General features: G+C 37.5%; 6 protein-coding genes and 3 long non-coding RNA genes across 21 annotated transcripts in view; 4 read left to right on the top strand and 5 right to left on the bottom strand.

Moving 5' to 3' along the window:
* LOC139134731 (uncharacterized) overlaps positions 1–7,361 on the top strand; it is a 7,392-nt gene extending 31 nt beyond the window's left edge. Inside the window, exons 1-5 of the mRNA XM_070701720.1 lie at positions 1–165; positions 2,056–2,168; positions 3,668–4,827; positions 5,435–5,693; positions 6,592–7,361. The exon at positions 1–165 is cut by the window's left edge and continues 31 nt beyond it. Coding sequence (XP_070557821.1) covers positions 46–165; positions 2,056–2,168; positions 3,668–4,827; positions 5,435–5,693; positions 6,592–6,649 — 1,710 coding nt within the window. The 5' untranslated portion in view covers positions 1–45 and the 3' untranslated portion in view covers positions 6,650–7,361. The remainder of the gene's footprint in view (positions 166–2,055; positions 2,169–3,667; positions 4,828–5,434; positions 5,694–6,591) is intronic.
* Positions 1–116,530, top strand: part of LOC139134730 (malignant fibrous histiocytoma-amplified sequence 1 homolog) — a 247,979-nt gene extending 131,449 nt beyond the window's left edge. Inside the window, exons 1-11 of one of the 2 annotated variants that reach the window (XR_011552856.1) lie at positions 35,199–35,323; positions 45,960–46,446; positions 47,327–47,486; positions 47,705–47,918; positions 54,018–54,224; positions 58,993–59,290; positions 67,923–68,022; positions 99,628–99,772; positions 104,555–105,819; positions 106,103–106,147; positions 109,667–116,530. Coding sequence is in view for 1 of the 2 variants with exons in the window: in XM_070701716.1 (XP_070557817.1) it covers positions 106,103–106,147; positions 109,667–109,941 (320 nt within the window). In the remaining variant the exon portion in view is untranslated. Of the gene's footprint in view, positions 1–35,198; positions 35,324–45,959; positions 46,447–47,326; positions 47,487–47,704; positions 47,919–54,017; positions 54,225–58,992; positions 59,291–67,922; positions 68,023–99,627; positions 99,773–104,554; positions 105,820–106,102; positions 106,148–109,666 lie in introns of those variants that run through there. The other variant, XM_070701716.1, reaches the window with a different exon arrangement.
* Positions 20,652–23,541, bottom strand: LOC139134697 (uncharacterized). The gene is made up of 2 exons (XR_011552841.1): positions 22,402–23,541; positions 20,652–22,180 (listed from the first exon to the last, which is right to left on the bottom strand). It is a non-coding gene; the product is annotated as an uncharacterized lncRNA (long non-coding RNA).
* On the bottom strand, positions 26,215–36,320 carry LOC139134735 (uncharacterized). The gene is made up of 3 exons (XR_011552860.1): positions 36,107–36,320; positions 29,733–29,797; positions 26,215–29,423 (listed from the first exon to the last, which is right to left on the bottom strand). It is a non-coding gene; the product is annotated as an uncharacterized lncRNA (long non-coding RNA).
* LOC139134696 (uncharacterized) lies at positions 37,976–39,009 on the bottom strand. Its single transcript, XR_011552840.1, has 2 exons — positions 38,560–39,009; positions 37,976–38,164 (listed from the first exon to the last, which is right to left on the bottom strand). It is a non-coding gene; the product is annotated as an uncharacterized lncRNA (long non-coding RNA).
* Positions 116,531–136,317: 19,787 nt separating the features above from the next.
* Positions 136,318–148,315, bottom strand: LOC139134695 (uncharacterized). 3 transcript variants are annotated; one of them, XM_070701665.1, is made up of 16 exons: positions 148,204–148,288; positions 147,627–147,727; positions 147,167–147,380; positions 146,641–146,765; positions 146,147–146,315; positions 145,333–145,518; positions 144,761–144,975; positions 143,833–143,979; positions 143,397–143,616; positions 142,740–142,833; positions 141,971–142,140; positions 141,408–141,533; positions 140,846–140,983; positions 138,035–139,012; positions 137,362–137,678; positions 136,318–137,060 (listed from the first exon to the last, which is right to left on the bottom strand). In XM_070701665.1, exons 1-16 carry the CDS (start codon positions 148,223–148,225, stop codon positions 136,752–136,754), a joined length of 3,531 nt encoding a protein of 1,176 aa, XP_070557766.1. In that variant the 5' UTR covers positions 148,226–148,288; the 3' UTR covers positions 136,318–136,751. The 3 variants fall into 3 exon arrangements, with proteins under 3 accessions (XP_070557766.1, XP_070557767.1, XP_070557768.1); XM_070701666.1 differs by having other exon boundaries at positions 142,740–142,824; XM_070701667.1 differs by lacking the exon at positions 147,167–147,380 and having other exon boundaries at positions 148,204–148,315.
* Positions 148,316–151,576: 3,261 nt separating this feature from the next.
* LOC139134693 (galactosylceramide sulfotransferase-like) lies at positions 151,577–170,088 on the top strand. 5 transcript variants are annotated; one of them, XM_070701662.1, is made up of 6 exons: positions 151,577–151,735; positions 162,574–162,704; positions 165,302–165,411; positions 165,787–166,904; positions 168,461–168,687; positions 168,987–170,088. In XM_070701662.1, the coding sequence occupies exons 2-6, from the start codon at positions 162,663–162,665 to the stop codon at positions 169,071–169,073; spliced, it is 1,584 nt and encodes a 527-aa protein (XP_070557763.1). In that variant the 5' UTR covers positions 151,577–151,735; positions 162,574–162,662; the 3' UTR covers positions 169,074–170,088. The 5 variants fall into 5 exon arrangements, with proteins under 5 accessions (XP_070557763.1, XP_070557762.1, XP_070557764.1 ...); XM_070701661.1 differs by lacking the exon at positions 151,577–151,735 and adding an exon at positions 154,744–155,018; XM_070701663.1 differs by lacking the exon at positions 151,577–151,735 and adding an exon at positions 162,171–162,293.
* An 11,857-nt stretch (positions 170,089–181,945) lies between these two features.
* LOC139134729 (signal-induced proliferation-associated 1-like protein 1) lies at positions 181,946–188,255 on the top strand. Its single transcript, XM_070701715.1, has 6 exons — positions 181,946–182,118; positions 184,357–184,625; positions 184,857–184,953; positions 185,306–185,399; positions 185,837–185,947; positions 186,290–188,255. Exons 2-6 carry the CDS (start codon positions 184,486–184,488, stop codon positions 187,276–187,278), a joined length of 1,431 nt encoding a protein of 476 aa, XP_070557816.1. The 5' UTR covers positions 181,946–182,118; positions 184,357–184,485; the 3' UTR covers positions 187,279–188,255.
* A 1,904-nt stretch (positions 188,256–190,159) lies between these two features.
* Positions 190,160–276,376, bottom strand: LOC139134727 (uncharacterized). Of its 6 annotated transcripts, none has more exons than XM_070701709.1 (8): positions 276,237–276,376; positions 255,181–255,316; positions 226,172–226,344; positions 217,483–218,337; positions 202,557–202,688; positions 201,511–202,404; positions 197,428–197,635; positions 190,160–195,808 (listed from the first exon to the last, which is right to left on the bottom strand). In XM_070701709.1, exons 3-8 carry the CDS (start codon positions 226,301–226,303, stop codon positions 195,612–195,614), a joined length of 2,418 nt encoding a protein of 805 aa, XP_070557810.1. In that variant the 5' UTR covers positions 226,304–226,344; positions 255,181–255,316; positions 276,237–276,376; the 3' UTR covers positions 190,160–195,611. The 6 variants fall into 6 exon arrangements, with proteins under 6 accessions (XP_070557810.1, XP_070557812.1, XP_070557811.1 ...); XM_070701711.1 differs by lacking the exon at positions 276,237–276,376 and adding an exon at positions 276,033–276,097; XM_070701710.1 differs by lacking the exon at positions 276,237–276,376 and adding an exon at positions 265,769–266,291.
* Positions 276,377–288,358: the final 11,982 nt, after the last annotated feature.

The following is a 288,358-nucleotide window of genomic DNA, read 5'->3' as shown; positions in this document are numbered from 1 at the left end:
GAACAACGTTTCATTCAGGCATATATTGTTCGGTATTTATGTCTTATGGTGAACCTCCATCGTATACGAAGCCAAGGTAGATACGATATGAAATGCTCTTCCGAAGGGCGTCAAGTTTATGCCTTGAGCATCGAGTCATTATCAAATCTACCAAGGAAGAAAAAGGTAGGTGACAAACGATGTGAACACTGGTGGGGTTAGAGTAACCGTGATATGACCTATGTTTCAATCGGAAGTGATTATTCAGCTCCGTGGGAAACCACGTCCGTTTTTATAGCATTGGTAAGCAATGTTAGTCTATCTAAGTCCAGTGACAGCACATAAATCACAGATGTCTACTGCGAGCCTACACTCTCAGCCATATGCAGGGCATTCTTGAAGCAATACGACGTACTATAGTATTACGAAAGCCGCACACCAGTTTTAGGATGATGGGAATATTTCAGATTATTTTGTCTTGTATTGTAGTTTACGCTACTTTTGAGGTGGTAAGGACGACGGTCGAAAATGAGAGTATTGACGTTTTCTCATGTTTTGCCAAAGGAAGTAGGTATTTCTTTCCTTGATCCCGCGATAAAGTAGAAGATAATGCTTGTCGAATCCGGAAAGCGAACCAAACCTACCGGGGGTTTGAAAATTCAAACCTGGCGCCATTCTATGAGTATGCGCTCATTCAGAAAAACGTGAGTCTACACAATCTCGAGCGGCAAAGAACTCTATAAATGTTGAAAGTCAGAATTTTGTCCCAGAGGCGAATCTTTTCGTAAATCAATGGATGCAACTGGTGTGTAAATTGTTGTTCCAACGGTGCATCGACGGCGTGCATCCACGGTGATTATGAATAGGTCTTCTATGTTTCCAAGAGTCTTGTATTAAAGCCCCACTAGCTTTGTCTTTTAACATTATTTTTATGATTTTACTTTAAAGCTAAAATAAGTTTGTGAAAATGAACTAATTTAGTTGTGTGTATACACTTATTATTAACTACCCGCTTGGACTGAATATGCAATTTTGAACAAAACAGACTACACTGCGATTATGTTTGCCCAAACAGTAAATCGCAGCACCATGCGGAAAAAGCACAAACCGTGGATACTGTGCATATCTGCACTGAAATCTTCACATAAACTGCACAGAGTAGTCCAATGTAATGCATAGGGGTGAATGTTTTCAGCCGTGATATTGTATGTTCTGTTTCCTTTGTAATACTACAATTTTTTGAAAATGGCGAGAATCAAATTTTTGTCAAAAGTTTCACAAAGGAATGGTTTCCTAATGCAGTAAAAGCCCATATCCCTTCAGAGGGTAGAATTCAGAGAAAACCAGGAAAGAATATAGGAAGATATTTTGAGGTTAATAAATTTCAAGAGTTACAGCTAGTGGGCCTTTAATAATGTGCTACCGTTTGATCGAGCGGGAATATGTCTGATCTCAACGTTACAGTTTTATTGCGAGTGTTTTCAAACAGTCATTTAAAGTTTCAGTGTATTTGGTACAGAGCTAATAAAAAAAATAAAAAAAATTAAATGTATATCTCCGCCAGGAAAGGATAAGGGCGAACTGTAAATGCGGTGGACAATCATTTCGAGATGAGGGCGCCACCCGGTAGCCAACATTGTACCGTCTGAGGTACGTGTAAAACTTTGTGGCTGCCGTGGAAAACTTTTACCTTGCAGAGAGATGTGCAAGATAGATATAAACGTCATAATATCATCTAATATAAACGTTTCAATGTTGCCGGACAGACCGTGGATCTAGTTATTAGAAACAGTGGGGTTATCTCTAGTTGATGGGGCCAATGAATGAGGAAAATAAATGACAAAGCGTGACAATGCTAAGCTTAAAAATTTAACGTCTAACACGTTAAAACCATTCTGATTTAGATATCGTTTACCCTCAAGTTAAACTTAAAACAACTTGAAACAGAAATGGAACAGAACTGAAAATATACCTTTGTCAAGTATAGTTTTACCTTGTCAACTCTGATCTCATTGCAAACCAAAATACAAGATTATTATTTTCACTTACTCTGTACTTTTTCTTTCTAATGTACAGACGCTGGTATTTCTGGGACTTCTCTCATCAATCGCGTACATCATCATTTTTTACTTCGCATCGTCAGCAACGCGAACACAAAGTATCGGACTCAATGGTCATTTGAAACTTCAGTAAGTACTTGATTTTCACAAGATTTCTTAGTCTTTTTTACAAGTGTCTTTGCGTCTTTCAAATTCATGTGATACATGTGTCACCTTGTTGATTTCTTCAGAGGCCATAACTAAGTTTTTGCACCAAGAACTTTTCATGTGATATTTCAGATGGGTGGGCAAACAATTCAGTAGGAGAAGGAAAGGAATTTGGCCAATGATTCAACCGAGGTTCCAGAACATTGAGAGATTTCAAAATGGAGTGAGCTGAACCATAGACCCTGGCTGACTCTAGGGTCTATGGTTGCACTTCGCCATAACAGCTTTATCAAACGTCATGATGTATCTAGGAGGAAATGTCTATCACGTGAGAAAAGATGAGCGGGATATGGAGATATGGTCACAGGCGAATAAGGCATCTATAGTCTAAGCATAATATATCGATCTTCTCGTAATTATGAAATATTAATATTATTTATAAATCAATGTGGTATTTAAACAGGGTTGAGTTCTTTCTGCTCTGTAGTACATGGTGAGTCACATGCTGTGCAAGAGTATATATGTGTGTAAAGGGAAGCTCAACCTGAATGGAATATCAAACTGATTTTACTACCTACTCATAATTATTAGATGATTGATATATTATGCACTGACAATAACTGACTTATTCGACTGTATTGTAGGGATCGGGTACAAGATACAAAATCATAGGCATCGCTCTGATAGGCAGATAGACACAAGCAAGACCTTTAAATGGGTGCCAGCAGTGGGGCCTGTGAACTAAATCCCGAGAAAGGCCTGAACGCCTCTGGCGTGTAATAGAGTGTAATGTTCAGCCATGTCACTATACATTCAACTCCGCGAGAGCATCTCACAGCACAGGGGTACATGGTGCGGTAGAGCTCTCATGATCTATACATTCAACAAACCTCTTGGTGGTTGTATAGAGCATCGTTGTAGATTAACTTTTGGTTACACCAAAAGTATATGGACAGACCCCTCCACCAATGTACACGTAATTGGGAGTTAAGAAACTTTGAATTCAGGTCACAGGTCATCATTGGCAAGCTGTTTCTTCATTTCACCAAAATATTAAATTTTGCAACATCAGTTCGGAAAATGCATCAAGATTCGCTAACGTGAAAGATTCAGTCGTATGCGGGCGCTATTGCGCTCCGGGCGACCTCGGGCGCTGTCACACACGTCTGAATATTTCCGTCTACAACATTGGCCAACCGATCCAAAATCACCATTTCTTATTTTGAGATGAACAAGAATTTTTATTTTTGACAACAGTACAAAAGGCTACCTGTCGGTTGTTTTGGACAATTTTCTTTTGGTTTTATGGCGGAAATTATCAGAAAACGTTACACAGGTTCCATAACTTAAACGGTCAGCAGAAATCTGAAGGCAGTAGAAGTTACTACTACAAAGTGGGCGTAGATAAGAAGCGTCTCCTTTAAGTGTTTCTAAACCGAGCATTTGTAATTGTGTTTATGTTTTACTCTTACAAGTTACAGTGACAGTTGGACAGCTAGAAGTCAGAGAACCCACCACAGTCAAGATGGATCACAAACAATATCATCTGACAATTCCTGTTTTCGCCAAAACGATATCGCATACCTGTTCAATAGGAAAACGGGAAGCACCACACTGGTTAACCTGCTGTACAGGTACAGCAGAAAATATCAATTCCCGTTCCGGCGAGAAGTTATCATACACAAATCTGAAAGTTATGGCGGTTACATGAAGCTGTACCACGTGCAAGCGAGTGACATTACCGAAGCCACTGATAATAAAGGGGCAAGTGGAGTGGCGTCTGGAGTTTCGAACCATCGCTGGTTACTGCCTTTCAATATGACTTTGTTAGAATTCAAGGACGATGGCATTAGGACGAGACCAACAACGATCGGCACAAAAATTGTTTCCATCGTGCGCGATCCGTCCAGAAATTTTGAATCCGCTTTTAATTTTTTCGCTTTGGAACGGTATGTGACACTTTTGACGCGCAGGGTGCCATACCAACTCCCAGAAGAGTGGAATTCTCTGGAAGTGTTCATGAAAAACCCAGACATCTTTCGAGCATTGATGAGACCCGGATCGCTGCACTGGGGCGTGTCCAGAAATAGCCAACTCTGGCAGCTTGGTCTTGACCATTGCTACCATGACAACGAAACACTAGTGGAGGAATACATTGACCAATTAGAAAAGGAAATTGACTTTGTCTTTGTCACGGAATACTACGACGAGTCTCTGATTCTATTGAAACGGCTGATGTGCTGGGACATGGAAGACATTTTGTACGTGTCGAGGAGAGTCAGGGGCCAACGAACCGACATGACGTCAGAGACACGTGACAGAATCTACAAATGGAATTACGCCGATATGAAATTGTACGACAGATTCAACAGGACATTATGGAAGAAAATCAAAGAATACGGAAGCGATTTCCACGAAGAACTCAAATTATTCCGTGAAATCCGAGATACGGTCACACAAAACTGCGAACAATATCAGTACATTAGAGAGAAATCGCTGGCGGTGATGATGAAAGCCAACATAATGGTTGAAAACTCCGTGACATACTGCCAGAGACTGTATTCGTGGTTTGCATTTGAAGTGGACACGACTATACAAACTCTTGACGACGTAGGTTATGAGGTGACTCCGACTCGTGAACGTAAGTGAAAACCATACGTTTCTTCTTTTTGACGCATGGTCATGATTATACAAGCATGTCATAATCAACGGAAACGCATGGAAATATCGTAAGCTGTCAATTTCTTGAAAACTTTAACAGGGGACTCAGTGTAGGAAACCAGGAATATGTATTCAAACTAGCGTCGCCATGCTCTATTTCAAGGTAAACGGCAATGGTACTTACTTTGTGGAGAACAAACTTAAAAGAGCACTGATATATTTTTATTTATGGAATATCATTTTATGTCTTTATAGAATAATTTGGTCGTTATAATTCACAATTTTGAAAGTCACTGGTTGAGGAACGTTTAAAAAGATGCGCAAAATGGAAATATCAATACTTATATCAATCTGTTTGTTGCTTTGGAGGCACACAATTCAATTGTGATAAAGATGAGTCAAGAGTATGTCCATGTGATATGTATAAATAATAAGTCGGAGACCCAAAAATATCACCATTCCTCCAAAGCCATGTCATTTTGAAGACAACGAATGTAGTTTTGATTTTTTTGTAGTCCTCCAACTGTTGGGGTATCGATATTGTCGGTATGAATATGATCATCGACATATTTGCTAATTTTCTGTAGGATTCAAAGGCTCGATCGCCGCACGGACATCGCTTGAAACTTACACGGGACCATTGTGTGTCGAAATCAATTACCATAGGGATGATCGATGGAGTCTTTTCAGAGCAGACAGTTTGACTCTGGATGTTTACCTTAAGACTGAAAACACAACCATCTCAGCGAAGAGAATCACAACGGAAGAGCCGGGTCGTTTTATCGCTACCTTCGAAATAGATTCAGCCACAGTCCCTCTATCTATAGGGACTGTGATTCAGTATAGGTAAGTAAGCCCTTACGCGTTTGCGCCCTCAACGGCTTCAAATTGTAGGGTAGGCTTCAACTTATGGGGCAGGCTTTCGGAACCAGAAATGAAGAATTAACAATTTGAAGAGGAATAAAATGTACAATTGGGCAAAAGCATTTTTACTTTCAACCTTTTTGTAACATACGCACTTCTTACGCTTGTTTGTGTGAAAATGTACGTTCTAGTGAATGCACATAATTGTAACCTATATAACTTTGTCATATCACATTTAAATTTTTTATGAAGCATACAGTCATTTTAAATCGAATTACCCTTAAAGTCAAATTAGACCAGAAATTGAACACGATGTAGAAGTAACCTAGTCTCTTTTATTTTATTCCTCATGTTTATTATTCTATTTATTTCTCTTCTGCAATCGAATTACTCCAAAACACATCAAAATGTTTGTAATATTTTTCGCACTCATGAACTTTGCATAGATGGGCATGACGCCTGGGTGTAAATTGAATTGGGATTGGAATTTTATCAAAAGTCATGAAAGTGGAATAGCGGTGTTGTTTGTTTTTCGTATATTCTCAAAGTTTGCCTCACAAAGCATAGCAAAAATATCAGCAAGAGTTGCATCACGTGATCTGTAAATTTCATTATCTTTCAAGTTTATCACATGGAGTAGTTATTAATGTACAAAAACCACTTTGACACATTTTTATCCTTATTATGTTTCACTTTTCGGGACATCAATTGGTGGACTTTGATAGTTTCTATTATTGGCGATATTTTCGATGATTCAAGGCATACTGTTAAAAACTTACCTGAAGTCTATTGGGATTAGATCAGATATTGATTGTGATTACATCAGAGATTGGAAACCATGAATCATTCCCACGGTTATCTCTTTGTTTGTCTCTCACAGGTTGTCAGTGAATCACGGTTGTCGAGGGAGGACTACATCGTTGACAGAGTTCGGGTGAAGAGACCTCCTTGCTCATAAGACATGTACCTGTGTGCGATGTCTGTCTCATTGACAGAGTAACTCGCCTATAAAATCCACAACCGTATAATTTCATTGCAATATTGCCCTATTTTACAGCGTTTATCGTATCACGTTCACTCGTCATCTTATTGACCAACACACTGAAATCCGGATCTTTTTTGCGAACAATGAAAGATAAAATATAAATAATTAAAAGTAAGAATGAGAGGAAGTGTTTAGATAAATTAATAAATAAGTAATTTCTTACTCGGGAAATGCCGTATCATCCATGGTTATATTCATTTCTTATTTATCTGTTTGTTTGTTTTCTCATTTTCTTTTTTTTCTTTACGTTATGTTATTACTTTGTTTTCATGTTTGCTATTCAGATTTTAGCCTCTATGTTTTGTAACGTGACATGCGTTTACCCTCGCTACTGACAAACCCCTAAGAACAACCGACTCCAGTCCGACTTCTAGTCCGGCTAGCTGTGGAACATTTCGCAATGCCTTGGAATTAAATTTTACCACCCGCTCACACAAAATAAAGAACAATACCAGCCCGCACGTTCCCCCGTCCGCTAACAGTTCGTTTGTAAAGGGTCCAACGTTACACACTTTCAAGGAAGGAGAGTAACTGAGCGGTACATCTTCTGCAATGGAAGCCAAATATTCAACGAAATCATTCTGGTTTGAACCACAACAACAACACACTTTTCTTCCATTTTATTGTAAAAAAATAACAGTAAAATTGAAACCAGATTATTAAGTTTCATGTGGCCAGGCATGATCAATGTTTACTCGTTGAGTTCCTCGCACATGTTAAGGGAAGTATATTGAACAAATTTCGGTGGAGTGTGCTCGTAGTGGTTGACGTTACCACAACTCTTGAAGTTTGGACGTTGGCGGCGTTGTTCAATTGAAGTGTTGTAAATCTTAGGCCTGGCTCGGCCCGGACCGTGCCCTGAGACGCCACGCCGGACGGTGAATTGGTTTTGAACCGAGTATGGTCGTAGGCGCTACTGTGACCCAGAACAAACAAACCCGGGGAATAAAAGAAAAAGATAACACAAAAGAAGTGACTTCCACCATGCAACATTGTATAAATTTCCAAGCTATCCGAATATTTATTGTAACTGACCAGTTGTACGACATATTGCGAGGTGATGGTCAGAGACAAGCAAAATATGCTACATAAAATTCAAAAAAAAAAAAATTAGTCATGTTCATTTTTCAAAGTATTATTTACATGAGGGTTAACGGAAAAAGTGTTAATATGGAAAAACTAACACAAACAAATTTGCGCGAGTGTTCTCAGACCGAGCTCCCCATCCCTAAGATTGCTATTCCCTTGTAGATGACGTTGCAGGTTTCAGAATGAGAAGTAGCCGCGTTTTCGCATTCTTGCATAAATCCTTTCTGTAGAAACCGACCAATATCGTTTGACACTGCTAGCACAGAGCTGAAGTCTATTGCTACGTTCACATTGCAAAATTTTGGGTCGGCCCTGGGCCGGGTTAAAATAATCTCCTTTGGGACAAGATACATGGGGTCAAGCAGGCAGTCGAAATTTCGACAGATCTTGCGAGCAAGTCTTTTACTTCGTTTCTTACTCCATTTATGCTTGATTTTGCCAGACTGACGTCAACGACGTAAACAAGTACGTGAAAGAATAAAACCATTTATAAAGAAATTCTAAAGTCATCATAAATGATAAAATTAAGCGTCTACATGATATTCTAGCATGGACGGTAGAGGCTAGAGACTGTCTAACTGCTATGGCGTTTGAAACGCAGAGTGCAAATATACACTACACATCTTTGTGCAAGATTTTGGCAACCGAGGTTTCGGTATATGTTCCTTTGTATTTATTATCAACAGAAACCTTCTTTTGTAAACACTTGTGTTGAAGATCTCAAATCCTGCGTTTGCGCAAACTGAATACTTTATTGGGCTTTCTTTTACATTTGATGTATCTGTTAGTAGCTACCATATTGGACTTTCTGCATTGAAGGAGGGTCCCAGTGGTGACTTTTGATGTGAAGTGTGCGCTGAAAAACGCTAGGTCAAAATAATCTTAAGATCCCCCCGTATCCATCCCCCCATTTTTCCATTTTCGAATCATCACACTACAGGCTTCGAATAGTTTTACTTCGCAAGTGTAAAAGAGATGCTTGCATGAAAGGTTTTTATCTGCTTGTCCCTATCTACGTGTCTTTAAATTAAATTGTGAAATTACTTACTCTAATGTGACTTTAACATAACATTTACAGTGTACATAATTTTTGTAACGGTAATTAGAATGTGTTTACAGCAGATCATGAACTTGTATTTTTTAATATTTAATTTAACAGAAGTTTAAAGTCTATTCAGGAATTTCTTTTGAGAATCGGGTCTTAGGCAGACGACACATGAGCAGTGATTCAGAGGCCATCGCAGACTGGGTTATGCTAGGTGACCCCTTTGGAGCTTTTAACAGAATGTACATTATTCATCATTCAGCAGTGCCTTCAATTGTAATATGTCATTATCAAAGGCTTAAGGGCGTACAAATGCAGCCTAATACCAATATATCTTTCTTATGCAGCCTAATATATCTTTCTTTCATGACTTTGACTTTGTTTGTGTACTGTCTATTTACTGTCTGTTATGTGCTGTTTTGTGTCTATGTTTACAACTATTATCTTACAAATTTTGACATAGTATTATTGGATTATGGATTGGTATGATTGCGATTATTTACCAACTTAATTATTGAAAACTTTTGGCGTCGGAGGTTGACTAGGGTCAGATCTTGTAGTCGAGCATTTTGCGTTATTTTCTGGCGCGTCATTTCCTTAACAACATCTAACATTAGGACTTTAGGCGTTGGATTTACTACTAGCCGTAATATAGCTCATAAGAATTTGACATGAATTCCAGCCGATGTGTATATAAGTAAGCTTAAAATAAGTAATTTTCGTTTTGGGGTGAACAGTCGATCAGTGCTCAGGTTTTCGTTAAAGTGACCGATTCAGGCGGCACGTACCCGTGTACCCCAAGGGAACATGACCAAATATTTAGCCTGAAGACGATTTCAGTATCGATAAAGCATGGAGCCTCGAACTCCAAGGATAAAAAAATGATGACTTCCATCTCTCGGTGTAAATGATACCAACATACTTAGATCAAACAAATCTGTGAACACAACCTCATCTTTATAGTTAACCGAGTCGCCTCGATGAAGTGGTCCGGTTCTCCCATCTTTCGTATTTACGAATCGCGGCATCTGTGAACCAAAGTTTTCAAGTAAAATGTTTGAAAGATAAATTTATTCCAACATTGATAACATAGACAATCAAATCTACATAACTGTAAATATGTTACGTAAACCATAAAAGCAAAGCGGATTGGTCTGAAAAATTCGCCATTTAACTTCATGGATCAGAAAAGAAATATAAATGAAATAGTATCATCATTAGAATGTTTTCAGGGGTCATCTTGCATGTTTTGAAAAGATAAATTTATTCAATCATTAATGGCAAATCAAGTCAAATCTACAAAATTATGAATATGTTAAGTATGCAAATAAAAGTACAAAGTATTGGTCTGAAAAAAGCAGCCATATAGCCTGAAAGAAGAGAAAGAAAATTATCAGTAAAATAATATGTCACTGTCGGAATGTTTTAAGATGCATCTTGTACCTACACGTCTAACAAGGCTTGAAAACTCATAAAAGAACAAACTTTCTTCATAATCTTATGAAAGAAATACAACGTATTCATCCAAAGAGTTCGGATTGGAGGGTAACTTTAATCCCATCGACAGTAACTGAATTTCTTATATTCGAAATTGTGTATTTCACATAGGAGATGTTGCGTTGTTGTTTTTTTCAGTTCATGTGATTGCTAAACCTTTGATATTGATGCACTTATTGGTATGGCGTTTCTGACAAAATAGAAACGATTTCTGCTAAATTTCTCCTTCATAATTACGCTCAAATAATATTTGATCCAGGGTTTCTTCTTTGCCACGAATGGGGTATTTCCCATCACTTTAATGAAATGTTTTGGCCATGCTTCTCGTGATTAGCTGTCAATGAAATATGCATCGAATTGTTTTACAATCCTTGTTGAATGAAAATGATAGAATAAAGAAGATTTATAATTGTTGGTGAAAGCAAGTTGCCAATTTGATCTTTGATTTCATGCCATTCTTATCAACCAATTTCCGATAACATTGCTTGGTTTTGACATCTTTGTTAGATCACATTTCTCCAAAAATAGAATATCATAGCTTTCTTCATTTTGTACGTATGATCTGAATATTTTTTTCAAGGAATCTCAAATAGAATTGAGTAATGTTTCATATTCTGTCTTAATTCCCATTTGTATTGTATGTGTCTATTTGTAAGCTTATCTCCCCTAATTTTTATTATTTCACATCGTTCAAGCTAGTCCTTTCCATCATCATTCCAGATACCTTTTAATTTTAAACTTTTCATAGAAGACTACATTTCCTTCACTATTAATGTTATCCTTTTACCACAGAACTTCGCTAAAAAGATTGTGTTTTGCTGTTAGCAAATTAAACACCGCAACGTGGCAAAAATATGTTATTTTAGAATAGTACCGTGTGATTTGCTTGTTTCCAAATTTTTGTGCGTTGATTGCATCGCTATGTATGACAATAATTTTGCGAAAAATTAGCAGTAACATCCAATGTTTAAATTTTGCTTGAGTGAATCTTTTGTTCACGTCCGAGCGGCAAACTTCAAATTCGCAGAGATTTAACCGTAAATCTGTAGCATAAAATAGGGGACAGTGTGAAGTAATGTGGTCAATTGAAAATTTTGTTTTGAAAAACTGTAAAACTTACAAAGTTATTATTATGATCATTCCTCTTTAAATAAGTTTATTGCATTACTCTCCAATCGAGAAATAGGATTGTTACAAGATTTCGCTGCACATACGTTTTGTGCATTGGAAATACGTACCCATGTAAACGACATATGGGTGCTTATAATTTTTTAGTCATACGTTGTAAAGTATTCTCATTAATGTAATGTGGATCGAAGACCCTTGACTCAGGATAAATAAACGTATTGAAAGGACACGAAATAAAAAAACAAGCGATATCGAGAAAGTTGGATTGTGTTACATTGTAAGCTGCGTCGATGAAAGATCATGATTTAGCAGAGAGGGACAAAAGCATTCTTGTTCATCATTGTCAGCAAGCAATAATTTATCTTAGTTATTTTCAACCTATCTACCTGAAACTACAATATCTCACACCTCCCACACGATACCTTGATTGTTTCTGATTCGCTGCTGATTTGCGAGCCTTTCCTTGAATTCCATACGGCATGGGAACAAGTCTCTCTACTATCAGCGCTAAACCTCGGCTGCTACTAAACTAATCCATAGATTAGTGGAGCACTATCACAGATACATTCCTCTTTAAGATGACATATTGTACGATGCAATATCTTCTACAGTTTTTTGAAATATGACCAAAACTTACCCCATACCCCAAAATTTAACATTGCAAATTACAGTAAATCTCAAATTCTACCAATTTTTTAGCTAGGCATAATAAAAAATGCAATGCTTTGTATGAAATCTGTTTTATTTGATACAGGGACATGTCATAAATGTGAAATAGACTTTTAACAGAAAAAATATTGGGACTCTACAGCTGTAATAGTCATATTTTGAAGGGTACCGCAAAATCACAGTGTTGCAGATTTGCATGCATTTTTGTTAAACCTGTCTTCCTATAAGTCATCTGCTGAGCTTGTTTTTGAATATAACCTCATTTGTTAGGTATCATTAGAAAGATAATTCACAAAATTGAAGTTTAAACACGGTCACTCTGTAGTTCTTAATTGATATAATACACGTACAGTTGTACGCCGCAAGATAAGGGGTGTTTTAAATTTTTTCGGGACAAGCATGGGTACCCATCCTTTCCTGTGAATGCCACCGCCCAGTATTTTAGTCTGTACGTCATCGTTATCAATTTTCTTACACACTTATCAGATTATAATATAGTTTATTTTCAAGCTAAGTTTTGAATGAATTGAACAACCTTGCTTAGAGATAATCACTGGTACTCGATTGAGACTATCATTTCAGAACAACAGGGTGCCCATAGTTTAAAAATTTCGTGTCATTTATTTATTCTCTTATGTGGTGTGAAGTTAAGTACAGCAAAACATGTGGCATTGCATTTTGTAGCGGGGATCGCAAGATATTTCGATTGTTGATGATAAAACAGAAGATCAAGTCTGAGAATCAACTGACTAACTTTCTGGCCAGATTGACTCACAATACTTATCTTACTGTGGTCAATTGCTCAGTCTGTGACATTTAAATGTGCTGTGACACTGCAGCTTGTCGTTTTCATCGGAAAATCTGCATGTTTGTCTTTGGGAGCGAGTTGTAAAGCTCGCATGAAATGCACCGTAGGCTTAGTAAGTATTACTTTGTGGAAGTGTAGGGGCCCGTTTAATGTTACGTGTGTAACGGTAGAAAAGAAAACCGTCCATGCAGGAAACTGTTAGCTGTGGAAAATACTCTGCTCACTGACAGGCGAAAGACATAATATGCGAATATTAAAAAGTTAACAAAGATGTCAGTGAAAATGTGATCAAATTTTATGTCAATAAATAAAGAATATGAAACATCAAACAATGTGTGTCTGTGATGTGAAACTTTCACGTTCAAACTCGATATTATTGGCTTTCTGCAATGATAAAGGAAATCAGAAATACAACGCCAACACAAGGCTAGTCTAACGATTACTAATTAATAGCTTAAAATAAAACTGAAATCTGCTCAAAATTACCATGAACCCTAAACTTGAAGTGAACAAATAAATAGACGAATACAACGATGTTTCGTTTCAGAATTCAGTTTGGCATTCTTTTACTGTTTCTAGTGCCATCGCATATCGTGACGTTTTCGGCTCATTTTCGCTGTACGGTAAACTTACTCTGATTGAATATTTTGTGAGAAATACTTCACAGTTTAGTATATGCCACTGTGGTTAAAATAATCATCATGACAATTGGTTGCTGTAAAAAAAACTGACAATGAGCAATATATGATGTTTTTTCCACAAGAATGAACAGCATGTTTCTTTATTGAGCACACTTCCAACATTACTCAACTTGGTTTTTAAAATATTTTCAAGTTATCCGTAGATCATATTCCTCCTTTCTACATGATAAGAGATCTTTGGGTGTAGTAAACGCCACCACTCTTCTTCCACGAACACTAACCTAATCGAAATTATGGCCTTCTACTTTCATAACGCACTTACAAGGACCTGGACCGAACTATAACATTCTGAAACCTGTCGAGTTCATGAGGTCTCAGGCGACGGACACCAACAGTGTGCACAGCCGGCTTTGGAACACTCGTATTATTGCATGCGAATGAAGTTAAAAAACCATAGCTCAATTCAGATTACTTCTATCTGTCTATTGCGTAACGAACATAGCAACATTAGAATCTGTCATCTCTAAAACGATCATCCCTTTTTTGTTCTATCGTCCGATACGTCAGCTTCCTGTATTTTTTTCAAACACTACTGGCTAGATTAAAATGTCCTGGAGAAGATGAGCAAGACATTTGTTACAAATAACAAATAATCTGATGACCTCTAATCGTCCATACTCTAATGCACCAAGAAACGTAGGTCATCAGAGGGTAAGTGGAGCATGCAGATAGTACTGACCCTCAAATAACTGATCAGTCATATCAAGAATTTGACAGTGCTGTGTTTGAATGAACCCAATTGATTAGTCTTGGCCTCTTGTTCGGCGTGCGGTCTATTGTTTCCAAAGAGACTTCGTCGCTGTTGAAAGCGAACGTATGCTAAAAAGGTGCGAGAATGATAATAAAGATACAACTTCGTGAATCAAAGATTGGAGATCGAAAGTTGGAAAGTGACTTTGAATATTGGCTTATAGTACGGAAGTTTAAAATGCGATTTTAAACATTTAAAATGTATATGTTCATGTATATTTTATTTTAGATAAACTACCTCTTGCCAAATTATTTCTTGTACTTTAGTTCCTCCCCAAGCAGCAGCTTCATCCAGTGTTTGCTGAGTTTTGTAATTTTTGCCTTACCACACTCCTTGAGTGTGTTGTTGAGCAATAAAATAAAGTAAAGTAAAGTAAAGTAAAGTTAAGTAAAGTAAAGTATCGTTTGGTTTCGTCATAAATGGCTTATCATGCAAAGTACCCGCAATCTTGCCTATTGCAAAGTGTACGACCGGCTTGTTCATTGTTTATCACCCTGTAACTCGAATCACGCATTTCACACACGCGTTATGTGGACAAGTGACAGTCACGGTAAGAATATAAAGTGAGTGGTGAGTGGGTGTTCTGTTCGAAGCGTCAAAGTTCAGTCTATACTTCAACATCCGGGGCACAAGTGAATACACTCCGTTGCTCGAGGTATTATACCACAGCGAGGTATCGCACGTCAGAAGTAGGTGAGCTTTACCGTTGTTGGAATAACTTACAGTATCAGCCAGAGCAGCTGCATTTCTTATTATTAAGCTGTCTGATCAGGGTGTGTTTTCTGGAGAAAGTTTTTAATCTTGCTCAGCAAACATCGACTGTGATTGTATGCAATATCACGATAGGAAAACACCAACTGCGTCATAGCAGGAAGCTATGGCTTCCGTCATTCAGCAATAGTAAACATCACGCTGTTAAGGGACGATTCAGAATTTACTTCCAGGGGGGGGGGTGGAGGATTTTCAGGGGGGGGGGCATCCATTTTTCCCAAGAAAATTTAGGGGGGGGGGCCAGACAAAAATACCACAATCTTTTAGGGGGGGCCAAGGAAAAAAAAAACATCAATTCAATATTTGCCCAGAATTTCTGATCTCTACAAGAGAGAACAATAGACGCTACCTGGGTGACAGATAAACTCAACATGTTTAGTTAAACTCCTTTAGCTGCCAAATTCGGTAATATTCACAGTGGTTTGTTTTATGCATTTACTGAAGTATCTTGTTTCTCCTCCCTGAAGCGTCATTAAATGTCCAGTATTTAGCATGTCCAACACAAACCATACAGTGAACAGTCAGAGTTGTTTTTGTTGAAAAGAGATCTCGGATCAAGTCCAGACTAGAATTCATTTATCAACAATAACAATGGTCATTTATGTTCACACTGGTATGTTGCTAAATACAGCATTGGGTGTTCTATGTAGTGATAGAATAACAAACAAATGCTGATACACAGAGATGAACATTGAACAAATGCTAAAAAATGTCTTTTAAAATTTTAAAATGTCTTTTTAAGGTTGGGTTTACCTTGTAGCTTGTAAAGCAGTTGAAAGTTGTATGATAAAGAAGTGTTAATTTATGCAAATGTATGCAAATCACCCGATTTCTTGGCTTCTTTTGCCTCCCAATTTCAAAATTTCCAAAGAATTTAACTCCACTCCGGCTGGGTCAAATTTTCTGAAATTTCACATTATGTTTTTTACATGCTATATAACACAACGACTATCAATTGGTTTTGTTTGGCAATAAAGCTCTTACATTTTTAATAAGAGGCATTTTGAATAACAGGCATTTTAATTTTGCTGATCATGATTTTAATCAATTATTAGTGTGTCAGTCTTTAGACCCCTACAATTTTAAAATGAGGATGGATAATGCAAAATAAAATAATTGCTTTTTTCTACATCTACTCTCCTTTCAAGTGAAATATTACATTTCAGAAAATACTGTCTAGTTTTTTACTTAAATTCATTTTTATCATTAATACCAAAATTGAGGTTTTTTACCCAAAATGTACACCCACTTCATCCTTTGAGTGAACTACTGCTACCATACTAAACTTTAGAGTCTCTGCTTTTTGAAAATATATGGTATGAGGGGGTTTCCTTGTCATCTTTGATGAGAAATATTGCTTTGAAAAAACTGTATTGGCAACATGCAGCTCCACCTTAATTCAAAACAAAACGACTTGCTACTCTGCCACTTCTTAAAGTAACATGGTCACGTTGGTTGTCTGGGATTAAATTTGTCAGTGTCAGTGTCTGTGTCACTATCATATTCAGAACAAACACCATCATCATCACTCTCAATGACTCCATTGACAGAGGTTTCCAATTCAGAGTCACTGCTATCTGACTCTGACTCATCTGTGACATAAGTTGTTACAATATTTTCCCTGACAGTTTTCTTAAATTGAATAAAGGTTGTGCATGTATATGTGCGGTTATAATTTGAACTTTTTCAGCTTTCGACTTTTTTTTGTTTTGGTAATTTATGTTTATCAAAGTATTTTTTTTAATTCTTTTACGTGTAATTTTGAAGGTTCCCACTCAAGAGCAACTTTAACCAGTCGTAGTCCTCGTATTTTTATCCTCTCTTCTTTTCTGCTCCTTTTTTCTATGTTTCATTCTCATCACATCCCTTTCTAAATTTTTTAAATGTCCTACATAACTTTTTACAGTGCTTACATCCACTATAAACTTTTTTGAAAATAAATTTATGGCCGTCTCATCTTCAAGTTGCTTTTAAGCGAATAGTTTTTTAATGTTTAAAATAAAAATATTATGTATTACTGTCAAAAATATATGGTGATAAATTTACAAAAGGGTTGATTTTCCAATAATCCTGTATGTGCATCCAGAAGATCATGTGGCACTGCATCAATGCTATGGTGTCGGATTGTTGAAATATTGTGTACACAAGAAATTTGCTGTAGTCCAAGAAGTGATCTCAGTGTGTATGAGGCTAGGAGAAATGTTGATAGGCTTACACATTGTGTATTGATGCTAATACTTTGTGTCCCATTCATTCTGATATGTATAATCAAAGATTTCACAGTGGCGGCTGGCAGAAAAGGCAAAACAACAAATTAACATGTATTGTTTCGTGTCATCTGAAAACATGTGCATCATGACTATTTTAATTAAAGTTTGTGTTAAAAAATTTGAAATATGAATGCTCTGTCAATTTTGAAAAATACTGCTGACAAAATGTGAACTTTGACTTACACAGGGTAATCTGCATTTTAATATGAACATTGGATTGTGAATGGAATGAGCAGAATAACATGTGAATTCATGTTTTGGATAAGGTGTTTTGTTCAAGAAATGTTCTAAAATATTCCTCAGCAATTGTTGCTTTCAGTGGCAGCTACTTGGTCTTATGACAACCAAATTAGAAAAAAAGAGAAAATTAAAAATAAGTTGGCTTTCACCAATTTTAATTCCTAATGTTTAAAACTTTCACCGTGAGTCTGCAAATATTCAGCATCATCAAATGAAAATGTATGCTGAACGTGTGCATGTACATGTACATCTCACTTTCCAGAAATATCTGGATATCTGCAAATGATGTACCATTAAACTTCAAGATATATATCACTTTGCCAATTATCTGCTCCTCTGATTTTCTGTTCACTATTTCTAACTGACATCTTTGCTTGTCTTTGTGTGCATCATATTTAACAGTGAGACACAACGAAAAAAGTATTCATATTTAGTAATTAACTTTTCTTCAGAAATTGACAACCAGATATGTTTATTGCTACCCTTTCCAAAAGTGTGCCACTTGCAGTCCCTGCAAATCATTCTTTTTATAGTCACATAACCCTGAAATGATTTGTTATATCATCGATTATATGTCCACTACAGTTCCTGCAACTTGTTAGACTGGATATGTCTATAATGTATAAGCATGCATGTATATATTTGGGGGGGGGGCATGAAAAAAACCCAGGAAAGATGAGGGGGGGGGGCCATAGATTTTTTCTATAATTTACTAGGGGGGGGGGGGGCCATGGAAAAAAATCACCCAGAAAATAGAAAATCCTCCACCCTCCCCCTGGAAGTAAATTCTGAATCGTCCCTAAGATCAAACGTTTCTCCCTAGCTTCTGTTAGCGAGTTCCAATAAGTCTAAGGCAATGAAGGGTCGTTTTATTCAGTTACGCTGTACTTGTAGAATCTTATTAACACTTAACCGAGGTTTCTGAGCTCTGTTGCCAATGTCGGCCATGGCTGTGTACACCGGTGTAAAGTGTGAGACGAGTTTATCGTGACCTTTGTCCGCATTCAGTTCAATTACCGAATGTAGAATATACAAAGTATGAAATGGAACACGGCCAGTGTTTCATTTCCTTATGAACAGTTTGGTATAGTGGCGCTGATACGAGAGACATGCAATCCAGTCAGTTGCGTTCAACGATGATATGTTACACTACACCCTGCGCTACCTTGTGCACCAATACATTAAGGGGTGGACCATTTGATATCCTTGGGGTGGGGGGTGGGGGGGGGCTTGGAAGATTGGTGGAGAGCCATTATTTTTTTCCCACCTGCTTCACCATGAATTATTTTTTGTCTACAGGGCACATGCTGGCAACTTTTTTTTCACTTTCCTTCTTCGAGATATATTTTTTTTTACCAAATTTCGGTGCAATGTTTGTTTGCTTGGTTTTTCACACCCAGTAACAAGATGCTGTTCTATCGCACACAGACTATATTCAAGAAACTAAATAAAGATATGTAAATACATGTACATTTTTGATTCACTTTACAAAAATATCAGTTTATAGATCTTATTTACACCATGGGTAACACACTGAAAATACACATCAAACAACCTGATTACTGAGTTCTACATTAAGGGAGCCGTCATTATTTACGGCCTAGGCGGGGTCGGGGGAATTGCTTTAGAAACTCCAAAATTTCGAGTAACCCCCTGCCAACCATGACGTGTTTGAGTAACCCCCCTCTCTGCTACAGAAATTTTAAGTGACCCCCCCCAAAAAAAAAAAAAAAAAAAATTGGGAAAGTTAAATATAAATACAGTAAAATGGATTGCTGCTGTGATAGACCCTTACAGACCTTGATTAAACCCTGTGGTACAGGTCTGCAGTGTCGGAAGAGGTTCCATTGCCGTGACAGGGGCTGATGTACAGGTCTGTATCCAGTGGTCTGATGACATGCAGTGTTTTCTGTAGGATTTTTTACAAGAGGGGCGAAAATGTGGTGCAAAAGCACCACAAGGGACTGCGCAAGGGGGAGGTCAGGAGGGGGGTGTCCCCCCTCCTGCCGTTGGAGCTTTTGAAAAATTGAGATTAAAATGGTGTTATTTGGTGGCACTTGGGGAGTATTTTTTTCAGATTTTTTTTGTATAAAAAACTCAAAGGAACAGAAATCTGAGACAGTATTCCATAACTTATATTCCAGTTCACTGATTTCAATGAAGATTACATTTTTTGAAAATCACAAAATAGCAACAGACATACATTTATTCACATTTATTATTATTTTCCTGCAATAAAAGATGGGTTTGTTATCAAGGCATTCCACTGGTTTTAAACTTTATAGAATCAGAATTAGCTTGCTTTACACATTTCCCCCCCCCCCCAGGATATCAAATGGTCCACCCCTTATATAACCCAATAGGCAAACCTGGCAGTCACACCGTTATACAAGATACAACGTTTGCAACTCTAAAATCTGGCCAGAAAATACTTGGTACACTAGGAAGCACTAGGAAAAATTAAAAACAATACAATCTTAATTACCTACCAGAGCAAAATAATTTGACCTTACACACATGCGTTTGTCCCATAGGAACTTATTTAACACAATATGGCCACCCCGTTCGTGTAATAGCGCCCTCTACGGTGATACTTACATTTCTTGCATTGATCATTATCAACGTGTTTTCTATCAATTTAGTGTTTTTCAGCGATTTTCTTTTGTTCAAATGAGTTTCAAAAGAACTTCTTGATATCTTCTTCATCACTTTCAAGTTTCAGATAACGATTTGATGGTTCAAGCAAAATTTTACACAAAGAAAGACATATGAACTCCCAATGTGTGATGAATCACAAAAAACCTTGCATGGTTTACATACACATTTACAGCTTTTCTTGACCTTGATCAAGTAAAGATAAAATAACCTGGTCTTATACTCTTCTTTGCTTACATTAAATAGAAAAGACTCAAACCAAAGCACAATATTAGTTTTAATGCTGGTTTAATTTGCCTCAAATAACTATTTACAACACAATGTACAACAGCAACTATGATGCACATACAGTGGTAGCAAAGTTGCTGATCTGCTTAAATGTCTTCTCAGATTTTGAATCATTTTTTTGTAGGGGCCACGTCTGGCCAGTACAGGTGCACAATGTGAAGGGTGGGTCTTGATGTGGTGGTCCTTTATCATCATTTCAATTTTTTTACCTTCATCACCTGGCATACACTGGTAATTTCTTAACGAATCATTCAAAATGTGGTGAATTGATTCAATACCCTGTTCAGATAGAAAGCCCAACCCTCTTTCCATTCTTTGAACCCTTTCAATGACATGGCTTTCCAGAAGATGGAGCTTAGGAAACACGCTTTCCTCAGGAAACACTGATCTGTAGTGGTCCATTAACTTAGCTATACTGGTACCTGAAAGACAGTCCAGAAAACAATTTGGTGACGAAGGTGTCATTTCTTGTCATAATATACCATAAATGACATATATTTTGCTTAACTAAAGTCACTGTATGTGCTCATACAAAGCTTCACTATTATTACCTGTTTGCTATTTTTTACTATTTTAGCTCCATACATAAAGCGCACAAACTTGTTTGACACCACATGGTCTGCTGAATGATAAATACTCAGTATTTGGCTTCTCAACACAGTCAATAAACAAGATGCACTGTTGTTGTTCAAAATAGTATTCATGTCCACTTTTGAATTTGTTTTTTCCATAATAACAGTTCCATTACACATACAAAGGCTTTGTTGACAAGCACAGTACAGAGCAGTTTAGAAAATCACATGGAGTAGAACAAGTAAATGTATGAGCATTTGATGTATAGAACAGAAGTACTGAGAATATAGCAAATATAATGTGGAGAAAAAGAGCTGTAACTCAAAGTTTTTTCAAACATGACAATATTTGTATGTACGATTCCACAAATATTTTCCGCAGTCAAAAGAAAACATACACAATTCTAAGTTTTCATCTTAGTCCTCAGTTTTGCAAAATTACCATTCTTTTTGTTGCAAATAAATTTATTAACACAAGACAGTGTTCATTTTACATGCAATGTTGACAAATTAAATACAATGTTTATTTATGTTAAAGGTATAGTGGATCTTAAAACTTTACTTCTGAAAAAAGATTCAGAGTTACAGCTACTTTCCCTTTCACATCACATTTGTTGAAATGTTATTAAATAAAATAAAGACAAACACAACATATTAGTTTAGCATGCAAAAATACTTATCTGATACCCAAATCTGTTTTCAGAGCAAGGCCAGCTCCTGAAGGTGTATTTGGAGCCAACCCTAATAAATCAATTATTGACTGATTCTCTGTTCTTTGAATCCTCTTCATCTCATCTTTGGCTTGCACCACTGCAGACACTGAATCACCACTCATCTGTTGCCTTACATTAGTAACACTCCGGCTCCTGCTTACAAGTGTGTACCGGCTACATTCTCTACTACTTTTCCTTGGATTTACGATGCGGGTCATAAGTAAAGGCTGAGCATTTGATAAATGAAGAAAAAAAGCTTCACAAATATAGTCACTCACCAAAATTTTGAAAAATATCAAATAAATTTCACTTCTGTGTTGTAGTTCAACAGAAAGTCAAATTTGGAAAATATATGTAATTCACAGTCTTGTCATACAAAATCTGCATCTAAGTTGGTCTATCAATAACACACATTACATGCACATACACTTGGAAATATTTTACTCACCTGCCCTCTAGTCTTTAATTGGATAACTTTGTCATCCGCCATATCTAGTTTTTCTTTGACCAGTGTTGTTGTTAAAACTTCAAACTTTTTTGATGATCTGAACTCAGCCATCTGTTGAAGTAGAGTATCAGCAGCTTCATCTATACAGGGTGGTTCTGTGACACTGCTCTGCTGTGTAGCGTGATTGTCACCAAGGTTGGAGTTTGAAAATTTGCAGTAGTCGTGGTCGCGATACATTGGTAAAGAATATTTACATTGATTCACATGATCCGCAAGGTCTGCAAGGGGCACAACTGTGTCACAACCATACATCACATAGTCACATGATACACTTAATGATGACAACACATTTGAAAATGCAAGAGGGACAGAAGCAATAGACGACATAAAAATCGGTACACGACATATCGGACATGTATGGGTAACAGACTGCACAAACCATTGACAAAGACAATCACAACAAAATGTATGAGGCCCCTCACATAACACTTGCACACATGAATCTGCAACATCTTTACAAATGGGACACTCAAACTCTCCGGCGGTAGACGAAGAAAATCTATCTGCGTTGAGTTCCAGTTCACGTCTGTACCTTCTACCAGCTTTGGATTGCGTATGTGCACAAAGCACATCAGTGTTCACAGGAACTTTCTGTGAATGTTCAAGTTTCCTGGATTTCACACCATCTCTTGCCTGTCTCAAACTGTCACTGTCAGTACCACGTCTGTTATTTCTTTTCCTGCCACCTTTGCTAAGTGATGTACAAACTGCACAGTTTCCTGCACGCTGGTGTTTTGTCCAATTGTACACCTGAGTCTTCGTGGTATACTGTCTGTTGGCATTTCTAGCAGTAATTTGATGGCTAATCAAGCGCCTACAATCACGGCACAGATAATTTGGATGGACAGTGTCACTGTCGTCTGAAACATTTTGCTGGAAGCACTCTAAGATTTCCAACGGTAAGGCATTTTTGTCGTATTTGGTTGTACTGTCGACCTTGTGAGCACAAATGCGACATCGGTTCTTCAACAAACGCATATGAAATCAAAATCTCGATTCATTTTACGAGTGACACTATTCCTGAAGCTCTAAAATCAAATTTGGCGCATAAAATGCCGACTGACGCTGTGACCATGGAGACTGGCAGCAAAACATAAACATTGCACACGTCACACACCTCAAACAGTGCAGCGGAAACCATTGTCTACGGTCGCACAAATCGAGAATTCCCGAGACAACAAAATAATTCCCGAACAATCGCACAACAAAACAGACAACGAAAAATAATGACGATCAGAGAAAAACTTATATTCAGTTCCAAAAAACCGATTATTATTTCGAAATTGTCATCTAAATATTTAGCTGCAAAATTGTAGCGCTACGGTGAGGCGGTCGGTGATTTTTGGTTTTTGCGACTTCGCTCACCAGTAGCGCTACAATGCCGTTCGCGTTCTGAAAACATTGAGCGTGGGGCGTCGGTGTTTGTGGGAGCCGCCATTACCGGAAGTTGGTAATGACGGCTCCCAGAAATGTTTCGGAATGCGATCGTCGTGTTTGAACAAATTTCAAACCCCATAAATGACAAAGTTAGTGCAGTATACTGTTTAGTCTTCAGTAGTGATAAATCGGTACGACCAAATGCAGTAAATATGTTGCATTCCACATCAACACGCCTGGTCGAGTGGGGTGCGCTTATATGATACTCCCCAGGGCCATCGGCCTTGTAGCGCTACTGGTGAGCGAAGTCGCAAAAACCAAAAATCACCGACCGCCTCACCGTAGCGCTACAATTTAGTTTTACTAAATATTACATTACATGTCAAAATCTCACCTAGACGGTTAGCCCTGCGTACAGGTCTGTGTGTTCCCGGCGTTATACGGCCTCCACCACAGCCTTGCAACGGTCTATGGAGATGACTGGCGACAATGCGGTCCAGATCCGGACCACAACGAAAACACTCTTTTGGCCGAAATTCTGCTCTATCGGGGCAAAATCCTTTCCCTGCCTACCTTTACCTCCTAACCGACCCAGAAAGATGAGATAAACTTCTCCTAACGTCCAAAACCGCTCGTTTTCTGAAACATAACGTACTCGACAAGTTGTTTACCCATGGAGATCGCCATTTTGAATCTCGCCAGTTATCTCTATGGACCCTTGCAGGGCTGTGGCCGTATAACGCCGGGAACACACAGACCTGTACGCGGGACTACTCTACGGTTAGCGACGCCATTGCTGTACGTCGGATCAATCCGTCACAAAGGTACTGGTAACTCCGCGTTTGGATGAAACCATAAGACGATACATGACAAAAATATCCATCGCGAGTACTTAAAAAGCCAATGTTACTGTTGGTTTCGGAAACTGGTCGTTATTATCCACAATAACTGATCGAAAAAAACAGCTGACGAGGCTGCTCGACAACGTGTCTGTAGACCAGTACGCGCACACTCGGAGTATGTCATGTGGTTGCACGCCTGTCACACGAGTACCAGTAGGACGTTCGCCCTCTATGGTCACCTCTCTCGTCCGAACATGTTATGCAGAATTGCATTGAACTTACAAGTATTACTGGTGAGACGGCGTGTGTTTTGCCTGAAAAATTTCAATAATTTTTCTGTTTTGGTAGAGCAATTGGGTGTGAATTTATTAGAATCTTTTTTTTTCTCTGATGGTGAAACAAGACAGGAACAACAGTGACACAGGATCATGTTTACTTTCCAAGATTTTATTCATTTCAACAATTCAAGATCACAACAAGTAACAACACAATTTTACATAATCAAACTTTCTAAGGTTAACAAAGGATGAAGAGTGAATAAAATTAACGTTTTCCTGTGGTAAAAATCTTACTTAGGGAGTTGTAATTATTTACGACCTGGGGGGGGGGAAGTCTGGGGAATTTCATAGTATTCTGAAATTTCGAGTAAACCCCATGCCAACCCAAATGCATTTGAGTAACCCAGTCTCTAACACAGAAATTTTGACTGATCCCTCCCCCCCCCACTTAGACCAGTTAAATACCAAGACATGTATTTGTAACATTTACAAAACTACAGCAATAGTACAGACCTTTCATATCCTGCTGGAATATCATCGGTTACCTCATGACAGTTGAAAAAGATGTGACCGGCAAAAGAAAATTCAAAGTCACAATAAAATGTAGATACAAAAGCTCATGCTGTAACCACTATCCAACCATATAGTATTGTTTACCATACAGTATTGTTTATTTTGGATGGGTATCATGACAAGGTTTCCACTAAGATATCTGACAGGGCAGAATTTGAAAGTACAGGAGAACAGTCAGGAGGCTGGGGGGTGGGGCAGTGTCAGAGGAGTTGTACCGTCTCGTGTTGAAAATTTGAGAGATTGATGTGTGCAATAATGCAGTCTGGTGCAATATGAGAGATGTTATCAATTTGTGTAAAACTGTTAGAACACCCAACAGGGGAAAGTGTGAGAGGCGTGTCCCCTCTGCCACGTCGGAAATTTTGAGAAATTAATGAGATCAATGATGCAGTCTGGTGCAATATTAGGTGTTTTCTATTTGTTTTTACTAAATAAAACTGTCAGAACACCCCAGGGGGAGAGGAAGTGACAGGGGGTCGCATTAAGAATTTTGAGAAATTGATGAAATGGTGCAATCTGAGAGGTATTTCAATTCATTTTGTACCAAAAATTGAGCAACCCCCTTCTTTCTTTCCAATTTTGAACAACCTCCTTGTAGCTTTCAATTTTTTGAGTGACTACCCTCACATTCCTCTGACCCCCCCAGGCCCTTATGTTAAATTACTCTAAAAGACCCATAAAAATATTCTTGATGGCCTTTAATTTGTGAACAACATGTACAGTAAAAGTGGTCAACTTTGATGCAGTCTTGCTGATGCATTTTATGAGGCTTGAACTCACAATATCTACATTACTAATTCGTACTAGCTTAGCAGTCATTAAAACCCCTACAAATAGGTGTTTCAACTAGCAGCGGCCTGGTATCTCATGTAGCTGTACTGTGATAATGTTCAAGAGAATCCATAGGATAGCTAGGTGTGTGCCTCAATCAGGCAAAACAACAGTTAGCAATAATAACAACAGTAATAAATATCAATTTCTGCAAGTCATTTAAAAATATACCACCAAGGGCACAGTATTGCTCCTATCTGACAAACAAAAAGAGGTATTCCTATTTCCACTTATTCACTCAAAATACTGTTGTGTTTGCAAAGAGTTTGAACTTTCAATTTTCATGGGCAGAATTCCGTTTTAATAGCCACTTTTCAATTTTGTAGATCAACAATAAAAATTTGATGGTCCTTGCTTGAAATGTTAACATTTACTCAGAGTTAAGTTATACACAAGTTTGTTTGTGTAAGTAAGTTTGTGTGGTGAAGTTACCTGATATTATCATTCATCACTCATCTTATTCAATCTACACATGATTTCACTTGGCTGCCTTCATCTTTGTGAAGATTTACTTAATTAAGTGATACCATGACAGGTTTTTTTTGTTTATGTAACATAATGATTGGAACTGATACAAATAAACTGGAGTCTGTTTTATTGGTATGGTGCATCTTGCCATATGCCTTCTTGTGGATTGAAATCCCTCATCAGTGTATGGGGTTTCCTCCATGAAATATTTGCTAAAGTTGATCCACTACATAAAACATAAGCTCACAACTTTTTTCTAGATCATATTTCACTACAAATTGGCATCAAATAAAACTACATTATTTTCAGTGTCTTCAAAATTGATTTACAAGGTATTCCGGGTTGGAATAGGTCATTCAAGCTTGCGGACTAATATATTGGCTCCAATAACAAAACATAGGGCCAAAGTCCCTGAAGCTACTATAGACATGGATACAAAATTAAGTATTTCCTGACTGTATGAAATTATCTCACTAAGGTCATCCTAGGGACATGTAAACCAAATATCATATAACTGAGTTAGTATTTCATCGGGGTTGAGCTTTTAGCGAAAAAGGAAAATTTAAGAAAGCCGTTTTGAAAAAACAAGCGACTCAACAGTTGACAGAGCTCTGCTGTGTTATGTAGAGAATAACCTTTTGTGACACATGTATTGATGAAGAAGGTGGATATCTTTGATAGCTCATTTCAGGATGGCCTGACCAAAAATGGAAAAAAATTCCGTAAAAATACAGATTTGCATATTTCGTCAGACTATATTAGTCTATAATAGCAAATAAACGAGAGTTAATTACATTCTAATTAAAGTAAACAAGACTTGCTTAAATCAAGATTTACGTCATAAAAAAACAGCATATCTGTCAGGTTATAAAGAATCTTGAGCTGGTTATCTTTTAATATCAGTATTTTCATCCTATTAACCAAGCACATTTTAACTTTCAAATTAACATTGTAAGTAAGTTCTGTTGAATAAGTTGAGACTGTAGTACTCAGAGAAAGCACACTGAAGAGACAAATGTTTGAAACTTAAGAAGTTCAAGGTCATCAAAAGCATTATAAGGAATCATGTTACACTTTCATTGCACTGTTTACACAGATTGCATAATTGCTATAAATAGCACATGAGGAATGTTACACTTACAGCCCAGCTTTACCATAAAAACACTATCACTTTGACCACTCTTTTAATTGACCACTCTATTTTTTTCCTCAAAAAGTAATCTTATTTTATCCTTACCAAGTCAACCATAAATGGAAATTAGAACTTTCTCTATCTCTATTTATTTGACCACCCTATCATGACAAACTATTATGAGCAATTTCTTTTAGATAACATAAATGGTGGTTCAGAATATATCAAAGTTGGGATTCAGGAAAGTTGCCTTTACATGTTTTAATCCTCAATTCACTATGAACTGTCAAAAAAAATTGAACTTTCTGATAATTCCACACTAAAATTATTTTGGCTTTGATGATTTCCTAATTAATTCAATTATTTGAAATCATATTAATTATTTTTTCTGGGTGAATTGATAGGGTTTACAGTACAAGAATTACATACAATGTAAGTCAAACTTTGACCAAAAATGACAAAAAAAGTCCTTAAAAATACACATTTGCATATTTCATCACAATTTGAACAAATCTAAGTTGGGTTATCCCTAGGGACCTGTATACCAAATAACAAAGCTGTCTGACCAGCGGTTATGAAGAAGAAGATATTTTACCAAACACCTTTTTTGGCATTAATTTGCCTATTTTCAACAATATCAAAAAATTAAAAAAAATAGTTTCTCAAAATCTTATTTTTCATCTACACAACAAATATCAAATCAGTAAGTACTGCGGTTCTCACGATATTTGAGTGGACGGACGCCTCACAAACGGACATACATACATACATACATACATACAGACTGACGACGGACGCCGGACGGATACCCATCCCAATAGCTTCTATAGACTATAGTCTATAGTAGCTAAAAATCATTGTTCCCCCAGTTTGAAAAATGATTTGGCTTAGGTAGTCTCCAGGGATTTTTATAAGAAAATGCAAAGCTATCAGATAAACACCAATGAGACAAAAGCACTTTTGACCGAAATTGACAAAAATTGCTCCAAACATACAAAATTTTTCATTTTCTCACTGTATAAAAATATCTGACTTAAGTCATCCTAAGGACCTGTATACTGAATATCAAAAAGTCTGACAAGGAGTTTTGAAGAAAAAAATAGATCTACAATGACAAAAATAATCTCAAAAATACAAAGTTGCATATTGGCACGATTTTACAAAATCTTATTGCTGCCATCCTAAGGGACATGTATAATCAATATTAATGTGTCTGACCAGAACTTTTGAATGATATTTTTGGTTAAATATGACAATAATTGCCTTAAAATTTAAGTTTTAAAATATTTCATAACAATATGAACAAATGTCAATAAGGTTATCCCTGCAGAACAGTATCTTTAGATTCTGTGGCAATACTAGAGTTTATTTGCTTCTTCAAGCATAACCATTCTTTTCCTTGACATAAGGTAAACTTCAGCCTCCTCCAACAACACAATTGTGATGTAGTCTACAACAAACCTGAGTGAGAAAAATAGAAATATAGATATACTATTAATACATTTTTGTATATTTCAAATGCTATGCTGACAAGCTAAATATGATTTTTTAGCAATCTTTTTGTAGTAAAATAACAACTTACAGTGGACAAATATAAATAATGAAAATAATATCAAAAGTAAGCATTACAGGCCCTCTAAATTTTTGAGAGTTGTAATATAATAACTTACACAATTATCCCAAAACCATTCACAGGATACAGCTCAAGTTGTAACTACAAAATGGTACACCAATGTGAGTAGCAACATATGAACATAATACCCTACTTACATTGACGTTTCTTTCACATTCCTCTTCCATATGTTGTTAAGGCAGTGTCATATCATTCAAAGATACTGTCAAAACAAACAGAAATCCAATATTACATCAGAATGAATAAACACTGTTAACAGACGTTTCATATTAAAAAGTATTCTTTTTTTAATACTCTCTGTTTTCAACAGACATGCCATAAACCTTCAAAAGACACAGTTTATGTTTTACTTTGCATATAAAAATGATATTAGTCTTGCAATGGTATGTATAAGTGGAGCTGACAACAGTTGCCCCAAATGGGCAGTGACACATATGATTTGAATAAAATACACTTTTAACATGGTCGTCATTTCCTTCTTTTGGCAGGTTACATCTGAACATATTTTACAGTACATGATCCTCATACAAATTAAAATGCCTCTTATTCAAAATGTAAGAACTTTATTGCCAATCAAAAAAAAGTTTTGTTTAACAACATTTAAAGAAAATAATGTGAAAATTTAAGAAAGTTTGACCAAGTCAGTATGGAGTTAAATTGTTTGGAAATCTTGAAATTGGAAGAATAGTGAAGCCAGGAAATTGGGTGATTTGCAAACATTTGCAAAAATTAACACTTCTTTATCAAGCAACCTACGACTGCTTGACAGCCTTGAAGATGAACCCAAATAATAATATTTTAATCTTGGGTTAACAATTTCATTAAATTAAATGAATGTCTACAAAAAAGTGATTTTTGTGCAAAATACCCTGTGTTGGGTGCAGCGCCCCTTAATTAGCAAGTTTTATACCACTGCAAAGTCTCTGTGCAACCAGGTGACACATTCTGACTCAGCATGATCTAACAGCAGATTCCTGCATAAAATTTTGATTTGAAAACTTGAATCACTTTTTAATAGCATTAAAAGAGCAAAACATAGGAGAAACTTAGATGACAAAGCCTTATAAGGGAAAGAGAGATGTACCACATGACTCCGTGCAACCAGGTGACACATTGTGACTCAGCATATTCCTAAAGCAGACGACTGCATAAAATTTTGATTTTGAATCACTTTGTAATAGTATAAAAGAGCAAAACCAATGAGAAAAATTAGCATTCACAGCCTTAGCACAGTAAGAGAGATGCACCATAGTGTCCGTGCAACCAGGTGACACATGGTGACTCAGCATACTCAAAATGCAGTTCCTGCAAATAATTTAATTAGACAACTTAAATCAATTAGTGATAGCATAGAAAGATGAAAACCAATGAGAAAACTTAGAAGTCACAGCCTTAGCACAGTAAGAGAGATGCACCAGAGTGTCCGTGCAACCAGGTGACACATGGTGACTCAGCATACTCAAAATGCAGTTCCTGCAAATAATTTAATTAGACAACTTAAATCAATTAGTGATAGCATAGAAAGATGAAAACCAATGAGAAAACTTAGAAGTCACAGCCTTAGCACAGTAAGAGAGATGCACCAGAGTGTCCGTGCAACCAGGTGACACATGGTGACTCAGCATACTAAAAATGCAGTTCCTGCAAAATATTTAGATTAGACAACTTAAATCAGTTGGCGATAGCATAGAAAGATTAAAACCAATGAGAAAACTTAGAAGTCACAGCCTTAGCACAGTAAGAGAGATGCACCAGAGTGTCCGTGCAACCAGGTGACACATGGTGACTCAGCATACTAAAAATGCAGTTCCTGCAAAATATTTAGATTAGACAACTTAAATCAGTTGGCAATAGCATAGAAAGATGAAAACAAATGAGTAAACTTAGAAGTCACAGCCTTAGCACAGTAAGAGAGATGCACCAGAGTGTCCGTGCAACCAGGTGACACATGGTGACTCAGCATACTCAAAATGCAGTTCCTGCAAAAAAATTAGACAACTTAAATCAGTTGGCAATAGCATAGAAAGATGAAAACCAATGAGAAAACTTAGAAGTCACAGCCTTAGCACAGTAAGAGAGATGCACCAGAGTGTCCGTGCAACCAGGTGACACATGGTGACTCAGCATACTAAAAATGCAGTTCCTGCAAAAAAATTAGATTAGACAACTTAAATCAGTTGGCGATAGCATAGAAAGATGAAAACCAATGAGAAAACTTAGAAGTCACAGCCTTAGCACAGTAAGAGAGATGCACCAGAGTGTCCGTGCAACCAGGTGACACATGGTGACTCAGCATACTAAAAATGCAGTTCCTGCAAAATATTTAGATTAGACAACTTAAATCAGTTGGCGATAGCATAGAAAGATGAAAACCAATGAGAAAACTTAGAAGTCACAGCCTTAGCACAGTAAGAGAGATGCACCAGAGTGTCCGTGCAACCAGGTGACACATGGTGACTCAGCATACTAAAAATGCAGTTCCTGCAAAATATTTAGATTAGACAACTTTAATCAGTTGGCGATAGCATAGAAAGATTAAAACCAATGAGAAAACTTAGAAGTCACAGCCTTAGCACAATAAGAGAGATGCACCAGAGTGTCCGTGCAACCAGGTGACACATGCAGGGAAAGACACTTATTTTTTTATCCACTTGCCGAGCGAAGGGCAAGTGGGGGGTTCAGTTCACTTGCCCGAATTGGAAAACCACTTGCCCAGTATAATTTACGTGTTTGAAAAAAGCTAAAACATTGGTTTTTCATTTCACGCACTTTGTTTGAAAATTATGTTATCATGAGAAAATATGAGACATTCTCATTAGACTCTTCACACTTCTAAGAGTGCTGGATGGCTCATTTATATTCCATTAATTACTAAAGCCCCATTACCTGTATCTTTTAGCATTCTTTATGTGATTTCACTTCTGAACTAAAACAAGTTTTTTAGAATTTGCTCTTTGAGGGGTTGGAATACAAGTATTGTTAACTGCCCAGTGAGACTGCATGTGCAATTTTGAACAAGAAAAATAATAAATATGTGCCCAAACATAAAATGGCACCTCATGCAAATATAGCAAAACCAGTGTACACCGTGCATATATGCATTTGAATATTCACGGAAACAACAGAGTAGTCCAATGTAATGCATAGTGTTGAATGTTTTCAACTGGGACATGCTTTGTTTTCTTTTTAGTATGGTGGGAAATCATAATAATGGTTAAAATGTAAATTTACTTGTCCAATTTTTCACTAAAGAATGTTTTGTACAGCAGTAAAAGACTATATCCTGTAAATGGGTAGAATTTAAAGAAAACCAGAGAAAATAGGAAGCCTTTTTAGGTCAACAAATTTCAAGATTTACAGCTAGTGGGGGTTTCATATTCATAGAAAAAATTCTAACATTTCATATGTTTGTATGTTTACTTTCTTGGGGCTTGATGTACAAATTATAACAGCCATTTCAATTGTACCTTCAAGGTCTTTTTGCTTTACATAAAGAAAAGATCTGTAGCTATAAAGGAATGTTTTGAAGCTTCTGAAAAATAATGTACTTCTTTGTCATGTTTTTACTGCGCTTATATCATACACCAGCCCTATAAAGTTTGGATTGCCATTGCACTATACCTGTATCCTGTGTTTTCTAATAACCTAAGTGGTCTTTTTAATGCTCATGCGCAGACTAAATAGAATTAAAACCAACAACCTAAGGCGTCGGTGTTTTTCAATGTGTCTTGAAAGCTGAATTTCTCGATGTCAAACTCGCTCCAATTGCTTCTTGACATCATTTTAGAATGGGAAAATTCACAAACAGAGAGGTTGGTCGCCACGGACAAGTAACTTTTGGCTTATTGACCTGAAAATTAAGTCAGTGTTTGTTGAAAATTCAAAGACTTGACCCGTTGACACCAAATCTTGCTCATGACTTCATGGCATGCGGTCTTGCCACTGACTTTGCCACTCACTGTCCCTCAACAAGTTAACATTGAAGAGTACGTTTTAGTAAAAGTCCAATTTTATGTGGTGATTTTTAACCTCTGGACTTTATTTTAACATTATTTTAAACGTTCATACAAAGCACAAATGCAAAAACCGCTGTGTGTTTCTTTTTTTACTGTATCGACATGTGAGACACCGTAACTTCAGAGTCAATGCAATGAACTTTGGTGAACAGCTTGTTCATATGCAAAATCAGCTTACGGTAATTTACCGGTACCGGTGTATTGTTTGAACTGGATTTTATTGACAGCGATTATATGATTCTTTTCGTCAACTCTTCATGCAATTTTATGAAAAATCTTATGGAAATGTTCACAATGACATAATATGATTATTTTTTGTTGTTTAAGTCCATGTTCCCTCACCAGAAAATCGCTCTCGTGAATTCGATTTCTAGGTAATTATTTTTTGCACTTGTCCCGTCGGGCAAGTGGCATCGGAGGTTCACTTGTCCGAACGCGACTTTCACTTGCCCCGGGCAATCGGACAACCCTTAGTGTCTTTCCCTGACATGGTCACTCAGCATACTAAAAATGCAGTTCCTGCAAAATATTTAGATTAGACAACTTAAATCAGTTGGCGATAGCATAGAAAGATTAAAACAAATGAGTAAACTTAGAAGTCACAGCCTTAGCACAGTAAGAGAGATGCACCAGAGTGTCCGTGCAACCAGGTGACACATGGTGACTCAGCATACTAAAAATGCAGTTCCTGCAAATAATTTAATTAGACAACTTAAATCAATTAGTGATAGCATAGAAAGATTAAAACCAATGAGAAAACTTAGAAGTCACAGCCTTAGCACAGTAAGAGAGATGCACCAGAGTGTCCGTGCAACCAGGTGACACATGGTGACTAGCATACTCCAAATGCAGATTCTGCGAAAATATTTGATTAGACAACTTAAATTAGTTGGCGATAGCATAGAAAGATGATAAACCACTGGGAAAACTTAGAAGTCACAGCCATAGCACACTAAGAGAGATGCGCCGGAGTGTCCATGCAACCAGGTTTATAATGCTTTGAGCATTTTCGACCGTTGTTACTGAAGCAGTGCCATGAATACAAAAGCAAGCACAGTAGCTTTGTACGGCTTTGGACCATAACGATCAAACACTAAAGTGCTGAATCTGTCGAGGTCGATCATGATGACTGATGTATGTAGACACAGTCAGAGGCGAACTGTCATGTAGACCTGGTTTCGTCTGACCTCTGAATTTTAAAGACCCCTGAATTTTAAAACCGCCTGCATGCTAACACCAGAGATATATGAGAAATCGTATCCTTGTGTTACAAGCCTACGATCAAGAATCGAACAGACTACTATACTTGTACTCACTTGCTTCGAAATGGCACAAATGAAAACGTGCTTTGACAACCAGAGCTAGCACAAGGTATCAAGAATGCTTGGACTTTCAACTCTGATCTTTGACATCGAAACATAACCAAATATGGGTGTGTCATAGCCAACAACCACATGACATATTTACAACCAGATGACAGGACTCCCAAACGCGCGTACTCCCTCTATCCAACAGTGTTGATCAAAATCTCATCCAAATAACGCCCTACACGAGATCTCGTCCTACACTTGTTCGTTAAATCTTTACTCAAACCAAGTGTCCATAGGCCGACACAGGCAAACGCACGTGTACAGCATTGATGTATACTTTTCACATTCATGCTTACTGATGGCTGGCTGTAGCGATTTACTCATACGGAAACTAAGACTATGGTAGGTTCGCTTTGAGAGTATTTTAAATTACTCGTGCCATCAGCTACAGCAAAGTATTTTCAGTATTGTCGATTCTGTGTTCAGCATTTAATTTTACTCAGCATGTTAAAACATAGCTGCAAAATTGTAGCTCTACGGTGAGGCGGTCGTTGAGTTTTGGTTTTTTCGACCTCGCTCACCAGTAGAGCTACAATGCCGAAGGCCCTGTAGCATACAAAATAAGCGCGTCACACATGGCGCGGCATTTTCATGTAAAATCCCACATATTGCATTTGGTCGTACCGATTTATCACTACTGAAGACTAAACACTATACTACACTAACCTTTTCGTTTATGGGGTTTGGTATTAGCACAGACACGTTGATCGCGTTCCATAAACATTGAGCGTGTTTCTGGGAGCCGCCATTACCGGAAGTTGGCAATGGCAGCTCCAAGAAATGTTTTTGTAGAACGCACTAGAAGTGGAGTCTGTGCAGTCATGGATGTAAGGGTACAGGACGACCTGATAATCCCTTTCACACCTATTATTTTATCCTTGTCGGCGGGGCACAGGCGACTTGAGAGTAATTACTATGCGAAACCCCCACGATGCAAGTAAGAAGTTGTATCATAGGGTTTTCGTCAAGCCACAGACCCTCTGCACACAAACGACGATTCAAGCATTCGTGCATGCACCAGAGTGTTCATAACATTATGTCATACACTTACAGAGAGAGAGGCCCTTCTCCAAATACTAACTGTACATTGTTTAGGAATAATGCTACTAGAATCAAATACATTACCATGTCAAAAAATACTGCTCTTCCGCCATCTCATCGATTTATCCTTGATATTCTTTGATAATGGGCTTGCAAAGACAGTAGTTGTATCGGATTGACCCCGTTGTTGCTTTTGAGTGAAAGTGTAACGGTCTTCTCGAATCTGCCAATCAGCAATCCCTTTCCATAGCCTAATTTTAATGTCTCAAACGAGCGATCAAACCAATAGAGGTCATCAGGGGTCAATTCGAAGTAGCTAGCCAATCACAACGCGGCAGGTCTGACCCCGCCCACAGCTGTAGAATGAAAGTGGTCGTTCACGTCAAAAAAAGGCGGTTCCGTCGGAAATCACCCCCGAAAACGGACAGAAGGTCGTTTTTGACGCATAGAAGGTCGTTTTTGACGCAAAGAGGCTGGAAGGTATGAATTCTAAGATATATTGGAGGCCATCGATGCTGGTTTAGTATATAATTGAGGCTTATTGTGAGGGAAATCGGCCTCCAAACTCGGCGAGGGGTGCGTATAACGGCCATTCCGTTTCCCAACTTCCCCTTATTCTATGCATAGTACGCGGCGGCCGGTACGTATCACTCCACTCGCAACTGTGTCCCTGCCCTGACAATGCTTGTTGCACACACAAACAAATAATTCCCTTTGTCTGTGTTGCACACTTTACCCTGACTGTACTGCACATGCATTGTGACCACAGAGTGCATACCGGGGGGCCTTGGTTCGACCACTTAATATCGAAAAGGACACTAAATCATCTGGATAAAATGACCGATACATTCACAATTTTCAAATTTGATAATATGATAATGGTCTTCCCGTCTCAGCAGTCTCCGACTTTTGCCATGGTAGTTGGCTGAGGTCGAGTAAGACAGCAAACAAAGGCTGTTTCAATCACGGCTATCACGGTCATCTTTCTTTCATGCAAAACTACTCAGACAAGTTACTTTTTTGAGTGTAGACGTTCTTAAAAGTTGTAGAACGCACTAGAAGTGGAGTCTGTGCAGTCATGGATGTAAGGGTACAGGACGACTGATAATCCCTTTCACACCTATTATTTTATCCTTGTCGACGCTGGCCATTTCAGCTGTGGCATGGTTGCCATGATCAGGAAGGCCAAGACACTCCATGGACGTATCTGTGGTACGTCCAGGGACACACACACACACACACACAAACTTCACTGATAATTTTCTATGCATCACAAAATCTTTCAAATATATGACATTCCTTTTCATCCATAGTGCGGTAGGACTGACAGCGATCCTGCAAATTTGATTTCGGGTGCAACTCCATGACAATGCGTTCAATCAACTTTTAAAAGAAAACAAGTTTACAAGAATTTGATGTAAATTGCAGACTTGAACAAAGTCTATTTTCAGTTAAACTTTCTAGCAACACCCTTACCGAAATTTTAGGCCTCCCGCAAACTGTTACTGCAAATTTGCGGCAAGCTTTGCAGTAAATTTGCAGCAAACTATTTGCTGCAAATATGCGGGTGGTTCATTTTTCAGATGCAAATTAGGTTTCTTGTGAACTTGCTGCAAATATGCAGCAAACTCCCTGCCGCAACGTTGCTGCAAACTCTTTGCAGCAAATTTGCGGCACAATCCTTGCAGCAAACTTGCGGCTAATTAATTTGAATGTTACTGAAAATTTGCCGCAAACTCCATACAGCAAATTATTTTATTTGCGCTGACCATTGTTTCTCGTGAAACTGGTATTTCAGAGTTTAGTTGGATAAAGCAAATCTTGTGCTGTCAACAGTCTGCCAATATATGAATATTATTTATCCAACTTAACTCTAAAATACCAGTTTCACGAGAAACAATGGTCAGCGCAAATAAAGTTATTATAAACAAAAAGATGACAGAGAAAAAAAGGTTAAATTCAATTGTGGTACAATTTATTTTATATGCCATGTTCATTTCATGCCACATAAGTGTCATGATCATGTCAAGATTTTCTTTTGACTTGAGAAGTTTCATGTAACATTTACATTACTGTCAAAGGCTGCGATTTGGCTTTCTGTTCTCTGAATTTCTTGTCCCTTTAGTGTACCAGCAATGGATTCTGAAAAATATAAATCGTTCAGGGAAGAGTGTAAGTCTTTACCGTTTGACCAAACATTGTAAATTTCATGAAAGAAATCCATAATTATTTGAAAATGAGACAAAATCAAGTTGAAAAAGTGAAGCAGAAAATGCATAAATATTCATGATCGAAATTAAATTAATAATGATTAAAATGTCCGACAGCGGACAACTCGCCGTATGTTGTTTACATACACGACGGCGACAATCTGCAAAAATCTCAGCACTTACTGTAAGTAACTGTTGTGAAACGAAAGTGAATTCAGTATGAATCAGTACTCAACGAAAATTTATCTTTAGGTAAAGATTGCAATACAACGATTACAGAACATAATTATAGCGATCGATGTACAGACGAACGGTACATTGACTTACATTTCTGAACGGCTCGCAGACGCTGGACGATTCCCGGTCCGGTTGCAGGTCTCACCGTGCTGTGTGTAAGTACCGTACTCAGAAAATATAGTCGGCATCTTTACTGCCGCTCGCGTTCACAAATTTAGAACTCCGCCTGTCCCTGGTACTGTATACACATTTTTGCAACTATGTGATATCATTTGGTTGGCGATTCCATAGAAAGATCACGAAATTGTCCACTAGAAAACTCCCTGCTCACAAGTACGTAGCCGACACTGGCCGATGGTACTAAAATCTAACTTCGCGCCGATCAAGCCTCATAACGATAACGGAAGTGCGATCTATAAATCATTACGCGATTGATAATGTAGTCCTGTTTTTAAATGCTAGAATTGACTCTACATCTGCACCAATCCGTTATATTTTATACTTAATATAGCATTTAATTTATTAGTTTAATTAAAATGGTTATTTTTATCATAGAAAGACTAAAAAGAGAGTAAAATTCTTTCAGCACGAAGAATCAATATCAATGCGCGAACTGACCTTGATGAACCGTGACCGGAGAGTGTAAACATGTCGGCTGCTCGCAGCTGATACACAGGACGTGTTGGACGTTGGTGAAGCGGCGCGTTGAATTTTCGTACAGCGACTCGGGATGGAGTGTAATCCTAATCTCAAATTTGTGCTCGGCAATATAACTCAAACGCTGAAAACATGGACAAAAGCCTTTACCTCGACCCATGTTATCAGAAGGCGAGATTTTGTCAGCGGCATCGATGGGACTAGCTGCAAAATTGTAGCGCTACGGTGAGGCGGTCGGTGATTTTTGGTTTTTGCGACTTCGCTCACCAGTAGCGCTACAAGGCCGATGGCCCTGGGGAGTATCATATAAGCGCGTCGTACTCGACCAGGCGTTTTGATGTGGAATGCAACATATTTACTGCATTTGGTCGTACCGATTTATCACTACTGAAGACTAAACAGTATACTGCACTAACTTCGTCATTTATGGGGTTTGGAATTTGTTCAAACACGACGATCGCGTTCTGAAAACATTGAGCGTGGGGCGTCGGTGTTTGTGGAGCCGCCATTACCGGAAGTTGGTAATGACGGCTCCAGAAATGTTTCGGAACGCGATCGTCGTGTTTGAACAAATTCCAAACCCCATAAATGACAAAGTTAGTGCAGTATACTGTTTAGTCTTCAGTAGTGATAAATCGGTACGACCAAATGCAGTAAATATGTTGCATTCCACATCAAAACGCCTGGTCGAGTACGACGCGCTTATATGATACTCCCCAGGGCCATCGGCCTTGTAGCGCTACTGGTGAGCGAAGTCGCAAAAACCAAAAATCACCGACCGCCTCACCGTAGCGCTACAATTTTGCAGCTACGATGGGACAGACTGTAGCTGCAGTGCATTGTACGTACCGTATACATGTACTATAGTATATTGATGGGATGAATAGCTTGGAGCACAGCCACTACTCTGCTTGGAGGTAGTAGCGGAAACATTACTGTACAGATTTGCAGTAACAAAAGTCTACGACGTGTCCTTACAGACCATCATCAAACGCACATTTCGTTCGAAACTGTTTGCATTTTGGTATCATTCGCAGAAAATACAGGGTGTAACTTGCAAGACAATCAAGTCCATGTTTCAAAAATTTGTTTCCCTAAAAAAGTCAGTTTTCGATCCAACCATAATTTACCCAACCAGATTGTCAAAGGGCACTTTTATTACATCATGTCACTACAGTATATACTATAGATGCACTCTATATCCATGCAATGCTTTCACCAGCATAACTGAAGCTGTTCATTATCTAGCATTACCAGTTATTATAATTTAAAAAGTGGATTGTCTGTTATGAAATAAAGGAACATAAAATATAAATGAAAGATCAATTTTTATGTTGCTTACACATGTCACGAAGTGCAACAGTACTCAGTGTGTAGTGTGTACTCCCTGGTAATGAAAGTGGGAAATATGTCAATCATGTGTTGCTGCATATTTGCAGCAATAATCTGGTTTGCCGCAAATTTGCAGCAACTTAGTCGTTTACCGCAAATTTGCTGCAAACTGACTTAAGGGCTTGCAGGAGGGTCACATCTACCTGCAAACTTCTGCAACTCCTTCCTGCAAGCTATATGCTTGCTGCATATTTGCAGCAAACTTACGGCAAATTTGCAGTAGAAGTAATTTTCGGTAAGGGCAGTGACTGAAGCAAGAAAAACCGCTTTTGTTTATACATTCAAGGGGGTCCTCGTGATTGTTGTTAATGACATATGGTTTATTTACACCTTGAGACAATGGAGCAATGAATCAGAGCCCTGCATGACTTGCCATTGCCTGACCTATCACTATTTTCTTCATGATATACCGGTGCAAAATGTAATGCAGGTCTCCTGGTTATGTGTCAAATAAGCAATTTTGGTCGCAGGTCATAGCTTTTTTTTCACGAAGTCGAACTCGCAAGAGGGCAGATCGTCTGTGTAGCCGACACGAACACAAACTGTCTGATACCGGCTACCAAATACTATCACAAGATAGGATGTCATTTACTGACTCCACATATTGTAATTTGAATGAACAATGTGTGACGAAAAGGGAAGTATCCCATGTGTAACTGCTGTGGCGATATCGATGGCAACCTATCTGATATGTCAATGACATATGGCTATTTACACCTTGAGACAATGGAGCAATGAATCAGAGCCCTGCATGACTTGCCATTGCCTGACCTATCACTATTTTCGTCATGACTGCAGCAACCATGTTCATGTACCATAATTCACCAACACTGGTGCTTTGGTTAACTTGCCCTTCAAAGTTCACTACTTTAGACTAAAAACTTATCAGTGCAGACTTTGTACTACATACCTCTCATATTGTTCCCAGTTGTTGGCATGCCTTTTTGTGTGACTGTCATTCCTTTGGGCACTACACTTTCCCTATTTGTTCAACGCCTAATAAATACATGTACTTCCAGGGGACCTGCAACTTGCAAGAATATAAAAAAAAGTTAAAAATCCTACCGAGAAAAATCAAATTATCTCAAACACAGATGATGAATCACATTTCAAGCCACAATAATGACGATGAATAACCATATTAATCTGACAGTCCATCGACACATATTTGAATCAGAAATATATCAAGCATTTTCATGGCCTAAAAAGGCTCAACATAATTGGATTCACACTGCACTATGCATTCCTGCAGTATCTCAGAGCTGGTAGACTGTCAGACCATTGATGAAAAATTGACTCTTTTTACATCGATGGTCATATAAATATCCAAAATGTGCATGTTGAAAATAACACCACATTTCATTTTCAGCAGAAATAGAAATAATTTAGAAAGTTAAAAATTAAATGATGCAAAATAAAATGACATATCATGTTTATGTAAGATTAGAATTAATCTCATGTTAACTTAAAGGCGCCCCCACTAGCTGTATCTTCTAGCATCGTTTTTTTTAATTTTACATTCAAACCGAAATAAGTTTGTGAGAATGTACTGATTTTGGTGATGTATACACTTATTATTAACTACCCACTGGGACTGTACATGCAACTTTGGCCAAGATAGAGATTGCAATGTGATTAAATATTTGCCCTAACATTAAATCCCATCACCGTGCATACGAGCATAATGTGCATATCTGTACTGAAATCTTCACATAAACTGCACAGAGCATTGTGCAATTCATGCTATAAGATGTTGAATGACCCTTACATGTACTTCACTGTTTGATGCACCACTCAGGACGCAACATTCTCAGACCTTATGTTGTGAGGCGAGCGATCGCTCCGCTTGCCTACCGCTCGCGCAAATCAAATTCCGCGAGAGCGATTAGCCTCTCGCGCCACGGCTTGGACCCAAGTTTTTGAGACCAAAGGCACACGTTGTATCCAAAATGTACTAACATACTCTAAATCTCCTCCGATCGACGCGCGAAGCACCCAGGCGAAGCATAGTGTAGCGAATAAAATTATGCTTTCAATATTCAGTTCAGTTCACTTCAGTATGAATTACGTTCTCGGCAAGCAGACTCTAGCATTGGAATGGATCGATTTTATAGGTGCAACAATGTGATGCATAGTATTACAATAGTACTCGTCTACAATAGCGTATCGGCGGCAGGCCTAACACTTCAATTTAGCACCACTACGGTTTGGAATTTACATGTACACAAATGTAGAAAGTACAGCCCTTCATTCTCACATTCTCAAACCAAATCCGTTTTCTTGGCTGCCATATTCTTTCGAAGTGTTCTAAACACAAACGGTTATCCTGCCGCAGCAAGATTTCATCGGAAAAATATGTGCGCGACAAACGAGGATCATATCGAGATCGAACATGGAGAAAATGTCTACGACATGATGAATGGCACTACACGTCGCAACTCGCGGAAACAAATGCATAATCTCTGATTAAACAGTTTAGCCTGAGTGACTGCTAGGTCTCTTGGTCCTTTGAAAGCTTAAAATAATTAAATTGACTCTGAAAAGTTGGACAGATACCCGATACTTCTGAAAAAAAGATCGCGAAACGATCATGAGTTCATTCTACCGTAAAACTTTGAAAGACGTAAATTTTTGCGACATTTTGGCGTACAGCATAGGAGTTCTGTGTGACTGTTGTAAAATGGTACCTGTTGAAACAATTGGCAGCCCTCGGCCCTCTTCGCCTTCGAGTGTACACACCGCGGATCGTGTACCTCGACGTGGCTGTTATGATAAATTCGTTTTGTTTTGTGAAATGTAAACTTGTGATCACTTCGATATATCGTGGTAACAATCGGCCAAGTTAACTTTGGTTGAAGACCAACGAGCATGCAGGATGTTTCAGCGGGCCGCAGACGTAAACAAATGAACTATAACTTGACTGTGGACTCTTCTAGCACGATTCAGTGTAAAATCTAGTTCTGTACGCGTGCTCGGCGTAGTTCAAACTATGGAGGTAAAAAAATACCTCCATGTTCAAAACCAAACATGTTTGATGACAGCAATGTTGTCTTGGTATGTTTTTGTCTTAATGCCAATATATCTAATGTGCATACCATATAGTATTTTTAAAAGGCTTGTATGAAAAAAATCATGAAAAAGTTACTTCTCATAACTTCATCTGTTTGTCCATGAATGCAACAGAGGCCACATTTCTGCATATTTATTGTTCGAAAAATGTTGAAAGTTAGCCAATATGCTATGAACATTGGGTAGGTGAACACAGCTTGTCCTCTTCCATCTATCAAAATACATAACCAGTACACAGTGCCACAGATTTCCCATAATACATCATGATTTGTACCAACGTAGATTCCCCTGTGAAGTCTACCATGTCTCCCATGTGTAGATAAATTCTTGGGGTAGTTGTAAAAATTCTGAAAACATACTTTTAAAGACATAAGGAAAAAGAAAATTGCTTGATTGAGAGAGGAGATAGCATTTTTGTAAATTTTCCACTGATTGCATCCTCCCTCAGCCATACAGAATAAAGTGATGGAAACTAGGGAGACTAGTTGCACCTGTTTTGTGAAACAAAAGGATATTGATTTTTTCCTAATAGAAAAGACAGAAAAGAAATTCACATGCTAACTTTTTTCAGAGAATGACCCCTTCAGTTGGTCATAACTTGCTTCCTAAAACCGTGGCATTTGTAGTACCTGCAGAATGTGACTTTTTATGGTTATTTATTAAGTTTCTTTGAAATTTATTCTACAATATTTCAACATACTTTTAATAAATAAAATTAATCAATTATCTGGAGTCTGCATATTATTGATTTTATGCAGAAGTGAAAAAGTTATAAGAAAATTAACATCGTTGGTACAAATCAAACAGGATTGTGGCTAATTTATTGTACTGTGCCGTATTTTTTCCCTTCTGTATTACATAACAATAAGAAAGACAGCAAGTGCATATTATTTTTGTAATAAATTTTATTACTGTACGTTTGTATTGAGCTACTGCCCAATGGACACACTTTGCCTTCAACCTTATAACTTTGAACGGAATTCAGCGACTTCGAACTCCAGGATTTCGAACTTGGTGTTTCCGATAAATACATGGACACATCAATAAATTCGGAAGTAAAAGAAGGGCATGTGGCTCCACCAGTTACCGAAGGAAGCTGTACAAGCATGGCTCTTTAGGTAGCTCAAAGGTATAAGTTACAATGTTACGGGAGGCCATGTTTGGAGCTGAACACTGTACACATCTTCGATATCGCCTCATGACGAAAATGAACTCCCAAAATGATTGTATTTTTTGCCAAAACATTTCGATCAGAATTGCAACTTAGCTAGTGTGATGTGCATATTGTCAAAAGTTGTAAAACATTGTCAGACACTGTATGTATTAGCTTTACAGATGAAAAATACTCTGTCTTGTACGATCTAAATTTCTTTCCTCCTCTCAGGATGCCAAGAATTACAAAACTGAAAAGCCATGTGAATGGGTAGAGTTGACATTTTTTAGATCCTCAGATTCAGATCCTCAGATCTCAGATCCTATAACTTCAGACAAAGATTAGGAATTAAAATTTCACAACTTTCAAAGTTTGTTGTAATAAACTGACATATAAAATATAACTTAGATTTGAAAAGCTTGAGAAATTATTTTATTTCTATCTTGAATTTTGAACTTAAAAACTTCGATCTCAGAATCATAAAGTCATCAGTCAAAGACAGGGTGCGCAAGGATTCCACTTGTTATGCTATCACGTGTGTAGGCAATCAGTCAACGTTGAAATGCCAGGGGTCAGTGTCAATATACGCCCTCTATAGTCAATACACCAGCGATCGAACGATCAGAGACGATCATGTAAATGCAGGCTATCGACTGTCCATATTTTATCATCGTTCGTAATATTGATGGCGAGGGAATTTAACTAATCCATGCTGGAGGCCAGTGGCCCGGGCTAAATCAGTAATTAAGGGGTCGGAAGAAGCAAGTTAGCTTATCTGTAATTGTAAACCGTGTTCATAGATACTTGCTGAGCGAAAACGGTTATGTAGACATTTTTTTGTTTTATACCTGCCTTGTACACATATCCAAATTATTATTTTAAATATTGTAATCATACTGTTAATATGAGTATTGCAAAAAGCTTGTAAATTTGAGTCTGCGTCTGAAGTTATAGGATCTGAATCTGAGGATTTGAGGATCTGAATCTGAGGATCTGAGGATCTAAATCTGGGGATCTGAAAAGTCAACTTTACCCATGTGAATGTCATTTCTGCGCTGGCTCCTTACAAGGAGCAGCCATAACTCCCAAACCGGCGTCCTATTACCTATACTCACACTTACATATCCGACCACAGCCAACTTGCACGCGCAGCACATGTGGTCCCAGTTCCATCCAGTCTCTAGTCCACCCTCACCTCTACTCATCTATTTCATCGCAGAACCTCAGCACCACCACAACATACGAGAATGCCAAGACCATGATCAATGCAAGGAAAGTCAGAGGCGACAGAGAAGCGGAGGCGGAGAAACAGTTTGTCCATCCTATGTCAACGGCACAACCAAAAGTCAATGTTCCAAGCGGGAAAGAAGGGCAAAGTGTAAATAAAACATCGCGACTATTCAACAGCACACACTGCAACAACTACAGCAGCATGCAGCAGCATAACAATAACCTGAGCCTCTGCGGAGAAAACTGTTCTGACAAACTTCGGCTTGTTCTCAACCAATCTTCAGGTAGAGGAGACAGTGGAGTTCACTTTGACTACTGCCCTAGACACAGCCAGTTTACTCACATTCTGAACCCCCAGCAGTCCTCACTCCATCAGCACGATAGACTACCCAACAAGCTGACCCCTGAGCTACTTAGAAATGCCGCAATAGGACACGCCAAGCAACAGGAAAAGGATAGACATTCAGGAAAAACAGGTAATGGAAAGTGACTGAATGAGTTTCCCTGTGATACCTGTGTACTAGGACATGATTGATGGATTATGTACCTAAATCTGTACTTATAACGTCCTTACTATGTGGCTTGAGATTACTTATGACCAGAACATAGTATTTTAGCAATAAACCACCCTAGAGACGGAGTTACCACAATAAATTGACCAGTTTACGTCATATATGTTTAAGTGATTGCAAGTAGACACAGAGAGTGAACTGGTCATAGCCGAGTGGTATACCTATTGTGTAGGTGGTTTATTGCTGTAATTTCATAACAATATATTGAAATTCTGGTGTGAAACATCAAAAAGGGAATTTTTCTGTGGCTGGGAGCTTACGTGTGTTCCAACTGTGCTATATCACAAAGATAGCACAGTCATTTTCACGTCTCGACCAATCTGATCGCTGTATTTGTGCCATCGATATACTTGTATTTTATACACTACTTTATCTGAATCTTTGCTACTAGATGGCTATTCTAAAGAATCATGAATTGGTCTTTGGCACCTTTGTTTTTTTAAACAAAGAACATTCCTATCGGCTTCAACTAGGCATAATCAACAACTTTGATGATCATGGGTGCAATGAGTGTGCAGATAATACATTAACGTAACTTCAGATTTGTTCCCAGTTGTACATTTAACAATACTCAGAAAAGAGATTTGGCCCTTTCAAAATTTGAGATTTGGCCCTTTGCAAAAACCAAAAGTTTATTCTTGGTATGAGTTCACTTCTGAAAATAAAGTTCGATGTTTTCTGTAAAGTAAGTCTCACCTACACAATGCCTATCTAAGTTAATGGTTTGGAATAGGACGACTAAAGATCCCCTGACAATTAATCTGACCATTGATTTGATCAACAGGCGGTCATCAACATCAGCATCAACACTTCAATCAGCATCCTCATCATCACCAAGAATGCGTACATGGTCATTCCAAGCTGTCAGCCCGACCCTCCCCAGGAATGATCGATCCAAACACCGGATTGTGTGGCAGTGGTGTGACATCGGCTAACATGTCCAGGTAAGTTGCAAAACCCTTTGTTGTTGTGTTTTGCAGTTTCTTTCATGGTTTGATTTCCTTGAACATAATTTATGCACAGTTGCCATGGCAATTCTAAATATCATTTGAACATTTGCTGTCATTGACAACAAAGTGAAACTTTCAAATCTTAGAGTAAATATATTTGACAATTCACTTTGTTCACATATTGTTATGAAAATCATCTGTTTTAATTGTAGTGAAGAGGAAAGTGAAAGTGATCGTCATTTTGACATTGACGATGACGATAGCTCTTCGGAGGAGAGCAACTGCACATGCGATGAAAAGAAGGACGGCAAGTTCTGCGACTGTTGTCACTCTAAGCTTTCCAGACACGGAGGACCACCAGTTGCAAGTACCAGCAAGAAATACATTGAACGTAGAGACAAGCTACGATTTATGCTGGAAAGAGAAGTACGTTTTCTTGCTCTCTTATTAGTCCCCACAGACACAGTCCAGGGGACTTATGGGTTTGGTCATATTTGTACGTCCGTCCGTCCGTTCACGTAGATATCTAAGAGTTGCCTGGAACAATTTATTCAAACTTGATACAAGGATTACTGCCTATGTCATACACGTGCACATCTATTTATTTGTGGTCCTATCCAATATGGTAGTGTGGAGGCCATTGTATTTAAAAAGCGGGAACTGTGTCATTGACAATGTTTTTTAAAAAAGAAGCTTTGTTTCTAGAGTGGGTGACTTAACTAAACTTGACAAAACTTTGTAAGTATGTTCGTCACATAGAGCTCAGATACATGTAGTACACAATGAGACATGTCAGTATTGTATCAATTAAATGTCAAATTTGCAAATTTGACGAATTTTTCTAAATAGGGTGATATGTCTAGACATGCTGCAGCAAATTTGATAAAACTTTGTACAGATCTTTAGTACACAGTCTCATAATAGTGTACAAAGACAATTTGGAGTGACATGCGAATTAATTGCTAATTGCATATTTGATGAACTTTCCTAATTAGTGGGCTATTTCCAGAAATACAGCATAAAATGTGATGAAACTTGGTACAGATGTTGATCTTTAGGTACTCTAATACTGCGCGAAGACAATAAGTAGTATCATGTTAAATGATTCCTAATTTGCATATTTGATGAACTTTTAGAATTAGTGTGATATGTCTGGAAACAAAATTTAATGAAAAGTATTACAGATGTTGATCTTCAAGTAGTGTAATGGCGTGGAAAGATATGTAGTAGTATCATGTCAATTAATTGCTAATTTGCATATTTCATTAATTTTCGTAATTTGGCTGACATGGTTCATCAAATTTCATGAAATAATCGCACTCATACCAATCCATAGATGTAGAGCTCTCATTACTTTAACATTGAATAAAAAACATTTGTCATGTTAATGTTTCATGTTAATGTTAATGTCATATTAATGTGTCATGTTAATTAATTTTAATTTACAAATTTAATGAACTTCCTAATAAGAGTGATATGTCCAGAAATACTTCATCAAATTGATGAAACTTGGTACAGATGTTGATCTCACAGTGCTGTAATACCATTCATTGACACTTATCGGTTTGTTTATTTTGTTTTTATTTGTTTATGAAATGTGGTACATATAATCTTTCAGTGTTATAATCGAATGCAAAAATGTTTTGCAACATCCTGTAGATTAATCATTGACTTATTTAATGACCTTTTGTAATTAGGGTGGCAGCCCGCATTGTCTTAACGTTTTCACCACCAGGAACTCATTATCATCACATACCAAATTAATGAACATGACTCTATCCTCTCCAAGAAACTTGTAAATCAAAGTACCCATTAACAGGTGGGGACTGTGTCGTCAACAATGACTTGTTGAAAATATATAGTTTGAGGGGGTTTTCTTGTCAACTTCGATGAGAAATATTGCTTTGAAAAACGTGTGCTTGTTAAGCGCAACACCACGTTAACTTACGATTTGTATTTTATTCTAAATATCTTGCGCACATCAATCCACAAGTCCTGTAGGCAGGCACAGCCCTAGCAAGCGTTCACAGCTGTATCAAAAAAGGTGTCCCTACTTCCAAAGATGGGGCAACTTATGATATGGAATGACTTTATGATTTCCAGGTGTGTTGCTTTTTAGCTACTATAGACTATAGTCTATAGAAGCTATTGGGATGGGTATCCGTCCGGCGTCCATCGTCAGTCTGTATGTATGTATGTATGTATGTATGTATGTATGTATGTCCGTTTGTGAGGCGTCCGTCCACTCAAATATCTTGAGAACCGCAGTACTTACTGATTTGATATTTGTTGTGTAGATGAAAAATATGATTTTCAGAAACTTTTTTTTTTAATTTTTTGATATTGTTGAAAATAGGCAAATTAATGCCAAAAAAGGTGTTTTTGGTAAAAAATCTTCTTCTTCATAACCGCTGGTCAGACAGCTTTGTTATTTGGTATACAGGTCCCTAGGGGTAACCCAACTTAGATTTGTTCAAATTGTGATGAAATATGCAAATGTGTATTTTTAAGGAATTTTTTTGTCATTTTTGGTCAAATTTGACTTACATTGTATGTAATTCTAGTACTGTATAAACCCTATCAATTCACCCAGAAAAAAATAATTAATATGATTTTAAATAATTGAATTTATTAGGAAACCATCGAAGCCAAAATAATTTTAGTGTAGAATTATCAGAAAGTTCAACTTTTTTTGACAGTTCATAGTGAAATGCTTACCATCTTGGAGGATTAAAACATGTAAAGGCAACTTTCCTGAATCCCAACTTTGACATATTCTGAACCGTCATTTATTGTGCCCTGTATGTTATCTAAAAGAAATTGCTCAAAATAGTCAATAGAGATAAAGATAGAGATAGAGAATGTTCTAATTTCCATTTATGGTTGACTTGGTAAGGATAAAATAAAATTACTTTTTGAGGAAAAAAAATAGAGTGGTCAAGTAAAGAGGGTGGTCAGTAAAAGAGTGGTCAAAGTGATAGGGTTTTTACGGTAAAGCTGGGCTGAAGATTCCTCATGTGCTATTTATAGCAATTATGCAATCTGTGTAAACAGTGCAATGAAAGTTACATGATTCCTTAAAATGCTTTTGATGACCTTGAACTTCTTAAGTTTCAAACATTTGTCTCTTCAGTGTGCTTTCTCTGAGTATGTACAGTCTCAACTTATTCAACAGAACTCACTTACAATGTTAATCAAAGATATCCACCTTCTTCATCAATACATGTGTCACAAAAGGTTATTCTCTACATAACACAGGGGAGCTCTGTCAACTGTTGGGTCACTTGTTTTTTCAAAGCCACTGGTCAGACAGCTTTAACCCTTTCACCCCCAGTTCCCTGTATACAGGTCCAACTTTACCATAGAAAACAATGGATTTGGGACAAACCATGGTGGTGAAAGGGTTAATATTTGGTCTACAGGTCCCTAGGATGACCTTAGTGAGATAATTTCATACAGTCAGGAAATACTTAATTTTGTATCCATGTCTATAGTAGCTTCAGGGACTTTGGCCCTATGTTTATCTGTTGTAATAATAAACGACTTGAGCCATGGACACAAAATAATTGTACACACAATTGATGGTAGAGCAGTTTTGCTAGATTGAGTATTTCTCTTCCGTGACTTCAGAAAAATTACTGAAGACAAAGGTTGAAAACAAAGTAAAACTATCTTAAAACAGGACGTTCTGATTAATAAGCGATGCTGCTGGCTGGCTTCTGATGATAACCATGATTTCCTGGCCAAAAACACATATCATTCCAACAATTATTTTATATAGACTCTGATGGTAGCAGGAGTTAATACACCAGTTATAGTAACAGTTTTCAATTCAAAAACTGTGTCATCTTTCTTACTGGTTGTGCCCGATTGGGATAGTCTTTACTTCATTAGCATCGGCTACAGTCGTTTACGTGATCGAAGAAAAGAAGACTTTGTATTAAAGTTGTAGTCTCTCTACTGAATGGCTACTAATAAGACAAAACACAACAGCTCCATGGGGAAACTGCTACTATATATTGAGTGCCGGATGGTGCCTTTTCACTCAACCTCCTTGCCTTGACATGTTACCTCTGTAAGCCACCTATATTAAAGAGATGTCCAGTGCTCCTGAAACTGATTATCTCGAATCACATTTACAACAGTGCACAGGCATTCCTATGGCTACTAATTTTGCCCTTTGCTTTTTGACATTTCTATATACATACGAAGCAGAATCCATCCATTACTTAGTCAACAAATAAGGTCTCTCTGGCTAAAGGTTTCAACGTAACATTCAGATACATAGATGATGTTATTTCTCTGAATAATTCAAGTTCAGTGGCTATCTCCCTATGATCTATTCTCCTCAATTGGCAATTAAAGAAACTACAGTCTCAGACTTCTTCTGCCTATTTTGATATTTTCTCGACTTTTACTCTTGTGGTCACCTTCTACTAGACTGTATGAAAGAGAGTAGATTTCAACCTTCATATCATCAATTCCCTTCATTTGGAGAGAAACATTCCACTCTCACCAGCCTATATGGAGTGTACATATCTCACCGTATTCGTTATGCGAGAGCATGTAGTTCATACGGTACTCTTTTGATATGTTCACTTCTCTTGCAAGCTTATACCGGTAAATCAAGGTTACTCAAAAGACAAAAACTTGTCTCAACATTCAAACGTTTTTTGGCATGTGTTATAGGCTTGTTGACAAAATGATATGTGTCTCAGACGATGGCCACAAATGGCATCAGTTATATCAGTCTGTGGACTGTGACCATGTATTTGACTTGGATATATGGGGTATCACACGTTAGAACAGGATGTAACCACCCTCCGGAATATTTACTAATGTTTTCCATCACACGTTTTCTGACTCAAGTAAAAAGAGCAGATCACGATAAGCAGGCCAGTGAAACATGTTTCAGGCTACGTTTATCTGTCAACTAATGTTTAAAATTATGTAGGTCAGCTCTATCACGAAGATCTGGCTGTTCAGCAGTAAAGCCTGGCATCTCATTAAATATTCACACGTGACAAAGCCTACAGTGCCATACTGGCAGAAAGGTTTCTTTTACAGCATCCTACCTTGCAGCCAACAATTTATGCCGAATCCCCAATTTGCCTCTGCCTGCATTCTACTTTCTCGACATGCCTGCTTTTGATACCCATTTGAATTGGGTGTCACTGCAATTTTTGCATTCTCTTACCAAACATTCTTCCAGCCATAAGAAACTGGCGAAATCTATGTACGTAGAAGATGCCTGTTTTTGGTATCTACGTACGTTATGTAGGGTTTCAACGAGAATGTTTGATTGTATGAAACGTGTCTTTGATTTGAGAAAAACAACAGAGTAGATAATATCTTGTGATCTATGCAACTGACACCTTTGGAAAGCATTTAACACGATTGGAACTAATTTTTAGCTCATATTTGGTTTTATATATAAATACCAAAAAGAGCTTATATGATGAGTCTGAGTGGCGTCTGTGTCTGTATATTTGTGGGTATGTGCGGATGTATGTCCGTCACACACAAAGGCTCCCATACCGCCAAAGCTACCATCTCAGTATTTGGTGTACAGGTAGATGTAGGGGTTGAGATGTGAATTTGTTCAAATTAACACATCAGTGTGAAAAATGTGCAAATGAGGTAAGAAAAAGGGAAATACTGCAAGTGTGCAGGAGTGGTGGCAGTGAACTGAATCAGCCTCCCACACATCTGAATAAGAGGATTTTGACCTTTAACCTCTTTGTATGCAGGTTACCTATTATGTTTGGGAGTGGTAGCAGTAACTGAAACAGCTAATTGTTCATTTCCTATCATTGTTTATGAACTGTGACATATTAACAGATCTGCTGAAACCATATGGATGTCTATTTTTGTACATCCATGGTAGAAATATTCTCTGCTATGCATGTTGCTAAAGTTGACTTTCAGTATCTAAAGTTTCAGACCCTATTTACTTTTGTCATTCTTAATTTTCTGGTTTAAATATTTCTTGTTGTTTTTCTGGTTGTATTTCTTGTTTTTTTCTGGTTATACTGTGCAGAAATTGTCATAAAATCAATGCATAATTTTCCTGCACTGAACAGATAGAAATAACACTTATTGTTGATCTTTGGTATGTACCAATTCTGATCAAATTTGAGTGACACCGTATAATTGCGGTATATTTTTGATAATTACAATGTCATAATTTTCAAATTTCTCGAAAATGTCAGGTGCGGTATAGCTGAATGTTGCTATATAACAAATTACAAAAACGAGTGTGTAATGTAAAAAAGCAGATAGATAAATCGACATTACTTTGCCATCCAATTATCCCAAATTAGTTCCAATCGTGTCAGTTCGAACCCCGATCGAAGACACAGTATTTGACATGCCTTGCTGCTCATTCGTTTATCAGGACAAGTTAACTACGAGTGCTTTATCTAGGAAATTAGATTTGCTCTTAGAAATACAGGTCATGCACATGTGATAGCCTTCCTGAAAATAAGTTGAGCCAGTCATCTTGCTCTAACTTCTCGTTGCCAGAAATTTTTAACGAGCTTCAAGTGTCATTTCAAAGTTCAACAACGCTCAAAAAGCTTTTCCGAGGACGTATTATGTTGGTTGGTGCATATGGTGCAGGGAAGACCTCAACAAAAAGAAGTCTTTTCAACGAACCTCATCAAACAGAACATAGGAGCACTCATGGAGCCGAAATCTACAGTATAGATATCACACAATGGATAATTAAGGGTAAAGATTTACATTATCAGTGGATTAAAAGTGTTAGTGTATTAGTAGTCAAAGAACATTTGTGACGAGATAAACTGTAAGATGGTCAAAGGCACCAATGTATATGATCATGCATTTTTTGCTCACGTGTTTACACACGTGAGCATATGTCGCAGCGATGTCTGTCTGTCTGTCTGTCTGTCTGTCCGTCTGTCTGTCTGTCTGTCTGTCTGTGTGTCTGTCTGTCTGTCTGTTGGTCCGATATCTCAAAAACGACTTATCAGATCAGAATCAAATCTGGTACATATATTCAGTTAGCAAATGGCAAGAACTGATTAGTTTTGGTGGGTGTGGCTTGCATACTTTTTGCTCATTTACATAATTAATGATTTTAGAAAAAACGGATATACATGCTCGATTATAAAAGGTTTTGTTCAACGTACATTAAAAAAAAAACGTCTAGAATTGCTAACTGTTTTGCCTTGAATATGCGGCCAGGGACACCATCATCTTTCCACACTGAAGTCTCTATTCTAATACGAGCCAATTGATTTAACTTAGTAGACTCAGCTTTGGAAAGTTGCTTACAGATATGAACTGTAAATGCTCACGTGTTTCATTATATATTGAGGTTATGTGTAAATTTGAACCTTTGCCACATGTTTGAAACTTCATTGAAATTATTATGATCAGCATAATGAACAATAATCACCGCCGATTAATTCTAAAAGGTCATGAAGTATACAAATATGTAATTAGCTGAAATAAAAATATTAAAGTTATTTGACTGCATTTATTGTACCACCACTTTATATAGCAAGTGTAATTACCGTTGGCCAAGTCCTTCAAGCCATATATGCCGAGCTGTGAGATATGCAAATTATAAATTAGCTGACATGAAAATGTGAAATGACTTTCGATATTGTTTTAGCCTGTACCTGGTATAATCATCAATGTACATAGCATGTTTTGCCAACTTCGATCAGCTAAATCCGGTACATATTCCTAATAAGCAAAGTTCATTAAGTATGTAAATTAGGAATTGGCTAAGGTAAAAATGCTTAATGATTGTCAATAATGTTGTATCATGGTATCTGCAATATGTGTAGCAAATTTTGTCAACTTTGGTCAAGTCAATTCAGATATACTGTATATCTCTAATTAAGAAAGATCATTAAATATGCAAATTAGGAATTGGCTGAAGAGAAAATGCTTAATAACTTTCAGTAATATTGTATTATAGTGTCTTTAGTGTACATAGCAAGTTTCATCAATTTGATCAAGTCAATTCAGATAAATATCCCTAAATATGAAAATTCATTTAATATTCAAATTAGTTTTTGGGTGAAGTAAAAATGTCTTTTGACTTTTAATAATGTTATATCACAGTATCTTTGATGTATATAACAAGTTTCAACAACTACAATCAAGTTATTGAGATATATATCCCTAATTGGGAAAGTTCATTAAATATGCAAATTGGGATTTGGCTGAAGTAAAAATGCTTAATGACTTTAAAAAATGTCGTATCATAGTGGCTTCAATACATGTAGCAAGTTTCATCAACTTTGGTCCAGTCATTTCAAAGATATATCCCTAATTAACAAAGTTCATGAAATATGCAAATTAGGAATTGGCTGAAGTTAAAACGCTTAATGACTTTCAATAATGTTAAATCATAGTATCTTTAATATACATACCAAGTTTGGTTAATTTTGATTGAGTCAAATCAGACATATATCCCTAGTTAGGAAAGTTCATTAAATATGCAAATTAGCAACTATCTTTCATGTCACCCCTTTATGGTTCCCACTGCTGATATATCTTGGTGTGATCAACATTTGTAGCAAATCTCATCAAATTGTGTGTAATCGTTTTTAATGTATATCCGTTTTTTCTAAAATCATTAATTATGCAAATGAGCAAAAAGTATGCAAGCCACACCCACCAAAAACTAATCAGTTCTTGCCATTTGCTAACTGGATATATGTACCAGATTTGATTCTGATCTGATAAGCCGTTTTTGAGATATCGGACCAACAGACAGACAGACACACAGACGGACAGACAGACAGACAGACAGACAGACATCGCTGCGACATATGCTCACGTGTGTAAGCACGTGAGCAAAAAACGACTGCACACAATTTGATGAGATTTGCTAGATTTGCTACATTCATGATCTTTTAGAGTTAATCGGCGGTGAATATTGTTCATTATGTTGATCATAATACTTCCAATGAATTTGCAAACATGTGCCAAAGGTTGAAATTTACACATAACTGCAATAATAATGAAACACGTGAGCATTTCAGTTCATATCTGGTTAAGGGTGGGGATTTGGCCGAGCGGTTTTGACTGTGATGTCTTTGCTAGGTAATCATATCTTGGTGTGATCAACATTTGTAGCAAATCTCATTTGCACTGGCCCATGATGGAGGCATCATGGGCCAGTGGCTAGAGCAGTGGACTCACGATCAAAGGATGGTGAGTTCGAGCCCCGGCATGGCTGTGGTGTTGTGTCCTTGGGCAAGGCACTTTATTCCTCATTGCTTCTCCCCACCCAGGAGTGATGGGTACCTGGTAGGACAGAGGTTGTTATGTGTGCGTTTAGCTCTGCTGCGCTTATTGGCTGCACATGTGAGCTGTTGTCTGCTCCCCAGGGAGTTGAGTGGTATCATATTAGGTCCAGTGACCTGGGGTAATAATAATTGTAAAACGCCTTGATCACATCTACTTGTGGATATGTGCGCTATATAAGAACCAAATATATTATTATTATTATTATTATTATAATGCGGTGCCTTACTTTTGAGTTCGAATTCGATCAAATTTTACTGAATTTGATCTTTTCGTACCATTCAAAATCTAATGATATATGCACACTTAAATTAGATATGAACTGAAAATGCTCACGTGTTTCATTGTATATTGCAGTTATGTGTAAATTTTAACCTTTGCCACATGTTTGCAACTTCATTGAAAATATTATGATCAAGGTAATGAACAATAATCACCGCCGATTAGGTCATGAAGTATACAAATATGTAATTAGCTGAAATAAAAATATCAAAATTCTTTACTGCTGTCATTGTATCACCACTTTATATAGCAAGTGTAATTACCGTTGGCCAAGTCCTTCAAGCCATATTTGCCGAGCTGTGAAAGCTCATTATACATGCAAATTATAAATTAGCTGACATGAAAATGTGAAATGACTTTTGATATTGTTTTAACCTGGTATAATCATCAATGTACATAGCAGTTTTTGCCAACTTTGATCAAGTAAATCCAGTATATATCCCTAATAAGCAAAGGTCATTAAATATGTAAATTAGGAATTGGCTTAAGTAAAAATGCTTAATGATTTTCAACAATGTTGTATCATGGTATCTGCAATATATGTAGCAAGTTTTGTCAACTTTGGTCAAGGTGATTCAGATATATATCTCTAATTAGGAAAGTTCATTTAATATGCAAATTAGGAATTGGCTGAAGAGAAAATGCTTAATGACTTTCAATAATATTGTATTATAGTGTCTTTAATGTACATAGCAAGTTTCATCAATTTTGATCAAGTCAATTCAGATAAATATCTCTAATTATGAAAATTCATTTAATATGCAAATTAGGAATAGGCTGAAGTAAAAATGTTTTTTGATTTTCAATAATATTATATCACAGTATCTTTGATGTATATAGCAAGTTTCGACAACTACAATCAAGTTAATTCAGATATATATCCTTAAGTTTATTAAATATGCAAATTGGTAATTGGCTGAACTTAAAATGTTTAATGACTTTCAAAAATGTTGTATCATAGTAGCTTCAATACATGTAGCAAGTTTCATCAACTTTGGTTCAGTCAATTCAAATATATATCCCTAATTAGCAAAGTTCATTAAATATGCAAATTACGAATTGGCTGCAGTTAAAACACTTAATGACTTTCAATAATGTTAAATCATAGTATCTTTAATATACATACCAAGTTTGGTCGATTTTGATCTAGTCAAATCAGACATATATCCCTAATTAGGAAATATGCAAATTAGCAACTATCTTTCATGTCACCCCTTAATGGTTCCCACTACTGATATATCTTGGTGTGATCAACATTTGTAGCAAATCTCATCAAATTGTGTGTAGTCGTTTTTAATGAATATCCGTTTTTTCTAAAATCATTAATTATGCAAATGAGCAAAAAGTATGCAAGCCACACCCACCAAAAACTAATCAGTTCTTGCCATTTGCTAACTGAATCTATGTACCAGATTGGATTCTGATCTGATAAGCCGTTTTTGAGATATCGGACCAACAGACAGACAGACAGACAGACAGACAGACAGACAGACAGACAGACAGACATCGCCACGACATATGTTCATGTGTGTAAACACGTGAGCAAATAAAATGTGTTTTATTAGTCTCTAAAAATTATGACCAATTTTTACGAAATCTTTACGTCTTTAAAATTTTGATCGCGGGAGAAATACGAACCGCCATGCTGTTTGTTTTAATCGACCGGCATGTCGAAGATTGACGCAAAAAGTTCTGACACACCAAAATTGATAACATAGACGCAGGCTGTCGTGACATAGAACGACCAGAGTATATATCTCGGTATTTTCTGTTTGGAGATGACAAAACTTGGCTTGTGCATCTGTTTAACAAAAAATAGCATTGTATAAACGTGAATCCGCAAATATTTTTTTCAGGAAAACAAAGGTAAATGCACAACATTTTCAGACCATTATATTTCATTTCTTTTCATTTATGTTTCGATTAGAGCGTACTACAACGTATAAGGGTAACAAATCTGTCAAAGAGATCCAGAAGTTACTAGCAGATATCATCGTGGGTGGACTGAAGAAGTCGCCATCTAGTGGAGGTGAAGAGCCAGCCACCCATGCCGAGGTCAAGGATGTAGTAGATGCTGTAAAAATGGAAGGGGAACAAAATGAAGACGTTTATCGTAGGTTGCAAAAAGATCTGTTCGCGAAGACCACGCTTGACGGTTCTGATGCTAATTTCTTCTTCAGTTTGTGGATTTTGCTGGGCAAGGTGTATACTACATCACGCATCAGGTTGGTGATATATGTAAATATATATATAGTATCCATAGGACGTGAGCAGTTGATCCCCAGTGGATCAGTACACCTGAAGAAGCTCCAGTTTTGGAGCGAAACGTTGTGTCACAAGTTCATTAAAATACCGGTACGTACGGACCAAACAACTGGGTGTGGTAGTGTGTATCAATCAAGTTTTCTATATATATATATATATATATATATATATATATATATATATATATATATATATATATATATATATATATATATATATATATATATTATACCGTATATTATAAGTAAAATACAACATAAATGATCAATCACTTTCAAAACATATGACATCAGTGATACATAAGAGAGAAATAAAAAGAGCAATATAAAAGAGCTTCAGAAGCAATGTCACAACGACTACTATTTTTAGCTCACATTTGGTTATACCAATGTGAGTTTATCGTATAAGCTGAAGTCGATGGCGTCTGTATGTCTGTGTGTATGTATGTATGTATGTATGTATGTACGTACAGTATGTCCGTCAACATCAAAAACACGCAAACCGCTGCACGTTTCAGCTTGGTATTTGGTGTGTGGATGCATCCTGGGCTATAGATGGGATTTTCTTCAAATGAAGTCTGCATTGCCAAAATTATGCAAATGAGCTTACAAAATGTGAAAATGGTCAAGAATTAATATCTCGAGAACCGCTGTTTTGATTGATTTGAAAATTTGTGTGCAAGTACCTTAGGGGCCGTCGATAATAAAGCTGACGCACAAGAAACGTAATTCCTTCGTTTAACTTGAAACCCCCTCCCTCCCCCCTCAAAATGAAAGTTCTTATGCGAAATCAACTTCATATTATGATGCTGTTTCGGACAAACCCACACACACCTCTGCGATCCGCACGCCCATGGAAAAACACCGATTGTTCACATTAATTACTAAACCTTCACTTTACGCGTTTCACTTTTTAAGACACAGAACATTTTAATGTATTTCGCATGTAGGAAAATGTTCCATGTATATGTAGGTATACCACACAAACATGCTACGGCTTCTGAAAGCGCTCAGTGTGTAAGCGTGTGGGAATTTTCGAAGCATGTTTTCTCGTTTAATTTGGCAAATTATCAGCAAATACCTCAATACTTCAAGGTACCCCTTTCTTCTCAATCGTTTCCTGGAGTTTCAAAGTCATACGAACGAAAATGAGTGAAAAATTTCGATGCAAAAATCGTGCATCAGCGAGAGCGGCGGCCATGTTTTCAACTCACTATTTTTAGCCCACTGAGCCTACGCATACACAGCGTTCTATCGCAGTTGAGCCTGAGCGTAAAGACACTGAAAGTATTCAAAGATAGATAGCCCATGATTCGACCTCTATTTTCGTGTTTTTTGTTTGAATTTTGGCCAAATAGTCGCTTTTTAGCGGGTTCTGAATTTTTCTAAAGCATCTAAAAACATCATGATGACTTTTAATTAATAAACGAAAGAAAAAAATAAGAAATTAATTAATTATCTTCAAAATAAATATATTTTTGACAAGGTGAATCATGCAGCTCAAAAGCGAACGATCAATGTTTTGGACGTGTGTGAGCGATTTTCGCGGGGATTCCCCCGACCTATCGTTCATAGCTACGGCGCTTGAAAAACACGGTCAGTTTCTGTGAAACGGGATGAAATTTTCTTTCAGGCGAGGCGTTTCAAGTCACTCTTGAGAAAAATTACTTATTTTTCAGTTGTTGTTTTACCGTTTCATGAACCATTTTTTCGATTCAATCACTTGTTGACCTGAGAACAACGATATTTAGTACTCTTTTTCAACAGACTTTAGTAAGTAGCTGCCGGTACGGCTGTCAAAATACTATCGTTTTCAAAGTACATTTTGAGCGAACTTTATAAATTAACATTCTGAACCATAATGTAATGTTATGCTTGGAATTTTGTTGCTTTTGAGGTTCATTCGTAGTTTTTTATAATGATTCTTTAAGTTAGTTATTTTTTGTGTTCCTTTCCATCATCAAACGTCGACAAGTATAAAATAAGCCCTAATCACTTAAATGAGAATTATGTGTTTCTTTTCGGTTTCGTAATATGTGACGAAATAAATAAGTTGATTTCTTTTGATCCTTTCCACTTATTGGTATTTTTTCCTGGTTGAAAGTTACTAATATCCTTTAATAATCCTTAGTCTCTACTATCTTAGAAAAGAATGAAACGATTGATTTATAAAAGAAACTTTATTGTGACACAGTTCAGTCATTTTCATAACTCTGAAGTTCAAAATTCAGTGTGCTATACTCATATCTTGGCAGTGTTGAACTCTTCTGTTGTAGTATCTGCAATCGAAACTACTTCACATAGAATAATTAAAAGCATTTCATCAACAATTTTCAAATTCCACTTACTTTGAATTTGAATGTTCCCAACAACCAAAAAATATTGTGGATCATGGTAAGATTAAAACCTCACATATTCTAAAGGTACAGTAATATCTAATTATATAATTGGAGGCGTTAATAAAAAACAAAAATGTTTAGGAAATTATGAAAATGTAAATCAGAGCTGTTGAAAATTATTTAATTTTCAGGATGTTGCCAAATCATGTGTGTATATAAGTATGTCTGGTTCTGAGATGAGCTGTATTGGCATACCAAAGGAATTTGTTGATAACTAACAATTTAATTAAAAGAATGGTTGCCATGGAAACAGTATAGGTTATTTTCAATAAAGTAGATATTCCTTCATCAAAATTTTGCTATGAACTTCATGAACATTTCAAAAATTTCCTAAATTTTCGTAGCCAGTGGTTAACCAACAAAAGTACATTCATGCAGGCTCTCGATATATCTCAGGGCCAGTGGCGACTCATTCAAAGCGAGAAATTTGCATAAATGGGTTTTTCTGTCACTCATTTTTTATCATTTAGAGTAGTTTTGTTGCTGAATGTTCATTGGTGCTCATAACAGAGGGTTTTCTAGAGATAAAAACCCAGAAAAGATGGCTTGACACTATAAAATACTTGCTCAGACATTGCGTATACATTTGTACATAATAACTTTTCATATTTCATCATTCAATGTGGATGTCATTTTTTGTACAAATGTGACATTTTTGGTCAAAATTACAGTGATCTTGGAAGTAAGTTTACCATATTTATATTTGAAACTTGTTGCAAAATTGTTTTTCTTTGCTGATATGCTTTGGTTGTTCTTTTTAAACGTCAATGCTCTTGAGTAGATTTTGCCAAACATAGCTAATTTTCATATTTTACCCTATTTTTGGGTGGCCCGCAAAGGCACATTTTGCAGTAAAGTCAAACTAAACACTGCATTTCTGACTATCTAATTACCTTTCCTGCATGAACTTTCCCTTTTTTTAATTACACTTCAGTAGCACTGCATATAGATTAAGAATGCTTTGTAAGTTCACCAATTATTTTGCATCAGAATGACTGTAAATCTGCCAAAATTTGTATTTTTCAGTCATTTTATAATTTTTCCGCGATGCAGAATTGGACAAACTGCCATATTTGGATATGTTTACATCAAAAAGTAAATTTCCTTTGGTCAAAGATTAAATTATTTTGTAAAAAGAATATACTTTTAAATACTTTTAGCATCATATTTGTTACAGAGTCATGTATTTCAGGGAAAACAAGCCTATGAAAATCTATGATTTCATCAATTTTAACTTTTTTCCAATACTATGACCTTCGGCCGCGAGGTTTTACATACACAAAAATCTTCATAACTTTTGAATGACTGAACCGATTTTGACCAGATAAAAAGCATTTTTCATCATTTCCCAAGCACTCTTTGGAAAATGCATCAAAAAAGCAATTTAGTGATTTTAAAATTTTCACTTGGTATACCTAGTATATGTTTCACGTTGAAAAATCTTACAAGTTTATTCACATTTATGTCTTTCGTTGTCTTTTTAGTCTCCGTATTTTGTTGTCATTCTGTTCTCGAATATAGTATTGCAAGATAGTATTGCGTTCTGGCTGCAAAGTCGCACTCGAAAACAATAGACGAAAATCCTTATGTGATTTTGACGCACGCAAAACGAAATGAGCTTTTACCCCCTCCCCCTAAACGAAAGAATTACGTTTGTCGTGCGTCAGCTTTTATTATCGACGGCCCCTTAGGTGAACCTTATGCAGTTTTATGAATATTGTGAAGATATCTTTAATTTTGTATTTTTGCTGAATTTTTTGGTGATTTTTCTCGTTTTCAGTAAAAATTATTCTTCTCTGAAACCGCCTACCCAATCGCTCTCAAATTTGGGTTGAATCTTTGCGAGGGTGTTACTCTTCTAATTTGTTGAAATTATGACAAAATTGGGAAAATTACTATTTTGGGGCAATTTTTGTCATTTTTGGTCAAAAAATCTTAAACAGTATTTCTTTTTAAAACCCCTGGACAGACAGCTTTCATATTTTGTACACAGACGTACAGACATGACAATAGTCAGATATGTGGAAATTGTCCTGAAATATACAAATTTGTATTTTTAAGACAATATTGTCATTTTTGGTCAAGAAAACTTGTTCTCAAAATTACTTGTTTGATAGCTTTGTAATTTGGTATAAAGCCCGAGTGATGTTATTAGATAAATTTTCTGCTCGAAGTGTTGGGAAACCCCCAAATTTGTATATTTTAGGTAATTTTCTCAGTTTGTGACCTTAAATGACCTACACCAACCCAGGATATGTTGTGAGACAGTTTCGAAGGCTGTGAACATAATTTTGTCATATTTGGTATCATTTTGTAGGAAAATTTGATCCAGAAAACAAAGCTGAGGTGAATTTTTTCATTGCAGACCAATTTTTGCAACTTTTCTATGTAAGACATACAAGGACTGATGAGACATTTTGATCCAGGATAATTCCAGATGTTGTAAATCACCGCCCACAGTGGAAGGCATTTCACTATCTGTAACTAACTTAAGTGCTGTTTACATTAGAATGATAACACTCATAGCATTAATTAAAAACTCCCAAAGGTTGTAAATACATTTCCTGTAATCTGGTGTTATGTAATACCAAGGGATGGAACATTTGATATTCAGGAGGGGGTAGGGTCTAGAAGATTGATGAGGTAGCATTACTTTTTATCAGATCCCTTGTACATTTTTTTACCCACTTCCACCTTTTCTTTTTATCAAGCCTTCTCTGTCTATTTTTTGTTGTTGACATTTGCTTATGTATTTAGGATCTGCTTGTCCCATTGCTGTAGAAGTTGATATGCATGTTCCTAAAGATGACCTCCAGTACCTAAGTTGGAGACCTTATTTGCTTTTGTCATTCTTGTTTTTCCTGGTTTAAATATTTCTCAAATGGACCAATTCAAACCGAATGTGAGCACACTGTCCTTGACGGTATTTTTGTTAGTGTGAGTTCGCACGAGATGTATGTTCAAACTGTGTAGAATTCAAATAAGCAAAATTACATTCAATGCGAACTGGTGTTAGCTACCTGATGCAACACTTATGCACAGTGCTATCTCAAATATTAACATAATTTGAACTATTTTGTGATTATAAGATCTTGAATATTTGTTATAATCTATTTTAAAAATCATCAATCAAGCAGTGTTTTGTGTGAAGGTGGGGCAAATTTCATAAATTATTGACAATTGCACAATCATAAAATATATCTCCAACAAAATTACATTTTGTCTAGCTTTTCGCACGCTCAGGAAAGGAGGACCCATTAAATGTAACTGATTTGTCACTTTTGTTTAGGTTTAAGTCAAATACAAATTCCCTTTCCAAGGTTGATTTGTAGGCATTTACTATTATCAGCAAACGATGCATGATAAGATTTTAAATTTTTCGATGGGAAAATGGCCTTCTACCTCTACCCAAATCAGTTCTGCTGTAGTGTGTATTTTGGTGATCTCTCTTTCAATTGATTTGGTAGATGTTAAGAAAATGTATTGTACATTTATTTATTTCATATACCAGGAAATGAGACCTGGCAAATTTGATTAAACTACCCTTTCTTGTGAGTGTGCTAATTAATTCTGAAAAATTTTACAAAATCACTAAACAACTGCAGCCCTTCTATTAAAAATGAACTATTTTTAGTAGATGCAAAGAAATGTAATCAAGTCTTTATGATTCTCGCCAATGAACGACGAGTCTTGATGATTCTCGCCAGTAAATTTCAATTCTCGCTGTACTTAGTGAGAATTTCCATTCTCACCGGTGAGAATTTGTTCTCACACTTGATTCTCGCCAAGGAGTGCATTTCTCACCAATCTCAAGTGGAGATTAAAATTTTCTCACACGACAATAAGAATAAGAACAGATTCTCACCGATTGCGAGAAACCGTCAGTTTCTCGCTCTAGTCACTCACTTTTTCCCTATAGTGCACTCTGATGTGACCTTGAAACTTTCAGGGACCAACCTGAGTTGTCCCTGAATCTTTCAAAGACTATCCTAATGTGACCTTGAAACTTTCAGGACCACCCACATGAGTTCTTGAAACTTTCGGGGACCACCCTGATGTGTCCCTTAATCTTTTTAAGGGACCACTTAGATATGACCCCTTACATTGTTTTAAGGACTGGCCTAGAGAGGCACTTTGAAATAGTAAAGAACCAATCAGATATGATCCCGAAACCTTCAAGTGCATCCAGGTCCTCTAAGAAATCAGCAATCATCAAGTTTTGACCTTTAATCTTGACATTATCAAGAATGTGTATCAATGAGATGAAATATCCTTAAAAATTGTCAAAAATGATAAATTTACAATGTTTGAAAAGCAGATGGCTTTAAATACTACAATTTTCTTTAACATTTAATTCAATAATTACACTTTTGATATTTTCACTAGAAAATTTGATAATTACTAAATGCTTTGAGTAAACCCTCTCTTATAGAGCATATTCTGTGACTTTTACTGTTTATCTTATAATCACAAAATAGTTCTAATTGTGTTTATAGCAATAATAAGTTGATATCACACAAAATGTATCGTCAACATTTTTATCATCCGTCAAGTTTGTTTGTTAGGAGTACATGTAATGACCACAGTCTAAAAACGTTTTATATAACACAGCGAAAATGTGACATGTCTTTTTGCTCACGTGTTTACACACGTGAGCATATGTCGCAGCAATGTCTGTCTGTCTGTCTGTCTGTCTGTCTGTTGGTCCGATGTCTCAAAAACGGCTCGTCAGATCAGAATCAAATCTGGTACATAGATTCAGTTAGCAAATGGCAAGAACTGATTAGTTTTTGGTGGGTGTGGCTTGCATACTTTTTGCTCATTTGCATAATTAATGATTTTAGAAAAAACGGATATTCATTAAAAACGACTACACACAATTTGATGAGATTTGCTACAAATGTTGATCACACCAAGATATATCAGTAGTTGGAACCATTAAGGGGTGACATGAAAGAGAGTTGCTAATTTGCATATTTAATGAACTTTCCTAATTAGGGATATATGTCTGATTTGACTCGATCAAAATCGACCAAACTTGGTATGTATATTAAAGATACTATGATTTAACATTATTGAAAGTCATTAAGCATTTTAACTGCAGCCAATTCCTAATTTACATATTTAATGAACTTTGCTAATTAGAGATATATATTTAAATTGACTGGACCAAAGTTGATGAAACTTGCTACATGTATTGAAGCTACTATAATACAACATTTTTGAAAGTCATTAAACATTTTTACTTCAGCCAATTCCCAATTTGCATATTTAATAAACTTTCCAAATAAGGGATATATATCTGAATTAACTTGATTGTAGTTGTTGAAACTTGCTATATACATCAAAGATACTGTGATATAATATTATTGAAAATCAAAAAACATTTTTACTTCAGCCAATTCCTAATTTGCATATTAAATGAATTTTCATAATTAGGGATATTGATCTGAATTGACTTGATCAAAATTGATGAAACTTGCTATGTACATTAAAGACACTATAATACAATATTATTGAAAGTCATTAAGCATTTTCTCTTCAGCCAATTCCCAATTTGCATATTAAATGAACTTTCCTAATTTGAGATATATATCTGAATCAACTTGACCAAAGTTGACAAAACTTGCTACATATATCGCAGATACCATGATACAACATTATTGAAAATCATTAAGCATTTTTACTTAAGCCAATTCCTTATTTACATATTTAATGAACTTTGCTTATTAGGGATATATACTGGGATTTACTTGATCAAAGTTGGCAAAGCATGCCATGTACATTGATGATTATACCAGGTTAAAACAATATCAAAAGTCATTTCACATTTTCATATCGGCTAATTTATAATTTTCATGTGTAATGAGCCTCGGCATATATGGCTTGAAGGACTTGACCAACGGTAATTACACTTACTAGATACAGTGGTGATACAATGACGGCAGTAAAAGAACTTTAATATTTTTATTTCAGCTAATTACATATTTGTACACTTCATGACCTAATCATCGGTGATTATTGTTCATTACGTTGATCATAATACTTTCAATGAAGTTGCAAACATGTGGCAAAGGTTAAAATTTACACATAACTGCAATATATAATGAAACAGGTGAGCATTTTCAGTTCATATGTTGTTTACTTTTATCTGCAATCTCTCTCTCTCTCTCTCTTCTCTCTCTCTCTCTCAGGTATTTCTTGCAAGTCGGGTCATTTACATTCTTGTTACTGATCTTACTAAGTCTCTCGATGACATGAAGGTTGAATGTGATGACAGCAGGACTGTAGGTGGTAAGTAACCCTATTAATTTTTGTCTTATATACCGGTATATACATGTTTGCGTGGTTGCTACACAAATCAGTGTTTCTTTGATAGATAGATAGATAGATACATACATACATACATACATACATACATACATACATACATACATATATACAAACATACGTACATGTATACATACATACACGCATACATGCATACATACGTACATACATACATACATACATACATACATACATACGTACATACATGCTTTATTTATTTATTCATTTATTTATTTATTTATTTTTCATTCAGGTGATCAAATAATGCCCAATTTTAGGCACTTTAGGAGAAAATGCAATATCAGATAATAATGACAATACAATCTAAAGAAACACTGGTAAAAACACGCACTTTGCAGTACAAGCCGAAAGGTGAAACCAGAACTAAACAAATTTATTTTTGATTAGCTATTAAAAGGTCATTTAAAGTAGTTACACATCTTAAAATTGGTGAATTGGTTAATTTGCAAACATTTGCATAAATAAACACTCCCTTATCATGCAACTTACGACTGCGTGACAACCTAAAAGGTAAAGCCAACCAGATAATCTTCGGCTAACAAATTAATTAATATTGAATAAATATTTGCAAAAGTGATTTTTGAGTAAAATACGCTGTGCTTTTTGCAAAATTAATAGATTTCTGCTGTACACGTTCGTGCGTTAAATGTCTGTTACTTGCCATGTAGACCATAACTCTGCAGTAAATCAGATGACTTCTCACGTGGCTCACATACAAAGACTTTAGTGTTGAATGTTTGAAAATTAGTGCAGGTACATACGCTTAAAGGTGTGGTGATCGATCACAGGACCTAGGAATGGCACATGTAAAACAGTGTGTATCTTTGCGTCAGAGGCGAAATAAACTATGAGTGTATCTATTTATCCAGGAAATCTTAATCCTGACAGCTGTGTGTGTACGCAAATAGAGCCAGTCGACATATGGGGACACAAAACACACGATGAGCAAACAGGTAGTGGTTTTGAACACAATCAATGTACCCGGTACTTCACCAAAGTCTGTAACTCCGCGCTTTGAACATAGCTTGTAACAAGGAACAGTGAAAAGCATGTTGGACGCGTAGACCCATAACAGCCACTCATGTAGTTTGTGCACAGTGAAGATTTTGCAGATCGACAACTTTGACGGAAAATGGAGCGACCTTTCCTACCGGAAGTTTTACCTCCTTCAATTCAGTACAAAATTTTCGTATTGACTATTGATGCGGGATTACAGTCGTAACGTGGTGGCAAATCCTAGTCGTATTGACGACTATACTGCGTAAACAGTTACTAAATAAACTTTTCACGCATTTACGAGCAGTGAATATTTTTACCGTTTTTAATCCAAAGCCGTCCGTATACGCGTATGACGGTGGCAAAAACAACACAAGGAATCTGGCGTACATTATTACTGAATTACTTTGTCCAAAAAATTTGAGTTAAAACACCCAAATGCCGAACGATAATCATACAGAACTTTGCAGGTTTCTGGACTAAACGACCCCAAACCGACCGGATCTCAGTCAACTGTGCCAGGCCCAACGTCTACTCTATCTGCGTCAACTCAACCTTTCACTCTAGACAACTTTACCCTACAAACTGGGAATATACTAAATTTACCTTGAAAAAATTCAACTGTGTATCGTATGGAAAAGATTTTACCAGGGGCCACGGGGCAAATAAAAAACCAACAAACCCCAACAGAAACAGTGGAATGATCATTAGTGTGCAAGGTCGCTGTATTTTATGTCACGGTAAAAATTTCTAGCTTTCAAATTTCTGGACGGTACAAAAGACGGGGCATAATAAGAAAAGATTGAGACCAATGCGTTACTGCCGATGCCGCAGCTGACTCTATAACTTTCAGGGGCGTACATTGGTACATAACGTAATGTTGATAGCAAGGTAGTTCTGCGTCCAGTGATAAACACGCAATATACCACGGCTGTTGATTTGAGCTGCTGCCTTCGATTGAAGATTTTCAACACAAAGACATAATATCAATAATTTTGTAAGATTATTTTTTATTATTTATTTAAATCAGGATCAAGGCCCATAGACATTACATAAACAAAGAAAAAATGGTAGTAGAAAGTACAATTGTTCACACTCAAAACCAACACAAATACAAGCTAGTATAAACTATTTCTCCAATGCCTGCACTGATATGAATCTATATATGTACAGTTATAAATATTCGTTACATAAAAATTTGTGCATTGTTGCATTCTGCTGATAAAATTATGAACACACTTACGCATTAGTTACGCACATTCAGAATTTTAAACCCACTCGGAATAATCATCATACAGACAGTTTTTCTGATTATACAAGATATCGTGTTCACTAGCATAGATCTCACAGACATAGGTTAGTTTCTGCAAGCCTTTGCTTGAAGGACTAAAAATGATTAAATCATCAGCATAGCAAATATGATTTAAAATTCTACCACCAAATAAACAACCAATTATACAAGTTTGTTGACAAACGAGAGCTCAGCTCATCAATATATACATTGAACAAAGTGGCGAGAGAATGCCCCCTTGTCGAACGCCGTTTAAAACATTAAAAACAAGGGATACAACGGATCCCCATTTAATGCAAATTTGCTGATATCTGTACCAAAAGGCAATTAGCCGTACAATGATAAGTGGAATTCCTCTTAAGATAAGTTTCTTAAAAAGTGTCCAATGGTTTACACGGTCAAAAGTTTTAGAAGCATCCACGAAACACAAAAACATAGTATTCCTATGAGACTTACAAAACTGGATTACTTCCTTCAGAAGATAAATACACTTGTCAGTGGAATGTGTTAGCTTTAAAGCCAAATTGATTATCTGACGTGTACAAGTAAGACTCAATATGTATTAAAAACACAAGTTCTAAAACCGTTGAGAAAACAGAGGATAGAGCAATAGGTCTATAGTTACTCTTGTCAGCCACATCACCAGCTTTATCTTTAATAATAGGCACCAAGACAGTAGAAATCATACTTGGAGGCAGGTACCCATGTGTCATACAAGCATGAAAATAATCGTTTAAAGTACAGCAAGTATATCACCGGCATGTACAAGATGCTCAGATGAGATACCATCAAGTCCAAATGCCTTACCATTGTCCAGCTTTGCAATAGCACATTTGATATCCATAACTGAAAACATACAATTAGATGGCTTACATTCAATAAAGCGTCTCCTACAAATGTTCTATTGCACTCTGTCCTGACTGAAGAGAACAAATCTTTAAAGTGGTCATGCCAAATGTACACTATGCCTTTGTGACCAGTGGCTCCTCCTACTGTGTTAGCAAGTGAGACACGACTAGAAGACTTTTGTTCCACATACTTCCAAAACTGAATATCATTCTTATTAATCAGGTCAGCAGCCAGGGCGTCTGCCTGAGCTGTATTTTCATTTTTACACCAGCGCAAAGCATACTTAAAATGAGCTCTAGTAGTTTGCATTTTACGAAAAATGTGGCCTTGCAGTGTTGGCGCTAGGAATTTTTTCATTGTAGCCACAGTCTGTTAGTGTGGCTAAAATGATCAATTTTTTTTTAGCCACAAGCAATTTTTATTAGCCACACCCAACAAATCAATTTCACATACAAATTGCACAAACCCTATATTTTCAATAACGTTTATACTTTATTATCCACATGTTGGGCCAGGGCTGTTGTACATATTTTAAGGATTCCTCGACAGATATAACTGCTGAGCACATTTTCTGCTAATTTTATAGCAGCAGATAATAATGACCAGGAGCACAGTAAACTCCAGGTCCTTTGTGAAAGTTGTCTGTCCTTCAATTAAAAAAATATGTATTAAACAAAAATTGGTCTTAACTCCGTTCAGATCTATATTTCATGAGTGCTGGTGAATAAATTGACCCCTCCGACAGGGACAAACAAACTTCTGTGTATTTTAACTTTTATTATGACACAAACAACAAAGAGAGTTCTTGGAACAAAACTTGCACAACATGTCATGAAAAAAATCATCAAAGTCTAATCATTGGCAATGACCGGTCCTCTCTTTTATTTTTATATCATTTAAAAACTGCTGTATATACCAATATTGGTGATCTGGATAAAATTAGTGATTGCCTGACTATGCAAAGCATTGTCCATACAGTATCAAAGAAAACTATTGGTATTAAAAAATTGCTTAGGTTTTGAAAATTAATTAAATTCGCAAACTCAGTGAAAAATCAAAAGAGCAGTTCGTCAATATGACAAATCTAGGATCAACCGACTCATCTGCAGTCTCACATTTCATACTTCCATGCACAGACAAAAACCTTGTGTAATTTGTTCAACCATGGTCTAGACCGAGGTTCGTCTGTCTTTGTTCTCTTCTCGGTGGTTTGCTTATTTCTTTTTTTTTGTAAATTAGATGGTATTTTAAACTTAGTTTCTTTCCCAGCTGAGAACAATCAATAAACTATTTTGTCGCTGCCCGCAAGCCGCATCGTACCCTGCATTCGTAACGTATTTGCATTGTTTGGGTGTCTCGAAACTACCCAAACAGTACATGGACTGGAGTATACAAATTGGGGATCTTGAAACTTTTTCGCGCATGCTCATTTTAGCTCTGGTCAAACTACAACGCCATCACTTCAGTCTGTCAGTTGCATGCTCAGGAACTCTGCCGTCGATCATCGGTTGACGTACGACAGAGCAACGAATTATTTTTTTCCAAAGGCTAGATATTTAAATGACTGAATATTTTGATAATCTGACCGATCTAAGGGTTATTTTGATAAGTTAAAAGTGACAGAACCGGCGTGATTAACGATGGTGCACGCTGTTTGGAATACGTTGTGCTGCTATGCTGGCCGGCGTGAACTCAAATTACCCTTCATGCTTGCACCCTGACGCGACGTATGTGGTCAAATGTTTCGCACGATGCTTGCAGCGTTCATGCTGGAAAATTTGGATTGCGGAAAATAACGTACACTTATTTAGAAAAAAAACCGACTAGTTGTTAGAATAGTTGGCTACATAAATAATCCAGTACATATTTTGGATCGATCAGAATGAACACCCGCATGTCGAAATTCTTGGTCCTTTGGGAAAACAGTCGGTCTGGGATCGCAGGACGGACGTGACTTTCGAAGACGTCTAGGGTCAATGATCCCAACACGGCACCCGGTCACGAGCTTTCGCCACGCGTGGCGAAGGCGTAGCAAATTTTTTTCGCCACATCGGACATTTATTCGCAATTTGCGACTGTGGCGAACGTTAGCGCGAACCCTGCCTTGTCTTGGTTTTGAAAAACTTACCCACAGCTTAAAAGCACTTCTTGCTTCATCATAGGTTGCTTTTACAAAATCATTCCAACCTGGAACATTAAAATTCCTCTTCTTATTTGATTGAGGAATGCTCATATCAGCTGCCTGAGAGGCTATTTACAATATTGTTGTATAATGAATTGATATCATTACAGTGACTCGAATGTGTACAGTTTACATCACTACAGTGCAAAAGCTCATTCGGAATGACAAGATTGTTCAGCAAATCATCACACTTTACACGATACGACTCAAGATGACTAGGTTTAGCTAGATGCCATTTACACCGACCGACAAAAGTGTCATGATTAAACTCAAAGTTTGGAAGGTTGTTAACATTTACAGAAACGCACAAAGGAAATCATGGAGAATTTTTACATCAGAAATGGTATTGTGCCCCTGAACTGTGGATAAACAGTGATCAATTATCACATGGCATGTAAACGTTGAGGATAGGAAGTTTTTGATTGTTACATTCAATCAGTAGACCCATCATCCTGTCAGTATCATTATCAAATTTCAAAACTTTTACGCAGTTACCAAAAGTTTTTCTCCATAAAATACCAAGGCCGCCATAGGGGCGACGAACGAGAATATTCTTTTGTAAACTGAGTTCGTCAGCAGCTAACCACGTTTCTTGAAGTAACAAAATATCATTAGGATTCACACAAAAGCTTAATTTCATATTCAGAAGTAAAAAAAAATGTCTGTCAATCAAAAAAATGTCTAACCAAAACATTTTGAGGCCAAAGAACAGGTACTAACAACTTACTTTTATGTCTATCCTCGATAAGAATTCTGAACGATTAATAAGAATCATGTCTAGATTTTAATTCAATACATTTCACATGAATATTAGTTTGTTAAAAACGTAGTCTTGCAGGTCACCAATACTTGTTGTCGGCTGTAGTCTACTGATGAATATGCCACCTCTTTCGCGCACAGTTCTGTTTGTATCATGACGAACACTACAGATTGTAGTTGAAGCACTGCTGTTGGTTCCGTATATAACACCATTACCACTACGGTCAGGATTTTGACGTCTTTCCTTGTACTTAAATCTATCCCGTCTACAGTTGTGCACAATCTGGAACCCTTCGTTGTCATCTATATGAGACGCAACATCAGCATAAGATAGGCCGGAGCGAACAATTACAGGCTGCTCTTTTATTCAAAAGTTGGTTTTCTGATGGCCTTTACAGCAAAGTCTGATCATCGTCACGTGAATCGGGCACAGTTATATTTTCATCACAACTGACTGAGGTCTCAGTGATGTCAGCGGAGGATATCACAGATTTTACATTCTCGTTGGATTTTCAACAGGCCTATTCGAAGTGACTTTTGTGAGAGTTTCCGCAACGTCAGCTGTAGCTCTATGTACTTCTTTGAGAGTTATAACATCGGCTTTCATAGAAACAATGTCCTGGAGCATGCTGGACATGTCTACGTAGTCAATGGAGACTGTTGGAAACTCACATAAATCCCTGGCTACAAACACGGGTACTCTTGAACCCACCTCGTGAAACAAGGACATAATATCTGTCATATCTGCCAGTTTTTTATTTTGGCCCTTCATGACAATATATCTTGGAAGCTTGTCGGTGACAGAAGTACACAATTTATAAAGCAGTTTCTTTGCTTTGTCGATCAATTGCTTCTCGTAGAAGTCAACACAGATTTTCACCAGTACGTCATGTACAATCAGGTCAATTTTGTTGGAAACAAAACAAAGCAGCCCTTTGGCGATAAGTTGCTCATGAACAAGGGTCTTGTACATGTTTGACTGCATCTTGTGAATCAATGGTGCTGGAATTCACATCACCACAGCCACCTGTTGAAAGACTGGCTTCAGTAGTGCATGTTGACCCACCTCCCTGGTGACGACGTGCACGTGACGTTCATAAAACAATCTTGAAGAGGTAGGAAATCGAACATCCTCACAGTGTTTACACAGAAGTAAATCCCCCGGTGAAAGTTTAACCTCAGTACCAGTTGTGCCCAGAGGACACATGAGAGAACCATCGACAACATATCCTGGTACCATTTTACAAGTGGTATAGCCACAAGCTGATGACGTCAACTCACAGTACACTAAATACAGACGACTTGTAATTGCAGCACTGTGTATTGTGTATGGTGATTTGACGTCATCAGTTTGTTGCTATACCACTTGCGAAATGGTGCCCATATCCTTCGCATACAGCCATGGATCTAGGGTCCTTGGAACAATAGAAATGTGTATCAGCCTGAATGGTCAGTAGACGTCGCCTTGTTCTTGTGTGGAGAAATGCCAGTCCGATAGAATTGTTGCTAGATATGTTTGCGCGATACTCAAAGTCAAAGGTACTCAGTCAAAACTATGTCAGTGTTGGCAAAAAACCAGCAAATCAACCAGAAATTGTGGAGCTCAAAAGCAGCACGTCCGTACGCGACAGTTACGTTATAAGAGCCCGCTGTCTTCTCGCCAAATAGCTGCGATCAAGATTATTATGATAGAAGCAATTGACTGCCGAACACCTTGCTCTTCTTATACACAATGCGTAAAAATGGGTTATTCCTGTTGAGAAATACGACAGCAAATATCGCAATGTGAATTTCTTACTATCTTCCTCGCAATCATTTTTGCACCCGAATCTATTTATCACGGCCACTGGACCATTTCTGACGATTTTTGCTGACAAAGAATCAGTTCACACTCACGTGGGAACACATTGCAAAGACGTTCACAAAATTTTCTTCACAGGAAAGATTACTGTAATCCCCGTTTCAAAGATACAGGAAATGTATAATGGGTTGTTTATCTTGAAAAATCCCGAGCTGCAGGCTCTAAATACAAAATGCTTTTTTCTTCTGAACAACTTCCCGACAACTTTACAATCACACTCCGGTCATCACATGACGGTTGTAACCATACATGTGCTGCCGCCAATGGAGATCAAAAAGACTTCAAATCAAAGTAAAAAAATATAAAAATATCGATATCCAAGCAATGTAAAAAGAGTATTTTGTAAAAAATTCCAAGGCTAGTCGGAACAGCGTGAGATTATGATGTCACTTGTTCGAATACTACACTCACATGGTAGGGTAAAAATCGGAACTCAGATCGTTATATACTGCTTCCGCCAAGCGAGCCAACTTAGGCTAAAGATGGTAAAATGACCGTACATGTAATTATTGTTTCTAGTCTCTGTACATTTTGGAGACTATTCGTTAGGGAGCGTTCAGTTATAACGGCTGGGGATGGGCCGGCAAAATCCGGGGAGTCACCTTAAATTTGAAAACTGCAAAGGGGGGGGTCCATGTATTTTTCAACAGCTCAGAGTTGGGGTCACTTAATTTTGATGTATCCCTCCCGTCAAAAAGCAGTTTCAATGTTCAGAAATATTCTGGGAGATAAAAATGATTCACTGCATGATTTCATTCTCTGAAGTCATTTAACTTAATCTGAACAAAAGTATAATTATCTGTCACATGAAAATCTTATCTAAGCAATTATGAGGCTTGTCTTATTGTAAGTAAAGCCCACCGAGGGCAAGTAACAATTCTTATTACTTACATATTGGAGATGCAGCAAGTTTTGTCAGGGAAATTATTTAACGGTTAGCTGAAGACTACTAGTACCATGAAAAGTGAAATTATACTTTTCGGTGAAATTCCAATATCATACTTGTTGTCAACATCTGAACTTTCAAATACCCTATTTGAGTCAAGTACATTTGTATCAATTATCAAACACCCATAAAAGCACAAGTTAAAAATTTAGTTTAGCATAGTAAAAGGTTATTCAAAGTTTCTCATAGACTCCAATGTATAGTGAATCAACATTTAATGAAATTCCAAATATCCAATTTGTTGTACACATATCAACCTTTAACCTTCCTAGTCCAACTAAGTACTTTAAAATGAATTATCAAATGTCTATAACTACAAACATTTAGATAGTTTTGTATTGGAAAAACATTTAGATGAAATTCTAAAATCCAATTTCTTACCCACATATCCATTTGTAACCACCCTAGTCTAATTAAGTACATTAATATTAATAATTGAGAGTACATAATTACACATGTTTACCTAATTTTGTATCGGAAAAACATTATTCACAGTTTCCTCATGGACTCCATGTACAGTGGATGGACATTTGCAGTAAAATTCCAAGATCAGATTTCTTGTACATATAATACGCACCTTTAACCATCATATTCTAATCAAGTACAATTATGTTAATTATTGAACGTCTGTATATGCACAAGTATAGTAAATTTTTCAATGGAAAAAAATTATTCACAATTTTATCATAGACTTCCATGTATAGTGGATGAACATTGTTGGTGAAATTCTAAAATCAAAATTTTTGTTAAATACATTTATGTCAATTAATTATAAATGCATAGATATAGTTTTGTATTGAAAAAGTATTACGTAGTTTTCTCATAGACTACCATGTATAGTGAATCAACATTGTCAACAGCTGAGTATCAATTAAATCCAAATATCAAAATTTTGTACACATATATGCTTGTGAAAAAATTTTGTGATCCACCTGTAATTTCTGTCCGATCCCATTGAGGGGTAATTTCAGAATTATAGCAAGTCAGAAGGGGAAATTTGAACATTAACACCTTGCGAGTTTGTAAGGAGGGTCATTTGAAAAAATATGAGAATTTTTTTGGATTCTATCGTGCCCCCTCCAGAGGTGTTTGTGCCTGCAGCTTTACTCAAGCAAATGGGGGGGGGGGGGGGGGGGTCATGAAAGTTTTGTCATCTTAAAAGGGGTCGTCAATATTTAGTGCAAAAGGTAGGGGGGGGGTTCACTTATTTTGACTGATGCACAGGAAGATATCGCAATATCAATATCGAAGTCAGTTACAGACAATCGAGGAAGAACAGAAGAGTCTATTAATCTGCAAATTAAATGAATCGTAGGTTAGTATGAAAGTAAAAAAGGTTATGTTGTGCCCTGTTGGAAAAGAAAATTGATTAAGATTTCAAACAAACGTCAGATAATATAGAGCAATTTAGTAAAAAAAACAAGCTCAGAAAAACGTATAGAGAAGAACGATATCACGGCGATCTTCAGAACTTTCATCAGTTTCAGCCTGAACGGTCAACATTTGACGCTATAGTCTATAGCAAGTATCTCTTTTTGGACAACTCTGACAGAGATGAATCGATCGCGATTAGTTTCATTGCCCCGACTCGGCCGAAAATAATGCAGCTCATGGGCACCTGTATAATCGTGGCATGAACGTATCCAATGGCCGGCCACTGCATGGCCTTTGACCTTGCATCGCCAGCAAACAACGGTTTGGACGTCACGAGAGCAATTTGTGCTGTCTGTGAGCGGTTGAGTGATTTGGGTAGACCATGGAGCTACTACTTTGGTAGATCCATGTGTAGGCATAGATCGGCATCGAGTTGGGTCCGCATGTCGCCGGTTTCGACCATGTATCCGTTGGTCAAGTATTTTGCTCAGTATATAGTAAGAATCGTTTATTTATTGTTGACATCGTAATCGATCCGATGTACACAACAAATGTTCGATCTTTTGCACCTTTGCGCGTCCCCTCGTGATTAGTAGGTGTTTGAACGCATTCATCTATGTTCTTTGGACGCTTCGAACACAGCATCGAAGCAGTTTTGGCATCAAAAGGCAATTAAAATGGAAAAAATGAGAGAATTTCGCAAATAAGACGATTCCACAAGTATTCACTTGAAAAGACATTCAAATGCAAAGAACCTGTTGAAAATAATGCATAATGGAGTATCAAGCTCATGGTAACATGCTTCAGAATGATACCAGACAGAAGAGCTGGCCCTACCACTTTGTTAATATCTACTATTTAGGTTATGTAAAACATCCCAATGGATTAATAATATATTTGAAAGTTGGTCCGCAATCACGGTGGAAGTGCTTTCTCAATACTTTCATCGTCTGATGTAAATACAGATTGACAAAATGCATTTAATGCATTTGCAGTGGCATCATGAATATCAACTTGTGTGCCATGCAGATACACACTTTTAGGCAATGAACTATTTTTATATTTTGTACAAACGAAACTCCAGAAGCGTTTCTGATTGTCTTTGATTTCATATTCAGTATGGGAAATTTATACTCAGAAAAACAGCCCTCAAGCAAGAAAGAAAACCAATCTTTGTGCTTGGTTGATTTTTTGAAATGCCACCACTTAGGTACATACATACATACATACATACGTAATATAAGTACAGACAGACAGACAGACAGACAGACAGAAATACATACACATATGCATAATATTTTTACATTTGATTGTTTGTCAAGTGATAAAAGTCGTAATCATTTGCCATGTATCTTGCCCATGCTATTATGGGTGCGAGTGTCGTAATATGACAGAACTCCATGGCCTCGGAGGTCGCTCTGTGGCGTCATGAAGGTATTTCCTAGGGATACGGTGTATTCTACTGCCAGAACTTTTCCGAACGCCATAGAGCGACCTCAAAGGTCATGCAGTTTTGTTAATCGCCATCGAAAGAAACAGCTATTAATCGCGACCACTATCCCAGATGGCATATGTATTCTATATAGTGCGCATTGATATGCTGTAAAATGACCTTTCATCAGCTGTGAACTCACTGATTGGCTAAGGGAAACTTTCTGCAATTCATGTGCAAGTACCTTGATGCAGAGTTCACTCTGGTAGTGTCACTCGCTATCTCGACTGAGACAACGAAAACAGACAAAAACTAAGACGTTTCAGGATAGAAATCTTAAATGTCTTTCATATATGTGAACAAAATTGGTAATTAGACAAACAAGATCAACTGTAATGAAAATTCGAATGACTGAAACTTCAAAATTGTGGGCGAAATTAATTAACAGGGGGAGGCCGGGGGAGGGTCACTATGTTGAAATTTTAATTTTTGAAATTATAATTTTGAAATTATACTTTTCGGTGAAATTCCAATATTATACTTGTTGTCAACATCTGAACTTTCAAATACCCTATTTGAGTCAAGTACATCAGTATCAATTATCAACCACTATAAAACCACAAATTGATCTAGTCTAGCGGTGTAAAAAAATTATTCATAGTTTTATCATAGACTCCAATGTATAGTGAATCAACGTTTTGGTGAAATTCCAATATCAAAATTCTTGCACACATATCAACCAATAACCATCCTAGTCTAACTAAGTACTTGAAAATGAATTATCAAATGCCCATAAATACAAAGATTTAGATAGTTTAAAACAAATTATTCATAGTTCTTTTGGAAAAAACCATATTCATAGTTTCCTCATAGACTACCATGTATGGTGAATCAACATTTCAGTGAAATTCTAAAATCCAATTTCTTGCACACATATAAATTTGTAACCACCCTAGTCTAATCAAGTACATTAATATTAATAATCGAGAGTATATAAATACACAGATTTACGTATTTTTGTATTGGAAAAAAAATATTCATAGTTTCCTCATAGACTCCAATGTATAGTGGATTGACATTTTCAGTGAAATTCCAAAATCAGATTTCTTGTACACATAATATACACCTTTAACCATCATATTCTAATCAAGTACAATTATGTTAATTATTCAACGTCTGTATATGCACAAGTATAGCAAGGTTTTCATCGGAAAAACATTGTTCACAATATTATCATAAACTAACATTTATAGTGTATTTTGGTGATTTTCTAAAGTCAAATGTTTTGTCCACATACCAGTTGTAACAATCCTACTCCAATTAAGTACATTTATGTCAATTATCAAATATCTGTAAATGCATAGATATACGGTAGTTTTGTATTAAAAAAGTATTACATAGTTTCTCGTAGATTGCCATGTATAGTAAATCAACATAGATATAGTTTTGTATTAAAAAGTATTATATAGTTTCTCGTAGATTGCCATGTATAGTAAATCAACAGTATCAACAGCTGATATCAATTCAATCCAAATATCACATTTTGTACACACACGCTTGTGCAAATATATTGGGAGCCACCTGTAATTTCTGCCCGACCCTTTGAGGGGTAATTGCAAAATTATAGCAAGTCAGCAGGCGAAATTTGAACATTTACACCTTGTGAGTTTGTAAGGAGGGTCATTTGAAAAAGTCTGTGACAAGATTTTTAAAAAAGTACGGTAAATAGTAATGTAACGCTTCCTTTTCGCTTCCTTTTCCCTTTCCCAGGATTTCATATTTTTAAACTCAATGTAGTAATTAACTTGAACTCTAGTAACCTCACAGTGACCTCCAAGACTACACTGAGTTCCTATGCTTATTCCCTTGACGATTGTAGTTTCCTATTACTCACTAAGACTGTTTACGTTCACAACCTTGAAGTAACCGTCACTGTCTTGTGTTGAGTTATGTATTGTTTTAACAGATGCTAAACTCATTAGAAGTGACCGGAGGTTGACGTTGACTCAAACTTCGTGTTGAAAGAACACTTCGTCCTGTTTTGACAATATTTCCTGTCCTTTAATATTTTCCGACATATCTGTATTTAATTAAAGTTGTAGCTTGAGTCATTCATTATAATATGTAGATTTGGAAACTATTTAAGTTGTACACTTTTTAGAAGTAGAGTAGAGCGGAGCAGAGACCGGAGAACGGAGCTGAGAACGGTGTTTTATAGTAATAAAGATTGAAGTTGTGTTTACAACCGAAAAATTTGGTGTCAGCTTCAGTTACTGAAAGCAATACAATCCCAGACCGGTACCTCAACCAAGAGAGAGTGAAAGTACAACCGTGACAGTAATATTTCTTTGCTCAAGAGAATAAGGCAGTTTTTACCTATGAATATAAGAAAACTTTTTTATAATAGGTATATTTTACCACACTTGGATTACTGTTGTCATTTATGGGAGCATAACCATTTATGAAAGGGTTAAATAAGATTCAGAAACGTGCTATCAGAGTAATGTATGATGCAAGGTATATGCTTCGACCGAGCATTTATCTAAAACAATGTATATAATGTCATTACCAGATACAATAGTTTGTAAGAACGTTTGTACGGTTTTTAAATTTTTAAATAATCTTGCACCGCAATATATGACAAGTCTTTTTGCCGAAATTGATCATAAAAGAGTTACAAGATCTAAGATGCAAAAATTGTTAGTGGTTCCTTCAACAAATAAGGATTTTTATTGAAAAGGGTTCACTGTAAATATTGCCAATCAGTGGAATAATGTCTATTTAAATATACGATCCAGTAACACATTGAGCAGTTTTAAAACTGCTTACCTTAAAGCTTATTGGGAATATTTTTTATGTTTTGAGTTTTAGTTTTCTATTCAAATGTTTTTGTCGTTAAGTGTGATTGTGCATTCATTTTTGTGTGCAGGTTCACTCCTGACCACTTTTTTTCTGTGCATTGTACTATGCTAGCTTTGTTTGTCATGTTTTATGTTGTTCTGCTTTGTATCAGTTTGTATGTTCATCTGAGGGTCCTGGGAAGATAAGCATCTTTACTGAAGCTTAATAGGCTACCCTCGTGAAACAAGGACTAATAAAATAAAATAAAATAAATCTGAGAATCTTTTTTGTATTATATCGCCCCCCCCCCCCTCCAGTGTGTGTAGCTTTACTCAAGTGATTGGGGGTCATGAAATTTTTGTCATCGTAAAAGGGGGTCATCAATTTTTTGGTGCAATGGGTGGGGGTTCACTTATTTTGACTGATGTGCAGGAGAATTTGCCGGCCCAACCCCGGCCATAAAAACTGAATGCTCCCGTTATGGTAACTGGATACCGAATCTAGCTCATCTCTTCTTCGCTGTAACCGTGCCCTGGCATACAAATCAGGCAAGATTTACGTCGTGGGTTCAAATACTCTCTAGTCTTTGACATTCTGTTGTTATTGTCTGACGCCAGTAGTTGAAAACAGCAACTTCGCGACGCGTTTTTACCTTCTCGTGTCTATTTATAGACACAGAAGATATTAGAGTTGAAAACCAGTATGCTGGTGTCAACTACTTCCGTCTGTCAATACTTCTGTCTGTCAAGATCCGTTGACGTTATGCCATTGTGATGGGTCATATCATAAACTGGTGGGGGTGTTCATGGTTCAGGTTGAGGTGTAGGAGAACGATTTTGAGCTGTGACAAAAATCAAAAGGGACTTAGCGGCATAGCCACAGTGTTACATGTAAGCCTTTCTCCAAGGTTCTTAGTTGACTACGATCTATTACAGACTACTGAGCTGACGTTAGGGGTACTCACTTTGTGTTTGCTCACCCTGTGTGCGCTAGTGTTTGGTACTGAGTTGCGTGGATATCCCCTCATGGCCTCACGTGATATGGGCCTGTTGCATAATCTGCAGATGATCATATGCCTCTGAGTCTGAAAACGGTCATTGTGTATGCCTGTCGGCATTTTCCTTGCATTTTTTCTCATTTAATTTTGCAAAATATCGGCGAGTACCTCCATATTTCAAGATAACTCTTTCTTCCCAATCGTTTCCTTGAGTTTCAGAGTCATATGAACGAAAATGAGTGAAAGTTTTAGACAGGAAAATCGGACGTCGGCCATGTTCAATGTTTACAGTACAATCAGAAGTTATGTGGGGGAAATAACTAACAAACACTATTCATGATGCCCGCCCTCCAGAGGCAGACCTTCCTATATGAAGTACAACATTTGATGCTTGTGGAAAGCTTGACCACACAAAGGAGCATTTTAACTTTTAGAAAATGACAAATTGAATAAGAAGCTATTCTGAAAATGTCAAATACTGAGAAAAAATGCGCAAATATTCAAAATAAACAGGTTAACTGACTGGTCAGCTATAAAAAACAATGAAAATGTTTATGATCAAAAGTTTTTGAGATGCGCACATTTTAACAAATACAGAAATTATTAACATTATAAATATAAGACCAAACTATTTTTTCAGGGATGGGACAGGTTGGAAATGAGGGGTGAGAGACAAAGGCACTCCTATTGCTGCATGTGGATGCAGCCACACCATTTCATTTACAGCAAACTTATTCACTGTGTTGTGTTCAAGTTCCATATTGTACTGACTGTCATACAAGGATAACATAAGCAAATCAAATCAAATTAGAAAAGGATCAATGCTGTTGTGTGGATTTTGCTGAACGCGGTTGATTTTAATATTTCGCCCTACATATTTGGTATCCAGCAAAGGCATATTTTGATGTAAAGTCAAAATTAACACTACATTGCTGACAATATATGTTACCGTTTCTGCATGAACTTTTCTTTTTTAAATTATAGAAAGTACTTCGAACAGATTAACAATTATCGTGATGTCAACCCATGATTTTACATCACAAAGACTGTAATTCTGCCAATTTTTTTTATTTTTCAGTCATTTTATAAATTTTGCACTGCACAAGATGATTGAACAAATTGCAATGTTTGAATTTGTAAACTCAAAGAATAAAATCCTTTGGTCACAGATTAAATTATTTTTTGAAAAGAAATTTACTCTTAAACACTTTTAGCATATATTCTTTACACGGTCATGTATTTCAAGGAAATATGCCTATTAAAAACAGTACTTTCTTCACTTTCAATTTCTTTTGAATACTATGACAATTATCAGCCATGAGGTTTTACAAACACAAGACCAGATAAGCGTTTTTCATCATTTCCACAGGACTCTTTGGAATATCCCTTAAAAACAGTTAAAAGTGACTTAAAATGATCACTTGGTATACATTTAATTTACAGATGCCAGGTTGTGTATTTCACATGCACTCAGGTCAGTAGGGAAGTGCGTCATTACTATTTGGACTGTTAATTCTTATTTCTGAATTATTTAACCTTTTTTCCACACTGAACTATCTTTAGGCAGTTTATACTGTAGCTTAGAATTTTTTTGATTGATGTATTTAATCATCTTTTGGGTTCTTTGGGTCCATATCTCACCTCATGCCCCTACATCATCAACTATTTACCAATAACTCCATGCCAACAACCAATTACCTGACCTGGCCACACATTAGAGAAGGTACAGCGTCATTGACGGTATTTTTATAATGGTGTTTTAGTTTTTTGCAACCCGACGAGAGTTTTGATGTGCTCTGTCGAGAACTAGCAAATCTTGCAGATATCGACAGCTTATCGTAGACTTTGCCGGTACCGCTCGTAGTCACAGTTTTTTCTTCGGTCCATGCCAAGATATTAGTTTCACTTCGATAATAAAATTCTGATTCCAAATGTTCGAAATAAATACAGCCCCGTCAATCATAATAATTATTTTCCTCCAAAAAAAAAATCCGCTTCAAGATTTATTTTTGTTCAGGAACAGGCGCCGGCGACAAGATTTACAAACAGAAAGTAGTACTGGATAATAAGTAATTTGCATAATTTAGTGTGAAATAATTTCTTAACCATGGTTTTCTATGTTAATATTATTTAATGGCACGTGACCTGTTTTTAAAATGTTTTGCAGGTGGCAAAATACGAAAAATATTTTGCTGAGAGCAAGCAATTAGTTAAAGGTTTAAAAGTAGTAATAATTAACTCGGTCGAAAACTAGTATATGTAGAAAGGTTTCACAGTTTTTGAAGGGACTATATAAACTCTGTCTGTTAAAATACCAAATTTATTTTGCTGCCAACAGATTGGTAATCTGTGGTACATATGTAATAATTGTTGATTACAATGGTCACTATTACTATAGATTATAATGACATAATTGACACAATAATGGTGGTAGATCAATCCTGTAACAATATAAGCTAAAAGTGGAGCTAATATTTGACTCATGAACTCTGACCTGATCATTTGCACGTTTGATTTGTATTTGCTCATGGGTACAGTCAAGCTGCAATGTCCGACCACTTCTGACCGTTTGAGTTTATTAAACGTGTTGTTCAACGTTAGAAACTGACTTTGTCATGCTATGTGACTAAGAGCATAGGTAAAAAACGTAACATGGTGTCAGGAGTAGTGAAACGTCCCTCCAACTAAAGAAACAGTGTCTGGAGCGACAAACACTCGCCTATAGTGAACGCCGACGATCGCGCGCATATTGACATTGCCTCCACATGCAGTGTGACCTGACGAGGACAGCATTACGATAGCAAGCTTTTAAAACGTGAGTAAAAACTTTCCTGGGCACGTAAGATACCACTAAAGACGGGCTTGAAAGTCCTTTCAGTTGAAGTGCAAACTACGTTGTGGAACTAGATAAATAGCTTCATTTCACTCGAAAACTAGACGCATCGAATTGTATGGTACATAAGTAAGGGCGCCCAAATAGCGATCTTTCACTAAACGAAGTGGAAAACGGACGAGAACGTCGTGTTTCCATGCATGCGATTGGTCCGCATTCATCACATTTGCATGTCTCGTTGCAAATTCTGCAACCCGGTTGGACAGTAGCCTAATTAAACCCCGGTGCGGGGTATAAAAGACCCCTTACCCTAACTCATTGAAAATTCATAATGGCGCTTGAGTGACAACTGGCAACAGCGATGTAGGCCGCTCCGTGAAAATCAGCCGAAGCGATTCTCAAACAAACATTATGGCATACCATAAACATAGACTGTTTCATAAACACGTAGGCCATACAGGTATCCGCAAAGTTTCAGAAAGCATTTTAAAATTACCACGATTAGGGGAAAAAATCGCTTTCGTAACAAAGGAAATTGCCCCTGGGAAACAGTCGTTCCGTGATTCAAACAATTGTCAATCATTCAGTGACGCGCAGCAGAGGTGTAAACTGGTCAAACATTTGCTGTGCATACAAGAACAATTATGATGTGTGTACGCTTAGAGTTACCGTACTCGTCCGAGTATAAGCCCCCGATTCGGGCAACACTAAACAGCGGTAAAACTAGGGGAGGGGCTTATACTCGAGCAACCCTGTGTTATCTGGCATGGACGCTTAATTTATGCTAATTTTATGCACGATTTTTTTCAACACCACTCGATCTTTCTATCGCTTTCAAAATCGACTTACACATCCAAAGAAATTGATTGTACAATCTCTGAATACAGAAGTGACATTTTGGTGAAATTTCAGTGTCAAAAAAAACCCCAAACTTGAAACAAAGACGTCATGTATGCTGCTGATCAACAGTAATGTGAACAGGCATGCATTGCCCACACGGAAAGGCAACTCAATATTCCAATATCAAACTGTCTACATCTTGTGAAAACAACAACATAGCAGTGAAAATTGCAATAGTCACCAGGAAAAGTCTTCACAAATGAAAGGATAATTGCTTCAAACAAAAGAAACTGCATGTTTCAAGCATGAAAACATCGTGGCCGTGAATGAAAATAAACAATGGCGGACGTGAGTGAGACTGTTCTATTTAGGCGACGGGGGTGAGCAGGGTCAAAGAATCAAGATAGTACTGGAAAAACGTGTCATTTTCCTTACGATATTGTCAAGGGAACTCCAGTTTCCCATCGTTTTAACATCTTTTAATAGTTTCTTTATTATCTAAAAGTAATTTTACCAAGTTAAATGACCAAATATACTCTCCTAACCTTTCTGTATTTGAGTTACACTAGGGTAGGGGCTTATACACGGATGTAATGCATTTTCTAAAATCCTCTAAAATCAGTAGGGGGGCTTATACACGAGCAGGGGCTTATACTCGGACGAGTACGGTACATGTACATGGGCATGCACACAGGATGAAAACTTCGTGGTTGTCATAAACTATTTTACTAACAAGCGTTTATGAGCAATGACATCGCGAAAGTGAACCCTTTTTGGACTTTACTTAGCAAGAGATGAGTCAGTACCATGGACAGGCGTGCTGTTTACTGGCCTTTGGTCAGTACCGGTACGATGCATTCGTGCGAAAAGTGCGTACACTGTATTTTACAAAACTGTAGGCAGAGTCCATAGTTTGCATTGACAATGACATCGAAAATGACTAAACAGCAAAGCATGGCGGTAGCCTCCATGATCAATTTAATTACAGTCAGTCAAAGAGAGCGACTTTTTTTTTTAAACCCCCCCCCCCCCCCCCCCCCCCCAAATCTACGGCCGAAAGTACCGGTACGCTACAGACGCTTTTGACATAAATGCTAGCCCTGAAAACGGCCGTATGGTTTGTGTACATGTACATGTGTTCTCACACATGGCAATGACATGTCGTGTTCGGAGGGTTTGTAAGGTTTTGACATAACGGTTGCCCTAGTAACATTTGGACTTCTGTTATGAGAATTAACAAAGCTTGTAAGACATCAAAACATTGTATTTGTCAGCAAGTGAGCGTCAACACCCGATCTTCTCTGAAAGGCTCAGGCCTAAGAGGATACGTGTGTCAGACTGGTCCGAGATCGGCTCATTGAGTTGGCACTACATCGTAAGATTTCGACAAAGGTTGGACTTTAATTTCTTCAATAACGAAGATATCTATGAACCCAGTCCGTGGTTCATCCCATTGCTCCGAAAATAAACATAACTTGTGATGAATTGTCCGGGGCCGGGGCCGGGTCACCCTCAAGGCAACCGAGGAGCCGACCTCGATCGCTTACAGATATCGTGGTACGCGAGATTCATGGAAATCTCGATCCTTCCGTGATGTGGTGAACTTACTTTATTTTTTTATTTTAGCGATCGGTCATGATACGCGTTGTTCACCTATTTCCTACCATTTTTCCTGACCGTGTTTCTCAGTCAATGTTCAGATCGGTAATCTGTGATTTCAACATACGAAATTGCCAGCTTCGGATTATTTTCAATGTTTATGTTTATTACTTTCTTGATGATTATTTCCACTACGTACGGCGCCTGGATGCCGTATGTAGATATGGCGGTCATTAGCCCAATCATTTTCGAACGATGACATGACCTGAAACTTCAGTAAATCAACCCAGCAAAAACTTCAGTAAACAACTCAGTAAGCTCCTATTTGATTAAATTGATATTATTTCCTTCTTTCTTTTTTCTTTCGCATATTGCGAAAGCTGTACTTTAATAGGCCGAGCGTGATTTGAGAGCAAAAAGATTACGCAGATAATGCAAACGATAGCAACCGTTACCAACTGACTCATTATGCAGAGCCATGCCCCAAAACGCTTACCCAAACTTGGCACTAATCCGGATCCTGGTCCATTTCGCGCCGGGCTTTAATTAGTAGCCGACGAGGACTCGTCCGTTCCTTTCGTCGTCTCTCGTCTCATTATAATATTCGGGCACTGCTTTGTGTAACGGACAAGACAATTGACAAAAATAGTTGCAAAAGGGACTGTTCATTGATGCGGTTGACGGAGGGAATAAATTTTCATGTTAGGGTTATATGTTTGGAACCTTAGATTGGAGGTGAGATGTTTAGATGATAGGGTTCACAAAATGAGTAGCACGACTTCCACAGGCCAGGAGGTAAACCATTCATTTTTGCTAAGATAAAAATACCTATTACACGTACAATACACGATGATAGTTGTGATGGTTTCACTTATATTAGTAACCAGGCAAAAAAGAACCAAACACACAATGCACAGTAAGTGAGGCTACCCACAATACCCTTGATTTGTTCACTCAGACTTTTTTAGCTCCCATAGCCATATGTATATATGGCAATGGAAGCTATTCTTATAGGCTAGGGAAATGTCTGTATGTATGTATGTCTGTATGTCTGTATGTCTGTGTGTCTGTATGTCTGTATGTCTGTATGTCTGTATGTCTGTATGTCTGTCCGTCAACATCAAAAACTCCAAAACCGCTGTACATTTCATCTTGATATTTGGTGTGTACATGGATGATGGGCTGTAGATGAGATTTTGTTCAAATGAAGTTGTCATTGCCAAAAATATGCAAATTAAGTGAAAAAATGTGAAAACAGTCAAAATTGAAAAAACTCAATAACCACTGAGCAGATTACATGAAAAATTAGCATGTAAGTACTTTGGGCTGACATGAAATGATTGTGCACATCTTGGGTCAATATCTTGGACTTGCTATTTTTCATGAATTTTTTTGTAATTTTCTCCCATTTTTGGTCAAAAAATCTCCTGCTCTGAAACCACAAGTCCGATTGATTTGAAACTTGGTATGGAAGTTCATAGGAGTGACCTTTCCCAAATTTGGGCAAATCGTGGTGAAATTTGCATATTTTTAGTTTACACGTCCATAGACTCCCATGTATAAGGCAGATCTCCATAGACTCCCATGTATAAGGCCACGAAAAATAAAAATTTAGTTTCTCATCGTATTCATATTGCAAAAAGGATGCAGTGACACAATTTTTAGTCCCCACGGATGAAGTCCAGTGAGCTTATAGATTGGGTCATGTTAGTCTGTTCGTCCATCCGTGAGTCCATCCGTTCACGCATATATCTCGGATATTTTGACAAAATGTCATGTGACCTTGATGACCTTTGATCTCAAATATACATATTTGTCCATAACTCAGTAACCACAAGTGCTACCACCCTTCATATATGGTATGATGGGACAGCTTATGACGCCACATATTGTACCTCATTAATTATGCACATATCTAATTTTGAGCGAGCCAATAGAGCTAGAGGTCTGATTTTTGGTATATAAGGATAACTTAGCCAAACAATTTTTTTGACAAAATGTCACGTGACCTCGGTGACCTTTGACCTCAAATATACATATTTGTCCATAACTCAGTAGCCTCAAGTGCTACAGCCTTCATGTATGGTATGATGGGACACCTTATAACGCCACATATTGTACCTCATTAATTATGTGCATATCTAATTTTGAGCGAGCCAATAGAGCTAGAGGTCTGATTTTTGGTATATAGGGATAACGTAGCAAAACAATTTTTTTGACAAAATGTCATGTGACCTCAGTGACCTTTGACCTCAAATATACATATTTGTCCATAACTCAGTAACCACAAGTGCTACAGCCTTCATGTATGGTATGATGGGACACCTTATGACGCCACATATTGTACCTCATTAATTATGCGCATATCTAATTTTGAGCGAGCCAATAGAGCTAGAGGTCTGATTTTTGGTATATAGGGATAACTTAGCAATACAATTTTTTTGACAAAATGTCACGTGACCTTGGTGACCTTTGACCTCAAATATACATATTTGTCCATAACTCAGTAACCACAAGTGCTACAGCCTTCATGTATGGTATGATGGGACACCTTATGACGCCACATATTGTACCTCATTAATTATGCGCATATCTAATTTTGAGCGAGCCAATAGAGCGAGAGGTCTGATTTTTGGTATATAGGGATAACTTAGCAATACAATTTTTTTGACAAAATGTCACGTGACCTCGGTGACCTTTGACCTCAAATATACATATTTGTCCATAACTCAGTAACCACAAGTGCTACAGCCTTCATGTATGGTATGATGGGACACCTTATGACGCCACATATTGTACCTCATTAATTATGCGCATATCTAAGTTTGAGCGAGCCAATAGAGCTAGAGGTCTGATTTTTGGTATATAGGGATAACTTAGCAAAACAATTTTTTTGACAAAATGTCACGTGACCTCGGTGACCTTTGACCTCAAATATACATATTTTTCCATAACTCGGTAACCACAAGTGCTACACCCTCATGTTTGGTATGATTGGACACCTTATGAGGCCACATGCTGTACCTCAATAATTATGCGCATATCTCATTCTGAGCGAGCCAATAGAGCTGGATGTCTGATTTTTGGTATATAGGGATAACTATAGGAGAGAATTTTTTGACCAAATGTCATGTGACCTCGATTACCTTTTACCTAAAATATATGTTTATGTCAATAAATAAGTAACCACAAGTGCTATGTCCTTTGTATTTAGTAGGATGGGAGACCTTATGACAACACACGCTTTACCTCATTAATTATGTACACATCTAATTCTGGGCAAGCGAATAGAGCTAGAGATCTGATTTTTTGGCATATAGGGATTAATTAGCAATATAATTTTTTTTTTCAAAATGTCATGTGACCTCGATGACCTTTGACCTTGATTATACATATATATGCATATTTCAGTAACCACAAGTTCTATACCCTGCAATTTTGATAGGATATTAGACCTTAACCCTTTCACCACCATGGTTCCACCCAAACCCATTGTTATCAATGGTGATCTTGGACCTGTATACAGGGAACTGGGGGTGAAAGGGTTAAGATGTCACATCTTGTACCTCATTTATAATGCGCATATGTATTTCTTGGCTGGCCAATACTGCTAGAGGTCTGATCTTTTTTCCCGATTTAGAACCATAACTTAGACATGCCTCATGTGTTTCAAATTGGGAACAACGACATAGACCTATGTGCCCATAGATCTCAACATATACACTCCAGTGATACTTCTTAATGACCACATTTTCCTGCCCCATCAAGACTAATACTCCTATTACAAGTGGGGACTATGTCATTGTAAATGACTTGTTGAGTTAATGGTTGTATCACAGTATTCGATATATCTAATTCTGTATTTTTTCCATTTTATATTCTGAATAATTACATTACACATATTTCACTGTCTCCAGTACATTACATTTAAGTATTTTCACTTCATGCACTTTATCCCTTTCACACATGTTCAAATATCTGATCAGAGAACAAACACTAAATAGTCCAGGATGGGAGCTACAGTGTCATTGACGCTATTTTTTGCTAAAGGCTTTTTCAATTTTATCAGTTTCTTCACAATTTTTAACTTACAATTCAAGTTCAGGATTATTTGTTAAAACTATGTTCCAAAATTATTGATTATGTTTAAAATTCAAGAGTAAATTGAATAAGAAGTCAATGATTGGCGGGGCTAAAAATTGTACACTTGTCAAGGTAAAGTTATCAGCAACTAAGATGGTCTCATCATACCACCTGTCAGACATGCAAAATTCCTTTGTTATGAACATCAAAATTCAATCAATACCCTTTCTTTGCCAACACACATGCAATTATTCCCTTTGTTTCCTTAAAATATTGTGTATGGCTGTCAAAAATCTATGTCGACAAAATTACAAACTTACTATCTCCTCCGCGGAAAAGGGGTTGATCTTCTAATTACTCACAGTGAGAAATCAGAAAATTATGATTAACAGAACTATGTTGCCAGAATTTTGAAATATGGACCAAGTTGTTCTGTGTACAGAAGAAATTTGCTTCTGTTCAGTGAGTGATCTCCGTGTGTACAGATCATGGAGCATTGTGGGTAGCCTCACTTACTGTGCAATGTTGCGGGATTTTCCCTGTCGAAGTCTTCGCACTTAGTTAATTAAGCGAGGCGAGAAAGGCTCACACATTGGCAACTTCAGGCCAGAACCAACGAAGTTGGCGGTACGGTTCTTTTGTGGCTTTATAGGTCTTGAAATATGATTGTACGTGTTCCATGTTAATGCGACACCGATTAAATTCACGATTGAATATTATGCAATCCATTCGATTCTCGCCAACCAGCTGACTCGCTGGAAACTTTGTCAGAAGCGGATACTTGTTCATGTATCCATGATCAGCTAATAAATATGTATCATTCGGAATATGCAATTCCAGTCCAGAGCCGATGCCTGGGAGCAACTGATATTGTCCGTCGTCATTCAAATGGCCCAAAAATCCAGACTATAGATATATTATATTCCCCTTGTTGTCACAAATTAATTGGGTGCTCATCGCGTGATATCGAAAATGTCCGCTGTAAAAGTTGTGTTGTGGTTCCGTTGCCGGACGATATATTTCGTGCAACATACCGTCAATGGTGCATATTGCGTTTGGAAAAAAAATCCAGTGTCCTTGGAGAGTTTCAATATCCTCCCTGAAGGCCATCTCACCATTCCTCTGAAAGAGTGCCACAACAAGGGTTCCAAATGGGTAATTTCTCTGGAAACGGTTGATATGCTAACTTGAAACTATGATGCCAGTGTATCTTCATTTAGGTACTTTCTTAATCAGATCAGTACCAGCGAGATTCAATTTCTTGGTTCGAACCCGATTGAAAACAAGCCGTATTTTCTACCCTGGGTTGGTAACTCTGCTGGTGGACAGAATTGTCCCCGAGGTTATCGTTCGCCTGCAAATGTCAACATATATGCCAATGAACTCATGAAGGTGTGCCAGTGCCACCACAATGTTGATCACGTCCGTCAAGGCCTTTCCGACACCCCCCTGCCCCATGGCAGTATGTACGTACGGCAAATCGTCGACATACGACCATTAAATTACCTCTAAAAACTGTTTCACACTGCACAATTCGATGACCCTCTGCTGGGAAGTAGTTATTCGACTGCAGCAGTCTTTTTTGAGGCTTTCCGTTTGTTCTCTATTGCCTTTATCCATTGGACAAAGCGAAATGTTTTATCGTCGCTAGCCATTGTTTACGTAAGTGATTTTGAAATTCGCTGGATATTGCGGAGTCAAGTCAGGTCATAAGCCATGTGTGCATGAGCACCAAATTTACCCAGCAGCCTCGGCGAAAAGTTATACGGCCATAGGGCTCTATGGGGAAAGTTGTTTGTGAGAGTCCCTCATGAAAGATAGACTTGTTTGTGGGATGAATGACTCAAGATTGAGAGAAAGGCTGTTGCGAGAAGCAGACCTTAATCTAAGAAGTGCCTACAAATATGCCGTGCAGCAAAATTGTCGAAGGAAAGCATAAAGACTATAGAGGTTCCAACAGAAGTCCATGCAGTGAAACATAACTGGGCAAATGCACAAGAGACCAGTAAGAAGCCAGAGTAAGGCAGGGCATGCGAGTATTGTGGAAAACATCACGGAAGAGATAAAGAGAAATGCCTAGCATATGGCAAGCAGTGTAAAAACTGCAAAAAGGCAAACCATTTTGTATCGCAGTGCATGCAGAGAAAAACCAGAGAAAAGTCACACTATACAGCATATTAGCCAGGAATATTATAAAGATAGACAGTCAGTAAACACTATCACCAGAGGAGGTACAAGTCAACAGTGTGACTGTAAGCCCTTTTCTGAAGTTGACTTATGCAACTCTGCTCATTGATAAGCAGCCAGTAAAATTCCAGCTAGATTTAGGTGCAACTTGCAACATTATACCGGTGACCAAGCTTGGTAATTTGCACAACTTCAAATTGACAGAGTCGAGTCGACTTTTCACAATATACAACAAGACAACTTTAAAGCCTTTAAAGCCTCCGGGACAGACCAAAGTGAAGATGGTGAACCCCAAGAAGGGAAAGAAGTACATACCCGAGTTTGTAGTTATGGAGGACGATGCTAACACCCTATTGCTTGGCAGCAGAGCCATACAGCAGATGGGATTAACAAAGGTCCATTATGACCAGATACTTCTAGTTCAGTCAAGTCAGCCAGTAGTCAAAAAGGATACCACAAAGCCAATCACTACGGAACAACTTGTCAAGGAGTATCCTGATGTGTTTGAAGGCGCAGGTTGCTTGAGGGGCAGTACCATTTAGAAGTGGACCTCGATGTCTTACCAGTTGTTCATCCGCCAAGAAAGGTACCAGTTGCCATAAAAGACCAGCTGAAAGATGAGCTTGACAGATTGACTGAATTGGAGATTATAGCCCTAGTTAGCAAACCAACCCCATGGGTATCAAGTTTGGTGACAGTTCTCAAGCCAGGAAAGATGAGGATCTGCATTGATCCAAGAGATCTGAACAAAGCCCTAAAGAGAAGCGACTACCCATTACAAACCATAGATGAGATATTGCCAGATTTGGGAAAGGCAAGTGTTCAGCGTTCTCGATGCCAAGAATGGATTTTGGCATGTGGAGCTTGATGAAGAAAGCTCGTATCTGACAACTTTCAACACACCATTTCATAGGTTCCTGTGGTTGCACATGCCTTCTGGTATTTCTACGGCACCTGAAGATTTTCAGCATAGACAAGACCAAGCCATTGAAAGTCTGACATGTACAAAGTCCATAGTAGATGACATGCTTCTCTTTGGTGTAGGAGACACAGTCGAAGAAGCCACTGCATATCATGATAAGAATTTAAGAGCTCTCATGGAGAGATGTCGAGAGCAAAACTTGAAACTGAACAAAGAGAAAATCAAGCTGAGGTTAAACAAAGTTCTTCTCGTTAAACACCTCATTACGGATGAAGGCCTCAAGCAAGATCCAGCAAAAGTTAAAGCTGTTGTGGAGATGCCAAAGCCAACAGATGTTGCTGGAATCCAGAGATTTATTCGATTTGTGAACTGCTTAAAGGGGAAATTTACCCTGAAAATTAATTTAGGAATATTAAACTGATATGGTCATTGAAAGGCTTTCGAGTCGATTTTATTCACTTTCACTCACTGGCTAACAAACAGCAGTGTACTAAAATACCGGAAGTGACGTCGTAAACTTGGTCATTGAAGCAGTCGACGTGTGCAACTGTAAGCTTTTCCACTTACAGTGTATAGAATGGCTACAGAATATAGGGGCCAAGCACTCGGTGTCGATGTTTAAGTCGAGCAGAAATAAAGTTTTCTGCGAATACCACTTTGAGAAGGGCTGCTTTTAGCGAAAGTTGCAAGTCCAACTACTGAACTACAAGCCTAAAAGAAAACTGCCCGGGGCATATTCAGCCCCAAGTGCTTTGCTTGTACATATGGGACTGTGCGTACGCTCAGGCACTAGAAACGGAACGCTGTAGACAGGACCGCTGGTTCTAGACTAATCATGGCTACATCAGGGTGTTCTGTAACACATTAAAAATGCTTGCACTTTTAGAATTAATGTCGATCTCTTTAGAGCATTGGCATTACTTTGGTGTCGGCATGATTTCACAGCGATTGGGTTGACAATGACAGGCATGATTGATCGCCGAGAGTAATTTGAACTTCGTCATCGGAGCTAGAATAGTCACTTTCCTAACTCGAGTCGCTGTAACTTTCTGACAATGTCAGTCTTGAATCATCGATTGCTCGTTAAGGTTTGAAGTTATTACCGATTATCTTCGCCATTATGATTTTCAGTCGAGCGCTGAGGTTTGCGTACCGCTTACGCGTATTCCACTTGGCGTAGGAGAGCTAGGTTATAAGTGACCTCACTTTGAACCTGATGTGACCAGCAAGTTTGATACGTCACTTCCTGTTTCCGTGCGTTCAGCTTGTGGCCACTGCGCTAATACGCGTGAGTGAAAGTGAATGAAACCAACGCTATTTGTTTATTTTTCACTAAATAACGACCTGATTATCTAAGAAATTTCTGGTAAATTTCCCCTTTAAGCAAGCTCTTACCCAAGCTAAGTGAAGTATGCGAGCCGCTGAGAAAACTGACCTTTGGGACAGTGAGTGGTGTTGGTTAGATATCCATGATAATTCAGTTGAAGAGGTAAAGGAACTCGTTACTGTACAACCTGTGTTTGAGATATTATGACCAGAAAGAGGATCTAGTCCTGCAAACAGATGCCTCAGAGACAGGATTAGGTGCAGCATTGATTCAGAATGACCAACTAGTAACATTTGCGAGCCGTGCCCTTACAAACACAGAGACCAGCTATGCCCAGATTGAGAAGAAGTCGCTTGTTTGTCTGGAATGGAAATATTCCATCAGTACATTTACGGTAGACCAGTTACAGTGGAGTCTAATCATAAACCTTTGGAAATAATTCTGAAAAAAAATGTAGCACAGCACTCCAAATGCTTGCAGAGAATGTTGCTGAGGTTACAACAGCACGATGTTAACCTTACTCAACATCTGATTTTAATCAGATTGAGATGTGACATGCTCCAGCGCATTAATTCATCACACATAGGCATTGAAGTATGTCTAAGAAGAGCCAGAGAGTGTCTTTTTGGTCTGGCATGAATGCTGAACTACACAGAAGAATGTGATGTATGTCGTACAGCAGGAGTGAGTCAACAGAAAGAAACCTTATACCCTATGAAGTTCCAGTGCAACCGTGGTCAAACGTTGGTTTTGATGTACTGTTATTCGATGGAAGAGACTATCTGATAACAGTGGACTATTTCTTAAACTTCTGAGAGTTTGACTATCTGCCTGATACCACAGCAAAGACAGTTGTGGGGAAAACTCAAGGCCCAGTCTGCACATCATGGAATACCCGATATTTACATTTCAGACAACGGACCACAAACAACAGCAGAGGAATTCAAGATGTTTAGCAGAGTGGAACTTTGAGCATGACACAAAACGCAGTAAAGTCTGCCAAGACCATCATGAGAAAGGCAAAGTTGGCCAGATTAGATCCCTACCTATCGATACTGGATTTCAGAAATACTCCAACCAGAGGTATGGATACCAGTCCTGTTTGGAGATTTATGAGCAGAAGAACAAAGACTTTGCTGCCAAATACAAACAAACTTCTCACACCAGCCATTACTGCAGTAAAGAAGGCAGCAAAACAGATTAGGAAGAATAAAGCTAGGCAAGCCTACTACTATAATAGAGGAGCCAAAGATCGACAACCTCTACAAACAGGAGATGTAGTCAGGATAATACCAGATAGAAAGAATCAGAAAGATTGGAAGAAAGTAGAAGTCAACAAGCAGGTCATATTCGATCGTATCAAGTGACAAAGGAGGACAGCAGAATGTATCGCTGTAATTGCAGACATTTATGGAAAACCAGTGAGACATATTTTCCTAGTACCTCTGATCCCTACACTGCAGAAAGGCCTGTAGATATCAGTGGACCATGTGAACAGAAAGACATATTCACATCTTCGCAGCCATCTTCATAAATGTTGGACAACAACAGTGAAAAAGTACTAAGCAAAAAAGCCAGCCAGCCCACAGATGAAGCTCTAGTGAAAACAACACGATCTGGAAGAATTATCAGAATGCCTCAACATCTGAAAGACTATGTCAAGAAACAGACTGTAGTTGAAGTTTACAGTTTGGCATGCCATCATGTGATTGTCAGGACTCTAAATTCAGAACCTAAAGAACATACTTTTCTGTTCAGGTCTCTTTCAAAGGAAAAGAGATGTAACAATATAAGCTAAAAGTGGAGCTAATATTGGACTCATGAACTCTGACCTGATCATTTGTATCTTTGATTTGTATTTGTTCATGCTTGCAATCGGGCTGCAATGGCCGACCACATGCTGACTGTTGGAGTTTACTAAATGTGTTGTTCAAAGTTAGAACTGACATTGTCATGTTATGTGGCCAAGAGCATAGATAAAACATGTAACAATAAAATCTTAAAATGACCATCTATTCATTATGAACTTTTACAATTTGATTGAGTTCATATACATGTTAAAGAAATAATGATCTTCTCATAAAAATAGATTGTTCCATCTTTATTTCGAGTTATGTATTATATTACAATCAGAATATCTACCATCAAATTCAAAAAGTCTTGCTTCCTACGTCTTCCTTCTACTGTCATGATGACATCTCAGCCACAGCACCCCATTGTCTTTTGTAGATTTTCTTTCGTTTTGGATCAACTCGATACATACGCACACATGCCTGAATCAGAAGTTCATTTGAAACAACCGGATAGGCATATTAAGACAGTGTTAGCGCCACCCGTCATCATTTTAGGAACAAAGAAAGACTTGCTACAACAGGTAAGATCGCTTATTCTAAAGTTTAACTAAACTCTTTTTTTAGAAGTTTCCACCAATTCTTCAGATACTGTTGTCACTATTTATGACTTGAGGCAGTACTTTTCATCGATGAATAATACTAAAACGTTCCTCGTACAGGTATTGCTTTAACTCTCAGTGGGTTTTTAAGATACAATGAACATTATATATTTTCAAATCAGCCTTCGACCAAATGAAATTTACCTGATGATGGATTATGTCATGGGTTTTGCAATCAGGTAAAATTTCACTTTTGTCACGACGATGATTGGTAATGTACACTACAGAGTCCTTCTAATATATTTTCATACCACTTGCAAAGTTCAAGAGCAAAATATCCTGCATAGGACATTGATAATGATTTATTTTCATTCAACACTGATTTCGCACTGATTTCTATATTCTGTCCCTTTCTTCGTAGACTACTGACTTACCGCAGTGTTTTCGTATTCTTGCTTGTTACTCTTGCTTGTCATGATCCAGTACAGTTTGACATCATGCATGAATTTTGACGTGACATTTATTTTTGTTTTCGACGAAGTTATACATATATTAAATACATAAAGGAAAAAGTCTTCGCACATCCGCCTCTATAGTTAAAGAGTCTAGACTTTCAAAAAAATTCGTAATATTAAAATAATCGCAATCATACCAATCCATAATCCAATAACACTAGGTCAAAATTTGTAAGACAATAGTTGTAAACATAGACACAAAACAGCACAGAACAGACAGTAAATAGACGGTACACAAACAAAGTCAAATTCATGAAAGAAAGATATATTGACCTCTGGCCAAAAGACCAAGAAGTGATGTCAGGTGTTTCGAAAATAGTAAGCGCATCCTGCCCCACATGTGGCACCCACCATATATCAATCTGTAAGTCAGATAGGTAGTGGTCACTAACTAAGGCCCCATGTCACCGATGCCATCAGTGATCATTTGTCGAAGAGAGATATTGTATTTATCTACCAGCTTGCGATACCTGCCAAAAAAGCGTTTGAAAGTAGAGACAAGTCTTGCTCTGGTGTAACCTTGAGCTTGATTTAACCGCTTGACCTTGATTTAACAGTTTGTAAGAGAGATGGCCATGTCTCTCTACAAAATCACCATATGAACTGCATGCTCTTGCATATCGAATAAGCTGGGAAATGTATACCCCATAAGCAGGTGAGAGTGGAATATTACTGATGAGGTGTGGAAAATTGATTATACTATAGTTGAAATCATCTCTTTTGTCATATAGCCTAGTAGAAAGGTGACCATTAGAGTCAAATTCAAGTAAAATGTCCAGATATGAAGCAGAAGAGGGCGTTTCTGTAGTTTCTTTAATCTCCAATTCTAGAGGATAAATCATAGCGAGATACTTACTGAATTCAGAGTTATTCAATGAAATAACATCGTCTATGTATCTAAATGTAAGGTTGAAAGTACGAGCTACAGAGACCTTTTTCTGCTTGATAAGGTTCTGGATAATCTAAAACCTGAGCTGGAATTTGCGATAAATGAGATTGTTTTGTCTCCCCACAAAAAAAAAACATGCATTTCACTCTTGCAGTTTTATGTCAATTTTTTTATGTGGCGTCAATCCTTGATGTGCAAGCCAATTCTTAAACAGCCACGGCAACCTTTAATCAAGCGAGTTAAATTCTTGCGTGAAAAGTTCGCAGAATCGGTCACAATTATCAGCAAAGCGCATCCATACGACCAATGTTTGGTCCTTGTGTTTTAGTTTTGTCGCAAATGCCGAGGTTGTTTTCGTATTCGTAGAACCAGCCGCCAACCGCCCAAACCATTGACGTACAAGAGAGTACGTCGTAACGACTGTCGTCTACAATGGGGTCACTGATTCCATACGCAACCTTGAGCGTCATCGTGACATCAATATTTCAGAAACGTTGGTAAAATAATCCGCACCGATGATGTGTAACGTCTGTATACTTAACCCCTTGACTACCAAGGCCAATGTATTCCTATATACCAGGCCGCTTATGTAAATATTGATAAAATCTTGGGTGTGATCATTGTGTGAACACTGCTTAGAGTAAAAATTAAGTACCAATAAACCATATATTTTCTGAATCAGCATGAAATTTCCCACTTTTTCATACATACATTTTGTATTTCCAGGTCACGTGACTGATCACATGACACATGTGACCAGAGTTGGCAAAGAATATGAATATTTGAAGCATCAGGACGTGTTTTGAATCCATAAAATGACGCAAATTTGAATGCAGTTGTAATTTTCATGGAATTGTCTTTACATATATGTAATAATAACTACCCTTTACTTTATTTATAGATGTAACTATTTAAGATTTTTCTCACAAAAGGCAGAATAAATGAATCACAAACATCAGCATCTGACATGATTCTGTATTTGAAGATCAACGAATTTTATATTTGTAAACACCTGCTTTATGTCTTCCTTGCAAAACATGCATCTAAAATGGTTATGATTTATCAAAAAATAATTCAGAATATTTAAAAATACATTTAGGGAACAACATATCACATGACCAAAACACATGACTGGTCATGTGACCAGTCATATTGATAATATGGCTGCGATAAAATTTCATTGGCTTATAGTAAAACATTGTATTTCCTCTTATTTCATTCACGAATATTGCTGTTAATAGAACATATTTACATATAAATCATTTGTTTCCAATAAATAAATATTTCATTTCATTAAAAAAAAAACATAAACATCTACGTGATCGTCCGTACTTCTGAAAACTGTAAACAATCAGTGCGACGCGTCTGTGATCAGCCTGATCTTTCAGGGTCGAGGTCATGGGTCACGACATTTGCTTCCGGATTTGGCCATACTCGGACGTACGGGGGCGCAATCACATTCAGGCCAGATCGGAATACATCAATCTTAGTCACGCTGAGTGCCGACGCCAAAATTACGGGATTTTTAGCGACAAAAACGAAGCAAATACGCCTATTTAACTGTGCCGGATATTTCCGGCACTCAAGGTATATGGTAATTCAATATGGCGCCGGATATATCCGGCGCCATAGGTAGTCAAGGGGTTAAAATGAATGCACAATCACTTTTCAGAAACAAATTGCGCTGGCTGCGTAGTGTTACTGCATAAGTAGTGCAAACTTGGGTTGAGTGGTGGTGTGCCTTCGATCTTCGAGTGTCAGCCGCGTCAGATGCGTATAGACTTGGCGACTGTCATGCATTTGACATTAGAGTGCAGAAGCGAATCCTCGGTGGCGACCGACACGTAAAAATGATCGACAACTTGTCTTCAGCGCATTGATATAGTTATAGCAGTTCAAAATTCCCAACTCCTACCTTCTATTAGCACGTTATTCCTTAATAAATACTTTCACAATGACCGTGTTATCACCCGTGTTAGAACCTGGGTTACACGATCATTACGACCACTCTCATTTTGCTTCACTGAAGATTGTAAGGGTAATATGCTAAGATTTTTAAGGGTAATATGCAAATGCTGAGTTAAAAAAACATTGGGTTGAGTTATAGTGCTATACAAGAGCATAACTTGAAATCAACAGCTATTTCAAAAATAACATCTGTTAAAACTTTTGATTTTTCCACATCGTATACCACAATACCACATGATAAATTAATGAAAGCTTGAAAAACCATCATCAATCAAGCATTTTTCTACAAAAACAGTTAACGCCGTTGGAAGTATGTATTATTAGGTTATAATCCTACATATTTTGTTAAAAATACTACTAATGCTAAAGGTTATATACAGAGAAAGACATTATCAGTATGTTTGATTTCCTCATCGACAACATATTTGTTGAATTTAGAGGATACATTTTCCAACAGTGTATAGGAATTCCTATGGTACTAACTGTGCTCCCTTTCTTGCAGACATATTTCTGTACTCATACAAGGCAGAATTCCTCCAGAACTTAATCAAACAGAAAAAGGTCTCTGTCGCTAAAACTTTCAACCTAACATTTAGAAACATAGACGATGTTATTTCAATGAATGACACCAAATTCAGTGACTATTTCGCTATGATTTTTCCTTCAGAATTGGAGATTAAAGAATTTACAGAAACGGTCTCTTCTACTTCATATCTCACCTTTCTACTAGCCTAAAGGACAAGAGAGATGATATCAACTTAAGTATCATCAATTTCCCACACCTCATCAGTAATATTCCACTCCCACCAGCTTATGGAGTATACATTTCCCAGCTTATTCGATATGCAAGAGCATGCAGTTCATATGGTGATTTGTACAGAGACATAACTATCTCTCTAGCAAACTTTTAAATCAAGGTTACACAAGAGAAAGACTTGTCTCAACACTCAAATGCTCTTCTGGCAGGTATCACAAGCTAGTAGATAAATACAGCATCTTTCTTCGATAAGTGATTGCTGACGGCGTCAGTGACATCGGACCTTAGTTTGTGACCCCTACCTATTTGACTTACAGATTGATATATGGCGGGTGCCACATGTGGGCCATGATGTGCTTACTACTTTCGAAACACCCAGAGGTCACTATCTCTTTCTTTCATGACTTTGACTATGTTGTGTGTACCAGTGCTTCACTGTCTGTTCTTTGCTGTTTTGTGTCTATGTTTATTAGTAGTGTATTATGAATTTTGATCTAGTGATATCGGATTATGGATCGTGGTATGATTGCGATTATTTTGATATTTTGTACCAACAACAGACTGAACATTCGTTCAGTACTTGTATGTCAAATACTATCAAATGTTTAAATGCCACTTCTTCTACTTATGGCAAGGCAATCAGTAAAGATGCTCCAAAGTTGGATGTCGATGACGAAGCTAATGAACGACTTCTGGAGATTGAGAGACACTTGAGAAAGCATTCTCCCCGAGCAGTCAATGCCCATATTGTCAAGAAATTTGCAATCGATAACAAGTCCAGAAAAAGAGGAGATGGCAGCGTCGCAGATCCTGAAGTAGAAACTCTTCGACAGACGATACAGCAGCTAGCGATGGAATATTTCTTTCAAGGTGAAGTACCTGCGAAGTGGATACGTCTTGAGCTGTTGTTGAGGCAACAACAAATACAGAAAATGACACTAGATGAAGTGAAGACGCTTGGACGACAATTGAAAATGGAAGAAGCTGAAATAAGGCAGCCCTTGCATTCTTTCATAGTGTTGGAGAAATACTATTCTTCGAATCAATTCCTGAGCTGAAAAACACGGTAATACTGGATGTAAGTTGGCTAGTCGACCTGTTCAAGATTCTCATTAACAAAGACATTTCAATCAAGGAAAGAATTAGGTATCCTTCAAAAATACTAACCTTTTAGAGGAGTTTCATGATGAAGGAAGGTTACATGAAGAATTGGTTGATTATCTCCTAAAATCTCATAACAGAGAAGAAGACAAGGTGATACTCCTTGAAATAATGGAATTGTATGACATAATGTGCAAAGCGCCAGTAAATCCTAGAGCAAAGTTCATGTATTACCTACCGAGCCTGCTGCAAAAAGATGCAGAAGGTAAAGATAGTGTCATTTTCCCGGCGGAACACTCATCATGTTATCAGCTTTATTACCATTTCCAGGGTAATTTCCTGCCTGAAGGTCTATTTTACCGTTTAGTTATTCGATGCTTGAGGCGTTGGTCCACACAAGGCAATGCTGTCGTTATGAGGAAAGTCAAGGTACGCATTTTCATCGAGCGCCATCAGTTTCACCTAACCATTTGCAAAGAAGGTTCTGATATCCAGTTGAAGGTACTGATTCCATCTCGTGGAAAACACTCAATACAACTACAGCCAGAGGATTTAAGAGACATAAGACTAGTGGTTGAAAATGAGTTAAATAACATTATCGGCACATACACGCCTGGCTTGAAATACCAAGCTTCCGTGAAGTGCAAGTGTCGAAGTCACGCAGTTGGAGAACTACTACCTGGTGCAGAAGACGTAGACGACCGATGTACTCCAATCTCAGAGATGGCAACGACAATGTTATGTCCAAAAAGTGCTCTTCCATCACATGGTCCTGATTTGGATATTTGGTCTGTGACAGGTAAGCGTCGTTTCATTTCCTTATGTACATCATATCCTCTTCACTCACAAATATAACGATTCTATGGTGGATAACGCAAGTCAGAGTATATAGAACACAATCACTTGAAATAAATGCAATGGCCAGCTTTCCAAGTTATCGGGAAAAATTCAGTCATATCAAAATAGTAGATCAGGCGAATATTGAAAACAATTGTGATTGAGTAACGTTCTCGGATATATACGATCGTGTGATTTCAAATACAGCCAAGCATCACGGCACGCTTCTCCAATATTCTTTGCAGAAGCAGCCAGAACTGACAAGTCTGATAAAGGAAGGGGACGAGAAGGTATGCCTTTGTATAATTCGATTTACAATAAACATAAATTCATTTGATATCAGGAGATCCGTTTTTCATTCATCATGTCGGCGGCCTAAACATAAGTAGCAACATAGATAGACACTCGCAATTGTTTGAGTCAACCTTGTGTTTCAAGCATTGTAAGATATTACTTTTCTTAATATCTCTCTCACAATAGTGAATGTTCATATTTAGGCATGAAAGATAGAGCATGCACCAAGTAATATTCGCGCTTTGTTAGGCTAGCAAGTAGTTGGAAGACTTTTCCATTCAATTTTCATTTGTAAGAGCAAAAAGTTATATACTCTTTCAGCTGAAGTCGTTTGTCATTATTTCGGAAATGCAATTGCGGATTATCGCATAATTTTATGAAGCGTATCTTTTTACTAAATCCATAGATTACTGTTGTAAAGTCAACCATGAAGTTTCCATAAAATCTTAGTAATACAACCAATGATACATGTCTCTTCCTCCTCTTCTACGGAAGCATGGTATCAGTATTGAAACATTTCATGAGTGTGATCTTACATGAGTTGATAAAGGAAGGATAGTAATATTTGCAGCTCTCTTATGTTGAAGCTTGACATTTCAAATAACAATGGCCACGCTAAGCTCTAGTCGATCTGTAGAACACACTTCAATAGTTACTCTTCAATAATTACTCTTCTACAAAACTAGTCATTTAATAGCATTGTCATATACCAATACCAATACCGCTCCATCCTGGTTTCGTTTACGACGTGTCAAGATCTTCACGACAAATGTCATCAGTCACTGGGTGTTCCCCGAACTAAGTAAAGTTAACAAAGAAACATACTGGCTGCCGCTCTCCAACTACAATGCGATGTTGCCTACATAATATTTACGAACAGTTATCAGAAATTTTGGTAGATAAATACAATAATAGTATATTGAGAACCAAAGTTGTAGTCACTATTTCTGTAGCAGTTCCATCTAATTCCTAGCCTGTCTTTGTGTAAATTACAGAAAATATTAAGGGCCGTACTGCAGCACGGTTTTCCTGAAACCATACAGTGAGCGCGTGGCGTGAAAGCGACGTCAAGCGCTCGACAGCCATAGACTAGACATGACAACTCTCAGTGTAAACAATTAAAATGACCGTCTTTCTCTGCTTCGAACAACGATCGGGTGCAATCAAAGCTGAGAGATTTTTTTTTAGGCAGGAGACAATTTTGGATGAATAACGACATATTACATGAAAAGCGTTCTTCCCGTGTGACTTTTGTATATTTATAGGAAGGAATCGGAATATCGTATAGTTCAGGAACGAGGCCTATTGGCACAAACATTTCCATATTTATGTGCGTAGCGAAATTATAATATAATTCCAGAATATTTTGAATACAGTTAGTTAGTCCCCACGGACACCGTCCGGGGGGACTTATAGATTTGGTCATGTCCGTGCGTGTGTGCGTCCGTCCGTCCGTGCGTGCGTGCGTGCGTGCGTCCGTCTGTCCATCCGTTCACGCAGATATCTCAGACATGCCCAGGTCAATTTCTTTCAAACTTTGCACAAGGATAGTACCCTACCCCATACAGATGCACGTCGATTTGTTTCACAATGCGATCAAATTTGGCCGTGTTAGAGGACTTTTTAGTTTTCACCTCCATAGACTCCCATGTATAAGGCAGTCTCCATAGACTCCCATGTATAAGGCAGTCCATAGACTCCCATGTATAAGGCCAAGAAAAATAAAAATTTAGTTTCTCATCTTATTCATATTGCAAAAAGGATGCAGTGACACAGTTTTTAGTCCCCAGGGATGAAGTCCAGGGGGCTTATAGATTGGGTCATGTCCGTCCATGAGTCCATCCGTGAGTCCATCCGTTCACGCAGATATCTCAGATATTTTGACAAAATGTCGTGTGACCTTGGTGACCTTTCCCTCAAATATATATATATGTCCATAACTCAGTAACCACAATGCTACACCCTTCATATTATATAGGGATAACTAAGCAATACTATTTTTTTTTCCAAAATGTCACGTGACCTCGGTGACCTTTGACCTCAAATATACATATTTGTCCATAACTCAGTAACCACAAGTGCTACTACCCTTCATGTATGGTATGATGGCACAGCTTATGACGCCACATATTGTACCTCATTAATTATGTGCATATCTAATTTTGAGCAAGCCAATAGAGCTAGAGGTCTGATTTTTGGTATATAGGGATAACTTAGCAATACAGTTTTTTTGACAAAATGTCACGTGACCTCAGTGACTTTTGACCTCAAATATATATATATTTGTCCATAACTCAGAAACCACAAGTGCTACAACCTTCATGTATGGTATGATGGGACACTTTATGATGCCACATATTGTACATCATTAATTATGCGCATATCTAATTTTGAGCGAGCCAAGAGAGCTAGAGGTCTGATTTTTGGTATATAGGGATAACTTAGCACTACAATTTTTTTGACAAAATGTCATGTGACCTCGGTGACCTTTGACCTCAAATATACATATTTGTCCATAACTCAGTAAACACAAGTGCTACATCCTTCATGTATGGTATGATGGGACACACTATGACGCCACATATTGTACCTCATTAATTATGTGCATATCTAATTTTGAGCGAGTCAATAGAGCTAGAGGTCTGATTTTTGGTATATAGGGATAACTTAGCAATACAATTTTTTTGACAAAATGTCATGTGACCTTGGTGACCTTTGACCTCAAATATACATATTTGTCCATAACTCAGAAACCACAAGTGTTACACCCTTCATATATGGTATGATGGGACACACTATGACGCCACATATTGTACCTCATTAATTATGTGCATATCTAATTTTGAGCGAGTCAATAGAGCTAGAGGTCTGATTTTTGGTATATAGGGATAACTTAGCAATACAATTATTTTGACAAAATGTCACGTGACCTCGATGACCTCAAATATACATATTTGTCCATAACTCAGTAACCACAAGTTGTACACCCTTCATATATGGTATGATGAGAGACCTTATGATGCTTCATACTGTACCTCATTAATTATGCATATATCGAATTCTTAGCAAACCCATAGAGCTAGATGTCTGTCATACATATGCACATAGATTTGTTCTGTGATACGATCCAATAAGGCCGCCATGTGGCCATTTTATTACGATTTTTTCATGTCCGGAACTACAGCCCAGACATGTATCAGGCGAATTTATTCAAAAGTATTTTTATCACAGACCTAATGAAGAGGACTCTATCCTCTATGAGGACCTGTAATCAAAGCACCCATTAACAAGTGGGGACTGTGTCATCAACGATGACTTGTTAATCAATACGTTGACTAATTAATTACACATCGTTATTTACAACAGTGACCTGTGCGATTTCTTAGAAGAGACTGTATTCAGACACCTATCATGTCATGTGAAAAAGGTCCTCCTTGTTATAGATGCAGAAAATGTTTATTGAATATTATAACCCGAGTATATAATATCAATAATTTGCCTGTATTACTCAACAGGTATAGACCCTCTGTCGGATCTCTTTTACACCCTTGAAAAAAATCTGACAGACGAAGACGCACGTCACATGATCAACCTCTTAACACCCACACAAATCAGTCCGCGTGATGCAGAGAAACTAAAGACCCCTTTTGCTATCTTTAACGATCTACGACAGAAGGGCTACGTATCAGAAAATGACCTAGAACTTCTCAAGAAGGTATTCCGTCGAATGCGAAAAGCAGTACTGGTGCTCCGCATCGATGAATATCTACAGAGGGAGGGACATTATTAAGTATAATAGTTTGTTTTGAGAGACAAATACCACTTTTATAACTGCCTTTATCGAGTAAATATGCTGTAAAAGTAATTACCTGGATATTAGAGTATAGTCACTAGTGTGACCAGGGACACTTATGTAAACATCAGTAAATATAGAAAATTATCACATTAGGCAAGAGTGTTGATTATTTCAAGGTAGGCGAATCAAGTACAGTGTGTATTATCTAATGTCCTAAAGTGACTTTAAATGCAATGTAACGTTGTGTGTTTTATTCAAAGAAAAAACCCTAAGGACAGACAATTTAAAATATAGGAAAGCTTAATAGATAATTTTGAAGCTTTCTTTGTGTTCCGGATTAGTCAATTTTGTGGATTCTTTCTTTTATCCGACTTTGCTTTAAGTCGGCGTTATGTTTGAAGTGGGTAATTCAAAGACAATTGACAGTGAGAAGATAGAACACTTATTCAAACTATATAAGTACTTAATTTGTGATAGGAATCCTTAATAGTCCTGAATAGTCTATGTATCGAGTTGCTCTCTATCTATGTACACTGTAAAAGTTACTATTATAATGCTAGAGATCCTTTGTAGAAATGTTGGTATTATTTTTGTGACTGCTGGTACACTGTGGAGCAAGATCGACACTAAATAGTCAGATGTATATTGAAGATGTTTTAACAATCCCTCTTGATGAACGTCTATTCATTTCAACTTCATCTGTCAGAAAGTATGACGTTCATAGAAGGGATACTGTTTATCAAAGCAGTACAGTAAAGAGTGCTTGTAAATTTGCTGAATTTGAACATTGATTAGTTGAAAGAGAATGTTATCCATAGCATGACGCAATAAGCAGTACATTGCGTCATAGATGTCACAGATTTTGCAGGGAAGATTGCATTTCATTTAAAGCTTATAATCAATCATATATTTTTGCGTAATTTACCTTTTACAAGTGATGGATATTGGTAAAGTGAATTTGTCCATGAGATGCATTATCATGAATTATATTTTATAATATTCACATGTATGTTCTACTTAATAACCATTTGTAACTGTTGGTACTAATACTCCCGATTGCACTGCTTATATTGTACACTACATTTAAATGAATAACCCAATTTTCAATATTAAACTACTTATCAGGTTTGTGAAGTACGCTACCGTAGAAGACAATCACAGGACATTTATCTGCTAACTATCTTTCAGTGAACCTTCCTAAAACTATTTGTAGATGTATTCACAGGCAGGCTGTTTGTCAAAATAATTGACATCAGTACCGTGTTTCTCCTATTTATTCAGGACGAATAGACCTTGAGCAAAGTAATTAAAATTTTAACTCAATTTTTGTTACAACGTGATTATACTGAAAGTATTTTGACTCTCAGCAGCAAATTAAAAGTGGTCAATGAGAAAGAGAGTAAGTCGTTGACGAAATAAAGGTGCTCAAATTGATTAAAAAATAAAACTTAAAAAAATAAAAAACAAACGAAATTACTTAGGTTTCCCACATTAAGTTTCGTGTTTTTTTTAAATGTATTTGCTTAACTTTAACAAATCATGTGAACCTTGTTTTCAAGAATTTTCTGAATATGATTAAGAGCACAAATTATACCTGATGAACTATTATTGGCGTACTTAATTATTGGTCAAGCATGAACTATTTCGATTGGAAATGCACAGTTTGAAATGTCTTGTTTTTTCTAATATTTGATCCGATAAACATCGTAATATCGGGGAAGAGAAATATGTGTACGGAATATTATTCTCTTGGTGTGTTTCAAATTTGGTTCTTTTTCACATGTAGTGTTAAGAATATCATATCAAACTTACATGTTAATGCTTTACAATTATGTATGAACCGCACGAACTCAGTTAGTTGAAGTTCGAGTTTCCATCCCAGTTAACAGCCACAAACTTTTGGATCATATTGTTCAATAGTGCTCTTTCCAAATAACTAAGAATCAATTAACGGTGAGTAGTTTTACGTTCCCTTTGTAGCAGAGAAGGAAAGTTTAGTTTGTGTTCATCTGTAGTTACGTAAAAGATGTGCCGTGTGACAGTAATCATACGCGACAAGTCTCTTAAAGTTTGCAAAAGTCATTTGCATCAATGGTTCGCAAAACATGTCTTCCACATATTTTCTGCAATAGATAGACTTCATGTAAATTGAATAACCTAATTTAAGATCGTATTCAGGAAGTACACTAGCAAATATTAATATTTAATAAACATATTCCCAATTAAAAAACATCAGTAGAATATATTATAAATAGAGATGCAAAACGGTTACTTTACTCGTGACATCGATAGACTTTCTAGTAGATTATAGTTAGTTATATACAGCTTTTGTATTCAGTCATTTTATATCGTATGGGTGAAATGTTTAAAAAGATGATTTCAGGAATACTCGCTTTTTGAATACAATGACTTGTATCTGCACATATCCAGCTTCTCGTTGTAGTTCTAAAGGGAGACCAAGTGGCGGTACAGCTCTTATATCAAGAAAAGTATCGCCCGAAATGTCAAAAAAGTAGCTTGCAATCTGGAAAATTGTATTTTGTTAATTTAGATAAAAAATTATTTCATTTCGATAAAGATGTGTTGTTTGGGTGCTGCTATTTCCGTCCAGAATGTATTTTAGATAGACTTGACAATTTTGAAAATCAGTTGCTGCATTTATATACTGTACATTCAGATAGTTATGTTATAGTGGGAGGTGATTTCAATGCCAGGACGGGTACGGAGGCTGACTTCATTTTGGATGACACTATTGACCACCTTCCTTTTGAAGATTCTATGTATAACCCATCCAGTTTTCACATTCCGAGAAATTCAAAAGATTTGATTTTGAATGAGGCTGGCAAATGCTTACTTAACATCTGTAAGAATTTTAATTTACATATTGTTAATGGTCGACTTGCCAATGACAAGGTTGGTAATGTGACATGCGTAACCTCACAAGGTTGCAGTGTGGTTGATTATATAATGATGTCACCAGAGCTTTTCAATTATGTAAACCGGTTCGATATTCTCTCCAGGATAGAATCGGACCATTTTCCTGTCAGCTGTTATATTCATTCTGCAAAAGCTCACACTCAAAAGAGCAAAACCTGTGTCAATGACCGTTCACACTCTATTCGTTATCACATGTCAGAGCAATGCAGTAAATCTTTCAAAGAAAAAATCACTTCTATTCATGTACAGAATCTTCTTGAGGAATCAAGAAACAGTTTACCAAATACAAATAGTGCTATTTTGAAAATTAATGAAGCGCTCCAGATGGCAGGTGCTGATGGTCGCCAGCAAAAACCACGAAATCCGAAACTTATTAGACAGCCATCTTGGTTTGGAATTCCCTGTCAGAAAGCAAAACGATTGGTGTATGACAAATTAAAAATGTTCAGACAGACTGGGTCAGCGATTGCATTGGCTGATTATAAAAATGCTAGAAATAAATTCAAACAAACTTGCAAATTCAGCAAACAGGATTAGGCCAAAGTAATTAAATTCTTTGTTTTGCGTCCCCACCGCTTAGGTTTTTAAGGTTTTCATGAAAAACACACACAGTGTATTTGAATAGGAAATTTTAGGACATAACCGCTTAGCTTTTCTGAACTAAAATTTTGTTACAATTTTTTATTTGCTGCAATCAAATTACATTGTGTTAATTTTCTTGTGTGTGTTTTTCAGCCGCTTAGACGCGTACCTTTTCCCATTTAGAGTGGACGCAAAACAAAGAATTTAATTACTTTGGCCTTATCAAACAGAGTTAGAAACCAATTTCGAGTTGCTGCAACAGGGAATTCATCTGAATTTTGGTCAATTTTGAAATCTATTTTAAGAAGTAAGAGAGGATATACATCCAGTGATATTAGTATTCATGAGTGGTATTATTATTTCAGTTCATTGTATCAAGAATGTCATGATGTCACTCAAGGGATGTAGAGTTTTTGCAGTCTGTCGAAGAAGAGATAAACTTGTATTCAGATCTGAGGGAAGTAGACGATGACGTATATGATGACGTCAATGATATTCTGAATAGCCCAATATCTGAGAATGAAATTTTGATTTGCTTAAAGAAAATGAAATCAGGTAAAGCTCCTGGTCCAGATGGACTACATGTTCAGTTTTACAAATATGCAGCTGACGTTATTTTACCTGTTTTAGTAGAAATTTTCAACTTTATTTTCAATTCGGGAAACTTTCCTTCTGAGTGGACTGTTGCAATTGTCATCCCATTATTTAAGAAAGGTGTAAAAACTGATGTCAATAATTATAGGGGTATATCTCTCCTCAATGTTCTGGGGAAAATTTTTACCTCCATTTTAAACAGTAGACTAACCAAGTGGTCAGATAAAGCAAACATAATTTCTGATTGTCAAGCCGGTTTCCGAAAGAATCACAGTACCGTAGATAATATTTTTGTTTTACATGCTATTATCCAAAAATACCTGAGTATCAGACGTGGGAAACTTTACTGTCTTTTTGTTGATTTTCTAAAGCTTTTGACAGAGTTAATCATTCTCTTTTACTGTACAAACTCATGTCAATTGGAGTTAAAGGGAAAATGTATTTTATTTTACAATCTATGTATAGCAACATTAAGTCATGTTAAAGATGAGGTAATGTAACATCAGAGTATTTTGACTGCTCGGCTGGTGTGAAACAAGGCTGCATTCTTAGCCCAATTCTATTCAGTCTTTTCATTGAAGAATTGAATTCTATGTTTATGGAATCAGGTCACATGGATATTCAATTGACGCAAGATTTATGTGACCTTTTTGCTTTGCTCTATGCAGACGACATTGTCATCTTTGCGGATTCAGTCAGAAATTTACAAAATCTTATTGACATTCTTTACAATTTCTGCTCGAAGTGGCAAATGAAAGTGAATCTGGAGAAAACAAAGGTAATGATTTTCCGCAAAGGTGGTCATCGAGCAAGTTTTGAAAATTGGCAGTTTGGTGGCACTCCAGTCAATGTCGTCTCATATTACAAGTACCTTGGCTTGCTTTTATCTTACTTCCAGAAATATCTGGTCGAAAGCTGTACAAACACTAGCAAGTCAAGCCAGTAAAGCCCTCAATATGTTGTCAATTACCCGACGAAAGCTAGTATACTTACCTTTTCACTCTCATTTTAAATTATTCGATTCAATGATTTTACCAATTTTAAGTTATGGATCTGAGATATGGGGCTTCCAGTATTATGATGTTTTAGAAAAAATCCAGAGAAAGTGGTGTCGCCAGTTTCTGGGTGTACCACGTCAAACAAAAAATGAAGCTGTTATGGGAGAATGTGGTCGTCTTCCAATATACTACCATACATTTGTTACGTGCAGAGAAAACGAACAAAAGGGTGAATTCAGCAGTTAACGTTTAAACAAAATTTATTACGAAAATAAAACTAATTGCTAAGTTAGGGATAGAATACAAGCTTTAAAGTGTACAGACTACTTATGTCAGCTGGGACGGCAAAGCTCCAGTCTCAGAGTTGTAACAGTCAGTCGGATGAATGAACAGTCCTTCGGCTTGCAGGCTTGTAGTTGCACAAAGTCCAAAGTATAAATCCAGCGTTGGCAGTGAAGGTCTTGGAAAGTCTTGAGAATGACTACTGCTGGAGTTTAGTAACACACAAGAGACACGATCCAAAAGTCTGAGTGCAAGCCTGCTGTCCCAGTATTTATACTCATGTGTTTACATAACCATATAAGAACAATCTAGAACTTTTATTGACATGCTAATTACTGTTCTAAAATTAACTCTCTTACACAACTAATCAACTTTCCAGAACATTCCGAACATGACTAATTGAATTCAAGGTTGTTAGGTCATCAAGGGCAGTGACCTTGAGAATGTTCTAGACTAATTGAACTCAGGTCATGATGAGTGTGGGGGAAATGACCTACATAACACACCCCCTCTTCAAAAAAAGAAAATTTTTCAAAGAAAAATCTTTCTTTTACAAATGTAATCTTGAAAAGGATTTAAGTACTCAAATTTTGTTTTACTCTAAAGTAAAATTTCTTGAAAGTGAACAACAATAAACTCTAAATACGAGAGAGACAGTCTGCAATTAAATTGTCTCTGCCTTTGATATGTCTAATATCAAGATTAAACTCCTGTAACATTAAACTCCATCTTAGCAATCTCTGATTTTTGCCTTTAAATTTCTGCAGAAAAACAAGAGGGTTGTGATCAATATAAACCACTATTGGCTGATTTGAAGAAGTAACATAAACTTCAAAATGCTGTAAAGCTAATATCAAAGATAAACACTCTTTTTCAATTGTAGAGTAGTTTCTCTGGGATTTGTTAAATTTGCGTGAAAATAGCAAACAGGATGATCCACACCATGACTATCCTCTTGCAATAAAACAGCACAGCAGCCGTATCACTAGCATCTACAGCTAATTTGAATGGCAAAGTGAAATCTGGTGCAGACAACACTGGGGCACTTTGCAGTATGGCTTTAAGTGTATCAAATGCCCGTTGGCATTGCTCGGACCACACAAACTTTACTTTCTTTTTAAGTAAGTTAGTCAAAGGCTCAGTAATTGTGGAGAAATTTGGACAGAATTTTCTGTAGTAACCAGCCATACCGAGAAAGCACATCAGTTGTCGTTTACAGTTTGGTATGGGAAAACTTGAAATGGCACTGATTTTGGCATCAACAGGTTTTACCTCACCCTGTCCTACAGTATGTCCGAGGTAAGTCACCCTCGCCCACAAACTCAGATTTGGCAAGGTTGACAGTCAACATTGCTTTACTCAGTCTCTCAAAGAACTTCCGCATGAGCTTGATGTGTTCCTCCCAGGTGTCACTATACAGGATGACATCGTCAACGTAAGCTGCACACCCGTCTAGCCCGGATATGACGTCGTTGATCATCCGTTGGAACGTTGCCGGAGAGTTCTTCATTCCGAATGGCATCACCTTGTACTGGAATAATCCGTCTGGTGTAACAAAGGCGGATATTTCACGAGCACGATCCGTCAGAGGGACTTGCCAAAATCCCTTCAGTAGGTCAAATTTCGTCACATACTTGGCTTTTCCCACTCGGTCGATGCAGTCATCAATCCTCGGGATTGGGAAAGTGTCTGTCTTTGTTAAAGTGTTGACCTTCCTAAAGTCCGTGCACATACGATAACTGTGATCTGATTCGGGAGCAAGTATGCACGGCGAACTCCAGTTACTTTTACTGGGTTCAATAAAGTCATTGTCCAGCAGGTATTTGACTTCTTCCTGGAGATATTTCGCTTTTGTTGGATTCAGTCTGTATGGATGTTGTTTTACAGGCTTACTGTCCCCAACATCAACGTCATGATAGATGACGTTTGTCCTCGTTGGAACATCTTGAAACAGGTGTTTATATTCGTGGAGCAGTTCTTTCACCTGTTGTTGTTGTTCTGGCTGGAGGTGTGCCAACTTTGTAGATTCTAGCTTCTCCAGGATTTCTGAGTTCTGAAGCTTGACCGAGCCCAGCTTTGAGTTTAGAGTATTTTCACTTAAGTCAGTTTCAGTATCACTATCTTCATAATGGTTTGAACTGACTGCACTGACAGGCTTTGTCTTAGTAGGATTATCCCTATCTAAATATGGCTTAAGCATATTTATGTGACATAGCTGTTTTTGTTTTCGCCTGTCAGGTGTTATTATGATGTAATTTAAATCACTCAATTTCTTATCAATTAGGTATGGCCCAAAGTAACGAGCATGGAGTGGTTTGCCAGGAATTGGAAGTAGAACAAGAACTTTTTGACCTGGTTCAAACTTCCGTTTTGAGGTGTTTTTATCGTATTTGGTTTTCATTGACTGCTGAGATGACTCAAGATTTTCTCTGGCTAATTCACATGCTTTAGAGAGTTTCGTACGAAAATCTGACACATATTGCAAAATATTCAGACAATCATCATCGTCTGATAGGAATTTCTCTTTAACAAGCTTAAGTGGGCCACGGACTGTATGTCCAAATACAAGCTCAAAGGGGCTAAAACTAAGAGACTCTTGGATTGACTCTCTAACAGCAAAGAGCAGAAAATGAATTCCTTCATCCCACTGCTTCTCTGTGTCAAAACAATAGGTCCTAATCATGTTTTTCAAAGTTTGATGAAATCGCTCAAGAGCACCCTGACTTTCTGGATGATAGGCGGATGACCTATACTGTTTAATGCCTAGCTGATCCATTACTTGTTGAAAAATACCAGACATAAAGTTGGAGCCTTGATCGGACTAGACACATTTAGGGAGGCCAAATAAAGTGAAAATTTGACTAAAGCTCTCACTATAGTCTTTGTCTTTATGTTTCTCAGTGGTATGGCTTCTGGGAACCGAGTTGATGTACACATAATTGTCAACATGTACTCATTTCCTGATCTTGTTTTTGGTAGGGGCCCAACACAGTCTATTAGTATCCTACTAAATGGTTCTTGAAATGCAGGAATTGGCTGTAAAGGGGCCTTGGAATGGTCTGATTTGGCTTTCCTACCATTTGACATGTGTGACAAGTTTTACAGAAATGTGCTTCATCCTGCCTGAGATTAGGCCAATAAAAGTGACTGAGAATTTTATGATAAGTTTTCCTGACTCCTAAGTGACCAGCCCAGGGGGTTTCATGGGCCAGGCGCAATATTTCAGCACGGCAGGGCTTTGGAACCACAATTTGATGTTTTATAGCCCAATCGCCATCAACCAAAACGTCTGGAGGTCTCCATTTACGAATGAGAATACTAGATTTTGTATAATAGGAAACAGAGCTATTTGAAGTTTTACCTTCATCATCTAACCTGTCAAACAAAGACAAAATATCTGGGTCTTTGTGTTGTTCTGCAATGAGATTTGATCTAGAAAATGTCTGACTTTGGTCAGCAGAAGTTTTACTGGAAGTTTCAAATCCACGAGGGATAACGGAATGATCCGTGTCAAACACCTGACTGAGAAAGGTGTCATTTAAGTCAACATCTGTGACATTATTTTTGAGAGTATTTTGATTCTCAGAAGTTTTCTTTGACATGGCTCGAGTAATAGCACATGAAGGAAATAATCAGGTATCTCTTGTTCAATTGGCTCTGGATCCTGATCTAAACTAGGATTATCAGTCACAAGTGGATTAGTAATGACCTTGTCCCAGCAAGGTCGTTTCCAAGAAGAAGGTGAATCCCTTCAAAAGGCAAAAAAGGCCTAATACCTAAAGTCACAGGTCCAGAAACAAAGTCCGAAGACAAATAGACATTATGGAGAGGAACAGGAATAAAGTCATTGCAATCTACTCCCTTAATAAGAACTTTAGAACCTGAAAATGACTTTTCAGAAAACGGCAGCCAACAAAAGAGATTGGGAAGCCCCGGTATCTCTTAAAATTTTGACAGGGGTAGCGGAAGACAAATCACTAGAAAGTGATATAAAACCATCATGAATAAATGGTTCGAAAATACCCATAATGCTATCTTGAGAAGAATTGACCTTGACCTCATTAATTGGGGATAAGAGGGGTTTAACCTCAGAAAATGTGTTACACACATTATTAGACTCTAATTGAGTTGATGAAGAAATAAAGCTGGTGGGCTTAGATCCACTTTGACCACTTTGACCTTCACGTTTTCTTTTCAATTTGAAACAATCTGACATCAAATGGCCGTCTTTCTTACAATAATTACAAGAAAGTGTACCAAACTGTTTGCCAGAAGGAGATTGAGACTTGGGATCTGATGATGTGTGAGTGTTACTTAAATTTTGTGAACTGTTGTCATTTGATTTTCTACTGTCCTTTGAAAAATTCTTGGATGAAAAGGACGAGTTAAATTTACCTGCATTGTTTCTGTAGGAAAAGGACTGGGATGGTTTGCTGAGAAATGAAGATTTGTGGGTCAATGAATAATCATCGGCCAAACGTGCAGCAACCTCCAATGTATCTGCCTTTTGTTCATTGATAAACGTCTTGATGTCACTCCGGATGCACCTTTTAAATTCCTCAATCAAAACAAGCTGTCGTAATTTGTCATAATTCTGACTGACCTTTTCAGAAGAACACCGACGGTCAAACAGTTGTTATTTGTTCGAGCAAATTCAACATAAGTTTGATCTTTCGCTTTCTCACAGTCCCTAAATTCTGACGGTAAGCTTCAGGAACCAACTCATAGCCCTTGAGAATTAATTCCTTCACAGAATCATAATTTGAAGCCTGCTCTACTGACAACCGAATGTACATTTCTCTGGCTTTACCCACCAAAGCACTCTGCAAAAGCATAGACCAGGACTCCTTAGGCCAATTCAGACTCTGAGCAATTTTCTCAAAATGAAGGAAATATTTATCAACATCCTTTTCTTGGAAAGGGGGAACTAACCTGAAATGCTTAGTGATGTCAAACTTGTCTGAAGGGAAGAATTTTCCTGACTGTCCAAGCTCTAAACGTTTTATTTCTACCTGTAGTCGCTGTTCTTCTAATCGCAATTCTTTTTCTCTCTGTCTTTCTTCCATTTCTAATCTTTCCTGCCTTTCTTTTTCTTTCTGTCTTTCTTCCATTTGCAATCTTTCCTTTTCTAATGCCTGTCTCTCTTTTTCCATTTGTAATTCTTTTTCTTTCATTTGTAATTCTTTTTCATTTTCTAATGCCAATTTTTTAACTCGAAATCTGCCTGTATTCCAATTCTAATTTTCTCAGTTCAAAAGAAGACTCAGGCTCATAATCATGTAAGACGGATTCCTCAAATTGGCCTAAATTAACTAAATGTTTTGCAATGTGGTACTGTATTTCCCGCTTGCGCATAGATCTTTTGACATCTACTTTAAGGAAATTGGCCAGTGCTATGAGGTTGTCTTTTCTAAGGGAATTAAATGTGTCCTGATCAAGGTCATCCATAAATTCGTCTGGCTTGAATTCCGCCATGATTGAATTTCACTGAGTTCACAGTGTACAGTAGTTTTGAAAAGGCTGTCAAAATGTTGTCAAACGGCTCAAAATATTCGTCTCCCGGACGAGCCCCCAATTTTGTTACGTGCAGAGAAAACGAACAAAAGGGTGAACTCAGCAGTTAACGTTTAAACAAAATTTATTACGAAAATAAAACTAATTGCTAAGTTAGGGATAGAATACAAGCTTTAAAGTGTACAGACTACTTATCTCAGCTGGGACGGCAAAGCTCCAGTCTCAGAGTTGTAACAGTCAGTCGGATGAATGAACAGTCCTTCGGCTTGCAGGCTTGTAGTTGCACAAAGTCCAAAGTATAAATCCAGCGTTGGCAGTGAAGGTCTTGGAAAGTCTTGAGAATGACTACTGCTGGAGTTTAGTAACACACAAGAGACACGATCCCAAAAGTCTGACTGCAAGCCTGCTGTCCCAGTATTTATACTCATGTGTTTACATAACCATATAAGAACAATCTAGAACTTTTATTGACATGCTAATTACTGTTCTAAAATAACTCTCTTACACAACTAATCAACTTTCCAGAACATTCCAAACATGACTAATTGAATTCAAGGTTGTGAGGTCATTAAGGGCAGTGACCTTGAGAATGTTCTAGACTAATTGAACTCAGGTCATGATGAGTGTGGGGTAAATGACCTACATAACACATTAAAACGTTGTATTCGTTTTTGGGTGAATCTGCTTGAGTTCTCTCCTGATAGAATCCCAAGGCAGGCATATAAAATGCTGTACAATCTTGACAATTTAGGAAGAAACACATGGGCGAGTTCCATAAAAAATATCATGTTTTCATATGGGTTTGGATATGCGTGGATCTCACAGGAAATATGAAGGAAACAAGTATTTTTATCTATGTTTGACTTGAGAATTGTAGACACTTTAAAACAACAATGGAAGGGCAACTTATCAACAAAACCGAAACTACATGTATATAGTCAATTCAAGGGTTTACTTGAACCAGAGAAACATTTACTTTCAAATTGTAATTATAAAGCTATTCAGATTTTTACCTGTTTTCGATGTTCGGTGCTCCCTCTAGCAATGGAGGAAGGCAGACATCGTGGTATTGACCCATCAGCCAGACTTTGTAAAGTTTGCCAAATGAATGTTATTGAAGATGAGTGTCATTTTCTTTTGGAATGTCCAGCATACAACAATTTGAGAATTCTATATTTGCCTAACTTTTCAATTGTAGAACCAAATTTCAACAAGTTTGTGCAGCTTATGAGTTCCAGCCGTTCTAATGTGATTGTTAATCTCTGTTATTTTGTACAAAAAGCTTTCAAATTCAGAACAAATCTGTTGCAGCAAGAAACATAATAATACTTTTATATTGTTTGTATCCAATTATGTGTATTTACATTGTAACTATGAGTTTATTTCGTGTATTGCTACCTGTACCTTTTATACCTGTCATTTACTTACAGACTATTATATTTTCTGTAACTCCTTTGCATATGGGCCGGGGCCTAGAAACGCAAATATATATATATATATATATATATATATATATATATATATATATATATATATATATATATATATATATATATATATATATATATATATAGTATATATATAATATATATATTCATATATAACACTAACGCAGGGCAGGATATCCCCAGTTATTGTTCAACTGATTAATAAATGAAAACATGTTAAAAGGAGCACGCTGACACTTGGAGGTGTATTTCTTGCAAACGACGTTTTCAAAGTTTCTTCGAAAGCGGTATATTTTTTTGAAGGTTTCAAACACATTCATAAAACAAATTTCACTGTTATCTTGAAATTTAAAAGTATACTGATAGATTTACATTTTATTATTCTCTTCAGATGTAACTGAAGAAGCTTTAGCTATGGAGCGAAGCGTCGAGCGCAAGAAATACATCTCAGTCTAGACGAAATAATTAGAGTTTAAGCGTGCGTCTTTTGAACGTTTTTCATATATATTATATATATATATATATATATATATATATATATATATATATATATATATATATATATATATATATATATATATATATATATTCCTGGCTCCCAAGAAGCGTTGATCAGACACAACATCCGCTTGTACAGTTTTTAGCTATTATAGACTATAGTCTATAGAAGCTATTGGGATGGGTATCCGTCCGGCGTCAGTCTGTATGTATGTATGTATGTATGTATGTATGTCCGTTTGTGAGGCGTCCGTCCACTCAAATATCTTGAGAACCGCAGTACTTACTGATTTGATATTTGTTGTGTAGATGAAAAATATGATTTGAGAAAGTGTTTTTTTTAATTTTTTGATATTGTTGAAAATAGGCAAATTAATGCCAAAAAAAGTGTTTTTGGTAAAAAATCTTCTCAGACAGCTTTGTTATTTAGTATACAGGTCCCTAGGGATAACCCAACTTAGATTTGTTCAAATTTTGATGAAATATGCAAATGTGTATTTTTAAGGAATTTTTTTGTCATTTTTGGTCAAAATTTGACTTACATTGTATGTAATTCTTGTACTGTATAAACCCTATCAATTCACCCAGAAAAAATAATTAATATGATTTTAAATAATTGAATTAGGAAATCATCAAAGCCAAAAATATTTTAGTGTGGAATTATCAGAACGTTCAACTTTTTGGACAGTTCATAGTGAAATGCTTACCATCTTGGAGGATTAAAACATAAAGGCAACTTTTCTGAATCCCAATTTTGATATATTCTGAACCACCATTTATGTTATCTAAAAGAAATTGCTCATAATAGTTTGTCATGATAGGGTGGTCAAATAAATAGAGATAGAGAAAGTTCTAATTTCCATTTATGGTTGACTTGGTAAGGATAAAATAAGATTACTTTTTGAGGAGAAAAATAGAGTGGTCAATTAAAAGAGTGGTCAAAGTGATAGGGTTTTTATGGTAAAGCTGGGCTGTAAGATTCCTCGTGTGCTATGTATAGCAATTATGCAATCTGTGTAAACAGTGCAATGAAAGTGTAACATGATTCCTTATAATGCTTTTGATGACCTTGAACTTCTTAAGTTACAAACATGTGTCTCTTCAGTGTGCTTTCTCCGAGTACGTACAGTCTCAACTTATTCAACAGAACTTACTTACAATTTAATTTGAAAGTTAAATGTGCTTGGTTAATAGGATGAAAATACAGATATAGATAACCAGCTGAAGATTCTTTATAACCTGACAGAATTGCTGTTTTATTATGACGTAAATCTTGATTTAAGCAAGTCTTGTTTACTTCAATTAGAATGTAATTAACTCTCGTTTATTTGCTATTATAGACTACCTGTAATATAGTCTGATGAAATATGCAAATCTGTATTTTTACGGAATTTTTTTCCATTTTTGGTAAGGCCATCCTGATATGAGCTATCAAAGATATCCACCTTCTTCATCAATACATGTGTCACAAAAGGTTATTCTCTACATAACACAGCAGAGCTCTGTCAACTGTTGAGTCGATTGTTTTTTCAAAACGGCTGGTCAGACAGCTTTAATGTTTGGTTTACATGTCCCTAGGATGACCTTAGTGAGATAATTTCATAGAGTCAGGAAATACTTAATTTTGTATCCATGTCTATAGTAGCTTCAGGGACTTTGGCCCTATGTTTGTACATGAGGAATGAACTGCTTTAATATACGTATGGTGCGCGCTATCCGCAAAAATTCTGAGAGAATAGTGCCATTGAAAATATATGTATATTACTAGATACATTTGTCATGCGTATAATGTATAATGAAGAATGGCAAGCTGTATCTCTTGTCAAAAAGTTTGGTAACAAACATCCCAATGGCATCATCAATGCTAATATCGATCTGAAGAAGTAGCATATGTTCCGTTGTGTTCACATTTTAAGAAGAGAGACTGCAGATAATTATCAAAGTCAGATCTACCAAACTTTTCGCCATCCTGAAAACAACACATGACTTCTCATATATGAACCTGAAACAACCGCGAAACTTGTCGGCTTCTTGTAACTGTTCATGAACAAGTTTACCAACATACTCGCGTCTATATTGATACAGGTTTGCCCAAAACGGCGCACTTTCTATATCTATCGCGATACCTCTTGTTTCAACAATTTGTTGCCGACCTGAAAAGAATTATAAATTGTAGTCCACATGAATGCTGTACGAAACATGTTTATACTGAAGGTTTATGGTGAAGGTTTTCTTGTCAATGCTATACTTTTAACAGTGTATTGATTAATAATCATTTAGCGTATTTGTCAAAATAACCACCTTTTTAGTCTATCTTCGTATACTGTAAGCAACTCAGGTGGAGTGCCCGTTTACTTTGCAGTGTGTCGTTTGCCCGTGTTATAGTTCCGGTTTTTACTGTAAGCGACCCCTCATTTGTCAAATAATACGCTTAACCAATGAGCATTCGTTAAATGAAAATATATTTCGCCCCACTATAATACGGAATGTGAGAACAAATTGATCCGACACTGCAGTTTCGTCCCCGACCCATTGCTTCACATACGTGGTAAAATAATTTACTGCGTGTGGGGCGGCTGTGGAGTTGACTTAATCAATAAATCCTCTGATACAGACAGCGGATTAGCAAGTTTGCAATGGTTGCGGGGCAATTACAGTGATGAACATACAGATTTGAGAGGAGATATGGACATGTAGTAATAAAGAAAGCAGTCAGACGGTTCGGAGTTGAACTCTTTATTTGAATTATGACAGTCAAAATTAATAAAATCAAATAAAGTTAACCGTTTCACAAAACAAACATCCGTCTCTCTCCCCTACCCCTGGGAGCTGACTTCTGTGCCCTGTGGTGTACGAGAGACGTGAAAAAAATTATCCCACCCTCTGCACAAATCAAAAGCGTTGTTTGACACGAGCGGTAATTTGATAATAAAGGTTTCTTTACTGATGCGAGCGAAATGTGTCCAATGCCCAATGTGCATTACATGAACGGGAACCATCGAGTGATCGATGGCAGAGCTGTGATGATTGTAGATAATGTACGTCCTGGATGTCAAGTTTGTAGTCTGCATTAAACATATTTTGTGGTCATATGAGAAACAAATCTCACATTCATTGGGGACTTCTGGTCTCACATTCGCATGCGGCTCGTGTGAGACAAAATGTCTCCGACTCGAGTGAGAAGTCTTATCTCAGGTCCTTGGAGTGTGAGATTCTATCTTTCTTTGGCCACAAATAAATCATTAACTCTTACAAAAGTGATGTTGTGGCGCAGATTTTTATGACTTGATCCAGAACTGAAGCCTGATCAACTGTTTCAGCGGACTTATACCTCCGGGTATACACACTGGCGACATGAATGAACACGAGCACAGTTCAGAAGTGATATATCAACAACACACGGTAAAAAAAACTTGGCAGAGACATTCATATCAGATTAACGGCAGTGATATGGAACAGTGCACTGTGATCTTCAGTACCGTCCACAATTATCCGTGACAATAATATTCAACATCCCAGTTAATAGCCGTAAAGTAAGTGTCGGGAAAAATGGTCTGCGATTATAATGGTGACACGGTCGTAGCGCAAATTGAATGATTTAGTTGCACCTGCAATGTGAATAATTACAAGTACCAAATCACGCGTTATGACGCAAGTGTATTGTCCAACCAGCAAATGTTTATTAGTTTATTCATGAATAAATGAATCACATGTGTCCAACTGTATTAGTCTTCGATTTTTCTTGTGACTCTGCATTGTTCGTGATAACAAGGGTTACGTAACTTCTGTAAGACGTGAAGCCTTATCGAGAAAGACAGTTTGTTGGAAACTGTCGTCCAAAACTCGCCAAATTGGCAGTACAAATTCGTTTTAGTACGAGTGCTTGGAGGTTAAAGGGAAATGGTGGCCAGTTTTGGGGTCTCAGTCATGTAAAAGTCCGAGGCGCGGAGCGCGACTGAAACCAAAGGTGGTCGCTATTTCCCGTTAACCTCATAAGCTTAGTACCATTTATTGAGGCAGTTTTAAATTGTGATAGAACCTAAGTTATGATCCTATTATTGAGCCACATACTTTTCTAATTTGCCTTTACACGAAGAAGTTTTCAGAATGCTTTCACATTCATGAGATTTTTCCATACTATGATTTTAAATGTTATCGTGCTTGACAGTAGCCTCAGTAGTCGGTTCAAAATTCGTATCTTTCAAAACTTTTATAAGCCATTATATATTAGTTCTCCATAAATTTTCAGCCTCAGGGTTTCAATTCAAGTATACTATTTCATAAAGACAAATTAATGGTTGTGAATTTGCAACTTTACCTCTATGACATGCCTTTGTCCAAGAACATCAAAATGTGTTTTCACAATCTACGTTCTTTTTACACCTAAGTTATCATTCCAGCGAAAACTCTATACAATTAACCGCATAGTCATCTGTCATACTGATTTAATGTCATAACAAGTTTGTGTTTTGGAATGGGTTCCCTTCTGAACTCTATGTATTTCATAGATGAAGAGATCAAACGGACAACACCAAAGTAAGATATTTGCAAGACTTCTGGTTTTGTGTATTCCTTCGTCTTGTCCAGACATATTTGACAAAGAACATACCGAAATAGCCAATAAACAAAACACAATAACATCTTAATGAGAGTAAATTGTTGCGGCAGATATTACGTCAAACAAAAGTGCGTAATGAATTTAACTAGTGGTCGGCATATTACTTTGAGTACTCCTTTTATTGCCAGCGAACTTAATTCTTCATGCATTTGTATTTTCAGTGGTGCTGTTCTGAAGCTAAACAGTAAAGCAAGGAATCATTACAATATATGTATTCTCCAGGCTAAGGACAGCTCCTGTGACTTATCAACTAGAATAAATTGAAATAACGAAAAGATCAGAGAAGAACCCTACTTTTATAGTTACTTATAACTGAATGATATTATACAGAGAACACGTCATTTTGAATATATTTTCTCTCAATATGCATAATAAATGACGAATTACATTGATATCTTGTATAACTTTCAGTTCGTTCTGTGTATTTACATCAGCGGTCACGTCGAATTCAAGAATTTGATTCTCTGGACACTACGTGAAAAGGGGATGTGAATGTTACAAGACAAAAAAGGAAAAAGAACTGTGACAAAAATAATATAATGTTCTCATTGTGATACTTTAAATGATTTACTACGTTAAATATGTTATCTTATAACAACAGAATGGAGTTCATATTCATTAAGGACTACAAAAACATAAATTAAAATAACACTGTTCTTGTTTTGTTTTGTGTTTTGTCTTGTTTTGTTTGCAATGTTTTGTTTTGTAGACTGTTATTCTTATGGGGGCTGTAACTGGTGAAAGCTCATTGCTCCTACTACGAATAAAATAAAATGAAAATAAATAGGTGCTTATACCATTCTCTTTTTTTATCGCCACCCCTGTCCTCCTTTGTACTACATCGATTTTTATGACTTCTTCAGGAATTGGAGTTAAAGCGGTCAGGACTGGCACTATCTGAATAGCAGCAAAGACCGCGGATGAAACGATAATTCCCTTGCCGGTGTTCAGTGTCATATTAATTTGTCCCATAAGCTAATAGCCGCGCCGATATGCAGCACTTGCTATTCAATGTAACCATCCGAATGATCAACGGTTTTGAAGCGCATGGTGATAGTAGTGGAATATACCTAAGGGGAAAAACATTTTTTGTCATTAAATTTCGATTTAAGATTTAAGAAGACTCTTATATAAGATCTAAGATAGACAAGGCTCGTAAGATATTCGTAGTATTTACGGAAAACTGCAGTTGTGGGGACTTTAATGAAAACAAAATACAAGATGATATGGTCTTTGACTCAATATTTGACTTGCTGACCATATTTAGATCGAAGCACGTCGACGTGAACCAGGCAGAAATGCTAGATAAAGAATTATCAGGATTGGATGCATCTTTGATAATATCTGTAGGCTATTGTGGTTGCCGCTGTAGTGAAGTTAGTGAGAAATACAGTAACTGCCCTGCATCAGGTTTGTCATGATAATAAGATTCCACGTCTTAAGTCTATCGAACCTTTTACATATGAACATGATTGTGCTATTAGGAGGCCTACGATTAGCAGAAATACATGTGGCTCTTTTGATGAGCCGGAAGCATTCGCTTTCGAGATTTCGTGGACGCCGAGTACAAGTTATGTCCATCATAAATTCAAGATACAGAGGCCCACATGGCTCAAAAATATTTACAAACTTGTTAAACGTTCTGGATGCAGTTTGCGCTGTATTAAACACTTCAATATTTTGTCACTGGGGTTGAACCTTGTCAAAATAAAACATAAGGTTTAAAAGTCTGAAGCTGTGCATTTTATCATCTACAATCGGGAACCTTGCTGGAAAGGGAACTGCCGAGGACCGAGTATGAGGTTCCGATTTTGGAATTTGGACTCTCATTATGGGGATGCCTACAGTTTTGGATAAACTTTATCTTTTTGAGTTGATAGAAATATTTTGGAGTGAAAAGGGTGGAATTTTTCAGTGAAATAGCTCCTTGGTTTATATTGCATAATCGAAGTGAATATGTGAAGGAACTTTCAGATAGTTCCACAGGAATGGAAAGGCATCCTGATGAATTACCCTTATCAGATCGCATCGGAGATACGTAAGTCCTTGAATGACTTGAAAAAAACTTACGTAGGAACTTCGTAGATACTTTGTAAGAACTTTGTGGGAAATTCAGGGACACTTACGCCGGTGCTATGACAATTTGCTTAAGTTCCCATGACTTGAAACCACTACCGGGATAACCTTTCCGTTTAATCAAGTAATATTACTATTTCCCCACTTTCTCAGTCTTAAGTATTTTGTCGACTCGATAACCTGCATCAGGTCCGATTTCACACTTTGTATTCATCTTCATAGAACGTGAACAAATAAGATTTCTTCATCCTGCAAGTCTTTCAGCATGTACTGGCGACACTGCTTAGACAATACTGGTGATCACGAATATCTCTTCAGTCCAGTTTTGCAAGTACCTTTTGCCCTTGAACGTCCATATTCGCACTGTTTCACCTATGCTGAACTCACGAGTTTGTGTCCGTAGAGGGTTTGAAAAGCGAGGTGGTCGTTTGGGAGCATCATATCTTGTGGATTCAATTTCATGGCACGGTGTACAGCGCTGTTGTACTGTTTTTTTTTCAGCGAAGGTGGCCTTCCTCTGACTGTACATATGAAATCAACGAATGTTCTTTTGCGTATGTGAATGTATGTAAATTTGTGCCCTTCGTCTGTCTGAAATTTTTCTGGGCGGCGGGACTGCAGAATACTATTTAATGCCTGGATAGTGTCGTCTCCAGTTTTTGACTTGATAGGCACGACCCAGGCACATTTACTTGGGATGTCAATCGATGTTAGTAGATATTTGACTCCTCCGTTGTCTCTTGCGAAGGTCTGCAACTCTACTAAGTGTGCTTGCTATTAATCCATCTTTGTTACGAAAACTTTACAACAGATTGTACTACATCGAGTAGGCCTGTGTAATGTATATGTCAGTCTACATTTACCTTGTGACGTGTCACTTTGAGTCAATCTTCGATTGCCGATACAGGCTTTCAATACTTTCCAAACCAATTTCTTGGTCATAGTATATCCCTCTGAGCTGTTGAAGTTCTGTGTCCGTCATGCTATATATGACTATAAAAAGGTCAAGTTACTCTGTGAATTTTAAACTCGGCGCCTGTGTTATGCTCAAAGCATCATATCCAACGACAGAATCTCTCCACAATTTTCAAAATATAGAAAAACTCTTAAGCCAAGAAACCCATATGTTGATTTTCTCTCACAAAGTAATATTTCAATCAATATTAACTTGTTCCTCGACTCAACAGTAAACACTTTTCCTTCAATCGCATTGCTGTAGTCGACCTTAAAATTAATAGCATCGTTTTATATGACTCCCAATCTTGATCAGTTTTGTCTCACAACTCAATTTGAATGTTAAACATGAAATTATTTCTTGCCCAATCGTAATGTTTCCTCAAATGAGTCATAGAAAATGCGGCACAAGAGGATAGAAGATCCATATAGGCAGTGGCTATGTTGTTGATTGGCCACTCCAGTTAGTGTGTGATCTGGACGTCTGCAGGACAAATGATGCAACAAGGATTGGCAGTAGAGTTTAACCAGAAGAAGCTGATCCTGTGATTAACCAGATGCATAGTCCAGCTGATGAAGAGGAAGGAACTGTAACTAACCAAGACTTGAGACGCACTACTCGGTGAGCAACGACTGCTGTGGTAGGTTGCCTATTTGGTGCTATTGCTTACGAGAACGAGGGTGACTAGGAAAACTCTATATTGACGTTTAAGTAACTTTAATAGGGACAAGGTGTGGAAAACTTCCCGTCTGTATTATATTTGTAGTATTGTATTACATTTTTAGACACAGGTTTATCAGTTGTTTATCATGTGTATCGTTGTTTCGGAAATTCAGGGATTTTTTTATAATTATAACAGCTGATATAATTCTACAAACACTTATGCACATGACCTACAAACTTTGCTCGACTGAGACCTTTCTGCAGTTTGAAGTATGGTCATGAGAATCTATATGCAGGCGATGGCTGAACTTTCTCCGAAAATACATATTTTTGGACACTTATCACTGTGCATCTACTATGATTTATTTGTGCGGACTGTGTTAACATTTAAACGTTTTAACAACTATTTGCTTCGTACTTGAATTTATTCATAATATTATATAGGGCTCAGCCCTTGGTGTCGCGCCAGGGTTATTAAAGATTGGCAATGTTATTTGTATTGATTCATGATAAACTGTAATTGTTACTTCATAAACGTTTATATGACAACTACCGGTATGCCCAGTTTCCCTATGATGAAAGCAGTTCACGTACGTACACGACGTCAAACCCTGCAGCAGGGCAGGTATAGATTTTCTGTAGCGTGTAAAATTTTGGACAAAAATTGGCAATTTTTACAATGATAACAGCCTATTGCGATAAACAAGGGACGTATTATGCAATCATTATCATTGCAATGGTAACCGCACTGCCCACCTTCCACTTGCAAGCTGAAAACTATAGCGTTCCGTCTAAAAACTGGCAATTTTTGAATCTAATTATTGACACAGGGGGCGCTCTTCTATAATTCAATCCCAGCATTCTTTGCGTATGCTCCCGTTCATATGCACGACAGTTTTCTCCCTTTATATCCCGGGGGGATAACTCCCATAGATGGCTATACGGGGAGGGTCCGCGCGAAAGGGGTCGTTTTTTTGCACTGTTTGGTATCAGAAAGGGTATACTTTTCACGAGGTGTTGGTATGAGAAAGGGTCCGGTTTTAAACACAAACTGACATTTGTTAAAAAATCATGCTGTCAACACTGGAAACCCATGTATCTACATCCCAGATCTACCATCAATATTTCCGATCTGTCGGTTTGACTGTTGGTACCCCTGGTACGCAAGGCGAGTGAGTCGTATCTGTATACGTATGGTATTGTATGGTATCAGATTACGGTGGACGAAAACGACAATCGCCGCGCTGTGTTAAAAAAGCGCCGCGCTGTGTTAAAAGCGCCGCGCTCTGTTAAAAAAATGTCCGCGCTGTGTTAAAAATCAGCGCCGCGCTGTGTTAAAATCGCCGCGCTGTGTTAAAAAAATGTCCGCGCTGTGTAAAAATCGCCGCGCTGTGTTAGAAAAATCTCTATAAACATATGTATTGTACTTCAGGAAGAAGGGGGAGGGACTTTTTCCATTCAAAACTTCCACTAAAAGGGGCAGTCTTAAATCCCTGGTTGTTGCATTGTGGTAGTTGACATTGTCTGATTATGTGAATGTTGTGCATTCTCTTTTGCATTCTTCAATTTGCTCAGAGATAAAGTTGATAAAAAATCTGCACCTTTAACAAGTTCATATGAAACAGCAAATTTCTTGAGACGCGATATATTCTACCTCTCTTTAAAATGAGATGGTATTCGTTCATACTCTTCCTTATTGTAACGGTATGTCAGATATTCTTTACCAAAGTTTGGGCTGTAACAGACCAGGGTGTCCTAATTATTCAGCGATACGAAATTTATTCTTTCAAGAGGTTTGCAAAACGTGAAATTCGCAAATAAAAAGTGAACAGACTGATCGGTACTGCATCCAGGCGAAAGACCTTACCCCACCTTTTCTCGCGAGAGTAGTGGCTATTCAATACGCTCCCCATTTGCTTTCGGTTCGTGACCTCCTTGTGGCCATAAAAGAGTTGTTTAGCATATGTCGAGGTAAAATGGATTTCCAGGACACCGCAACATTGCACTTTTATATGACATCGGACATTTAGCTACTAGACAACACAATATCGACATTAGAATTGTTTGGTCATATATTATATGTGAGTTGGTGAAATCGCCAATATAGGATATTTACCCACAGTTTTAGACAAATCGTGCAGGCTCGTATAATTTAAGTTAGAGTCGGACTACGGAAATCGGACTCGGCCAGACAGCAGGCCAGATCTGTAAGGTATAGTGAAATCCCAGATTTACATCAAATATTTACCCGCAATCTGACAAGTATGGTATCGTAATATAAAAATAAGAGTTGGATATAAGGAAAAATGAGGGCAACTCCACACATCGGCTCTACCAAGTTTGTTTAATATTACGATATGGTGAATAAAAGGATCATTGCATTTATTTCGTGTGGAATACATTGCGAGACACCGGTGAATCGACAGTGTTTAAACTGCTAAACTTCGAAACTAGAAAGTAAATGTCCGATATTTAAACAATGTGCAAAATTGCACCTTCATTGTAATTTGAACTTGATGGCCATTTGCCTTGGTCGCCTGTAAAGATTAAATTTTTGTGATTCATCTTTTAACGCGAGTTTCGACACTTCAGTATTTTTCTCTTCATCACTTGCCCATATTTTTTGTATTCCCTTTCTTGGATTTGATGATAGTCATCTTCCCTCAAAGAGGAGAGAAGCCAGAATCATTTTTGAAAGAGTCAACTATTGTGACTGGATTTGCGTGTGATCCTGTGTTTAGTGCCAAACATTATCCATCCCTGATCGGAGTTCTGGACGCTTACCTTTTTCATATTGGGACATATTTCAAATTCAAGCCGAGCTTGTGCTCATTTTCTCAATGTTAGAAATATTTGTTGTGAAAGCTGTTTTAAGAAATACAAACGTTTATGTGTTTGTGTTTAACCTTTCACTGATTTCATATGTTTTTGGCACTGAGATCAGTTGCCCAAACTTTTCATCATCATTTGCTTTCCTTTCAATAACTTAAAAGGCACAAAAAAGTTTGATGTTAGGATGTTGAAGTGGTGTGTTTTCTATTTTTTTAATAAAATGTTCTAGGCCCCCTGAGAGCGGTTTAGGGCCAGTGATTTTTTAAAATTGCTGGCATGCTTGGCCAGTGGAGATTTTGCGCGAGTTTCACAAGTGAGATGTTCATGTGTAGATGCTTCAACATGCAGGTCAATGTCACACAGTGTGTTGATTTGAGAATAGCTCAGCCTTAACAATTTGCAGAAAAATCACTTCGGATTGCTTGCAGTTAGCACTTTGGTTTCCTCGCGTCTCAAGAAATTTGCTGTTTTATATGCAGGTTTTTTATCAACTTTATCTCTGAGCAAATTGATGAATGCAAAGGAGAATGCACGACATTCACATAATCAGACAATGTCAACAACCACCAATGCAACAACCAGGGATTTAAGACTGCCGCTTTCAGTAGAAGTTTTTGAATGGAAAAAGTTCCTCCCCCTTTTACCTCTGAAGTACAATACATATATTTACAGAGCGCGGACATTTTTCTAACACAGCGCAGCGCTTTTAACACAGCGCAGCGCTTTTTTTAACACAGCGCGGTCATTTTTTTAACACAGCGCGGCGATTGTCGTTTTCGTCCACCGTATCAGATAGCTGTGGAAACGCAGCTATCTGTTGGCGGGGTGGCGTGAGTTGCTATGCGGGTCAAAGGTCAACCCCGCCACTCACATAGCAACTCACGCTACCCCGCCAAGAGATAGCTGCGTTTCCACAACTAGGTATCAGAAAGGGTAGGTTTTTTTGCTCAAAACTGGTATCACAACAGTTTGGGTTTCCATGTTCGTGCGGAGCCCCCCCGTACTATTAGCTATGGAGTTACCCCCCCGGGCTTTATATATATTAACGATATTTTGTATCAGCGACAATGTGCATAATAACGTTTACTGGCTAATAAAAGAGGTATATTTTATAAAAGGCATGTTAAATAATAGTAATTTGTTTCGTTTTTGTTTATTTACGAGTACTCAAAAAAAAAAAACATGGCGGCGCCCGTGAAAGAAGGGTACACTTCCGGTTACTCGCATAGTATATTATGAATAAGCGCATGCTTAGTCAGTAAGCCGCTGGCGCGACTATTACTTTGTTATAATTCTGAAGGTAAATTCTGATTACTACATGTACCAGATTTCCTATCATGCTTTGTCTATCCCTTTAATGACCACGCACATTAATGCAGCGTGCTTCTCTGTAATGTCATTGGTTGAAATGTAGTTAACCTATAATTGTGTTGATTAAAAACTGTGAGTTTCTTTCAGCGTCACTGGTAATTATCGGCGACCTATATCTCTACACTAAATGCCCCACATAAAACCATATGCAATCGCAAAAACTACAAAAATGAGTAAAACCAAGAAACAGTGAATAATATTATCTAATACAGTTAAAAGTAATGAATTAAAATACAGAAACGCAGACGTCCCGTTGGTGAATAAGCACAGAGGCATACAAATCAAGGAGTGGAACAACTCAGCGGTAAAAAGACTTTGTATGAAAAAAGTAAAATAGATTGATAGAGAAAGCAAACACAAGACTGATTGATAATTGACTGGAAAATCAATACTGTAAATGGATACATAAAATGTAGAAAACGGGAAAAGGTGGACTAACCCAGCTCAGACGGTTCAGGAAAGAGCACTGTATATAGTGAGGTTCTCTATAGGAGTATGAGAAATTACTTGAGAACGGGCTCTTTAGGTGAATGGACAGGATGTAAACAAGAGGGCACACTAGTCGGTGTGAAAAATGTGAAAACATTGAAAACAAAAGAGCAACAAGGGCGCGGGACAGTAGGTTGAGATGTTAGTTTGCTAAATAATGATGTATTTTTTGTTTGTTCACTTCAATTTGCCCCACCCATCTTGAGAGTTGTTTTAAAAAAATATGGCCATGATGTTCTTGTACATCATAGCATGGAGCTAGAAATGCATCTAGCTCCATGATCACAGTGTCAAACTTGTATTTTTACAAAACTGAAATTAAGCACTGTGATGAAGTTTTGTGATGAAAAGGTTTCTCAAACTCTATACGAGTACAGTTACAGCAATGTTTGCACAGGTTCTGTATGCTACAGAGATCATTGGTGTTACACAACTTCTACAGTTGTTCGCATATTATTGAATTTACAAGAGACAGTTACAAAGAGACACTTTAAAAAATGGAAGATAGTATCAATGAAGTGACCAGATATATTTCACATATGAGCACTAGAATACTCAAGTACTTCGATACCGTGTCTGAATACCTATGTACAAGATGAAACGTTACATCTCATTGATTTGGCAGATATTATAAAGTTGATTCATGGTTAATTGCATTACATACAATACTTTCAAGATTTGGAATCCCTTCTACCTTGTACAGTTGTTCGCATATTATTGACTTTACAATAGACACTTACAAAGAGACAATTTAAGAGGCACTTTAAAGATTTTGAATCCCTTACAACGCATGAATCTAAATGCTGCAACAAAACAGATTTTCATGTAATTAATATTAAGCATGAGACAATTCTGAACGCACACAAGCGAAATTAGAGATAAGGTTTTTTCTCGCCACGAGAAATAATTCAGAATATCACCACGACCCGCTATTTTGCAATTTTAAACTAATGTCGCACATTAAACATGCTTGTAGGTACACACAGATCTTTCATGTAAAACAGCGGCTTTCTGCGGACATCTCTGACTTTCTTGAGCGATTCTTCAATCTCGCTCTTCGAAATGTGACTCAGCATATTGTTTTCAGGCAGGAAGAAATTCGGCACGTTTCCTTGCTCCAAAAACCGTATCAGTCGATCGAAATAATCCATGTATCGGTCTCCAAGGTTGGACTCCTCCCATTGGTCAGTGGGTGTTCGTTCGCTAACCCAGAACATGGTCGTCTTCATGTGGTAAGAGGAGAGTACCTTTGGTTCCTGGAAGAGAACACATGGTCGAAGTACTTGAACTACAACTTGCATAAGTTGCGTTTAACGATATCGCTTTATACAATGAGACAAAATCATTACCTCCCACGGTAGAATGATTTAATCCCAAGTGACACAACTAGACATTTTGCTTGGTAATAACTATCAATATTAAAACCATTAACAATCATTTACTTTTGAGACTTTTCTTTGCCTTCGTTGTTCAACGCTGAAAGCCTACGTTAAATGGAACATTTTGTGTTACAAGTTTTCCATTGAAGTTGCATACAAAATAAACTTGTAATGCTACCTTCAGGAAAGTCCGCCATAGCTTCTTCACAACGAGGTAGAACATCCTCTGTTTCTCTGTGAACGTGTGAGCCAGAGTTCTTTCGGCCAGGGAGAAAGAGAGTCTCCACTGCAGACAATCATCACCGCCTTCCCCTGGATATGATTTCGGAACAATGTGGCAGCCTGCCTCCATAATTGTGCGGACGACATCATCGGTTGGCCATTTGCGATCACGTGTTTCCCACTTCATAGATATGGACGGCCATTCTTTGCAGACCAGGGCCAGGGCACCATCAACAGTTTGTTCAAACTCTGCTGTTGTTGAACTTAAGCCCGCTGAAAATAATAGAACAATAAAATTGGCTATTTCAAAGTCTTGATACAGGCAAATCATTACATTTATTTCATATGTATGTTAACTTTCTTGTATTCATGGTACCCTATTATCGTACAGAGAGAACAGTGCTCAATACAGTATAAAAGCATTCTATTATGGTCAAACATTAAGGCTACAGCTTTAAATCTTACATTAGACCAACAAAAAAACTGAGATAAGTAATAATCGAGGCCTCATTGTTCAGTTTTAAATCACGTTCTCATTGATATCAAAACCCATAGTGACCAAGAAAATTAAAATGATTTATTCCAAACAAGGTAGTCTGAAAAACGAAATAAACAAATCGCTATCATACCCTGTAATGATTTTGTCGTATAGAAGACACTCAAGGTTTGAACTGGTCCTTGTTGTAAGAGTTCTACTCTACCGCGAAATCCTCCATGTTGCTCGTAGTTTGTGTCAATTTCTACTTGAACAGCTGGTATACGTGAACGTACGTAATCTTCCTGGACCTTCAGTAGTTTTGATCTGGAGAGATAGTAAATTTTATTCTCAGTGTCTCCGTCAGGCGTGATGGTGATACACAGACCATTGATGAATTTTTCAGTAAAGTTTTGCTCCTTGGTTTTTCGTATCTGAATGTGTACGTAGCCTGGCAGGGAAGTTTTGACCCACTGTAGCGGCGGATCGTCTTTCGTGCCTTCAGAAAGACCAACTCGTTCAAGCTCGCTGACAAGCAATTCTGAACACGTGTTTTGATGTTCGAGATCACCTCTGCCTCCATCGCCATCATTACCGCTGAGTCCAGCGACTACCTTGCTCACGTCATCAGTTACTTTCTCGTCAAGCGTGCCATGCAAAGCTTCAGTAACCATGGCAACAGGTATCATCAAATCCATCTCGTCGTTCAAGTACCGCTCAGAGCGTGCACTGTGGTCTGTGATGGCGAACCCCTCGCTGGTACTTCCTGTCCACACATACCCGTCAACACGGTTCAGATTATCAAAGCACGGTTTCAGAACAAACGTGAATACATCAGCCAACCGACCAGTCAGCTTATTCGGTTCCTTCGGAACGACATTGCTGGTTTCAAATGCACTCAAAGTGAGACCATGCATGCTGACGTAATTCTGTATCGCTACGACTGCTTCTTTAGATATGGGGTCGATCCTCATCATAGGGTTGCTTAGCAACGAGGCAAAACCGATTGCTTCCCTCATCTGCATCAGTAAGTCCGCCTCACTTGCGCGTCCTTGTGTGAAGCGTTTTTCTGCAGCAATCTTGCCCTCCATCGTCTCTGATTGTTTAGATTGAAGATCAAGGACTCGCCTCCCTTGAGAGAAAGCAAACGGAACAGCAAACATAGTTAGGCCTAAGAGTTTTACTTTTCTACGTCATTTTGGCAAGAATTTAGAAAAAATTGAAGATGCTAATACTTATAAGGTCCGTATTATCCAGATGAAGTTTCTATAATGAAAGGCATCACAGGGAACCGATTATTGTAACCACCGAGGAAAGAGTAAGTAGGGTGAGGGGGTAATTTATTTTATAAATTAGCCTAACGAGTGTTCGTTTAGCGACTTCGTTGTTAAAAAAACAACAAACCAAAGAAACACCAGACCAATTGTGTTCTTTGATAAGCTATTTGTACCTGTAGATTCACTGCACACTCATCAAATGAGAAGGCAGTTTATAATAATTGTGTTTGAATGCACGTATATTCAAATCGCTATCCTTGCAATGGATCTCAGTTTCGATGCAATAGGGTCATCTTGAGAAATATTACTGGGGAGGGGATCACTTTTGTTCCGGTTATGAAAACACAGAGACATTTATAGAAATGTTGTCAAACAAGAAGCCACCGACACTGTCAGGAAAAATGACCAGTCACTGTAGTATAAGGAGTATACTCGACAAGGAAGCGTTGGACAAGGCTCTGAAAACGGCCCCTTTTGGCTACACAATGTGGCCTTATCCTGTTCTCAACATTATAAGCTAAAATACGCCTTAGGTACTGATATTCGAACGCTCAATTTTTTCCAATACTTTTCTGGTCCACCACTTGTGCTGTCTCATTTTAAATTTTTCACCTCTTAGTTTTTTGAAAATTTAAAATTGTATTTTTCTTCAACGAGTTAACACTGGGATGGCGACCATTCTGAATTTCAAACATCTGTAAATGTTGGGTGATTTGTTCCTGTAGTACCAAAATTTGCGCGCTGACCCCTAATTTTTATTCCCGATTTTGAAAGAGAATGGCTTAAAGTTTCCTTGAGGTTAATTTGAGCAAAACTCTTTCACTTTCGAGTCGCACACTACATTCATCCTTGAGTAGCCCGGTTCAGTGAGCTTTCGTTGCCAAGTTTTACAATATTTTGGCTTGAGATGTGGCATCTTACTGCTCGATAGAGATCATCAGTAGATGCGTAGCCACCCGGGGACTGCTAGAAATTCTAGGGTGATTCAGTTGTTCTAAAGGAATTCTTCTATGTATAAAAATAGGTTGGCCGACTTTATATCAGATCGATTCTTCTGTTGAATCATTTAAAGCAAAAGTAGCTGAAACTGTTTATTGACTAACGATTCAGCCTTAGTTTATTGTCCCGCCCAACTTTGTATGTTCCCCTCTTTTTTCCCTTTACTTAGTTTGTATGGCGCATTAAATCCGCAGACATGGACTATTTACCTGGCGTCCTCAAGTTTGATTACGACCGATCATTTTAGCAAGTTGAGATAAAGCTAACATACTACTCATGCCACCAAGTCTAGGGCGAGGTGCATTGACAATAATGAATGAGACAAGAATGATACTCAAAGGACGCGCTTTTAATGATCAATATCCGATGGCACATTTATAAGCTTTTATAGGTTTTGCAAAAAATAAGTCTACGACGACGGCAGACGGTTGCATTTTAAGTCAAAACACATTTTGGAGAAGGAAACTATCATCAGTGTTATGCAGATAAAAAGGGGTAAAGCTGGATAAAACAAATCTGTTTACCCGATACCTAACTATTTTAGTTGAAGGGCGTTCTGAAGTAAGCCACCTCAACCGTCTCGTCATCAATACATTCCACTCTGACAATTAACATGTCTGTAAAAGCAGCAAAAGTTGAATACGTCTGTACCCTCAACATCACGACACCATCACTAAAAATCTACATACCATCACGATCAATGTGTGAGTCAAGGAGACGGGTTTCGTCCGGGTGCCGCGACTCGTCCAGGAAATCTTTCCCCCATGGTGATCTCAGACGTCCAAAATCTTCTGTACCCTTCAGCCCCGTAGTAAACTTGAAGCTTTCTACAAAAAGCAATCAGAATGACGTTGAACTCTACGTTGTTCCAAATCGTCATAACCGCTTCGGGTTCGTATTTTCCAAATATATCGTTTGCCATCTTTAGGATGTTTGTCGAGGTACACTGAATAGCCAAGTTTCTATTTGTAATGCTAACATTATTTTACATAATCCTTTCCTCCACTTTTGTGAGCGTCAGTTAATCAACTTAATATATATTTTTCAGCTATTTGCTTAATTTCATTAGGTAAAGCTTCGTTTGTCCAATCTTTTGCTGGCCTGCCTGTTTGTGTGTTTGCAATTTGCCTTCAGGTGCCCGGTTCACTAAGTACAGCGTGATGTATCCTAGCGAATTAGATATGTGATCGGGCGAGTTATGTTACATATGTTAGTGACGTAGGTGATGGAAATGCATGGAAAATCATTTACCGACAGGTTCTAAGTATTCTGTTTCTGTGTCTTCTGACATTTCAGCAGGCAGATCAATTTTGGATGGCTTGTCGACGACAGAGACTTGCAGACATTTGCCGGTAACAGCGACCAGAGGGTACACACCTGTGGCAGGAGTTGATCAAAGATTTAAAAAGACTAACAAATGGAGGGCCTTCACTCCAAGTTCACAATATTGATTAAACATTTTCAGTACATTCGTTTGTTGACATAAATATCTCGATTTTTTGAAAAGCCTTGTGCTAACGCCGATATAAAAGAAATGAGAATGGTCTTCTGACCGTTAGGTCACTTTATATATACGTAAACCTACTGGAAAATAGTCCTGAGAAGTCAGTTTTGTCGCCATCATAAACCACTCATATGATGTTGAATTTTCGGTACCGCCTGTCATAAAGTAAGATTGAAGTAATAGTTGACTCGTATTTTATGTTGCATACACGTTATTGAAACCTAGGTGGATTAAAAGGAGAATTGCTTATAATATAAATAAAATATGCCTCAGGGTACCCCTTGACACTTTTATAAATTGAACGGTATACCTTCTGGGATGTTCCTGAAAGCGATGCCCTGGTCTGTACCGTTGTAGTAATAGTGAAGGGTTTTATTTGGAAGTCGAATGACTGCGATGCGATCACCTTCAGATATCCTATCCAGATTAAACCCGTACTGGCCTCCAGTGAATGTGAAATCCTTCACGAAATCAGAATTCCTAGAAAGTGATCACAGCATGAACTTTTTATTTATAGAAGATGAATATCTGACTAGCAAACTTGGTATCACTGATTTTGTTGCAAGTGGGTTATTTGTTTGATCAAATGCTTATGATTGGATGGACAGTGAGAAAGTTAAATTGTATGCGTTCAGGGACCGCCACATTCCTTCACCATTCCAACGGTAGCAACGGACCAGCAAATACTAAATCACTTGTATGGTCAGACTGGTCGTGGGACAAATAAACTCGACAGGAGAAAGACTTGACTAACATTAATACTTATCTGGGTACTATAAAATACCAAATGGAATTGATCAAGTCAGCCCGAAATTACATTTTTGTGTGCACATGTCTTTATCAATTGAAGCATTTTTTTCATCAATAAAAATGTATCAACCAACATATACCTTTTCATTGGTTTTCGCTATGACCTACAGTATAAATTCTCTAAACGATGAAATAATGTTCTTGAAAATCTCACTCTCTTTAATTTCATTAACAGCACTTCTGAGCAGCCATTAAAATTACATGATCATGCAAGTCGCACACTTCGGGCTTGATATCAAATTTTCACTGGTCTACTCTTTTATTCCTACCTGAGAAACCAAAAGCCAGAGCCTTCTCCATAGCCCTGGCCGTGATATACGACGTCATCAGGAAACTCCTTGTACATAGTGACACCTATCATGGGTTAAATGGAAACTCATAGAGTTAATGTTAACTTTGTATGTCTGTATGTATGTGTGTCTGTATTTTTGTCTGTCTGTCCGTCCGTCTGTCTGTCTGTCTGTATGTATGTATGTATGTATGTGTGTATGTATGTATATGTATGTATGTATGTATGTATGTATGTATGTATGTATGTATGTATGTATGTATGTATGTATGTATGTATGTATGTATGTATGTATGTATGTATGTATGTATGTATGTATGTATGTATGTATGTATGTATGTATGTATGTATGTATGTATGTATGTATGTATGCATGCATGTATGTACGGAAACTTATTGTACATCAATAGTCGATATGTTTGTATGTATGTATGTATGTATGTATGTATGTATGTATGTATGTATGTATGTATGTAGGAAGCTACGTAGCTTGGTAGATGCGCATGCGTGTGCATGCGTGCGCATGCATGCGTGCACATGGATGGATGGATGGATGGATGGATGGATGGATGGATGGATTGATGGAGGGAGGGAGGGAGCTTGTTCTAAGTTTCGCCATTTCGAGTTTACTACATACCAAATTCAAGCGATTCCCTCAATCTTTCGGTATCCATCTTGTCGATCTTGATTTCGAAAGGCCTGCCCGTCCCGAGAGGTTTATCGGTTACGAAGACTGCCTTGTTGACGGCCGTTACGTACTCGGAGTCGATCCTGTACGCTACACGTCCACTATCCTTCAGCCCGGCCCGTTCGCCAGCTGCTACAAAACGTATCACGTCTTTGTCTTCAGAGGTTTCCTATGGAAGAAGGGAAACATACTCCCACGCTTTAAGAAATCGCTGCTGTACGTTCTCGATGTCCACACTCTCTATGTCACTTCCTGACTCACATAAATTGAAAATAATATAATGGACGGAATACGATATTCTAAAATTTACATAATTCTATAAGATGGTATGCGAACAGCGAGAATCTGACAAAAAATAACAATTTAACAATTTTAAAGTACTCACGACTTCTTCGTCAGCCACTGAAACATTTTCTGGTTGATCCTCGACCACTTCCGGCGATGTAGGTTGTTCACTTTTGTCCGGCACTGACTCCGCACTGACCGGTGGATTTCCAAAGTACTCGCAAATCAGATCAGCAACAGCCAAGAACTTTAAATAGGAAAGTGACGTGACAATGAATTGAACATGAGAACCGAACTTATCTCCTAGATTGCACTTTCAGATACTGCATCACAATATATTCATCATCATTACTTTTCTAGAAATGTTTACTATCACAACGTGCGATCAAAATTATGCAAATTCATATATCAATAATCGATGGCAGATGCTCTAGAACAGTCCATTGCTGAGATAGCCATACATCTAAAATTAAATTTCGGAAGAATTAAAGTCGGAATTTCTCGCCCTAGGAACTACTTGATTTACGAAACTTGAATATAAATCTTATGCACGATTCGTTGTGCCACTATTCAATGTGTTGGTAAGGTCACAGACAAACATAGACAGTCTATATTTGTCTGTGGTAAGGTTATGGAAAGTGGGCTGTAAGTTGTTGTCATTCAAAAACTGCAAGGTATGGATCTTGAAATGTAATTGCAGTATGCTTAGGGAATGACAATTTAGATAAACAAATAAACCTGTGTACAAACATGCGAGAGAAAAACTAAAGACAATACAGGTTAACCACACATTTTATAGTTTTCCCTCGATATTATCTGTTGGCTACATTTTCGCCGAATTTTTTTGGTATATTAAAATATAGGGAGATTTGTCTGAGTATTCTGTTTGGGAGTACAGTATGGTCGGAAGGGCAAGCCAGTATTGTGTATGCAGCTAATAACTGGTACAGCTGTAAGAACCGGTTATGTTATTTAGAGTGATCAATTTAATTGGGAATTGTCACAGGACTGGCTAGAGGATATCTTACCTTGTCTTTCAAGTTGCTGTGATGCTGTTGGCAGATATTAAGTAGAAACTTAACATACCCAGCATCCCCTGCGGCAGAGGCAAATTGAAGACTGGCATCTGCACAGTTCCAAAAGACAGCGTTCACGGAGTTTAAGTTTTCCCACCTCAGGTCGTCAAGGTACAGATCGTCATCACCGTTACCATAGAAATTAAACGCTAAGTTCATTAGGATTTCTGGAAAAACAAAAAAAAAAAACATAAAAAATTAAATCGCAAACATTTATTTTATAGCAGTACATGTTGATTAATCCTTCACGTGGCCATAAATTCAGAAGTAGCCTCTGTTACTTTGAAGTGATTCTACGACGGTCCGATCTTGCCAATAATATTAGGTGTTTGATATTTGTGGATATAACGATTATAACTGTTAAGCGAGAAAATACATTCAATATACATGCATAAATTATTTTACTCTTCTTGTTAATAAATGAATTTCATCCATTATGATCATCTTTGCGCATTGCTGTAAATTTTACATTCAATTTCGAAATGATTATTATAAAAGCACGATATGTCGGTAAAGATACTAACCTAGACCATGATCAGCGCCACCTATAGTTTCCGCGATGACCTTCCTCTTTTCCCTGGCGGTTTCATGTATTGCCACATTTATTGCATCAAGCACGTCCTTAGCTTCTTCGGCCTTCATTTCAGCAAGGCTGCCGACAAGAGTCTCAACAAACGCGCATGTTTCCATCACATTCTTGTCTTCGCACGCTGAAAGGGGATCTCATCAGTTTTAATTAAAACATGTTGTATACAAGTTGCTGATATTGCGCTATTTTTCTTGGTCAGTAAAGTTTTCTGTAATTACATGTCCGATTAGAATGCCAGCCGACGACATAGCATAAGCCTATACCTAGTGATATATCGGACAACCTGATTCCGTGACCAAAGTGAAAGCCTGACACAGCAAATGAGTAAACATAGGCAACTAAAGTTAAACACAGACGCCTGAGTTTAGTATGAGTAGAAATATTTCATTCGACACTTGTGTTTTAACGCAACCGAAATCAAACTGTTGAAAGTTTGCAAACTAAATATACCAGATTTATATACTTTCATACTCAGAGTTCTATGTTTTTAATTGTTGTTCTAACTCCTTATAGAGATCAAGGATATCGTGGCGTGTCAGGGGAGATTATTTTTAAAACGATATAGAATAGAGTAATCACAGCAGAATTCGCAACTTGGCTAGTTTTCACATAGGACATCAGAGAATGAATAGACTATAATAAGGCTGAAGATATCAATAAGAGTTTATATGTCACCGTATCAGCGAACTAAATATGGACAATGAGAAAATTCTGGGGTTTTGTCAGCGGGTAAAGTAAACTCATCTCACTTGTGTCTGAGGTTCCATCCAAGTTCATTGTGTCTTCCTTTCCTGGTGCAGCTGTCTGGTCGTCACTATAGAGATCCAACTTGCTAAGGAAACGCTGAAGTACGTCATTTTCCGATTTTTCAGACTTCTCCAGGAGTTCAAACAAGATTGGTACAACTGTGCTCATTATCTGATATATAGAAACATGTTGAAACAGGGCATTGTTATGACGTCATGTGTCACAGATAGTGCTTCGCATGCTGACGTGTCAACAAGTAAACTGGAAACTTGATTCACTCCACATAGGTAAGCTCTGTTCAAAAAAATTATGTACCTTTTAGTATATCCCATTTCGATCATTTTTTTTAATTTTAATGTTATAATCAGTCTTTTACAGTCATTTTGATATTAAGACAATCAATTAAGCATAGAAAACGGGTGAACAGTAAACGGTTATATTTGACGTGGAATGCAAACACTGCGGATACGCAAATGTAAAGGAAAACACGGCTTACATTTTCCTTGTTTTGTGGATGACTTGACAAGTTGTCCAATCCCTCCACCAGTTCTCCGATACTATAGGTCTGTGGTCCTTCTTGCAAGCATTTCTGCAGCCATCCAGCTATATTTTGGATTGCACCTGTAAATAATACAAAGAAAACGTGCGGTAAGATATTCTCGAGATAGAGCCTACGAGGCTGTTGCTTAATAACAATTCCTAATGACAAGTATGTTAAAACGGCAGCTGTTTACTTCTCTTAGTTATTTGTAGATTATATACACATCTATCTGATCTGAGTGGTCCAGAAAGTGAAATCAAATTAACAGCTTGGCATGCATACAATTTGGAAAAAAGTCTAATCTCGATGGCTTTTTTGATAATGTAAAAGTTCCTGGCGGTTTTTTTTTCAAATCAAGCTCACAATCGTATGATAAATTATGAATTTGAAATCTTGTATTCTGTACATCGCATGCCGCATGGCGCACAAGTATATCACACAGCCATCATGGGACTAGTTTACAATCTCGATACAGGCGTACCATTTTCATCGTTAATCAAGTCAACTTCTTTCTCTTTGTCGACGACATAGCCCAGAGTCAGACACGCAGGAAAGCTTCGCTCAAGATTGTCCGAGCCTTTGTAGAAATGCAAAACTCGTTTGGTCTCTGGATTATCGAAGTACTTGTGGTTTGCTTTCGATTTAACAAGGTTATGAAGGATGTTCAAAGACGACGAAACCAAACTCCATCTTCTCTGTAGGGAAAAGTGACAACAATTTGACTTCACAGAAACTACGTTTACCGCAGATTAGAATATTTGTAGATTTAGTGAATGGTGTTTCTGTGAGCCGTAAATTTACAAAAAATGTAGCAGTATTTCGAATAACATTCGTTTTCAGGCCAAACTTCATTGCAAAACCCTAGTTTGTATAAATCCCTACATACTGGATACGGGGCGGTTAGATGGGAGTGACGTCACGATGAACGGGGAATTCCCTACCTCCATTGTTTTTCCTGGTGACAGCCATTTCTGCACATCAGCGATCAGCGGCGGAGCGTTCCCGTTGCTGGAATCAACGTCCTGGAATGTTTGCAACGCCGCTGAAAATAATAAATCGTGGCGTTTTTGTCCCAATAATTTCATTACTACCCCTTGTTCATTGGAATAATCGTCCGTGAGTCCTCGATAGGGGTCGATGAACTTCATATATTAACCATAAGCTTAATATTTGACGGAACACGAATGACCGACAACATCAAACCGAAAGTAATGTAAAGAGCACACTATACTGCGCTATTGGTGTAAGATCATGTTAACATTGCCTTTCTCATAGGAAAATGACGGATTTTACTAACCTATTTTCATCGCTGGCTATTTTAGAGAAATTTAGAGCACATAGATTCACACGTAGCCATGTCACGGATACAGTGCGTGTGTTAATCAACACCGATTATAATCATACCTGAACACACATCCCTGGCAATTGGATTACACAGAACTGTTTAAAACATGAAGAAATGAAACGTATTTCATAGTGTTTTAGATGAGTGTATGAATCAATAGCCGTCAATCCTACCTAGAATCCCTCTAGGGTCCATTGATGCGAGAGCTTGAAAGGTGACCAAATATTTGACCTCAATGCGATAGCGTGACTTCCCTACTAGTCACCTGACTACATGGTCATGCGTGTAAACGCCGATCCAATATTAGGGGCAACCAAGCAGCCAATTTTAAGAAATTGTAACCAGGGGTGGTGTTCAGAACCATGTGTACTGAATCAACTCAATCCTTTAATAAAGAATTTAGCATAAATTAACAATTCTTTGTCAAACAGCTTACAACTGCTTGTTATGCTTAAAGGTGAACCCAGCCGATATTTTAATCTTTGGGTTAACAAATTAATGGAATTGCATGAAACTTGCAAAAAGGTTATTTTGAGCAAAATACGCAGCGCTATGTGCAACCTCACCTTAACTCATCCTCATGTGGTTCTTAACAAGCTTTTTAGATGCAAACATGCTATTCTACGTATTTTGGACAAAAGTACTATTTTGAAGAGGTAGGAAGAGGGAAAGTGTTCTTCCTAACTACTCCCAGGCGACGATTTGAATATCCCCTCCACTCACTTATTTTCCGTATCCTCACTCCAAACCAGTAATCTCTTCTTCCTCTTTTCAAAACTGAAACTGAAACTCCACGATTTATCCTCCAGCTATTAAAATCTTCCCACTGTACTCTTCAGGTTTGCCATTTTTTGCCCAGGTCATCAGCAACCCCCCAAAAACCCGATAGAATTCGACTTTCAGACGCTTTCCGTCAGCTAGGGTCTTTGAAGTTGTCCATTGAGTTAAATGATTAAGTCAAACAATAGATTACCCGGCCCTGTTGTGAGAAAAGTTTGCCTCCCCCGCCCCAGGTTCCCCCTGCCATGATACAGCTTGTGAACACATTTGTTTGTAAAGAGTTTGTTACCTCTGAACTTTGCCAAATGATGATTGGATAATCCAGTGGTAGACTTCTAGACAGTGTACCGGATAGTAATTTACCCGAATAAATTTAAACAATAAAAACAATTCAACTCAACTCATCGAACAATTAATTCAAATATTATCGCGTTTCTCGTCTTAGAATTGTTTTCTTCCTCTGCTATTTACTTTGCTGCCAAACTCTTTAATTCGAGATCACTCCATAAGATAATATTTATCTTATTCTCGCAGTAATAACAAGCAACAAGCTATTTATCTATTTGTTTATTTATTCAAAGTACGTCCATCACTATGCGAATTTCCGTGGGATTACGTGTAGGGGAAATCTCTGCATAATTCGTCCATTTTCTACTAAACATTTAATGAATTCGCAAGTTCTTTTTTACATTTACGATTCAAAATATCTCCGTTGTTTCCCTGTGTAACAAATTACATTAAATCTTCGGGAAATATCATTTTAATATCATGTTATTTGTCAAACATCAAATACCGGAACAAAGTCGAAACGCACGACTGTGTTCTGGCATAGCATTATCCATTCATATATATATTCAAAAACTTACTTGAAATATATTGTCATTAGATCAGATATTGTTTGTGATTACATCAGAGATTGGAAACCCATGAATCACTTCAACGGTTATCTGTTTGTTTATCTCTCACAGGTTGTCAGTGAATCACGGTTGTCGAGGGAGGACCACGTCGTTGACAGAGTTCGGGTGAAGAGACCTCCTTGTTCATAACATTTGTAATTATAAGCGGCGTATGTCGTATAGATACCTTTGATATCCCTGTGTAATTGTATTGCAATATTGCCATCTTATAGTTTACGATGTATTGTTGACCAGCACACAGGAATCCGGAACAATGAAAGGTGAAATGTAGGCCTAAATCATTACAAGGAAGAAAGAAAGGAAGTGTTTAGATATATATTAATAAATAAATAATTTATTACTCGCCTTTCCTGCGGGAAATGCCGTATCATCCATGATTAAATTCATATTGTATTTATCTTTTTTCTCATTTTTTCATTTTTTCTTTTATCTTTACGTAATTTTATTACTTTGTTTCCAAGACATGCGTTTACCCATCCTACTGACAAACCCCTAAGGACAACCGACTCATACTTCTAGTCCAGCCGTGGAGCTTTTCGCAATGCCCTGATAATGAAATTTCACCACCCGCTCACGCAAAAAAAAGAACAATACCAGCCTGCACGTTCCCCCGTCCGCTAAGAATTCGTTTGTAAAGGGTCGAATGTTACACACTTTCAAGGAAGGAGAGTAACATTAGGGACTGCACTCGATAGCTTAGCGGTAAGTCCTCTGCAATGGAAGCCAAATATTCAAGGAAATCATTATGGTTTGAACAACAACAACAACAACAACAACAACAACAACAACAACAACAACAACAATGTAAGGGGCAACATCAAAAGTTCAATATAATAAATCTAATTTAATTGCTTAAGTTTGGCCTCAGACCCCCCATCCCCCCCTTCTAACTTAACTGACCTAAAATTGAAAAACATTGCGGACTCATACCCTGTACTAATTCTTTCAAACGACGTGCCAATGTACCATTGAATTTAATAAAAATTGAAAACCATTATAAAGTAACAAAAATACGGGTGGCTGGATCGGTTTTAGCATACAAAAAACAGCCTTGACATCGCAAAATTTGCCAAATAGACGTTAAATCGTTTTTGACTGCACAGAAATTAATTTGGCTAAAAACCCCAACCCCCAAACTTAAGCAATTAAGTTTTTTTTCAAACATCGATCTTTTGACGTCGCCCCTAACAGCAACAGCAAAACATAACGTCATTTTGTTCCATTTTATTGTAAAATAACAACATTAAAATTGAAACCAGATAATTAAGTTTCCTGTGGAATAATAAATCAGTGTTTTCTCGTTGAGTTCCTTGCACGTTTCAAGGAAAGAATATTGAACAAATTTCGGTGTAGTTTGCTCGTAGTGATTGAGGTCAATTACCGCAACCCCTAAAGTTTGGGCGTTGGCGGCGTTGTTCATTTGAAGTGTTCTGAATTTGAGTGGGTCATCATTTTTACTGTGACCCAGATTTATGTAAACAACCCCTGGGAACAAAAGAACAAAAGATAACACAAAAGAGTATCAATTTCTAAGCTATTCGATTATGTGTTGTACCATGACCAGGATCGTACGACATCTTGTGAGGGGGTGGTCACACGCGCACTCACTGAAAAGATAATTTGCTGAACAAAATTTGCCAAAAAATTAGTCATGCTGATTTTTGAAAGCATTATTAACATAAGGGTTGACGAAAAAGTATAAATTTGGAAAAATAGTATTCACGCTACGCAAAATCGCAAAAAAACTAAATTGCGAGTGGGTCTCCTCAGACTGAGCGTCCCCTATTCCTAAGATTGCCTTCCCGTTGCGGATTTTGGAGTCAGAACTAGCCACGTTTTCGCGTTCTGTAAAACCGACCAATATCGTTTGACGCAGCTAGCACCGATCTGAAGTCTACAGATGCATCGGGCCGAGCAGGTAGTCGAAATTTGGACAGATCGTGCTAGCAAGCCGTATTTACGTCGTTTTGTTACTTTATGTCTGACTGGACTAGACTAGCTTTAAAAAGTAAGTGAAACATGAATTATGTTCTAAAATAGAGGCGAGAGAGTGTATTTCGTGTTTGAAACGCAGTGCACTGCATCGATCGCAACTGCAAATACACACGACGGCAAATATAAAGTGCTGCTACGCTAGACTCTCTCTCGATATTGGTTTAAACGAATAATACGGAATATGCAGCGAGTAAAGCCTCTGAGTATATAAACATTCTTAGAGGAAAAAGTTTCAAGTTTGTCTAAAACTGTTCAATAGTACCAGCAATTGACTAGTAATTTGGGTTTTTATGTGGTTTAACACAAAACACGCGCACGCGAAACCAACTGAATGCCAAACTGGGCTAACAAACTTGACCTACTTTATGACACGCACGGCATCATGAAATTTTGGGCTAGCTTTAGTACAGTGTTGGTCGAGCGTCGGTATAATTATTTTTGGTAACTTTGTAACTGATTATTGTACTCCTCTATTCTTGTGGCATATGTCATTCACAGTCTTCGGTGGCGTTCGTACATTTCTCTGCCTCATATGACTGTGTGCACACCTGCCCGTGACCTGTCTCACCACGGCGGAATAACTCAATAAGGACATTCTCAGCAAATTTGTGGATATCTCAGCTTTCGACAAAGGTACAGATAAAATTCAAATACAGAGAGTTACCATTACTGTACGAACTTTATATTGGTATATTACATGTCATGCCACAGATGCCATTGGTACAATGACGATGTCAAAGGTCAATGTCAAAACGAATGGTGGATGAGAAAACTTGTACACATCCGCCGGATGGTGGTACAGTGTATGGATCACATCATCGATCAGTCCGATGATAAAATTGCACAAAACTGAACCCATTGACTTACATTGAAAATGTGCATTGTCAAAAAAACCATCAGATTACGTTGAAATAAGGAGTGAATAAATATTACAGGTCAACAATCGTTCCTTTGTTGATAGGAGTTGAAAACACCGAAAAATGCATAACTTTCTGGGGAAAAAAGATATTTGCCGAGTATAAAGTGAATGCAGATTTCTTCTTTATTTTCGGATGTCTTTCCTCAGATCTGTTGGATAAGCTGAAGGATTTAGTTTTTTTTATCCTTACGTCGACACTGATATTAACCCAAGTCCTTGGAATGACACTGCAGGTGACGTAAGAGTCGGCCATACAATTACTGTCAGTAGTTTGACTTTGTCATCGTCATTGTCTCTGTCGTTGTTATTGAATGGTGCAATTTCACCCTCTACTTGTCAGGGAGGACAATGATAATCATCAAATGCCAGCTGTAGAATGTGTTTTTTTATACCTCATAGTAGCCAAACTGGATCTCTATTGAATAATTTTACAGAACACCATATTTGTGTTACTACATGAAGTCAGTTCCACTGATCAGCGGTTTCATGGTTCAAAAGAGTGATGGACAAATATCAGAATTGTTGGTCTTTACTTGTAAGATTGTGAATTTTCAGTCAGTCAGTCTGAGAACTCTTCAACCTATTATCAAATTATCAAACGTAGGTTTTACTCTTTATTCAGTTTTTTTTTTATTCCTGTATGAAATCAAAGGTGATTGAGCGGCTGAAAGAATACGTATTATGGGCATAATAAGCTCTTGACCAGCAGAGTGGGTTAAATGATGACTTCCCAACAGGCAACTGGCCAAGGCAGGACACGGGACCGGAGTGGCTAGATGTGAAACGAAGACTTCACTTTATAGCAGTTCACTTATATAATTTTTCTGTGTTTGATAGTGTACCGGTGATCTGTGACATCTATGGAATCATTTGAAAATGGAAACAGGAACATGGATGACAGGTGTCTTCGATTTTGTTTTTTATCGTCAATGAGTATCAATGTTGGAACACGATGAGAACTAAATATGCAATAACAAATTAAAATAAAAACAACTGCAGTACATGAAAATTCTGTAATGTCTCCATTGGATCCCAACTCATGACCTGTTACCCACACTCACCCGGTTTTGTGTTAGCTGTTAACAATATGGCGGTAAAATACAGAAGTGATAAGCCGCTTAATCAAGTTATGTATCAAACTCATCACTCGATTTCTTTCACTTGAGTTATATAATGGTTCTCTTTATGATTTGCCTTAACGTCTTATAATGAGCACTGTGGTCTCTTAATACGTCGCTTGGTTCAATACCGTATATAGTATGGTTTAATTTGATGTATGCCATGTGCTCTATAAGGAAACCAGGCTTTCGATTTTTCAATTGCTTGCAATGGTTCTCACACTTTATGTCGTTTCGGGGATTTCTGAAATCAAACTTGACCCCTTTTTGAAGTTGGGATAAATTTCAAGCCTTTTCTTAGTACTTATATTCCAAGCGTTTAAAGGTTTGTTGAAAGAGGCTGAGATAGTGTTTCACATCTTTGTTGTTTATCCATGATTGCTGTGTCAAGTAATGGTTGACACTCTGTTTGGTGTGACAGATAATTTTCTGTCATAGCCTTGAAAAAAGTTGTTGGTTTTGGAGAGAGAGGAGAAAGATGTGATTTTGTCTTCATAGGGAGCTGACTTTGATTGGCTTTTCAGCGGTTTCTTTAAATTTGAGAGAAGAATTTTTTGCCCGCTGTTCGCTATGCTCTTCTCTGACACCTCGATGCAGGAGGATTTGGTTGTTTGATTGTCTGATTTAGTTATCGATTGCAGTTATCTATAGTTTTATTTTGAGATATGAAGAGGTCAGTGGAACCAACATTTGCGTCACATATCATGGTACCAACTGCACGAAACATGAAAACAGCGAAAACGACCGATATCACGCATCAGAAAAGGGGGAACTAAAACTAAACACCAATACTACTAACGTCCTACTGACAAACTCTACCCTACACTTGAAAAATAAAATCATTTGTAGTAGTTTCTCTTGTGTCTCTCCTCTTTCGTACAAACCTATTCGGAATTTGGCAGCTTCGGCCAGGTTTTCCTAGCGATTGAACACGTTTCCTTTGAGTCTGCGCAGTTGTGAGCTAGTTGAAACTTCCCTGTACAGAGCACCCACCTCACTCCACTCATCGCCTTCACCCCACTCATCGCCTTCACCCCACTCATCGCGTTCACCCCATTCATCGCGTTTCACATGAAAACAGAACACAAATCATCGCGTTCACCCCATTAAAACATTCACAAATCCCACACTTGAACCAAGTCTAACTCTACCCGGCAGAGCTTCAAAAGATTGTTGCATTAAACCTGGACCAAGAACAAGATCTACTGAGACGTTGACCGGTGACGTTGCATCAAATCGGACTCGACGACTAAACAACTGTGAGTAAGCTTACACATGCAAACATTACTGCTTGCTGCTACAATTTTTGATAAATCTGAAAAGGTAGCATCAATCAGAGACAGATAGCTGGTAGAACTTCAGTTAATGATACTGATGCATGAGATCGAGACTTTGTGATAAATGTGTACATGTAATATGTACTCTGTGTTGTATTTGAGTCATATCCATACATTACCTACATGTAGAGATATTCGTTTTTGAGTTTTCATAATGTATCAGTCGTTTTGTCAGAAGATATTTGGTATCATTATCGCTTTAATACTTTGGAGCATTGTACATATTATCTCAGGTGTTGTGGTGGAAAAATTAGATATTACTAGTAGATAATAGCACATTGTAAATAGACTTAAGTAACTAGTGTAATATGGGGTTCACATCTAGGCCCAGGGCCGGCCAGAACTAATCCGGCAGAATGTGAGAAGATAAGCTAATCTTTTGTCTGCGTTCACATTACGTTCAACGCTGTCCTAGATCATTGCGTCAACGCTGTCCTAGATCATTGGTAGCGTCTAGCTAAGGGACTGGTCAGTTTCTTCAGCCTGGGGGGGCCGGTGGATTCATGGGGGGTCACCCTGTTTTTGACTTTGGTGATAGGGGGGATCACCATGTTTTTGAAATGCCCAATAGGGGGGGTCAGTGTGTTTTTGAATTTTGACACAGGCTCATCATTGCCTAAAATGCTAGTGTCAGCCACAAAATTCATCATTCAGTTGTATTTTTCGGCGCGCCCTTCGGGCGCGTAACTTTAATAATCAGTCATATTTTTCAGCACGCCCAACTTTAACATATCAAGCATACATACATCAGAGATATCTGTATGTTCAATATTTTTCAGCGTGCTCTTCAAGCTCATTACTTGAATATATCATACATCTTTCAGCATGCCCTTCAGGTGCATGACTTTAATATACAAGGCATATATATCAGAGATATGAGGATGTTTCATAATTTTTTGGCGCGCCCTTCGGGCGCCATACTTTCAGAGATATCTTGATGTTTGCTAAGTGAAAGTGTACCATTATGAAATCTGCATTTCATATGAAAAGGATGACAAATTCCTGATACTTTTCTGTTCAGTCTGTGAGAATTCAGTATGAGAAAGCAACATGCACAAATATTTCACAATATATATTTGATACAGTGACTTATTTTAGAGATAGAAAAATGACAAGATATCTTTCCTTCTCATTGATGCAATTATTTTCCTTTGTTTCATAGGTTTTCTGTAGAAAGATGCTTTTTTATGAACAAAATAACAGTTAAAAAAGGCAGTTTTTGTCATTATTAGCTGTACTTTTATGGTTTCAATGTTACACAAGAAAAGGTCCTCTCACACACTGTACACATCAGATTTGGCTAAAAAAGCTCTCTATGGCTCCTCAGTAGATTTAATTGGATGCTTGGCAAGTCTTAACACCCATCAAAGTTTTTGATTCACTGCTTTTTCCTCTTTGATATTAATGATTGACATCCATTTCTGTACAACAGTTCAGGACATCTAATCTGGTTAAGCAGAGAAAGTGTGAAATACATTCACAGCTCATTCAAAATACAGCTCATTCAAATGTACTGTATTTAAACTTTAAGATTGACACTTTGAAATTCCTATCTTACAACTGACATGTCAACAATTTCACTAAAACATAGAATGACTATTTAAAATATAAATATATGTAAAATGTAATATATATATATATATATATATATATATATATATATATATATATATATATATATATATATATATATATATATATATATATATATATAATTTATGTCCATCTTTTGTTTTACCTTTGTCGCGCCCGGGGGGGGGTCACCCTGTTTTAGAAATTTGGAATAGGGGGGTCACCCTGTTTTCAAAATTTGGAATAGGGGGGTCAGCCACTTTTTGACGTCGGCAAAAAATAATCCATCGCCCCCCCAGGCCGAAGAAACTGACCAGTCCCTAACCGTCTAGCCTAAACTGCAACTGTCCACAACCGAGCCTGCAGCGGGATTTACTGCAGGTCTGCTGCCCATAATCTGGCTAAGTTCTTCGTAAAACATACAGGTCTTTCTTCCCCGACCGCTTGTCCTATTATTATCAGAAACTTTTTTGAATTCGGACTTCAAATGTTTCATCTTACGTTTGCATTGATCTGGGCTACGATCAAACCCATGCTCTGACAAATGCTGTGAGATGATATTGTACGCGATTCGATCCCTCGACGTGCCGTCCATCAGATTTTTCACCATATCTTCGTTCCAAATGCCTAACTAAAGACACTTGATTTCTTCCGTAGCCCAGTTGACTCCTCGACTCGCCCCCGGTGGTGGCAGTCCCCGGGTTGGTGGGTACCCATGCGCGTTACCAAATTCACGGAAAGGGGGTGTTTTTCTTCAGTCATCTCGGGGATTCTAGGTCCGTGAAATCGAGAAAAAGGGTACTTTTTCAGAGTAACCTCCGAGATTAGGGGTAGTCCTTTCCCTAGGACACTAAATCTGGTCTAGTCTCACTCACAAAGAAAATGAAAAACATGTATACAAAGTCAACCTCCAGGGTCAACCCTGGAAGTCAACATACTAACCTCCTAGATTTCGAAAATAAGGGTATGTTTTTTACAGCTAATTTCTCCCAGATTTGCCACAAATAGGGGGTGTTTTTCTCAGAAATATTCTAGGAAAGGGGGTACTTTTCAAACTTGGGTAACAAGCATGGGTACCCACCAACCTGGGGACTGCCACCGCCGGGGACTCGCCATGTCTAAAATGATACTGAATTGTCGAATAGGTCAAAGACTATACTACATATCAACTACACAGGGCGTCAACTGGGACCTGAGTCGGACAAAACGCGTTCACATACGCTGTTTACTGCTCGCCAGAGACCTGGGTCGGCCACAAACCACCCCTCTCGACTAGGACAGAATTGTCCGGACAGTGGCCGGCCAAAACCGTTCACACCTGTTTTTTTGGTCGGCCACGAACCTGGCTAGGACAAGGGCCTAGTCTTTTTTGGCTATGTGAACGGCCCTTAAAACATTATCCGGTGACCAATTTGCAGAATCCCTGGACGGATCACGTTTTAGTAAAGTTAAGGCGATCGTCACGACAAGAGTTTTGACATTCGCCCGTCGTCACCAATAAAAAGCTGATAAATAAGTAACTCTGGGCTTTTGAATTTTATCTATGCGAGCTTCTTTTCGGGATACAATGTTTTCATTGTACAAGCTCACCTAAAATAACGTCACGCTTGCCATGACAACTGCTCTTCGTGACACACCCACTACGGATTTTCATACACTATTGGTATGATTGCAGACAATCTGATTAAATCATATCGGAGAATAGATAAGCTTTCTGAAAACCCTTATCAGTTTAAATTTCATCGGGGACGGAGGGAAGGTTTCGGTTCTGGCCCATAGGACTATCGGGGCCTTCTCACTCTGGAAGTTTCTCCCTCTTGATGAGGGCTTATTGTGGACCAAGTGAATGCCATTTTGTAAATGGCATCTGACTTTGATGGAACTTACTGGAGACAATTGCCATACGAAGACACATTCCTATTCTAAGACCTTGGGATTCACATAGAGCAGAACCAAGTCATAAATTTCGTATTGAAATTGTCAGAGCAAGTTCATCGATTAGCTTTTAGATGAAGTCCGTGTAGCCGTGGATTAAAAAAAGGAGACTGGCGACAAACTTCGATCAAAACAGATTGAAGTGGCCTTGTCCGTTTACTGCTGATTAAAATATGAAACGACCAAGCTCCTGCTACCGTTGGGTTGAGTGTATCCAAAAAACGGAGAGAAGAACGGGTGTCAATTTGTGCAAACTGGGACTAAGATCTCGCGCATGCGTAGAGGTGAAGTGCAACTGGGCACCGTTGTCCTGCCTGTCGGCTGCTTGTTTAGAATCATTTTGAAGTCTTTGGAGCAAATTGAGTTTCTACCGCTTGTTATTGTCAAAAGTGAAAACTGGAATATTTTACTCATGTAGTCAATAAGCGGTATAGCGGCCATTTTGAATTTCACAAGGAAATACGGGTTGGTAAATTGCGTTTTGTTGTTACCTGATTTTATTCTTGACTATAACGTAGAACGCTTAAAAGGCCAGGGACTTGATCCCAGGGATCAAGTTTGTACTAGTCTGGAAGAGGATTACGGAGTGTCACAGCCTTTTGTTTTCGATTGAAATTGTAACGTAAATGTCCTTGCAAGGGCATTTCAGCGAACGTTCAAAGCATTTTGTTGCTAGGCGTCTTATTGCACCTCGCCTCTGTAAGCTTATATAGGGTTGAGTGCAATTAGTCCCATCATCAAGAAATTGACCACAAGATTATTAAAAGATATTTTAAATACTTTTTATTTGACCACAAGATTATTAAAATATATTTTCAATACTTTGTATTTATCAGGTCATTTCTAACATAATGGAATGAAAATAACCTTATTTCTTTGGTTTTCCGCCGACACATTTAGAAAGGGGGTGCCCCAGCACACATTCCCTCAAAACACAGTCAGTTTGCTATCTGGTTTATGACAAGTCACGTTATCAAGATATAATTCTTTGGTACAACAAGGGTCACTTTCTGGTGTGAAAACTGCGTCTTCGCAGTAACAGTGCGTTTGAAAAAAAAACTCCCGCATTGCTCTTTCATATTTCGAATTGACACAATACTTTAATTCTTCCAGAATCTAAATCGATTTGTCGGGTAGGAACTTTTTTGTGAAACCTGGATAAAACTAAAATATTGAAGACATAGTTTTTATCCGACAATAAACGACATTCAATTGTCCCCCCTAATTTTCAATTTTTACATAATGTAGATGCTATGAGATGTCGCAATTCTAATCCCATGTCCATCGTAATTAAATCCGGCATATTGCGGCTTTGGTTGAACTTCAACCCATCAGAAGACATAATGCCGTCATGTTATTGGCACACCTGTTGAACAAGCTTACAGATTATTCTGTCGGCTAAATATAAAGAACTGTATGAACTACAGACAACATAACAGCTGCCAACAATGAGGTCCCTGTCTCCAGTTTTGTCTGCAGCAATACTTGCCACAAACGCGAAAGATGAAGTGACCTGGGACTGACCCGTAGCGAATCGAGAAAATAATGATGCAACATATTATCAGTGTTAGGCACCTGTTGTTTATATTCACAGATTCCTCATATAAAAACACACACTCATGCACTGACAATACTCCGCCCATTCCAACAATGAAGCACGTATAGTTAGCGCACAGGCCCTTACAGTCAGAGACAAGTAGCACTGTATACGGAATCTGTCAGTCTGGTGTCGACCGATGACAGCGACCTTGCGTCACCACTGCGGACGGCCAAGATAAGTGCAGAATTGGTAATGCATGTATTTCAAATGATTCTCTCGAACGACATGTTCAAATCGATTAACGTTGGTGCACCATGGCGATGACTTTGATCGCCAAATTTCGCGACAGGTACAGCAATGGAGCATTTCTGAATACTAGGCTATTCAAAACCTGACAAAACAATGTGTTGAAAACATCGGTAATATGAAGCTGTGCCGAACAAGCCTTTCAAAAGTATTCCACGATATTGAGTAGCTCCATTACAAAAATATTCCGTAGACTCGTTTCTCGTTTCCCATTGCACATAACGGGATAATGGCAACTTTATGTTTTGCCTAAAATTTGTGCCTCAATTTACTAAACTGCCACCGTACTACTCAGTAGTAACATTTCCTAGCTTATTCAGTGCCATTTATTAAATTAAAGAGTCACGTCTAGACTGACCGCGGAAGTAATCGAACACGTGATTTCATCTATAGAGTGTGCGACTAATTTAGAGGCAGGTCCCAAGGAATAGTAGGATAAGGGTGCATCTTATGATCGCTAGGGTAAGTCCACTGTCTTTTAGTTTTGACGATAGCCCTGTGTAGGTCCATTATGATTATAAAGTTTTCAAGTTGTTTGGTAATGTACGCATTCTCATATTATCAGACTTTGAAAAATTAAATTAAGAATTCTGTTTTATTGAGTGATGAATAAAATATAAGACAGGGCAGTATTTATCTCAGAACGGGGCAACTGGTCCACGTTGCATTGGGGACGCCTCCCGACTACCCGTTCTAGAGATCAAATTACCCATTCCTCGTCAACAAAGAGTGTCAACCGGCCAATATAGGAAAGGGGGAATTTTAGTAATGTATATCGCGAGGACCATTCATCAATGGATGTCTTGATGAAACGTCACATCGCTTAAGGTAGTATGCGCCTCGAAAGTGAAAGACTTAAACTTTTACTCAAATTTTCCTTTATGAAACTTTGAATCATTTTCTTACCAAAGCAAGAATAAAAATCTGGGGTCATCGTGCAAATTTTGGTACTAGAGAAACAAATTACCCAAAATTTACCGATATTTGAAATTCAAAATGACCGCAATCCCTGTATAAACTCTATAGAGAAAAATATAATTTTCGATTTCCGAAAAACTAAGACGGTGAAAATTTTTCTTTCACCAAGAACTTTAAAATGAGCCCCGACAAGTGGTAGATTAGGAAAGAATTGTAAAACTTCGAAAGTCCGAACATCTGTCCACGAGACACATTCTACTCGTTATAGTCCTGAAGACCGACTTTGATCATTGACCCTCCATAAGGGCAAGCGACGCTTGTATGACGTGTGTCCAAGATGCACCTAACACTATAAATAATGAAATGCAGAGATTAACCTTGTCCTTCAGCCGCAAGTAGACCTATGTTTAGTTGTGGTACGTGGTATTCAAAAGAAATATTTTCCAGCTGGAAAAATTGCAAGATTTGCCTTGAAAATAAGCTGGCTACCGGCAATATTCTACAAATATTGTCGGCCGTGACAGACTTTCATGACGTTTGTATCAACGAAAATAAAAAAAAAAGGTGTAAGGTCATGGAGGGGTCATCAGAGCGGTAGTCTTGTGCCAATACGCACTGTCCTGAGATGCAGGTTTCTTCGGTTTGGCAGATAATTCACGTGATAATTTAAAGAGCTTTGGTCCATTGCAAGAGTCTTTGTTTCAACAGCTTTTTACCGTGTGAATCCGTACTTACGTAGGGCTGCTAATCTTCCCAATAGGAAAAGTGAAAGTCTAGTACTTGACACACTCAAAATTTTAAGGAGTTAATAAATAAGCGATGGATATCGATCAAAAGTGGCCTTTATCGGCCATCATTTGGCAATGTTGACAAGTAACGGTTACTGGAGTGCATAACGAGGCCTCAGCTTGTACCATCATGTACTAGTAAGTTTATTCCTAGCTGAATTCACACTTACAACCTTACCAGGTATCGAACTCCTAACATTCATTTAACTCAGCTCCAAAGACAAAAGAGTGTCACTGACAAACGATATGGTGTCTCTTTGTGCCGTAGCAGATGGCTCACCTTATTACGTAAACAGATAACGGTGGCATTAATATTGATCCATCTCTGCGACCACTGCGCTGCCAACGTGCATCGCGGCAAATTAAAATTCTTCAACAGAATTGATAACGCTATGATTTGTTACTTCGGTATGTTTAGGTATCGGCTGCCCTTCCCCCCTGTCAATGCAAGGCTACTAGTCCACTGACGACTTTCTGGAAGCTGTCGAAGATCTAAAAAGTACGAGGATGCTAACAGCGAACAGGAACAGATCTCTGGCCAACCGAAAGGTAGGATTAACCCAGCCATGAATACGTGTAGGCCTACAAGCAAACACTCCATGAATGATACACTGTTGAACTATTACTACACGCTGACATGCTATTTTCAGGGAACTGTAGTGATGCATGTCATCTAAGGACGAGGGCTAACTCTGTGGAGTGACCGTGAGCAAACGAAAAGATCTGAGCGCTATTTATAGGCATCCTGCGAACTCGGAAAGCGATGAAGTGTAAACCGACCATGCGGTTTCTCTGAAGTCCCGTACGTTATTTCCCCATGCTATGAATGTATGTGTTTGCTGATCACGTTCATGCAATATTTCCTGTGTATCAGGTATGACGATTGCAATGTCAAAAATAAATAACTGAGAATTGATAATTTCCAGTTTGGTGATGTCATGTATGGTGGTGGTATCATGACGGTATACAGTCGTCTCGCTTCGTTGTTGATGTCAGTGACTGCCTTGAAATACTATCGTCCATACGATTTTGAACACTGGTCGTCGCTATTTTCTTCTGATGAATCCAGTAAAACAGCTACAATAATTTCAATATATACTTTTCTATATGTAGCATGACATGTTGCAATGTATCGCATCAAACGTTATTTGTATTGAAAACATGAATAATACTTAAGAAATTGACATGGTCTCAATTTTCAATTGACCGAGAAACTCCGTTTGTCCTTCTATGGTTATGGGGTTGTGTCAGATAACAATTTATTTTGAATTGTGTAAAGACCATCTCGGCCGTTTATTAGTACGGTTATAACTGGTTTTCTTAAGTCCTTTGTTGTAAGCAAAAAATCGAATCCGCAATTTTTAAGTTTCCACAATAGGTGGTATCGATTTTGGGTTATGGCGTGTACATACCGCATGGACGTACTCAACGAGCTAGACAACCACTAAAGTTGACTGAAGTGGCACACGCCATACACGTAGAAGCAGCTGACCGGGGAGGGTTGTCCAACCAAAATATGAACGCAGCAGTGCACTGCAACTGCGTGCCCACCACACACGGACGGATACTCTTGAACACTGCAAGTACAATGTTTATAAAATAATAAGCATGCTTCCCGAAAAACACATAAAAAGAGTGTGCGAAGGACCAAAGTGCTAAGAGAACCTTCGCGCCACGTTATCAGGGTATTTATTGTATGTTGCCCGCAAAGCATTACTACGTACGCTGAATGACAAGGGAAATTTGATGAATGCATCTTGAGCGTCCAAGTTGCCGAACGTTGTTACATAAGTATGGAGTTCGTAAGGTTGATGAGCGGCAAGTGGTAAACTCACCTATAGCACTAGCTTGCAACTGAACTTGTAAAAATCACTTTCTATTTGAACATTACGGCCTTTCAATAAAAACAAGACAACAGGGTTCCGTTATTTTTCCATATTATAATTTTCAGGTCAATATTCCTTTTCGGTGTCGATGTTCTGCTACGCACGGCACTTCAAATCACTCCCCCTCCTTTCTGACTTTGTGTGACCTCCCACATTCGTCGTCCTTTCTATATTTTGAGTTAAAAATAAAATTGTACCAAAGCTATCTTTGTGCTACAACTATACTTAATTAATATTAATTCATCTCTGAATAAATTTAGACTACGCTTTGAAGAGGTCAATTCTTGGTCTCCAGATGTTATTTTAAAGTTCATATTAACACTTCCGTGCATTTGCATCGCGTGACTATTTATAGAAACGGCATTTAGGTTGCGTTTCATAATTTAATTAAAAAAGAATAATTTAATGAAATACAAGTAAGACGTGATACACTCATTTATCTGCGGCAGCTATGAATAGTTTTTTTTGCGAGACAAAAGAGGGGCCCTATCTCATCTCAGCTCACAGTCGATGTTGTCGCCCCATCAACGATCGACATGGAGATAAAATGGGGTTTTTGACTTCGATTACACTGTACTGAATATGTTACATGTATAGGCCTTAAACACTGAAACTACATCGACCAAACGAGTCTGTATAAAAGCGGACAATTTCATCAAATTACAAGTATTACGAACCTGGCGACTGATGCCAATTGTCCAGCCACTGTCATTCATGCTGATGAAGGGTTACCGGACGGACCCGAAAGCCACAGTAGCTTTATCTGTTGAATGCAACGGTTAAAAACTACATCATGAAAAATAAGGAAGTTGAATGGTCCAACTGCTTTATTCGTACATGTATGTTATCCACGATAGAAACATAGCGAGGGGCAATCTTGACGTCACATCGAAACTTTAAGATGGTTCTTAGAAGCGCAAATCATTGATCTGATAAAATGAGCTTTACGACGGGGGCTATTAAGTTCATATTCAGATATCACCCTTCAATAATGTGATTTAATTTCATCCGAGAGCAATTCTTTTACGGACTGTGAATTGATTGGTCGAAGGCTTTCTGCAATATTGACAATCACTGTTATTATCGCAATTTTCCGATGTAAGATGTTAAATCATTGTTTGTTTTATTTTCCTGTGTTGGGAGTGCACCGTTAAGAACATTAACAACTATGACAAAACAGCCAGCACGTTCATATTTATTTCAACATTTAACGATGATTTAACCAGATATTTCCCTCACCAGTTTTGCCATTTCTTGCAGATATTTTTCGGTGTCACAGGCTGTCTGTCGCTCTTTTATATCGCTTCCTATGTGTACAGCACGCTAAGTTACCCCAACATCTCAGCCGTCTTCCAAGCCGCTGAATTCAGGTAGGTAAACCGTTTTGCTGAATGCAGTAACGTTAGTTGGTGGCGTAAATTTTATTTCCCATAAAACTCATGCCACACTAATAATGATCTTCTATTAGCGAAATAGGTTACATTATTTGCCGATGAAATCGTACCGGCATTGTGATACTAACAGCTCACGTCATTTCTCCAAGTATTTGTGCTATGTATTCACGGTACTATACATTTGGTATGACCACATGATGACGTCAGTTTCGATACAAATCGCACAAAGTACCAACTAGCCAATTTTTCGATTTTAATTGGGTAGCTCATGGGTTGTTTTGCGATTACGATTAGGGGCGAAATGGTCCTATGTAACTATGCTAACTAATATTTCGTATATTTTCTTCAAAGAAGCAGTTTTCCGGGTCTGAAACGGGCGTTATCGGAGACGTCGTCAAACTCAACGTGTTTCGGTAGCTACGACGTAGCGTACCTTTTCAACCGGAAGACTGGGAGCACTACCCTGGTGACGTTGTTACACAGGGCCGGCAGGAAGTATGGATACACACTGAAAAGAGAAATTGCCTTCCACAACTCTGAAGCTTACAGCGGCCTTATGAACTTCTTCCACCTGGACGGTGTTAACCACCCGAGCGCTTTGCAGGACACCGGCAACAAAAAGACTATGAGCATCCATAAACGCAACGGCGTTTTGCTGCCAAACCAGGTGAATATGCTTCAAGTCAACAGGGGTTCCATCGAAAGTCACCCGAAGTCAATCGAAACAATGTTTGTGTCAATTGTGCGGGACCCTGCGAGTAATTTCCGCTCGGTCTTCAACTTTTTCGACATTTCGAAAAAGTACATGAACGATAAAAATGGCGACTTCGGAATGTTTCTGTCGGACCCGGGCCATTACCGACAGCGAATGCCCAGCGGCTCGCTGGCTTGGGCCATCACTAGAAACAGTCAGACATGGCACTTTGGTTTACATCATGTCTACCACGACAAGAAGGATGTCGTCGACCGCTACATCGATCAAATGGAGAGGGAAATCGACCTGGTCATAGTCAACGAGTATTACGACGAGTCGTTGATTCTACTAAAGAGGCTTCTCTGTTGGAAAATGGAAGACATTCTCTACCTTGCCAGGAGGGTAAGCGACAAACACGAAACTCTGACGTCGGACTCCCGAGCCAAAATCTACCGATGGAACAGCGCCGACGTCAGATTGTACGAAAGGTTCAACCGGACTTTGTGGAGGAAGATCCACGACTACGGCGATGGCTTCGAGAAGGAGCTCAATCTTTTCAGAGCGCTAAAGAAATCGGTGACGGAAGATTGCGAACGATTTAACTCTCTCCGGAAAGAAACCATAGATTACTTGTCACGACAGGGAACTTACATCAAAGATGGACGGCTTTACTGCAAACACGTTGCAGCATGGTTTTCGTTCGAGACTGACATAGCATACAAAGTCATTGGGCCTGGAGAGTTTGAGGTGAAGCCGACGGGTCCTGGCAAAAAATGTAAGTGTACACGCCTGGCTTTTTGTAATTATTGAAACGTTTCCTGGACACTTGCTACCATAGAAATTATTCGACATTTCAATTACCAGCGACAGCATGGTCACGTCTTTAAATTGTGGATTTAGTTTTACTGGAGATCAAGTCCAAGGTGCGGGGAATCCATAATACGGGTCTTACAAGTCACATGTACATCAGCGGTGATCACTGCAATGCCTATACCAGCTTTGTGCGTGAAAACCACCTCCTCTTCAATGTCAGCAGACCCTGAGCCTGCAACCGGGCTGATGCGCAGCGTCTCAGAAGCTAATACCCAATGGGATGGCTGAATCTTACCGTTATAATTGAATAATACAAATAGACTCCCTAAGTTGCTGTAAATAGTGATAATTGCCCAATCAGAGATAGCCTCCCGAGCACGCTGCACATCAGCAGCTGCAACCTGGCTAGCAATGACATCATCATGAATTTTATCAGGCCTTCCATGTTTGGTCAGTATTACACGTTTGGTGGATTTGCATATTACGGTAATACGTACAGCTGTCTGTCAAAGATTCCATGTTTCAACAAGGCGGCGCTGTAACGCGAAATGTTTGTAAACAATGTCCCCAGCTTGTACCGGTTCAAATGGAGTTCAATAGGTTAGGGAAAACCGATTCCAATTTTGTGGAAACCCCTCTTTCAACGTATCCTACGGAGACTCCAGTGTCCGATGTTCGTTAGTCAACCACCGCTTATGTATTTTAATGCCAAGATTGTTACTTAAAAAGTGATCGCAGCATTTGGCAGAGTTAGGGAACATGGACAATTGGAGCAGGCGTATGGAAAACGAACTCCCTGCATTTGACCTTAAAGACCAACTCTCTTAAACGAAAGTTTGGACATGCTAAAATCCTACGACGAAATTATGATCTGAACTTCCACCAAACACGATGCAAATTGCTGAAAATAGGTTATTGGAAGTTAAACTGAGAACAGATTTTTAAAAGCAAACATTTCAAATCAAAATCTGACCGGTGAATGAGTGTCAGGCGTAAACGTTTTTAATTTTCCAAGGCGTCACCTGCAGGAGCACGTCTTGCACTTCGGCTATAATACTCTGTAGTTTGACGTCGACGTCGCCACAGTGCAAATTTGCTCTAAACAACGCTAAACTATATGCTCTCTGAACGCAATGGATGCAGTGTTATCATCCAATTATCACACAACCTTTAAAGGACGGCCGATCATAATTTTAATATTTCTTTGCTAAACATCAAGAAATACATTTTCCATGTTTACCCTAAAAGGCTCTCCTGCCGGAATGTGTTTAGCCTTTTCTCTAAGATATTTACATACACCTCATATTAGTTCAATCTTGACGGGTGACGAGATTGCACTATCGATTTTGTTTGTCTGTGTGATTTTTTTTTGGGGGGGGGGGGGGGTGGACCTGGTGATTTACTTGTTAAATGATAATGGTTGCTGCAATTGATTTGATGTCATATTGACGAATCTGTTTACTTTTATGTTACCATAATCATTTTCTCATCTTAGCATAAACTTAAACTTCTTCACAGATCTAAGCACGAAACACATACAGAAGCCACTCGTCGAGGAGTTGGGCGCTACTTGTCTGAAAGTAACCTATCGTGAATACTCTTGGTGGTTCGGGTGGCCGATGAGGGCGCTAGATGTGTACGTCGGCATCGGTGACGAAGGGCTTTTGGAACATCCAAAGACTATGGCGCATAGAGGAAAATATAGCGCGATGTTCGAAATCGACACGTCAAAGAGTAACGTACAGGTAGTGTATTTCATATTTCAGTATTACAGCTATTATGGGTGACTTGATGTTGACACTCAATCGCATTCCCTTGTGCAATATGCTCGGATTAATTTGTTACCACTATGATCAATGAATCTTTAGATGAATAAATGAAAACAACAAAACACGCGAAGCAACAAAGCTGTCTTTGTACATGCAAATAAAAAAAAAAAAGAGATGAACACCATATCAACGACGTCGTCAACTAAAATCATACTGAACTCATGAGTTTTCTACACATATTCCAGTGGTCATATGTCTCTGTCTTATCTAAATAGGTCACGAGTGAAGCCAGGTATTCAGATGAAGACTATGTCATATCAGATGTCAGTTTACATCCGGGTACTTGTGGCACGGGCCGCTGATATTCGTCCAGCACACTTTTCATTTGATGTTTCAACGTTTAACAAGCACTGAAATGAGTTTACATATCGCTTGATATACTGAATGCGAACAACCCATCCAACCGCTTGCCGCTTTTTTCGTTCAGGAAAACAAAATGAATTTGTTTAACTTTTTAAAGTGTTATAGTTGCCAAATCTTGCGAATTACTGTGCAATCATCGAGCAACAAATGTCAGAGCGAGGACTTCCAGTGAGTTTTACGACGTTTAATGTAATTGTAGGGTTAGACTCTAATTTCTAAACTGTGATTTTTTTCCTGTATAGATACATAAACCCTGTTTAAATCGAGCGCCGAGCGCATTTGTGGAAACGACAAAGTTTTCAAGTTTCAAGTTTTCAGCTCATTACATTTCGACTTCCCAGTGTAGCCATTGGTTTTGCGGTGATGATGGTGACGATTTGTCAATAAACTGTTCTAAACCGATGAGCAAATCTCCATATAAGCTTATATTGTAAATCTACGTAACTTAGACGTTGTGCTCATGGATCCGTAGTTTCGCTTTCTGGACCCTGTGTCTTCGCTGACACTGAATCTAATAATCAAGGTCGAGCTCGCCGCTGTCAGTAAGAACACACGTGGACAAGAGCAAATTTCTTGCTGTCGTCGCTTCCGGACTCCCTGGCAAGTCCTTCTTCACTTCTCACAGCCATCGGGGTCCAGAAGGCGAGACTGTTGGATCGCCCGTTGGAAAGGGTACTATGTCCCAAAACAGCACGTACAGATATCTCGGAAGAAAGGACAGTGAGGGACTATTCAAAACCGCAGCTACCATTTTGCAATTTTCGTTGGCATAGCCATCATCACTACTTCAGATGTCCATGCAGCTCAAGCTGCAATAATGCATTGATTTCCCAGTTGAGGGCTTTCTTATCTGAATTAAATTTTACAGTTAAAATATTTGAAAATGTTATTTTTGCAGACATTCATTTTATGAATACAATTCGAAAAATACTGAATGTGGCTATATAGTAATGACTAATTTATTAATAAACTCTGTGTTTGTGTAAATGTGTTGCATCGTTATTTGGTTATAGGAAACGGTAGGATTAATATTGGCGGGAGTGCTTTCGTGTAAAAAATTTACTATTTTTTACAATCTATTACGAAGTCAAGCACCTTCGATTCATCATAAGCTAAACTACAAAGTTAACTCGCTGCATGTCACCGAAGTTCATATTACAATAACCAGTGTACTTCAGGTGCAAGACTGAGAACGCGAAAAAGATTTTTTGTGAATTGGGTGGGGGAGGGACAATGGCAATGTTGTCGAAGGTGTATTGAGCCCGTAAATAATGGAGTTGATCTACCACAGTTATGTTGTTATATGACTGCCTTATTCCCACTCTCTATTCCTCCAAAACATTCTGCCATAGCATTGTCCTCATTTCTTTGAGTCTTCTTCATTTCCGAGTATAAGCGCCCTCAGCGACTCACTTTTTAAACATCCCTGACCGTTCGTTCTGCATGCGGACGTGACCGCTGCCGGGTACCACGTAATACAGTAGATGAAAACAAAACGATAAGGAAAGTATATTGATTTGGATGGACAGATTATGATGAGCACAAAGACAGAAACATGCATTAGTGGATGTAAAGTTTCGCCCACAGAATCTGCACAGAGCGTTTCTACTGTAAGCTAAATCACTGCTGGGAGGCTTTGGCTGCCCTGAACACTGACTACTCCGGGATCCGCCTTTTTACATTTAGGAACAGTTTCTTTGTAGGGACTATGACTTTGGATTGAACTTTAAAACGCACAAGACGAAAATCCAGATTTATGCATTGCATAAAGGTGACATAAAGGATATTAAAGTTCTTCATTAATCACCTTTATGCAGCATAAAGCTACACCTGTAAACACCTTTATGCAAGCCCTTAAATAGGTATAATGGCTCACCACAATTAATCATCTTTATGCACCCTATTAAAGTTGCATAAATTTACTGCTTTATGTACATCTTTATGCACCTTTATGCACTTTTCAAAACGACCAGAATTTTGCTATAGCTTTCCTTTTTTCCTTGAATGCCATTGATTCTTTGTTGAAGACTTTCAATGTGCTATATGAATTATCATAAAAGCAATTCAACAATATAGAATCAATTGAATTTTTCTCGGGCAGGAGTGAATTCTTGAAAAACACTTATATCATTTCATTAAATTGCGCAGGCAGGTCAGAAATATCCTGTTGTGGATCTTTCCTCCATATCCACTAAGGAAATTTGGTCATTTTACAATGTGCATTTACTGAGTACTATTTGCATCCTACAATACCATGCTAATGATGAAGGGAGACTAGAGAATTAAGTTTGAGTTTAAGTTTGAATATAGATGACATACAGATGTGGCTAGTTAAAAGAGGGAGGTTCTTATCAGCTTTATCTTTTTTTAGCAAACTGACTGACTGCACAAATTTCAAAGAACAGATGACTTAAATCACATAAACATTATATATGGACATCAACTAATGCAAAAACCAGAAAATTGAAAATTGCCCCTTTAATGTTATTGTTTAATGCTATCAAAGTTCCACAAATTTCCAAAGAATGAAATGAGCCATTGTCAATCATGGATTCCCGTTCTTCATGGCGATCATTTATATAACACTTACATATATTTCACACACATGTAACATACAAACAATGAATCAATCTTATATGATCTGATTAATTTTATTGGAATTCAAATGAAAATCTGAGCTGAATTGATGTCAATAACAAAATAAAGAAAAACATTTATGTTAAATTCAATTTAAAACAGAATATAACGTGATTGAAATTTCCTGTCAGAGATCAAATTATACAATATTTTGCAAAACACAAAAGTAAATCACAAATTTGCTGTAAAATTCACATTAATAAAGAAAAGAATTCCGTTAAATGAAATTTAAAACTGAGGAAAAATGCACCGGAAATTCCCTGTAATAAATAACATAAATAAATATACTAACAAATCAAACAAGATTTTCACATTCTTTCATCACCAGAATTTGAATCTTCTTGATTTCCATCGACCCCCCTCATTGCCCACGACTCACTCACGATAAGGAAAGTATAATGATTTGGATGGACACATTATGATGAGCACAAAGATAGAAACATGCATTAGTGGATGTAAAGTTTCGCCCACAGAATCTGCACAGAGCGTTTCTACTGTAAGCTTAATCAATACCTGAGAGGCTTTGGCTGCCCTGAACACTGACCACTCCGGGATCCGCCTTTGTACATTTAGGAACAGTTTCTTTGTAGGGACTATGACTTTGGATTGAACTTTAAAACGGTCCGACATGACAAGCTAGTCACGACTCAGATCAGACCACAATCTACAAGTGTGACTTTTTCAATTCGAGTAGATGAACGGACCTTTTGAACAAACTGGGACAATAATCATATCTGCCCTGTGCGACTCGAATCGAGAACTTTACAAAAATCCTTGTGTTTGTTGTAGTGTGACAGCCTCGGGAGTTTATGTATCCAGGGGGGTTTCAAGTTGTTTGCGAAATTTATCATCTTGTTTATTGACTTGACGGTTTCAAAAAAATTAATCTAACTTCTGTGTACGCTCAAAGGAACAATTTTCACTGTAATCTTGTAATTTACAAGCATCGGAGATCTGTAGATTTCATCACTCTCTTTAGATGTACCTGAAGAAGCTCTAGCTATAGAGCGAAACGTCGTACGCAAGAAATACATCTCAGTCTAGACAAAATAACCAGACTGTCACCGTGCCTCTTTTCAACGTTTTTCTCATTCATATATATATATATATATATATATATATATATATATATATATATATATATATATATATATATATATATATATATATATATATAATATATATATATATATATATATAAAACTTGGGTTGACACACTACCACACCTGGTTGTTAGGTTCCAAACGTATTTATTATACCTCAAACACAACGTTTCGCTCTAAATTTAGAGCTTCTTCAGGTGTTTTCTACAATAGAAAGTACGAACATAACAATTACAATGGTTGAATTGTACAGGAAAGCGAGCAATGTGGAGTTACAAGTATCTGAAAATCTGTAAATGTACATAAATGACAGGAGAGAGACTAAAAAATTACAATGGTTGAATTGAATAGGAAAACGAGCAATGTGGAGTTACAAGTATCTGAAAATCTGTAAATGTACATAAATGACAGGAGAGTGACTAACCTGGAGGCAGTGAGTACGGTCAAAACTGTCTGGACCGACGCCGAGAGCTGGAAATTGGCGCGCTGAAGTCCAGTGGGGTCCCTTTAAATACTCAAAAGCTGGTATGTGGGGGCGCTATTGAAGGCTATGTAAATTTTGGGCGAATATTTAGGCCAGCTGGGGACAGTGTGTCAAGTTTTGTTAGTCCCTCTCCTGTCATTTATGTACATTTACAGATTTTCAGATAAAGATCCAACCATCCACCACCCATCCTAAAGCAAATTCCAATCTCCGTCAACAAAAGAATATCAACCATATCGGACTGTGAAGCCACATTCAAAAAGGCCGCCCCTGAATACGAAACAGCACTCAAGAGAAGCGGCCATCAGCACAACATGAAATATAATCAACCACCGACCGGCAGCGCCCCCAAAAGATCACGAAGCAGGCAGATAATCTGGTATAACCCGCCATTCAACAAAGCAGTAAAAACGAACATCGGCAGAGATTCCTGAACCTCATTAAATTACACTTCCCGTAAGGACATCCATTACACAAGATCTTCAATAAAAAAATGTGAAAGTCAGCTACAGCTGTACAAGAAATATGGGCAGTATCATCAGAGCCCATAACAACCACCTCCTACACAACGACAACAAACCAACCAAGCCATGTAACTGCCGCAAAAAGAAGATTGCCCATTGTCCGGAAACTGTCTCACGCCTTCAGTAGTATACAAAGCCACCGTAAATACAAGCAATGATACAAAGCACTATATCGGACTCACGGACTCAGCTTTCAAAACAAGATATACATATCACAAATATACTTTCAAAACATCAAAACACAGGAACAGCACGGAACTCTCAAAATACATATGGACCCTCAAGGACAGCGACACAAAATACAACGTCACATGGTCTATCATTGACAGAGCCCAGCCTTACTCAACCAAGACAAAACGCTGTAACCTCTGCATCACGGAGAAATTTCACATTATCAACTCGGACAAGTCGACACTGCTAAACAAACGTACAGAATTTCTTTCGAAATGTAGACACAGAAGCAAATTCCTTCTCATTAACACTTGAACGCGCCAGAACAACAGCCTCGTTTGCATATACACCTGACCCTATATATAGGTAGCAACGAGCCCGCCAACATCACTCCTGACGATTGCCAAGCGCATGAAACAGTCTGTAGAGTAATCACGACAAGTTCCACGTCTAGCAATACCTATGCCCTGCGGAAACGCATCGAGCACTATACATTGCCTGAATTGACACCAAGCCACTGATATATATATATATATATATATATATATATATATATATATATATATATATATATATATATATATATATATATATATATATATATATATATATATGAATCAATTAGGTCATTATCCTATATTTTTGTTTGGGGAAAACAGTGACGGGCAAGCAAAGCATGGAAGCATGCTTACGGATGTTTGATCATAAATGAATTTTACATGTTTGACTATAGATAGACACCAGTTGTTTTATCAATGAAGTCGCCATTACTTATCGATTTTCTCATTTACAAGGGACAGGACAGTCATGAAATCAATCTTAGGTTAAAAAGGAGATTGTATAGGCACTCTTTATTCTCATTCATTTCTTGAAGTCTATTTCAGGACGAGGGCGACCCTGTCTATTGCCTTTCTAAGGTGTCCTCACCCTATAAATGGCGTGACTCCTTGATTGCAGGCCACAGTTGCCAGTTTTCAAATGTCAGATATGGATATCTTCAGGATGTGTTTGTCTTGTCTCTATTTCGTTCAGTCATCTCTCCTTTTCGAATTCTCAATATCAATGGGTTGTCCTCTATCAACCTGCTGTAGGACGAGCTGTCATACAGCCGCTGGTGAGCATTTGGTGATTGTTTGTTTACACTCATCATTATTATCATCATCATCATCATCATCATCATCATCATCATCATCATCATCATCATTATCACCATCATTTTCGTCGTCGTCATCATCATCATCATCATCATCATCATCATCAGCAGCAGCAGCAGCAGCAGCAGCAGCAGCAACAGCAGCAGCATGATCATCATCATCATCATAAACATCATCATCATCATCATCATCATCATCATCATCATCATCATTGTAGTGATAATGCCGATGTCAGTGGTAGTGATGGTGTGAATGTCAAGGACAGACCATGTATCATTCTATCATTGCATTGTTATCATCGCTATTATCTTCGTCTTACTTGTTATCACTCACTACCAAAATCATCATCGTGTATAAATTATTCCAGGCGTTAGATCCATCCAATGTCTCTACGTTAAGTGCCTAATGCTCTGTACTTGGCGAGAGAGAAGGCCATCAAAATTAAAACCACGGCGGCTCAGATATTACGTAGTACCCGGTTACGCGATATCAAATAGGGTTTTTAATTCTTTACCGGATGGCAGCATGTAAGACTTAAGTATTGGAGCAGGAAAACTAATTCTCAGTAAATAAAATCAAGTTCATTCATACTTTTATCGTGCGCAATGAGAACAATGTCGATATCGGGTTATCCGTTGTTTGTTTGGTTCGAAAGTAGCGTGACACTGTGTTGCCTGTGTTTTCAAATAATCACTCCATGAACTAACGTTGCTTTACGGTGAAGACAACCGGTTGGCTTATATTCTGTGTTTGTCGCTACAATGCGATGTAAACCTTTTGAGTGTAAGGTAACGTTGATTGTGAATAAAGCAGACTCTACACTCTGCAGTGTGTGACAGTTTTCGGACAGGGTAGTGAATTTCGCCCAGAGCCGTTTTTTAAATGACGAGCACTACGAAATCTTGTTACCATACCCTTCGAAACTTTATTGTGTTTATCCTCAAACTGTTAACAGGACGGAAGTGGTATTTAGGGGATCAAAGTTGCCAAATTGCATTGATGACTCTATACTGAGTGCGTAGTAATCGGACTGGTATCGCAGTAATCGGACGCCGTATTTGGAATGTGATTATAGGGGCTAAACATTGATATTTTAAAACTTCAAACCCTCGATTTTCAATTTCGATGTGTTTAGAAAACTGTTTGTAAAAATTTCGTGATAAATTAGTCACGTTCAATCCATGGACGACGCAACTATATTTCGACGTGTATGGTGCTACAATATCGGACATGGGCTGTCTCTGTGTGTTGCTTTCGACACCTTGTATCGTACAGTGTGTTAACTTCGCCAAGTTTGTAGCGCCCGAAATAGCTTCTACCGATAAAAAAGACAATTAAAAACGGGACAGCAGCGTTACCCGACTTAATATTCGGTAACATGACTTGTAAAATGCTATCAATACAGAGCGAAGTGAGGACAACGAACAGCATGTCATTAAATGTCCGAAAACTGAGGTCGTCCGAAAACTATCACACTGAGTGTATGATAGATTCATTGACCATGAACATAGGTGTACCTGCAAATTTGATCACCGGAAAGTACGGAACTACACAACGCCCTATTATTTCTGTATTATTTGTTTTATCATCGTACATATTTGGGAGGCGTTCTTCGCTATACGTGACTCCCGTGACATTCGGCGCTACACTGCTCGTGCCTTGCAACTAACAATTTTCTAGTCTTTTGGTAAACACACACTAGGCGTGGCAGCTCGCTGCGTCGAGGCACAGTCCCTCTATGGTCGAGGCTTTACTTTGTCGCCGATGCAACAGGTGGCTGGGCTCGGTGGGAATGAATAAATATAACCGACCAATAGGACGGGCCTTTGCGGCTGTTATTATTAATGGCCAATCACTCTTGCTTTCACTGACACGTAAACTGAAAGTAAGAGTTACCCGGATGTAATACGTTGGGGCCGTAACAGAACACAGGAGACGAGTGGGATTTCCATACATGTGTGTGAGTATGCTATCGCATTTTATTTGGCAAAACTGTGTTTTACACCAAATCGCAACTGCAGAAATGGTGACACTGCAGAAAAATTACGCCACTGAGTTCGGATGGTTCGAAAATCCCTGGCAAACCTCTGCCTCCAAGAAAAATCATCTGCACCCTGGTATTCCTGGCGTTAAGCCATAGTACTACGTTAACCGTTTATGCAAATTATCTATTGAAACTCTCTATTATGTTGTCCTTTTAAATTTCCATTGTTGAGGGCACAGAGATACCGGTATAGTGTGTACGTACGTACACGAGCAGAGTGATTCTGAATTGAACGGGCTGTTTTAAGAGACCAGTGGCCGGGGACATTGCCGGCCCAGAGAGGTAAAGTAACGATATAATTTGCTGTGTATTTGCCGAATGACAGGTGGTTATACGGTGTATGGGAGTTGCAGTCAGCAGTGAAAGCACGGTCTCCACCCTTATGTTTGAATGTAAGCAGACAAAATAGGCGAATTAAATCAATATTTCACGGCCGTGTTTTTGCAGAACGGGTGACTCAACATGTAGGGACACACTTTTGCAGTAAAAGTCGTTACGCCCAACAACAACCAGGACGGCGTAAACACCCGCCCCGAGACTGTAGCACTGAAACTGGCCGCCGCAGTCGCCGGTAAGGCAATCGGGGCTGCAATTTCAATTTGCATGACAGCTCGTGTGTTCCATAGACAGGAACATGGCAGTGGTATTTATAGCAAACACCGCTGTGTGTATTTTTAAAGAATACTGCCCAGTGCAATGACGACTATCGCGAGAGTTAGCTTTCCACGATATCGCTCTGTCAAGCGTCTGACAATGCCATATCGACAATATCGACTGGTAGAGGAATTTTTACGGATTGTTATGTCCACAACTCTCATAGAATTTATCTCATGCAGGAGCTAAAACTTTTTTTTAGGTCTGCGCTGCTTGCATATCTATTCAAATTGGAAATTTTCGTTAGCAATTTCTATGCTAAATAGTTTTAATTATGAGGTAAGCTCCGAACAGATATGAAATCATATAAATTTAAACTGAAAAATCCCGTGTAGCTCTTTAAGACATCAGTAATATATTCACATATTTGTCAATACCACAGCAACAACATTCTTTTTTGTATCCATTGACGTGATATACTTGAACTAGAAGTCAATAGAAATACGTAGGAAATAAGAAAACTGAGTTAATTACAAAATGTCAATATCATGAAATACGCTGGCGGCTAAACTGCTTAAATCCCCTATGAAACTCAGAAATTATCCATGACCTCGGAAAGTCTGTTACACTGAAAATAATTGTGACATTGAAAATAAGGGTATAAATATGCTTAATATCCTTGTTAGATTTCCCTTCGTCCATTTTCACTACCGTCAGCAACGGAAAGCGTGCAGTGACATTGCCGATAGGATAGAAGACCTAGCCACGCGGGCGTAGCTTATGTTGTTTTAATTATTTCTTCACTAATGAAGGGAACAAATCCAATTAAGAAGTCACCCGGATATTAATAGTGTTATACATAGGCTCAGGAAGTTTCCAGTAGAGAAACAAAATTAAAGTGAAATGTTTTGCGTGCAGAGTTTGAGGCGCCACATAATTGTTAGCATTGACCTGTACATAAGTAGTGTTGAAATACGAGATCTGAGTCACGTGATGGAGGAAACCTTTGCGGAAACCGTTTCCCAGGTGCAATCGATTGATTGGCCACGATTTTAAATAATTTAGTGCGATATTGGAGTCACGTGACTTCGAAGCTTCCATAAATCTTGAATTTTGCGTCGCCACATGACATACCAGTGTGAGAGAGTCATTGTATTTGAAAGCCACCATATGCTTACAAATACTATTCGAGAAATATGTAAATATTTAATGTATTGTTCAACGCATTGGAATATCAGTATTTGACCTTCAAATTGGCTGTCCCCTTCACGTGCATGTTGTACTAAGTAGAAATCTGTCTAGGAAAAGTGAGCTTTATCAAATCCCTATCACACTTGAATTGACATTTATGAAGGTTGTTAATTTTCGCGGTATGTAATTAAATAGGAGGGAGAAAGTTACACGGGCATTACACTGTCACTTTATGTGAATATGTTTAAACTAAGTCTAATAGTGTTTTTTAGTTATTTCACACAACATCGTGTTTTGTGTTCAGATACCAAAGGGATTGTTCCCTGCTTGCGAGGTAGCTTGTTTCGATAGGCAAAATTTGTGCTTTCTCAATATCGTACCGAATCACCAGTCCAATACTAGAGTAAATCTTGTGTCGCTTTTTATGTTGGATCAATTAAGATAATACTAACATTGCTCCAGCAATATTTCGAAAGTGAAGAGGTAATTGAAATAAACGTATGACAACGGTGATCAAAATATAAAAATACCGTTCATTATAATTTTGCTTCCCTGTATCGGCCAACTCTGTGAATGGAATACAGAAGACAATACACTCTGTCGTGTGGACAGAATGATTTAATGAGGCAGAGACAATGGTCATGGTGATAGAAATTAATCAGAGAGGATTTTGTTCTGCGTTACACCGTCCGAATACTACAGGATAATCACTGAGCAAAGCATGGGTATTTTAGTGCCCCGGTCACCAAAAAACTGCAGCTTATGTCATTGAAATATAGCAGGAATGAAGGGGAATTGCATTCACCAGCCAGAATGACAATATGTACAAGAAACAAAGGTGAATTTCGTGTAGACCTACATCAATACGAAGCAAATGTAGAACAGTCGTAAATTAATTTATCGAAAACACGACATATGTCTAAGTATTGTCATTATTGATTTAATTTCAGTATCGCAACAGAATTTAATTACAACAGGAAGGATGTTGTTGTCGTCTGAAAAGTTTGGAAAGGGGATGTGGGATTCTCTCATCGGAAAGATAACTTAATTATCAAATTTAATCACTTTTTTAAAAACATGAATATCTGACAGGCTTCGTTTGAATTTTAATGGCATCGATGTAACTTATCAGTAGGATTTAAATGAAGCGTGACAAAGCCAATAAGAGATATGTCCAATGAAAATATCAAATATGCAAACAGACTCGTTATACTTTAACAGCAAGCAATCAATCGCTTGCATGACAGTCAGCATCGTTAACCTTCAAGGGAAAACCACCTTGAAACAAAAAACAAGTGTAATCGCAGCACATTTTTTATCCAAAAACCAAGGTTTTACGGTACAAACTAGCATTATTACCTGGTCTTGCAAGTGAACGAGAACCGATGATGCGCATAAAGTATACTTCATTTAATAGTATGGCGTTTGCTGACAAGAAAGAGCTATACTACAAATACTTCGCCAAATCTACCGCCAAAGGAATGACGTCATATCTAGACCTTGAATACCATCACATAGTGCATTTGTATACACTCTGCATACATACATGTAGTCGCTTTTTGTTTCGTTGTTTGCGTCAGTCACGGCACAGGGTGTATTATGTGTGGAGTATTCTTCAAAACTATGTGAAATCAAGCTCAGATTAATAGTCCATGTGAGTGTACCACTGTTCACAACTCAGGAATAAATTTTGTTGGTTTTTGTTTGTTTGTTTTTTGCAGTTTTACGTAGCTAGGCGGCTTGAGTTAAATATGACATGTATCATGGACGGCTTGATAAGGAATTAGCCTCCTTTAGATTTGCAATCATTGTGCAGAAATCGCATAAAACATTAAATCACCCTACTTCGGTACTGTTGACAGATGTTTGTAGCGTTATTACCATGGCATATTATTACTGCTACGTGATCCAATGTGTTTCAATGACATGTAATATTATCCTAAGCCTTAACTTTGTTTGGTTCATTTCACAGGGTGACTAGCCTTTTTAGAAAGTGAAAAAACACAGTGAATGGACCACGACCTATGAACCCAAGAACTCAAGTGTGTTTTAAGTGACCTCCAAGCCGTGTACCTGTCAAAAGAAAGCGTTGCGGGGGACTTGTGCACTTCAATGGATCAAGACATAGCTGCATTAGCAGAATCGTGTTCAGACACGATGCCCGCTGCTTTTGTAGATATTTAAGTCTGCAGAGTCTCCTTGTAAGCGACTCTGGACTTCCTCCAAGGCCCCTACAGTAATCGCAGCAACGCTGTTGCCATGGAAACCAGAATGCAATAACGCCCGCATCACTTTCGCATTGGATATAACATCTGAGTACATTACCAATCTCGCTACATTTGTTTTCGGTTTCAAGATTTCATTCCTTTCTATGAGATCGAGCGGGTACCGAAATGTCGTTAGAATTCAGGGGAAACAGACTGCAGACGAGGGCACAAGCCTTGCTTACCCAGCGAGAATGCGAAATGATGAAAGTTGCAATGGGTAAGTTCCGTGAGGACCACTCAGTGTTAACGTTTTGCAGAGAGCTGCAGATCATACTCAACAGTCCCGAGAAGCTTTCCCTGTTGAGGGAGCTCTACTTGGCCATTCCAGATCATTTGAAATCAGACTTTCAACAGCTATGCAGTCTCCACTTCGGCATCCACGGCGCGCGGGTCCTGCACGACCTGGTCGAGGAAACCTCGCAGACTCTCGACACATCAAACGCGAGAACTCCAACAAAGCAGGGGGAAGGTGTAAACATTTCTCTGCTCGGAAAAAGTCCCTCCCGCTCCGAGAAGAAAGGAAAAAGAACCCCTAAGAAAGACGACAAGGAAAGTAAGAAGAAAGAAAAGAAGGAGAGAAAACGGACCAAGAGCTCCCATCAGAGCCTGGAAACACTCTCGTCTGCGACCCGGTCATCGGAGAATGAAGGCGCTGACTCGGCTAATGCCGTGTCGGCAAGGGATATTAACATCAAGAAAGTAAAACTAGAACATAAAAACGGCGTCAGTTTAGGATTTTCCATACGCGGAGGAGTTGACCTCAGAACCGGGATATTCATCTCACAAGTGGACCTGGAAGCCAAGCCGAAAAGAAGGTAATTTTTGAACGTCCTAGATTTCCACTGATTAAATCTTGGTTGTAGTTTGAAGTAGCGGAACAGGAATAACAGAACTTGATCCGCCAACGTGTAATAGGTATTACCTGTGCGTGCGTAGAAAGAATGGGCATGGTGTTATACAGCATTTGGAGGTTGAAATGCCCACAGAAAGAAGAAAAATGACTCTCTGTACTGTGACCCGACGGCACATGCAATGTTGGGTATTTTCACTTTTAGTATGAAATAATAAGGAACAATTCATTTAGGTCTGCTGTGAACAGTAGCATGCCTTTTCACCTTGACACAAACAAGTAAACCAATTAAATTATATATTAGGGGTAACACGAATCTAAAATACACAGTAACGGTTAACAACCATTTTTCAGTCGGCCTGATGATCGTAAAACTCATCAAACAGTAAACATACCACTATTTCTGCGTCCTCAAATACGTACAACCTCAAAATAGGACAAAAGACAATTATACAAAAATAGCATAACTTGTTTACAGGAAGACAGCAAGTCGTGTGCCACCAGTGAAATGCGAATGTAAATGACAAATAAATGGCACTTTTAAAATATGTATTGGATCTTTCACACCGATGCGGTTTTATATCGGTACAATTTTGCTATTGCTATTGTCTTTATGTTCAGTGTACGTCGTTCTTACATGTCAATTATATTCCTGGCTGATATCACACATTATGTGACGTCATATCATGACGATCACCGGCTGAATAGAATATCCACCACGAACACTTATCAGTAGAAAATATGTGATAAAAATAGTCCCGCTTTTCCTTCGCTGCTCGAGGAGAGACTCTCATCGGTAAATAGAACATTTATAATGATATTATGTTAAATTCATCTCCATTAAAACTATTAAATTTTGAATGATTTAGATGAGTGATGAATAAAGAAGTATTAATTTTGTGGATTCGATCTCGTCGACACACATAGCGGATTATTTCTATTATCACGTGCCGTATTAATAAATCACCACGCTAATGTTGATTCCGCTATTCCAATCTCCAATGTCCAACATCTGCATCCAATTGTACATATTTTTATTACAAAAATTAACGTCAATCACGCATTAGAGGACCCTAGGAAATGGATCAGTGTTTTGATAGAGCAGTTCCATTCATCAAATTTCTATAGTAGGTGCATTTCCCCAACACAAACGACATCGCACTGCTGAATTCAATCTCGACGGGGCAAAACCGTCTGTTGCGGGTTTCCGGTGTAATGCTGAAACGGACAAAAGAGCGCGTCTGAATCGCGTTTCTGTTTCAATGATATTTGTATACTTGACAATATGGCAGGAATAATATTTGATTTATACTATTTCTTTGGAAGCAAGAAAAATATCACATTTGAGGGTGAGTGTTATAGATACGCACTGAGTTCACATTTCGCCACAAACACTCCACACTCATATCAGGTGGCATATGAATAGCTACCTCGCATGTACGTACTGTTTAGCAACAGCATAGAAACAGAATCATTTTCACTTTCACGGTCTGTGGTTCGCTCGAATTTCAGACATCATCCCGAATCGGAACAATCACAAACGTTGAAAGTATCGAATGATTTATATGATAAACCAATGCATTAGTTTCAAAGGAGAGCAGCGGTCTATAGGAAAACATAAAGGGACAAATAGCTTGAACGTAATATTTTTATTTTTGCTCAAGAAAACAAGTATGTTTTCTCTTTCTTCTACCCTACGGTAGGTTGCTACACAAGGTATTATATTTGCAAATACAGAGAACTGTGTGCAGTATACGATGTTATTGCTGACAAACGAATTGTAGCCCAGAATGGCATTCAGTTATCAACATCCGCAAGCTTTGTTGACCTATGGTACTCTAGGCATTTCGATATGTTTGGAATTGAACAACCAATTGCACTAAATAGATCATATATACAAACAGTTGGAACCTCATTGTTTGTGAAAGTGCTGTTTTCAGAGTCGAACGAAGGTTTCTCAATTATTTTACAATTTGGGTACATAATTTCCATATAATAAGGAGAGGTTTTGTTTCTCTCTCGCGGTGAAAATTAATGAGAGAGCGTCGATCCCCCTGTAGCGATAATGTTTATTTTTGCCGAAGACAGATCAAACACAGGTCAGATGCAGCAGCTGGTATAGGGATCGCACAATTATGTATATTGATTTATCTATAAAAAACTGGCAAACTAACCCCTGTGTTTTTTATTTGTATTTATACAGGGTCTCAAAGCTGGGGAAAGGATTCTGAAAGTCAATGACACAGCTTTCAAAAACATCACTCACGCTGAGGCGGTGGTGGCGCTAAAGTCTTCTCAGAAACTGACTGTGTACGTTGCCCAGCTTGGACAGATGCCGGGTGTCAGTGCACAAGTGCCCGTCCTGTCACCAAGACAACACGATGAGCCAGGCGTTAGGTCTCCCAGTAATCCGGAGAAGAGTATCACAGTGGTGGCAGACGAAGATGGATGGCTTGGTTGTAGTATAAGAGGGTAAGCACTTAGACATATTCATATTTACTCAGCAAAGTCATCTGCTTGTGTGGGTACGTATTCACTTACATATGTGCCCTGGGGCAAGCTGGTTATTATCGTAAAATGAAAGAATAATTTGAATACATAGTGCTTTCAATCTTTATGAGAGACCCGGAAGCAAACGCAAACGTCAACAAGGAATGAATAAGGCGGTTGTAGATTAAAATATTTGACTTATCTTCTAACCAGGGGATCAGACTACAATATGGAGGTGACGGTGGCTAGCGTTGACCCACTTTCTCCAGCACTCAGAGCAGGGCTAAAACGAGGCCAGAGAATATCAAAGGTAATTACAAACATGCACAGTAAGAACAAGGGAATTTGTTTGGAACAGTAGAGAAGACAACCCTACAAAGGTGGTAACCATAGCCTGTGTACACGACTGAACTAAATAAAATATCTGCAAGACCTATATAGCAAAGTCACGAAAGACATGATTTTATTCGCATGCACGTGACCGGCTCGTGATGTACTGGCGAAACCGATCAAGGCCGGTTGAATAAGTCGTTAAGTGAAACCTACAAAGAAATTAATTACGTTCAAAGGATGTGTTATTGATGTTTTAATTAATTCGTCCATTTTCTAATGTCGGTCAGTAAAACATTCTTTGTATGTATGTTTCATATCTTTTATTCAAGGTCAATGACGTCGTTGTTCGGAATCTCACTCACCTCCAGATTGTTAATCTGGTGACTGCATCTAACGTGGTCAGGTTTGTCGTCAGGCCACCAGGTATGTGCTGCCGATTTCAACGGACTAGTCAGCAATAGCGCCAGCTCGCGGTGCATTTCACCCACAATTATTTTGTATGGTTCCGAAACGCACTCGCCAAAACGAGTGACGATCTTGTGTTAAAATGACTTTGATGAAAACGGTCAGTTATTGCAAGTATGAGCAATTTTCATTACAAATAAATATGCCTAAAATGAGCTTCGGGAATGTCTCAAAGCTGTAATATTCATTAACCTCTTTGCTGGTTTTGTTTGACATGCAGTCAACGAGATTCTTTTTATATTGAAAACGTGTCTTAAAATGTACTCGGTTCGTGTGTAAGAATATGACGTACGGAGTGAAATGATCAAAATGAAATGTAGGTCCTGATCTGAACTCACTGGCCTTCGGTTCAAAACCCTCTAAAAACTCGCCTTTTGTTTGCTTCTATCTGAAAGGTAAATCAAAGCGATCCACTTCAATAAGCAGCCCCCGTGGTCAGCAAACCGGCAATCCTAACAGCGGGATGCCCAGCAACCAAGGAGGGAACCAGCATTCTCCACGGAGAGGTGTGTAATGCTTAACTCAGGATTTAAATACGGGCGTTATCTGCAAGGTGTACCTATTATCAAAAAGGTCCTTTAAACCCCCGGCAATAGGAAATATAATACTGAGTAACTCTACGCTGCGGCTGAGAAACGGTGGTTGAAAAAGCTACCTGAGGGGGAGGGGATACCGGGTAGAACTCCCATCACTACCTGCGAAACTCTGCGATTCTTATACTGAACACATGATGATGATGATGATGATGATGATGATGATGATGATGATGATGATTATGATGATGATATTGATGATGATGATGATGATGATGATGATGATGATTGTTATTATAATAATTATTTTGTCAGTTACTCGACGTCACAGCTCACCGCCGAAATCACAGCCGGACAGGCAGTTGTTGTCAAGACCGACCACGCCACTTCGAGCAGGGCAGAGCCACCAAGAAAACTTAGCGGCACTCGAGCAGGAACTTCAGTCAACTCCCCCTATATCCAGCTCCACCCCTCTACCACCACCGGATCACCCGGCGTTGGAGAGAAACCGGCAAACCTCAGGAAACATCCTAACAACAGTTCTCACTCAGACAGAACGGGAGCCGAGGATTGACCAAACCGCGGAACATCACGACCGAACCAGTAGAGAGAATACATCTGGAAGCTCGGTAGAAAACGATACGCCCAACAGCATGGAAGGTATGATGACTCCGGAACGTGCGATGCGGCTTCGTGACGAAAAGCTACGAAGGCTACAGCAGGGTACAGTGGGTCGTAATTTGGACTCTCCGTCAAAGGAGGCCGTGATACCATCAAAATTCCACGGTGATAATGTCTTGATGAGACGCTCCAGTAGTAAAGTACACGTCAAGAATCTATTCAACGCACATGCTGCCGGACATCTGCCGGACAACTCTCTGGACGGAATTAACTTTGGATTGTTCTCGCCGAAAGAAGAGGGTGATAAATCGCTGGCGGTGCCGATTGAATCCAAAATGAACATGCTCAGCACGCCTCACTCGAGGAGGAGAGACGTATCACCCGTCATCCCTCTCTACGATACTTCCATCGATAACTACAGCAGCGTCGACGGCAAGGTGTTGAACCTGCCGGCCAACGACGGACAAACACGAAGTCTTCCGAAGTCTCATCGTGAAACGATGCAACAGCTTCAACATCTACGCGACGTGGACGTCGATATGAAACTCGGCGACAGTGCCGACAGAAACGCTCTTTCAAACGCTCTGTCGACGGCCATGAAAAACAAAATGTCTCTGGACGACTCTCCAGTCATACGTCCTAACATTACGGACGAGGCCAATTCTGACTGGAGGCTCTGGTGATATTTCAAATATAACACAAAACGTACACAATACATTCCATATTCCAACATCAGGAATAAAACACCGACAGAGTATAGTTTCGCAGATTCTATGATGTCAAATCAGGCAGCCATCTCACGGGAATGCTAGCCCAAGTCAGAACATATATTCTTATCTTGTAAAACAGCACCTCACTCCTGCTCGTTTGTCCATGAAATGTTGCAAAAGGCCTTCAGAATTGCGCCGCCAATTCAGTTTCCGTACCTGATATATTTGTGAATGCTCTTTCCCTGTGATATTATTTCCAGATTTGGGAAAGGTTGCGCGGAAAGTCTTTAATTTCATTACCTTTTTCATGGTCAAGGACCACAGGAAAAGTAACTTCGGCACAAGTCAATTCATTGAGCGGGCTTTGCGCGATCAAGATGCTTGCTCAGAGTCGGCCGATTGAAGGATAAGGTGTTGCTTTGATTAATGGAAACGCAACGTTTTTGGCCTTATAGTTGTGAATGCAATGCTTGCTAGACCATATAACTCAATTGCACTCATAAGATATGTATTTCATTTCCGATTGTTTTTCATTGATTATGCAAAATGACTAAGTATGCATATAATATTAATTTCCCAATTACCCATAATCTCAACATAGCAATTTCTACACAGTAACATCAAAATTACATATTTCAGTATTATTAATTATTTTTACTTCGTTTAAAATCATTTTGGAGTATGCTTTGCCAAATTTTATATCTCGTCAGTTTAATTTTCCAGGCATTTTCTAAAATCCGGCCTTTGTCTTTCCATCAATGTTTTCACAATTTTCAAATGACCAAACTCGTTACAAATTTGAATATTTCCGTCTCATTTTCCTGTTAACGTCAAATTCAATATCCGTCAATGCGGGTTTTTGACACCAAACTGTAAACCTCATAAACATTTATATCTTCAGGCAACTGAGCTTAATTAAGATTAAAATTAAAAATTGAAACTTAACATCAGTATTAACTTCAGATTTATGTCACACTTTTTAAAGTTTCGGACACAAACATTATTATTTGTCATTTCAAGTAAGGTTAAGCGTGTGCTTTTGTTTGAATTATCGCCTGAAACTATTGATTTATTGGATGTAAAGTTTGCGAAGTATTTCCTTTTGCCAAGTAGTCTCACGAGACTAACAAGTTTGAAATTTCTATGCCATGTTGGAGTGACATCACCAAAAAGAGACTTCTCGGCGGTCTTGTGCGTACAATTCTTCAGTTTCAAAGAAAAGATTTGCAAAGTACTGTTTTTATTACAGAATTAAATCGCATATGTAGAGAGGCTATCACATAGTCAAACACAAAAGATCGCGAAAGATGATGTCTCCGTAAACGTTCTCACTCCAGCCAAGGGTAATGTTTCCATAAGTAGAGCGTTCACCGCGTTCCTGTCCGTACAGAAAAGAATGCATTCCACCTTCAAGGTCTAGTGGGGGCGCTATATCAAGTTGACACGTAAACACCGAACCCCAAAAATGCAGCAATCATAATCACAAAATCGATAAAAGTGACAGTACTACCTTGAGGCTTTTCGACATTCACTATGCAACTATCGGAAAGTGGATGCACAAGATAAAACTGTGAAGCGACCTCTTGTGGTAGAGATAGACAAATAGATAGCAAGCAACAGATAAACGACTTGCGCTACAGTGCAACATTTTCATCCGAGCCGTAAGAAAATAGCAGAGTCTAGTCCTTTGATCAGTATTACATAAATTACGTTCTAATATTTATGCAAATCAGTGTCAGCAGGACTGAAATTAGGAGACAGTAGCCATAACTTTTGAAAAGTATACATACGTACACACATGCATACATACATACATACCGGGGGGGGGGGGGTATATATATATATATATATATTATTATATATATATATATATATATATTATATATATATATATACCTTTGAGTTTGATAATTTGTTTTCATAATTTTTCCATTGTTTCTTATGATTCTCTATTCATTTGTAAATTAGAGTATATTTCTATCAAATCAGGAAGTTCTAAGTGTGGTATAATATAATATATTGCATGTGATGTTGAGAGAAAATTAAAATGTTTGAAAATGGTTGAAAGTTGTAACTTTTGTCCTGCCTTTCATTTCATCTCCCCGCCATTCTGGTAACTGTAATCAAAATTTTTGGTGTGTGTTTGCGTCTATCTCCGTTTTCTTGCAAAGAAAACTGAATGTGAATTGCTTTTTCTAGCAGCAAACCAAACCAACACCATACTAAAGAACGGTTTCGCATGGTCCGCCTCACCGCTATACCCAGGCTCCATTGTTAAAGCTGTGTAAAAAACTGGCCGTGATCTTCCCTCTACCATTTTGGTATAAAAAATTTGGTCACGCTTCATCAAAGGAATTATCGTTAACGTGACTAGAAATGCCAGAGTGACGTTCTAACTTTTATTTCAAAACATGGAAAAACTTTCAGTCGGATATGCAACATTCAAAATCTAGACGAAATATATTTTCAGCACTTGTAACTAGTATGCAGTATTCTTCACCGGAGCTTATGGAGCGCCCTCTATAGTGTTTGGATTTGTCCTTCAAGCTATCGCTACCTCCTTCAGAAAATTCTCTCTTCTCTGTTTTCGTTATCATGCAGGAGGAAATAACTTATCGTAATTGACAATTTCAAACTATAATTTTAGGATTTCTGTGACATCTACACTTGGTGATGGGAAGCGAGCAGAGCTTTTTTCAAAAACTCCTTAGAAAGTGGAAATTTTAATTGGAGTCTTGTTTGGAAAGTTATGTAACTATTTTCGGACAGCTCATCAGCAGTTGGAGGGAATTGAATACAGGGCCTCAACTGCAATGACGATTCCAAAACAGTAAATGACAAAAGTATACACAAGTTGTTGCATTATTACTTGTAAGTTTATTGTGCAAAGTCTCCAATCTCATTGCCTACTGCATACTAATATGCCCCATCTTATCAACACATTTAAATCTGATAAACTCTATGAAAAGTTAAGGAAAAATGTCTTTTCCCTTGGTGAACTTTGGCTTCTTAGCAATACTATACTTTGAATTTTCCACCTGAACAAAACATCATAGCAGAATGCAACTGTGAACTTGAAGTAAATAAAGTGGAAAAGAAAGGGTCTTCGATAATCTTCCTTCGGTTTGTAAAGCATACAATCAATTTCTAAAATGTACAATTTCTTCTGATCAAAAGGATGCAATGATCAAAGTCCTCGTCCTGCCTGATTTTGTAAATACATAAACTGAATTCAATGAGAAAACTGGAAGACGATATTCCAATAAACTGAAGAATTGTCAATCTGAAATTGCTCCTATTACGATCTCCGATGTTGAAAATATTCCTAAGGACTGACTGTGACCAGGAAGGAGGAGGGGCACTGGTCGAGTCTACCCTATTTCACAGTGGTACTGGTCCACTCTATGAGCTGCCCACTGCAGACAACAAGATATTTTCCATTTTTAGTACAGGGATGGGCATGCGGCACACAAGGACAGTGTTCTCATTGCAGTTGCTAGCGATCTATTCCATGTTAATATGGCATGAAGAAATTGTGCAAATGATATGTAAACAATAAGTAGTTTTTAAAAGAAGTGCTTAACATAAGTATAAAAGGGCCCCTGTTCTAATGAGTGTGTTTTTCGTTCATTTGAGGAGCAAAAAGTCCAAAAAAACTTGGAGTTGGGATAAGTATTTTCAGTTTGGTTGGTGGAACCCCATACTCAGAAATGTTGGGGTCAAAGTTACAGTGCTATAGAACTCTTTGTTGGTTTCTGATGGCTATGAAAGGTATGATGTGGGTTTCTTTAGAATAATCTGGTAGCTATGGCAACACTGCAATCAACAACATGAGTGTGATTCATTTCATGGCTTGCGTCAACTCTTTATTGTAAGGCAAAACTGCCAGTGAGGTTTTGTTCTTCCCTACTGGTCTATCAAATTACTTTGACAATGTAGCTCTGTGATGAAACTTGCAGCTGAGATTTTTTTTTTTTGAAATCAACACCAACATGGATAGAGGTCAGCCGCAATTTGCATGTATGCATTGTGACCTTTCAACCCTCCCTATTCAAGAAAGCATCCACAGTTACTGTGTCTTTAAGTATAAATCCACTTTTCCAAAACAAGCATCCCACGTGAAGTGATAAGTGTTGCCGTCTAAAGCAATCTAATTTTCATATTTTCACAGTACAAACGTCATCTTCCCTACATCCATCATGCACTTCTCTTGACCCTTTCATGTGCACAGAATGGTTGCAGTTAGAGTTGACGGTGGAGAGAGACTTAGGAACACACAACACACACAAAAACCTTGTGGTAAACCACAAATCTGTAAATGTACAATTATTAAAAAACAATTGATTTCTGTGCTAAAATATGAAAATTTTAAAGCGTCTTACATAACTGTTTCCTAATTGTCCTTCATTCACAAAATAAACTGTACATGACTCTACATATTATGTACAAATCTTTTACACTGATAGCACTGCTAGGGCTCTGCATTTCGTAAAATTACAGCAAATGCATTTCACAAGCTGATAATTTGTATCTATATCGTGAATTTCAGTATATCTACATAGTACAGCAATTTTCCTGATTAAGTCTGTAAATTTTGGAAATATCTGAATCTATTGACCAAGGGACTGTGGATAACGAATTCACGCACACGGCAAGGGAAACTCATTGCCGTTGATTTCAAATCCTGTCTCCTATCCCTTGAGTGAAAGTTTGGAAGTGCGATAAAAATAAAAGAAAGCAAAGAGAAAATATGATCTGAACTCCCGTTCCCTCTCCTAAAAAATGATAAATTGCTGAAATGCACTGATGATAGTTAAACTGCTGTAATGTTTTGGAAAGAAAAGTATTTTAAAACAATCTAAAGTGTGATTAAGTGTACTGCACAGACATGGTTTGCATGGCATGTACTTAGTGTGTACTTATAAATGACAACCGAAAGAAACCAACTCCCCATTCAACCTGTGCTTGTCATGTGCATGTTGAATATATCCACAGCCAAGTAGTATAGGGTGGCTACATACATGAATGATGTCACAAAAACATAGCTATGTCAGCATCATCAGAATGACTCCCTCACTTTATATAATCAATTATATTACAGCATTCTCTATGAACTAAATCCACAAATCTTTTGTTTAAATGTTGCTTGCACCCTGAAAATTTGCAATTCCATGTAAAATCATCAAAATCCATTTTTTTTCTTATTTGGAGAAAAGCTTCAGTGAATTGTTTCCACTTGGTATAAAATTATCAAATACTACTCTAAGAATTCTTTTTCACTTTTTATGAAGTAAACATTTCCAGGCAACAAACAGGTGCCCAGCTGATGCGCATAATTCTTGTTTCTTCAGAAAACACCAATGGCCTGCCATTGTCCAGAGACTTGAACAAAATTGAAAGTCAGCATCAATATAAAAATTGTAAAAAAATGATCAGCGACATACAGAAATGTTGTCATTCATATTCTTGGCACTTTTCAATTCAAATTCTGCAATCTTCAAAATTAACCTCTTTTAAAATAGCTACTCTCAAAAATTCCAGCGAAGAAAAAGAAGTTTCATCCAACAGTTCCCCTTAAAGAAATCCCTTGATGTAAACATTAGTGATGAAAGATATGATCTCTGACTGTTAGCATTTCTGAAGTATTTGTGTCAATTTTTGAAGTTCTTGAAGTTTACTTGAATCGTTTCTATTCCACTACATTAACAGTTCAACTTGTTTGAGTCGGGAAGAATTCCCATGAGTTGGCAATGCTTCAGATTGACTTGCAGGCAATGCTACAAATGAGTTTTCAAATTCAGATCTCTGAAAGAAGTGTCAGACTTTCAGATGTCATACTTGATAGACAATTCTCCCACCATTGTTATATTGAGTGTCACATGTCAGTGTATCTGTGTAGCTAGCACCACTGTTAACTGAGGTCTGTTTAATTTTACTGGCACATGCTCTGTCCAGAACTAAAACATCAAAAAATCAACATGAAACTGGTATGTAACCTTTGACTTCAAGAACACCATTATGCACTGAACACAATTCCAGAGATGGGTATTTATCCAAGGATAAGGATTTAACAATCACTGATAACAATCTAGTGACTGGGATAACAACTCTCATCAAGCAATGTATAAGCTGGTGACCTATGACCTATCCAAAGGTCTTGAACCCCATGTCACATGGGACATAAAAACTTGTTCCAGATCAGAGTCACCCACACAGATGCATATGTTCACAGAAAATCAAACCAAAATCAACTGACAACTTCACAGGTAGGAAATGAAATAAATTCACATATAACAATTTCTAATTATCTCTCCCTTTCAAAAAAGTTAACAACTTTGTTATGGAATGTGATGTGAGCATTATTGCAAAAATCACTTTGGATTAAAGTGTTAGTATTTAAAAATTGATGAACATTTGAACATGTGAAGTCACTTTGCATGCTAGCTTGAAAAAAAGACAACTCCAAATAATTACGTTATTCTTTCAGTTTAAATGAAAAAGGCTGCACCTCTACTAGTGTTGGTTGGAAGTTAAAAACCGTATGCTACAGATATTGCCATTTAGGGTACTGTCTCAACATTGAGGCTCAGGGCAGAGATGACGTGAGAAACAACGTAGCTGATACTAATTTATATACATGGTCTTACTCAAACTTACTTTAAAACTAATGGATGACTAATGTTTGGCACATACTGTCTTGCTGTTGAAGGTTGATTCCCTATAATTGACAATGTTTTCAGTGTGGAAGTGAGTTACTGTACTGGTATTGGATCTGTGATTTCCTGAACATAAGACTACTGATTTATGCAATGTAAACAGCGCCCTCAACGTCCTTGTGGATTGCTATGTTAGGTTTCTTTTCATTTACTTACTACATATAAGGCAGCTTGCAGAGCCTGGCGACCATGTATGCATGGGGTGATGACCCTTGACATAAGTTATGACGGCAAAGATGTTTTATTTTTCCCTAAAACACAATAATTGATATCTTTTCAATTATTTTGAAATTTTCAAATTATCTTAGTAACTTTATTGCTTTATTGCTTGCTAGTCTTGATCAAACTAAAAAAAAATTATTGAAGCTTGGGCCACAATGTTTGATGAAACACTCAGAAGCTTTGTGGAATTGCAATGGCATTGACTGTGTGGCCATGGAAAAAATTCTCATCGTACTTCAGTCATTTACGTGCATCAGTGTATCAGCGTGCTATATTAGCAGCCGTCGCAAGTTGTTAAAGTGATTTTAAAATTTGATAAAATCTAGACTGATATCAGAAAAATCCCGCCTGGTGGTCAAATGCTCTGAATAACAAATTATTTGATGGAAATCTACAATACTGAGGCTTTGCAGCTGATGTGGGTACTTTGCTTCACAAACTGCAGCTTTTTGAACTACTGTGCCATATGTCAGTAATTTTCACTTCACACTGCACTGCGACACAGCTACAGTAATACTTATTGCGATATGCTTATCTTGCTGACCATTGAGCAATAACTGGCTGTGATTGTTCAATTATCGAAGAATGTAGACACAGCCACTATCCCTTGGCAGCACCCTCATTTGTTAATACTAAATTTTCATTCAAGCTATATTTCAAACTATGGACATGTTCAAACAAAAACCATCTATGTATACAGTGTATCACTGTGTCTGATTGGAAATGTTGGCTAGAAAGGCCTTTGTTCTTCCAATCCGATGACACATTGTGATGTTTGGCAAAAACAGAGTATGTTGACATCAATCCCTGAAATAAATCAAACTGATACCGTAGGGTCTAGATGTTTGTATTTGGTGGAAAATCCTTCTCCATTCATTTTCTCTGTCACAGTGAAGGTCATGTAGCATTTATTGGTATTTGATGAGTTCTATGTATCTCCCCTGGGAGACTGAACATCACATGTGGGAGACATCTCAGTAAACACATGTGCAATGAATCTATCACTGTTAATTGAACCATCCAGAGCAATAGAAAGATTGAGAAAGAGAGAGAATGATGCCCTGGCAGGGGGTTAATACTGTAACTTATCGAGTCTCTGAGGGAGTGTCTTTTCTACCTTACTGTCAAATACCTAGGAGTTAAATTGTTAACTGCATTACAAGTTCAAGTTTTTCTTTCTCTGAGTTTACTTCCGGTTTGAGCTTCGTTTTCTTATGAAATCCTACCCCTCTCCCGTCTCCCAGATTCTTGGGATAATGTTTGATTTTTTACACTGTCAATAGGCTTTGGGGAGACACCATTGGAACAAAAGTGCGGGGTGGGTCACATTGAACAGATTGACTCCACAGACCACTACCGATACGACCTTTACGTTCTGTGATGCGCGATGTAATTCTTGATGTCTTCGACTACGTCTTGTCTGTCTAACTGGGGTCTGAGTAGAATTTCTATGAGATGGTTTAGCGTCGCGTTGGGATTCACTCCCCAGTCCGTAAGCAAAGCTTTGCATGGGTCTTCCTTATATCCGTACACATGGATGTCCTGCATCGTTTTGCCCATCTCATCTGAAAAACAGCCAGCAAGGAAATACAATCACACTTTTTGCGATACCTTTCGGGGTTTCTGTGTACAGAGCGAAGGCAATTTCAAAATTTCAGTTCAAATAGTGGATGATATGGAAGGAACTCTTCCTGAAAGATATTTCTCCAAAATCCTAGCAAGTCATTAATATCAATTAATCAACATATATGTCATATATCAACATTAATATGTAATTATGCTGTTTTCAATGCCTTCGGATTCATAGGTATACCTGTAATCATTCGCACATCTCCTGGGTGACGGGCCGCTTTACTAATTAAAGGAAAGTAATCCGCGTAAATAAAACACAAAATCATGATAAAAATCATGTAATTTGTTACAATAATTTTGATCCATCCACATCAAAGAAACATAGGGCCAAAGTCCCTGAAGCTACTACTATAGACATGGATACAAAATTAAGTATTTCCTGACTGTATGACATTATCTCACTAAGGTCATCCTAGGGACCTGTAAACCAAATATTAAGGCTGTCTGACCAGCAGTTTTGAAAAAACAAGCGACCCAACAGTTGACAAAGCTCTGCTTTGTTATGTAGAGAATAACTTTTTGTGACACATGTATTGATGAATAAGGTGGATATCTTTGATAGCTCATTTCAGAATGGCCTGACCAAAAATGGCAAAATTAGCTGCAAAAATACAAAATTGATGATTTCATCATAATTTCCATATATTACATTAAGATAAAGCCTAGAAACCAGTATACCAAATATCAAAGCTATCAGATGAGTAACTTTTGAGAAACAAATCTTTTGACCAAAAATCGCAAAAATTGACAAAAAAATACAAAAAAGGGAAGATTTCATCAAATTTCAATATATCACACTAAGACAACCCCTAGGAACCTGTATACCAAATATCAAAGGCATCAGACAAGTAGTTTTTGAGAAACACATTTTTTGACCAAAAATGGCAAAAATTGCATCAAAAATACACAATTGCAGATTTCGTCATATATTCAATATATCATATTTGGTTCATCTGTAGGAACCTGTATACCAAATATCAAAGCTGTCAGACAAGCGATTTTGATGAAATAAAGTTTTGACCAAAAACGACAAAAAAATTCCTTGAAAATACAGATTTGCACATTTCATAACAATTTGAACAAATCTAAGTTGGGTTATCCCTAGGATAAACTAACATTGGTATAACCAAATGTGAGCTAAAAAAAATAGTTTCTCAAAATCATATTTTTGATCTACACAACAAATATCAAATCAGTAAGTACTGCGGTTCTCAAGATATTTGAGTGGACGGACGCCTCACAAACGGACATACATACATACATACATACATACAGACTGACGACGGACGCCGGACAGATACCCATCCCAATAGCTTCTATAGACTATAGTCTATAGTAGCTAAAAATAAGAAGACTGTTCATGTCATAAATATTTAATTCCATGGAATTTTTCTCTGTTTGACGTCATCGCCTTCGGCTCGAAGTTGTATGGCTCCACGACACTCGTATATGATGACGTCAAACAGAGAAAAATACGAAGGGATTATATATAATTATCTGTGCCTATCAGTACATGTATGTGGGTGAGTGTTTCAACAGAGTGTCTGCTCACCAGCCAGTCCTCGCCAGTCCCGGGTACCTATTGTCATCTTCACATTCATATGATTGCAAATGATTAAGAAGAGAGGGTAGGGTATGTTCCTGATGTGAGTCTCTAGTCCCACTGGGATGGGCTGCATTTCGTATGAGTTGTTTGCAGGAGCGACGCCGTGGCCATTGACAGCGTGCATGCAGCGCTGGTTTCCGTTCTGATGTGTATTCTGTGGGCGAAAAGTAGGTGAAAAAAATATAAGAGATGAATCCTAAGAGAGTAGAGTGACGGGAAAAGATATAAACAAGGTAATATTTCATTGCTTTGAATTGCAAAGCTTGGCGTCCGACATCGTGCAGCACAAATCACTATTAAAAGCGATCACAGGCAACGGATGTGCAGTGCAATCTATCACGATCTACTGAACTATCTGTGGGTGTTATTTCGACTCTCTATTGCGGTTTGGAGACACTGTGTGGATACAAGCTCAGTTGAGTTCTGGTTTACTGCTGTGATTTTACTGAAATTCTCTCACTTCCCACTCAGTGCCGCTACTTCAGTGCAGAAATATGTTGAGGGTACCTTCGTACTGTCCCCACATTCCTAACACATAACTCATCGGAGTAACTTATAAACTAAATATGGTTTCTTTAATAAATTTTCTGCATGGGGAGGACAGGGCAGGACTTAATCTATTTAACATTCTGATTATTTGAAAATTTTTCTGAGTTGATTTTTGTACCACTAACATCGAATTTCTAATTACATACATTCCAAGGTTGATTTATTACATTTATTACACTCATGATTTTTACAAGGTTAGAATTCGACAGGATTATCATTAAAATCATGTATCACAAGCCCATTGAGTGTAATCTGAGCTGTGTCTTGCATTCTGTCAAGGCAATAATTTTACCTTCAGTAATGGAATTTATGATGTGATACATATTTCAGAATAAAGTGACTTGAAATGACAAATTTAATCTGCATCATCGGAGACTTACAAGGCTAGAATTGGAGACAGTGCACTGTCACAGGGACTGATTTATCAGACTGAGGTTGGACATAGTGCCATCTCAAGCCTGATATATGTCTGTAACGGTGACAATGGCTACTGAGTTGCTGGTCAAATCCATAACACCTTTGTCATGTTTGACATTTAGCTGTGATTATTCTTTACACGATATGTCTACTTCAGAGTTGGATCACGCAACAAATCATGAACGGTCAGGCAGAACATCCAATATTTATATATCTATGCTTTTATGCTTTCTTATCAAATGTCCCTTTTCTTTTTGATGAGAACATTTTTTATTCTATTTGAGATATGTCACTTCCATCAGTGAGGCTGCCAATCTGATAATGTTATCATTACAGTAACTGGAGTTTCAAACAGACATTTGATGCCATTCCTAAACCACTCTTGACCGAACTAGTTTGACAATAGCCATAAAGATATTTTTTATATCAAATATGAAACAAGGCAACAAAAATTCTCACAGCAAGGAACATGCAGCTATGGGTCTGATGCTATGGGTCTGATAAAATTGTATTTTTTGTGAGACTGAAGTTACTAGCCACGCATTTAATCGGAAATACTTCCCCCTTCATGCCAAAGAACAATGGAGAGATTACGAATGCATTCAGGGTTCAAAGGTCAAAGGCCCAGGGCAAACTCTCACATTTATTGCGGTAAGCTTGTTGCTTGGCATACAAGTAAGTTCAATGAACTCAAGTAAAAATAACAATAAAATGTTTAAAACACAAGCAAGCACAAACTTCTGAAGACAAAAGTATAATTTTCTGTCAACTTACATATCATCAGATTTCACCAACACCCATGAAAATACACCCACCTTGAAAACTTTAATTGATATACTAGTATGGCTATTACAGATGCTCGCTAGGCTAACTTTCTGGATTCTAAAAATCAGAAATTGAAACAGAAATGTTCCACCAAATTGTTGAAAGTCACTAGTTCATCTCCTAAGTATTGCATTGAGACGAGGTAGAGTGCCAACAGGGAATTGAAGGAGGACCCACATTCAACCTCAACAGAGCAGTCTCCATATCTCTACCCTTAGTAATAACTAAGTACAAACACACAAGTATAAAGCTGATTGATACGAGTACCCCTAGCATGATGGTGATTGATACGAGTACCCCTAGCATGATGGTGATTGATACGAGTACCCCTAGCATGATGCTGATTGATACGGGTACCCCTAGCATCTATAAACAGATTTTTTGTTCTTGCCACTCTTTTTATGCCAATCAGAGTTTAATTGATACAAAAGTTAGCATTAAAATTGATTGAAACAATTATTGCAAAGCCATGTAAGCAGAACTTATGTTCACTGAGTTGAATAATAATTATAATAAGTATAACTGCTATTACTACTTCCATTTTTTGATCACGTGTTGACACACGTGAGCATATGTCGCAGCGATGTCTGTCTGTCTGTCTGTCTGTCTGTCTGTGTGCTCAATATCTCAAAAACGGCTCATCAGATCAGAATCAAATCTGGTACATAGATTCAGTTTGCAAATGGCAAGAACTGATTAGTTTTTGGTGGGTGTGGCTTGCTTACTTTTTGCTCATTTGCATAATTAATGATTTTAGAAAAAACGGCTATACATTGAGAACGACTGCACACAATTTGATGAGATTTGCTACAAATGTTGATCACATCAAGATATATCAGCTGTGCAAGTTATTAAGGGGTGACGTGAAAGATAATTACTAATTTGCATATTTGATGAAATCTACTAATTAGGCATATATATCTGAATTTACTCAATCAAAATTGACGAAACTTGGTATGCATATTGAGGATACTATGATTTAACATTACTGAAAGTCAATAAGCATTTTTACTTCATCCAAATCCTAATTTGCATATTTAATGACCTTTTGAAATTAAGGATATATATTTGAATTTACATGACCAAAATTGATGAAACTTGCTATGTACATTAAAGATACTATGATAGAACATTATTAAATGTCATTAAGCATTTTTAGTTCAGCCAATTCCTAATTTCCATATTTTTATGAACTTTCCTTATTAGGGGTATTTATCTGAATTGACGAGACCACAGTTGACGAAACTGGCTATGTACATTAAAGATACTATAATAGAACATTATTGAAAGTCATTAAGCATTTGAACATTAGCCGATTCCTTATTTGCATATTTAATGAACTTTCATAATTTAGGATATTTATCTGTATTGACTAGACCAAAGTTGACGAAACTTGCTATGTACATAAATATAGTATGATACGACGTTACTGAAAGTCATTAAGCATTTTTACTTCATCCAGCTCCTAATTTGCATATTTAATGAATTTTCGAAATTAGGGATATATATTTGAATTTACATGACCAAAATTGATAAAACTTGCTATGTACATTAAAGATACTATTATGTAGGCAAACATTATTGAAAGGCATTAAGCATTTTTACTTCAGCCAATTCCTAATTTGTGTATTTAATGAACTTTCCTAATTAGGGATATATACTTGGATTTAATTGATCAAAGTTGGCATAACATGCTATGTACATTGATGATTATACCAGGTTATACCAATATTGATAGTCATTTCGCACTTAAGTTTTCGTGTCAGCTAATTTATAGTTTGCATATCTAATGAGCTTTCAAAGTTTGGAATATACAGTTTGAAGGACTTGACCAAAGGCATGCAATTACACTTGCTATATAAAGTGGTGATACAACAGTCAAAGAAATTAACTATTTCTATTTCAGCTACATGTAATTGCATATTTGAATACTTAATGACCTATAAAGTTAATCTGTGGTGAATATTGTTCATTACGTTGATCATAATACTTTCAATGAAGTTGCAAACATGTGGCAAAGGTTCAAATTTACACATAACTTCAATATATAATGAAACACGTGAGCATTTACAGTTCATATCTAGTTATTGTTTTCATTTTTGTTTTGATTATTGATAGTTTAAATTACTTGCCCTCTGTAGGTTAAGCCAGACTATCCAAACCCTTTTCTTTTTTCTTTTTTTTCTCCTTTTATTAGTACACTGCAATAGTCCCTGAATTATTAAAAGTGAATCTTACCTTACTGATGCATGGCATTGGACCATCATTGTATAAAAGATCTCCCTGGTTGACAGAATTGAGATTGTTACGGTTGACGTCTTCTGACTGCAGCATGCTGTGTCCATTGTTGCCCCCCTCACACTTGGCTTTGCGGTCGATAGTTCTCCTAATTGTGTCCTTGAGGGGACTGTTCCAAAGCGCCAGACAAGTACATCCGTTGCCTTGGCTTGGTGTCGGAGTTGAGACAGTGATTGGAGTCACCACACCGCCATCTTTGGTTGGAGTGTGAATGGGTGATGGCTGCGGCGATGAGGTGATCTTGACCTTGACACTGCAGGCCTTCTTGCCTCTTACACTGTTTGCTACGGCATTTCCTGATGTTATTGTGATGTCCACTTCCTCTCCCTCCATGGAAACAAGCACCGGATTGTCCACTGACTCTGGCTGGGCTAGACTGTGATACTGGGAAGTTGCCATCCCATTGGAAGGGACTTGTGTAATGTGGTATTGACTATCAAATTGCAGAGAGGTCGGTCTGTGAATGTTTCTCTCACGAGGCTGTTCAGGTGCATCGAACATTGGAACAGGCCTGGACGTAAACAACTGCGATGTTCCAGTCCCTTGTGAGATGCTACTGCCACTGAGAGGCCGCTTCTTGGCTTCTACTGTGTTCCCAGTACCTGTATTGTGATGCTGCTTTGAAGTACGACTATGTGGCATCCTTGCAGATGGATGACTCTCAGCAAGCTGCTCTGACCTACCTGGCAGGCTGCTTCTTTGGTCAGGTGGTAAATCTATCTTGATATCGGTAGGGTTGAGGGGTTTACGTTCCCGCAAACCTTTGGGCCGTTGTATGATGATACGTACTGTTTCTCCCTGGCTCCTATGTACTATAGACGCTGTGTTTATACCCTGCATGAAAACAAGGGAGCAGTATGGTAAAACAGCTAATATCTGTACAAATTTAAGTATTCTACTCCTAGGTGTTGAAAAGTTAGATTTGTACTTCTCTCTTGCAGTCAGCTAACTGTAACTTAAAATTGTTGCATCAGAATTATACAGACCTTTCTTGTGTCCTGTAGATGCTGTCCATTCACAGACAGTATTCTGTCCCCTTTCTGTAAACTGCCGAGGGCAGGACTGTTTGGGAAGACTTCCTTGACCAGGGTGAATACTTCCCATGGATTTTCTTTATTCTATGAAACAGACAGAGAGAGCGAGATTTTGATATCAATACAGTGTATTTCACATGATCATGAACTGGTGGTCAAGTTCAACCCAGATGAACACCTTTCTACACCCCTACATGTAAATGTCCCACTTCTAATTATATCATAGAATTTGGTCATAAAAAACACAATTTTTAAAGTAGAGTATGATTTTGACACTAAAAGAATAGTAAAACAACAGAGTGATAACTACAGCATCTAAGGGCATTGGTTGGATAACACAATACAATTACACAGTACCTGTGGAGAAAATAGTTTGGGCTGCAAGGTGACGCATTACTGTGATCCATCATCGGGCAAACATTACAAATAATTTCCACTTAAAAATTATGTTCTATAGGTTCCCAAAGAAATATAATTGACATCTTCGACAAGACTTTAACATCTTTCAAAGTCTTGCTTGTGCTTGAAAATACCTTATACCGGTATTTTATATTTATACATCCAATGAGAGAAATATTGTTGTTGTTAAAATTTTCTTTGAGACCTGAAATTTGACAATAAATTGTTTCAATGAGGGGAAGTCTGTTATGCCTTTTATGAGTAATTTTTCCAGAGCAAAACAAGCATTTTATTTTGCAGACATGGGTATACATTTTCTGTGATTACTCTTTCAAAGAATTTAACCCAGTACTCAGACAGTCTCAATTCAAAATGTTTGAGCAGGAAACACATTGACTGAACCAGAAATGACAACTGTCAACCCTTCATCACATCAGGACTGTTTTCTTTTGACTGCAAGACCCTTGCTTTCAGAAATGGCACAGTACGTAAGACATCACGGCGCTCCTGTCTTTGAGAGTGAAAGACAGAATGCTGCAGCTGGGTTATTTGATTTCCGGTTGGAAGACTGTGCAGTGAGCTGAGAGTGAAAAGAAAAAATTGCACCTCCTGATTCTATCATAGGAGGTTCAGCAACACAGACAGCATATTGATGTATTCACCGCACGGAAGTGACTTCTTTGAAGTGCAAACCATTAGATAAGGATGAAAAGTTTGCAGGATTTCTTGAAGTCGCAAGTCTTTTGTGAGGAGATGTTATCAGTGAGCTGTTCGTGACCACTTCATTGATAAATTAGACATCATACACAGCGTTACACACAGCTGGCTGATTTGACAGAGGACACTTGATGTCTGACTTTCCAACAGAAATATCTGAACAGAAAGTTTTAATAATTTTAATATTTGCAGGTCTGGTATTTTTTAAAGGAAACTTAGCAAGAAAGGAAATGTGCATTCTGACAAAAAATTTGCGATGAAACAAATAAACTTCTGTTTGGTTACGTTTTTACGCAATTCCAAAATGCAGTGGCATATTTTTTTGCCAGTCTGTATGCAAAAAAGCCAGTATCATTACTGACATGGCTCTCTGTGTCTGTGAGCAAATATCATGACGTATGTCCCTGTATTATCAAAGGCCATGCCTCAAGTTATTAATCTCTGAGTGGATCAATTTTGTTCTCCGGCACGAAATCATCAAAAAGGCAACTGAATGCCCCGTAAACAAAAACCAAATAGCATTGATGGTCCCATAAAAGACAACTATATGTTTAAAACATAGCATGCCAATTTTTACCAAGCATTTTATCATATGTTTCGGCATAAAAATTTAATTATCATTATTCATTCTGTGATGAATTTTGGCCGCCTAGAGGCAACCAGCACTTTCATCATAGCTAATGATTTTCATAGCATTCTTTATACTTAAATCACAATCTCTATAAAATGTTGAATGATGGCATGATTATTTATTTGTGTCAGGATTTTGTACTTGGTGGCCTAGATATCTTTGAAAGTTGGAAGGGCAGAATTTATATTTGTAATCTGTCCTGTTTTGTTATGTTATTGGAAATTTGCTGATTGTTTGATATACTGTAATCTGATTGGCTGTATTGCACAAAGCGCAGACTCAGAAATAATTATTTTTCATTCTGTTACACGGGCAATATCATGGTATCATGGAAGGGTGATTTCAAATTACTGTTTGTGGCCACTTCCACTACTGAGGAAATGCACTGTTCTGTAAAGGGTTTGATAATTTTCTCATGCTATGAAACTTACTTTTCATGTGTATTAAAGTCAAATATCATGGAAAACATTGCACAATCTACTCTACACAATTTATGCTGAAGTTTTTGTACAACTAGTCAATTCAGTGATGAGAGTTGGAGCATAAATATTTTATTTCAAAGCTTGAAGATTGATGTATACACTCTACCTACATATTCCACGTACTAGGTCTGTACTGTCCTAGACAAAATGATCAATGACAAAAACTGCAACACTAAAACAAACACTCATGAAAGGTTGCCAAGACACCGTGAAAATACAATCACCTTGAACAAATCCAGTACAATGCATAGTTAAAATATCAAACATGACAAATTAAAGAAACAACCCAGAAGCACAATCTTGAAGACAAAAGTGAATAATAAGCATTGAGAAATTCATTGGATGGCCTGGGGATATGACAGTTGCTATGGCATGCACCCTCAATGCATCGCTTTCAGTGAATGACAAGTGTCATGTTGGCCGGAGGGAAGACACCTGAGTGAAGCCATGAGTGCATTGTCTGATGTTGTTTATCTTATTATTGCTACTAAAAGTTGCATGTACTGAAGGCTCACTTGTTGTCAAGCAAACGTAAATTAGATTTTCTGGAGTTTTTTCAATTTCATGCATTTTATGAATACTACTTCCTGATAAAGTTTTATTTCAGGACAAGTCACAGTGAGATGCTAACTGCTTGATTTTGTTTGTTCTTGCAGGTCTGCATGTCTTCAAATGCTTTTGCTAACATTTCATGAAACTTACTGCAGGTTTACTATTGTAAAAGATATTCCACTACCATTATTGATGGCCTAAGTATCTAAGTCTTTGTCTTCAAGTATCTTTCACTGTAATGGCAACATGATTATGACACTTTCAGATTCTTACATCCACAGCCTCTTTGCAAGGGATTGCATAATTATGTACATGTGTACCTCCCCCTCGTAAATAGCTAGATAGATTGATGTGTAATGTAGATACAGATGTAATATTGTTGTGTGCTACAAGATGTATAGAGAATGAAAGGTGGACACTGTCACAGTAGATGATAGTTGTACAAAGTTGGTTATCATTTGGCAAAGACGCTGAAAACAGGTTAAGATACATGTACATGTATGTGTTCACTACGTAACGGATATGTGCACCTTGTGGTTGACGTGCACACTCAGAGAATGATGTGCATATTATGATAGGTAAAGGATGTGTACAGTTGCTGAAAGATTTGCAAAGCATCAGTCATTTCACACTGACTGATAATTTATGTGCACATTAACTGAAAGATGCGCATACTAAATGAACTGAAAGATGAGCAAAACTGAAAGATGTGCACATTAACTGAAAGATGTGCACATTAATGAAGATGTGCATACTAAATGAAAGATCATTGTAACTATTAACTGAAAGATGTACCCACTAACTGAAAGATGTGCACACTAACTGAAAGATGTGCACTCTAAATGAAAGATGTGCACTCTAAATGAAAGATGTGCACATTAACTGAAAGATGATCATGTGCATAATAAATGAACTGAAAGATGTGCAAAACTGAAAGATGTGCGCATTAACTGAAAGATGTGCACACTTAATGAAAGATGTGCACACTTAATGAAAGATGTGCACTCTATATAAAAGATGTGCACACTAACTGCAAGATGTGCACACTGACTGCAAGATGTGCAAATATAGGTGACAAATGCACATGCTTAGGTGAAAGATGTGCTCACTAGATGACAGAGATGCATATCATACTGGGTGAATAATATCTGCACTTTAATACCAGTATGTTGACTGCACATTAAATAAGCACACAAAGTGACCGATGTACACAGTATGACAAATAAGATGTGTAATGTACAATCAAGATTATAAATATGAATGGGAAAATGTGTGCGCATGCTAAATGCGATGTATACACCCAAAGAGACAAACACTAACAGACAAAGTCACAGATCTATACCGGTATTCCATGCCTGTAGAGACAGCGGTCTGATCAAGATCACTGGGCTTGGTGAATAGGAATGAACACTAAAAGACCTGAACACAGAGACCACTGTACACCCACCTTATAAATGCTCAAATGTACCTGACATGCAATACATAAAACTTGAAAAAAGCATTTTAATCGCATACCATTCATGATTCCAATCTAAAGCTATTCAAACGTAATGGCAATGTATCTGATATTCCTGGTTTAAGTTATTTTAAAATTAGCAAGATACCCATTATTTAGCAATACACATACATGTACAACAGTGTAAATGTTTGTACTCTATACTGTGTATGTTGTTTGAGCTAGTAAAATCTAGAAGGACACACAACTTCCAGGGAGGCCGTTTACTCTGTTATCTGTAAGAAATGTGCAGTCATGCAAGCTAAGATAGAGAGAGATAATCTTCACATCATAAATGCCAAATGAAAGACTTGCGAACCCCGGTTCCTCCACCATTATCCATTATCTCAATGACTGCAATTTCCAACTCCAGATTACTTCAAACCACCCTACATTTTTAGAGATCCATATCAGACCAAAACATAATTACTTTGGGGCAAATTATCAGGGTTAAAGAGGAATTCATCTCAGAGGAAAACTCTTATCAGGAAACTGAGAGTCCTCGTAACTTTGTCATTTTTTTTTGTACCTACAGGATTGCATAATTGAAAAAAAATTGACGTTTATGATGGGTTCAGCTACTTGCCATCATGTAAGTCATCATTTAATCAAACCAAGACTTCTCTTTATGGCTATCATGGTGGCTATATGATGGTGAGATAGAATTTCAAATACTTTGCAAGTTACAGGGTAATTTGGTTCAGAGATCTCAAACCTCATCCTGTAAATCCAAATTTGTATTTTGAAGACATTTTGTGGGCATTTTTATATGTTCTATGATGGACCTCAATTTTCTCTTTGACAAGCTTTCCCAGAAGAGTGCCTCCTTATCTTGAAATTGAAATCATCAGATCAATTCCATGACAAACTTACTTTCTGATCCAGCTACTTATGTGTTGTGAAGCAAAAATCACGTATTATAGCAATGTTTTGTCACAAATAGACAACACACAATCAACAGGGACAAAAGTTTGTGATCCCACTTTACCGGTATACAGTTTTTGTCTGCGTTACCTACCCACAGAATATTTTCACAATATAGCATATGGCTAAAGCAGGGGCTAAAGACATTGTCTATATAAAAAAAGCTATGATTTAATGTATGGAAAGATCAAAAGTTTTCCCATGCTGTGACAATAGCCCCTAGGAAGACAATATCAACACTTTATCACTTTAATCCCATTATTAGGACTTTGGAGGAGCGTAACAGAAAATCAGCAAATTTCCATGCAGGGAAATTGTTAAGAGCCTCTGAGAGTAAGCATCTTGGGAGTTGTTTTCCACCATGCCTCATTTCCACATCTTAAAAGAAGCTCACTCTCTGTGGGATTGCCTAATGCTGCTTCAGACTAAATGGAGCCCTGTCTCACACAAGATTGGAGTTATAGCGTGATCAAAACTCATTTAACTTGTGTATGGATGGTTCAAATACCAACGCTGGTCAAAAGTGAGAGATATTTTCCTTGCTTGACTCTAAGCACACTCTCAATTTGTCTACACATACCGATAGACCCTAAAAAGGTCTAGATCAGAATAATATGGTAAATTTTAATTTCAAAAATCCCAGAAAGGGAAACATGATTTAATTGTTTCTACATATTGCTATGGAAACTATCAGATAGCAATTATGATAATGAAGGACGCAGTCATAACCATATACCAGGTATTTATCCAGAAGTAGCCATGCAGTCACAACTCTACAATTCAAATACTGATGCAATCCCTAACTTCTTATATCTCTACAGTATGCAGTATACACATACCGGTACTGACTGGCCATATTCAGGTAATAGCATACCTGTATGTTTGATTGTCTCATCTGAGGGCCTGAGAGTCACCATAAAACAAACTCGTTTGGGCGATTCTCAGGCCAAAAGGAATGCAAATATATGGTATTACCTGAATATAGCCAGTCAATACTTTTTGTTACACACCTACACCTAATCCAATTTTCTCTCTGAAAACAGAGACCTTTCTTAGATACCTATCTCAGTTACAATCCCCTTTTCAAATGTTGTACAATGTGAGCATGAGAGGCCGACGATTTCAGATGCCATCCTACCCGTCATTTCAAATTTTGGAAACTGGCCATGCAAACGTATAAACACTAAAATGATGCACACCACATGAGTGTAAATTAACCAATCAAAGATGAGCTTTTGGATCCAGCATATTACAATCACTAATACCTGTATTTTCCTCAAGAGATCGAATCACATCTATATATTTCCCTAGGGCCTGAGGATGCAATCATCACTCAATATTGAACTCAGCAAGGACAGAATCCAAACTAAATATCCAGAGAACGATATCATCTCAACTGATTATTTCCCTCCAATGATAGAGTCACATCTGCATATTTTCCTGGAGGATGTTGGAAGTCATATAATTAAATATTTGCCTTCAGAAGGATACAATTGCACTGAACGTTTCCCTTGAGGATGAGATCACCATAAAATACGTGTACTTCAACAGAGGATGAAATCACTTCCAAATACTTCCCTCCAAGGATAGAGTAACGCTAAAAATATACCTGGACGGACACAGTCATACGAAATATTTCCTTAGAGGACGCAGTTACAACTCAATATTTCCCTCAGATGATGTAGTTACAGTGAGTGCCCATAGGATACTCACTCTAAATGTTTACCATTGAGATGTAATCACAACTCAATATTTGCCCATCATGCAGTTATGTTTCCTAGAGGATGCTGGGATGCAGTCACAGGTAAATTAAATGACTGGTATAAATTAGCCACTTGAGTGCAAAATCAAGTGAATTCAAAATGACCGTATTACTTCAACAACAACACTCTTTAAAGATTAATATTTTGGCATACACAGCGTTTACTGAGAACCCCAACCACACACTGTCAAAGGTCAGGGGTCAACTGACATCCATCATTTTGAATTGCCATTATTTGTACATTTAGTCTAATTGTGAAGATTTCTTTTGTCACTGGAGACATGCTAATCAAAGTCGTCAAATTTGACAATATTTTTTCCTTGATTACTCTAGGACCTATGGGGCACATTTGTATCAGTTCCATGGCAATATTTTTTATAAACAAGCGACCTAGTGGCCGATATAGCTCCGCTGTGTTTATGTAGAGAATAACTATTTTTGACACATGTTGATGAAGAAGGTGGAAATCTTTGATAGCTCAATGCAGTGGCCAGAAAAAAGTGGCTAAAATAGCTGCAAAAATACACAATTGAAGATTTCATCATACTTTGAATATATCACATCGGATCATCCCTAAAGAACATGTCAACCAAAGCTATCTGATGAGTAGTTTTTTGAGAATAAAATTTTCTGACCAAAAATGGCAACAATTGCCCCCAAAATAAAAATTGCAGATTTCATCATAATTTCAAAAAGACCAAATTTAGTTCATCTATAGAAACCTGTATACCAAATTTCAAAGCTGTTAGACCAGTACTTTTTGAGAAACACATTTTTTGACCAAAAATGGAAAAAATTGCCCCAAAAATTCAAAATTGCAGATTTCATCATAATTTCAATAAATATCATTTAGTTCATCTATAGAAACCTCTATACCAAATTTCCCAGCTATGAGTAGTTTTGGAAATACACATTTTTTGACCAAAAATGGCAAAAATTGCCCCAAAAATACAAAATTACAGATTTCATCAGAAATTCAATATATATTACTTAGTTCATCTATATAAACCTGTATACCAAATTTCAAAGCTATCTGACCGGTTCTTTTTGAGAAATACATTTTTTACCAAAAATACCGCAATTATACGGTGTCGCTCAAATTTTATCAGAATTGGTATATACCAGTATGGGTACCAAAGATCAACAATAAATATTGTTTCTATCTGTTCAGTGCAGGAAAATTCTACGTAGATGTTCTGACAATGATTTCTGCACAGTACAACCAAAAAAACAACAAGAAATATTTAAACCAGAAAAAAAAGAATGACAAAAGTAAATAAGGTCTGAAACTTTAGGTACTGGAGGTCAACTTTAGCAACATGCATAGCAGAAACAGTTAGTCCCTCTTAGTTGGACCATAGACAGTCTTCCCCCCTCTACTGTCTATGGTTTGAGCTGGTCTGTTAATATGTAACAGTTCATAAACAATGACAGGAAATGACTCAAGCATGTTTCAGACACTGGCCATCACTCCTGCACATTTGCAGGATTTGCCTTTTTCTTACCTCATTTGCACATTTTTGACACTGACATGTTCATTTGAACAAATTCACATCTCAACCCCTGCATCTACCTGTACACCAAACACTGAGATGGTAGCTTTGGCGGTATGGGAGCCTTTGTGTGTGACGGACATACATCCGCACATACATACCCACAAATATACAGAAATACAGACGCCACCAACTCATCATATAAGCTCTTTTTGGTATTTATATACAAAACCGAATATGAGCTAAAAATGGCCAAAAATTGCCTTTAAAATGCAAATTTGCATATTTCTGCACAATTTGAACAAATCTGAAAAAGATCATCCCTAGGGACATATGTACCAAATATCAAAGCTATCTGACTGGTAGTTTTGAAGAAGAAGATTTTTAAAGATTTTTTTATCAAAAATGACAAAAATTGCCTTAAAAATACAAATATGCAAATTTCACCATGATTAGAACAAATCTGACTGAAGTCACCATAAGTAAACTGCATATCACATTTCAAAGCAATCGGACAAGCGGTTTCAGAGAAGAAGATTTTTTACCAAAAACACCAAAAAATGCCCCAAAAATACAAATATGCAAATTTCACCACCATTTGAACAAACTTAAGTGAGGTCATCCCAAGTGAACTGCATATAAAATTTCAAAGCAATGGGACTTGCGGTTTTAGAGGAGAAGGCAATTGTTGACGCACGACGGACGACGACGGACAACGGAGGAAAATCAACCTATTTGATAAGCTCCACGTCGCTGACAGCGGAGCTAAAAACTTCCCTACTAATTAGATTTTGGGGCAAAAATGACTGAAAACCACAGAAAATACAACTTGGCTGAAACCTTATAGGGTGAAAATCACTTCTACACAATTTACTATCCCACTCTCTGTGCTCTCAATTTAGCAGCTTTCATTTAGAAGAGACGAAGGACAATCCCACAGAATTGCTTGCTTTCAAGAAACATACAATAGTCAGAATTATACTTCCATAATCATTGTCCTTGAAAAAATGTGAAACATTTATGTAGATAAAATCTAGCTGTGGTTTTATTTTAATCACAGCACTGGAATGTCCATAGCTACATGCATGGCTTGGGTAAAATTGAGTAAGAATGTAGCATATATTGCAGCATTGTTCAAATGAGAACAACTGCCAGAAGTAATATGTCACTGTAACACTCAATGTAAAAGAAAATGACGTACATATTCCAAGTACTTGTGGTTAAATATTACAATACTAGGGCTACAGAGGGTCTATATATTGCCAATAGGCCCTCAAGGGTCCATAGGCTACACAACTATAAAATACCATGTTCATCCATATGCCATAAAACATTTATTTCCCATGATCCTACGGGTTGTAAAGTGTTTTTTCCTTTTTCACACGCAGGATAGTGTACATCATTATTTTCATCATCCTGGGATGTACAACAGTAAAATTAAGTAGTCAAGGTTAATTTTCATTTTCCAATGGCTGAGGCATTGAGAATTGATGGATAAATTATTCCCGATAAATTGGGAACATGACGTTACAAAGAAAATCATCAAAACTACATTGGTTGATGGTCTGTAGCAATCATGATACATATATACAAGACAGTTTCTGAAATGACTTCCCTAAAAGCATAGTGACCACTTGAGAATAAATCACTGGTTGTAAACACCTCTGTTTTCCTTGTTTTCCATATTTGTCAAACAACACGACATGAAACATTTTCACAATATAAGTTTCTTTCCAAAACACTCAAATGCAATGAAGAACTTTTATAATGTAATAACATTTTGCCATAATTTCAATACATATAATTTTATATGATCTGGAATATACTCAAACTCAAAATCAACCGTACATCCGGACAATGTCTATTATGCTCGATACAAATGCATCATACATATACATGTACCTGACGTTCTTTTAGAGCTAACAGACGTACTGTTGGCTCATCCTTGGCATATATTCATGACGGATGCTACAGAGACTTTGATTGTTTTGTTTTTCTGTTCTGTCAGTACGATGATCTGATACCAGCATTACCCTCTCCATCATGTTTTCACAGATTTCACTGACTTCCTCCTCTACACCTGGCTTCTCAAACAATACAAAATTGACAAAAATATGGCCAAAAAAATTGCTGCTCTGCCACTTTCAGGCGGAAACTTCATCATTCACAGTGTGCATGCAGGCCAGCTGCCTAAATATTTGTCAAGCACATTGCTAGCCACTTCAGAATAATGTAACAGTAGAAATAGTCAACAAAGACAATTTTATTGGGGTTAGAGAGGGATGTGTTCTCACATTATTGACAGAACCATTCAAATGTTTAGGATGAGGACCACATTTCGAAGAAACAGAGCAGGTGATATATTTCTTGATATACCGTGAGATGCACTCATTCCTTCAAGTTGCCAGCTGGGCTGTGGATTGCTTGGCTAACTCAAGAATTGCAACGGATGTGATCTCTACTCAGCTATACACATTTAATAGGCTGGGAGAAAACTGTGACTCTGTGAGTATACAGGACAACATCCAATGTTTTGTGAAACTCACTGAAACAAAACCATACGTGTGCCACTCATGTACTATGGATTATGGCACTGTTTCTGGAACTGAGGCAGAGTCACACATACAGAGAAACTGGTCAAGACTAGTTGACCATATCTGTTATTAAAATCATATATCAAAGGCTGTACATTACTAAAAAGTTTTTTCTTTTCAAATTTAAGACGACAGTACCAGTAGTCTGTGCAAATTCAATTGCTTTAGGTATGCAGAGACCTACATTTATATGTACATGCCTGACATGAGAAAAAATAGATCACATATGTCTTCATCAATAACATATCCCATAATCATACACGTAATCATCAAAATAACATGGATGAATCTGATTATTTGCAAAGCTCCATTGATTAAATCAAAGTTTGATTTGAAAAGAAATTCTCAAAGCCATTTCATTGACATTCTTTCAACTGGTCCAATCATTATACAGGACTTCAATCCCAGTCAATATATAAGAAATGAGGTTCAAATGTATGTAATCTGTAATAATCTTGATAGTCAGTGATGCCATCAAGTGTATCTAAGCTATGACTCATCGTTCTGACCCCTTACAAAGGCTAAGCTCCATCAATGTTCTGATTGTTTTATGATACAGATTTGTAAAAGTGTGTCATGTCACTCATTTCCAATTTTTTTTTTTCAAAACATGCACAATGAGCCAAGTAATCCCAGAGAACACATCTCGGATACATTTTGATAAAACATTTATTGCCACAAACGAGATGTCGCAGCAACTTTTCAGTGAGTGAACAAATCTGATCATAAAGAGAAATGGTGTCATTCAATGTTGACAACGCCCTTCGCCGTGTTTTCCCAATGATCAATAAAACATATCCGGATATTGGACATGGGATATTCCCGATCCGTGTCCCATTATTTTTTAGGAAAGGATTCAATTCCACTCATGGGCTAAGCACTCAAAGCCCTGTGATATCTTTTACAACCATAATGCATAATAAATGAATCCGTGGGAAGATAGATGTAATTCCAGAAACCCCTCTTTCGTACTGCTTCAGATATTGATCTTCATTCATTTTTCGTGACAGTACAGTTTTTGGGATTCTTCTTAATAAAGTACTTTTACCCATGTGGACTGAAGGATAATTCAGTGGTGTATTGAGTATAGCAATAAAATCCGTATGAGAATAATTGAGAAATTAGGGTGAGAACTTCAGGTAATGAGAAAACGTCTGATCGGGGATTCTATGGCCCAGGAGCATGCTCCTCACAAGATAGCTGGCGCTTCTTTCTTCAATCAATAATGATAACTGCTTTGTTTGTGAAAGCAATTTCCCAAGTACATTCTCATCAAGAGAATGGGGACTTTTTATCTTGAGACTTGTGCAATAAACTCATTTTGGAGCCGAGTCAATTTACGTTGGATCACTGATATTGTACAGTGTGTACTTGCACCGATCATGGTGAATGAATTGAGGTTTCGCCAATGCTTGCGTACACAGATGGACAGACCTGAGCCATCACTGGAGACCAGAGTAGTAAATACAAGTTACAAATTTCAGTCACCCAAATAGATTTTTTGTTCATGAACTTGGCTCTGCACTCACTGTTCAATGAAAAATGTTGTTCTTTCATCTTGGCAACTGTCACAAATATGGTAATTGATTGAAAAACTTTGCATTATTCACAAAATCAACCTGGACGTTATCTTCTCAGACTTTGATTAAGTTTGCAGGCCTAAAAGCCGATAACATATTTATGACAAAGTGTGGTTGGACTTTGCGTGAATAATTAATCAAAAACATTTACATGAACTGCAGTATTACCAATATCCTACAGCATGGCCTGATGGGAAGAATTACAAAATGGTGTGTTGTCATGGGGAAAGATGTTGGTGAAGTCAACATCAAGTTCATGATGCTTTTTTAAATAATCTAGCCAACCAAGAAGCATATCCAACCCAATGGGATCTGTTTAGGTCTAAAGGGTGTTGCTATGGCAACTGAGCTTTTTCATCACAGTCAATCCAATATGGCAGATTGCCAGACTAAATAATTCACCAATGCCTACTGAATATTAATACCAACAACTAAAACATAAATGTACACAAACAATACCTTACAGTCTTACCACCAAAATTATTCAATACCCAATCAAAAATATACGCACATCAACATAAACTATTACTTCAGGAAACTACATTCCAAATTCTGCCTCAGGTACTTTCGTTCATAATGATATTGCATCTCTCATGCTATGCTCTCTTTCCTTGAAGGTTGGGGTTTGAGGAGGTTGACCAAAATTGACAAGGTGGACTCTGATATTGAGTATCCATCCCATAATTTCCTATACTCAGTTGCATGCCTGGATGGCATCAAATAACGACAGCTAAAATGGACAATCTACACTCATCTAAATTTCAACTTTGCTGATGACTTCCTCTGTATCAGCTGTACAGAGAACACTGAACTCATCAATTCTACATTACAGGCGCTGTCTTGCCTGAAAATTCCACATCCACTCTCAGGTTAACATACCAACTGTAACAATCACTGAACAGACATGATCTGTATGCAAACACACTTTCTGTCTGTCCATGCCATCTTTGTCTCTCTCTCTGCCTCTGTCTCTCTGTGTATGTACCGGTATGTCTGTCTCTCTGTGTATGTATGTCTATCTCTCTGTGTATGTATGTCTGTCTCTCTTCGCCAGTGCATTTATCACTGTCAATCCATTTGCTTTTTCAAAGTTCAGGGATATTGTGTGAGTGTTTCTGACCGACAAAGTTACCTGTCAGCACCATTATTCATGTGCATGATTATGTCATCCATTATTTTCAACCCTTAGGCTCTGATGTATGGAGTAAATCAATCAAACAATATACTTCATACATTAATAGTAAGAATTCTAACGGAGAGTGCTGATGTTTGGAAGAACACTCAAAAGTTCATGCAAAAGTATCAATTTTACGCCAAAAATTACCTCCTTTATCATCAGTACATACTTCTGGTGACAGTTATTGTAACTTTCGCTGGGACCGATAGCAATTTTTTTAATGAAAGTGGAAAGTCATGTTCATAGGTGACACATTCTGCCCATACTAACGACATCACGAATGAAGCTTTGACAAAAATTGATTCAATTTAAATCACAACAGAAGAAAGCAGTGCACAAAGTCCCTCAGTAAACATGACACATTCACATGTTTCAAATTCAAGGCACACCATAAACACCTTTACCGTTTGGTAAATAATATCAAGATCAAGGTGGCTAGTTTGAAGTGTAAACCACTACAATAATCTACACTGCCCTTTCAAAAGTGTGAAGCATCATTAAAGGGCCAGTAATGCTAACTTTTGATAACTTTTTTAACCATTTTTGTTTTCCATGTCAACCATAAATCCTGGATTTACCCCCCCCCCCCCCCCCCCCCCCCCCCCCCCCCCCCCCCCCCCCCCCCCCCCCCCCCCCCCCCCCCCCCCCCCCCCCCAAGGCACGGTGATATACACAGAATTCAGCTTGTAAACTGAGCCGGTATATGTGTGTAAACTGCATTGTTATTGTTGAAAATGAATTCTGGTCCGAATTAGAATTATGCAAACAATAACAATGCATTTAACACGTATACAGTAGGCGATAGGTTGAGAAGCTAAATAGTAAGTAAACATTCTTTTGGGGGTGGAATAAGAAGTTGCAGTTGACATACAAAATAAAAATAACGAAAAAATCATCAAAAGTTAGCATTACTGGCCATTTAAACATCACTTGATATGATATGATATAATATGGAACCTTTTCAAGATAGACCAGTACACATAACAAAGGTAAAATATTAATTGTGTTGAGGTTACTATGATGTACCAGATGACATTTCAAACACTGTAACACAGCATACCCATAAACTCACCTGTACTTCTTTGTACCTGAACCCAAGCTTTCCGTCTGCATCTCTGTCAATTTCAATTCCTTTCGAAGGGTCATCCCAGACAATGAGGTGGGGCTCCTCCAGGGTGATGTCATAAAGTTCTTCAGGGTTTGACACTGTCTTCTGCATGGGAGGACGATGCAGAGCAGCGGACCTTGTTGGTGAATTCTGATAGGTTGGCATTGTGGGCAAACTCTGCGATGAATGACTTGGACTGCTGGTGCTGTTTGCAAATTGTTTTCCGTGGCGTCTTGATACCCTCCCACTCACTTCTCTGTCTCCAGGATCTGAACTTTCTGTCAATTTATAGATCCCAGAAAATGGTTGCCTGTGTCTGTCCCTTTTGACATGGTGACCCAGACTTTCAGACGCGTCCCCGGATCCTTTTCTCTGGACAGACACAACCGCCGATTCCGTTATCTGTTCTGACTTTGGCTGTTCCGAATCGGACATGCTTTTCAGCGACACAGAGTGCTCACTCTCACTAGATTTGCAGTGTTCTGACTTTGCCTTGATCATTTTGGACACTTGATTATCCAAGGAATTTCTGCCATCAAAAAATTTAATTGATGTCCCCCTTTCATGGGCATCATTAGGCGCCGCGTCATCCACAATGTTGTCTTTTAACCTCAGAGGGTAGCTAACGTGTAGGTCCATTGCCCCATCTCTGTAACTGGTCAGGGCTTTCAGCACCTCTTCCTGGTTCATGCGGGTGATGTCCACACCGTTGCCGGCCACAATCCGGTACCCTGCATTAAGCTTCTCTCGTCTCTGCTCTGAACATGTCTCTCTGACTTGTGTGATGAGTGTGTAGCTCTCCTCAGGGTTGAGTCGTCCCTGGTAAAAGAAAACAATGCGAACATTTGCTTTTTATAGAAATGCTGACCTTACAGCATGTACTAAGGCTCACAATTATTTCCACAGCAATGCAGAAAGTACGGTACATAGAAGCTAATGTGCAGCCTTTCTATTGCTGTGACAGGGTTTGATTCTAACCACTGCAGTGGTAAACACCGCACTTGGTCCAAATCAGCAACACCACATCTAAGAATGCCGACAGAGGGAACCCCTGAATAATCTGGAAACTCTGGTTTGATTTTTCTCGTCTCCAGTGAGACCAATGTCTTATGAATTATTCATTGCTCGCAGACTCTGTCAGTTTCCATCACACACACACTTAAAGGTCTCCTACCTAGGGTGATAATGACTGACAAAATCTAAACATAGAATCATACAAAAGTGGGTAGGTGGTGTTGACTTTAGCATGCTATAGATTAAAAATCTCCCTGTATGGTCTTTATGTTTTTCATATAATAATAATAATAATATTTTTTATTGCTTGCTTGTAAATATAGGATTTACATCACATTTGTGGTAATAAAAGTGTGATACAAAAATAAGTTAAATTTTTCTTCAATATAGATAAAGTATTACAGTATAATAATAGTAGCTAATATACGCAGGCCCTATGAAACAGACAAGTTGTCTGTCATGAGTGGCTGATTTATAACAGTTACAACAGAAGTAGAAAAAAAATCTGTCAATGTACCGGTAAGTGCAATGGCTTAACTTGAATGACAGCTAGTGCAGTTTTTATGAGGGGGATACGCATGTACAGAAGATGGGAAATGCTCTATCTAAAGTTTCCATGCATAAGCAAGGGGGAGGGGGAGGAGGGTGGTTTGCCTGTCTTATGAGCTATAAAAACATAACCCGACATGAGCCGTTACAAGCAGTGAAAATGCAGGTAAAGATTGTATACATGGCGAGTAGCAACACACTGTCGTCATGGCAACAACCAAATGCATCCAAAGTCTACATCTATAATGGAGCAGTTTGAATGTTCTGGGTTGTACATGTACATATATGCATGATGCATTGATGGCCATGAGATCCTCCAAGGCACACAATAATGCGGAATGGAAGAAAATTTCCCCAGCATATCAAAGCAAGTACATTATATGCATGTTAAAAGTTAACTGCTTTCTGTAAACACTTTAAAACGAAAGTAAGAATGAACCATGAACATAGCAATTAAAGACCGACATTCAGAAAGGTGAAAAGTCCTTGGCCAAAAATAATTCAAAAAGACAATATACAATAGCTTGTTAATGTTAATATGGATGATTCCATTCCATTTCAATGTCGAAATTAACCAACACATGATTTCACAAGCAAGCATCATGGAGGACTTTTACTTGTACTCACTCCTTTTTCTGTACTTCTTGCATGTTTTCAAAGAAGCGACAATTGAATTGTGTTGCATTTATAAATATGTAAATAATTTCTTGAGCTCACATGAGACAAAAATGTTCACTGAAAACCTTGCATGGCTGCTGATACGGTTTAAGCTGCACTGACTACCGGTATATCATATCACATTGGTGACTCATAAGACAATACAGAGTAGTACAAGTGCTTAACTGAAAAGTGACATCTTTAGCTGTATAAGCCCCCAGTACACATCAGGTTGTGGAAGAGAAATACCCTTCTAGTGATAAACAAGACCAATACACCATCTGTGACATCCTGGCTCAATCTCCGTTTTGAAAATCACCGACATAATCTTATCAGTGGGAAGAATCGTTCAATTTTTTTTTCTTTTGGTTCAAACAGTACGTTGAGTTTCTCTGATACAGAATAGCTTTCAATTCACTCAGATTTTAAAGCTGACATAAACTCATTCTTTTATCACTTTTTATCTCACTGATGAGCACATTTTGGCAAAAAAGACTGAATTCATTCCAGAGAGAAAACTGTATTGTTTATATCATTTCAAGCAGTCTTGTCTGATTGAAATTTAATGTGAACAAGTCATCGTTGATGACACAGTCCCCACTTGTTAATGGGTACTTTGATTACAGGTCCTCAGAGAGGATAAAGTCCTCTTCATTAATTAGGTCTGTGATAAAAATACTTTGATACAGATGGCGCTCAATGGCCAAGAATGAGTTCCATGGTGATGAAAACATAAAACCCATGAAGGCCACCATCCTAAAGTTCAGAAAATGAGTCAACTAGAAATTAATCAACAGGATGTTGCAAAACATTTTTGCATACAATTCTAGCACTTGACAGATTATCACTGGTACCATATTTCATAAAGTTTGATGCAGTATTTACAACACTCTGAGATCAACTTCTGTACCAAGTTTCATCACATTTGATGTTGTATTAATTTGTGGCTATATCACCCTAACTAGGAAAGTTCATTACTTATGCAATTACAAATTAATTAAAATGACACTGATAAATGTCTTTTTCAATGTTAAAGCAATGTGAGCTTAACATCAGTTAACATCTGTATAAAGTTTCATGAATTTGATGCAGTCCGTATTTCTTGACATATCAGCCTACTTATGAAACTTCAATAATTGACATGTTACTGCTACATGACGTGAAACAAATTGACGAGCATATGTATGAAATAGGTCAATGTCCTTGTACCAACTTTGAATGATACTGGTGGAAATATGTCTGAGTTATGGCTCTGTACATTTGAAAATTGTAACAAAATCACCGCCATGCAGCGATATTTGATCTTACTGTTTAAAAAATCAACATGTATATGTATGACGTAAGTCAATGTACATGTACCAACTTTGAATCAGATCAGTTGAAACTTGCCAGAGTTATGGGTCTCGACATGAAACAACCATAACAAAATTGCTACCATGTGGCCATATTGGACCATCTCGTGAAACCAATCGACATACATATGTATAAATAAGTCAATGTCCTTGTACCAACTTTGAATAAATTTGCTTGATACATGTCTGAGTTATGGTTTCGGACATGAAAAAATCGGGAAAAAAATGGCCACACGGTGGCCATATTGGATTGTATCATTAAACAAATCAATGTGCATATGTATGACATAGGTCAATGTCCTTGTACAATGAATAAAATCGGTGAATAAAATTAGTTGAGACATGCCCAAGTTTTGGTTAAGGACACAAAAAAATTGTAACAAAATGGCTGCCATGCAGCCATATTGGATCATATCATGAAACAAAATGACATACATAAGTATAACATAGGTTAATGTCCTTGTATCAACTTTAAATAAAATCGGTTGAGATATGCCTGAGAGTATTACGGCTCTGTACATGAAATAATAGTAACAAAATGGCCGCAACGCAGCCATATTGGATCGCATCACATAACAAATCGACGTACATATGTATGACATAGGTCAATGTCCTTGTACCAACTTTGAATAAAATGGTGGAAACATGTTTGAGTTATGGCTCTGTATATGAAAAAATTGTAATAAAATGGCCACACAGAAGCCATATTGGATCGTATCACAAAACAAATTGACGTGCATATCTATGACATTATTCAATGTCCTTGTACCAACTTTGAATAAAATCGGTTGAAACATGTCTGAGTTATGGCTCTGTATATGAAAAAAATCGTAATAAAATGGCCGCCTGGCGGCCATATTGGGTTGTATCACAAAACAAATTGACGTACATATCTATGACATTGGTCAATGTCCTTGTACCATTTTTGAATAAAATCGGTTGAAACATGTCTGAGTTATGGCTCTGTACATGAAAAAATCTTAATAAAATGGCCGCCTGGCGGCCATATTGGATCGTATCACATAACAAATTGACGTGCATATCTATGACATCAGTCAATGTACTTGTACCAACTTTGAATAAAATTGGTTGAAACATGTCTGAGTTATGGCTCTGTACATGAAAAAATTGTAATAAAATGGCCGCCTGGCGGCCATATTGGATCGTATCATAAAACAAATTGACGTGCATATCTATGACATTGGTCAATGTCCTTGTACCAACTTTGAATAAAATCGGTTGAAACATGTCTGAGTTATGGCTCTGTACATGAAAAAATTGTAATAAAATGGCCGCCTGGCGGCCATATTGGATCGTATCACAAAACAAATCAACGTGCATCTGTATGACATATGAAGTAATCCTTGTACCAAGTTTGAATGAAATCGCTTCTTGCATCTCTGAGATATCTGCGTGAACGGACGGACGGACGGACGCACGCACGCACACACGCACGCACGCACGCACGCACGCACGGACATGACCAAACCTATAAGTCCCCCCGGACGGTGTCTGTGGGGACTAACTAGGCAGTGAATATGAATCGTTGAAAAAAAAATATAAGATCAAACTATTATTCTGAAAAGGTTGGCCTTGCTTGTAATTATGGTGATTACAGTTTAACTGTCTGACCTTACTATGAGATCATTTTCTAGATGCCAATAACCTGCCATGATACGTTTCTTTTGCAGATCCATCTTGTATAGTTATACAGTTTCACTGTTTGTATTTTTTTAGAGTTATGTGTGATAATGTCATTCATTGCATTATGTGCTGTTAAGGTAGAATACACTTCTGGGAAGGATATTTGGATCCACTCTCACACTTTTGCCATGTTCTTTCAGTCTACAAATTGTGGGGGGTTCATTTTCAAAGCTTGTGGAGTATATTAAGTTTTCACCGATTAGTTTTCTGAAAATCTGGAATTTTATTTTCTCCTATAGAGATAACACAGTGATGGTGGCACATTTTGAACTCAAATATAGGTAATTGGTTTTTGATTTTTATACTTGATTTTAAAAGTTTGCTTGAGGGAAGTTTGAGCAAAAGATTGTTGTTCATTTTCAAGCTGCGAAGTACATTAAAATGACATACCACACATTGGAATACAGGACATGTAGTGGCACACTGCGAGTTTAGCAGTGTTTTGAAAAGCACCATTTTTGAGTCGTATGTGAGGAAGTTACAGTCTAGAAAATATGTTAAAGATGATGTTGTGATCTATGTTTACTAATTTGCCCTCTACTGGCAAAAGAACAGTTAATGGTACACTGTATAATAATAGTTTCTGTTCATAAGAGCGGAACCATTGATATATTTGTATAAAAACTTAACAGTATAATAATTCTTGTTTCATAATAGCAGCAATAATAAAATAATATTTTATGTCAGTTTGCTTCTAAAATTTGATGGTTCGAATTTCTGATTTGAAATTTCTTTACAGTTGAATTGATGATAAAGATTTGACACTTTAGTTTTGATGCATAAAAAGAGAGAAAGTTTCAAGAGCCAGAAGCTATAACTTTTGATGATTTTTCTTACTATTTTTTGTATGTAAATTGTAACTTCTTGTTCTACTGCCTAAAGCATAAACCACCAACTATTTAGCTTGTCAACGCAGCGCCTACATGTACATGTAAAATGCACTCAGTCATTGTTGACATTGGAATTCTAATCCAGACTAGCGATCACTTGTCAACAATTAACATGTAGTTTGCACATGTAAAGGCTTGGTTGACAAGTTCCACTGCATCTCAAACATGCTTTGGGTAGCAGAAGAGTGGAATAAGAAACTATATTTGACATTAAAAGCAAAAATAGTGAAGCAACTATCAACAGTTACAGCAACTGGCCTTCTAGATATTGTGTGTTGAATATCAACACATCTACCATATACAACCACGGTGTACCGGTAATCAACATGAAAATGACTACAGGTAGGTGTCTGTCTGTTTCTTCTGCTGTAAACTGCCAACTACTATGCAGTGACCTGATTGACCCTTTCACTAAAACCTGTACATTGATGTACACATACACGGAATGTTATGGATAAATTAAAGTTCATATTTGTGCATATTTTTCCCCTGTAAACCAGACTTTGGGCCTACGTTTAATTACCTGAAAAAGCCATGAGTACAAAAACTCTAGCTATATGCTTATCAAAATACGGTAAGAATGCATGAAGAGAATAATTTGTGCTAACTGGTAGTTCACACCTATTCCTAACCTGAAGGCATTCTGTTTTGAAACAAATCAGTGCAAGGTATGGTATTTCTTGTTCGTCTCTGCGATGTGATTGGTGATTTTGGAAAGAAAAAGGCACTGAAATTTCACGGCAGTTTTTATTGGATAAAATCTCGCAGAATTGGCTTTACTTTTCCCGAAGCACATGTGATAAAAGACCAGATATACTTTTTTACATACCGGTATCTTCATCACACAGCTGTGGGCCATGCCCCGGTCAGGACCCTTTCTCCTGATACAACTTTGTCAACAAAAGCCCTATCCGGTCCACACTGCCTAGCCTTTTAATGTCAATAGAAGGTCAGACTTCAATTCATTCTGTCAAATACTGATATATGTACATATAATGGGGGCTTGCAAACTGTATTAAGAATTCAAACATGGGGCGATCAATCATGCTTTGGTAATCTATTAGATTGCTCGAGATATAACCACCTAAAAATATTACACCAAGCTGTATCAGCAAGTGATGGCCTGTTTGATAGATCTCTGACCCAAATCAAACAGAACTATGGACATTATTCACATCTGGTTACGTTATTTGCGGTTGCCAAAATGCAAATGTGAATCAGTGGTGAGATACCATGCCGATCCAGCCTGCAAAATTTGATTTGATTCTACTAATTAATCTCTTACCATGAAAACCAGTCAGTAGCAATCAATTACACAGAGTATTATCCTCATTGAGAAATTATACACATACAGAAAAGTTTTGTCAAGTAAAAATGATCTGTTTAGCTATCTGTCTATCAACATTTTTAAAAAAGTGCAATACTGGCCATGGCTACAATCAGTATGACCAACTCATTGACAATACCGGTAGATTTAACATTTTGACTGTACCTGACAATGTCAATTTAGACACCCTGTCAAAATCCACCATGTCTGAAGACAATTTGCACTGATGGAAAGGTATAATCACAGATAAGAACTTAAATATGAGGACAACAGCATTGTCATCACCACCACATAACTTCCACTGACATCATATCACCATCAACACAGACTTTATTCACATCTTTGTTCACTGTCTAAGACAGTGAACAAGTCTGTGTTGATGGTGATATGATGTCAGTGGAAGTTATGTGGGGGTGATGACAATGCTGTTGTCGTCATATTTAAGTTCTTATCTGTGATTATACCTTTCCATCTAAGTTTATATCATTACCATCATCATCATCATCATCATCTTCATCAACATCATCATCATCATCATCATTAAGTCATCAACCCCTTCCCCGACCACTGTAATCACTAATGTGATAATATTATCTAGATCTATGTCATTTTTTGTAGAAAGTACAAAAAAGCCTATAAAAGGGCAATATTTTCACGTTTTTCAAGTGGATTACACATCCTGACAGATACAGGGTTACTTGTACAGATGATTTGAATACATACTCTGCGATGGTTTTCAGATTGAAGTGTGGGGAGCAGGTGTACGGCAGCAAAACTTTGCCGACCAAAAACTGCTAACCTTGTCAGCGTTTCATGGCAATATAATTTGTGAGTACTTGATGACTTTTTCATGGAACAGACAACACAACAGTAATCAGTTTTCGCTTCTTTGCTACATTAAAAGGTCCTTATATACCATTTGAGAAGTTCTATTGTAAGTACTTTTCAGGCAAACAGGATTATCATTGATTCGAATTCCAATTTCAACATTTCTCTCGTCGTTTTATTATCAAATCATCCCTACCAATTCATACAGAACTCTGAAATAATTAATAATTGTAGTCTGATGACAATTCAAGATTAATGGAAATATTATTACACCTACATAATAATAGCCCTTTGGTAATTGCTTGATAGTATTAAAAGTGAAATACACATACCTGCATTGTTCTCACTTTAACTCCTAGATTGTCTTCATCGTTCTTCACCAACTTCACAGGGTATGGATCACACCAGACAAAGTACTCCGGGCTCTGACGAATACTGCCAAATAGTTGTTCTTCCATCTTCATCCCCTCTGTGAGTCACCATAAAATCATAGCGAGGATACGGTCTGACGCACCAAAAAGTAAAATAGAGTTAGCGTATTAGATGAAGTCATAGCAGCTGAGTAGCAGAAAGATGAAGGATGCTGTGTTTGTGTGAGAATGAGTGTGTGTGGGAGAGACAATAATCTGGCGCTTGGCCGAGGAGTCTATTAGATGAAATCACCACTTTACCTTGAAGTCAAAAAACATTTATAGGAGTTGTGATGGTGAGTGGGAGAAAGATCAATGCATGCTGTTTGATTTTTACGGTGTACAGACACTCTTGAATAGACAGTCTCCCACGCAGAAAATAAAAAGGAAAATGTGAAAGATCATTGAAAAATGCACAACAGTTCAGTTCTACAGAGTCTAGGAATTATGATCAAAGTTACTGCTGCAGCATCTGATGCCATAACAATTCATACAGTGTAAGAAGTTCACCTGCAGATCCGAAGATGTTATGATGCGGCCAATTTCACATCTAACTGGATGTGGCACTCATGAGTAATTGCGACGGCACCAGGCTCCTTTCCTAGAGATTTCCCTCCCACCGGGGGAAATGTCGGCAGTCTCAGGACATTGCCTCTCACAGACTTTGAAAGTAAATCTGTCATGTGACTCATGTTGGACTATCCAAGTGTGGCGATAAATGGTCTGTGTTAAATCTAATGTAATTCTAAGATTGAATTTCCTTTTGGCAATTATGCCTGCTTCACCTGCTTTTGCACAAACTTCGGTTGTTTTTTATCACGGCAGAGTAATTTTGATTACTGAAGGTGGACAGACAGCGAAGGTCTGACGCAAGAACCATGATGCGAGTAAATTTGATTTAGATATTTCTGAGATCATTATAGCTGGTAAGATCCAGGGTGAACGATTATAAATCCTATTTGGCATTGTGACACCACATGCCACTGCAGTAAGTGTGATTCAGCTCATTGACTTGCAATCTGAAGGTAAAATTATTTCTCACACAAATCTAGAAAACCAATGTTTTTAAATTACACCCTGTCAGACAAAAATTACCCAAACTCAGGAGTTGTTTATGCTTTTCTTACAAATTAAGCTGCCTTAAAGTCGTCTGTCACGACCAGCAATCAAAACGATCACAACCCGTCCATGACCTTCTGCCGACAAGCCTTAAGAAGACATAAATTTTTATGATAGGGTACAAGAGATACAATAAAAGTGAAGTCAATTTGCATCAGCTTTGATGTAAAATTGTTGTGTGTTAATTCCCTAACCATAATGAAGAAACTGCACTACTAGAGGTCGGTGACACATAAACAACACATATTTACATTGCATTATCAATACAGAACATGGGACTGCATTCTGTGAATTTTCAGTTTGCTGTTCAAAAATTCAAATTACTGCCATTACACTAATAATTTCAGCACGTACAATATACCGGTAATATGGCCTAGTTTTTTATTATCTGTACTTAATTTCATGTTTTCATTCACATGTTTGATTTTACTTCCTTTCAACATTTCTAGAGAAATGCTTCCTCCTTGAAATTTTCAATGCAATTAAAAGTCACAGTCATTTGGATTCACAAAATTGTTCAGGAACTTTTCTGATCTGTTGCTTTTCTGGACTCAATTTGAAGACGGTGGAGTACACGGTGTTTTTATTGTCTTGTTTTTGTGAAAATCAGAATTTTAATTCTCTCACAGATTTAACAAACAAAACATGTATACATATACAGCAGCCATTTTGATTTTCAAATATTAATAAATTTTAGGTATAAATTTGTCTATTATCACTTATCCCAAAATTAATCAAGTCATTACCCTTGATTTTTCTTCTTCAAATAGAGAACGGTTTTAACTGCCCTTGGGGTAAAAGTTTGAACAAAACTCTAAAACTTTCTTGAACATACGTCAAATCTTCTATCTTAATACTGAGAGCATCGCTCGTAAAATGCTCGTTTTATAATGACTTTATGCCATTAAAGAATGTAGCAATAATAAATCATAGACTCAAAAATACAAGTTAATTATATAACGATGATCATATCGACGAGGAGGAAGCTGAACCCCCTATTATAAAATCAGGCACACATGTACTGTAATTACCTTGTGACCATTGTGTAGGAAATACTAGAGTTCATTTCCCGGGTCATGACAGGTCATAGGTCATTTTAATTTCATTTTATCTGGGTAATACACCTTTGAAACTTGTAAACTGGCACAATTGACGACTGTGGAAGAGTTGAGGAAATGTGTGCTAGTGATGAATATAGAAATTCACAGTGATATAGAGACATCAAAATTCAAAACATTTGTCACACTGTGAGTGTGACTGTGGGGCAATTGACAATTTTATACCCATACTGTATTGGTGTTTAGCAAAGTGCCTTATGCAAATGTACATATTGAAATGAGGACATTTCCAAGAACTTGGATTTTGCTTGGAACATTTGGCATGTAGCTGTCACAAAGATTGACACATACAAGTGCTTCTGCTGAGGCCTGTAAAAGACATGCATTTTAATAGCATGTGTTTCCTGGGAAAAAAGCAAGTAGACTGTGATGGGAATACCAAGTAACAACTACAAAAACATATCATACATACATTTAACAATTTTTCATTGATTGTCAGCATGTTCAGGCAGCAAGACTCTCACACACACACACAGTCTACATTCTTACATGATGGTATATTGCCCCATAAACACTAATCAAAATCAAAGATTTGGTCATTGGATAATGACCAAATTACTTAATATGCCAAACCTTATCGCAGACAAAATCATACGGTGAGCAATTTAATGCAAGCTCACGCTGGCAAAAAGATTAGAATGTCTGGTACTAAGTATTTGCTCCAATGTCCATTAAGATTTAATGTTGGTAATTAGATATGCAAGAAGACACCTCCAGCTCAATTTTGTTTATCTAAACAGGGACTCAGAAATGTTCTGTCCTTTATCTTTACAGATTCTGCACAATTACATTAAAATTTTCATATCTTGTATTTGCAAAGGCACTGCATATAATGTAAAAGGTATGCTTTTCAGAGATGCTTAAATAATTCAGAATCACTGGTACAATCATGGATACCGCAGCTGACGCAACGAGACGGCATATCTCAAAACTATAAACTGATAGATTTCTATACAGCCAAGTCTGCTGAGTTTTATTGCATTATGATTCATTCAAAACCATTTGCACTACTGTTTGATACGGGACAAAATAAACTGTGTGACCTTTAAATAAAATATCAGACTTTTCGCTCATAAAAGACACATAGTTATGTACTCCTTTTTGTGCAGCTTTCCTATTGAAGATATGAGAACGTAATAGACTTTGGGAAAATTATCTTTCACAATGCACATCATCTGATTAATCTTCCACTTTCAAAAGGAAAGATCTTCTCATAGATGAACACACAACAAAAACCAGAGCCTGATTATCCATCAAAATTACTTTCAACAGAAAATGAAATGTGGCTCTACCGGTATAAATGCACATGCACCTAATTATTACAGCATTTTAGTGAACACATGCACACACGTGTACATGTATTTGACAATGTGTGTTTGCAAGCACAGACATTTTTCTTGCAGTTCTACCATACTCATCACAATGAGCAATACAATATGAGTGTGACAAAAGTTAACGATTCATAAACTAGGTATTGTCGATGTCTTAGGTTATGTTCATAACTATTATACCGGTATTTACACACTGTACAGTACCGGTATGCAGCATAAAGTTCTAATATGTGAATTGTGTACTGCCCTTAATAGAGTGCAGATCGAATATTTTGGAACAAAAATGTGACATTACCTACAAATTGTAGTTTGGCGTTTTAAACCTTAGTTGTAGAACAAGCTTTGAAATAACTTCAACAGCACTGTTGCCTTCCAGTATCGGCGTATTAATGTATCTGTGTGGTATAGAGTTTTCATGTATAGCACTGGACAAAACATGGGAATCAATCATCTAGTGGATCATTTCATTCTTTAATAGGGGTGTCGGGTTTCCACTTTGCAGTAATAGCAGCTCTACTGTGGTGCACTGAGTTTTGTTTTCAATAAATACTCCCTAGAAAACTGATCATTACAAGTGGTTTTGATTGGATTGAAGTGGTGATGTACCAATTTGAAAGATTTGTTTTTGTTTTGTTTTTAACTGAATATGAAATGTACTGTCTCTCAATGGGGAAAGCTACATGTATGCTACAAAACACTTATATGCAAAAGATTTTAGCCTGAGGATAAGAAGATGCATGTAACAGACTGAGAGATTTCACTGCTTCCAAAGTGTCTACAACGTTGTTGTTCACAACCACACGATCCACATTTGAACAATTTATCATCATTTATAATTCTGATGGAAAAATAACAGAGAGAAAACAAGTACAAACACAATTATTTGTTGGAGACACTTTACAAATATCGCAAAAAAACAACAAAAAATGACTATTCTAAAATTTTTCTTTCTTGACAGAAGAATTATGAATCTTTCGTCTGTATCAATGACAATAAAAGTTTTTGACAAGCTTGAGGATGCTTTAAATATTTAAAACATGGGGTCACAGCTGACAGAATGTATGCATTGGGATCTTGATATGAATGTTATTAAAACCATGATACTAGAGTTGAAACAAGTAAAACAAGTCACTGCTGATGACACAGTCCCTGCTCGCATTATTAATTGAAATGCACATGCTCACTACAATGCAATGACTGTGTGCCAAGTTTGAATGAAATCTGTTCAAGGACAGTTGAATTATGGTTCAAAAACATGTAAAAACCTAACAAAATGGCTGCCAGGTGACCATATTGGATTGTATTGCAAAATAAATTTACATGCATATGTATGCCATAGTACTTTATCCTTGCACACAGTTTGAAAAAAATCGGCTCGGGATAACAGAGAAATGGCCGCTGATGGACAGATGGAGGGACAGACAGACAGAACCCAATTTATAAGTCCCCGCCAGACTGTGTCCATGGGAACCTAAATTACTACTTCTAAATGTAAAGAGAAATGTTTCTCACAATATCTTGCATCTTGATTTGATCTGTACTAAGATAAAGATATGACCAGACTTTCACTCGGCTTTGTCTTCATTCAGATAATGGCTGCTCTGTTTTCATACCATTAATGCAGAGTTACATGTAATCCATATAAAAGTGCAGGAATGAATATCATTTTCATTGATAGATGACATTCAAATCACACCTCACTGACTTCAAAGAGTCTTCAAATTGAAAATTGCACAACAGACACGTCAAGGAGACAATAAAAGATTACTCTGTAGAGTAATTAGGATATTAATCATGACATATCTTCTATAATTCTCTTGTGGACAGCAGCGCTCCACATCAAAGTAAACATTTACCATATCATGTCAGTACTGCCACACTTTACATGGCAAGAAATACTGACATTTTGCTCTCACGGCATTATTTGCGATTCAGATATACCTGAGCAGTTTTGAAAGTTGCTGCTCGCCGGTAAATTCTGTTCTTAAGACTGTTCATCTGATAAACTGATCTCTACATTTCCATATATCGGCACTGAGTCTATTAGCAATCAATATCTTGTCGTTATCGTGGCCGAGTGCTGTACCAAGGCCAAAAGCGAGTAAAATGGCATAATGGAGAGGCAATTAAACACGAAAATCAATGCAAATCAATAAAAGTTAAGTTTTGAGACTTTTTTGGAGTTCTGTGGACACATGAGGACTGCAAAAATGCAGCATGTTAATGCCAGATCCACACAGTCACAGTTACTTGCTATAAGGTTGTTTGTATTTTCAATGCTGGGTTCCCATATAATATCTATCACCTCATTCTAGGAATCACTATAAAAATCAAATGTCCAGCTGGCCATGGTACTTTTGATAATTCTTTTCACACAGTGCCCTAGGTTGACCTGAGGTAATAAAGATTGTTTGATTATAGCATGGCGTCATAGGACACAGAAACTCAGAAGAATTTTCTTTTTGAGCTTTTGCATATTGTAGTAGAGGAAGCTCACAGTACCTTACTGTATTTGCATGCACATTGGATAATAATAAAGTTAAAAAGATTAGGGTGATAGAGTAAACTATGCCCTGAATGGACTCACATCTTTGAAATGACATCTTTTAAAATTTCCTCATTTCATCTTGTCTGACTGTGATACCAGAAAGGTAAAGATATTTCTATTTGAACCTGTATGCAAAGAAGAATTTTTGAACTAACTTGAATGTGGGGGTTTTTAGCTTCATTTGAATTTTCTCACTCCCTGTGGGAGCTCATTACTCGACCTGGATGACAACACTGTATCAGGGTCATAACCCCCTGGACAGTTACTACAAGAATGTTTCCCACCAACCAACTGGCACTATGGTCCTGGTACAATACGGTACATGTGGAAGATGATCGGGGGTTACCATCCTGGACCCAACAACATTCCTACTCATGGTGCCCTGGTAAAATATAGAGATACATCCAATACCAAAACATGCAAAACCACAGTTTAAACACCATGTCTAGGACGTCAGCCATGTCAATTCTAACATGCTCAAAATTGACTTATTTTCACTGTCTTTAAGTATGTCAGCAATAAATGAACTAAAATTTTTCAAAGAAAACATGTAAACAGGGCAAAGTGTCATGAACAAATGAATATTGCCAGCAATGATAGCAAAAGTGCATGAGTTCAATCAGTCGAAATCATCATGAATTACTACATCTCATCATGTTTAGAAAACTGTACAATCACATGCAAATTTTTTACGATGACAATAATTTTACGCATAAATTAAACTTTTAAATTGTCTACATGAATGTCTACCCATTAAGAGCTAAAACAAAACATACATGTAGTCTTCTGTAACACTATCAGTTGACCAGTGGCAAAAAAAAACTATACCGACATCTATCTATTTGATAATTTACACATTACATGATGAATTTAATGTTTTGGGAATCAAAGCTATTTCCTTGGATGCAGTCACCGTTTGAAGTACAGCTTCCCTCTGCTACTCATCAACGTAACCTGTGATGCATTTTTTACACCAATCTTAATTAGTGTACATGTATGTGTGTTTTGTTCATGGCAGCTGTATTCATAGATAGAGTTTACCGCCGTGCTTTAATAATATCCTTACAGCTTATATAATATCTATTTGACCTGTCTGTGTATGGTTTTGAAAGGCCTGGGGAACACCAGCGACAAACTCTTCTACATCACTTTAGTGACATCTCCAAGGTGATATGCAAATGAAAAGTGAAGTCTACTTTCATCATGGTTCAGAATGGCACAGATTTCACTGCTCCTCAGTAAAAGTGAACGATACAGATGAATGGATCGATGAGAATTCCAGGAATGCGAAAAAAGAAGCGCGCCAGGGTAAAATCCCGGCAAATAGGTTGACTGATTGAAAAGAGGGAATGGATTGATGGATGGATTCGTTGAATGGCTAGGTAGACGGATCAGTATTGGGCTTGGGAATGGATAAATAGATAGATGAGGATTTTGATCAATTAGAGAAATGAAGCTGTTAGAAAAACAGGTCTGAAAGTGATGACAAATTGTTGACATGCAAAGCTCCATACATGTATTATAAATACACATATGCACTCTTGTACACACAGATACACGATTTCAGACAGCCAGGATTGATCAGTTCAAAATGCTGCACACACACATTCATGAGAAGGAAAATGTCTGTTCAAGTCACAGTGAGTGCAAAACTCTTAGCACACAATTGAACAAATATTACCAATCCCAACTTCGCTTACAAACACATCTCATGTTGTATACATACTAAGTGATAACTTCTGAACTGAAATACGATTCAAATCCCCTAAAATCCTTGTGAGAGATATTTGCAGTCTTGAATATTAGAGTTTTGAATTACTTTCCATCGTAAAATTGCAACAATTACAAATAATGTATTTGACTAGATGATTTCCAAGCCATTATGGAAACACAACCCCCTCATGCTATTGATATTATTCTCTGCAGTAACTGACGCACACCTAGATAAACTGGAAAGATGCACGCCTAGGAAAATATTCATCAGTACAGTGTACAGATCTTGTGGCGAACTAAAATCTACAGTTACTGGGAATGCTAAATAATTTAAGACTAATTTCTCAAAGATAGGTATCTAGTTACTGCCTTTGTGATCTGTCGACAAATCTTTGCTATTAATTTTTGATTACAAGCTAATACCCGTTCTCAGATGGGATATGTTGCCATGGTTACCACATTGGCAACTTTTCCATCTGTGACAAAGAAGAGAATGAAGCCTCAGAATCTATCAGATGGTACATGTACAAAAAGATAATCGGCAACAGCTAAAAGTTGTCACAAAGAGGGTGGTCCATTTTTTTAATTCTAATTTTTTTCACAAAACTTGTAATGTTCTTTGTCAAGAAAATGTGTACAAGCTCTTCAAAAAGCTCGGATGAAATATCTGTCACAATTAAGTGTCGTTTAAGCTTTATACACTGATACATATATAAAATAAATAAAATATCAATATAAAAGAACAACAAAGCCAATGATGTGACTTCATGATGCATATTCTCTGCAGAAACTTCTGCAAGTTTGGATTTGCACAACTGGTTGAAAGCATACGTCAGACAGATGTATATGTACGGTACACATAACATCACCTTATACAATTACAGCACTGTCAAAGTGATGCATGCACAGCACAGTCTGTGTACACAGCATTGACACAGTGCCAGTCAGTTCACTGACTACACTGTACAGTGGCTTTGACAAAACACTCTATACTTTATAAGTTCATTTTAAAATGGTGACATACTTGTTCCTCAGAATAGTTTTAGAACTAGAAGCAGGGCAGGTGTAACATGGAAGTAAACCAAAAGTATTTGTTCAAGTATACAAATGTAATGTCATAGTGACTTGACCTGTAGACAAATAACACTTTACGTTTTGGAGAAAAAATGTTAAAAACTGACTGCTTTGAAGTGTAATTAAAGCTAAATGTTTACCAATGAAAAATGTGCTTCAATTTTTAAATACATAAATATGAAGTCAAAATGGAAATATCTTTTATAACCTACACCTAGTTTTGTTTTGCTAGACGTTTGTTCTTTTACCCAAAACATCTCACAAAATGTTGCAATAATTCCAGTTCACAGACATATATAATATTGAATCTAATTTTGATATTTCATAAATAACCCCTATATACTCAGAGTACTGAAGGGCACTGAACAAATGACAAATAACACAGAACTTGAGGGACCCTATTGGAACTCCAAGTTCATCAAGAACTGGACCTGAATATGTTGTATTTTCAAAATGGCTTTGACATTGTGGTTGTGAAATGCCAAACCTTGGAGGACAGAAGATTGATATGATAGCATTGAAAGGAAATTTTTTTCTCAAGGAAAACTGGGAGGTTATAATACTACATAATGCTGTAAAGTGAAAAACAAAGCAATAAATCATCATAAAAAAACGTTCGAGATATGAAACGATACAATATGCTCCCTCTATCAAATATCAGAGTGTTACCTTCCAGCAAGTAAATGTTTATTGAAACAGTCAATGTACTTAAAAGTTATTGGAGTGCCCGAATACTACATGGCCATTGTCATGGTAACAGCGACATATGTGTGAGCTACATACATGTAGCCATGATTGATGTTTTTAATGTGGAAACATGTTGATCAAAGTTTGGAGTCTGGCTGTTTTATAGCTTGGGGGAGCCATAATGAATCAAAATTAAACTTCAATGAACCATTATAACACTGAAACTAAATTAAATTTGATCACTTTACTGGGAATTTGGAGAGACGTTTCCAATGAGATGAAAGCAAGCTAAATTTTTTATAGGTACCGGTAGATGTAAACTACAATGTACGACCTACATGTTTTTTTAAAACTTTTTCTGGCATGCAGCAACATGTATGTTTTACTCTAAATCTGTGAATACAATGAATATTAGCTGAGCCTGATATATTGGCCAGAGGTTGACCACTGTGTAGCGCTCATTGCCACTTTAGGATCTTTTACTAAAGTATAGATAGGATCATGCACATGACGATATTGTCATGCCATCAGATATTCACACAAATTTGGTCAATTTGGGATATGTTTATAGACTACATGTATATCACTCAAGCTTTTTGTTGGATAACTTAACATGTGACTTTTATGTACCTATCATGACATTTGTACTGAATAGTGGTACGTGCAGAGAAAACGAACAAAAGGGTGAACTCAGCAGTTAACGTTTAAACAAAATTTATTACGAAAACAAAACTAATTGCTAAGTCAGGGACAGAGTACAAGCTTTAAAAGTGTACAGACTACTTATCTCAGCTGGGACGGCAAAGCTCCAGTCTCAGAGTTGTAACAGTCAGTCGGATGAATGAATAGTCCTTTGGCTTGCAGGCTTGAAGCTGCACAAAGTCCACAGTATAAATCCAGCGTTGACAGTGAAGGTCTTGAAAAGTCTTGAGAATGACTACTGCTGGAGTTTAGTAACACACAAGAGACACGATCCCAAAAGTCTGACTGGAAGCTGTGCACGTCCCTTTTATAAAGGCATATAAGAACAATCTAGAACTTTTATTGACATGCTAATTACTGTTCTAAAATTATCTCCCTTACACAACTAATCAACTTTCCAGAACATTCCAAACATGACTAATTGAATTCAAGGTTGTGAGGCTCATCAAGGGCAGTGACCTTGAGAATGTTCTAGACTAATTGAACTCAGGTCATGATGAGTGTGGGGGGAATGACCTACATAACACACCCCTCTTCAAAAAAAGAAAATTTTTCAAAGAAAAATCTTTCTTTTACAAATGTAATCTTGAAAAGGATTTAAGTACTCAAATTTGTTTTACTCTAAAGTAAAGTTTCTTGAAAGTGAACAACAATAAAATTTCTTGAAAGTGAACAACAATAAACTCTAAATACGAGAGAGACAGTCTGCAATTAAATTGTCTCTGCCTTTGATAGTCTAATGTCAAGATTAAACTCCTGTAACATTAAACTCCATCTTAGCAATCTCTGATTTTTGCCTTTAAATTTCTGTAGAAAGACAAGAGGGTTGTGATCAATATAAACCACTATTGGCTGATTTGAAGAAGTAACATAAACTTCAAAATGCTGTAAAGCTAATATCAAAGATAAACACTCTTTTTCAATTGTAGAGTAGTTTCTCTGGGATTTTTTAAATTTGCGTGAAAAATAGCAAACAGGATGATCTATACCATGACTATCCTCTTGCAATAAAACAGCACCAGCAGCCGTATCACTAGCATCTACAGCTAATTTGAATGGCAAAGTGAAATCTGGTGCAGACAACACTGGGGCACTTTGCAGTATGGCTTTAAGTGTATCAAATGCCTGTTGGCATTGCTCTGACCAAACAAACTTTACTTTCTTTTTAAGTAAGTTAGTCAAAGGCTCAGTAATTGTGGAGAAATTTGGACAGAATTTTCTGTAGTAACCAGCCATACCGAGAAAGCGCATCAGTTGTCGTTTGCAGTTTGGTATGGGAAAACTTGAAATGGCACTGATTTTGGCATCAACAGGTTTTACCTCACCCTGTCCTACAGTATGTCCGAGGTAAGTTACCCTCGCCCAACCAAACTCAGATTTGGCAAGGTTGACAGTCAACATTGCTTTACTCAGTCTCTCGAAGAACTTCCGCATGAGCTTAATGTGTTCCTCCCAGGTGTCACTATACAGGATGACGTCGTCAACGTAAGCTGCACACCCGTCTAGCCGGATATGACGTCGTTGATCATCCGTTGGAACGTTGCCGGAGAGTTCTTCATTCCGAATGGCATCACCTTGTACTGGAACAATCCGTCTGGTGTAACAAAGGCGGATATTTCACGAGCACGATCCGTCAGAGGGACTTGCCAAAATCCCTTCAGTAGGTCAAATTTCGTCACATACTTGGCTTTTCCCACTCGGTCGATGCAGTCATCAATCCTCGGGATTGGGAAAGTGTCTGTCTTTGTTAAAGTGTTGACCTTCCTAAAGTCCGTGCACATACGATAACTGTGATCTGATTTGGGAACAAGTATGCACGGCGAACTCCAGTTACTTTTACTGGGTTCAATAAAGTCATTGTCCAGCAGGTATTTGACTTCTTCCTGGAGATATTTCGCTTTTGTTGGATTCAGTCTGTATGGGTGTTGTTTTACAGGCTTACTGTCCCCAACATCAACGTCGTGATAGATGACGTTTGTCCTCGTTGGAACATCTTGAAATAGGTGTTTATATTCGTGGAGCAGTTCTTTCACCTGTTGTTGTTGTTCTGGCTGGAGGTGTGCCAACTTTGTAGACTCCAGCTTCTCCAGGATTTCTGAGTTCTGAAGCTTGACCGAGCCCAGCTTTGAGTTTAGAGTATTTGCACTCAAGTCAGTTTCAGTATCACTATCTTCATAATGGTTTGAACTGACTGCACTGACAGGCTGAGTTATAGTAGGATTATCCCTATCCAAATATGGCTTAAGCATATTTATGTGACATAGCTGTTTTTGTTTTCGCCTGTCAGGTGTTATTATGATGTAATTTAAATCACTCAATTTCTTATCAATTAGATATGGCCCAAAGTAACGAGCATGGAGTGGTTTGCCAGGAATCGGAAGTAGAACAAGAACCTTTTGACCTGGTTCAAACTTCCGTTTTGAGGTGCTTTTATCATATTTGATTTTCATTGACTGCTGAGATGACTCAAGATTTTCTCTGGCTAATTCACATGCTTTAGAGAGTTTCGTACGAAAATCTGACACATATTGCAAAATATTCAGACAATCATCATCGTCTGATAGGAATTTCTCTTTAACGAGCTTAAGTGGGCCACGGACTGTATGTCCAAATACAAGCTCAAATGGGCTAAAACCAAGAGACTCCTGAATTGACTCTCTAACAGCAAAGAGCAGAAAATGAATTCCTTCATCCCACTGCTTCTCTGTATCGAAACAGTAGGTCCTAATCATGGTTTTCAAAGTTTGATGAAATCGCTCAAGAGCACCCTGACTTTCTGGATGATAGGCGGATGACCTATACTGTTTAATGCCTAGCTGATCCATTACTTGTTGAAAAATACCAGACATAAAGTTGGAGCCTTGATCGGACTGGACACATTTAGGGAGGCCAAATAAAGTGAAAAATTTTACTAAAGCTCTCACTATAGTCTTTGTCTTTATGTTTCTCAGTGGTATGGCTTCTGGAAACCGAGTTGATGTACACATAATTGTCAACATGTACTCATTTCCTGATCTTGTTTTTGGTAGGGGCCCAACACAGTCTATTAGAATCCTACTAAATGGTTCTTGAAATGCAGGAATTGGCTGTAAAGGGGCCTTTGGAATGGTCTGATTCGGCTTTCCTACCATTTGACATGTGTGACAAGTTTTACAGAAATGTGCTACGTCCTGCTACGTCTGCCTGAGATTAGGCCAATAAAAGTGACTGAGAATTTTATGATAAGTTTTCCTGACTCCTAAGTGACCAGCCCAGGGCGTTTCATGGGCCAGGCGCAATATTTCAGCACGGTAGGGCTTTGGAACCACAATTTGATGTTTTATAGCCCAATCGTCATCAACCAAAACATCTGGAGGTCTCCATTTACGCATGAGAATACCAGATTTTGTATAATAGGAAACAGAGCTATCTGAAGTTTTATCTTCATCATCTACCCTGTCAAACAAAGACAAAATATCTGGGTCTTTGTGTTGTTCTGCAATGAGATTTGATCTAGAAAATGTCTGACTTTGGTCAGCAGAAGTTTTACTGGAAGTTTCAAATCCACGAGGGATAACGGAATGATCCGTGTCAAACACCTGACTGAGAAAGGTGTCATTTAAGTCAACATCAGTGACATTATTTTTGAGAGTATTTGATTCTCGGAAGTTTTCTTTGACATGGCTCGAGTAATCGCACACGAAGGAAAAGGCCCGGAATTTCTTCCTCTATTGGCTCTGGATTCTGATCTAAACTAGGATTATCAGTCACAAGTGGATTAGTAATGACCTTGTCCCAGCAAGGTCGTTTCCAAGAAGAAGGTGAATCCCTTCAAAAGGCAAAAAAGGCCTAATACCTAAAGCCACAGGTCCAGAAACAAAGTCCGAAGACAATAGACATTATGGAGAGGAACAGGAATGTAGTCATTACAATCTACCCCTTAATAAGAACTTTAGAACCTGAAAATGACTTTTCAGAAAACGGCAGGGTATCTGCCAACAAAAGAGACTGGGAAGCCCCGGTATCTCTTAAAATTTTGACAGGGGTAGCGGAAGAAAAATCACTAGAAAGTGATATAAAACCATCGTGAATAAATGGTTCGAAAATACCCATAATGCTATCTTGAGAAGAATTGACCTTGACCTCATTAATTGGGGATAAGAGGGGTTTAACCTCAGACAATGTGTTACACACATTATTAGACTCTAATTGAGTTGATGAAGAAATAAAGCCGGTGGGCTTAGATCCACTTTGACTACTTTGACCTTCACGTTTTCTTTTCAACTTGAAACACTCTGACATTAAATGGCCGTCTTTCTTGCAATAATTACAAGAAAGTGTACCGAACTGTTTGTCAGAAGGAGATTGAGACTTGGGATCTGATGATGTGGAGGTGTTACTTGAATTTTGTGAACTGTTGTCATTTGATTTCCTACTGTCCTTTGAAAAATTCTTGGATGAAAAGGAGGAGTTAAATTTACCTGCATTGTTTCTGTATGAAAAGGACTGGGATGGTTTGCTGAGAAATGAAGATTTGTGGGTCAATGAATAATCATCGGCCAAACGTGCAGCAACCTCCAATGTATCTGCCTTTTGTTCATTGATAAACGTCTTGATGTCACTCCGAATGCACCTTTTAAATTCCTCAATCAAACAAGTTGTCGTAATTTGTCATAATTCTGACTGACCTTTTCCGAAGAACACCAACGATCAAACAGTTGTTCTTTTGTTCGAGCAAATTCAACATAAGTTTGATCCTTCACCTTCTCACAATCCCTAAATTTCTGACGATAAGCTTCAGGCACCAACTCATAGCCCTTGAGAATTAATTCCTTCACAGAATCATAATTTGAAGCCTGCTCTACTGACAACTGAATGTAAATTTCTCTGGCTTTACCCACCAAAGCACTCTGCAAAAGCATAGACCAGGACTCCTTAGGCCAGTTCAGACTCTGAGCAATTTTCTCAAAATGAAGGAAATATTTATCAACATCCTTTTCTTGGAAAGGGGGAACTAACCTGAAATGCTTAGTGATGTCAAACTTGTCTGAAGGGAAGAATTTTCCTGACTTTCCAAGCTCTAAACGTCTCATTTCTAACTGCAGTCGGTGTTCTGCTAATTCTCTTTCCTTTTCTTTTTCCTCTCTTTCTTTCTCCCTTTGTCTTTCTTCCATTTGCAATTCTTTTTCTTTCATTTCCAATTCCCTCTCTTTCTGTCTTTCTTCCATTTCTAACTGCATTTGTATTTTTTCTTTTTCTAATGCCTGTCTCTCCTTTTCCATTTGTAATTCTTTTTCTTTCATTTGTAATTCTTTTCTTTTTCTAATGCCAATTTTTTTAGCTCGAAATCTGCCTGTATTTCTAATTCCAATTTTTTGAGTTCGAAGGAAGACTCAGGCTCATAATCTTTTAAGGCAGACTCCTCAAAATGGCCAGAATTAACTAAATGTTTTGCAATCTTGAACTGTATTTCTCGCTTGCGCATAGATCTTTTGACATCTACTTTAAGGAAATTGGCCAGTGCTATGAGGTTGTCTTTTCTGAGGGAATTAAATGTGTCCTGATCAAGGTCATCCATAAATTCGTCTGGCTTGAATTCCGCCATGATTGAATTTAGCTGAGTTCACAGTATACAGTAGTTTTGAAAAGGTAGGCAAAATGTTGTCAAACGGCTCAAAATATTCGTCTCCCGGACGAGCCCCAATTTGTTACGTGCAGAGAAAACGAACAAAAGGGTGAACTCAGCAGTTAACGTTTGAACAAAATTTATTACGAAAACAAAACTAATTGCTAAGTCAGGGACAGAGTACAAGCTTTAAAGTGTACAGACTACTTATCTCAGCTGGGACGGCAAAGCTCCAGTCTCAGAGTTGTAACAGTCAGTCGGATGAATGAATAGTCCTTTGGCTTGCAGGCTTGAAGTTGCACAAAGTCCACAGTATAAATCCAGCGTTGGCAGTGAAGGTCTTGAAAAGTCTTGAGAATGACTACTGCTGGAGTTTAGTAACACACAAGAGACACGATCCCAAAAGTCTGACTGGAAGCTGTGCACGTCCCTTTTATAAAGGCATATAAGAACAATCTAGAACTTTTATTGACATGCTAATTACTGTTCTAAAATTATCTCCCTTACACAACTAATCAACTTTCCAGAACATTCCAAACATGACTAATTGAATTCAAGGTTGTGAGGTCATCAAGGGCAGTGACCTTGAGAATGTTCTAGACTAATTGAACTCAGGTCATGATGAGTGTGGGGGAATGACCTACATAACAATAGTGACAGGTACTATGTTTGTTATTTTTCACACAAAATTTCTTTGTCTTTTCCAATATTTCTGACAAGTACTCAGTTTTATACAAGCAATAACAATATACCACCATCGGAATGATATACCATCATTATATCCATCAGTCTATTAAAACAATGATTGATTAAACTTCTAGCCCTGATTGTGATTGTAGGATTGTTACGAAATATATCAGTATGCAAGTGAAATTTGTTGTTGCTAATGGAAATTCAGACAAATTTTGTCTCAGTACACTTGCTGGTGGTCCTATCATTTTGCATATAATTTTTGTACTTTCATTGCGGACGTTGTTGGTACACGTATCTAGGTCTCATTTCACATTTTCTGTATGATTAATTTCTACAAGTCATCAAATTTTCAGACAAATATTGATTTTTGATATTGCATATGAATTATGAAACACCGAAGTAATCACAAATCAGTCCTATTCGTCTGTTTTTTTAACCCTTTCAGCGCTGCAATTTTTTCCATCAAAATTATTGTGTGCAACATTTCACCAATTTTGTGAATTTTTCTGTAATTTTTTTGATAATTTTGGATCAAATGAACATTTCTTTTTATTGGCTTCAGATTTTTATCAAAATTTTAGCAAAATTTAGAAAAAAGTTGACTGGTGTAAATTTTGATATAGGCGACAAAAATTGACTTTTGCGCTAAAAGGGTTAACTTCTATCTGCCTCCATTCAGGGTCAGGAGACAGTGCAGTTGAAGTTCGAATACAATCCAATACATGTATAGATGAGTGCATGAATCAGAGCTTTCAGGACAACATGCAGTATAACACTGGAGTTGACGCATAACAATGCAATGCTGATATGCACCGAATATTCTCTGCTTATACACATGGCGCCAGCTATCCAATCTACACAGCAGAAAATTGCAAGAAGCATGGAATGTTGTCAAATGCAAAGGAGTATCCCAACACATGTAATAACATGCATTAGCAAGAAATCCATCAACTCAGAAACACAGCAAATCACAATTACCTTTTCCCCCAATTAATGAAATGGCGATCATCAGAACCTGTGTGCCACATCTATCTTTAAACTAAATTTAGAATTCTTGCAACACGCTGTCACAGCACTTACATCAAGATTCATTTACAACATGTAGGCCAATATCGTTTCCAATATACATTCACCACAGTTGCATGTCAAACATCCATTTGACTATCTCAAATCAACACAAAATTGACTTGACATTTCTCTGACCTAAACTGTCAAAAGCTATTTTGATACGTTGCCGTCTTTAATACAGTGAAGTTTTTTCAAAATTCTCTTCAAAAAGCCACTTTTAGATTTGTCAGTCGGACTTTCTTTACAAATGTCAATATTTTTCATGTTTTCTGATTTTTCTCAAAAATGATTTAAATCATGAGTCCTTCCATCCCTAATTTGCTGAATAAAATTGTTCATAATTGCATAGACTTTTTTCATACCCTGATTTTGATCATTAAAATGACTGCCCACAGTGTCATTGATCAGCTGCCTTTTCAATAAACTGTACATCTTGCATCATAAACTGCCAAAAGGCATTTTATTTATTTTTACCCTTCCCATTTTGCAAAGTTAATATGGCATTCAGCAGGCATATTGATTAGCAACTGATAGATGTGATATTCAAATAACCTATGCTCTACAACTATGACATCTTTCAAAGCCAGTGTTTGCAGAAAGTACAGCAACTGGAACATTTGCACTCTCAGCAATTTTCTGACGACTGGAAGAATCCATTTTTATTGACTTTTTGCACCTTACATGGCGGTTGAAAGAGTTAAACTTAATGTAGCGCAATACTGGATTCCACAACTGAGGGGGGAAATCAATGCCTCATTTGTACGATGTTTTCCCATCGTGGCAATCCATGTGAAACAAATGCTGTATTTCTTTCATTGATTCGACTTCATATTGATCAACACTCAAACATGGAATTCACATTGTACAACTCTTTCAACTTGAAATGAACATTTTCTACTTTTTTTGAAAGTCTTATTTGACTTCAAAAATCTTGATCTACAATTAGCCTTACAATCGCCATCGTGATCAACCATGACTGTCTGATCTGCTTACAAATAAATGTCTCATAATTACTATTGCTTGGCTTTAATGTACTGCAGGAGTATTGGATATTGAAATATTGAATTTTGCACCATATGTCATCTCCCACAATGGATTTTAGAGTGTACAGTCCTTCACAAAGTTCCAGAACATTCTAGAAGCCAAAAATTCAGAAACTAAACTATACTACTGTATATGAAGTGGATGAAAATGAAATATTCTAAAAAGACGGTTGTGATCACCTTTGATGAAGAACTGAGGGTACAAATCACACTACATGTACAAATAAAATCCTTGTAACGATACATTCAAGGGCATGACTTTACTATCATTAGCTGTTTTATTATTGAACTTGAAGAGGTATTCATAAAATTCAATAGGGTGAAAAAAACTAAGGACGGTATCATTAACATATGAATGTTCTTTTCAACTGATATGTTTTGATATCTTCATTAGGCACACTGAAGTTTTGAAGTTGGAACAAGGCAATTCAATAAATTATTAAATTGTCTGTAGTCCACTATTCTGATGCTTGCTGGAGGATTCAAGGCCAGCTTGACCCATGTTTGCATACTCAGTAATGAAGAGTCTGCGGTGACTGGTAATTTCAAATGAGCAATGACAGACATATGAACAAATGTCGTCTGTAAGACACACCACCAAGTGCCTAAAAGCATCAATGTTTCATTTAGCCGAGCTGTATGCTGTCAGTCAACTGCCTGGAGCTCTTTCATTCCGGGCGTTCATTCCACAAGAATGGAAATTTTATTAGAACTACATATACATGTGGCTATTGAACAAAACCTGATGTGTATGGATTGACTGTACTCTATTAATGATCCAGACAGAATACCAAACACAAAGTCAGAATCCTATCTACTATAGGTACTAAGTTAAGCAGTGGTAAAGTTAAGTAAGGTAATACTTTCCATGTTATTTCACAGAAGCATGAAAAACTGGGGCACAATTTAGCGGAAAGTTTTTTACCAATTCAGAGAACTGATTGTTGCATAAACAAATGTCTATGTGGATTTCACTGTAGCCATACATACGTAAGTAGAGGGTTTCCATTTAAAGGTCGCTTCCTTTTTTATATGCTATGCCTAAAACTTTTAACTTTTGACTAAGTTGTATCAAAGTATGAAACTTTATAGTCAAAAGGAAAAAAATCAAGTGCATGTTATGTCAGCTAAATTATCAAAGACACAGAATTTTTGAGGTTCTGTATTCAAATAGTCAATATTGAAAACACCTACAGTGTACCGGTATGTACTACAGGTTTTGTACACATACTCAGTTACTGCATAGGAAAGAATGGCATTTGCCATAACATGATGAACAAGATGAACAAATGTTTCCTCAAATCAGTGACATCCTTACGCTGATATCAATTGATATCAATTGATATCAATTCAACACATGTGTCGGTCAGCCTTGAGATTTGAAAGTTGATAAGGAAATCGCTTTCCCCCATGGTCATGCTCAAGTTGTTTCTGTTTGACTTCATAGTGATGCAGATGTATATTTCGCATACATAGGGGAAATTACATCTGTCTTGCCATTTTAGTATTAGGGGGTTATAATCAGTCTCATAATATGTTATTACCAAAACTCATCATATGTGACGAAAAGATTTGGAAAAGATTATCCCGTAATGATTGAACCGATGCATAACTCATTAAATATCAGTAATTATTGGTGGTGTAGATATATCACATTCTGATCTGTCAAGTAATTGAAAAAGCTCTACACAATGCTTCAGCTGCTACAGCATATTTCATGAGAACCAACAGGCCTTGCAAAAATATTGTGCCTATCTTTAATAATGACTTCAGCTTGAAAGCGCTTTGACATTCACGGTACGCCTGCTGACAATTCCAGGCATGGCCTTTCGCGCTCCACAGAGAATGCAAAAGTGACATCACAATATCACACAGTCTATTTGAGAATCAACAAACATCAGTCGCAACCCCCAAGTGACACTAATGATAGCATGTGATGCGTGCCATGATAAGCCATCATTATGGCCATTCATTCAGCTCTATGGATCAGCGTTGAGGAGAGCTCTCCCAGGTAGGGTGGCAATCGCCGATGGAATCATGAGGCCCCCACAGAAATTCTCCAAAGAAATGAAATTATTTGAAATATGGTGCCTTCATTATGTCAATATGTGTTTTGATATTTAAAAGGTCACACAAACCTGGACCTACATCTATTTCGTGAATTTTTTACTGTGCAGGACAGCTGTACTATCTGCAACATTTCCAAAAAAATTTCAAAAAAAATGTAAAAGACAAATACAGCATACATATGATTATTCACACTGGTCACTAGGAACTAAGAGCAACAATAATATGTTATCATTAGATATAACTATTTTGCTATACTTGTTAAAATTGTTTAAACATTCTTCACTGAATTTTAGACAATATATTCTATGGGTGGATTCAAGCAAGAACAATCAGTCCTAATATATTATGCAAAACCTATCAAGAGTATAAATTTGTAAGGATCTCAGAGTCCTTGGTTTTATTGATGTGCAAACTTCAAGCTTGAAATGATGAATCATCAAGTTTTCAGTGTAATTACAGTATTGTACTGATATCTCTCTCTTTAATTGTTTCATTCCGCTCTGCATAAAAGACAATAAAATATTGATGAAACTGATAATTTGTGGAGATTATCAGAAAGATAGCAGTATGCCAGTAATTTTAATGTACCCACACGGAGGAGTTGTTCCTGTATGTGTTTTTAATATTGATAAGACATTAGAGAGATTGCAAAACTATACTCGTTTGATCACCTGACTTACTGTGAAATTTTCATCTCCCCATGATACAAAGATAGAGATATAAAATTAATCTACTGGATGGAAAAAAAATGAAAATGGTGAACATGATTTCAAATCAGTAAGAAGAAACAAAACTTTCCCAGTCAAAATCATAGCCTTCCCTGTAACATTTCCTTAATTGAACTTATTCATGAAAGTTGAGAAGGAAAAAAATGTATACTTCTTGTTTTGGGGCTTTTGGTATATGAATGGGTACATTTAAAAATTCACTTCATATACAGATCTCTGATTTAATTTTAATTCAAATCTTCATTTCATCGCCGTAAAATTCTTCCTATCAAGTACTTACAGAAAAATACTACCAGTCTCTTTCAAAATCAATTTCTTGCTTCAAAATGCAAGGGAGTTCTATTTTTCATGACTATGTAAACTTTAGCCTAAGCGTTTTTGATGTATAGAACTGGGAGTTTTGTGACTTCGTTTCAAATCAGCATTTTAAGTTAATTGAATAGGCCACTACTACACAGTTGTAATCTCAACACATAAACATTATGGACGCGGGGCAATATCACATTGTTTTCTGTTGTATTGTAACTGGCAAAGGGAGATATTTGTTCCCAAAGACACGCAATTAATCCCCTCCCCTATTTCAAAATGTACAGTAACAGATCTGATCTATGCATCCAAAATAATAATATTGTACCACAACTGAAAAGTAAAATGGTTATAAAACCAAAACAATTCCAGAAGGATTCAGAATAGAGCTAATGCTGTATTTTTTACATCGTGTATTATAGAATGGCGGATCAGTCAGCTTCCTTGAAGGGAAACAGTCGTTGGCATTCCATTCAAAAGTCGTATTTGTCCTGTATGGCAAATGTATCTACATGTTTATTAGGCGCTTTATATGAAAGTCTTTGTTTGCCGTCCGTGTGCTGGTAGGTTTTCAGAGAAAATTAAGAACACAAACACAATGTTAACACTATTACAAATAAAAATATTATTTTTCCAAAAGAAACCAAATATATGACCTTATGTCAATACAGTTGTTTTTTGTCTGTGTTTGTTTTTTACCTGGCTGCGTGGTAGGGTTTTTCAAAAAACCAAGGATGGCAAACAAAGAATTTTCTTAAAATACAGTGGATTCAAAGTCACGGCAAGCTGTTTTCCGTTTCAAACACTGTGGCATTGTAAATTTAGTCCATGTGACTTGCCTTCACCAAACATTATTCAAGAAATGCATTTTTCATAAAAATGAAAGTTACATAAAGAGCAGCCATGATTATACTCCCCGCTATGGCCCTTGTGATGCATGAGCCCGTATCATTCACATCAGCCCACAGACAAGGAACTGAGACACATTTACCAGAGAATCAAGTTTTGTGTACATGCATTCAGACATCTGTGAAAACATTAAAAGCCTTCTGAACACAGATCTGCAGGAAATGGACGACATAAATGTCAATAACACATACTGGCGCAGAAATATGTTCCATAGGGAGTAGTGGAATTCTTTGTCAGAAATTATGATGCGATGACCCCTTTCATCCACAATTTCCTCAACTCAGTTCCTGTTGCCTCGGTAAAAAGTGGTTGGATCAAATCAAATTACCTCAGTTTAAAAAGAGGTTTACAATGAGGAATTGGCTGAACACCTGATGTACTGACAATTGTATTGCACAGTCCTTTCAGTGTCATTATTTTACATCAGATCTCCCTTCATCCACAGATTTACAAGTATAATGTTTCCTTCCAAGTACATTAAATAACATTAGCTGTCATGCATGGCATTTTGTATTCTCTCTCATTTTTAATAGAGAAAAATTTTCAGAGTATCAAATTACTGGCATGACACTGAGTGGTAATATATTGTTTGTGCATGTTGCAAATGCAGGATGATATTTCCGACAATGAATGAACTTAATTTGATTTGTGGAGGATACATTAACTAGAGTGCTAATTTAATGATACTCATATTGATGGTGAGTTTTTGTTCTGCTTAAGTCACTTATACCGCTCCTGAACTGAACTCCTAAGAGACTTTGAATAGTCACCATGTGTGATACTTGATGTATCCTATGTCTGTCTACCTGTCTGTCTGTCTGTCTGTCTGTCTGTCTCTGCCTTCTCAATCTGTATGTCTGTTTCTCCTGTCTGTCCATCTGTCTGTCTCTCTCTCTCTGTCTCTCTCTCTGTTTCTCTCTCTCTCTCAGCTATAATAAGTGAAGTGATAAGGTTACTTTGTATGCACCATGTGTATAGCATGAAAGCACGTGAAAAGGTACAAATGTACAAATCTTATGGGAATTACATGTAACTTGGTTAACGGATGGACCGGTTGCAGCTGGCCTTTTGCCGTCATTACAAGAGATAAAGAAAGGATTTCAAATCCATCCATCAGGCTGAAGTAAACACAAATTTGAGACTAAGCAAAATCCAGGTGAAATTACTTTGGAACTAGGTGGCTTTACTCAATATGTACATTATCGGTACATCAATAGGATCTATATATTCAATAAGAAAGTCAAGCAAAATTAAGCTTGAAATTATCCCTCAGCTTCGCAGAATGCATTAAAGATTTTCTGTACTTAATAATAAAGATTTTTACCAACTTACAAATTTTATCAGAGAATAATCCACAAGTTACTAAATAAGGGACACACAGAAATTCTAAACCACCAAATTGCAAAAGACGACTACTTCACATTTCCTGTGCTCTCCCTGGCCTTCCGAAATTGTTAGTAAATTTACGAATTGGGTTCAAAAAATATTAGTAAGCACAAATTATGTTATTCTGAACCCACCAACTTTCAACAAGCACTTCTGGTACTCAATAGATGATTTTAAGGGGATAGAAATGATGAATGATTTCATTATAGACAAAAGAAAATGAAAAATCCCTTTTTAGTTTTTTTGACAATGAACACTCATATTTTGATACGCATTTTCAAAAGATTTATTGAATAACACAGTGCATCATGGGTCATGGGAATGCTTGTAACATTGAAATTTCTTCCTTGTCTCAATAAAGTGTGTAATTTTGGTCAACGGCCAATGAATGTTATTAAATTACTCTCCCAGCATAACATGTTCAAGTATATTGTGACACAAATCATAACTCCCTTTGTGTGTGTAGTCAGTGGTTGATGATTATATATATTAATTTATGAAGCGGTCATAATATTATCAAATATTATCAGTGTTTGCACAAGTTTTAGATGCTAGAAAATCTGCCCCCTGTTTTTCATATTTGGAAAGCTCTGTTACTTTCAAATTGAAAGTATGAACGTCATCCATGGGTACTAGGTGGTGCCTCTATAGCTGCAGTCATTATGCCATGTTCATCTCTAAAATTCTTTTTAAACAACCACTGATCAGAACATTTGGCAGTCTGTGGTTTCGCACAAATTTGTCTCATCTCAATCAAATTTAAGTACGCAACTGAGACTGGTGATCCTGCTAATGTTTTCTTAGAGACAGTTACACTTTTAAGAGACGTTACACTTTTAAAACGTGCAGATGATCGTCATTTATTTTTTGTCTGGATAAACTTTTTGGTCATGGGACTGTGCACAGCATTTTCTCTGGATCATAGAAAACTATCAGTATTCATAACATTTGCTGAGACAGTTTCTTGTAAAATATTTTGAAGGAAACCTATTAAAATTGGCAAGCTGACTGAAAAATTCAATTTGCAGATCGTCAAATGACAAATCTATGACATCTAAGATTTCCGGCTCACTTCCACCTCCATGCACAGAAAAACACTTTGCTGTACATGTTCAACCATGCGCGGTCCGGACTACAGTTCTGCTGTAGTTCGACTGTCTTTCAGGCTGACTGTTCTTGGTCTCTTCTAGCTCGGCGGTTTCATTGTTTCGTATTTTTTCACATCAGTTGCCGTTTTATGCCCAACTTTCTTTCCCAACTGGATACTATCAATCCAAAGTATTTGTAACTGCCCGCTTCCCTCGATCCGCTTCAACAGTCCATTCGGAAAATTGACAGCATGTGAGTGTTTGGGTGTCTCGAAACTACCATAATGGGGTGGGGTGGTAATGCATGACACACCACTATGAGATTACAAGACCCGGGGATCTTGAAACCTTTTCGCGCATGCTCATGTTATCTCACAGGTCAAAGTCCAAAGCCAGCTATCACCATGTGTCGATGCGCCGATGATAGGGGCAGCGTAGGTTTTGAAAGACGAGATATGACAGTATTTCCCGGAATTCACAATCTTGACCGAAAATCAGGCTTCAAAAACAACAAATCGTTCGTAAATGGCCGATCGAGCATTCATTTTTTTTCGTAAATTTTCATTTTTGTTCTTAATTTACGAAAGTTACGAGCGACAGCGAGAGCATCACATTTCACCATGAAATCAACATGCCATTTATACAAGCATGTTATGTGATGAGCACACATTTACGGGGGAAAGTAAATTGACAGTGGAAAGTTGGCGATTAGAAAGTGGAACCCGTTCAAATAGGGCAATGCAATATCTGCTGATAGTTGAAACTCCATTAAAAAATGCAATCACATACTCTCAGTTCAGAAAGTACATCATTGATATTGTAAAGGCTCGTACTAAACCAGCACTGGTTATAAATAGTCTCCTCTGAGCCGTTTCCTCATCTGGAGTAAAGCATTATTGGCCCCAAGCAGTTCTTAACCTTTTATCCTGCCACTGATGTCGATTGTTTCCTTTTTCTGACAGGGTGGGCAAATTCATTAATGAATTACACACAGAAACTGAATTCTGGACTATCTATTGTTCTGTTGATCAAATCACAAGTCTCCAAAGTTCTACCATGTTTTACCCTACATGTATGTGTAAGAGACGATTATCACATCACTGCAAAAAGTTCCTATCAGCAAAATTGTGCACTTGACATGCGTGCTTTAAAAACACTTACTTTCATAACATTAGCAGTTACAATCACAAAGAGACTTTACTTCTTATACATTTTAGCCTACAGTATGTAACAAATAGTGTAAGCTATTTTAAAAAGTTCATTTAGTGTGATTTTAAGCAAAATGTCAGTTACAACCAATTCTTGCTCTGAGCTAAACTGATGAGCAGATTGAGCATACAGAGAACAATGAACTCAAAATAACAAGGGTAAAGTTCGAGCAAATAGCTCGGTGTGTTGTGTTACTCCTTGTTTTCAATCCACTGCAAGTTTCTAAAGAGATCAGTCCCACAACAGTAACCCCGCAGACACCTGCGACTAAGTGGTAGTACTCAGAATACTTTCAGTCGACTCAAATTGATTGTCACTTTACAACGAGAGTTGACAGACCTCCTATGCTAATGGATGTACTGAGTGCTCATGTAAATCAACTTATCCAAATTAGATTAGCTTTTCAACCCCTTTTAGATGCTATTTATAAATTATTAATATGGATATGGTGCATGCCGACTGAATCAAAGCATTCAAGTTCTTTCAAAACCAGGGTTTTATTGTTCATAAAATACTGACTGAACAAGGCACTTAAAAATATCATTTGGGCTGCAAAAATTTGTTGAAGTCCTTATATTGCATTTACATCAAGTACATTGCATACAGGTCAAAACTTGAAATAATATAAAAACATATCAGACTTGCTAGATTAAATGAATGGCCCAAGGCAAGTCATCTTGGACCAGATTCTGCACTGTCTACAGAAATGGATAGGTCCACTGTAGAAGTCAGTAGTGCATATCTCTGATGGGCAGGTATGTAAGTCAGTGGTGCATATCTGAGATGGGCAGGTATCAGTCAGTAGTGCATATCTGTGATGGGCAGGTATCAGTCAGTAGTGCATATCTGTGATGGGCAGGTATAAGTCAGTAGTGCATATCTGTGATGGGCAGGTATAAGTCAGTAGTGCATATCTGTGATAGGCAGGTATCAGTCAGTAGTTGCATATCTGTGATGGGCAGGTATGTAAGTCAGTAGTGCATATCTGAGATGGGCAGGTATAAGTCAGTAGTGCATATCTGTGATAGGCAGGTATCAGTCAGTAGTTGCATATCTGTGATGGGCAGGTATCAGTAAGTCAGTAGTGCATATCTGTGATGGGCAGGTATCAGTCAGTAGTGCATATCTGTGATGGGCAGGTATCAGTCAGTAGTGCATATCTGTGATGGGCAGGTATCAGTCAGTAGTGCATATCTGTGATGGGCAGGTATAAGTCAGTAGTGCATATCTGTGATGGGCAGGTATAAGTCAGTAGTGCATATCTGTGATGGGCAGGTATAAGTCAGTAGTGCATATCTGTGATGGGCAGGTATGTAAGTCAGTAGTGCATATCTGTGATGGGCAGGTATAAGTCAGTAGTGCATATCTGTGATGGGCAGGTATAAGTCAGTAGTGCATATCTGTGATAGGCAGGTATCAGTCAGTAGTTGCATATCTGTGATAGGTAGGTACATGTATAAGTCAGTAGTGCATATCTGTGATAGGCAGGTATCAGTCAGTAGTGCATATCTGTGATAGGTAGGTACATGTATAAGTCAGTAGTGCATATCTGTGATAGGCAGGTATCAGTCAGTAGTTGCATATCTGTGATGGGCAGGTATAAGTCAGTAGTGCATATCTGTGATAGGCAGGTACCATGTGTTGGTCAGGTATCAATCAGTGGTGCATATCTGTGATCGGCAGGTATCAGTCAGCAGCGCATATATGGTTACTATTGAGAAAAATCTGCACTGACATGTGTTTTGCTCTCAATAACATATGGCTTGATATGGATAAATGCTTGCATGCGGTGAATGAAATTTTTAAGTGGTCATTCTGGATTAAAAGCATTTTACTTCTGGTTCTATGTATAGTACAGAGTTTGAATGTGTCTGGGATTTTATGGTGTCTTCAACTTTAATGAAACAGTTTCTCATAATCTACGGAGTTATCTGATAAACATAAATGAAAATAATGACGATAGTAAATGTCAATTTTCTACAAAGAACAAACTAAACCAAAATGGAGGATACTGTAAGTAATAAATGGAGATGGAAATAAGAAAGATATTACCTGGCAAATACATTAAAAATAATAAAATATGGTAAATGAATGAATAATTAAGTATGAAATATTTGAAATATTAAGTAAAATATGTTTACATGAAGAAATGAGAGAAAAATGTTGTTTGTTGGTTTGTATCAGATTGCACTGAAAAATGAGAGTGGTTCAAAGTGTATTGCCAAAAATTCTACAACTTTGGCATGTTTCTTTTCACATTTATCATATCAAAATAAGCTCATAGAAACTGTCATGCACTTATAATGTACGATGTGATTGTTTGAGAATGTTGAAATCCATACTCAGTCGACCACAATGAACAGTGACACATACATCTCACCATTGCTTCCTCATTTTGTAATGAATTATAATACTGAGATAATAACCAGGGAAAATTGCTTCTCGTCAGAACGCAATCCTAACATTTGCGTAGGATCTCTCAACAAATCAAGTGATGCTGCTGATTATTATAAAACAATGTTATCTGGACATACCTGACTTACACAACTGCTGGTATTAATGCTTCAGTCCCAATCTGAGTAACTCATGTGGCTTCCCATGTCTCTGATGATTTTTGTGGGTATACATGTAAGTGCATGGACTGTTCTCAAACACGTTGCCACCTCTCGTCTGAAAGTAACAGACAAGGTGTGATCAGCCTAAAAATAACATTATAATTTGCTGGGTTGCCTTGCAGCACGTACATAGTATGTCTCCTTGGGTCATGTCAACTGTCGCATGTAGATGCTAGACGTAATTTGCGCTGTTTCGTATTCTCAAGATGATGTGCTCCTGGTTTCAATGTGAATGAGACTACCTAAATATACAGACAGCTCATGGGAATATCTCATCAAAATGACTGACTTGGTAATCATTAAGATTAAACAAACAGATGAAACATCACAAAATCTTTTGAAATCTTTTATCTCAGTTCAAATTAAGAAAACCACACATAAATATAACAGTTCGTTTTTCCCCAGGGGTTACAATATCACAAACACCTTCCTACACTGAATTTTGTTGAAAGTTTGCTCAATTTTTTAATGAACATGCAAATTAAGTCAATGTCTTCAATGTCCATCATCAGTCTAAATGTGGATTTTTATTTTTGCAGTATCAAGAACTACACAAACAACTTGCTGCTCTTTGAACTTTTATATTGCTCATACTCTTGAGACGTCAGGGGTCAAAACGACTTTCTGCGAACTGCAACTTGTTAAAAAGCGATAATGAAAACGCCCTAAAAATTGTGATTCATAAAAAGTGTTCTAAGTTCATAGCAAGCTGTAATGCAGTGAAATGTGATATATCAGTTACTCTGAAAATACAATTATCACTAAATAGTGATTTTCCAAGAGCCCATGGTAAAGACACAGCGTAATGCAGGTATACCTGGAGTATGGATCTATTATGAGATATCAGATATACTTTCAAATGATTTCCATCCATCTTTTGAAAAAATTAAAACTCTAAAAACATTACCAGAGCCTGAAGAGCAACAGAATATCACTCCCGGGTACTACACAGAATCACTTTCACATTTGTTCATATAATACAAACACTGTAAGTTGATACACAATCCAGGATCCTATTAGCTCTATAATATGTGAGCATGTCTTAGTAGAAAACTGACCTATGACCTAGCTGTTGATGACCTCAGTAACCTTCCTGGCCACAATGATTGCACCAGTGTGGACATAGATCCAACTCTGTATTTTCTCCAAATACAAATTCTGATGCAGTAAGTGGGAATTTACAAATGCGTCTTAATAAGTAGTCTAACAGGAGGCTGTGGTAATTAGAACAGACCAATTTTAGGTGATCCCTCTATATTATCTAAGTCTCAGAGCAAACAGGAGTAAATTTACTGCAGTCCCATCCCCAGAGAAATTCGTGAAGAATGAAATGAAGAATTTCAATTTCCTGGCTGGCAAATTAAATGGACCACTGTTGATATTGAGTTACAAAACCTTTCAAGCTTTATTCTAGTCTTGTCTTGATTTCATTTCTGCAGAATAGAAACTAATGTGCACGGCTTATTGCTACAAAGTCCATTTAAACTATAGCAGTACATGTACTTGTCTATTGCTTTGGTGAATCAATGGATACACCTACAATGTGATATTATATCCATTTACAAACAAACTTTGGCCCATTCCAATATTGTTTTTTCAGGAAAGGTGAAGTATTATGGGGATTACCAAACAACTTTCATGAACCATTAATGAAAGAATAAAGATGTCCGAGCTTTTTCCATAAAGTTCCATCATGTATCAATCTTGAGACGGCTATAGTTGGACTGTGACTGGTGGAAAGGAACCATACTACCGATTACAAGATATAACCAGATCATGTCACATTCAACGTCACATGGAACAATTGTCAGTGCAATCTATGGAGTTACCTTGACAACATGTACTTTGGATACATGTATATACACATCTGCACTCTACAGTGAATAGCACTGGTCTTGAACAACACTTACAGTACATCCATTGTAAAAGATTTGCCAAACACTACTTTCAAAATTCAGTTCTCATATCAGTAATGCCTGCCATGGAGAGTGCACACTTACAGAGTTTTGCTATCAATGATAACCTGAAGGCTTCATGGAAAGTTTCAAAGTTTGGACTAGCCATTGAGTATCGTAAACTTCCATTTTAGATACCAGTCGTTATACCAATAGTACTATGACTGTTTCATTGGAAAGGTATGAAGATATACTAATGATGTTTTTTCTAAAATTGTAATCTGTAACTTAAAACATTAAACAACTCAATAAAAGAGCTCACATAAAACTACTTTGTAGATTTAAAGGTGTATTTTTCTTAGATTTGAAATATGCTGCGACTGAAAAACATGAATTATATACTGCCCCTGAATGAATAGAATATATTAAATGATGGCAATATCTTCCATGAAACTATATATTGGTATAGGTATTAAAGAATAAAATGGGAGATTCTTTTGAGTATGTACATACAGGTTACTAATATCATCGGGAAATATTAAATCTGGCTTGGGTAAATTTGTTACAGTGTGCCAGCATGTAGAGCACAGTAAAAACTAGACTGGCATTCGCCCTGAACAGATAACCATTGTTCACAAAGGTCAATGAAGAGGGTATTTTCAGTAAAACTGAAAATCTCGTACTGAAGGGTAGCACTTCCCTGCAGCAGGGCAGAACTTTAATTGTCAATTAAAATACATGTACCATCCTTTTGTTTAAATTTTGCTGGCATAAAATGTGTGGTTTGAGAACAACACAGAGAAGTCTATCTTTTCAGTGCATACAATAGCCAGTCATCAAAGGTCTCTATTTCTAGGCCATGGAATGGTCATTGTGTTCTTTTGTTATGGTCTTTGTACCCTAAGGCTATAGGAATGGCAGGGCACTGGCCTTCTCTTTGAAAATCCTGTGTGAAAACACGGGCGTGCTGGATTATACTGGTCAACAGTTCACACCAAGTTTGTTCATGATTAGGTGAAAGCTTCACTGAAAAAGAGCCTTACACATCACTTATCCTGTTTATTTAGAACATTCCTTCCATTATACAGATACATGTACTGTAACGTCTCATTGGGGCAAAAGGTTTAATTTCTCAAAATGTATGCAAGGGGAAAATTTAATTAAACAATTAAAAACATGGAGCAGTAATTAAAATCACAGCTATCCAAATATACTGTATGCACTAATGTTACTTTGTATAAAGGCAAACAATATAAATCAGAGAAAAATATTGAATACAACTGTACAAGAGCTCCTGAGATTTCTTAAAGCAAATAATGGACTGGTAGAGTGGGTAGAGAGACATGAACATTCTAGGACACTGATCCATTACATTCACTTGCCTGGACCATTATTTATCATGTACAATCTACGGTATACATAAACTCTCCTCTTCTGATGGAACACAAAATTCTCTTCAAGTTCATAGATTACATGTACATGTGAGTAATTCCATTGGTCTGCTGGACATATTAAACTTAAACTTTAAAGTGATGCTTTTAAAAAAGGTTTTGCATGTGTGTATGTCATTGGCATACAACAAGACTTAACTAAGTGACACTTACACCCGTACAAGTATGCCTAGACAGGACACTGACATATGGGTAGCAAGCATGAGGGCACACATTGACAACAGAGGTGACCTTGTACTTGGGTGAGAACTGACAGAAATAACTTTGCAGCACAAAGCTCTAAAGAACATCACAAAATATCAGATACCATACATAACAAATGTAACTTACGAATGGTCAAATGTTTATACAACATGATATTGTTAGTCACAAAAATATTTTTTCTGAGTCCTTGAAAGTTTCAATTCATCTCAGATATGAATGAGTTTACAGACAGACAGTAAAGATGCCTGCAAAGGGAATACTATAATAGGACCTTAGCCCACACGATGCATCACAATTAAGTTGTTCCTGGTTTTTTTTCATACAATTGAGTATTGAAACACACCTGCCACATGACAGTTTGCAATCTCAATGAGAGAGTGGCACTCTGTATTGCAGAGTTCAATAACCATTCTCCACCCTGCTATTCAGAATACATGTATGCATGCATCACAAAACTTATAAAACCACATTTAAAAGAATTCATTCTCTTCAATTAATTATAAACTGCTAAGTAAAAAGTCTTTACACTGCTAAGATTCTGGTAAATTCATATAGTTTTTTCAATAAGTCTGCCAGAAACTCAAACAGGTTTTATTATTGGGTTTGATCAATGTATATTTGTAAACACAATCGTATAAATACTTTCATTAGCATACATTTTAACTTTCTGTACTCAAGATGCAAGCAGTATATTTTATAATCTTAGTTTTCCTATTTTGTCTTTTGAAAGTATATTCCAGTAGGCTACGATATTCAATAGCAGAAAGTAATCGGGTTAATATACTAAGCAGAATTGGACAGTTCATGTCCTAATTTCTTGTGTAACAGAATCTTCAACTGTGCCTGGTCTCAGACATTCAGTGCAATAATTCCTGCACTTTGTGTCCAATTAGTCACTAACAGGGCTATCACTTTCCAGAAACAAATATGAGGTTAAATCTGGTCATAAGGATGTAATGGGGTCTTCCCATTCCATGGCCAGTGTTTACCATTCTTCAGGAAGGATTTCTGTAAGCAAATACCGTTAATGATGGCTGTAAGGGGAAAATTACGGGGGACAAGGTTTGTATGAGTTTAAATTTAGAGTGCAGCATATATGGCATTTCTATGAAGTGGTTAAATAGACAGTAGATGCATACAAGTACTTATTGTTGACTGTAATTACTCTGTGCCAGTATCGGTATTGTTGTACAGTGCAATATCATACAAAGCACTTACCCAGCAACAAAGCTGTGACGATTACCCACCAAATGTGATGTATGATCATCAGACACCGTACAAACTGAACAGTTCCTGCAAGACAGTTTTCTTTACTCCTCTGTCAAATTAAACCACTCTGAAGAAAATAATTTCGGTACGAACAGAAAGTATGTCATGCATTCATGACAACATATGCAACTGGTGACAGCTAGCTGTGATACAACACAAAGTTTCACTTAAATTACATGGCTTCTTTTCAACCTCACAAAATCATCGCATTGTTCATGGAGGGTCTAGATACACAGGTAATGACAATGACACTCAGGCCAAGGCATGGCCCCAATGTTCAATTATTCACATTGAGGTTCAATAGCATGCATGTCCACAAGTCTCCCCTATTGTTGTTGAACTCTGAAGCCAAGTCAAGGATGTCTGTGTATTGTTCTGACAGTCCTGAACAAAACAAGGCTAAGCTGACCAGACAACAACACACCAAGCCTGGTGACTCACCTCTTCCATAACAAAAGAACAGAAAGTTCAACAGTGCCAACAGGCTGGAGCAGTATTACAAATGCTGCTCAGTGTTTCAGTGGGGAGAGTCAGCAGCGAGTCTCATAGACTACTCTGACTTGAATCTCATAGAAATATGTAATTTATAGGACCTGTACTGAAAGATTGTTTTGAGATTGAATCAAAGTTGAATGTTTGTTATACAATGTATACAAAAAAATATAACAGTAATGACAGTGTTTTTGCTAAGGTTGGGGAATATTGGTAAATGATTTGGGAACCCCAGTAACATTGCTGCTGTCCCCCTCTTTGATTAATATATTGATATACCATGGGGAACCATGGTAAAATGACTGGAGAACCAGGGTAACATTTACCTGCTTAAAGCCCTTTAACAAAAACACTGTACATACCTTCCTAACTGGCACACTAGATGTAAGTTTGATAAAATTCTCATCATATTTGTTTTGAACGAAAACTTGCGATTTTCTTCTGCTTCTGAGAATCTTCTTCTCCTTATCATGTCAGTATGTAGAAATACCAAGTATAAACTTTGTCAACACAAAACATTGCGTACAGTTTGGAAATGTTATTGTTGATTAATGAAGTCTAAGCAGAAGTCTAGGCTGGACCACGGTCACTCCACGGTCACTCCACGGTCACTCTGTGTCCAGACTGACAATCAGTGTTTAACAATAACACTGGACTTTACACAAGCTGAACACAAATGGTATTTCAACAAGGTTTAGTGTAAACTGTACTGTACAGAGACAACAAAATTAATGGAAAATAGATCAGTTACAGATGATGTAAAGTGTAGGGCTCTGCATACAGCTGTGTATGATTCTCACAGCCATCACCAATTACAAAGTAGCATTAAAGCATATAAGAATTGACAAATCTAATGTTTTGCATGTCAATCACTCTGTCATCACTGCTTACATACCATGTCTTGTATTTCCAAATCACCTTCTATCTTCTTCATCTTACAGAAATTATAAACAGCTAAGAGAATCTTTCAACACAATTTACGCTGAAAATTCCCTGTGTTATTTGTGATCAGCATTTCTTTCCCTGGAAGAATTCAATTGATCTCTGTGCCCGCTACAAACTTGAACTCTTCTTAAACTGTCACATACAATATCAATGACACAACATTCATCTACCTTTAGACACTTGATACTCTTCATCGGTAAGAACTCTCTCAGGAAATACCTTGTACTGGTACGTACACAGATGAATGAAATAAAATTACATTCACAAGCTCAGCAGCTTTGATAGCAAACATTCAACAGTCGACCTTTCAACTCAGGCAACCAGGGTCAAATGAGGTCATACCAGTACAGGCCTGCACAAGGAAGCATGCCTCTGAAAAAACATGTTATAGATCATGCTCTACCGGTACATAAATCAGAAGTAAATGTACTGTTATTGCAACAATAACAATCAAAGTTTAAACTGGTGTGCTAAATTATGACTTTTTTTCAAAACAAATACATTCACCGGTATTGATATGAAGGTTTTTTAAAATTGTGACAGGACCATATCATCAACTACATACCAGTATACATGTACATGTAGTTTATTCTAATCATATTAGAATATTGTGAATTTGACTCAATTTCAAAATGGAAATCCAGAGCAGTCCCACAGACAACTTATCAATGAGGAAAAGGTTTTTTTCTAAAACTAGAAGTCGAGACAAAATACCATCATGCCACTGTGTGATAGAAACACAATCTGCTTATTTAATCATTCCGGCAGGATAATTACACCAATCCATCTTCTAAATCAAAGGAAGAGTTCAATTCAATTTCCCGGGAATTATCAGGGTCCCGGAGCTGCAGATGACAATTTAATTTGTCAAAGCTGATAGCTTTAAAGTGGTGAAAAGACAACTGTCATTGCAGTGAGTCTGAGAATTGTCAGTGACATCAACAGCAGAATGCCAAACTTCCTGCTATTTTGTTTTTCTCTGTAACATAGAATCAATGATCCAAAACGCTCTCATTTGTCACATTTGTACCGTTTTAAAGCCAGAGACAGATGTATTCATAAAAGACTATTCTAGTAATATAAAAGAATATTCAGTGTTTTCTAATAAAAGACCAAGCAAATATCAATCTTTCCACCATATTCATCATTTGATACATGTAATAAATTTCACCACAGATGCAAGTTTCTACCGCCTTTCTTTTTTGCAGGTTGAAACTGCAGTCAGTTGAAAACTCTGACTCAGACTTTTGCCAAAATTTTGATAAAAAACTCTAGCCAATGGAGTATGATGCCCATTTGGTCCAAAATTACCAAAAAATATCAGAAAAAATTGAAAAAAAATTGGTAAAATATGGCAGTAAAATTTTGTTGGAAAAAATTACAGCACTCAGAGGGTTAATATGGTAATATTCACTTGTATTTACAGTACCTTTGTGGTTGACTTTTTATTTCCCAACTTAGATGTCAGAATAAAACGAAAAACAAAAGCATGCATTTGACCTGTGAATTATATATATACCGGTACATGTAAGATAACCTGTGTTGTATGCTATACACTGGAATGGTCATGGCCATGTTGAAGATTTAATGTCAATACATTTAATAGGCAGACGATAAATAGGAGTCGTCTTATCAGATACAGTCAGACAGCAAGAATGGCACTAAAATAAGGACATTCAAGAACAAGGATTATCACATGAAGACATGACTGTCATTCACAATATACCGGTACCTTTACAACAGTTGTCGAAGTTTAGACAAAATCACTTAAATGTAGTCATGTCAGATTACCTCCGAAGTAATACACAATAAAGGCACAGCTTCCAGATTTCCTAATAAATTATATAATTTTTTCTAATAAAATAGAAGATTAGAGGAGATTGACAGTATATTGAGGTTTCTATTTTACTAACTGGTGGCAGGCTGACAATTTTGTGAAGGCTTTTTGCCATCAGGCAAAGTTAATTACCATACGAGTGATTTCAAATTTGATTTATTCTGTCTCCAGTAACTATACGATGAAATTTTAATGAAGAAATCAGATTGCCAGGACAACACAATTGGCAACAGGAAGCAAATACAAAATAATATTATATGGCTCTCAATATTATTAGTGCTAGAAGTGAAATGAAATACACATGCCTGACAGTGCCTCTAATGGGAAAAGTAAAATAATTTTTTTTCAAGTGGACTGACACATCAGACCCTATAAAACACCAACACAGAGAGATTGGCATGACAAGTTAATGTGCTTTCTAAGTGCCTAAGAACAACTTCAAGAGACCATTTATAATAATTTCACCCATAAACATAACACACACTAAATTCACCATCCTGCATGCTAGCCGTATTGGAATGCATCACACAACACACTGACATGAATTGCATTGGCTATAATTAGAGCTTGATTCAACTTGATTAAAAAAAGTAAAACTGTCTCATTAGGGACTGAGTATTAGAATTTGAACATCCAGATTAAACACTGTTCATTAAATATTAAATATTAAACATTAAACAAAGTAGCAGGTAAAATGTTCAGGAGATGGTGAATTTATAGGTGTTTAACCAATTACTGGTACCCTGGGAAAATTGGTTTTGTGGGTTCCGACAATATGCTTCTCTGGTGACATGTCTAAACTTATAATTTTTCAAAGAAGTCCGTTCATGATGTGTATGCAATGAGGGGTTTCTTCAAACATTAAGTATAAGAAATCACACAGAAAAATTATAATTTTATACGTGTTCACATCAGCACCCATGGTGAGTAGCGATTTAATGCATATGTACATTATGTATATTGTATGCTGAAGTGAATGGTGAGAAGAAAGAGGTTACAGAGTAGCATCTTGAAAATTGACGCATAATTTCTCTTCTGAAAAGCAGAAGAAAGGGAAGATTTAATTTCCTTGTACCAAGAAGAAAGCATACAAACAGAATATTTTACAAAGGGAGATTTTATAGGAAATACAGATAGACTCCTAAATCAGAGTTTAACATTCTGTTCTCTCGCCGTACTTTACTAAAATATGAAAATCCAGAAAAAAAATCTCATCTGTTATGATGTGTTGCATATAATTTATCACACTGAACAACTGCTACAGTGGCAGACACACCACAAAATGTCAGAGCTTGGAAATATGAAGGTTTGCAAGAGCTGGCGGCAAGTCATGGCAGCTGAATGATAAATTATACAAGTATCAGACAAGAGACGATAGCGCGATGAATTCACAGCTGATGAGCATGACGTCTCAGGAGTTCTAATACCCCAAATGTTCACAAGATGTGGGAGGCTTCAGGCTAAACCAAGAAGCTGGTGTAGATATTTGTCACGATGAAAACTGGAAGACTACACCAACAGTAGGATGACTTACACTATGTGGGTTATATTCACACTTCAAAAGAAAACCCAGGTGTATTTCATGATCACAGAATAAGTTTATTCCTTAAGATAGAATTCGCCATGGGGACAGATATTCAGACTTTCAAACTTTTCCATTTCTTTGTGATCTACCACTCACGTGGGCTCATTTTGAAGCCCTTTCAGAAAGAAAAACTTTCACCGTCTTAGTTTTTTTGAAAATCGAAAATTGTATTTTTCTCAAGACATTAACACTGGGATGGCAGCCATTTTGAATTTAAAATATCGATACATTTTGGGTAATTTGTTTCTATAGTACCAAAATTTGCAAAGTGACCCCAATTTTTACTCATGATTTTGAAAGTGAATGGTTCAAAGATTCCTTGAGGAAAAATTTTAGCAAAAGTTTAAGTCTTTCACTTTCGAGGCGCACGCTATAAAGTACAAACACACAATGGCATGCATATTGTTTTTTAGCCAACATGAACAGCAGTATTGGTCTCACGAAGAATGAAAAATAATGCGAGAAATAAATTCAAATAATCAAGAGATTGAATTCTGCAGACACAGGATGTCTTCATTCTTGATATCTATCCAAGTTTTAGGGTACACTACATATACGGTAGCTCTGAATGAAAAATTCACGTTGAATAGGCTTAGCATCCATGGAATCTCACCAAGAACCCTAACAATTTTCAACACATTTAGATGGTAAACTACCACATGCTGACGGCTGTATGTCTCTCCAACGAGTGTGATGGTAAGGCTATATTCCACATGACGAGGTTTCCTTATCTGAATCTGCATGGAGCAATCAAGGTATAATAGTATGGTACATGTATGACAAGGTGTTGCCACATTAATATTCAAATTGCATGTAATCTTGTACATACCAGCACTGCACTGGACGGCAGAATCAGATCTTCTCAGCTCAGATACAAAAGACTCTAACAAAGGAGAGACAGAGAACTTATGCCCAAGGGAGCTTCCAGGGATAAGCTTTCCAGTATTCGTGGCGGGCAGGAAATAGGAATTTTCAGCTGTCAAGTGGTCTCATGCATACATGCAAGTCCAGCCGGTGGTTGAGAGACCTGGAGACATGGTGAACAAATACCCAGCCACTGCTAGTCTGTCCAAGGGACCACTATTTCACAGATTTATGAGTCCTGACAGCTGTGCTGCAGTATTTACCCAACGGCACAGGAAAACAGCTCCTCCATTTTTTACTGCGTCGGATCAATTTTATAATGGTGGGTGATGGAATCCTCGGCTTCTGCTCGGAGACTGGCAATCAATCAGATAAGACTGGCTCCATACTAATAAGGGTCTAGCTTTCACCTGAGCTGCTCTTGTAGGAATTGTGTGTGTGAACAACATTAGTACAGCCAAAGCAGTTAGCTTTGCCAGTGGTAATATGGGTGGTAATATGAACTAATTGATGACCAACCTATACATCAGGGTAACGTGAATTCAAGCTATGCTGACATACCGAGTGTTACGATAGGCAGTCCAGCAAACTGAATTTAATATAAGACATTGTCAACACTATAAACAGGCGTCTTTTGATTAAGGTTCAGCCAAGGAAGAGCAGCTGGTTTGAAACAATATGATCAATTCAATAAAAATTACCATAAATATGCACTTATCCATTTCTGACAAAAATCTCTCATAGAGCTGAAGAAAGGGCTTTCATCTAATACAAATATTTTGTTTCACTCACTAGCCTTTCCAACCACCTTAAAGCGGCACTCACTGTCTAAGAGATGGATGACTGGAGAGCTTCAAGCACTGTTCACAGACCAATTTACCAGCAGCAAGTCTCCATGAAGTGCACGCTGGATTAGAGATACATTTTCCAATTTGACTTTGAATCCCTGTGGTAGCCAAACTTGACAGGCCAGGGACAAAATGCTCGGTTCATGTAGTGGCTAATAAGCCAGGATTGCACACACAGATCTATTCCAGCCAAGCAACAGGAAAGGCTTTCAGAGACCTTGCATGGAAAATAATGTCATGACAAACAGGGCTGAGTGTGGCATCAAGGATCATAACTGCAAATGTGAGGTCAATTAGTTTATCATGCAATATACATGATATGGTCATGTAACACTTACAGACCAAATGTTTTCGTCTTCTACTCCTCCCACAGTTTTGAAAAATTCACAAATTATTGTCCACTTGGGAAAAAAGGAATGGAAAAAAGGGTTATAAGGAAAAAATTAATCTTGCAATATGGAGCGGTTTAAGAAAACAAAGTTGATCAGTCATACCTGATAGAAAAGTTGGTCTTCATTTTATAAACATGTAAGATAGGGATAAAATTACTTTGACGGAGTTTTGATTTCAGTGCAAACATAACACATTTCATGATCAATTACACACAAGTATTCTATATGATAAACAAAAGCAGCTGACACCAATTAAACCATTTATTGCCTCACTTACTGGTAGTTCACATCGGTCATTTTCATTTGATCATGGAGTACAACAAATTTACATATTGGTAAAATAGACAGCATACATTTTGAAAATAAATGACAAAATTTCATCATGGTACATGTACATGTAAATGTACATGTGGCAAAACAGGCATCATGTTGTTTGCATACACAGGAGAAGGACCTACTCTACATATACTGGACATGACAATTAGAATTGGTATCACTGTAACACAGATTGGCATTTTATCTCTCTTCTGAGTTACAGCCCAAAATAAAATGACAAGCCATTCACATTGAGCAGCTAATTTTTCATATTTATTATATAGACCTGCGCAGTTTTTTGCCTTCTCTAGCAACCTATAAATGGCAATTTGCCACCCACAATGGCAGAAAAAAACTTTGATAATCCTGCATTCAATATTGAAACACTTATTACGGCATGAAACTTTGTATTTTACTCTGTTGTAGGCCTGAAGCACTTCCTAAAATATAAACTTTGTACTTTACTCTGTTGCAGGCCTGAAGAACTTCCTAAAATATTTAATATTATATATATATATATATATATATATATATATATATATATATATTATATATATATATACATATATATATATATATATATATATATATATATATATATATATATATATATATATATATATATGCAGTCATTTTTTGCTTCATATATCATATATAATACATATATACATATATAAATTACTTAGTACAAAGTAATAATATTCTCTGTTACTTAAGTTTTATGCATCCTACAATATTCAGACAGACTGTCTGTCTTAAGATGGCAGTATGCATAAAACTGTAACAGATTATTTCCCATGAGTACATCTGTATACTTCGGTATATATATATATATATATATATATATATATATATATATATATATATATATATATATATATATATATATATATATATATATATATATATATATATATATATATATATGACATCTGTATACTTTGATATATATATGTGTGTGTGTGTCTCTATACTGTACCCTACATGTAGGCACTAAGGCTAGGTGATAGACAGCGTACCACTAATTGGTGGTATCAAACACCACAAGGTGACTTTTGTTGATTCCTAATTAACAACTCTATAGCCTAGATGACATATGCTTTGTTTCTATTACTAACAAAAAGACTGAAGTCTGAAATCTGAGCTTTGCAACCTGTCTTTATCACCAGCAATAGTATGCGTGTGAAGTAATATCCAGACATGGCAACTCAAAACAACACCTGCAGTTCGAGATGAGACCGATGATGTACCCTTACAGATATCCTGCTGTGGAGAGCTTGCAGTCACCCCAATTAGGTCAGGCCTGGACAAATACTGAAACTCAATCTACAACCAGTCCTATGGGCAAAACTACCCTCTACACGTGTGCATGTCCTGGATATGTGCCCTACTCAGTATCATGCCAATGAACCATTCACAAAATAACATCACACAAGAATTTGAACTATCCTAAGAGAGTAGTCCGGGATCTCTGTGACTGTTTATATATCAACTTCCTCATAAAATGCTTATCAATTTTCAATATTGAGGTGCCTTGTGTGTCTGTTTAAGTGTTTTAAGATGAAGATTTTCTGTATTGTCACTTGTTACGCCATGCTACAATATGCCATGCCAAGTAGGTGAAAATCCAAGTAGGTTTCAGCTCAATATGGCTTTTGACTGACTTGGCAGATGGAGAAGTGATACTATCTGGTAGGATATAGGGTTTAAAAGGCACAATTAATGTCTAGCCAGGACATGAATTGTTCTTACATAACAGTATACACAAGTATTCTCTGTATACTTTTTATTTCTACCAACTACCCAACTTGTTCCTGTTAAAAATCAAGTGTCCACATTTGAAATATTTCCGTATGATTTTCAAAGAATCACCGTGCTATTCTGAGAAAGTTCCAATGCATGTTACAGATGCTGTCTCAACATGACAAATGAAAGTTAGATAATGCACAGTGAACACATTTCCAAATATGTTTAATTAATCAGAGAATGTTCCTGTGTGTTTGTGTGCAGCTTTGCTCTGAAATATACCTTTTGTCAAAAGACACCGTGGCATACATGTACCAGACTGATCACGGACTTACACAAAGACTCATAAAGACTAAAACTATGGGCTTGCTTACAGCTCTGTAGCAAGGCTGTATATGATTGGTCCATTTCTTTATACCGGGGTATATTTCACTATTAGACCAATCTGTGAAATTGTATAAAACGTACATACATCCTACAAAAAAACAGAGTATTACATCTTCTGATCAGCTATGAGTTGGCCTAAATCCTGTTACTTTCACTTCAAAGGACAAAGTAATTTCTGGCAGCTTTTGACTTGTCTTTGTTACAACCAACCAATCTGACATTATGTTCTATTTGGTAAATGAATCTAATATACCAGTACATCTTCAATGCAGTTTACTTAACATCAGTCCAACCTGCAAAGCCCAGGTGACAGCTTTGCAATATTTGCAATTATTAACAATTATAAATTATTATCTGCATTAAGAAAATTTCAGAGAAAAGGGAGGAATGGATGGTGTTTGGTTCAGGAATCTAGCGGTAATGACCATATCAGGTATTGCTGTGACATTGATAGGGCCGCCACAATGATTGGTTCTACTGCAGCAAGACAAGATTAAACAACAATCCTTTGGAATTTCTGGACATTAGTCTCACCAAGGCCACAGGTTGAGGCAAGTTTAATCCAGAATGAAATCCCATCCTTGGTGAATGTCTGGTCACAAAGGCTTACAGTTGAACACCATTTGTGGACTGTAAGGTCATAATGATTATATTGTTCATATGGAATCAGAGATGGTTGTATATCAGTAATATTGCTGCCAGTTAATGATTTATCTTAATACGCCTTATGCAACTTTTTGACTCTAGGCCCCCCCAAAAAATGTTTCTGATCAAGCCTTCCTTTAAAAAATGGTGCGGCGACGCGCGTTTTATTTTTTTTACAATCAATGGTGCGGCGACGCGCGTTTTATTTATTTTATCAATATAGTCACATATATACTGTTCATGCAGTCACTGATCATGCCCCCCAAAGAATTTTCTCTTTCTCTTCAGCCATTCTGGTTTGGTGTCAGCCACGGTCGCCGGCCACTAACAGAAAAAAAGGGTGACGCGCTGTTGTTCAAGTGACGCTCGCACTGACCAGAAACATTTCTTTTCTTTTTTTTGGCCTTATATGTGTTTTTTTTTTTGCTGGTGAAATAATAATAATACATTGCACATGTAATGTAGATGTTGACAAGAATAATTTGTTAAATATGAATAATAATTGCATTATGAGGAAGTAGAGTTTGAAGATGGTAAACATCTGATTTGGTCAGCTTCCAAATTCTTTCCTAAAAGTCATCAATAGCAATAGATCTGCTCCATGTCAAAACAACCATGCATTAACACTGATATCTTTAATTTTCCCCAGTGTACAGTGTATTTAGTGGTCAACCTACATGTGCGAGGACACTCAATTACTACCACAGACTAGATCATCATGACATCTCTAACGCATGCCACACACTCTGAAAGATGACAGCCATTCCTTGCATAGCACACAATGTAGCAAAGTTCTCCACAACAGACTGGCCAGTGTTTTGGCCAAGTCAAAAATGATGAAATACCTTACACTAATTGCACGTTATTTCTTTTTCAAAAAACAGTGCTTTATATTGTTTATTTTGACTCAAGAATGGAAAAAAATTGAAGGAAATACATGTATCTGTGGAGGATACAAGATGATTAGCAAAGGAAAGCCTAGTTTTGTCAAAGATTTATTGAAAGGGGTACATTGTAAAAGATTACTGAAGGGGGTAGCACACCCGGACATCCTGTACATGTGTACTGATCTCAATATCACATGTCAATCAGAAAATTTGCATAAAGTTCAGTTGTCCTTGACAAAAGACAATGGACTAAGGACTGCTATGACAATGCAAAACATTTCTGATACATGTAATGTACACAATAATCTAACTTCATCAAATTTCTTTCAAGATCTCTTTTCTGTATGTACAGAAAAATGAAAAAATCTGTAGTTGGTAAAAGAACTGATACTGCAGCATAGTTTACAGATACCTGTGCATGTAGGCATAGAGCTTAGAGTCTGTAACAAAAGCACGGAAGCAAGGAAAATTGTCAACATCAAAATTTTTAGCCGATATACAGTTACAGTACATGTATCATGAGAAATGCATTTTGTGTTAAAATATATTCAAAATTTCCCATTATATGATAGATATGTAGTACATCTCAAGTGTTTTGGTAGAGGGGTAATAAAATGTCATTGCTAACAAACGAAGTTTCATCAATAAGCAAACAACCTATTTTTAAATGAATGTTATCTAAAATTACACATAGGAATTTATAATTTATGCTTGAATTATTTCCTTTGATGATTATTATTTACCAGTCAAATCTTTTAGAGTAAACGAAAAGTCAATCTATCTCTACTGAAGATTTAAGAAACATAAGATTTACCAAGATTCTGTTTTTTGCATTCTTTTAGTGGTACCAAAATTGTTAGCACCAATGTTCTTGTCAAACTGGCTGTTTTGGATGGAATTGAAAATGTATTCACTCATGATATGAATGATATTGCTAAATCTGTCATATAAAAATAATACAATAATAAAAATAAATGAATTTCAGGAATTATAAGCACTGCTAAGACTAAAAATTACAGCCTTTGCTTTATGCAGCATTGTGAATATTTAGGTTGGATAGGAAGGCTGTAAGCTGTACAGTGTATACACCCTGCTCAAAACATTTCAAGTCAGTACAGCGTGTTGTTGTTGAGTGTATTACATGAGGTTATACGTGTGATTGGTGAATATGTCAGTTATTTCACCTGACTTCCCTATCTCATTATCAAAAGAAAAAAAGTCCAGGAAGGGAAGTGCAGAAATATTATACAGCAGTTCTCAATTACTCAGATTTTAATTTACAGATGTTACCTGAACTCTGTACGACAAGGAACATTTGTCAAGCTGAAGCTGTAATTGTCTGGGTATTGGACCTTGCTCTTTACCAGCTATCACAAATTTCACCCTGCCTATTAATTTTAGGATCTTTAATCAAACTTTCAACTTGAAGACAATGTGTATATGTGTCACAAAAAAGCATTTTATGACCTGAAATGCTGTAAGATTGAATTTCATTCGAAATTCCACCACCAATATGAATTCCTGGTCTTTTCATATGGGAGTTCAAAGTACACTATATATGGTTATAATGAGCCAGTGCTATTCTATATTTTCTGTTCTTGTCAAATATTTTTGTAATGATATGAAATATTAGCAACTATTCATCTGCACCTGTCAGCCCAAATCTGATTCTTGCATAAAGAGTTGAAAAATCTGGATAAAATGAATTTAACAATAAATTTTGTTTCATGAAACTTTCCGAGTCGTGAGCGCTGCATTTTGGAATTCAAAATAACCAGCCATAATTCAACCATGCGACAAGGACAAATGACTATGCATTATGCACTTTCACAAAGAGTTATGAAAAATAGTTTACACATGAATGCATTGCAAAGCTCTGTTCATTTTGCATTAGTGTGTTGCCTACTTCTTGCTGCTGCTGAAAATCAACTTAACAAAATCTTCTTTTTTGCCCTAAGGACCCATATCCTGTATCTAGGCAATATATCACCTCTTCGCTTCAATACATGTATGACTCTGAGAGTCTGAAAATATTTTACCTGCATTTGGTGAAAATTGTGTCATTAATAAGATTGAACTTAACGACACTGATTTTTTTTTTACTTTTGTAATGATATCAGCTACTTATTTCTAAGTGAAACGCAAAGTAAGTTGTGTATCATATATAATATGTTTTTTCTCATTGATGATGATGTCAGCAAAAACAGATTGACCACAGCACCAAAGAGCAACAGAGTGTGGGACAATTTTGTCAGGCATTTAGACTGTGCAAACTTCTGCCGAGTAAAAAATTGAAACTTACCATGAAGGGGCATTAAAGCAAATGAGAATGCAAGAAATATGAACTTACTATTGTGCTGACCGACTTATCACGGCAGAGAAATGATTTCGAGATACTTTTCAAGGGAATCAAACTTGGCAATCCATTGAGTCTACACATACACAATACTAGAATTACTACATGGCCATATAAGTACTACTCTAGTGGGTAATACCCTCCAAATCTGAGTATGAACAGACACTGAAACTGAATGGTCAGATTTTAATATCTACAATCCATGTGCACATCAGCTCTGCTGCAAAATACCATCATTTTCATATCAAGTATTTTTTTTTTCAGTGGAAATACGCAGCAATGATTTTTATGGATATTCAGTAAACATAAAATGGGTTTTGAGTAAACCATAGACCTCTTGCTCCAGGGTCTATGAGTAAACACAGAGTTTTCCAATAACTGAGGTAAACATTGATTTTTGAAGAAGTGTGGACTGCCTATTATTTTTTTCTGAGAAAAACAATGCTTTCAAATATTCTATGGGAGTTGTTGTTTACCATCCAAAGTGAATGGACTTTGGTCACACAACCTACAATGAATGCCAACTCGAATGCATTATTACATATAGATACACATGTACATGGAAGATTGTACATCACCGGTGTTTCTCTATCAAATTACATGTACACAATCAAAGTAATAAACTGATTAACACTATGGTACTGTCTATGGGAGAACAGGTTGGACACATAGTCAGAATAACATACATGTACATGTATAACAATGACACGTCAATCACTTTTAACCTGAAAAAATAACAGCTGCTACACAATAAGAATAACTGACAATTCTTGAATTTGATAAATTGGGCAAATACCAGACAACCCTACAAAGCTGTCATTATACTGACGATCTTCATGCTTGTATAGGTGCACAGCATGACATGTTCACTGAGATCGATTTTACTGTGACTTGGGTGCGTCTTTTGACTTACTGATGTCAAAATGTGATGACTCATCTGATACTGCGAGCTGTGAATACAACCTACAGTGAGCATGGACTCTGCGTTATTCATTTTGTTCCTTGCAAAACAGACCCAAGGTTATCGCTGTTAAGGTCGCTACACTGTGACCATGTATAGTATACATTTAATTCGTTTAACAAATGGACAATAATCAATTAAATCATAGCCGTTGTGATATGCTACTTTTATCACCGTGCCTATAGGTTTATAATGATGATTTAAGCACGCATAAAACATATCTATTAGCACTGTGTACAGTACATCGTGAAGTACAGAACACAGTGCAAAGCAATGGAATGTCACCAACTGGATGACAGGACTCCTAAAAATAGTAAAGTGGTTTGTTTTGTCCCTCTAATAAAAAGTAGATATGTTGAAATAACAAGTAAAAAAGAAGGAATTGCCACATAAATAATACTGTAACACACCTTCACATACCTGAGATGTCTAATTATATTAGCCAGCAATCTAAATACGGAAAATGGTTTATCGTAGACCCTTTAGTTGGAAATGCAGCTGTTCAGCATGTTCCAACAATTTCACTGTGCACCGGCTTTTATACACAGGAGAGGAACAACACACAATAAACACCTGCACTTTTGTTGACTTGATTTGAAAAATACTCTGTAACTTATAACAATTCTTAGAAACAAATTCCTACCTTAGTAACAACCAGTATACTAATTAGTTAATCCAATACAAGCAACAACACAATCTCCCTCAACAAGACAACTAGTATACGTCAATTGTTGTTATTATTATCATATGTATTATTATGATTATGATTATTATTATTGTTGTTGTTGTTGTTGTTGTTGTTATTTTGCGGAATCAACATCAACAAAATGAATCATGGGTGGGAGTGTAATTTCAGGTATCAAACCGATTCGTTTTTAAGGAGCTTTTATCGCAATTTTGTCCCTGTGAGGCATGGAATATTTTAGAAAAGAGATATTGGCAAAAAGGGAGACCCAGCGCACACCACAGCAGCATAAACAAAGACTGACGGGTTGCGGTTGTTTTCATGAAAGACCTTAGCACAACAATGCTTGATTGATAATTGGAGGATTGCTGGCCAGCAGAAACCTTTTGTTACACGGTGTTTGGAAATACTTTGACAAGCTTTGAATTGAGAAAAAAATACCACCCGCAGGATTAGAAATATGGGTTTCTTTCTGTTGTTTGAAAGGCATCAGATTAACAATCGCGCACTGCTGTGGTCTGTCAACATTGTGTTGTCAACCTGACTGGACGGCGCTTCGATGGAGGTCACTGCCAGTTGTGTCCCAGACTCTCAACGGACTGAGACTGACAGCGACCGAACGTTTGATTGCACCTGGTAGAAAGAATACTGGGTCGTTAATTTTTACGAAGTTCGAGAGTTTGTCTTTCAGCGGAACTATTCGTTGTCGCTAGCGGGTTCGCCTCATAACTAGTACATGGTTATTGTTGGGAGGGCGAGCGCGCGATGGGCTTCCGTGAATTGTGTGTTTTCTCGATCGCACCATTACTCTTTACCGAGAACACGCTAACTAAACTACTTTGCTCAGTAGCGGTACTGAGCAGCCGAACGCTGGTATTGCCCCCTCAAACAATCGTTCAGTGTTGAACCAGGCTACGGCTAGACAGTAACCGGGTTATGCAACCGTGATGTCATGACCTGGGTGAGATCTCATGGAAAGTGAAAATGCAAAACAAAACGATACCTACAGCTTGCAAGCTCCGAGTACCGTGGTCCCCGAAAACGCCTCCTCGTATACCGAGAATACACAGATACTGAGATAAAATCTGTCAGTCGGCTGGCAAGTGGCAGTGCCGTGCACACAGCTGCCTAAGTTGAGTGGTGAAAGTTTTACGAGGCGTGAATTTCAATCAAGGAGATGTATGGAATCTGTAAACGTGTAAATGATTTACCTGATTTCATTTCAACTCACTTCGGACGTGTTTGGGACCATTTGGTCGTTGTGACAACTTTGCAGACGGACACGCACTCTCTGTATCCGAGAATCACGACTATGCACTTCCGCCTATGTGCTGGGACCGCCAGAAGTGATGACGTATATTTCTATGTGGACATCTTTATGGCGTATGCCATTCAATTGTAGGGGTGGCCGCTCTATCCTGCAACTAACGCTTAATTAACTCTCACTTCATTTTGTTCATCCAGTATACTGGATTGCAATAAAAATTGATTCAAGGTATTGCGTGATTTGTGTTTCGCTCTATAATAGCAAATAAAAAAGCTGCAAACGTCTCCATACATTCAAGTGTTTTGAAACCACCTGTTGCTCAAGGCTTGGACAAATATGCGAAGGAACGTAGAACGCACTACACTGCATTAAAAAGCCCGTCGGACACCAGTGGGGAGCTTTCCAGTTTAATGTTATTGTGAGGTGGTTGGCCAGGGAATTAGGGTAGGGTCTAGACTTGGTTCAAGTCGAATAATTTCTAACAATAAAATCATTTCCAGTTGTTTCTCATGTGTCTCTCCTTTTTCATATACAAACCTATTTGGAATTTGGCACCCCAGGCCAGGTTTTCCTAGCGATTGCACGCGCTGCCTTCAATCTGTGTAGTCGTGAGTTACCGTAGTTTCCGCCGGATTCATCGGGAGAAACTCCCCTGCATCGTGTTCACCCCAGTCATCACGTTTACCCCACTAATGCGTTTCACATGAAAACAGAACACGAATCATCGCGTTTACCCCACTCAGACACTCACCAATCACAGACTTGAACCAAGTCTACGTAGACTTGAACCAAGTCCGAGTCTAGGTAGGCCCTTTTTACAAACCTGCCCTTGAAGAGGGTCACATTTTACAAACTTGGTCTAGGGGAGGGTAGCATTTTACATTTGCTAATCTTATGATGAATGCAAATTTTCAATCTGTTATTTACAGAACTGAAAAACTTTTCACAATAAACTGATAAACGTTACCTACACAAAGAATTGTAATAGCTGGCCCACAGTACATCACACCATATGAAACAGATGTTTGCTGTTTGAATGGTGCAGATGAAAGTGGTATACTGCACAGGTTTTCGTAATGTTGCTTGGATAGTCGTTCGAGGCGGGGGCCGCAGGTCGCCGTTTACTTGGAAAAAATCTATTTTTTCCAAGTAAACGGCCCGCCTCGAACGACTATCCAAGCAACATTACGATAACCTGTGGTATACTGGATAAATCTCTCTCTCTCTCTCTCTCTCTCTCTCTCTCTCTCTCTCTCTCTCTCTCTCTCTCTCTCTCTCTCTCTCTCTCTCTCTCTCTCTCTCTCTCTCATATAGATATAGGCGATCACAACCAAAGTTGGAGCTAATTTCGGCTACATGCAAATTACATGATGCTAGCCATCATGCATTGCTCATTTTCAAAAAAACACTTACTAGATATTTGCATTCATACATGTATGTAGTTGGGTACGGTGGTAAGAAGTCCGTTTATGTTCAACAAATAAGCTTATGCTATTGGAATTTAACCCAAAACTGTAAGTTCGCTATGGTTATGGTTATGGTTAAAGGTTGATCAAATAGCTAAGCTTTCCGAGAAACAAATTAAAAATGTTGAGCATTCGTATGCTTAGTCTTCATCACATCGATCTGTGTGGCAAAAGATAGAAAGCCCGAAGAGCACAACCATAGAAATGGAGTACATGTATACATATCTACCGCGGTTTTAGCTACCGCCCTCTTTGCCTCGTGTACATTTTTGACATAGGAATTTGAGAAAGTGTGGACTTTCGACGCCAGTTTTTGACTGGAGTACAACCTTCGGTCCAAAATAATTACTTTGACCTATCGTTTTGTACGAACATGCAGAGTTTTGATCCGCTACCATTTTAACGAAAAATTGAAGTTTATGCTTTGCAGTTTGAACTCAGTGAACTGGCCTGGGTACACTCCTCCCTAGCTCGGGGTGAGTGCCTCCCCCGGAAGATAAAGATGCCAAACGTTATAGTCCCTCAACACGCACACACGTGAAGTATTCCTACACATAGTTCCTCAACTGCAGCTGCTGTAGACGCCAATACGCCACAACGATATACAATCCTCAAAATAAAGTACAGTAGGTGATATCTGCTCTAGACTTTGCAGGAAGTGTCGTGCGGATTCCACTTAGTCTGAAAGTCTTGTTCCTCAAATAGTAACGTTGGTGATAAAAGAGAAAAGCACAACTGTCTCCATTTGAGGTCGACTGGAATGTTACACGGTTAAAACGCCGTGTTTGGGCTGACTGTCTCATCGATTGGTACTTGAGCGACAGTGTTTCTGTTTGTTTTCTGCCGAAAGCATGCTTCAAAGTCCTCCAGTCATCCCACGTGCACCTGCTCACTCCTAGAGCTGAGGTCGTGATCACGTCGAGCTCTGTACCGCGTGCGTATTCGAGCCAGGAAATACTTTTATTGTAATAAATTGTTACGTGACAAAGACCATGAATGGTTTCGTAAATTTTCAGCAAAGTATCACTCATTTAAAGAGTTATCTCATGACATGTAAGACTGGCTCCAAATTTAAAGGTGTAACGGATTGTCATCACGTGGTGGAAGTTGTCATAGTTCAGTATTTAATTTTCCCACCTTTTCGGGTCTCTGCAACATCGTTTTTGTCGTAAACTTATAGTACATGTACCATACAAGCATACCCTATAAAATGAATGGGGATGTGTACTTGAGGCAATACTGGCCCTTATTCTCGATGTTAGGTACTAGTCGTGTGGGTGACTGAGTAATTCATATGCACTCGTTTCTAACATTGCTCGTTATGCGTCACCATGGATGCGGATATGTACAATGTTACCTCATCACTACTCGGTCCAATCACCCTTGGAACACCGGAGAACTTGCGACAACATGAATTTCGTGAAGAACTACTATCTGAGCAGATCACCCGTAGATTTAGAATTTTTTGGAATCTTTGCAATCGCTTGTAATGCGATAAGCTTTAAAATTCTTTGTACTATACGGCGTTTAAAAGCTGTGCAGTGGCCTTGCAACTCATCCTGACCAAATGGACACCCTTCACTGATGCCATCCGAGTCATGAGAGAGAGAGAGAGAGAGAGAGAGAGAGAGATGAGAGAGAGAGAGAGAGAGAGAGAGAGAGAGATTTGATGGTACATCGAGAATGCGGACATAGGGACCTATCAGTGAAGAAATTACTTTTCCATGTTCGCAAGATGTCACTAGTTTGGCAGCCAATGTACATGACCGGGTGTGCAGTATATAGCATTCCCTTCAGACCACACCGCGACATTCACGGTTACGGTACAGCGCTGAAAAATACCGTCATCCAGACCTGTTAAGTGCATTATCATATAGTACACTGTATTTAAATTCTGTATAAGCTTAATAGTGGGATTTGAATTTTAATTATTGTAAAATGTAGACATATATTGCGGTCAAAACCCCACCCCAACAAAATTTGCCAGACGTCACCTTCGACGTTGAATTGTAGCTTTCGATTTACTAAATTCCGAGTGTACATACAGCTTGAGTTTGTTTGTGGTTAAATGATAACAATAGGTATGCAAACGACTTCTAGGAATATGAGGGCGGATGTCCTAAAATATGTTGTGTGGGGTTTCCCCTCCCGTCTTACATGAAACTTTTCGGCATGATTAAGTATCCGCCTCACCACCCTTGTTTTTTTGTGCCGTTTTTGTTGTTGCTTTGGAAACGGACTTATTTTTAGGACAAGCTGGGAACATTTTATTCTATGCAGGATTCTACAGAGCTTGGTCTAATAAATAAATCCCTGGGCCCTAATAATTACTAGGTCCGCAATTTGCATATATGCAAATGACTTGCTCCAAGTTATTCTACGTCCAATGCCTTAGCTTAGTTTTTCTTTCTTGCCTTCCTATGATGTTTTAACACTATTTGTGCAATAGATTTGGTTCAAGTCTGTTCTTTTGTAAGATAAAGTCATTTCGTGGCATTAGTGTTACGTTTTATGTGAAATACCTTGACCAGGAAGACCGCAATATGATCTTTCACTGTCCTTTGGAAGTGTAGCGTTTGCGCATGTGTGGGTAACGCTATTTATATTTAATAGTAAGTTTCAGCGGAAACTTACGATACCATTACGCTAGTTCAAATAACTCTGCCTCATTTCATTCAAGTCCGTTTGTGTAGTTACGTTGAAATGTACATGAACCGTACGGGATATTTTGTAAAATGCACTGTATGGGTAGTCACACGCATAATTTCATAAATCTGAAAACAAACAAACAAACAAACGAACGAGTCCATGATCGTTTGCTTTCAAATACAATGGGAATGTTACTGTTTCAGTGGTGAGCAAATAGTGGCGAAACGGTGCCGAAAACAGTATGTCAGGCAAGAGCGTATACTTGTAGATATTAAATAGTGAACGAGCTGTCGGAAAACAAAAACCAAACATAGAGGGCGCCAAACAACGGACTCTGAATAATTATACCAGCCCTCTGGTCCACTGGAACACGAATGTGCACTGAACTATTACTACAAATCAATCGCAGATCCTGTATCAAGAGAGCGTTCAGTTATCATGGCCGGAGATGGGTCGTCAAAATCCAGGGTGGGGGATTTGATCAGTCATTCGATCGGTCAGTCGGTTTTCAGAAAAATTTCAGCTTGACAAAAATACTCGTTTCACTGTACCAAAACCGTCACACTCCAGGTAATAAAAGGTGATTCTTGGTGTATTTTCATTCTCTGAAGTCATTACATTGTGGTCAGAATACAAGTACATGTGGTTTCTGCCTTATAACATTTAGTCTTGAAAAGTCCATATATAGTCTTATAACAACTTTCACCAGCAGGGTGGGAATGGTAGGCTCTTAGCATGTTGTGGCTGAAGTTAGGTACATGCAAGCTGTGAGACATGATTTAAGCATATACCTTGTATATGGACCCATATATCTGTATATCAACGAAAAACATACGGTACTCGATACAATTTGAGTTATTTTAACTCCATTGTGGATCTGTATTAAAGTAAGATTTATTTAGGATAATAAATTTAGAATGCTATATTTATTTGAAGTTTAAAAATACCGGCAGCCTTTTAATGAAAAATTTTGGAAGAGTTTACGCATGGGACATGGCTTAGCCACCTTATACATTTGGGGACCATATAACAGGAAACATGATAATTTTCACAAATCATTCTTACTCTCTGGTGGATCGTAATCAGAATAAGATTACTTCAGACAAGTACACTACTTTCTTCCGAAGTTTCAATATTAAAGGCTTTCTGATAAACTTTTGCGAAATGTTTACACATGGGACATGGCTTTAAGCCTACACCCTATACATGGGCCAATATTGCGTAGAACCTTTGACAGTTGACTAAATTATATTTACTTCACGGTGGATGTTTCTTAAAGTGAGACTCATTTCAGATACATTTATTAAAATGCAGTATCTGAAGTTTCAAAATCTATAGTCTTATAATAACTACTTGGAACCACTAAGCTACGTGACGCAGTCTTTCTGATGAATGGGCCCGTACTACATATTAAACATGATGTTCTTGATACTCCTGTCAATGCATGTAAAAAGTATATACATAAGTACAGGTAACGGCCATTATATTGTTAACAAATTGATTTAATTCCAGATTAAAAGAGACTGCCAATAAATATGCACAGACTGTGATTCCACATCTAATAATGCTCATTACTGCATTTAAAGGCTTAGTAACTGTGACTTTTGACAATTGTTTTTCATCTTTTGTTGCGTGTCAGCAACAGTTACGTTTCTGTGTGTACTTCCCAGAGCGTACTGAAATACCCAGCTTGTTGACACTGACTGTATATCTGTGTCCTGCAATGTTAGTGTTTGACGATCAAATTCAGGTCCAGACCTCAGTTTGAGTTTTCAATAATAACTATGTAACATGACACACCTACAAGTTGCATTGAAGATACTTGGTATGTCAAAAATCTATAGGAAGTAGACCGGGGCAAGAAACTGTACTTGGTACATGGAACAAAAATAACGAAAAAACTGTAAGTAGAGTTACTGTAGCTTTTACAACAAGAACGAAATAATGAGATATCAAAATTTCCTAAGAAGCGATGGCGTGCAGCGGGGCGGGGGTGGGGGGATGGGGTGTTTCATCAATTTTGTCAGCGACGTGGAGCTTATCAAGTAGGCTGATTTTCCGTCGTCGTCCGTCTGTCCGTCCGTCACCCGGTAACAATTACCTTCTCTGAAATAGCATATCCGATCGCTTTGAAATTTGAAATACAGTTCACTTTGGTTGACCTCAGTAGGGTTTATTCATATCGTGGTGAAATTTGCATATTTGTATTTTTGGGGCATTTTTTTGCTGTTTTTGGTTAAAAAATCTTCTCCGAAACCTTTTGTCCGATTGCTTTTAAATTTGATATGCAGTTCACTTAAGGTAACTCAGTTACGTTTTTTCAAATTGTGGTGTATTTTTAAGGCAATTTTTTGGTCATTTTTGGTCAAAAACCTTGAAAATCTTCTTCTTCAAAACTGCACGTTAGATAGCGTTGGTATTTGGGATGTAGGTCCCTAGAGATGACCAATTTCAGATTTGTTCAAATTGTGCAGGAATTCTATTTTTAAGGCAATTTTTGTCAAATTTGGTCGAAATTTTATTTCATCAAAACCGCTTGTCTGACAGCTTTGATGTTTGGTATACAGGTTCATAGGGATGATGAAAATGTGATATATTCAAATTATGATGAAATCTACAGCTTTGTATTTTAGGGGCAATTTTGTTATTTTTGGTAAAAACAATTACTCAAAAACTGCTCGTCTGATAGCTTTGATATTTGGTATGCAAGTTTCTAGGGGTTATCTTAATATGGTATATTAAAATTTGATGAAATCTGCAATTTTGTATTTTGGGGTTAATTTTTGCCCTCTTTGGAAAATAGTTTGTTTCTCATAAGACTATTCGCCTCATAGCTTTGGTTGACATGTTCTAAGGGATGATCTTAATGTGATATGTTCAAATTATGATGAAATCTTCAATGGTGTATTTTTGCTTCAATTTTTGACAGTTTTGTCAGGCCATCCTAAAATGCGGAGCTGTATTGGATGTTAGGTCGCTTGTTATCACTTTTAAAGGGGTCATGAATAATATTTTATGTAGGAAGGTGGTTCCATTATTTCGACGGAGACGCATGAAGAATTTGCCAGGCCACCCTGGTTATGGTAAATCAAGGTTCCCTAAAACCCTGAGCCACTTACAACTCCTATCCTATCCTATCCTTTAGACTCTTGTAATGTGCAGGGTGGTGAAGATCAGTCAGTGTTTGTTTTACGTCTACTCAAAATTCCGAAGAGTTGGTGGGAAAGTGGTTACAGAATTTAACACAAAAATCAATTTCTCTCATTTGACCGGTTTTTTCAAAGTGCACATTCCTGTAACTATGTCGTTATGAAGAGTACCGGTCAGTGACGTCACCACATAGTTCAAATGGCTGTAGCATGGCTGCTGTAAGGAAGTATTCTGTGCCGATGTAAAAGTTACAGGTGGAAAATTCTGCAAGAACCTTTTTTACTCCGAAAATCTACGCGTTTGTGGATCCAAAACAAAGTATTTACGTACTTTGGTCTAAATGTTGGTATCAGTTTTCGAAGATAGCCAGCGGAGGAATTGAAATTGCTCTCAGTACTTGTTCATGCAGGCTGTGGCCATGCATGGGGTATAGGTACACAAAGGTATCGCCATCGATTAAATGAATGGATAATAAATAATAAAACTTTACTTTTCCTAGTGAGGATGTCCTCATTAAAAGTTCTTTGATCTGATTTTATTTTCAACTTCAAGTCAAATATCAGAAAACCGAGCATAGATTATGCAAGAAGAGAAATTGATACCGATGAAAATGGGTTGACGACTAGATAAGTCATTATCAACCTCATGGTGACAAAATACAGGTGAACATTTTCTCTTCGTCGGATATCTAAATCGCTGTAAACCAAGTTCAATTACTGGATTGCAATAAGCTTTTGATTAAAAATAATCGTCATTTAAATTCAATAAAAAGAATGCATGCAAATGTATGTACCGTATGTTGACAACAGATATAGAGTCCAAATGCGCTTACAGGCATTTAATGTGATCTGATAAAATTGACATTGGAATAACATAAAAGTCTACGTCGATTGTACCCTCAACATTGTATTTTACAGGTGGTCAAATCACTTTCCTCGACAGTGTACTAAGACAGCGCCCTCGATCAACTGCGCCGCAAAGTAATCCGTTTTGTTCAATGACATATAGAGTCCTTCGATTCGTCTCTTGGTCTTCACTCTTGTCCAAGTTTGAAGAGATTTAAGATTTTTGCAAGCCATTTTAGAATTTCCCTTTTGTGTATTTCTACATGATGATATCCTACTACCGTTGAACTTCACTCTTTGTAAACTTCACTCTTTGTTCGACTAGATGTTGCAAAAGAATTGCGACAGTGGCCGTGAATTTCTGCGTGAATCATAATTGGCATATCCTTCAAGTTGCAGGATTTCTTCTACAACTTGAAGTTAACACCATCATGGCTTAAAGTAACACTGCTAGGATATCTCTGAAGGACAGGGTGTGGACATTTTCCACATCCAACCTTTTTGACAATTCAATACCAAGGACTTTATTCCAATAAATGTAAAGCTCTTTCACTTTTATCACTGGTCAATCAGTGGTCTCGTCTTTGAAAACGATGACTATAGGAGCCAATTAAAGGGCAACGTGATTTTGGAACACTTCAGCTGCAGACATTACACCAAAATCCAATCGCTTGTATCGTCTTAGACCAAGATGAGTCGAAAAAGTAGTGATATACCGGGACTCTGGTGCTAGCTCCAGCTGATGGTATCCTGAATTTAAATCAAGCTTTGAAAACACCTTTGCACCATTTATGTCATATGAGATCTCATCTGTTGTTGGTGTCGTGTGTCTTTCTCTTTTGATGGCTTGATTAGGTAACCTCATGTCAATGCAGATTCGTACTTTAGGGGAGAACCATTTGATTTTTGGGGAGGGGTATGGAGGAAATGGGTATGGGAGCAAATTTGTTTTTCCTGTCACAGTGACAGCAATTTTTTTTTCTACTGGAGCTGCAGTGCAATTTTTTTAATTTGTCATCAAGTTTGTAATGCGTTGTATATAAGGGAGCCGTCATTATTTACGGCCTGAAACTCAGAAATTTCGAGTGACACCCCCCCCATCCCCCCACCCCCGTCAACCATGATGAATTTGAGTAACTCCCTTCTCTAACTCTGAAATTTTGACTGATCCCCAACATAGAAAAGTTAAATACAAATACATGTATTTGTAAAATTTACAAAATACAGCAACAGTAAAGACCTTTGAAATCCTGATGTACTCTGCTAGACTATCATCAGTTATCTCATGATGGTTCAAAAAAGGTGAACCCATCAAAATGAAATTGAAAGTCACAATAAAATAAAGATATAAAAGCTCACGCAGTATCTAACCATATAGTATATTGTTTAATTTGGATGGGTATTATGACAGGGTTTTCACTAGGATATCTGACCAGGCAGAATTTGAAAGTACAGAGGGAGAACACGCGAGAGGCTTAGGGGGAAAGTGTCACAGGGGCTTTCCCCTATCTTGCATGGAAATTTTTAAGATATTGATGTGTGCAATGGTGCAGTCCGGTGCAATCTGAGAGGTGTTATTTAATGTTTTTACTAAGTTAAATTGTTAGTGTTAGAACAACCCAAGGGGGAGAGCACGAGAGGTGGGTTCCCCCCTCTCGTATTGGAAATTTTGAGAAATTGATGTGTTTAATGGTGCGATCTGAGAGGAGTTTCAGTTTATTTTGCACTCGGTAAAACTGTTTGAAAATGACATTGAACACTGCAATATTTTTTACATTTTTTGCATGATCAGTGTTTGTGTCACAATATTCAACAACCAAACAATGACAACACAATTTGTGGGAAACAGTTCTGTTTGCTAGAGACTGAAGATAAATAAATATACAGGAACAGAAAATCTGTGACCTTCTTGTGTCATTTCTCCAGCTGCCAGCTTCTAATGAAAAGCCTGAATATGGTATGTTTAACTGTCAAAATGGTCATTGAACTGAGGTAAATTAAAACATGTTTCTGTGATAATAAAGGATGAATTCACAAGTTCAGTTTTGTCCTAGATCCTGTGAAAATTTTGAGAAATTGATGTGCACCACGGTGCAGTGTAGTGCAATCCGATAGGTATTTTAAATTTGTCTTTTACCAGTAAAACTGTTAGAAGACCCAAGGGGGGAGAGCCAGAGAGGGGGTGCCCCCCTCTCGCATTGAAAATTTTGAGAAATGGATGTGTGCAATGGTGCAATCTGAGAAGTGTTTCAATTTATTTCGCCCCAAAAAATTGAGTAACCCCGCCCCCCTTCTTCCTCTCCACATTTTGAGTAACGCCCCCTCTGAAGTTTTCAATTTTTTTAGTGACCCCCTCCCTGGTATTTCATTATATTTGTTGTTCCTCAATTTTTCATTGTCAACTTGTACATCTTTCTAATATATTTATATTGAGAGAATAATATATTGGTTTTAACACAAGTTTATTGACTCCTGTCTTTTGTTTTAAAATTTTCACAATTAACAGAAGTCAAAAAGTCCCCTTTAGATAGTGCCTATGCCATTGAGATATTGCAACAGAAATCCTGAAATATGATTTCTTGGGTCAGAAAAGGGAAGGAAAACATTGAGTGTACTGAGGTGTAAAGTAGACCTATGTAGTGCATGCTTATATCATAAGCGCTGGGGAAAAAACATAAGAATTGCTTGTGGTAAAAACATTTGCGCCGCCTATGGCGGCGCGCCGGCAAAGAATACATGAGAATAGGGTTTCCAAATTTGCTAATTTCTGGTGCATTGTGACAATTTTTTTTCACTTCTGTCTGTTATGACAATTTTTTTTTCTCAGGCCATGACAGGATCATTTTTTTTCCTTCTATCTCACCTGGCGACAATTTTTTTTCTCAAAATCCTCCATACCCCCCCAGAAATCAAATGGTGTTCCCCTTATCAGGATTTTTGGGTTTAGGTGCTGCTACAATGGGAGAAATCCAAGGGGTTGGTCCTTCCACTTTCTCAATAATATCTAACTCTTCTAGTTTTGTTATCTCTTCTTCCACTTTCTTTCTGATGTGAAAGGGAACTCGTCGATGTGGTTGTGTAACTGGTTGTACACTGGAATCAATATGAAGTTTCAATTGTCTTTCAATTTTCCTAATCCTTGGAAAATATCTGAATACTCGTTTACCAATTTATCTATCTTTCAATCAGATGTTGTTTTCTTGACAGTTGACACCTGGCTGATGGCATTGGTAATCTCAATGAGATTTAGAGCACATGCTGTTTCATGGCTGAGTAATGAACCACTATTGCCATTTACAACAAAGAATCTGGCATGTGTTTTGCTTGACTTGGAATGGACATCTGTATTAAACTTGCCATGTATAGGTAGCGGTTTCTTCGAACCATATGGGTAAACACTGGTGTTTGTTTTCTCATACATGGGCTTGTTATTCAATTTCTCAAATGTACTACGGTCTATCAGATGTCTACGGTCTATCAGACGGTCATGGAAAGAGTTCTTGTATTGAGATTCACGAGACCTTGTCCCAACACTTCACAGGGAAGTGGTCTTCGAAACTGTGTATGTGTGACTTTCTTGTCTACAAACAATGTATTTCATGCACTATAGATGCGTCATATCAACATAGCTGCAACATTTACATTTTACGATGTACATTATGGCAAACATGTTTAAACTTTCATCAACTACCAAATTACCTTGGATATAGTGTTTACATTGGTTGTATGGTCCCATACGACCTTTGACCGCAGTTCCGATGACTATACTTAAATGATCATTGTTAGCAGTTAATGTCTTGTTCTTATCAATTTTCCAGAGCTACAAATCTCAAAATCATTGTAATTGTAACCCGCTTTTGAGCCAAAACCTGTATGGTCCATTGTCCCCTTAATTGATGACATACGTCTAACTTTTTTCAAACATATATGGGACAAAAAACAACGATTGGTACATA

Source organism: Ptychodera flava, chromosome 6 (genome assembly GCF_041260155.1).
Source record: "Ptychodera flava strain L36383 chromosome 6, AS_Pfla_20210202, whole genome shotgun sequence".
NCBI classification, from domain to species: Eukaryota; Metazoa; Hemichordata; class Enteropneusta; family Ptychoderidae; genus Ptychodera; species Ptychodera flava.
The sequence above is the reverse complement of the archived record's forward strand: the minus strand, read 5'-3'. Positions and strand labels throughout refer to the sequence as shown.

Excerpts from the sequence above, each read along its gene's own strand:
- LOC139134693 (XM_070701662.1), top strand. The coding sequence starts at position 162,663 with ATGCTAACAGCGAACAGGAACAGATCTCTGGCCAACCGAAAG. Across the intron at positions 162,705-165,301 it reads GATCTCTGGCCAACCGAAAG|ATATTTTTCGGTGTCACAGG; the intron begins GTAGGATTAACC and ends CATTTCTTGCAG. Across the intron at positions 166,905-168,460 it reads GACGGGTCCTGGCAAAAAAT|ATCTAAGCACGAAACACATA; the intron begins GTAAGTGTACAC and ends ACTTCTTCACAG.
- LOC139134695 (XM_070701665.1), bottom strand. The coding sequence starts at position 148,225 with ATGGACCCTAGAGGGATTCTAG. Across the intron at positions 142,834-143,396 it reads GAGGGAATCGCTTGAATTTG|CCATGATAGGTGTCACTATG; the intron begins GTATGTAGTAAA and ends TTTCCATTTAAC. Across the intron at positions 139,013-140,845 it reads CTCACACATTGATCGTGATG|GGAGGCGAGTCCTTGATCTT; the intron begins GTATGTAGATTT and ends CTTTCTCTCAAG.
- LOC139134729 (XM_070701715.1), top strand. The coding sequence starts at position 184,486 with ATGCCGGGTGTCAGTGCACAAGTGCCCGTCCTGTCACCAAGACAACAC. Across the intron at positions 184,626-184,856 it reads CTTGGTTGTAGTATAAGAGG|GGGATCAGACTACAATATGG; the intron begins GTAAGCACTTAG and ends TCTTCTAACCAG. Across the intron at positions 185,948-186,289 it reads CCAGCATTCTCCACGGAGAG|TTACTCGACGTCACAGCTCA; the intron begins GTGTGTAATGCT and ends TTATTTTGTCAG.
- LOC139134727 (XM_070701709.1), bottom strand. The coding sequence starts at position 226,303 with ATGAAGATGGAAGAACAACTATTTGGCAGTATTCGTCAGAGCCCGGAG. Across the intron at positions 218,338-226,171 it reads TTAAAGTGAGAACAATGCAG|GGACGACTCAACCCTGAGGA; the intron begins GTATGTGTATTT and ends TTCTTTTACCAG. Across the intron at positions 195,809-197,427 it reads GGACTGGCGAGGACTGGCTG|ATGAGATGGGCAAAACGATG; the intron begins GTGAGCAGACAC and ends GCTGTTTTTCAG.